This window comes from Malus sylvestris, chromosome 4, assembly GCF_916048215.2.
Source record: "Malus sylvestris chromosome 4, drMalSylv7.2, whole genome shotgun sequence".
Taxonomy (NCBI): domain Eukaryota; kingdom Viridiplantae; phylum Streptophyta; class Magnoliopsida; order Rosales; family Rosaceae; genus Malus; species Malus sylvestris.
The window spans coordinates 1,017,054-1,270,917 of record NC_062263.1 but is presented as its reverse complement, the minus strand read 5'-3'; the positions used below and the strand labels follow the sequence as shown (position 1 = coordinate 1,270,917).

The 253,864-nt window shown below is 38.0% G+C and overlaps 20 protein-coding genes, 2 long non-coding RNA genes and 1 other non-coding gene across 49 annotated transcripts; 10 read left to right on the top strand and 13 right to left on the bottom strand.

Moving 5' to 3' along the window:
• Nucleotides 1-17,213: 17,213 nt before the first annotated feature.
• LOC126618673 (pentatricopeptide repeat-containing protein At1g12775, mitochondrial-like) lies at nucleotides 17,214-19,113 on the top strand. Of its 3 annotated transcripts, none has more exons than XM_050286821.1 (2): nucleotides 17,214-18,501; nucleotides 18,664-19,113. In XM_050286821.1, the coding sequence occupies exons 1-2, from the start codon at nucleotides 17,412-17,414 to the stop codon at nucleotides 18,927-18,929; spliced, it is 1,356 nt and encodes a 451-aa protein (XP_050142778.1). In that variant the 5' UTR covers nucleotides 17,214-17,411; the 3' UTR covers nucleotides 18,930-19,113. The 3 variants fall into 3 exon arrangements, with proteins under 3 accessions (XP_050142778.1, XP_050142779.1, XP_050142776.1); XM_050286822.1 differs by having other exon boundaries at nucleotides 17,215-17,451; nucleotides 17,546-19,113; XM_050286819.1 differs by having other exon boundaries at nucleotides 17,215-19,113.
• Nucleotides 19,114-20,790: 1,677 nt separating this feature from the next.
• LOC126618671 (uncharacterized) lies at nucleotides 20,791-24,133 on the top strand. Of its 2 annotated transcripts, none has more exons than XM_050286817.1 (4): nucleotides 20,791-21,162; nucleotides 21,291-21,423; nucleotides 21,547-21,714; nucleotides 22,865-24,133. In XM_050286817.1, the coding sequence occupies exons 1-4, from the start codon at nucleotides 20,975-20,977 to the stop codon at nucleotides 23,951-23,953; spliced, it is 1,578 nt and encodes a 525-aa protein (XP_050142774.1). In that variant the 5' UTR covers nucleotides 20,791-20,974; the 3' UTR covers nucleotides 23,954-24,133. The 2 variants fall into 2 exon arrangements, with proteins under 2 accessions (XP_050142774.1, XP_050142773.1); XM_050286816.1 differs by having other exon boundaries at nucleotides 21,544-21,714.
• A 93-nt stretch (nucleotides 24,134-24,226) lies between these two features.
• Nucleotides 24,227-29,318, bottom strand: LOC126618675 (uncharacterized). Its single transcript, XM_050286825.1, has 12 exons — nucleotides 29,182-29,318; nucleotides 29,015-29,117; nucleotides 28,869-28,932; nucleotides 28,640-28,741; nucleotides 28,477-28,545; nucleotides 27,927-28,042; nucleotides 27,644-27,723; nucleotides 27,312-27,528; nucleotides 26,669-26,724; nucleotides 25,962-26,057; nucleotides 25,417-25,600; nucleotides 24,227-24,508 (listed from the first exon to the last, which is right to left on the bottom strand). Exons 1-12 carry the CDS (start codon nucleotides 29,232-29,234, stop codon nucleotides 24,386-24,388), a joined length of 1,263 nt encoding a protein of 420 aa, XP_050142782.1. The 5' UTR covers nucleotides 29,235-29,318; the 3' UTR covers nucleotides 24,227-24,385.
• Nucleotides 29,319-29,891: 573 nt separating this feature from the next.
• Nucleotides 29,892-32,925, bottom strand: LOC126618665 (uncharacterized). 3 transcript variants are annotated; one of them, XM_050286787.1, is made up of 8 exons: nucleotides 32,694-32,922; nucleotides 32,546-32,594; nucleotides 32,286-32,378; nucleotides 31,597-31,869; nucleotides 31,423-31,489; nucleotides 31,045-31,136; nucleotides 30,497-30,778; nucleotides 29,892-30,260 (listed from the first exon to the last, which is right to left on the bottom strand). In XM_050286787.1, exons 4-7 carry the CDS (start codon nucleotides 31,828-31,830, stop codon nucleotides 30,533-30,535), a joined length of 639 nt encoding a protein of 212 aa, XP_050142744.1. In that variant the 5' UTR covers nucleotides 31,831-31,869; nucleotides 32,286-32,378; nucleotides 32,546-32,594; nucleotides 32,694-32,922; the 3' UTR covers nucleotides 29,892-30,260; nucleotides 30,497-30,532. The 3 variants fall into 3 exon arrangements, with proteins under 3 accessions (XP_050142744.1, XP_050142746.1, XP_050142747.1); XM_050286789.1 differs by having other exon boundaries at nucleotides 32,716-32,922; XM_050286790.1 differs by lacking the exon at nucleotides 32,286-32,378 and having other exon boundaries at nucleotides 32,546-32,925.
• A 1,207-nt stretch (nucleotides 32,926-34,132) lies between these two features.
• On the bottom strand, nucleotides 34,133-36,928 carry LOC126618663 (pentatricopeptide repeat-containing protein At1g50270). The gene has a single exon (XM_050286784.1). The coding sequence runs from the start codon at nucleotides 36,008-36,010 to the stop codon at nucleotides 34,160-34,162; it is 1,851 nt and encodes a 616-aa protein (XP_050142741.1). The 5' UTR covers nucleotides 36,011-36,928; the 3' UTR covers nucleotides 34,133-34,159.
• Nucleotides 36,929-37,082: 154 nt separating this feature from the next.
• On the bottom strand, nucleotides 37,083-41,407 carry LOC126618664 (uncharacterized). Of its 2 annotated transcripts, none has more exons than XM_050286786.1 (6): nucleotides 41,058-41,407; nucleotides 39,892-40,161; nucleotides 39,708-39,786; nucleotides 38,652-38,779; nucleotides 37,794-38,034; nucleotides 37,083-37,535 (listed from the first exon to the last, which is right to left on the bottom strand). In XM_050286786.1, exons 2-5 carry the CDS (start codon nucleotides 40,129-40,131, stop codon nucleotides 37,801-37,803), a joined length of 681 nt encoding a protein of 226 aa, XP_050142743.1. In that variant the 5' UTR covers nucleotides 40,132-40,161; nucleotides 41,058-41,407; the 3' UTR covers nucleotides 37,083-37,535; nucleotides 37,794-37,800. The 2 variants fall into 2 exon arrangements, with proteins under 2 accessions (XP_050142743.1, XP_050142742.1); XM_050286785.1 differs by having other exon boundaries at nucleotides 39,880-40,161; nucleotides 41,058-41,402.
• A 1,072-nt stretch (nucleotides 41,408-42,479) lies between these two features.
• LOC126618662 (uncharacterized) lies at nucleotides 42,480-52,845 on the bottom strand. Of its 4 annotated transcripts, none has more exons than XM_050286782.1 (20): nucleotides 52,768-52,845; nucleotides 52,530-52,666; nucleotides 52,362-52,427; nucleotides 51,356-51,421; nucleotides 50,402-50,800; nucleotides 50,215-50,316; nucleotides 50,047-50,113; nucleotides 49,790-49,971; nucleotides 49,350-49,604; nucleotides 48,462-48,545; nucleotides 48,317-48,364; nucleotides 48,148-48,212; nucleotides 47,403-47,451; nucleotides 45,917-46,175; nucleotides 45,247-45,368; nucleotides 44,662-44,742; nucleotides 44,462-44,536; nucleotides 43,643-43,827; nucleotides 43,392-43,539; nucleotides 42,480-43,048 (listed from the first exon to the last, which is right to left on the bottom strand). In XM_050286782.1, the coding sequence occupies exons 5-20, from the start codon at nucleotides 50,750-50,752 to the stop codon at nucleotides 42,851-42,853; spliced, it is 2,271 nt and encodes a 756-aa protein (XP_050142739.1). In that variant the 5' UTR covers nucleotides 50,753-50,800; nucleotides 51,356-51,421; nucleotides 52,362-52,427; nucleotides 52,530-52,666; nucleotides 52,768-52,845; the 3' UTR covers nucleotides 42,480-42,850. The 4 variants fall into 4 exon arrangements, with proteins under 4 accessions (XP_050142739.1, XP_050142740.1, XP_050142738.1 ...); XM_050286783.1 differs by having other exon boundaries at nucleotides 43,389-43,539; nucleotides 45,923-46,175; nucleotides 52,768-52,844; XM_050286781.1 differs by having other exon boundaries at nucleotides 43,389-43,539; nucleotides 52,527-52,666; nucleotides 52,768-52,843.
• Nucleotides 52,846-56,734: 3,889 nt separating this feature from the next.
• Nucleotides 56,735-59,598, bottom strand: LOC126618661 (uncharacterized). Its single transcript, XM_050286778.1, has 5 exons — nucleotides 59,217-59,598; nucleotides 58,990-59,091; nucleotides 58,495-58,561; nucleotides 57,561-57,745; nucleotides 56,735-57,039 (listed from the first exon to the last, which is right to left on the bottom strand). Exons 1-5 carry the CDS (start codon nucleotides 59,583-59,585, stop codon nucleotides 56,938-56,940), a joined length of 825 nt encoding a protein of 274 aa, XP_050142735.1. The 5' UTR covers nucleotides 59,586-59,598; the 3' UTR covers nucleotides 56,735-56,937.
• Nucleotides 59,599-69,239: 9,641 nt separating this feature from the next.
• On the top strand, nucleotides 69,240-74,747 carry LOC126618660 (probable sucrose-phosphate synthase 2). The gene is made up of 12 exons (XM_050286777.1): nucleotides 69,240-69,789; nucleotides 70,480-70,712; nucleotides 70,837-70,900; nucleotides 71,017-71,712; nucleotides 71,890-72,021; nucleotides 72,104-72,235; nucleotides 72,324-72,500; nucleotides 72,581-72,634; nucleotides 72,733-72,795; nucleotides 72,998-73,948; nucleotides 74,039-74,166; nucleotides 74,297-74,747. Exons 1-12 carry the CDS (start codon nucleotides 69,511-69,513, stop codon nucleotides 74,583-74,585), a joined length of 3,198 nt encoding a protein of 1,065 aa, XP_050142734.1. The 5' UTR covers nucleotides 69,240-69,510; the 3' UTR covers nucleotides 74,586-74,747.
• Nucleotides 74,748-76,056: 1,309 nt separating this feature from the next.
• On the top strand, nucleotides 76,057-124,764 carry LOC126618637 (probable methionine--tRNA ligase). Of its 4 annotated transcripts, XM_050286753.1 has the most exons (19): nucleotides 76,057-76,222; nucleotides 76,995-77,178; nucleotides 77,285-77,429; nucleotides 77,527-77,680; nucleotides 77,844-77,999; nucleotides 78,262-78,492; nucleotides 78,578-78,721; nucleotides 79,188-79,278; nucleotides 79,356-79,462; nucleotides 79,587-79,701; nucleotides 80,145-80,263; nucleotides 80,379-80,444; nucleotides 80,574-80,702; nucleotides 80,808-80,951; nucleotides 81,693-81,813; nucleotides 83,047-83,264; nucleotides 83,348-83,449; nucleotides 89,754-89,778; nucleotides 124,620-124,764. In XM_050286753.1, the coding sequence occupies exons 2-19, from the start codon at nucleotides 77,043-77,045 to the stop codon at nucleotides 124,742-124,744; spliced, it is 2,328 nt and encodes a 775-aa protein (XP_050142710.1). In that variant the 5' UTR covers nucleotides 76,057-76,222; nucleotides 76,995-77,042; the 3' UTR covers nucleotides 124,745-124,764. The 4 variants fall into 4 exon arrangements, with proteins under 4 accessions (XP_050142710.1, XP_050142709.1, XP_050142708.1 ...); XM_050286752.1 differs by lacking the exon at nucleotides 89,754-89,778 and having other exon boundaries at nucleotides 124,595-124,764; XM_050286751.1 differs by lacking the exon at nucleotides 124,620-124,764 and having other exon boundaries at nucleotides 83,050-83,264; nucleotides 89,754-90,153.
• On the bottom strand, nucleotides 84,716-166,993 carry LOC126618647 (uncharacterized). The gene is made up of 3 exons (XM_050286769.1): nucleotides 166,915-166,993; nucleotides 146,601-148,786; nucleotides 84,716-85,019 (listed from the first exon to the last, which is right to left on the bottom strand). The coding sequence occupies exons 2-3, from the start codon at nucleotides 147,079-147,081 to the stop codon at nucleotides 84,826-84,828; spliced, it is 675 nt and encodes a 224-aa protein (XP_050142726.1). The 5' UTR covers nucleotides 147,082-148,786; nucleotides 166,915-166,993; the 3' UTR covers nucleotides 84,716-84,825.
• LOC126618655 (uncharacterized) lies at nucleotides 85,018-88,947 on the top strand. Its single transcript, XR_007621792.1, has 2 exons — nucleotides 85,018-85,677; nucleotides 85,743-88,947. It is a non-coding gene; the product is annotated as an uncharacterized LOC126618655 (long non-coding RNA).
• LOC126618631 (protein NO VEIN-like) lies at nucleotides 94,087-111,916 on the top strand. Of its 2 annotated transcripts, none has more exons than XM_050286738.1 (13): nucleotides 94,087-94,693; nucleotides 96,163-96,500; nucleotides 97,200-97,416; nucleotides 98,032-98,154; nucleotides 99,270-99,444; nucleotides 101,500-103,271; nucleotides 104,038-104,250; nucleotides 104,567-106,834; nucleotides 108,608-108,717; nucleotides 109,120-109,522; nucleotides 109,610-109,924; nucleotides 110,119-110,376; nucleotides 110,749-111,916. In XM_050286738.1, exons 1-13 carry the CDS (start codon nucleotides 94,325-94,327, stop codon nucleotides 111,502-111,504), a joined length of 7,317 nt encoding a protein of 2,438 aa, XP_050142695.1. In that variant the 5' UTR covers nucleotides 94,087-94,324; the 3' UTR covers nucleotides 111,505-111,916. The 2 variants fall into 2 exon arrangements, with proteins under 2 accessions (XP_050142695.1, XP_050142696.1); XM_050286739.1 differs by lacking the exon at nucleotides 110,749-111,916 and adding an exon at nucleotides 110,534-110,741.
• Nucleotides 125,957-144,859, top strand: LOC126618630 (protein NO VEIN-like). The gene is made up of 13 exons (XM_050286737.1): nucleotides 125,957-126,672; nucleotides 127,413-127,750; nucleotides 128,447-129,110; nucleotides 129,834-129,938; nucleotides 130,538-130,733; nucleotides 133,942-135,716; nucleotides 136,435-136,647; nucleotides 136,962-139,229; nucleotides 140,993-141,102; nucleotides 141,512-141,914; nucleotides 142,002-142,316; nucleotides 142,618-142,869; nucleotides 143,279-144,859. Exons 1-13 carry the CDS (start codon nucleotides 126,196-126,198, stop codon nucleotides 144,401-144,403), a joined length of 8,241 nt encoding a protein of 2,746 aa, XP_050142694.1. The 5' UTR covers nucleotides 125,957-126,195; the 3' UTR covers nucleotides 144,404-144,859.
• LOC126618629 (protein NO VEIN-like) lies at nucleotides 154,132-187,927 on the top strand. Of its 4 annotated transcripts, XM_050286733.1 has the most exons (14): nucleotides 154,132-154,767; nucleotides 155,039-155,370; nucleotides 155,648-156,314; nucleotides 160,834-160,929; nucleotides 161,642-161,822; nucleotides 171,015-171,653; nucleotides 172,860-174,586; nucleotides 175,161-175,373; nucleotides 176,359-178,626; nucleotides 180,796-180,905; nucleotides 183,396-183,789; nucleotides 183,863-184,177; nucleotides 184,524-184,781; nucleotides 186,169-187,927. In XM_050286733.1, the coding sequence occupies exons 1-14, from the start codon at nucleotides 154,168-154,170 to the stop codon at nucleotides 187,255-187,257; spliced, it is 8,889 nt and encodes a 2,962-aa protein (XP_050142690.1). In that variant the 5' UTR covers nucleotides 154,132-154,167; the 3' UTR covers nucleotides 187,258-187,927. The 4 variants fall into 4 exon arrangements, with proteins under 4 accessions (XP_050142690.1, XP_050142692.1, XP_050142691.1 ...); XM_050286735.1 differs by lacking the exons at nucleotides 154,132-154,767; nucleotides 155,648-156,314 and having other exon boundaries at nucleotides 155,233-155,370; nucleotides 161,642-161,676; nucleotides 161,757-161,822; XM_050286736.1 differs by lacking the exons at nucleotides 154,132-154,767; nucleotides 155,039-155,370 and having other exon boundaries at nucleotides 156,264-156,314; nucleotides 161,642-161,676; nucleotides 161,757-161,822.
• An 831-nt stretch (nucleotides 187,928-188,758) lies between these two features.
• LOC126618649 (actin-related protein 2/3 complex subunit 4) lies at nucleotides 188,759-192,197 on the bottom strand. The gene is made up of 8 exons (XM_050286771.1): nucleotides 192,007-192,197; nucleotides 191,701-191,766; nucleotides 191,394-191,446; nucleotides 190,588-190,615; nucleotides 189,857-189,931; nucleotides 189,460-189,564; nucleotides 189,279-189,368; nucleotides 188,759-188,967 (listed from the first exon to the last, which is right to left on the bottom strand). The coding sequence occupies exons 1-8, from the start codon at nucleotides 192,007-192,009 to the stop codon at nucleotides 188,878-188,880; spliced, it is 510 nt and encodes a 169-aa protein (XP_050142728.1). The 5' UTR covers nucleotides 192,010-192,197; the 3' UTR covers nucleotides 188,759-188,877.
• On the bottom strand, nucleotides 192,176-192,263 carry TRNAY-GUA (transfer RNA tyrosine (anticodon GUA)). Its single transcript is given in 2 exon segments — nucleotides 192,176-192,211; nucleotides 192,227-192,263. It is a non-coding gene; the product is annotated as a tRNA-Tyr (tRNA).
• A 696-nt stretch (nucleotides 192,264-192,959) lies between these two features.
• On the bottom strand, nucleotides 192,960-197,410 carry LOC126618646 (tubulin-folding cofactor B). Its single transcript, XM_050286768.1, has 7 exons — nucleotides 197,076-197,410; nucleotides 196,186-196,304; nucleotides 195,998-196,059; nucleotides 195,780-195,821; nucleotides 194,527-194,660; nucleotides 194,266-194,335; nucleotides 192,960-193,459 (listed from the first exon to the last, which is right to left on the bottom strand). The coding sequence occupies exons 1-7, from the start codon at nucleotides 197,330-197,332 to the stop codon at nucleotides 193,412-193,414; spliced, it is 732 nt and encodes a 243-aa protein (XP_050142725.1). The 5' UTR covers nucleotides 197,333-197,410; the 3' UTR covers nucleotides 192,960-193,411.
• Nucleotides 197,411-199,944: 2,534 nt separating this feature from the next.
• LOC126618639 (O-fucosyltransferase 1) lies at nucleotides 199,945-205,057 on the top strand. 2 transcript variants are annotated; one of them, XM_050286754.1, is made up of 10 exons: nucleotides 199,945-200,104; nucleotides 200,205-200,370; nucleotides 201,399-201,477; nucleotides 201,559-201,629; nucleotides 201,733-201,821; nucleotides 202,307-202,430; nucleotides 202,537-202,820; nucleotides 203,542-203,671; nucleotides 203,869-204,551; nucleotides 204,795-205,057. In XM_050286754.1, the coding sequence occupies exons 1-9, from the start codon at nucleotides 200,097-200,099 to the stop codon at nucleotides 204,472-204,474; spliced, it is 1,557 nt and encodes a 518-aa protein (XP_050142711.1). In that variant the 5' UTR covers nucleotides 199,945-200,096; the 3' UTR covers nucleotides 204,475-204,551; nucleotides 204,795-205,057. The 2 variants fall into 2 exon arrangements, with proteins under 2 accessions (XP_050142711.1, XP_050142712.1); XM_050286755.1 differs by having other exon boundaries at nucleotides 203,869-204,590.
• Nucleotides 205,058-206,320: 1,263 nt separating this feature from the next.
• Nucleotides 206,321-210,763, bottom strand: LOC126618640 (uncharacterized). The gene is made up of 9 exons (XM_050286756.1): nucleotides 210,207-210,763; nucleotides 210,025-210,117; nucleotides 209,660-209,764; nucleotides 208,975-209,127; nucleotides 208,473-208,571; nucleotides 208,238-208,366; nucleotides 207,533-207,712; nucleotides 206,859-206,975; nucleotides 206,321-206,621 (listed from the first exon to the last, which is right to left on the bottom strand). The coding sequence occupies exons 1-9, from the start codon at nucleotides 210,558-210,560 to the stop codon at nucleotides 206,457-206,459; spliced, it is 1,395 nt and encodes a 464-aa protein (XP_050142713.1). The 5' UTR covers nucleotides 210,561-210,763; the 3' UTR covers nucleotides 206,321-206,456.
• A 13,258-nt stretch (nucleotides 210,764-224,021) lies between these two features.
• On the bottom strand, nucleotides 224,022-233,542 carry LOC126618654 (uncharacterized). 10 transcript variants are annotated; one of them, XR_007621791.1, is made up of 3 exons: nucleotides 232,728-233,542; nucleotides 231,975-232,033; nucleotides 224,022-224,215 (listed from the first exon to the last, which is right to left on the bottom strand). It is a non-coding gene; the product is annotated as an uncharacterized LOC126618654 (long non-coding RNA). The 10 variants fall into 10 exon arrangements; XR_007621788.1 differs by lacking the exon at nucleotides 231,975-232,033 and adding an exon at nucleotides 225,208-225,266; XR_007621789.1 differs by lacking the exons at nucleotides 231,975-232,033; nucleotides 232,728-233,542 and adding exons at nucleotides 225,208-225,266; nucleotides 225,961-227,323.
• Nucleotides 233,543-239,573: 6,031 nt separating this feature from the next.
• Nucleotides 239,574-247,483, bottom strand: LOC126618643 (uncharacterized). Its single transcript, XM_050286763.1, has 12 exons — nucleotides 247,237-247,483; nucleotides 246,513-246,660; nucleotides 245,717-245,812; nucleotides 244,779-244,855; nucleotides 244,200-244,279; nucleotides 243,522-243,582; nucleotides 242,940-243,007; nucleotides 242,723-242,804; nucleotides 241,561-241,644; nucleotides 241,377-241,454; nucleotides 240,351-240,470; nucleotides 239,574-239,865 (listed from the first exon to the last, which is right to left on the bottom strand). The coding sequence occupies exons 1-12, from the start codon at nucleotides 247,402-247,404 to the stop codon at nucleotides 239,689-239,691; spliced, it is 1,239 nt and encodes a 412-aa protein (XP_050142720.1). The 5' UTR covers nucleotides 247,405-247,483; the 3' UTR covers nucleotides 239,574-239,688.
• Nucleotides 247,484-250,065: 2,582 nt separating this feature from the next.
• LOC126618642 (elongation factor 1-alpha-like) lies at nucleotides 250,066-253,206 on the top strand. The gene is made up of 3 exons (XM_050286762.1): nucleotides 250,066-250,207; nucleotides 250,827-251,308; nucleotides 252,009-253,206. The coding sequence occupies exons 2-3, from the start codon at nucleotides 250,847-250,849 to the stop codon at nucleotides 252,888-252,890; spliced, it is 1,344 nt and encodes a 447-aa protein (XP_050142719.1). The 5' UTR covers nucleotides 250,066-250,207; nucleotides 250,827-250,846; the 3' UTR covers nucleotides 252,891-253,206.
• The last annotated feature ends 658 nt before the right edge of the window (nucleotides 253,207-253,864 follow it).

Below are 253,864 nucleotides of genomic sequence, written 5' to 3'. Positions count from 1 at the left end.
GGATGTCAAAGGAGATAAAAGAAAAGGTCAAAGAAGAAATCGAAATGCTGGTGAGAGCTGGCTTTATCAGACCAGCTAAATACGTGGAATGGTTAGCCAACATTGTACCCGTTTTAAAAGCTATAACAAAAGCAGTACGATGTTGTGTTGACTACAGGAATATTAATAGTGTTATGCCAAAAGATGAGTATCCCATGCCCATGGCTGATTTATCCATAGACGCAGTAGCAAAACATAAAGTTTTATCTTTTATGGATGGAAATGCTGGTTATAATCAGATAAAGATGGCGCCAGAAGATATTCATAAAATAGCTTTTAGGTGTCCTGGTCATGTGGGGGCATATGAATATCTGGTCATGCCATTCGGGCTCAAGAATGCCGGCGCAACGTATCAAAGGGCAATGAATGCCATTTTTCATGATCTAATTGGCCAGAGCATGGAGGTGTATATTGACGACATCGTGGTGAAATCTAAGACAGAAGAACAGCATCTTGTGGACCTCATGCAAGCATTGATAAGGATGCGGATCCACAAATTGAAGATGAATCCAAAGAAATGCGCATTTGGAGTAAGAGCGGGCAACTTCTTGGGATTCTTGGTGCATCAGAGAGGTGTGGAGGTGGACAAAAACAAGTCTCGGGCAATATTAGAGTCACATCCACCCACCAACAAAGTACAGCTTCAAAGGCTACTGGGCAAAATCAACTTCTTGAGGAGATTCATTGCCAATTTGGCGGGCAAAATCCAGCCGCTAACTCCTCTACTAAGATTGAAGGATAAAGAGAATTTCGAGTGGGGGCCGACCCACCAACAGGCATTTGACAGCATCAAGGCCTACCTAACTTCCCCACCAGTGCTGATGCCACCTCAAAGGGGAAAGCCCTTGAAGCTGTATATTTCTGCTTCAGAAAGATCAATTGGGAGTTTGCTAGCCCAAAATAATGAAGGAGGAAAGGAGCAGGCCGTATATTACCTCAGTAGGATTCTGACCGAGGTAGAAACAAGATATTCTCCGGTGGAGAGATTGTGTTTGGCTCTATATTTTACTACCAGCAAGCTAAGGCATTACATGCTACCCTGTCACGTGCACATCATTGCCAAAACAGATGTGATAAAATACATGTTGTCGAAGCCCATGCTAGCGAGGAGGATCGGGAAATGGATTCTAGCACTATCAGAATTCAGTTTTCAATATGTACCCCAAATGGCAGTCAAAGGCCAGGCAATTGCTGACTTCCTGACCGAACATCAGGAACCTCAAAGTGAGGTAATCAATATCCCGGGAAGTTTGGAGGTTACTAGTGTTTGGATCCCACCAAGAAGTGATGTTTCGGGCAAAGAAGATTGGGTCCAACAAGAGATAAGAAGAGTAACAAGTCTCTGGATTACACCTTGGAAGCTGTATTTCAATGGATCCCACACTCAGAAGGCAGTATGAGCTGGGATTGTGATTATAAATCCTCAAGGGGTTTATCATTATTATTCGTTCCTGCTCGATTACCAAGAAAACACCAATAATCGGGCAGAGTACGAGGCATTGATTATTGGTCTGGAAATCCTGATGGACTTGGGGGCAACAGAAATGGAGATCTTTGGTGATTCAAAATTAGTAATAAACCAACTGAATGGCGAGTTCAAGTGCAGACATATCACTATGGCAGGGTACTATATGGCGGCAACGCAATTGCTGAGTTTTTGGGAGTCTGAAATATCAGTCAATCACATTCCTAGTGGGTCTAACTTAGCGGCCAATGAGATGGTGCAACTAGCTTCAGGAGTGCCAATGCAGGAAATGAGGTATGGTGTAGATGTCGAGATCCAAACAAGAAACCTTCCCTCTATCTTAGATAGGGGATTCAGTCTGGATGTAATGGTTTTATAGACCAAGATGGAAAATTGGAGGTCACCTATCATTCATCATTTGAAGGATCCCTCTTCACCCACAAGTAAGAAGAATAGGCAGCAAGCAACCAAGTATGTCTTGTGGGCGAAGAACCTGCTGAGAAAGACCCCAGATGGGTTACTATTAAAATGCTTAGGCCAAGAAGAGTCCATGAAAGTAATGGCCGAAGTACATGAGGGAATATGTGGAGCATATCAGGCAGGGACAAAGATGAGATGGCTACTCAGAAGGTACGGTTATTTCTGGCCCGACATGGAAAATGATTGCAAGTCTTATGCCCGCGGATGTGAAGAATGTCAGAGACATGGACCTCTCCAGCACGTGCCGTCAGTACCTTTGAATCCAGTGGTCAAGCCTTGGCCGTTCTGAGGATGGGCGATGGACTTCATCGGGCAAATCTATCCAGCCTGCAGTAAAGGGCATACTTTCATAATTGTGGCAACGGATTACTTCACCAAATGGGTGGAAGCATCAGCAGTAAAATCCATAACTTCAGCTGTGGTCAAGAATTTTATCGAGGCCAAGATCCTGCACAGGTATGGGGTGCCTGAAACTATAGTAACAGACTGTGGGCCATCTTTTATTTCAAAAGAAGTCGAGGAGTTTGCAAGCAAGTACAAGATAAAGATGATCCAGTCCAGTCCATACTACCCTCAGTCAAATGGTCAGGCAGAGGCTAGCAACATGATATTGGTCAACATTATCAAAAGAATGGTGATGGATAGTCCAGAAAAGTGGCATGAGATGCTGGGGAATACGTTGTGGGCATACAGGACTTCCAAAAGAGCGGGGACAGGCACGACTCCTTATGCCTTGACTTTCGGGCAAGATGCAGTGCTCCCTATGGAGATCAATGTTAGTTCCGTAAGAATTCAAAACCAATTTGGGTTACATAGTGTAGAATATATCGAAGCCATGTGTCAAGGTATTGAAGACCTGGATGCAGCCCGAATTGAAACCTTGAACCAGATTCAAGAAGGAAAGATAGATGTTGCCCGAGCTTATAACAAAAAGGTAAAGATAAAATCTTTCAAAGAAGGAGATTTAGTGTGGAAAACAGTCTTCCCGCTAGGAGCTCAGCTGCGTGGCTTCGGGAAATGGAGCCCGACATGGGAAGGTCCTTTCATTATTAGTCGGGTTTTGAATAAAGGAGGATATTATCTAGCGGACCTCGAGGGCATTGAGCAGAAACACCCCATTAATGTGAAATTCTTAAAAGAATATTGTCCTACATTATGGGATGTTAGGGATTGCTACATTGAAGAGGGGGCAGAGTGAGGCGGACCCCAGAAGTTCGTATGCGGTATTTTGTTCATCAAACATTCAAAAAAAAGCAGAGAGACATAAATTGATAAAAAGTATTTATTTCATGTCGACAAATTGGTGAAATTACAAGATGCAAATCCTATGTATTACATTTGACCCTCTCTGAAAGTGGTGGTATCTTCAGCTGGTTTCCCAATGTCTTCATGGATGGAACCTGATCAGGTGATCGGGTTGTGCGGCCAACATGAGCCTGGTAGAGGATCCTCAGACAAGACCATCAGCGTATATGATGGTCAAGTCTGATTTATCTCCGCAGTTTGCGGAAAGACAAACCATCAAGAAGAGGCCGCCTAACCAAGGGTGTTGGGGATAGAGGGGTGATCGACCAAGGGTGTTGGAGATAGCAGTCATCAGGTGAAGCCTCTTTTTCTCGCGAAAAGGAAGCTTTAGAAATATCCACTCAAAACCTGAGGAACCCATTTCTCAGTTTTTAAAGAAGAGACAAGAACGACCAAGATAGATGGATGAATGAATGGAAGTAAAGGCCAAAGCAAAAAGGGGATTTAATGGTTAGACTGGAAAAGTTCCAAGTTAGATTTATAGACCCCAGAAGTAGTTCAAAGGTCGGGAGAAGAGCAAGGGGCACTGAAGGTACAAATTCCCAAATGCAGATATGCATGCATGCGGGTATTCAATCAATGTCGACGCTTGGGATTCCAACCTTTACATTAATTAAAGGGGGCACTGTTTGGGTTAAAACTGAACTTTTGGCCCAAAGATGGAGTCGGCCCGAAAAAAGGCCCGGAGGAATAGAAGATCCACGGCCCGGAAGAAACTTAGGAGGCAAGAAAGGGCCTTTTCTGGCTTGGCACAATTCACAAAGGCCACTTGCTTACCTACCCAAGGACCAAGTGGTGTAGGCTGATTAGACTGCACAGCCCAATAAAGTACTTTATGGTGGCATTCATGTAAAAAAGCTGATGAGTCATCACCTCTAAACCGCATTCGGGCAAGGCCATTGCTACAAGAACCCGAGCCAAAGTTGTCTATAAAAGGAGGGAGAGAAGGCAGGAACAAGGACACTCAATCAAACATACAAATGCAAGCCAAAACTCTGCTCAAAGCCAGATTTGCCTTCAAACGAAGCTGTAGTCAGCCCAAGCCTTCTTCCCATTCGGGATAAACCTTTATCCCCCGCGGGATAATTTTCTCTTCCAACCTCTGTAATAGCTCTGCTACCTGGTTCAAACTTGTTATAGTATCGATTCCATTTTGTATCCTCTCCCTACCTCTCTCCCTCTAAGCTTTCAGACCTTTGACAAAGTCACAAAGATAAGAACATGCAAGAAGATCAGCCTTAACCTATAAGGTTTAATCTTGCCCGACCGTCTTTGCTCTGTCTTTGTCTTTTCTTTCTTTAAAAGCCTAGTAATATGTTGTATATTTTCAGTTATATACAAGTTGTTTCTAGCAAAATCATGATGAAAAGGGTTCCTCAGTACTTGAATCCGGTTTGAATATATCTTTTGTATTCAAATCAGATCTAAGTCCTAAGCCCGCGGGCATGTAAATCTGATCAGTTTAAAAGTCATTGGCCTCAAGGCATAAAAAAGAACTTTATGTGGACTTAACCCATCCACGACAATCCTTGATAAACGAGAAGTCTGAAGTTACTTGGAACGCAAGTAATCGACCTACCTCTTGGTTTTATTTCTATTATATCCTGATTATCGTAGAAGGCTTAAGTATGGAGTGAATTCTGATAGAAAGCCTCAAGGCCTACACCTAAGGCCCCACAAAGGCATCTATTTGGATTCACTCTATGCTGCGGTCTAGATAGTTCGAGTATAAGGATAAACTCTGATGGGAAGCCTCAAGGCCTACACCTAAGGCCCCACGAAGGCACCCATTTGGGTTCGTCCTACCTCTCGGACTCGGGTAATCAAAAGTATAATAGTGATAAGACTCCGGCAACCATAAAGACTGAATATGATATGTTCAAGCACTGGTTTGGTTTGACAAGAAGCCTCAAGGCCTACACCTAAGGCCCCACAAAGGCACCTATTATATCTAACATAGTTTCTCGGGCATATGCATATTCAACTAAAACGTAACATCCATTCGACATCTGCCATACTGAAGATGGCAGTGGCACGCCTGAGCACCACAAAGTTAATCTTGATTGTGAGCCTCAAGGCCTACACCTAAGGCCCCACAAAGGCACATTTCAAATTAACTATGTCCTTCTCTTTCAGCACTGCCCGACGAGCCTTGCCCGACGAGTCTTGCCCGATCAAGACTTGCCTGACGAGACTTGCCCGACTAAGCCCGAGAAGAAAGCAGAAGCCCGACAGCAGCCCTCAACCGGTGCCAACCTCCCAGGGGAGCTGTGTGCTCGTCCGCCAGGAAATCATTCCCCGACGGAAATTCCTGCGACGAACACCTCTTCTTGCCACTTGTGGGTACTTGTTGTAATGTTATTTGGAGTTAATGTTGATGCTAGTTGGTCGGCTTCTACATAGAATGGCTTTGTGGGGATTGTCATTAGGGGTTCGATGGGTCGCTTCGTGGCAGCGGTATGCGGTTCAGGCTACATCGGTTGCCTTGGCAGAAGCTCTAGCTCTTTTGCGTAGCTGTGAGCTTGCACTTATTTTGGGATACCGTTGGGTAATCATTGAATCTGATTCTAAAAATTCGATTTCATCTTTATCCACTTCATTGGAAAATGGTAGATGGGAAGCCTTTCCTACCTTATCGGTTGTTAAGCGGGTTAGAGAGTCTTTTCAGGATTGTCGTTGTCTTGGGTTCCACGATCAGCCAATATGGCGGCTGATACTTTGGCATTGCGACGCAACTCGGACATGTGCAATTTCACTTGGGTTGACAAACCTCTGTCTTCCTTGGTTCATGTGCTACATAGAGATGGTTTACCTTATCCCCCTTGATGTTTTTTGTTGGGACAGTTGAAGGGGAGACATGGGAACTTGGTTCTTGCGTCTTTCTTCTTGTCCCATTTGCTGCTTTGTTTTGTTTGCATGGTTTGCATGTTAGGCCTGCTTTAGGCTTTCTTTGTAGTTCTCTAGCTTTTGTGCCCTGATAATACATCTCTAGTTTTCAAAAAAATAAAAAATAAAAAAAAATAAAACCAACAAAGAAAACATTTGAAAAAAGAATATTCAAATAACCACATTCTGCATAATGTGATGTAACTTCTAGAAAATTCAATGCAACATTAACGCATTGGGGTTCTGCCTATATACAATGGCTTTTTATATTAACATCCCACAAAATGTTGAATGAACCTCACATTAAAATTTAATATTAAATGACTTATTTACCCCATCATACAATGACAATTTCAACCTCATTAGGTTTTAAAAAAAAATAAAAATTTCTAAATATTCCCCAAATCACTTTTAACGTATTATTTATCTTCTCAACTATCAAAACCCTCCCATCCTTCATTATTGAACAAAACCCTAACCAATGAAACTACAAACATGTTGATCGAGAAAAAATGCTTTTGACGAATGGAACACAAAATCGATATTTCAGAAGCTTCACATGAGGTAAGACTTCATATTTTTCATTGTTTTAGTGATTTCGACGACATCGATAATTATTTAATCTTGCGTTTGTTGCATTATTTAAACTTCTATATTCATATTAATCTTTTAAGGATCACAAGGATTACATGAAGAACAAACATTATAATCATAATTGAAGGATCAATACCAGTCTGCTGTAAGAGTCGCCACCCTTGTGGACTTTGCATATACAGGAGGTTTGTCCCGAGAAACGTAACTAGTGTTGGCGGGGGCTTTCGATTGGTTTGTTTGTTTTGTGGTCAGTATGATAACTCGGGCATGATAGGTTGTGTCACATCCCGGACCCGTTCCACCACCGTAGCACGATATCGTCCGCTTTGGGCTTACCATTCTCTCACTGTTTTGTTTTTGGGAACTCACGAGCAACTTCCCAATGGGTCTTCCTTGGTTCTTGTGCTAAATAAAGATGGATTACTTTGTCCCCCTTGATGTTTTTGTTGGGGCAGTTGAAAGGGAGACGCGGGAACTTGGTTCTTGCGTCTTTCTTCTTATCCCTTTTTCTGCTTTGTTTTGTTTGCGTGGTTTGCGTGTTAGCCTTACTTTAGGCTTTCTTTGTAGTTCTCTGACTTTTGTGCCTTGGTAATATATCTCTAGTTTTCAAAAAAAAAAAAAAACAAAGAAAGCATTTGAAAAAAGAATATCCAAATAACCACAGTCTGAATAATGTGATGGAACTTCTAGAAGAAAAATTCAATGCAACATTAAAGCATTGGGGTTCTGCCTATATACAATGACTTTTTATATTAACATCCCACAAAATGTTGAATGAACCCCACATTAGAATTTAAGAGTGTTGTTATCCCCACCCCGATGTCTTATTTCTCCACCCACTCCAAATTAAATATTTTGTTTACAAATTTATCCTCTTGCAAAATGACTTTGAAGGACCTAAACAAAAAAGGATTTTGACAAAGTAAGACCTAAAAAAATTCAATTTGAATATATATATAAAAATAAAAATAAAAAGTTTAGAAAAAAAAAAGGGAGGAAGAATACTATCAGAACCATGCCCAGATCGTTGTCCCCTACATCCCCTTCCATTCTTTTTCCTCTTCTTCTTCCATATCCATTGGGACAACCATTGCTTTAGTATTGGTGCTCCCCGCCGTCCTCCACTTCTTTCATGCGAAGATAAATCTCACGGCTAAAACACTCACTACGAACCCACAAACTTGTTATTTGCATGCCGACCTTCTGCAGATCCGGGAAGAGGTGACCTGTGCCACTCCTCCATATGAGCAACCCGACTGGAACGTGTCGCCTGTTCCAAGTGCCGTGCACGCGACATCTTCTCTCATCCAGACCCAACCCACGACAACCTTCTCCAGCTAGGATACAAAATGAGATCTCAAGTTTTCCGTTGGTATCACCAAAAAATTTCCATTGATAAGGAGTACTAGGCCCAATTCATGATTTTTTTTCCACAAATCATGAGTAGATTAAACAAACAAAAAATAAATAATTGTTATTTTATCTTTTATTTATTGTTAGGAATTTAAAATATTAAGGTTATTTTAGGAATAAAGGTGGGTGTAGAGATAGTATGTCATTGTTTTTACTTTTAATAGTGGGTGACAAAATAAGTGGGGTGGGAAGATAAAAAAAGGGGGTGGGCTTAATAGCACTCAAATTTAATATTAAATGACTTATTTACCCCACTATACAATGACAATTTCAACCTTATTAGGTTTTAAAAAAATAAAAATTTCTAAATACACCCCAAATCACTTTCAACGTATTATTTATCTTTTCAATTATCAAAACCCTCACACCCTCTATTGTTAAACAAAACTCTAACCAATGAAATTACAAACATGTTGGTCGAGAAAAATTGCTTTTGACGAATGAAACACAAAATCGATGTTTTGAAAGCTTCATATGAGGTAAGACTTCATATTTTTCATTGTTTTAGTGATTTCGACGACATCAATAATTATTTAATCTTGCGTTTGTTGCATTATTTAAACTTCTATATTCATATTCATCTTTTAAGGATCACAAGGATTACATGAAGAACAAACATTATAATCATAATTGAAGGATCAATACCAGTCTGATGTAAGGGTCGCCACCCTTGTGGACTTTGCCTATACAGGAGGTTTGTCCCGAGAAACGTAACTAGTGTTGGCGGGGGCTTTTGATTGGTTTATTTGTTTTGTGGTCAGTATGATAACTCATGTGGGCATGATAGGTTGCATGCTTTTAACGTGCCATGTAGATATTGTGGAGTGGAAGGTCAACATATGTACTTTGAGTGCCCAGTGCGGATTCAAAATGAAACCCCTCCCACGAGACAATATCATCATCCTGAATTGCTGAGGAATAGCTGAGGAATTGGGAAGATTGCATTACATGCAGCTGTTGCATAATTATTAAGCTCCTTCATATGTCATGTTTATATTTCCTTGAGTTTCAGCACTGTGTTCGTATGTCATGTCTATCTTGGAATAAGCTCCTCCGTCGTCATTCATGGATGTTGGATGGATGGATAGATACTTTGTTCAGTTGTTATTTTCTTGAGTTTAATAGAGGTTTGGTTTGCTTGTACTACTTGTCTGGGAATAGCTATTACTATAAGCTATCAGCAGCGCCTGTTTTTGTTGAGATTTCCTAAATGTATATGATCTTGTTCATTGTTTTCAGTATTGTCTTGATTTCGGGTTTTGTCTTGGGTGGAATTGGTATTGACAACTTGCTTCAGTTAAGAACATCATCAAATGGTACTGCTGTAATTAGTCGAAATTTAGTACAAGGACGCCCTGCATACGCTACCTCACAACTCTAGGCCTTGCCACTTTCAGATGATCTGAAATCTTTCGGAAAACTAAACGTTCAAACGATTAGATTCAGTCCTTGAAAATAAAAAATGAGTGTTATAAGATTTGAGAAATGTGGGGTGTATGTACAAAATATAAGGTGTATATTGAGAATGTGGGGTGTGGGGGTATTATGAAAAAGTATGTGGGGTGTGTTAAGATAATTTTTAAGTGAAAAAGCAAATGTGGGGTGTATTAAGTATGTGAGGTTTATTCAACAATTTGTGGGGTGTTAATATAATAAGCCTATACAATTATGCAATGTCACTATTTCGATTCATTTTTTATGACTCAACTGATACACAAACAACATGCTCTCTCAATCGAAAGATATGACAATTAAGTTTTCTCAATATAAAAGCTTTTGGTGATTAAATCTCCTTTTTGGATGTTCAAATTATAAAAAGCCCTTTAGATTTCTTATAGAAATATGAGTAAATTGTAGCAATGGTCCCTCAATTTTAATCAAAGTGAAGCAATGGTCCCTCAACTAAAAATTCATTACCATTGGTCTCTCAACTCATCAAAATGTATAACTATAGCGGCACGTTTTGATGAGTTGAGAGACCAATGGTAATGAATTTTTAGTTGATGGACCATTACTCTAATTGAGTTAAAATTAAGAAACTATTGCTACATTTTACTCAAAACCCTAAGAATAGTTTATACCTACGACGACAAAATATAAAAAACTATGCCGTCAAAATCATACTAATCAACCAATTTATGCATTTCACTAAAAGCATGAATGTTGAAACAAAACAAAAAATAAATTAAAAAAAAAGAAAAAAGAAAAAACATGGTTGATCCTATGAATCATAATTAATACTAGCATATGGGCACACACAAAGTGTGTGAGAAAATTGTTTATTTTTGTTTTTGAAATAGAAGGAGAGAGGAAGAGAGTGATAGAGAATGTGGGAGTGAGAATATTTTTTTTTAATTAGAGATATATTAGAATTACATGTAGGTGAAGTTTTGAAAAAAACATAGCAAAATTTGATTGTGTAAAATTACATTTATGCCTCATATTTCTTATTCATGTTCTGTTTTAATTAAATGGTTAAACTAGTAATTTTATAGAAATTTAGTTGGCAATAAGTGTTTTATTAATTAGTAGAGATTCATCAATCTGAAATTAGTTTAAATAAGAAGTTCAATTGAACATCCACGCTATAAAATTGACACGAAAATCCAAAATAAAATTAAAATAATAAAAGTGTTGTGATAATATGTGGATGGCCCACATGAATAGTTTGTTACTATTTATGCACAGTACTTTCACTATTCATTTGTGGAAAATTTGTAAAGTGAATAGTGCTTTCTTTTGTTTATATATTTGAAGAAGAGAAGAAGAGTTGGGTGACTTACGGAAGAGGAAGAGAGCGAGAGAGGAAAGAAGAGGAAGAAGAGGAAAATGAGGGGTAGATTAAAGAGAGTTATCTTTGTACTCCTATTATTTCAGATTATAATGAAAGCACCACTGCTGCCCCGAGGACGTACTCCAGTCACACTGACTGTAGAGGAACCTCGTAAATTTTGTGTCTTGTTTCATTTATTCCACTACACCCACCGTCGATTTTACAACACGTTATCAGCACGAGAAGCTCTCATGTCGGTGGAAAGCACTACTTACCTCTCACGTCTATCGGCTGGAATCTCACAGATAAGAAAATATTTTCATTTCATTCTCATATCTCTAAATGACTAATTTTTCTTAAAGTAAATATACATGTGTTTATATAAGTATTGTCATTATTATTGGCAGAAAATCCGACAGTCATATGAGCTTTGAAACTTCAACTTCCAGTGCTCATACATAAACCATTCCTTCATAAAAGTTGTCCCTTATCCTCTCTCCCATAACATACCAAAATTCCAGAAACATCCAACGGTTAAATCATTCCAGATCTTAGAAATAATACTACAGACTCAAAATCCGCAGAAAATTTGGCGGCCATGTAAATAGTCTTTGAATTCCAACTTCCTGACATCCAATTGAAATACTTTCTTCTTGAAAGTTGTTTGTCCACCTAGTACCTAGAACATATCCAAATTTCAGAAATTGTCAACGGTACGATCGTCGTAGATGACTGAAACTTCAACTCAGCCTCCATTTCCGCAGAAAACTGGGCAGCCATCTTATGAGTACCAAACCTTCATTTTCAGAAGCTCAGCTCGAAATTGTTTCTTCATGAAAGTTGTTTGGTATCTTCTTATCCATATCATACTAAATTTTGAGTTAAATCTAATGGTTTGATCTTCTTATAAGTGGCGGACAACGAAAAGTGTTATTATTTTGGGTAGTTGGAAAGAAAGAAATATATATATATATATATTGAAAAAAAAAAGGAGCAAATGGATGGTGTGTCGGTTGGACTATTTAAAGAAAACAAAAAGGTTTTGGAAGTGAGTTGCACTATTCTGAAAAGAAAAAAAAAAATTGGAAAGGTGGATTTTTGGTGCATGATGTTGTCACAAAAGGAGAAAAGAACAAATATTATTGGATGGTACACAGCACCATGTGAATGAATAAGAAACGAAAATATATATTTATTTATGTGAATGGTGTTGGCTTAAAACACTTTCACAAGCTCTATTTATTTAAAGCAATTTATTTACAGTGGGTAGAATTATTACCCTTTGCTTTAAAGCTTTGATATTTATGTGCATGGTGTTGGTTTAAAGCCCATGTCACAAGTTCTATTTACTTTAAAGCAATTTATTTATCATGGACGGTTTTACCACCTACTGCTTTAAGTTTTGATTTATGTGAATGGTGCTGAATTAAAGCCCTTGTCACAAGCTTTATTTACTTAAATGCAATTTATTTACTATGGTTGGAATTACCGCCTATTGCTTTAATTTATTTATTGTACTTATCTTTTGTTACTATGAGTATATACAGGACCTGAAGTTCCTTGATCAGATCAGAACCTGCAGTTTCTTGATCCTCATCATATAAAATGATTGGACCCGAAGTTCCATCATACAAAAGGATCTGGCATGAAGTCCCTTGATCCTGAAGATCAGGACATGAAGTTCCTAGATGAGTACCGTAAGTTTGAAGTGCCGCAGTGCCTTAACTTAATTGTAATAAAAGCCATAAGAGTCTTAGTTTACAGACTATTAAATAAGGACCAGAAGTTCCTTATGTCCATACTCAAAATGGTTTAGCAGAAGCCTTTATTAAGCGAATGAAATTGATTTCCCGCGCTCTGCTCATGAAAACGAAATTGCCAATTTTCTACATGAGGACATGTAAACTTTACATGATGCATTATTAATTCGGTTGAGACATGTTACCGACCATCAATACTTCTCAGTACAACTCGGGTTTGGAACCAACCAAACATTATACATTTACGAGTTTTTGGTTGTGTTGTATATGTGCCTGTAAGACTGCCACAACGTACTGAAATGAGGCATCATTGCAGATTAGGCATTGATGTTGAACACCATCTATCATTCAATATTTGGAATTCTTGATTGGGGATATGTTTACCGCATGGTTTGCGGACTGTCATTTTGATAAGACAATTTTCCTGCCAATAGGGGGAGAAAATAATATCGTTCCAGAAGAACGATGAGAAAATATCATTCCAAAAGAATGATGAGAAAAGACCGTTCCAGAAGAACGAAGAGAATTTGTCTTATTTTGATTCACGAAGTAATCAATATGAAAATGAAGTAAGAATAATTGAATGATGCAACAAAAGTGATGAAATCACATATACTTACTGCAAATGTGCCTACAAGAATTGATGTCCCTGTTGGACAAAAATAATGAGACAGTAAATGATTTATCTGTTGCACGCCTGAAACGTGGCAGATTTTTAGACTCAAAAGGTTCAGTTATTCGAAAGAAGAATAATATGGCACTACTGAACTATTGCATTCCCGAAGCATAACTGTTGCATGCCAGAAGCATGACAGTCGCCGTATGGATAAACGTCCCAGATATGATAATCCACAGACATGGGAATATTGATGTCTCATGCATGAAGCATGATTGACGTATAGGTTCTAAATGACTCAACTCTTGGAAGTGGAGATTAAAATCCAAGCTCTATAACGCTCAAGAAGAGGTTATGATCCGCATTCTCTAAACTATGACTATCCTGGAAGAGATAGTGTAATGCCCTTGAAGAGGCAATGGATATCCAAAGAAATGAAAAGCTTTTATGCATGCGCATGCACATGAGAATATGGGATCACGGATTGATGATAACCAATGGTAATTTTGGTTTTTACAAGTAGCTACTAAATTCATCAATGAGCTGTGTTAATATTGAGTCACGTTCTTTTGTTCGTCGACAAAAGAAAAATTATTGGCCAAAAATGGAGAAAGGCAATTCCATTACAATTTTGTAAGAACGTGGGCAAATGAACCTATATATATTTGAATACAATACAAATAGCCAAAAGATGTTGAACCAAGAAGGTTACATATGGGCATTTGTAATACAGTGTAATACACTCACATAATATGACACAAGGTTACTAATTGAAACCTGAAATTATACTCTTGTAAACGAGTTCATATAAATGGAGAATTATATACGAAGGGTTGTGAGTCGCCCACATCATATCTCCATAAGTAAATCCCTCAAGTATACATGGGAGCAAATTGCTCTGTATAAATTCCAAAGGAAAATGTGTCATGAAATGTAGAAAATCCCTGAAGGATTCAAATTGCTTGAAGTAAGCCCCCGAAGGGTAAAACATAAAATATGTACTCAATATCAATGGATGATATAAATGGCCTTAGTGAGTACTATCATTATGATATTGTTGCAACATACTAAAATCTCTTGCAAGAGTCAATGCCATTAAATTAGAACTCTTGAAGAGTTGATGATATTAAATTGGGACTCCTGAAGAGTCTAGAAAAATTATAAAGTGTTGAAAGAATTATTATCTCGAGCTGCAGATCGAACAATCTACCAACACGAATCTTATCCATGATATTTATGATATTAAAAGAACCATATGGATTGAAGATTATGAGTTGAATACTCATATGATGAAGACACTAAGAATAATCATTTATCTTCGTGAGGGTAAAGATAAATTAATATTTGGTCCAGAAGTACCACATCTTAGTGAAGTATATGCTTTATTGTATTTGGCACAATACATTGAATGAAATAAAGCTTATTTATTAATATCTCCAAGAAATTACAGATATATACATACACATGAGTTAAAACAAACAAACAGGATGGAGCCTTCACAAAGGTTCCTCATGTGCAGCCTCAGTACTCGAAAGTACCCCAGAAGGGGGAGGCACTGGAGATTGATCATGTGGCACCCCAGTACTTAGCAAAACACCAGAAGGGGAAGGCATCAGTTGCTTTCGGAATCTAGCAACGAACCTCTGGTGTTCACTTTGAATCCGACTTTCGGATTCTTGCAGTTGGTCGAGCTTTCTTTTCATGCTCGTAGAGTAACTATTTGCAAGCACGTGTAACACCCTATTCTCGTGCTTGAGCCCTCTGATCTCTTGTTTAAGACTTGCCACCTCCGCCATCAATGATTTAATTTGGCGAGTTTGAGCAAGTAGGCGTTGGCCCATATTGGACACAGAGCCAGCACACTGAACACTGAGAGCCAAGGAGTCTTGAACGGCCGACTCTTCAGACCGTTCTGAAAGGATCTTGTTATCCCTTGGAGTGAGAAGATTCCTAGCTACCACAGTAGCAGTTATGTTATTCTTCATCACAGAGTCCCCAACCGTAAGAGGACCATTAGAAGATGAGAAGGACGGGCGCCATATATTATCCTGACCATGCTCATCTGTATCACTCCTAAGACTCAAATCTAAGCAAATGTTAGATGGGCAAGTCATTTTTCAGAAATGATGAAGGAAAAACAGATGTCAAATAAAATTTCAGAAGTGCAAGATAGAGGAAATTTCTACAGGCAGCAACTTTCTGAGCATACTCTTGAACACAATTGATGTCTCTATAAAAGAAGAGGCAGCAGAGCCACTTGTTCAAAGATCGAAGAGGCACCGCTCTCCGAATTTCAAAAGCCAGATTTTCCTGAATAAAGTTCGTTAGCATTTTTCAGACGTAATCCCAACTTTTTCAGATGTCGCGTGCAATTTTGTCAAAGATCTCTGACAAAGTTGAAACCGCGTAAATCTTACTGTTCTATTTACACCACAGTTGCTGACAAGAGTAAAAGCACAGCACCACCACTTGCTATTGGGAAATCTCTATATATGTCGATCTCTGTTCTTCATAACAAGGCAGACCCGCAACTCTGCAAGAATACCTAACTCTTCCTCATCTCCGAGAATGCATCTTCAACATAGCATCTCGAAATACTCAGTTTTCTTCCTCTCCGAGAATACCTCTTCAAACATGTCACACCAGAGCAAGATTATCACATATCTTCAGGGACCAGAGCAAGATTATCTCATATCATGCAATCTCCCTGTCCTTTCCTTTGTCCATGTTCTTGCCTGCAAAGACAAGGATAAAGAAAGCAATATGTCGGAACCTCCACTCAAACTCCCGGTAAGGAACCGACTGCCTGGAACCTTTCCTGATTGCTTACCTAGTATTGCTCTCGAGTAGTCATCTTCAACTGTTGTTGGACCTGGGTCCCCAGTCACCAAGAAGTGATGAACCATTCAAATGCAAGGGTTTGCATTCCACTCCTGCATCAGGGGACAAATCCTACAAGAGAAGATGCCACACATGCATGGGGGAAAACCAGGGAAAATACTACTGAAGCCAGGGGAGCAAGTAAGGAAAGTGAAAATGATACATTGAAGCATGTGGAGACAAGTGCAATGAACACGTGTTGATTCATCCCCAACTAAGCCGAAGAACACTTGTCACGTAAAGCTCCTCATAGTCCAATTTCATTCAAGATCAAGCCTCGAAGGTCCTTGAAGAAATCACAAGTCCGATTCAAGATCAAGTGTCCACCACCCTTGAATCAAATTCCGCTCCAGATAAAAGGAGTAAATTCAGATCTTCGATGCTAGTCTAGCAGAAAGTCCTCTAGCCCAGTTCAAGAAAAAGCCTGTGGAAAGTTAACAACAAGTAAAGCACCTCTTTCGGCAACTCTCCCCGCTAAGAGACTGAAGCAGAATGATCAGTGATCAGCCTAAATGATTTGAAATCAGGGGGAGATACTCATCAGGAGGAGATACTCATCAGGGGGAGCATCCAAAAACAGATCAAGATTTTAACAAATCAATCGAAGACTTATGGCCATCCAAGGGGGAGTGTTGTGATAATATGTGGATGGCCCACATGAATAGTTTGTTACTATTTATGCACAGTATTTTCACTATTCATTTGTGGAAAATTTGTAAAGTGAATAGTGCTTTCTTTTGTTTATATATTTGAAGAAGAGAAGAAGAGTTGGGTGACTTACGGAAGAGGAAGAGAGCGAGAGAGGAAAGAAGAGGAAGAAGAGGAAAATGAGGGGTAGATTAAAGAGAGTTATCTTTGTACTCCTATTATTTCAGATTATAATGAAAGCACCACTGCTGCCCCGAGGACGTACTCCAGTCACACTGACTGTAGAGGAACCTCGTAAATTTTGTGTCTTGTTTCATTTATTCCACTACACCCACCGTCGATTTTACAACAAAAAGTACATAGTTATAGCGTAGGTTTCTCTCCTAGCCTTAGCTATGCAGAATGGTTTTCCGTAAACGAAAATCACAAAGAATTCTAAGAACTGAAAACTAACCGAAGAAAAACAGGAGAGAGCTCTCATATGGAGCCAAATCCTTGCCTTTATACCAAAATCGTCCTCGAACCCCAAGAAAAACAGGAGAGAGCTTTCAAATGAAGATGAAGAGGATAACCACAAGACCTCCATCTCCAGGTAATCTTCCTTCTTTCTTTTTTACCAGTCTGCAGAATACAAGTAGGGGATTTCATTCCAATGCTGTTCATGCTAATCCTACTTGTACGGATAGAATTAAACAAACCCATTTGGTGCCGGAGAGTACGATCCAAACCCGATGCAAATCTGGAAAAATTAGAAAAGATGAAGCATTGGGTTACTTTAATTCTATGATTCAAACCAAACCCTTGCCCTCGATTTGGACTTTCAATTGTTTGTTTGGGGCACTCTCCAAGATGAAGCAATATTCTGCTGTGGTTTCTATGTGTAAACAGTTGATGGATTGCGCTCAATTCCGACCTGAGGTGGGTACAATGAATATTTTTCTGAATTGCTTGTGCCGGCTGAATCGGGTGAACGCTTGTTTCTCTGTTTTAGCAATTACCCTTAAATATGGTCTTAAGCCCGATGCATGTTCTATAAATACTTTGCTTCACGGGCTTTGCAAGTACAGTTCCCTGGCCGAGGCAATGGAGTTCTTCCAGGAAATAGAAACGAAAGGATACAAATGCAATGAAATCACTTGTGCTACCATGATCAATGGACTATGCAAAGCTGGGAAAACTTCTAAGGCGCTCGAGATACTTACGAAGATGTGGGAAGGTGGAAGGTTCAAGCCCGACCAAGAATGCTACAATCCAATCATCGATAGCCTCTGTAAAGAAAGACGAATAGATGAGGCCTTGACCCTATTTCGAGATATGATCAGCAAAAGTGTTGTACCGAATATTTTCAATTATACCACATTGATTCATGGGTTATGCAACACAGGTCGCTGGGAAGATGTGCTCTCTCTTTTTGAAGGAATGGTAGATCAAGGAGTCAAGCCTAATGTTGTCGCCTACAACACTCTAATTCATGGACTGTGCCAATCGGGGAGGTATGAAACAGCCAAGAGCTTCTTGATTTGCATGCTAAACAGTGGAATTTCACCCGACGTATACACCTATAATGTTCTTCTGAACACTCTTTGCAAGGAAGAAAGAATTCAAGAAGCACTTACTCTGTTTGGAACAATGACTGAGAAAGGTATAAAGCCTGATGTTGTCACTTTCAATTCCTTGATTTCTGCTTCATGCAAGTCTGGTAACTGGGACGAAGGTGTGAGGTTATTTAAAAACATGATTGATTATGGAGTCTTGCCTGATATTGTTACATACAATGCTGTTCTGGATGCTTTATGCAAGGAAGGGAGGACAGAAGAGGCACTGAATCTTGTGGAAGAAATGGTCCGCAGAGGTGAAAAGCCTAATTGTGTGACTTACAACTCCTTAATTAATGGATTGTGCCGGACCAGCCAATGGAGAGAAGCCACAAGGTTGTTCGATGAAATGGTTTGCCATGGAATCTTACCTAATTTCATAACTTTGAAGATACTCTCGGGTGCTCTCTGCAATGGAAGGATGACAGATGAGGTTCGCAAAGAATTTGAAGTGAGATTAGATGGAGCTTTGTAGCTTGGTAAGGAAATAGTCCAAAAAGGATTGATGCCTGGTCTAGAAACGGAGGAATTTTAGGAGGGTCTTCGTCCTAAACTACATGCTTCATGTGCAGAATGGTTTGAAATTTATATTGATGAAGAGTGGTAATATGTAATTGAACTTCTAAGGATGAGTGGTTATATGTTTCGCCTTTTTGTTACACGCTACTTGTGTGATGTTACGTCAAGATCCTCCTTTTCATGGTGCTTCCAAATTAAATGTTGGTCCCTCTCCTCTAGAAATTGGTCGTTCAAGGAATATTACAGCGAGAGGATTGATTAGAGATAACATGACTGTTAATCTTGGCCGAGGTGAGATTTTATCTGCAGAATCACAAGTCTTCTGTGTGGTTGCAGTCATAGGATAACTTCATCTTGTGGTGGAAGTTGACTCCCATTCTCATCTTGTGCTATTGATTGCCTCTTGAACAGGCACTGCCTATTTTTATTTGATGTCATATGGATTCATATTTGTTGATTCCGTGAGGTATTTTAAATGGTGGAAGTCTCGGATGTTAGTGAGATTTGGTGCAAATCAGGTTGCTACTTAGTGTGTGATATTTGAGGGTGCGTTTTCCCTAGCTTGTGCAAACAAAACTAAATACTTCTGGAAATAAGGCAGCGGCAGATATATGTTGGCCGCATACCGACTTCAGTTTAGGGTTTGTTTAATAACCATTTCGTTATTAATTTTTAGTTTTTTGTGCTTGGGGTGTGATGAAAGTATACGATGGAAAGGTAGAACAAAGAAGGGGGACGAGAGTGAGGAATAAATAAAAAAAGAATGAAAACAAAACCAAACAGAAAGGAATTTTGGTTTTTTATTATGCTATAAGTCAAAGTTCTATAAAACAAAAGAATGAAAACGGGTGAAAATGCCTTTGGCAAACTATTTTGTGAAAATAAACTCAAAAAACAAAAAACTCGTAAAATAATTTTAGCCAAAGTTCTATAAAACATGAAATTGATGTTTTCGTTGTTTTTCAAGAATAAATTCCAAAATAATAGAAAATAAAAGATACACTATAAAAGAAGTTTGAGTTTTAAAAAAAAAATCATGTATGTCACTATGCTATAACTACCTCCACCTTCTCACTGTTAGGGCCACCACCATTACAACTATTACCACCACCACCTCTCACCACCATCACCGCATTCTTCAACCCATTACCCTCACCATGGCCTCCACCACCTCCACAATCTCTACCACCATCATCCCCACCACCTCTCAACCACCATTTTCACAACCATTGTTTACACAACCATTATTTTTCACCATCGCCGCCACCACCACTATGTCGCCATTGCCCTATACTTTGTTGTTGTCACCACCTAAATCCCACCATTACTAACACCTCTATTGTCCTTTGTCACCACTATTACCAGTACCATCACTCTAACCACCATTGCTTCATCTTGTCTTAACTATTGTCTATCGCTATTACTACCAAAGACGAATATATATATATATATATATATATATATATATATATATATATATATATATATATATATATATATATTGCATTTAATATGTTACTCGTAGTGTGTTTTCAATGTTTTCATTCTAATACATTATCTTCAAATTAAACTACCAAACACATTTGCACATTTTCACATTTTCACATTTTGAAAGTGCAAAATTCTATTTGTCGTTATCCTTTTACCCAATTCTTCAAAAATCATTTGGTAAATGTTACATGTGTCACAAATAGAGCGTAAGGAGTAAAATGAAATTTTATGTAAAGTAGATGTGTCAGTGTATAATATTTGGACTTCTAGTTTTGTTTTCTTTCTTTCAAACAGTAGAATTTCATTCATCGAAGGGCCAAATACAAATTTGGAACAATAATAACCGGGGTTCTGGAAAAAACCGAAATATCTATATCTTCTCCAAAACACATACGGGCAACGAGAAGGGTGAGGAACAAGAGAGATTGATTGCGAGTGTGGGAGTTTGAAATTTGGTCATTTCAAAGAAATTGAATCGGCCGCCGCCTGCTCCTCCTCTGCAGAAGAAGAATGGCGTTGAAATTCTTGAACAAGAAGGGATGGCACACAGGCAGCCTTCGGAACATTGAGAACGTCTGGAAGGCGGAGCAGAAGCGCGACGCCGAAGACAAGAAGTTGGACGAGCTCCGCAAACAGATCGTCGAGGAGCGCGAGCGTTCCGAGTTCCGCCTTCTCCAGGTGCAAGCCGGCCTCGTCCCGTAAGCAATTCCATTCTCTTTCCTCCTTTTAGTTTTCTTTTTAGGGTTAGGGTTTTTGGTTTTTTTTGTTTTTAAATTAATTTCCCGAGTTAATTCTCTAACCAACTCCAATCGATTGTTTATTGCAGAAAGCAAGAGCGATTAGAGTTCTTGTACGATTCCGGATTGTCCGTTGGGCGCCCTGGCGGCTCCGATGCTTTTAACTTACCCAAGCCCGAAGAACCGCCTTCCTCCTCTACCGCCGCCCCTGCCCCCGCCAAGGTACAATGATATTTCAAGTCTTTAACTTCCCAATTGTATGCATCTATCTTCTGTAATGCACCGCAATTACATAGTCGCGTTTTCTAATGATCCTTTGTTCGTCTGTGACTACTGATTCAGCAGCAGCAGCCGACTGCTCCGGGAGCTCTCTTCGAAGAAAAGCCCCAATCTGCCAACGATGCTTGGAGGAAGCTCCACTCGGATCCTTTGCTTATGATCCGGCAGCGCGAGCAGGAAGCCCTTTCTCGTATTAAAAACAATCCTGTCCAGATGGCCATGATTCGCAAATCTGTAAGTTCTAATTTTTATTTTTACCAGTACTTTTCTTTTCTTCTCTAACCAACAATAGATTAGATTAGTTATTATGTTAGACAAAGTAATTATAAATGAATTGATGATTTGAAAGTGTCCAAATTACATAAAATTCTGCCTCTCTCAATACAGACAACAAAACTGTAGATGTAAAATTTAGTCGTCAATGCTATTTTGGTTCGATGCAGAGGTTTCAGGGCCTAAGAGAGAGAATTGAGAATATAAATACAATATATAAGTGTATTGGTTCTACTCTAATAACATCGAGGTCTTTTGTGGTAAAACACAACACCTAGCAATATGTGGTTAAGTTGGCATAGTATAAGGGTAGTTAGGGTGGGCCATTGGCCCGTCTCTCCATATATCTGCATGGTATCAGAGTGGGTTTTGATTGTGGGTCCTATGGGTCAGTGCCATGCCCAAGTTACCAGGTTTAAGGTGCCTTTGTCCGTGTCGTGTCTGAGTTATTGGGTTTAATATAACACCATTCTTCTGCGCTTGATGTTCGATGTGGGATTGGTTGCACATGTGCCTTACTATTACATCTAGGATTATGATTACTTTTTCGAGTGGGATTACGATTACTGTCCTATTGTGCTATGAGGTTAGATTATTATAAATAAATAAGGGCTTTGTGACTCAATATAGACTGGTTTGAATGATTAAGCAAGCAGCCTATTCTCTTCCTGCGATCTTCTCTTTTAATTCTTCTTTTCCTACCTCTCTTTTCTGCCTTCAAATTACAAAACCCAAAATCTGATACTGGTTCTACATCACTATAGCTAGCCTTCTATTCAAAGGAAGTCCTTTTTGTCCTTTGGATTATGCTCTCGGTAGGTCTACTAGTCTTCGTTGTTTCCAATTTTTTTACTTGAGAAGATTATCTGTTCACAGGGCATGCGTTTCGCCCCCAGCAAACACTAGCAATTTATTACTACGCCCATTTTGAGTCTTTTTCTATGTTTATCAGGGTTTTACGGATGCTTATAATTTGTTTAAGAGAAACATTCAAGCTACAATGTTTGAAACCTTGAAATAAGGGGAAAAAATGTCACAGCCTTTTAACACCAGATTTTATTTAGAGCTGGTATTTTTATGCTGACCATGTTTTTATTTTTTGCAATAATAGGTAGATGCAAAGAAGCCCTCAGAGAAAGAAGATGACAAGAAGGAACCTCGGAAGAAGCGCCATCACACATCCAAACACCGCAAGCACTCATCATCCAAACAAGCATCCGATTCAGAAAATGAAACTGTTGAAGTGGAAAGGAGGAAGAGTAGTCATCGCAAGATATCAAAGTATGCTAATAATTCAGATTCCGAAGATGGATCACATAAAATAGTACGTAGAAGTGAGAATCATGCAAAGCATTCAGATTCAGAAGATGAATCACGTGACAGAGGACGTCGGAATGAGAAGAACCCTGTTAGGCATTCAGATTCCGCAGATGAATCACGTTACAGAGCACGGCGAAGTGAGAAGAACCATGTTAAACATTTAGATGCAGAAGACGAATCTCGTTACAGAGCAGGTCGAAGTGAGAAGAACCCAGTTAGGCATTCAGATTTGGAACATGAATCACGTTACAGAGCACATCGAAGTGAGAAGAAGCGTGTTAATCATTCAGATTCTGAAGATGAATCACTATACAAAACACGTCGAAGTGAGAAGAACCATGTTAAGAATTCAGATTCTGAAGATGAATCGGGTAGGAGAGCTCGTCGAAGTGAGAAGAACCATGTTAAGCATTCAGATTTTGAAGATGTGTCACGTGAGAGAGCACATAGGGGTGAGAAGAACCACTCTACAAAAGTTGCCAGAGAGGATGGGCAAGGGGTTGTCAAGGGGAAAAATGACAGTTCAGACGTAGAAAAATATTCCGTGAAAGGTCGGAATGAATCACAATATAAGCGTAGGAATGGTGCTCCTAAACTTTCAGAAGAAGAGCGAGCTGCTAGGCTAAGGGAGATGCAAATGGATGCTGAGTTGCATGAAGAGCAAAGATGGAAACGACTGAAAAAGGCTGCGGAGAATGATGCCCAGGAAGCCACACGGGCTGTCAACTCCGGTGGTAGGAATTTCTTGGATGCTGTTCAAACTAGTGTTTATGGTGCCGAGAAGGGTGGAAGCTCAACAATTGAGGAGAGTGTACGTCGCCGAACACATTATTTGCAAGGCAGGCCTGAAGCAAGTGAGCGCAATGCTTTTCGACGGTAATGCTGTTGTGTTTTGTTGCTCATCCATTTCCGTCAATCCAGGAGTTCTGCACTTTTCCCGATTGGTTTACCGATTGGTTCTGTGTACGTTTCATGTACTAATAGTTAAATCCTTTCCTGTGTAATGTTATTTGCTGAAGCTGCATGAACATTTGTGACCTGAAACAAATTACCTTCTATAGCTATTTATTTTTCTGTTACTTTAAAACATTTGTATGACAAACAATGTCATGAGCGGATTAAATGGTTAATTGTTAGGGAGAAGGGGGATCGATGAGAATCGAACGCGCACCATGGTGCATGCTTTTCGTCTCTGCAGTAAAGCATCATATGTTATTTATCCTAAATAAGTTGAGGGCAATTTTGGACACACAACGACAATACTAAAATGTGGAAGTCCCAGAATTGACTACACGTCTGATTAGAATACAAGTCATTTATGAGAAGTCTCAGCATGGAGTTGTATGCGCATCTGCTCGACAAGTACTTTTGCAATTGCGTCCACAAAACTTGATAGGCTCTGCCGAATTTGCACACCCAAGGAATTCGCCAGTTCCTAAATCATCAAAACCATCAGAATTATTAGGCAATACTAAAAAACTGAACATTTCAGCAAGTAATGTTGGAAAATTGATTATTTTGATCAAATTTTTCTCGTATGCATGATGAATTTGTCCATGTTACTGAAAGAGATGACACTACGAACCAAAAAAGAACACTAGAAAGCACAATGCAAAACTTGAGAAAATGCATAGATACGACGATAGTAGGGACAATAAGAGGAATACACGACCTTTCTTCCGTATGAAAAATATGATAAACTTGTGGGAAATCTGTTAACTTGTTTTTATGTAAATATAGTTTATGCTTTCGAATACTTTTTATATAAGCTTCAATTATTCCAAACAAAACCAAAATTGTCTAAAGTTTAATAGAAGAAAAGACATGAAGTTCTTGGAGCTAACAAAAGACTAGGCACAACACCAGGCTCAGCAGCGTTCTAGGATTCATACAACCAACTCTACTTAGTGGGATAAGGCTTTGTTGTTGTTGTAGTAGTTGTTTAATCTCACTAGGCATGCTTGCAAGTTGCAACTCCCCTCAATTTGATGAAGTTACTCAAATTTACCCAGAGTCGAAATGCAACAGCATTGTAAACGATGACCTGTCAGTTTTTCATCCTAATGAACTCAACATTTCTGTATTCTACCTTATTTCTTGTACATGTCTTCTTATTTTTGTTGTTTACATTTTTTTAACACATACTTCTTGCACATTTTGGGTTTTACCTGCTTAAAAATGAATCCACAATTTCTACTGTTTTGATTACATTGCGGTCCGAGATGCAGATAACACAAATGTGGGCATGCATATTATAACTTAATAAGAAACTCCTGGACGAAACTTACATACACCAGAAGGACACAGAGACCTAATATGAGAGATAAGGAGGCGTACACTGACCTCAACTTTGCACAGAAAACTTAAAGAAATTCCCTTTGAATGTTGATCAGAGCTCTTCAGATATATCAGTTTCAGTGGAGAACTTAGCAATGGCCAACCTTGTGGAACCTTAATGAATGCATCAACTTCTCCAACCACATGAGCCACTATTGTCTCATCTTTATCCAAGTACTGCAATGAGTGTCTGTATGGAATAATGTTTGTGTCAAAACATTTGAAGATTTACTACTCTTTGGGTGATATTGTCTTAATTAAGGAGAGAAAGGAGAGCAAAAAAGAAGAACAGATATAAACGTTTGCAAAACTAAAAACAATTTGGATTTCTTCACTTTTAATTTTTAAAACAGCTTTATTAACTCCCTCATCTCCCTCTCCCATCTCATTCGACTTTGAAAACAAACTAGAGACAAGGACAAAAACATTACAAAATAACTGTTATATAACATTATTACGAAAAGTTAGAGAAAACATTGAATTGAATTATGTCGGACACTATTTAGAGCATAAAACATACATGGACAAAATTGTTAAGGAAGAAGTCTCACCTTGATTTATTTGCATTTTTTACCACTAGTCGCCTCATGGTGCATAGACCAATTCTATCTTGCACTTTTGTTACAAACCACTGCAATGAAGATTTACTGCAAAGTGGATTTCATGATTTGTATCAAATAATATGCTGGTTAATTTTGTTTTACAAAACCTCACCTTCTGGTGGGAAAGTAAATAGATATAAGGTCGTCTTATATTTATACTAAGACAAATATTTAAATAAACCTTACGTTTTCATTTCCATGTACAGCAGATAAACATGAGCCAATGCAACAAGTATATCAAGATAGCAAAGGCAGCAACTACTATCCAGTCATGTGGTAGGAAAAGAGAACACGCTTAAGACAAATATATATGTTATCAAAGGCTAAATCAATTAAAACCTATAGAAAGAGAAATCTGTTCAAGAATATGTCTCAGCAATGTAACGCTGTGTGTGTTGTGAATCATGATCAGCTCCATAGTGTCTGCTGTCTGCCAGGTCCTGAATTGGAGAACCCTGTTCATGATAATATCTGATACTCTATTTTCCCGTCTAACCATCAAGATCTCTTTATATGATTTGTAATTACTACATGCCATTTAATTATTGAAAATAACAATAGCACTAGCAAAAAGAGAAACAACAGACAAATAAACCATGACAACAAGAATGAAACAATGAAATGTTACAAAATCATAAGACAGGTACTAAACAAACCTCAAAGACTTTGCAGCATCAAGAATATCATTTATGTATACGTCATTTGGAAAAATCTGTACAAATTAAGGAGCATTAGCAATATATTTAAAAGATCTATAGTATAATGCCTATATTAAACACAAGAGCATTAGCAATTCACTTAAAAGATCGACCCGGATGTAGCCCTTATATCAAATACAGGTATACCACCCTCAAAAAGTGTAGAAAAGGTGATACACAATGAACCGATGGCTGGTTTTTAGGTACAAACGAGGGCAAAACTCCTAATATACAAAAATTGTTGTATAGTGGAAGGGCACATATTACACAGACAAGATACTGGGAAACTCTTGTAAATCCTATGTCTGCAGAAAAAATTGGTCCGAAAAATTTCACAAAAACAAATAACAAGATGTTGACCACACAAACAACCAGTGAAAGCAAAGTGGTTGACTTTTTAAAAGTTTAAAACTCAAGATATATTTCATGCTTACAAGGTTCGTTATAATGGATCAAGCATGATTAGCTTTCTCAAAGATTTTTTTAACATTATTAAGACCTATAATTGCTTTGATGTTAAAGTAATGCCTCTAATTCTAAACACTATTGAACAACAATAGTCATGAAGAAAATAAGTCGAGATAATCTCATGCTGTGATACCTCAACGTTCCTTAAATCCAGAGTCCCCTCCAGAAGTTCAATAAGTAGTTCATGATTCACATGAGAAGGCTCAGTGGCATCAGCAATTTTTTGTTGGGGCACAAGTTCTTCTAGCTTTGGAATGTATGTCCTAAGTGACAACCGAATACAGTTTTCCCCAAAAGAAATGACCTTAAGACCTGTAAATTCATCCTCAATCTTTTCTGTGTCATCAAGCCTATATCAATTAAACAAATCAACTATGATATGAAAGAATAGTTCATAACTATATCATCATAAAATAAAACCACCACATATAATGCATGGTAAGCAAGGACAGAGTGGCAAGTTACCATTTAAATTCACATTCCAAATCCTGTAAAGACTTCAAAATTTTACTGCTCTTCTCAATCTGGTTTTCAAGTTCAAGTACCTGCAAGTTAAACACATAACACCTTAAAATGGTGAAAGGGTAATGGAAATTTCTCAAATAAACGAACTCCTTACATAAGAATCAAGACACAACCACAAAAAGTCCGTATGTATAATAATCCACAACTACAAAAAGTCCGTATGTATAATAATCCAAGCACCCTAGAAGTAAACAGAATGATGTTATAAGATGGTTAATGAAACCTCGAATTTATCTGGATTCACCTTCATTTGATCCAACTGATCTTTCCTGTTTTTAATGTAATTTACATCTGCATCGTGCTTTTCTTTCTCCAGATCCTGCAAATGAGACACAGATACTCTGGAGAGACTTCATATGTGATTTCCAAATAGATTCAAAATTTTGCAAATTGCGGGAAGAAAGATATTGTATACATAAGCTGGATTAGTAAAGAAAAAGTGAGAAAAAGAAAGGGACTAAGAGAGAATTAACAACATATCACAGAAAGCATAAAGTCCTACAAGTTACAACACAGAAATCTGGGAACTTTGCACAACTGGAACACTGTGGTTAAGATGGACTACACATAGTATTTCAATAAAGAGCTAAATAACGATATCATACCGCATGATAATTGTAATCCAATTCAACATGTATATCCACAGACTCACGAGTAAAAACAAATTATAGATCTCCATTCAAACTCATTTGTATCAACCAAATGGACTGGCACAACTTGTCATACAACCAAAGACTGAATCAAAGCATTAATAATGTTTCATCCACAGAAACCAACCTTTTTTGCAACAAAATCCAATGAACACTTCAACTGCGCAAGATCAATATCAAGTCGACGAAAATCTGCATATACAAAAGAAAAGGTCAAAAAAAGTAAAAAAACAAAGAAAACACCATACAGAGCACATTGGCGTGCAACATCACACCGAATCTTCACCTTCCTCATGCGTTTGAACAAGACCCTCGATTTCATTGGAGACCTTGGTGCTCTCAGCCTGCACAGAGTTGAGCTCCTGCTCGAAACGTCCCAAGTACGCTTCTACCGAAAAATTGGACAAATCACATTGTGCAGTAAGTTACAGTATCGAATGTCACAAACCCACTTACAAAAATCGATTGCCCACTAAAATTCAACACAAACACAGAGAGATTAAAGGGTTAATTACCATAATCTTGATCCTCTAAGAGACCGACATCTGAACATTCCGACACTATCTGTTCAAGTCTGCTCTGCAGAATTATAAGGAGGGTGAGGGAAATGCGAAGAATGGTAGCAAATTGGACGAAAAATTGGGCAAAATTTCGAGAAAACCTGGAGGAGGAGGCCGCAGTCTCTGAGTAAATCTTGAGACTCTGAAGGAGTTAATTCTGAGGCATCATCATGGTCGAGAACCTCTTCCAGCTCTCTCACTTGTCTACAAAATTAAACCACAACAATTCAGAAAATAAACAAAAAAGAAGAGAGAGAGAGAGAGAGACCTCTGAATGTTGATAAGATCGAGGGGTTCTGAAGAAGAAATTGGATCTTCCATCTTCTTCCTCTCTCTCGCTCCCGCCCTCTGAATGCACAGAAATGGAGCAGCCAAATTCAAAATTTGAGAAGAGTAATTGCGAAATTGAAAAGCTGCGGATATTAACCGAAAAAAAAAAAGAAAAAAAAAAAGGGACGCCGCAAATTATGGGCTTAAGGAATTGGGCCGGCTACTATAAAGTTGGGCTTCATTAAATTGATTGGATATGTGCATGAGAAAAACATATTCTTTTTCAACCCACTACGTTCCAGATTCAAATTCTTCCATTCTTCATAATTTAGATAAGCGTATATTTAAGTCACAAAGGATTCAAACTTAAGCACTTTTACGCATGGTAAAAATAGCGTATACTAAACTCATTTAAACTATGTCACAGCAGTTTTAAACTTAAGCACTTCTTGAAGCCTACATTTTTTTTTAAATGCTGTTAAATAGTCAAATTTAGAATGTTATTGCCGATAACCCATGTTAATGACGCACTATGATTTAAAATTTTATTACTTAAATTACATGATTGACTTCAAATACCAACGTTATGGCATCCAAGATATAGGGGAGAGAAACATACTTTACTATTGTCAGTTGAGTAACATGAATATTGTATTCGTTCAAAATCCGATTCATTGACAGGTCTAGTCTCAACATGCTCAAACCAGGTTAAAAAAATTTGTTGTCAAAACTTCCATTTATACCGACGGCCAAATTACATTGTTACAAAAAAATGTTGGAAGACCACAACCACCAGTGGCAGCCTTCCCAGTTCTGCCTGTAACAAAATGTAAGAAGCTAAGGATAACAACATCTAAGCCTATTTTCGAAACTAAATCTTAAACCAAAACCATCCCAGCAGCGGAGCAACTGAATAAATCCATACAACTACCGAAGGAAAGCTGAAAACGGAAACTGTGGGGACTTGAAAAACCAATGTCTTCGACTGGAAACCTAAGATTCGCAACCTTTGGGCAGCTGAACCGCTGTGTGAGTCTGTCAGATCAACTAGCAATGCCTAAGAATACAGACATTTACCTGCGCGAAGATAAGGCGGTGGTTATATGGATTAGACTAAATTAGGAATGCTGTTCACCTTCAGTGGATATCATACGTTTAGATCGAATAAAACAACAAATATGCAAAGAGAAAGCTTCTAGTTTGATGCAGTCAAAATCTAGAGAGAGAGAGAGAGAGAGAGATTACAAAACAAAAGCATTTTGATCAATGAGATTTTGTACCAAAACTGAGAAAAACAAGAACAGTTGCACCACCTATAAAATTCCGCCGCTAGGAGGTACAAAATCCATTTAACTGCTGCTTGGAAGGTAGACCCTGATGGTGTCTCGCTTTCTAAGTTTATGCCTGCAGGTAGGGCATTTGTGTTGAGTAGCTATGGCTGTGTCAATGCACTCCTTGCAGAAGATGTGACCACACTTTGTTGACGTTTCTTCAATCAACTGGCCCATGCATATTGCACAAGTGAAAGTAGGTGCCTCTGGCGGGGGCACACTCTGGGTCTGGGGCGCTACTGGAGTCACTGAAACGCTATGTATCTGCCATCAGAAACTTCCAAGGTTAGTTCCAGAAACTTAAACCAATCTGGTGGTTGGATAATAGAACTCATAAACATGAGCTCTTAAAAACGATAAGTCATACAACATAATCTGGACTAGTCCGATGAATCAGTCATTTGTATTATACTTCTATGATATATGTCCAGCACAAGTGTTCAATATGCTAAACTAAATAAACATAACAAAAGAAATGAATATCAGAAATCACAGAAATAGCATCGAAATAAACGAGGGAGGCTTCTAACAGTATCCTCTGCTTTGTTGATGAAATCGAAATTGAAGGAAAGCTCCCAGTTGAAAGCTCCAAGATCTCCAAGTTGGCACCAATTTGTCAATTCTGTCGATAGTACATTATAAGTAGGTCAGTGCAACCAAGCAAACTTAAATAAGACATAACGATCTTTGGATGTTACATCAAACATCATTCATTGTTGCGGAACTGGGTATGAACCCTAACTAAAAATTTACAAATATCAGAAGCAAGATACCTAACAAGGCATAAATCTTAAATATATGTAAAGAAATAGCGAATTGTAACTGAACTTTTTATGCTTGGATAATGTAAGAATTGCAAGCACAAGGCAAAATACAACATACATAAGAGAACTATTAAGAATTTTCACCTTCAGAAAAACCTTCTATGACTCTACCGTTTCTTCGAGAATGATTTCTTCGAGCATTATTCCTCGCCTACATTATTTCACACATACAAGATAATCGAAATCAACTCTAAACGTTTTTGTATAAGATGTAATGTTAAAGATAAAATTCATACTTCTTCAAATTTAAAATCATACTTCTTCAAACTTCCTTGGTGATATTACAACAACATCATCATCATCAACAAGATCCGCAACAGTTGTTGCTTGTCCTTGAGAATGTCCACTTCCTTGAGCTTGTATTCGCAATGGACCAGTAAGAGCCATGTTCTCGCGAGGAGGCGGATAATTGAGGTCCAAATCTCTCATGCCTCCCCCTTGAGCATCTCTTAGATTCCATTGTTGATATGCACTAGATCCTTGTGTACTCATGCTAACAGGCTGATATATCACTAGTCTTCAATTCACACCCTAACATTCATAAAACACATAATAATATAAGAATATAGCTCGAATTAAAAACAGAAAAGAAAGATGACCAATTCTGAGATTACCATCAAATTTCCCCATGATAGTTCATCTAATTACTAGAAATATATTTCAAAATAAACAGATTTTCGCCTTCTTTCCGGTTCATTATTATGTTCTTCAATTTGTGCTCAATTTCTCGTTTTGAAATTACCATTGAAAAAAAAAAAACAGAAAAAGGGGTCTCAAACATCGGTCTGGAAAATTACAACAAATTCTAATTAAAAGCAATCATAAAATTCCTTAACAAATTTAATCAGAAAGCATTCAAAAGTTAAAGACAGCATGTTCCCTGGTTTCAATTTCTCTTCGTCCTCAATTAAACATTAAACAGACTAATACAACAATAACAACCGAACCTTATCCCAGTGATTGGGGCTGGCTCTATGAATTCTACAACGCTACTGAGCTCGGTTTTGCGTCAATTCTTCCTAAACCCGGAATCAAACAGACTAAATATAGAACAAAAACACATAAATTGTAGTAAACCCAGTAAAAAAAAACACATAAATGGAGAATAAAAAAAAATAGATTAAACAGCGAATAAAATCAAAACCCAGAATCCAAAATCCTCCCCTCAAATACATAGAAGAGAAACATGAAGAAGAGGAAGGCATACCTGTGGTCTGTAGAGAGAGAAAGGCAAGGTAGAGAGAGAAACGGTGAATCTGGAAGAAAGAGGGGTCATTGAATTTATTGAGCAAACTATTTCTTGGAATTCAAAAACCCAAAAACTTATTTAGGAAACAAAATCAATGTTTACATACAGATTTACGCTTAATCACTCACTCACTCTCCTCTTCTCTTCTCTTCCTCTTTCTCTTTCCTTTTTATTTTTTTATTTAATTAATTAATTGCTTCGTTTTCTGTTCGAACAGTTTTTTTGGGATTTTTTTTTGGGTTTCCGTTTCAGCGTCTTATCATTTCTTTCCTGTTTTCTTCTTCCCGCTCTTCAGCGCATTCCTTGTGACGCTCTGCTGCAGTTTTGAATTCGGCTTCTCTAACGACCCATTTGGATCGGGCTCCTTTTTTTTTATCGACACAGAAAGCCCAAACAATTTGGGCCTGGGCTGGGCCTTGTGAGATGGTGCTAAGTCTCCATGTCATTCAGGATGGGTAGTGTTATTCACGTTTTTTTTTTACCTCTCACACACTCTTGTTAATTTTTGTCGATTGATCATCTTCATTTCGTTCGATCCGACGGCTGAAAATTGAGAGGGGCGTGTGAGAGATAAAAATTGGTGTGTGGATAATACCACCTTTAGGAACTGATATAAGAGGAAAGAAAATAAATACTCCAATTTCTGGGTGGTCTGAAATTTATGGAATACGATTATCTCTCCTCCTATTTTCTTCTCCTTCTCTCTTCTCCTCTCACACTTTCATTTTTTTTACTTTTTCTCTCTATAAAAAATTCAAAACAAAATGTTAATGTCGTTTGGTCATAACCATTTAAATAGGAGGGAGGGAAGGGGAGTAAGATTAAGAGGGAGGATAATCCTACTCTGACGTTTATTGGATATGAAAAGAAAGCAACAACGTTTTTCTTCTCGTACAGGGGTGAAATTTGGGTTAGATCAACTCGGCGCTCATGCCAACCCGATTTCAAACCCAACCTGGCTAGTTAGAATAAAGTAAAAATCCATCCAAATCTCAACTGACTTCAACACAATTATGTATTGGTTGGATCGAGTTGATGCTTTGCCCACCAATTTCAACTTAAACTCAACTGATTTCTAGCCCAAATTGCTCAAGGACATATTACTCGTCCCATTTCATATTATATAAGCTAGGTACAAGTTTGTGAGGGCTACACTTGAAGTTGTCGGGTTTTCATTTGAACAATGAATGATAATGTTGTTACATCTCTTTTGGTTAAAACTTTGGTATTGTTTTGTAATTTAATTTCAACTTTGCATGGTTGAAGCTCTAGAAATGTGTGCGACGCTATTTGGTTCATCTTTCGTATGATAATGATGTATAAAATTGAATTTTAAACAGTTTTAACGTTATTTGGTTAAATTGAATATGAAACTACATGTATTCAAGCAATAGAATCATCTTAAATGGTCTTTAAAACCCGCAGCACCGCACATGCATTTTTGCTCCTTAATTACTAATCTTAATTAGTAATAGGGATTTTATCCTTGGTTTTCCTTTTCTTTTATCTTATCAAACTCGCACTGAATTATGACTGCAATAAAAGTTCAAATCTGACCAGTGATCACCCTCGTCAACTTTCATCAATGTCAAACCCAAATAGGTTAGCATCTGGAACATAACCAGCCCGTTTCAGTTGGAAGAACATGTTGTCCAACATCACATATATATCATCCGATTCAGAATGCGATTCGTCGAATGCAGTAAACTCAAAAACTGCACCATTCACTTCGATCCAGCTACACCCCGTTATCTTCTCGACGCGTTTCCCTTTCATGAGCTTCCTTATGCCAGAAGCTGCTTCCCATTTATTCCATGTCGAATACAAGTTTGCCAGAAGTACATATCTTCCACTATGATCAGACTGTAGCTTGATCAGATGATTTCCGACAAGTTCTCCTAGCTCGAAATTCTTATGAATCATACAGGCACCAAGCAGAGCTCCCCATACACCAGCTGAAGGCACCATTGGCATGTCCTCGATAACTTTTCGTGCTTCCTCCAAGTACCCAGCCCTACCAAGTAAATCAACCATGCAACCGTAGTGATCTACATTAGGCTCCAAATGAAAAACCTCCTTCATCGATCCAAAAAGCCTACATCCCTCGTCTACAAAACCTCCATGAGAACAGGCACTAAGAACAGCAATGAATGTAACTTCATTAGGCAGAACCGCACTCTGTAACATACGCGAGAAGAAGTTCAAAGCGTCTAAAGCATTACCACCCATTGCCAAACCACTAATTACTGCAGTCCAAGCAAAGACGTCCTTGGTTGGCAACTTTTGGAAAATGGATAGACCTTCACCAAGGCACCCACATTTTGCGTACATATCTACTAATGCCGTTCCAAGTAATGAGTTCACTTGTATCTTGTGCCTATATATATAGCCATGAACCGACCTTCCTTGATCCAGTGCCCCTAAGTCAGCACAAGAGGTAAGCACACTCGTCAATGTAAATTGGTTAGGTTTAACATGTTCTGAAAGCATGTATTTCAAAACTAGCAATGCATCTTTGCATCTCTTACACTGCACATAACCTGCTATCAAAGCACTCCAAGAAACTACATTTTTACTTGGCAATTCTTTAAAAACTTTACGAGCATCGTCATGGTAGCCGCACTTCATGTACATATCCAGTAGAGCGCTACCAACGTAGACGTCCCATTGTACTCTACCTGTTTCCACATAGAACCCATGAAGCCAGCGTCCGAACCAAATATCGCCTGCCATTCCGGCAGCACAAAGAACACTAACAATCGTCACCTCATCGACTCTAACTCCCATCAATCTCATCTCCATAAAACACTTCATTGCTTCCACAGCCTGATCATTTTTGACATACCCGTCAATCAATGCAGTCCAAGAAATCACATCCTTCTGGGTACTTTCATCAAACACTTGGCAGGCAGACTCTAAGCACCCACAACCAGAAAACACAGATATCAACGAATTCTTCACAAATTGGTCAGAACTCAATCCAAACTTGACTATTTGAGCGTAAAACTGAAATGGGTTTTCGTTTTTCAACTTGGAAAATGATTTGAGAAGCAAAGGGAAGGTGTGCTTGTCCGGAGCAACGCCAGTCGTGCGCATTTTTGCGTAAAAAAGGAGTGACCTCTGAGGCTCTGAACTCGCAGAGAATCCTCTGATGATGGAGTTCCATAGGTGAGCGACGGGTGCTTCGATGCGGTCGACGAGTAGCGAAGCGTAGGCGAGATGGGTAGGCTGAGATGCTGCAATGGTAGTCACAAGTTGGTCGAGGAAGAAAGAGTTGTGTGAGAGGCCAGAGGTGACGAGGACGGAGTGAATTTGCTTCAAATGGTGAAGGGTCTTGTGTTTGTGAAACAGAGAGAGGAGGATGAAGATGCCGTCGCCGCCATGGAAAGGGTTGATCTTGCTGCTAATGCTGGTTCCCGACATTCAAATTTTCTCCCTCCCCAAACACCTTTGTTACTATGTTATTCGATTCATTCGATTCCGCAGCAAAAAATTGAGTACGGTGTGAATATGAATACCTTATAAAAAATTGTCCGAAAATGAGATAATTGTTGTAAAATTAACGGTATATGTGCAGTAGAATATAAAGTAAATAAGACATAATATTTACAATGTTCGATAAGTGTGTCTACGTCTTCGAGGCAACAGTAGCATTCTCTCTTATTATCATATGGATATTACACAAGGCAATGGAAACAAGAGATTGCATATTTTCTTCTCTACTCTCTATTTGTATATTTGTGAGCTGATAAGCTTGTACATAAGAAAACTATATCTTCTCTGTTAAGGTCAAAAGATGTGAACCTAGACAACACAGCTTCAACATTTGTTGGCTAAAAAGAACCTCAACATTTGTTGACTGTTAAAAGGCGGTGGGTGTTGCATATTTCTTCCTGTGAGTCATCCACTTTTATAACAAAAATAAAGAAAATATTTGAGATTGGTAAGTTATAACATTATAATACGGTTTATTTTTTATGTCTCTTATTTTCTCCTTAGAAATTTAAATTTTGTAACTTACCTCTCAAATACAGCGACCAGATTAAGATTTAGAGTGACCAAAAGGAATTTTAACCCAAGAAGGAAACGATGAAATTGAGGTTCCACCATAAAACCAATTGACAATATGACGAGTAACCCAAGACCATATAAGCACATAGCAAACCTTGTCCCTCATCGTGGCGAATTTTCATGCCTACACGTGGACAACAACTGGGTGACGTAGAGCGCGTGTGGCCGTTGGGCTTCACATGTGGACAACTTTGCTCTGATACCATGATGAAATTGAGATTCTACTATAAAACCAATTGGCAATATAAAAAGTAGCCCAAAACCATATAAGCACATAGCAAATCTTGTCCCTCACCGATGTGGGACAACTCTCAATAGGAAAGACCGGGCAGGGAAACCCAAAAAATCTCAAAATCATCGCTTCATAAACATGGAGTGAAAAGCTCGTAAAATATCCAATTTGGAGCGTAAGTGGCTAAAAGAGTGCGAAAATCATAACCTTGAAATTAATAAATCAGGCACAATAACGAAACAAAAAATAATGGAAAAAAAAATAGCAGTGTCCAATTAGAATCCAATACAGAGACAGACTATTGTTCTTTCACAAACACAGCAAGAAGCAGCACTTCGTCGACAAAACATTTCCTTACTATTATGGTTCAGCACAGTGCTGCCTGCCGTCTGCTAACGGAATACCAAAAGAATAGGGTCATGAAGGAACTATTTCGACGAAGCCCGGCACCACAGTTTTGGCAAATGTGAGAGTTTCTGAACTTTACATATGCCTGAGCTAGTTAACCTGTAAATTCTAGAACTAGGCAGCCCCAATACAAGAAGAAGACCCATAGGAAATGACAAACCTAATAAGGTATAGGAAAAGCAATAGATATTGTGCAAGCTTCACCAAAATTGCCCTTTCCCTGTGATACCTATCCACCTGCATGAAACGGGGAGGAATCAATTAGCCATACTCGATGAAAATTAGGAGCGTCGATCAAGCATTTCCAACGAATAGGCAAATACAAACATGAAGGGGGAAGGGCTTTCCTCATTTTCTGCCTATGGTTTAACATAATTGCTCATAAAGAACCCTAAGTTTGAAAAATAAGGTTCGCCAAGTGTTTTACAACAAAATCATCTATTCGAAGTTAGAAGGTCAGAATAATAATCAGCCTCGTTAAAGAAAGAAATGTACCCTGCAATCATTTGGTAGGCAGGTATATCCTGATGGTGTCTTTCTTTCTAAGCCTTTTACGACAAGTTGGGCATTTGTGCTGAACTTTTATTGAGGCTTCAATACACATCTTGCAGAAGATGTGACCGCACTTTGTTGAGGTTTCTTCATTCAACGGGCCCAAGCATATTGGGCAGCTGAAGGAGGGTGTCTCTGGGGGTGGCGTGTTCTCAGCAAGTTCTGGAATAGACACTTCCTTTGTCTGCAGCAAAATTCACGGATTTAGCAATAAAACTTTGACAAACAATTAGCAACTTGATAAAGACTGAGAAGTTTATGAAACTCAGAGTTTGTAACTATAATTATTGAACAACTCGCCAAGCTTTGTGTGGATTAAGTGGTCGCATGAAACCAATTAATCAAAAGTAGAATTTCTACAGAACCTGACTCTTTCTAACACTTTCTAGAGGCTATTTACCAACACTTTTTAACACCTTCCGCTTCAGTAAAATAGTGAATCATGAGGCCTTCTAACACTTTCTAGAGACTAATTATTTTGAAATTTACGTTAAGGATTGTGTTCATCACTGCAGTTTTAAAACTGAAGTACTTCCAAGCTTCTATCCAAAATTGATTTTTCCAAGGATATTTTCAGTACCATGCTCAAATTGATTAACAGAGCTCTAAACTTTATAAAAATATCCGTAAGTTTAGAGATATGTAGAAAACAACCTAAATACTAATACAAACAAAAAAAAAGGACAAAGGAAGATAGTGACACCAATGTAGACAACTTTTTTATGAGAATACCAATGGAAAAAGATTAAAAACATATAATCCCACATGAAAATATATCATGAAAGGAAACTGTCGTATCACCTTGTTTTCTTCATTGTCTTCCAAGCTAAAATGATGCTCCCAATTCAAAACTGCTTGATTTCGTAAAGTTCTTCTACGCTTGTGGCAATGAAGAGGAAGTAGAGGTACAGGTAATTGAGGAGGCACATCTGATGATTAATTATGAAAATGTAAGAGACTTCAAGTAATGGAGAAGTGCCCAAAAAAACTTCATAGAGTAACAGAGCAGAATAAAGCAAGGCTCAAGACCTCCTTTATTACACAAGTGTTTGTGTAAAGGATATGTCTTTTAAAAAATGGCACTAATGAATTAAAACTTCAACAGATAATCACAAGTATCAGATAAGGTTCAGGGTTTTGATGTAAACAATCACAAGAATCACTAAGTGCACTTTGAAATAATTACTTCAGATATTGATGAAAAGTAAATAGAACATGTGTGAACCAGCAGGGGAAAAAACTGCACACCCAAATTTAATTGCTTTCTATGTGGTGTTCATACAAACAATGATACAAGTTTTGGATAAGCATCTACAATGCACTAGAACACCCTTGTTGACGATCCTTTACTCATTTATGTTCCTAAATTTCATCTGTTCTGTACCCCATTCCATTTCAAAACTAGTGATCCATAAAGAAATCAAGATTAAGAGGGAAGGCCATGTTTTTTTATCCTTTCCTAGAGGCAAATGAATGAATGATGTCAAAAGAAACAAACTTGAGAAATTAGAACCTAAAGCATCAGAATGGAAAATAAGGTATACTGAATTGCTTAGATACAGAATAATGGCAGAGTAATGGATCTTAAAAAGCTTGCTCCATACATCAAAAACAACTTCAGTATACAGGAGTTTAGAGGAACTAACAGAAATTACTAATGTTTGAGGAAATCAGGTTGCCACAAAATCACAGGCAAACAAAGACGAGAAATTCATTGTTCAGAGCACAACAATTCTTGTTTATGGACAATACAACACACACATACAAAGGGATCTTCTAAACATTTCAAAAAATAATCAATTCTACTCAAATCAAACCATATAAAAGCATGATTTAAGAATACATTTGAAACCTAACCTGTATGGCCATTTTGCCTTTCAGAGTTTGTAGCAGACCCATCTCTCACCTCAAGGTTTCTCCTGGAGTTATTCTTGGCCTGATAGCAGGAAAAAGAATCAATAAGTATGCTCGTAAAGAAATCATGCAAGATATAAAGAAATGGATAATAGAAGAAATCCAAAACTCATACTTGAGCATATACCCTTGGGGAAATTATGACAACTTCATCATCGACAACCTCACAATCATTTGAAGCTTGTGCTTCTGACCGACCATATATTTCAACCTGAACTTGTTGACTATTGTCCCAAGAACATCTGGCATTTAGAACCATGTCCTCACAAGGAGCTGGATAGTTGAGGTCCACAATTAGTGGCATCTTCCCCCTTTGAGAATTCCTCATTTTCCCTTCTGTAGATTGCCCCAATGAGTGTGAGGCCATGCTTCTGCGGAAAGGGATTCGCGCTATGTGCTACACATACAAAGAACAGATAGGTGTGAGTAAAATGTGAGACGAGTCATGTAAGCAGCCACATCATAAAGTAAGACAACATGCTAAAAAAGTTCTAATAAGTGTAACGTGTTCCTTTATATATGGGAGACCATCAATGTGTAAATGATCATCAACCTACGGTCTCGACTTTTCAAATACATTTTCCACTTTGCAAATTCTAATCCAATCATCCAAATCAAACACAAAACCTGACAGACACCTACACCACCCAATGAAACGGAGCTACCTTAAAACAAAACCTCTTTCCAAAAACAGTGATTTACGATATCAGATTTCTACATAGACAGTTTCAAAGTATCTCTAGGAACCATGTTTACCGGGAAATCCATAACCAACTTAGGGTCACGACGTTAAAGAATCTTACTTTTGGGATAGATTGACTCCTGGCACCGCTAGGAATGCTTTCCGGTTCAATTGTACGCGAGAGAGGGGTTTTTCTCTTTAATTTGATTTATTTTCGATATAATAAACTCTCATTATTACAATACAAGATTCAATAGTATGCCTTTTTACAACAAAATTAGTCCATAAACCTAGTGCCACCAGAAATAAATCAACCCCTTATTGTTTCAGTGATTAAATCAATCGGGATTCCAACGCAAAACGATCCTTCCAATTCGATCAAACAATAGCAATACAATATCCACCTATATACACACACACATACATATATACATACATACATACAAAGTTCTAAACACATGTACAAGTTGTGTATGCAAATTGGAAAACTAAATACCCATGAATCAAAACAACAAAAAAAAACCCAAAACCCAGAAATCATCCATCAAGAATATCAAGATTCAACCCAAGAATATACTTCAAAAAAAATAAAAAATAAATAAAAATCGTACCTTTACCGGCGAGAGGAGCAGAACAACGAAAGGGGCAGAACAGAAATGTTCTTCTCACGCAACCAAATCGATTTATATAGACAGAGAAGCCGAAGCAGAAAAGGACAAGAACGGCGAGGAAAGGGGGACAAAATACAACAACGCCGAGAAAGTTCGATGTATCTCTCTTACTCTCTTTATTTTTTTTATTTTGTCTTTCCTTTTTGTTTCCGAATTTCTGCTTGTGCGATTGAGACAAATCAAGAAGCACTTTTATGTTAAGCGATTTCCTGGAAAATCCAATTCCGAATTGTTGTTGGCTTTTGTAGACAGAAAGACATTCAAGTCTGATGAGTGGTTTTTGCTTTCCTTTTTCTCTTCCGGAGTTTTTTTTTTGGAAAAAGTCAAATGCAGATGGGCCGAGTACGAATCGAGTTCGCGGTCGGTGAGTGTGAACCGGAGGTTGCTGTGATTTTTTTTTTCTTTCTTTTTCTTTTAAGCGAATTACGACTTCAATAATTATATTTATTTATTTTAGTAATTTTTTTTATTGGAAGTTTTATTTTAGGGAGTTTTAACGAGACAATTCTGATACTTTTCATTTTAACGAAAAATGTCATTTTTACTTTTAAAAGTCACTTCTGATACTATACACTTACAGCTCATTTTTGTCATTTTAATTAAAACTCAAAATTTTCAAGTATTTTTCATTAGTTTTCTGTTTATTTTATGATTACATTCCAGCTAATTATTTTTGGATCTTGGACTATGTTTTTCATTCTACTAGGGGGGGGGATGTATATAGTATGCATATAATGAATATGGAATTTGAAAAAAAAATATAAAAGAATGTATATAGTATGCAATATGAATGGGATAAAATTGAAAAAAAAATATAGAAGTAAAAATAGTATTGTTGGAAAATTATTTTTTCTTTTATTTTTAAACAATGATATTCTACTCCATGCGGGATTGAGTTAGGCCGCATTGAGTTAGGTTGCACAATGGGTCAATCACTAATTAGGTATCGAACTTAACACAAATGCAATACGTCGTTGAGCTAGACCACACAATGAGTCAGCCACTAAGTATAAAGCTCAACATAAATACAATACATTATTGCCATAATCGAAAAACAGCTTTTCTCATTCTATGGGTATGACTTAAAATTTTAGCCCGAGATAGATTTTAACCTTTTTTCGATAATCCTTCCCCATTCAATTTAAATAATGAAAAATATTTAAATAAAAGAAAGGTTATTATAGATAATGTTGAGTTTTGTATACCTAGAGATTTGCCAACCTTGATAAAAAGAGGGGTCAACAAACTTGTGTGGGACAAGACTACTTATGTACAAGGAAGGAGTCGATATTGTTGTTTGTACCACATTTACCGATTGTAGGAATGCATTTCTGCCAATTTGTCATATATCAACTTAAGAGGTTTTAACGAAAGATAACATTATATTGAGGCCGGCTTTGAAAGAAAATATATGTAGCAACATTGGAACAATCTAGATATCTCGTTTCATTGCACGAGTCTTGTCTTTGTAATTGTAACCAATTTTTCTCAATAATTTTGTGACTTTCGTACAGACAACACAGATCATTCTCACAAGATCTCGATGGCAGAGTAACCCAAACAAGCATTCAAGTAGCTGAACAAGAGAACCGATCCGCAGCTCGAGCGAACATTCTTACAAGTATCCTCTCAGAATTTCAATTGAACCTGAAGACTCTTCTTACGAGTGGTTGAGTTGCGGGCGCCAATGATGATTTAGAGGCATCATCTCTGAAAACTTCAATCAATTGGAGTCACTTCAAATGTCTCAACTTCTTCGTAGTATTTATAATGCTTTGGCTTATCTCCGGGTGTTCCAGTTTTAGTAATTTCTCAAGTTGAAGAGCGGCTTCAGGGAAGCAAACCTCCTCGATACAAGAAGCCGAGCAAAGACCAAAGATAACTTCATTGACGTCTTCTTCAAGCTGAAGGGAGAAGAGATGGCTAAACACCTGAAGAACAAAATTAAATTGCAAATCAGAAATACGTGAATACCATTCAAGCTCATTATCATGTGGACAACCTAACAGGAATACGATTTACTGAAATTAACACTACATTATTAAACCGAGAGCCTTCAAGCCAATTTGATTTAGCAGAAAAACAACCAGCGCCAATCTTTTTTCACCATCCTAATCCTACAGAGTCGGACTGAATTTTTTTTCTTTTAATTCAAGTGAGTTGAAAAAGGACTTTTAAAGCCTACATGTATCGGTAGGACAAATCTACTGGATACAAGAGATGAGAGAATTTCTATATGAACAATAACGAAAATTAGTTTCCTATTCTTACCACCTTCATCCTCGAAATAACAGTGTCTTTAATGGCTTGTGACCGCGATACCAAATTAATAATAAATAGACCTTTCTCAGAAAGTGCATCCTTTACAGTCTGAAGAAATGATTCGTCCACGAAATCTGCTGCAGGACAGGTCATCCCAGAGCTGTAAATGACAAATGAAACTTATTAGAATTTGATGGCTTTAACATCAGATTGCTTTTTATATGGATACATTTACTTGCAAAATAGGTGCAGCCTGAATTCACCTTGAGTCTGCCGAATCCACATCAATAATAAGTATGTCAACCTTCGAAATCACCTTGCTTTCGAAATCACCATTGGAAGAAGTGTTGCATTGAGCATCCTTCTTGTCTTGAACAAGAGAAGTTTCATCAGAAGCAGCAGAATTTGCAATATTTCTAACAAACTGAATCCCATCAGCAACGTGTGCCTGATACACCAAAATAAATCTAAGAAGTGATACATATTGAGTACAATACAACTTCAAGATATGAAGGATAACAAAGTATAATCTCATTTACAGGTTGTGTATATGTCCAGGAGCTATGTTTGCGTCTAAGTGCTTTCTCAATGTGTATTCCAAAACAAGGAAACAAAGGAACACCAAACTTAAAGAGATATGTTTTTCCAATCGTTTGTCCATCTTAACTGATATGCTTCTCTCCTCAATCGTCGTCAATTCGCTTATGTCAGTGTTTTACTCTTACACACTATCACAAAGATTGTACAGAGAATAATTTGAAACTGACATGCAAGTGAAGCGCTTTACACTAAACTGTAAATTCATTATCGAGTCCAGCAATCAAGCATAAAGAAGCATACAAATTTTTTTTAAAAAGGTGATCTCCACGCCCAAAAGATTTACTTCCCAACCCAGATTTTAATGGAAATTTACCCTTCTTGAAAATCACTAAAACAGACATATTATTAAAAACAAACTTCAAATGAAAAAATAATATAAAGAAATTAGCAGTGATTAGTTGAGCGTTGAGGGCAACAATGGGGTGGTGGGGGCGCGGGTGCCATAGGGTGTGCAAATAGAAGTATGATGTACAGTGAACTACCTGTAAGCAATCATCTTCAACAAAACCAAAGTATTCTTTTGCAAGTTTGAGGACTACAGGGTCCAACTCCACCACCTGTACAAATAATAAGTGATTACCGCATTTGCACTAAATGAGTTTTATCACCAAAGATGATATCGAAACTCTGATTTTTTTTTTTTTTTTGTTTCTTCTGGGAGATGGTTTAAGCGTAAAATTACCTCAGTGTGCACAAAGGGCAGACATCTGTTAAGGAACATAGGAAGTAAACCTGCTCCAAGACCAATTACAACTGCTTTAACCTGAGAATGCATATACCAGTGTGAATGGGTGCATTTAATAGATGAACATAAAAATTTGCCCTCATTAAACTAAAGCCTAACACCATGCATATATAAATGTTTCTACAGTCAAAACATGATTGACAATTTTCAATTTATGTTATAGAAAATAAAAACTTCAGTTAAAAAAAATACTAAAACACAAAGAAATTAAAACATGATCATCGGGCATGAGAAGACTAACTCTTTTCTCGGACTGGATTGAAGTTAAACAAAACTTTACTAATCTGAGATGAAAAATTACCAAGCTGTATGAGCTCCTCATTCAAATTACTCCTAAAGGTGACATTCTGAAAGGGTGCTAAGGAGGAAAGGTGAAATTTTTAGAAGGGTGCTAAGGAGGAAATTAAAATAGCTTTTTTATTTAATCACATTTTGAATATAAAGCAACCAGAAGCCGATCCATTTTTTTTGCCACCAAGCAAGACCTTTTTACTGAAAGATAGTCAGAAATACAATGCTTACTGATTTTTGAGCTGATGCCATGCTTTCCAAATAAGAAGAGATCAACATTAATCCAGAAATAATCCCTGTATGGTAAGAACTAGCCAAATATCCATGATAGACCTTCAGCTGGTGGCTCGTTTCTTCAAATTAAAAATAACGAAATTATTCAAATGAAAAATAACGAAATTAAGTAAAACTGAAAGAGGAAAATGCAAAGGATAAAATGGACACCAGCAGAAACAATGATATCTTCAACTAGGTTGATGGAACACGATAGAGAGTTACAAAACTACAAAGGGTAAAACAATGACAATAGAATAATTTGATAATTACAACTCAGTGTGTCAAGCCCACCAGTACCAGGTGCAAGATACTTTTAAAAGTTTCCAACATGCATGTATATTCACTATGCTATTTAGTTTTTGAGAAGAATTATACTATATTCTTTTGAACTTGAGGTAGGTTTTTCAGAAGGGTTTGTCAGAAGAAGTGAAAAATCATGCAGGTAGGTTTTTCAGAAGGTTTTGTCTAATCAGCATAAGGCTTTTTCACGTTCCACCAATAGACAATTAGGAAGATGCTAATATTGGAGCAGATATAAATTTCATGATTGGAGCAAAACAAACCAGCAGGCGAGAAACTCAATTCAAATTATATTGGCAAAGACACAGATCAATAGATTCAATACCACCACCTCTTTTCTGGATTCCTTTTCTTTTAGATCTGGAAGATGAATTTGTCTTTTTTCTCTCTTTCTCACCAACAACTTTACTGTTAGATCCTTCCTCTGATAGAAGAGCTTCAGACTGAACCAAACCCTCACTTCGTTGGAAAACAAGGCGACGAAACGTCAAATCTCTGGATGGTAGAATGCGACTGATATCACCATCGACAGTTTCATAAATCACGTCCTCAACTATAATTGGGCCAGTTATTGTTGATGTGACCTGCAGATGCATGCAAGGGAAACATGTTTTCATTTACTAAAGGACATGAGAAGATTGGTATCCATCTCATACACAGAGGCTGATAAAGAATAGTGTGACATGAAGAAATTCATAATAAATTTCACAACATCCATTTTTCAGAACATCGACAATGGATCCAAACCTTATTTTGAAATAACTATTATAACCTTATAAGAATCGTATTATTGTATGCTTTAGGGGCAACCAGCAGTCAAAGTACTGGATCAGGAACGGAGCAAGCCTACAAAGTTGGGGTGGGGTGGACCTTGGTACTGGAGACTAGGGGGTGGGCCTCAATTGGGGAGCGAATGGGCTAGGCCAAGGGTAACACCAAACTTGGAACTTTTTCTAAATGATCCCAGTTAGCCAGGCTTAGTGAGGGAAAGCCTTCTCAATGTTTCAATCGCTTCGTGCCTGGATGGGATAGTTTAAACAAGTTTCATCAGATAAGAAACACAAATTTGAGCAATTCAACTATGAAATTTAAGTTTTCCTTGCACCTCTGACTATGCTTTGTTGTTGCTTCCTATGTCCTACTTTCTAGGGAACTTTGACTGGAGCTTATTCTGGGCAAGTTCTAGTTGTAAGAAGCTAAAGAAGTGTGCCACGTTTACATGTTTGAAGACACCACTGTTCCTTTCAAGTCAGACATACTATGGAGTCCCAAAGCTCAAGCACCACCAAACTCAGGGCAATCACGGCCAAGTCAACAAGTCAGACAACCTATGGAGTCCCAAAGCTCAAACACCACTAAACTCAGGATATAGGGGCATCGAAGGCTACTTCAGAGTTTAAAGCTACCACATAAATACGAGTCACTATCTTACTATCTAGGGAACAAGCACTCTCAAGCCTAAAGGTACTTTAGACAGTCACAAACCCTTATGTAGGTGAAGGTGACTATAAGCTCTAGAAATTTAAGAAAACTATGTTAAATTCTGTGGAACTCTGTTAAACTATGATTATATACTAAATTTAGACTATTTAGTAACACTTCAACTAGTATCTACATACTTCAACTGGTATCTACTTATCAATTCATATTCCATTTGCATTATGAATAGAAGAAGAAGTAATGGCATTTGCTTAATAATTTCCACCAACCTTTTCCAATTGTAAACAAGTAAAATCAACGTCCTCCTAGTTAAAAAGAAAAAGAAAAGAAAAGAAAAAAAACCTGGTGAAAAAAAAGAAACGAAAAAAAACCTGGTGAACAATATCTCGTTGCTTGATCCCATCACTTGCCATCATGAATCTGCAAAAGCAACCAGCCAATACAAACGTATAAGAAACGTATAACTGCCTGAGCCATAGAGTACAGAGATATTATCATAAAATTTTGTATTGCAATACCACAAGACCAGAGGGAACTGAAAACATAAAAGCAATTCGTTATTAATGTGTAAGTCATTAGACAAGTCACAAAGTCAACAGTCAACACTACTGATGACATGACAGGACCAAATGTTCTTAGTTTTGTACTAAATTAAACGATTTAAAACTGACAACCTCTGTCTGAGTATAAGTATTGATAATTCTGAAATGGGGGTAACAGTGATCCTATAATAGCAGCTTCAAAACAAAAACCTTAATATTTTTGCAGTTGGGACCCATATATCGGTGCTAATAATACTAGAAATGATCTTCGGCAGGTAATGAGTATTTGCATCATGACAACTTGGAAAACACCAAGGTACCAAAGTTCTATAATGTGCTTCAAAGTATAGTATTAGCATCCTTAGAATAGTGTCCTATGTTGGTTGCTCCAACAACTAATCTGTGGGGTATTTTATTGATAGGCGCACACAAGACAAAATCACAGCAAGAATAATGATGAGAACTATTTATTTTATCAGGTCATTTCATCTCCAAAAACTATATATATTACATAGATATATATTAAGTTGGCATTCTTGAATATAAAGCAAAAAGAAGTGATGCAAGTACATACGGAATCTGGGCTCCATTGTCATCTTTTCCAGGCGCCAATTGTTTAACCAAGGGAGATAAATCCTTCTGAAAGGGAGACCAAAATAAGATAGTAAATAACCATAATTAATAGGGTTATACTGTCAGAATTGAGAATGCCACATCAAAAGATTAAGACAAGCATGCATTACCTGAATGTCATCCATGCTGGCACTAACATGGCTGGCATCTAATAAAATCTTAATTCAACACATAAATCAGGTTTAGAATAGCACCAAAAAGAATAACCTCCAAAATGAGAACTACAAAGATATTATGACTTTGATGAAATTGTACCATTACTAGACGAGCTGCCTTAGAGCTTTCTACTACCATCCATTGTCCTTCTTCAGAGGAGAATAGCCATTCATGAGCCCGAGTCTGAAATATAAATTTACTTATTGATTTAACAGGAACTAATAGACAAATTAAGAATGCAGAGAAAATATTAGATTGGAGATGAATTACAAATATTAGATTGGAGATGAATTAAACACAATATAATCGTAAAATTGTTATGATGTTCCCGTAGATTTGAGCCCCGCAAGCATATAAAATTAAATCTGTTTGTCAATTTCTTCCTCTCTATTCTTTTTTTCAATAAGACAACCATGACAACTAATAAGTGAAAGCGTGTTTCAATATACCTTATAGCTACACATTTTCCCAAAATATGGCAGAACTCGATATGAATAGTCCACTGTACAAACAATCCTTAATGCACATCATACAATATCCTAAAACAATTATCTTATATACTGGAGACCTGAGAGAGCGAAAGAGATGTTTTCATGGAGATATGTCTCTTAATTTCTTAATAAACCAGGCAAGGTGATGGATGAAAGATAGACCCAATGTTGGATACTTGGATGGCACAATGCTACAGCCAACTGAAAGCAAGTTGCATTGCCAGAATAACAAGCATGTAACGGTCAGGACTAGTATCAACTGTGGTTTCATGAGACAAACCCATTTCATAAAGGTCAGGTAACATTATACATGCAGCATATGTAATTTGACAAGTTATGATGCTTCCATTTTGCATTTCCATTAAAGGGTTGCAGAAGGCTTGGGTTAAAATAACTCTATTTGGATCAAAATTTTCATTACATTTATGTGTGTAAGTGCACTATGGTACAATACAGTGCAAATGTGCAATAACCAGAGAAGTTCACAAATACAAACCTTAGGCACAATAAAAACCCCACAATGATACTCAAATGGACCAGATGATTCCTGAGCATCAAGAACTACAGCTCTGTAACTGAAACGGGATCCACCGGCCAAATTAAGCTGAAAACGACTGCCTGGGGAAAGCTTAGTCAAATCCCCTCTAGCTCCAAGATTTAACTCTTCAAGAGAGTACAATACATCCGAACCAAGGGAGTATTCTCTACGAATTTGGTTCTCCTTATCAACAGCTTCAAGAAGTCCAGAAGCCTAATCCACAACAAAAAGCTTCTGTCAATCTTTCGAGAAACTAGATTACCAATTTATGAAATGAAGCTTACACCGTAAAAGAAAGATTGCAAATTGCACTCCCTACTACCAACTAGTTATTCAGTTGTAACCTTTATTGTGCAAGAATTATGGGTAAATAAGGCATGTTAGGTCGGATATTTTACCTGACTTCCCCTACAAGCAAAAGAAGATTTATTGAAAGATGTTGTGACATCCTGCAACACGCTGGAAACCTCTTTCTCAGCAACCACCATATATGCTTGAAGGCTTGGCTTACTAGACGGTTTCTGAGGTATGGCTTGAATACCCATTTTCCACCCAAACCGGTACTTCGAGAAAAGCAAAGCTGGAGTTACAGTACCACAAGATAATTAAGAGTTAAGAATTTTACTTAAATATACCTAAAGCAATTAAGTAATACCTAGAACATGTGACTCTGCCAGTGTAAGGCAAACAAATTTCCCCCCACACTTCAAAACTCTTCTCACCTGGAAAATACCAATACAATTCCACTCAACAAACAATTTCCGACGAATGGAACTAAATTATTGACAACATAAAATTAAATAAAACAATAATTCCAAGGAACCTCTGATAAATACTGATCACCAAGTTTAGGCCCCATCTCTGGCTCCATTAAGGCATCCAATCCACCTTTGTCAACTACAACATCAAATGCCTCCTCCGAAAACTGTAAATTTCGCAACGGTAATCCGATCATTCAAATCATTCGATGCCGATTGAGTTAAAAAGAGTTAAAATTGCGTGAGGATTACCTGCATGGCGGTCATGTCCATGACGCGCCAGCGCATGTCGGGGCGGTGGCGAACATTGCGGCGGAGGCAGTCGGAAATGGCGACCTTGGAGAAGTCAATGTTGGTGATGGAAGTGAAGCCGGCGTCGTAGAGGTGTTCGGAGAGGCGGGAGCTGCCGCAGCCGGGGACGAGAATTTTGGGTTGGGGAGGGAGGTGGGAGAGCAAAGTATCTCTGAGCTCGGACCACTCGGCGTACCACTCGAAGGAGTCGTCGGTGCCGCGGATGGTGAAGAACTTGTCCCAGTTCTCTTTGCTGGTGAAGTCTCCTAGGGTTCCGAGTAGCTCTGCTAACTGCTCCTCCTTCTTCTCCATTTTTGCGGCGTCTCTGTCTGCTCTGTCTGGGTTTATTTGGGGTTTGGTCTGTAGGGTACAAGATTTTAATCCCAGTTCCGCAATGATAAATTTACAAGTCTTACATAATTTTTTAAAATAAAAATTAATAATTAATTTAGAATTTTAATCCTCACACCTCTATTAAACTCCTAACTAGTTTTCAATTCAAAACATTTCTAAAATAAATAAAAAATTAGAATAAGTTTGCAACCATTAGCTTTTTATAAAATGTTTTCAATTTTTTAATCTTTTATGCACCCATTTATGTAATTTGCTTTTCAAGTTTTAATCTTAAATGTACCTATCTTAAATATATCAATTTGTTATATGTAAAATGTACCATTTTTTTTATATAAAATGACACACTCCGACCAAAGTCAAGGCATGGTGGCCGTCATGTGAGCGTGACGTAGCCATGTGCGCAGTGCGGAAGCGATAATTTAAGGAAAGTACGAATAATTCAAAACCAAATACCATAGGTTCGGAGATAAGTTTAAGTGTGAATACACAACCAGAGCACAAGATCTAAGTGCAGTCAAACATAAGATGTACTAATTTAACAACACTCGAAGATAATCCTACATGAGTGATGGTTTGTCAGAACTTCAGCTGGAAACCTCGAGATCCACCAACTACGCTACCTAAAACCTGGAGGGGCACAAAACAAAGTTGAGTGGGTCAGTAAAACAAACTTATTCAAAACCTTTCTTTTTCTTTGAATATACTATCCCCTCGCCGTAAAACAAGTATAATTTCCCTGAAATAAAGTATATACTCATATACGTAATATATCTCAAAATCATGCTAGACAATATGAATGTATGTCATGCCAAAGTATCATAACTGAATGCTCATCATCTCTATGTAAATATGATGGAATAACATATAATCAATTCAGCGCTCGACTATAAACATAGTTCATACTCTTTCATCATAATCAACTCAGCCATCGGCTGCATATATAGCTCATAATCATCTCATCACATCATGTATCTATATATATCATGCACACGATCAATACCACCTCACGTGGTCTGCAATTCATCACTGTATATAACATAATATGCTCTAGTGCTACAATCACGTGAAGACTGTGCGATAAATCGTGGGTCACCTATGAGTCGAATCCACTAAAAGTGGTCTATACGACAGGATTGTGCACCTAACTTGGATCCAAGGCGAGCATGCGGTGCGGGAGGTGAACATCACGTGAAAGACTGTGCCCTTAACTCTGGGCGGGAGCACTAATATACGTGTGCAATTGAATAAGCTCTCAATCATATCTCAATCGTATAATTCATCATATCTCAATCATATCTCAATCATAACCAACATCGTATCTCAATCATATCTCAATCATAATCAACATCGTATCTCATAATCGTTACCAACGTAATATACTCACATGTAGCTTACCTGGGCCTCCTCAGCACCATGCAACAATATGCATAATTATAATAATGCACATACTAAAATATGATGCATATATGACATGATACTTAAATCATATTTCCTTTAAATACGTTTTCTGGGAAAAACGTCAAATGTGTATATATATATATACACTGAAAAATAACTGCCCACTCACTGATAAGTAGCTGGTTCGTAACCCCATGCCTAGTCTGGTTACGTTCGTCCTCTGTATAGGTCTCGCCTATAAGAGAAATAATTATAAAAACGTTATTAAAAAACACATACACAACATTCGCTAATAACTTCTCATATATTGCTTAAATTGGGTATATGAATATACCACCTTGACCTACTCGACGTCACGAACCCGTAAAAAATTTTAAAATAATTTTTGGACCCTACACGCGCCTGGAAAAGGTCGGCTCCACGCGCCGCGCGTGTCGTCTTCAACCTTGGGTCACCGGACTGGTTTCGCGGTTTCTGGGCAGTTTTTCAAATTGCCATAACTTTGTCATTTCTTCACCATTTTCAACGTTCTTTATATCAAAATGAAGATCTTGACGAGATGAACAAATATATACCTGCCTCGACCCTTAACTCGCCGAGAATTCGCCGGAAAAAGCCTCGAAAGCCATCGGACTCGTCGGAAATTGGGTAAGATTCAAATGAGTATAACTTCTTTAATACTCAACTAAATTAGGTGAAACAAAAATTAAAGTTGTAGTTCTCGAAGATAAAAAGAGAATGGTACCTTTCACGACGTCTAACTCTCCTTGGTTTGGCCGGAAAACGCCTCGAAAGTTCCGGCCAAATTTTGAACTTTCCAATCTCTGTACTTTTACGTCCAAAAACTTCTAACGAAGCACTCCGAGCTTCCTAAGAAGCTCCTTAAGCTCCCTATGAGCTTAAAAACTCCTAAAAATCAACCAATAATTATTGCATGAATAGTGACTTAAACGGAGGTAAGTGGTTCGACGTGAAAACAGTGGAAATCTTACATGAAACTAGTATGGATGAACTCGTATCGACGAGATGAAGACGATGGTGATCTTGTTTCTTCGATCTATGAAGATTTGATAAACTTTGGTGATGGTCCGTGTGTAGAGAGAGAGAGAGGGAGATGGAGTGTTCGAAGGGAGAGAGAGAGAGTGAGTGTCTGAGGGAATCATGGGAAAGAAGAAATAAAAGAGGGAATGAATGTGTAGTCCGTGAGTGGGTGGGTTCCAAAAGCCACATTCATCAACACAAACAAACAAAACGTCCACTCTTAAACCACTAGGGTAATTAAACAAACCCTAAAGTTCTAAATCTTTAAAACGTTCAAGACATTTTATTAACTTCACACTCACGAAAATGATAATACGGGACGGGCTGTCACATAAAATCTATTCAATTTTTCTCTAATTCATTTTTAAACTTATATGGGTACATTCTTTTCTTTTGATTTGAGAATGTATCCATATCAAGTTTAATCGAACATATTTACTAATGTTATTAAGCCTGATATCTATTACTTTTTTTTGTGTAGTTTTGAAGAATGTACCCATGTTGGTACAATAATGTTTTTGTTAATTTTGATGAATGTACCCTTGTGTGTGTGTAGAAGTGTTATTGGCACTTCAAAAATCTCATTTTACACTCCACACAAGTGTATTTTTCTTTCCAAATATAGAAAGTTTGGAGCGTAGAATGAGATTTTTAGAGTGTCAATAACAATTCCCTACACACACACACAATAGTATAATTTATATTTTAATATTTTTAATCCCACAAATTATGGGTTCTTATTTAAAATCTCATTAATATAAACAACTATAAATCTCAATTTTTAATTTAAAAAATATAGTAACATACATATAAATAAATTATCACATTAATTTTAGGGACTTTGATCAAAAATTGAAAACCAATAAGGCTTCAATAAAAAAATATTGATAGCTAAGGACTGCGTCAAAAGTCTCCTTACAGTAGAACTCAAATTTGGTTCTACTTATTCCAACTTGCTCTAACTCTTGGGACAAATATAGTGCTGGAAAAAAAGTCCCGAAAATCATGAACCAAACAAAAAAAATCCCGATCCTAAACCAAAAAAGCTCCAACCCAAAATTTCCGAAACTTTCAAGATGAAATACCAAATCGATCCTGAAATTTCGGTACGAGATTTGGTGTTGTCTACTCGATCTTTTGGTAATCCCATACCGAACCGATAATAAATAATATATAACGTATATGTGTGTGTGTGTATATATCTATATGTATAATTATACATTTGAATTGTTGCTAAATACTAGTAGCAATATAATTGGTGTGGTCTACAAGTAGTAACTATAGCCCCTTATTGCCACATCTGTTGGTACGAACCTTCCACAAATGTGTCTAATTCTTCAACACAAAATCAAAAAATTGTATTGTTAGTTTTCAAACATATTAGGTTTGTAACTTATTTTTTTGCTTTTGGGTTTGTTACTTATTTTATTTTGGTTGCATGTTAATTTAACTTGGTATGTATGATTGCTATTTCAATTTGTATGAAATTTGGGAATACCAAACCATCCCGAAATACCGAAAATTGGGAATATCGAAATTTTGGTTTGGGATTGGTCTTCAAATTCTAGTCCCGAAAATTTTCAATTTAGAATTCGGGATCCCATTTTCGGTTTGGGATCCCATACCGAACCATCCCTAGATAAATATGAGTTAAAACTCAAAACTCATTTCTAAGGCAAATTTAGCCCAGGATTCCCTTGGGTTAGTGGGGCTGGCCCACTATATATGTATTTTTTTAAAATTTTATATTTATAAATTCATTAAATCTTAAGATCTAATTTAATCAAATCTAATAATAAAAAAATATCTAATGGTCCAAATTTAAATCCAACAGCTAAAGTAATTAAAAAATTATTTTATGTGTTTCATATTCTTTCATAGTGTTCAACGGGTTTCATGGTGTTGTTTAGTGATTTTTCAATATTTATTGAAATCTAAATATTTTTAGATTAAAATGTTCATAAAATTAACTTTGGATAATCTACATAATTTTTTTTTTTAAAGTTACTTTAAGAAAAAAATTATCCTAAATTCATTTTTTAATAATCTCGGGCTAAAAATTTAACCCAAAAGGGTTGGAGGAGAAAAATTGTTTCTAGGTTAAAACCTAAATTTTTTGGGCTACAAATTTTAGGTTTTAACTCAAGGGTTGGAGATGGTCTAAAGGGAAAGAGGTCATTTGGTCGAAGCGAAATAGATGAGTAGTACGATAAGAAATTACACGCATCATTCGTGCAAGTAATGCTATTCTTACTGTCGATTTATTATTATGGAAACCTACTTGCGTTTGCCATACAAATGATGATATCTAAAATGAAGAATATTTCCCACCAAATGATCAATCCAATAATACCACTCATAGGTAAATAGCGCAATACTTCTCCGTGAATCTCCGTTATTTTTGCCTATTCAGGGACAGTGACTTGGGGAAGTTCTAGTCCAGCCTTTAAGGTATGGATAAATGACAAACACATGATAAGTGTATCACTTTATATGAATGTGTATTTTTTTCACATGTTTTGTGATTGTCATGGGATATCATCATACTGATGAATTCTTAAGTCGTGTGGTCTATGCCGATGACATAAGAATATGCTTTTTTTTTTACGACAATGAACTCGTATCATGCAAGTTTTGACATGGCCAATGGGTTTTATTTTTCCATTTTTTGAGTTGTGTGTTGGTGTACTGGCATACTTATTTTATTTTTTTCTTAATAAAAGGTTTAAGAGAGAAACCGGACGTCAATTATACAAGTTTAGGGAGGAACTTAGTGGCTTATGAATAGTATTGTGCCCCCAAATGGCATTATGCGACATTCATTTAAATTTAATTTTAACTTGGAAAGAGATCTTCTCCACCAAAGTCAGCGGATCAAATGAATGATCCGAGCTATTGAAATTTGATTCAACGGCTAAAGTTATTATAACTTTTAAAATGACCCCCTGTTTTTAGCAGTTTGATCAAATTTCAAGGGCCTAGATCACTTGATCCGCAAACTTTGGTGGAAGAGATCCGGAGATGATCTCTTTCCTTTTAACTTATCTTGATGTGTCAAAGATTGTACGACCAATCCTAGTTTGAATGAAAAGGCAGAACCAAAGATATCAATATTGAAGTACTGGTTTGGTACTGATGTGATTTTATAGAAAGTGGGTATAAAAAAAATTGAGCTAAAAAAGGTGTTTGGTAAACACTTAAAAACAACTTATTTTCACAGTTTTGGATGAAAAAAAGTTGAAAAGTGAAGTAGCAAAAAATGAGCTTATTCTCACATCACAGCAGAAGCAGTTTTTTTTCAAAGCACATCAATACCAAACCAGCCCTAAATTTGACTCGTTTCTTAAACAACTTAAATTAAGCTTGGCTTGTTTCTTTCAAGCGTAGAACTTGAATAAGCCGAACCCAAGGCAAACTCTGTTTCGAGCCAATTTATAGTCAGTGAGTCTCATATCTAAGTACTATGTTTCATAAAGGAAAGAGAACAACAAATTACATAAGAAACAAAACTAGTGCATATATATACTTTTTATTCCTACTTAACAAAGGAATTCTGATGGTACATACACCACATTCTTATTACAAACACACAAAATAAAAGAGAGACCTTATACATTACACATAGAGGAAATATATTCATATCCATGATGGTAAATCCACCTTATTATTCTACTTAATTACGGACCCAGCCACTCCATTGATCTTCAAGCGCGCAGAGCAACGTCAGAACCAGTAGTACCAGAAGTGGAGCATTCTCTACGAATTCGGTTCTCAGTTTCAAAAGCTTCAAGCTGGAAGCTACAGCCCTAAAATCACAAACCAAAGCTTATGAGAAATAATGATTGGTCCAAAATAAAATTTATTTAAAAAATAAAACTATTTTGTGTCATCAATCCACATACTATATACAGTGTGAGTGAATCTCACGTTAAAAAATGAAAGTCATGCTGATAGTTTTAGAGAAATAATTTCCCCACACGTTTTTTTCTTCAAGTGTACTTATTTGTAGACGTTAGATTAAATAAATTAAATAGATTAAAGAAGAATCGATGAACATAAATCATCAGGAGTATGCAGAAGGAAAAAATGATGTGTAAAAATAATGTCTGTATTGAAGATTTCTCAAATTCTACTGGTAGTCACATTTTTAGACAGATAATACGTACTCACTAATGAATACCCTATATAGTCAATTTTTTATTTTGGCTAAATCAAAGATGTCACGTGTTTTTTTTTTAAGTCTAAGAAAAATTAATTAAGACATCAAGACATCTAAATATTATAAATAAAAAATATACCCTTATTAAAATAAATAATTATATTGTACCTGATTTTCATGAGAAGCAGTTTTGAGTGATGATATTGCAATTTGATGCAGAGCAGTAGGGATCTCTTTTTCAGCCACCATCATAAAGGTTTGAAGGTTATGGCCCTGAGGCTTGGTAGACAGGTTCAGAGGAATGGCATGAAAGCCCACTTTCCAACCAAAGCGGAAGGTGGAGAAAAGCGAACCTGGAGATATGTATATAGCAGGTGATAGACAAGCACTATACGTACATGTATATTATCCGTAATCCAAGACACGAGCATCTCCAAAGATATAGACAGATTAAGTAAGCAAAATTTGTACATCTACGTGACATGTTGCCGACCCAATTGACCTTGTATAAAGTTTTGGCACTGATCCAAAGGGAGTAAGTAGTGGAACATGGTATTGTTCGACTCCGACAGTAAGTTCTAAGGTCATCCGCACTGGTTCAGATGAGTTTGATTTATATACATGTGTGAACCACACCTTCAGTTTGATTCTTATAACGTTTGGTAAATTCTATTGATTGTCGGACCCTCCGAATTAAAAAACAATGTTGGACCTATCTAGTTTAATTTTCCTCTTTCAAATTATTGGTCATTTGCTGTATATCAACTCAGAATAAATATTATAGAACTCAAATTTTCTCCTATTGTACATCACGTGATTTATATACATGTGTGAAGAGAAATTTTTCCATATGATCGTTATACAAATGGTACATCACGTGTTATTATATAAGTGGTGATAAATTTTATTTTTATGTTATTACTTTTTAACACAAGATATCTTCACTTGTATAAGAACACGTGGCATACCACTACGTGTTTCGAGCACATTGAAAAATCTCTCTATTGTGAAATGTTAGGTGTTTCCTTAAACAAGGTGTCCTTACTCAATTGCCTACACCATGAAGAATGAATAGGAAGTTATAAAGCTTGACATTACGCACCGAGAACATCAGACCACGCCCAAGTAAAGCAAATAAATTTGCCCCCAAACTTTAGAACCCTGTTAACCTGGAAGAAAAAAAAATCTTTATGAGAAACCAACCACTAATTAGTATTACTTAGTGAAAAAAAAAAAATTAACGGTTCAGGTGATCATTTCATCCAAATAGGAAACTTTGTGTGAGGAGAAATATATATGTTAATTGCCATGCATGCATATGTGAGATGTTCTTCGTAGAACATTTCGGTACACCAAGCATCATAATACAAATAAAGTGATATTCTACAATTATATAATAAGTTATATTATAAACGTCTTATGCTATTCTACAATTATATAATAAGTTCTATTATAAACGTCTTATGCTATGACGTTATATTATAACGTGTTGTGCACCAGCTTGTGTTCGGATTTGCAAGTACATGAAAAATCTCTCTGCAAATACGTACACACGCGACGCCATGCAAATACAGTATTACGAAGTTCTACAGGACACCTCTTGTAAAAATTGATTGCCCATCTGCACGCCAAACTCTGGGTCCATCAAAGCATCTAAGCCGCCTTTATCAACAACAACGTCAAAGCTCTCATCCTCGAACTGCAGTGAAATTAAGCCATGATTAAACAATAATTAGCACTGAATTAATTAGGACAAACTCGCTAGCTCTTTATTTGCTTCCAGTTTCGAGTCGATTAATGGATTGTGATTAATTATAGTAGTACCTGCATGGCAGTGACGTCCATGACTTGCCACTTCATACCAGGGCGTATACGCGCATTGCGGCGCAGCATGTCGGAAATGGCGACCTCAGATAGGTCAATGTTGGTGATGGCCTTAAATCCGGCATCATAGAGGTGCTCAGACAGGTGGGAAGTACCGCAACCGGGCACGAGTAATTGCAGCGGTAGGGTTTGGGACTCGGGCTTTGGGAGATTGGACAGCAGTGGGCCTTGGAGCTCAGGCCAGTCCTCGTACCACTCGAAGGCATAGTTGCCGTCTTGGATGGCGATGAAGAACCTGTCCCAATTCTCTTTGGTTGTGAAACCCTCTAGTGATCCTAGTACCTTTGCTAACTGCTTCGCCTTCCCCATTTTTCTGCTTCAGTTAATTTCTGTGTGCGCGTTTTTGCAGTTGTTTTGGGTTCGTTTTATAAGCACTGAATGCGAGCTAGGTGTTATGCATGCACATAGCTTGTTGCATGTTGGCCGCGCGTTTAGGCAAGCTGAAAGGCCACCGAACATCAATTTGCTACGTGGGGATTGTTATGCATGCACAGAGCTTGTTGCATGTTGCGTTTAGGCCAGCTGAAGGGCCACCGAATTTCAATTTGCTACGTGGGGATTGTTATGCATGCACAGAGCTTGTTGCTTGTTGCATGTTGCGTTCAGGCCAGCTGAAAGGCCACCGAACATCAATTTGCTACGTGGGAGGATTTTAGGCCAACATGAGTAAAATGATGTACCAAGGTTCGTGGAGCTCTTTGGTGTTTTCTATGAACTCATCAAATTAAACAAGCAATGCGTGGCATGCACAATATAAGTGGTTCAAACAAGACTTCCACGTACATCATTTTAATTAAGCATAGTTGTAATTTTGTACTTGAGACTGTTGAAACATGCAAGGCTTTAGTTTAAGGCTGCGAATGGGGAATTAATGGAAGTGTTCCACCAACTTTGAGTAAGCCGAATTCTTGTTACATAAATGTTTTTGGCAAATTATAGCTTTTATTTCTTTTGGTTTCATTAATCTTATGATTAATTTCACTAGTACTAAAAGGCATCGAAATTAATGTGATTGTTATCGATCTCTGCGAGTAATAGATACTCATTTCTTGTGAAACCAAAACTTTGGTCAAGTAATAGATCATTCTACACTCATTACCAACATAAAATTTACACAACAAAGCCCCAAACCAAGTGCACAAAGGAAAAATGGACCTTCCAAACAAAACACCAAGAGTCTAAACAGAAGAGGCTAAAAAACAGTACAAAATGAAAGAAAACCCTAGATTTATGCTACTACCGCTACCGCAACACCTCAGGATCAGCACGGATAACTCACCCCCACGAATTCTGTGGAGCCAAAAATAATCAAGAGGCAACACGTGAATTTTTAGGTGAAGAAGACAAAATTGCCCTCGAGACACACCGGGTTTCCTACATGCGAGCAGTGGAGAATCATCCATCAACCGAGTCAAGAGTGCCCAAAATAGGTAACAAGTTCAAATTTATCTCATCCATCTTTACTCCATATCCTCTACAAGGAAATCATTACATAACCTCCCAAAACATTTCCTTTATTATGATAATTAGCCAATTAATATATTTATACCTAATTAATATATTAATTGCTAATTGAATCACCAAATAACACCTCAAAAAACACTTAAAGGCCGGCCACACTCCCCTATAAAAGCCTCATTCTCTTCTCCAAAAGGGACATCTCATACTCTTGCAAAACTCCCAAAAACTCTCCAAATATTTTTCTCTCTAAATTTTAACTTTGGCATCGGAGGTTCTTCGACTAAAGTCCCCCCCCCAATTCATCGTGGGCGCGTGAGGCTCTTGGCCTTGACCTAAGGTGTTAATTGTTTTGTAGGTGCAATTTTGTCCAAGAAGAAGAATGCGGAAATTTGTATCCACAAATTGGTACTTTCATTGAAAGTTGAGATTCATACCCATAGAAGACTCTCGTGCAAAAAGGTTTTTTTCTCTATTTTCTCTATTTTCTAGTCCACTTGTATTTTTCGTACGTTCTTATTATTAGAATTTTTTATTTGCAAAGATTCTTTGATAAAACGTAAAAGAGAAATACAATGGCTATAAATTTAGAAAATTCCACAAGTGAAAATTCCAATATTCAAGAAATGAGACTGCGGCGATCCACGAGACTAAATGCGATCTTAGGGGGAACGGCACCACCACCACAAGGCTCCACCATGGCAACCACCGTGGTGGCCACCACGACAATCACCCACGGCAAGGTCTATGGCTCCACCACCACTGCCCAAGCCGTGCTATCCAAGGCCCACACCACTAAAGCCACGGCCCGAGCCATGTCACTTCATGCCCAACACGAGCCCAATGCGTTGCCAAGCTGAGCCCAAATCTCGCACCACGTGCCAAGCAGCCCACTCTCGTAGCCCAGCCTGTTCCCGCCGAGCAACCCACTATCGTGGCCCAACCTGCTCATGCAGCCCAGCCTGCTCCCGCCGAACAACCCACTCCCGTGGCCCAGCCTATTCCCGCAGCCCAACCTGCCCCCATGGCCTTCAAAGTAGCCCAAGTCAACCCAAGACTATCTCAACCATCCGGACCTAACATCAAGCCGAGGGCATTTCCACCACGTTTCTCCGTGGATTTGACATTTCCCAATTCAAATCTTGCGCCCGAAGCCTACCACACTTCCACTGCTCAATGAGGCACATTTCTTTCCAGCTCTTCCAATCTAAATGGTGAACAACACTTGTCTGGATAAGTCATAGAGTTGGCAAGCACCCTTGCACAACAGACGACCTTGATGAATCAACTTTTGCAACGCATCGAGATCCAATGTGCCCCGGACGAGGTGTTCTGAAGTAGGATAAAGGCAGACAAACCTTTCTAGTAGTGTCCCGGCAAGCAGCCACGAGCCGAGCATTCATGCAGTGTACATTCCCGATTAGGCCCTCGAGATAGCGTATACTCCCGTCTTAGCGCGCGAAGGAGCATGCACTCTCAACTAGGCCCGAGGATAAGTATACACTCACGGTTAAGGCCACACTCTAATAGTCAACATGTGCAGCTTTCCAGGTAAAGCATTCATTCGCGGTTAGGCTCGCAAAGAGTATACTCCACATAACATCGGAGCAGGCAACACGATGGACAGAGAAAAGCAATCACTCAATCTGGCTCAAGTTCTACCGGCAGTCTGAGAAGAATTCCCTCGTTTGCCAGAAGTGGACCATATGTACCCTACCACAACGTAGATGAGCCGAGTATATGAAAGAGCAGCCTAGACCAGCAGGTCAAAACCAGGGCAGCCTAGAGCTCTACCACCCCCAACAAAGGCAAATTCAGAAAGAAGTAGAAAGGCTCATGACCAATCGATTGCGTAATTTCCCGCGCAACGAAGCTATTGATAAGGCGCTCCGATGAGACATGACCAACATAAGCGAGTTATTTTTCAATGACAAGATCGAGCAGACAGGACTACCCTACATAGATTGTCGGATATAAAGATAACTTCTACTTCGATAAACACAGCAGCTCAGCCTAATAGCGCGCCGGGGGCAGACGAGTACCAGAAGGACACACCAGCCCAACTACCAAGAACCGGGGGCATGCTAAGGATTATTTCGGTTGTCCCAGCAGTCCAGCTTTCCTCAGCTGCACTCACGACAATGATTTCCATGCTCTCCAATGCGAGAGGATAAACTAATTGTTCTCCAGTGCGAGAGGGTAAACTAATTCCTCGACACCCATATGGGTCTGCTCTCCAGTGCGAGAGGATAAACTAATTGCTCTCCAATGCGAGAGGGTAAACCAATTCCCCGACACCCATATAGGTCTGCTCTCCAGTGTGAGAGGATAAACTAATTGCTATTCAGTGTGAGAGGGTAAACTAATTGCTCTCAAGTGCAAGAAGGTAAACTAATTACTCTCCAGTGCGAGAGGGTAAGTAATTCCCCAACACCCATCTGGGTAAGCTCTCCAGTGCGAGAAGGCCACATAGCTTAAAAGATCGAATGCTTGAATATCGACTAGGCAACAAATGGTTAGGGGCATCAGCCACTTTTGCACTTAATAGTTCACTCATCCGATACTTCATCTTCAGCAGCTCTGATCTTGGTAGCTTTATCCTTGATTGCTCCATCTATGGCAGCTGAGAAATCAAACTTAAACAGTTTCCTTATTTTTGGCAAGCAGCCCAGACATGGCAGCCTAAACCGTTGCCCCTGCCACGCCACTTCCTCGGCCTATGCCGAGTTAATCTTTGGCTTCAATCAAGTCGACTCCTGGCCCCTGCCAGCTGACGTGCCGCACCACCCCGATGGTTGCCCCGTGGCAGCACCTCCCAAGAAGAAGACAAGGAGAATTAAGTTTTCCTTACATCGGTGCGACGCGGAGAAGACGAAGAAAGTAACGAAAGACGGTCATTTGCAAGGGCAAATGTAGAAGATTGCTAGGGGAGGGGGACAAATATCCTCTAAGCCTTCCCTCTCTTGTAGGGTTGAATAAATCGCTCTCCAAAGTTGATTTAACAACCCGCTTAAGGTGGGCTTAAATAGGCTTTGAGAGAAATTTATTTTCCTTTCCTAGAATGATCTAATTTCATATTAAAGAGGGAATCTACATCAAAATATGAAGCAGTCCTAAAGCGAGAAGATCTCTACACTTGCTGCCCTTTCCTACGAGCAGCCCAGCAGGTGTGTGGGCATTTGTGGAGCCAAAAATAATCAAGAAGCGACATGTGGATTTTTAGGTGAAGAAGACAAAATTGCCCTCGAGACACACCGGGTTTTCTACACGCGAGCAGTGGAGAATCATCCATCAACCAAGTCAAGAGTGCCCAAAATAAGTAACAAGTTCAAATTTATCTCATCCATCTTTACTCCATATCCTCTACAAAGAAATCATTACATAACCTCTCAAAACATTTTTTTATTATGATAATTAGCCAATTAATATATTTATACCAAATTAATATATTAATTGCTAATTGAATCACCAAATAACACCCCAAAAAACACTTAAAGGCCGGCCACACTCCCCTATAAAAGCTCTACTCTCTTTTCCAAAAGGGACCTCTCATACTCTTGCAAAACTCCCAAAAACTCTCTAAATTCTAACTTTGGCATCGGAGGTTCTTTGGCCAAAGCCCCCCTAATTCATTGTGGGCGCGTGAGGTTCTTGGCCTTGACCTAAGGTGTTAATTGTTTTGTAGGTGCAATTTTGTCCAAGAAGAAGAAGGCGAAAATTTGCATCCACGAATTTGAACGTCAGAAATCCAACCAAACACCTCATCAAAGATGGAAGGAGGGGATTCCATCACCTAGCAAGGAATACCTTTCTGATCGCTACATAAGCTAGTAGGAATCCCACAAGCGACATTGCCAACAAAGGCAGACTGAAAGAAAGTGGTGGTGCAAATACTTGAGCTGGTGTGAACACCATAACTCTACACACCTTCCCAATGGACTGCAACAGATTACAGTTAAAAGTGATTGCAAACCAATTTGGTATGAAATTGGTGCGAGTGAAAAGAGTGATCAGAAATGCAAAGGATAGACAAGGGACGTGAAAATGGAGGGATAACAATGATTAGAGAAAAGAAAAAGAATTTGAGGACATAGTCGAGTAAGATCAATGGCTTGTGGGGTGGTTGGGATGGATAGCAGGGGGACAACAGTAAGAGAAAGTAAGGAAAGGAAAAACAAAAAGAAGAAGGAAGAGACGGCTATCAACCTTGGCTATAGCTAAGGGCATTGCACGGAAAATTGAACTGGAAAACCCTCACATAAGCTATGAGAAAATGACACGCCCCAATCCCGATATCTTAGGGACATCGAGATGGTCACGTCCTGACCGACACCCGAAGGTGACGCAAGCCATTTAATGAATGCATATGCTGAGAACATGTAAATCATGCGTATACATTTCATTTATGAAATGTAGCAAGATAATAGGATGTGACTATTCATTTCTGCATGAAGATAATGATATAAATAATATTCAACTGCCAACAATGAAAACACATTGATAATGCATGACATGTTCAGAGCATACATCTAATTCAGAATATAACAGAAGGTGTTATTACAATGATGTCAAGCATAGATGATGGCACAATATCACTGGTAGGGAAAGGCCTCGTAATGTGGGTCGTAATCCTTTTTCCTATGTCCTGAAGGGGCGCAAAACAAACATTAGTGGACCAAGTTGATATATACATAATATTGAAATAGTTATCAACATATTAACCCCTAAAGTTTCATAAAAACATCAGTAGTATAATATGTAATAGGTTTTCCAAAAACCCTAGCATGCCATAAAAATCTTTCAATAAGCATATCATATATATAAGGTGCTAACTAGTAGTATCAGTATCGCCCAAAGGCATAGAGAACTCTTCATTTATAACACTTCTTTCAGAACACTTCATTTGCCAAACAGGCACCAACCTACGCCCGGTCGAAGCCAGTATAAATATCCTTTGCCAAACATGCACCTACCTACACCCGGTCGTAGCCAATATAAGTATCATTTTCCAAACAGGCACCAACCTACACCCGGCCAAAGCCAAGGCAAAACAGTGACCACTAAATACGCACAAAAATATTGAATATAGTCTTTCCAACATAAATACATATATATATCTCAAAATCATCTTCATAGCATATAGTCATCCATCATATATACTATAAAGAAGTGTTGTAAAAGCATGTTCTAAATAGTATATAATCATCCATCATATATACTACAAAGAACATAAGTTCGATAGAACATGATATTCCAAAATATTTGTAGTAAGCATAATATCTCATAAAACATTTCATAAAACGTAATCATTAAATCATGTTTTTCATGTATACATTTCTATAATTAAAACATGCATTTTAGAAGGGGTCCACTCACATATATTTAGTCGTCGAAAAGCCGTACAAAATAGGAATAACGGAATTGCCGCTAATAATTGCACTTAAGCACATAAAGTGTTCAATTAATAAAACTCTATTCAAACGATTGAATTTGGGAAAACAGACATTAAAAATGAGTCCAGGACGTCGAAATTAGTCTAGGAGGGGTCCCGAATGAAACCTGAAAAAAAGTCAACAAAAGTCGACGTTGATCATTAACCGATCGAAGTCAAAGTCAACAGGTTGGGTCAACCGATCATGGGCCAATCAAAGGGTTTGGGTTGGACCGGTTCAATGGGCTATGGTTTAGGTTCAATGGGTCTGGGCTTGATAGTCTGACCCAAAGGTTTGATTAGGTTGGCTTAGTGGGTCGAAGGCCCTAGGTTGTGGGTCAAAGGGCTTTGGGCTTGAAAGCCAGACCCAATGCCTAGTTTTAGGGGTTTTAAGATAACTGGGTTTGGGTTTAAGGCTTACGGGCCGAAGCCCTTTGGTCTTGGGCTAAAGGTTTAGCATGCCAAATGCCCTAGATTTCTCTGCCCAAAGGCCTTGGCTTAGTGGGTTTTAGGCTTGAGGGCTCATGTGCTCCTGTCGACAGCATCACACCATTTTAACCTACGATTTACCCTTAACATTGAAGATATGAGATAGGGGAAGAGATTGGTACATGTTTCACAACGAGTGGTGGCCGGAAAACGCCTCGAAGGCCACGGGTTTACCGGATAAGTTTGCTAAATTCTCTTTGTTGCACAGAGGCGAGGGGGGAGAGAAAGTTAGCACAATGATGGTGATGGTGATGTCGTCGTTGTTGGGATGTTTTGGGGTGTGTAGATGTGTGTGTCTCGCTGGAGTGAATAGGGTGGGTGAGTTGAGAGAGAGATTCGAAAGTGAGATGAGAGTGTGAGAGAGAAGAGTGAGTTAAGAGACCCCGGGGAGAAAGAGAGAAGATAGGGGAGTGTTTGCCATGTGGCAAATAGTGAGTGGAGAGATTTTGAGAGAAAATCTGTAAAGTAGATCTGGATTGGGTAGAATAGTAAAGGACCAAATTGTAAACTTTTATAAAACTCTAGGGAAAAATTAAGAAATTACATTTATTTGGGGGTGGGGTTTAATAGAAAAGCTCTCAGTCAGAGAGAATGACTTTCACCAACACATGAACGAATTAAGCACCCTCTAAAAAGAGTTTCGTTTTCCTTACTTACGAACAAGTTACGTACATAAACATCTGATAGAGGACCATCTGATACTGATAGGCTCAATTCTTTTAGTAATTTAGTTGGTAAACACAACTTTATTTAAGTGATTAGTTTTAGTGTCTGCGAGTTGGAATTATATGAAACGAATTTAACGTTACCGTGATGTTCCGTTGTAGTAAATCAATTATATGTGTAATTTTTTTTAACACATGTCATTGTTTTAGTGGATCGAAACATCACATGATGATGAATTTGTTGTATGTAATAGTATGGTTGATAAGGAAGGCAAAAATGAAATACATGCTAGTGTGTCTGGAGGTGCATGCATTGCCAACTATATTTGTTTGAATGCTGATCATTCAGTTTGTGGTCGTGCTACAAATAATGTGGGGAGTTTGGGAAGGTAGTATAATTATTTACCTGCAGTTTGAAAAAGGATTGAACAATTTAAGCTAAAGTTTTTGCAGATATAAAGTTGGTTGATAGTGGTTACCACTAGGTGGAAGAGTTTTTCTTTTCTTGCCACATACTTCTACATCAAATGCACAGTATAAGTAATTTCAAAATAGGACCACAAAGTTTCAATTTTCTCTCGTTGCATCTCAAAGTATCTCTTATAATTATATCAGTTTGTGCCATCTCAAAGTATCTCTTACAGTTACATTAGTTTGTGCCTTTGTCTGATTGTTTTTACGCTAATTCATTAAATTCATGGCATGGTGAACTTGAGATCCTTACATAGCTAGCATGTAATTCACACTTGCAACACATTAACAAAAAATAAAATAAAATAAAATAAAACTCGTCAAATAATGCATGCTTATACATTAAAAAAAACAAAATGTGTAAAATGATACAATTTCAAAACCACAAAATGCAATTTGAGAAAATTGGAAATTCATCACCATTTTGACAATCACCTCAAATTTGAAGGTCAAATGTAGTTAGCTCTTTTTTGGGCTCATTTATTTTTTTCATTATCATCCTCATCTAAAGTTATTTTTAACTTTAAAGCTTGAACTGCCACTTAATGCTATATTTCAGTGGTATTATTTCTCACTTGTAAGTGAGGTAGCTTAAATTCAAATATTGTATTGCAAATTCGACATAAATTTATCAATAACTAGCTCATTGTGTTGTTTAACTATAGTTCTCACTCTTTTAGTATAAATATATGACTTTGTATAAATAAATAAAAATATTCTCTACACTCATAGTGCAAACTTTGTTGTTTTCCAATTTCATCAGTACTACATTATAGTGAAATTTATTTACGCATACGCAAGAAATTTCAAGTTCAACAACATCGAGAATGAGTTTGATTTTAATTATTGTGATCATTTATTGGGTTATGTAGCTTAATCAAATTCCTCAGTATAAACCCCACGTATAAACAAAAATAAGTACTATTATATAATTTGGAGTTTTAACGAAACACTCAGATATTGTTCAGTTTTAACAAAAAATCATACTTTTAACAAAAAATATACTTTTAACTTTCTATAGTAGTATTCACTACATTTTTATTTGTTATTTTTTATTATTATTTTTTTAAACTTTTCGTTAATTTTTCTTATATAATTATGTGAAAAAAGTATATTGTAGAAAAGAAATTGGAAATAAATTTTTGAAAAATTAAAAATTAAAAAAATTAAAATCTCCTTCCCTCCCGTGGAGGAAAGCCGATTGGGGCAGCTGGTTCCAAATCTCTCGGGCGAAGAAAAGCAATGCGGTCATTTCGCATTGGGAAGCGGATGACCTTGAAAGGAGTGACTCAACCAACCATCACGGGGACACGTGTGCGAAGCAGACCACTCGTGAGCCTCAGTATCTCTATACACGTGTCACCATTCCGGACCCACCATTCCACGCCATGTGTCTCTCTCTCCGCATCCATCTCTCTCGATTCTCTCTCTCTCTCTCACTCTCGCGGCCTCACCAAACTCAACCGAAACTCCTCACAAATCCCAAACTCCCAAAAGGCTTCTCTGATGCCGAGTTATTTTCACACAGCACAACATTTTCTGTTTGTTTCCCGAGAAAATCACACAGAATAGGAAGTCCGATAAAATATCAAGACGCACAGAAGAACCAAGAGAATATCTGCATGTCATGTGACTCCTCTGCTTTCGTTTTTAGAAACCCAATCATATTCTCTCTTTGAAAGTTGTAAATTAAAACAAATCGAATACATTTTACGAGAAAATGGCCGGAAACGAGTGGATTAATGGGTACTTGGAGGCGATACTGGACAGCGGCGCCTCCGCCATTGAGGAGCAGAAGCCGGTGCCGGAGAATCTGAGAGATAGAGGACATTTCAATCCGACCAAGTACTTCGTGGAGGAGGTGGTGACGGGGGTCGATGAGTCGGACCTTTACCGAACGTGGATCAAGGTGGTTGCGACCCGCAACACGCGGGAACGGGGCTCCAGGCTCGAGAATATGTGCTGGCGCATTTGGCACCTTACCCGTAAGAAGAAGCAGGTTCTTGTTGTTAATCCTCTTCCTCCTCCTTTGATTTGTATAAGAAAGAAATTAATGGTTTAATGCAACGTGTGTGTTTAATTATTAATTATTTTTCTATATTTTGAGGATATTTTGATTAGGTTTGTTTTATTTTATTTATGCACGACGATATTCTATAAAAAGGTGTGTGATCTTAGAATATTTGGGAATAATTATGTTATGAAACACCGTCATGTGATATTATTTTATGGCGATGTTCTTGGTACACTGAAAGTACTCACAATAGCCAACCAGAATAATTAGGTATCCAACTCGCGAGTGAGTGATGCTTTCGACTTGCAAGTGAAAATGACTAGATTCTGGTATTAGTGGCAATTAGGTTGTTTGAGGTGGTTAGTTTGAAGAGGGCGAGCCTTGGAGTAACGGAAATGTTACTCTTACGAGTTCGAGTCGTGGAAACAATTCCTTTACAAAGCGAAGGTAAAACTGCTTATGACAAATGTTTCCTTGACTCTCGCAAAGCGTGAAGTCTTGTTGGTTTGGTGTCGTCTTGAAATGGTTAATTTGTCATGGTGATTATTTTGTTGGTACAATTTTAAAGGGCAATTCCATTTGTAACTCATGATCGATGGTGATCTGCTCACATTGTCAATGCCATCACTTTAGTTTTGGAGAAGTCGATAGCTCATACTTGCATGGCTCTTGTAGTTGGAGGTGGAGGAACATCAGCGGTTGGCAAACCGCAGATGGGAGCGGGAACAAGGACGTAGGGATGCAACTGAAGACATGTCGGAGGACTTGTCCGAAGGAGAGAAAGGGGATGGTTTGGGGGAGATGCAACTAGGTGATACGCCAAGGAAAAGGTTCCAGCGTAATATTTCGAACTTGGAAGTATGGTCAGACGATAAGAAGGAAAAGAAGCTTTACATTGTTCTTATCAGGTATAATTCTTTACGTTACACATCAATTATCATTTAGTTTCTGGTTTATCGTCTATTTACTTTGTGCAGCCATTACAATTTGTAATACAATCTTTCACTAATTGAAACTTTTCTTCATCAACAGTTTGCATGGTTTGGTCCGGGGAGAAAACATGGAGCTCGGTCGAGACTCTGATACAGGTGGACAGGTATTTGGTGGTCATAACATTTTTCTAGTCTGTGGAAATAAGGCTAAATTCGTTTTTTTTTATACCGTTAATTGCGTTTGCATCTATGTTTCATGGCTTTATGAACACATTATCAGGTCAAATATGTGGTAGAGCTTTCCCGAGCACTTGCGAGGATGCCTGGGGTTTATAGGGTAGATCTCTTTACGCGCCAAGTGTCATGTCCTGATGTTGATTGGAGCTATGGTGAGCCAACAGAGATGCTAACTGCAGGTCCTGAAGATGGTGATGGTGATCTGGGAGAAAGCAGTGGAGCGTATATTATCAGAATTCCTTTCGGTCCTCGTGATCAATACCTCAGCAAAGAAGTACTCTGGCCATATATTCAAGAATTTGTAGATGGTGCTCTAGCTCACATTCTTAACATGTCCAAAGTTTTGGGAGAACAGATTGGTAAAGGACAGCCTGTCTGGCCGTATGTAATTCATGGCCACTACGCAGATGCAGGGGATAGTGCTGCTCTTCTTTCTGGTGCTTTGAATGTCCCAATGGTTTTAACTGGGCACTCACTTGGAAGAAACAAGCTTGAACAGCTTCTTAAGCAGGGACGCCAATCAAAGGAGGACATCAATTCTACATATAAAATTATGAGGAGGATTGAAGCAGAAGAACTTTCCCTTGATGCTGCAGAACTAGTTATTACGAGTACAAAACAAGAGAGCGAAGAGCAATGGGGGCTTTACGATGGGTTTGATGTCAAGCTTGAGAAAGTTTTGCGTGCTCGTGCTAGGCGAGGAGTAAATTGCCATGGCCGTTACATGCCAAGGATGGTGGTAAGCTAGTGGCTTTATTCCTAACGAGTTATGATTGTCTTTGTTTTTTTAAATACCTAGCATTGCCTTACCAAGGATCTTTCTGAGTGTTGGTCAATTAGAAAAGGAATAGAGAATTTGCGTAAATGATAGCAATGCACATGTTTCTTTTGCGAACTAAGTGCATTCTTCATGTAGGTTATACCTCCTGGCATGGACTTCAGTAATGTTGTGGTTCAAGAAGATACACCTGAGGTTGATGGCGAACTTAACCAACTTGGTGGTACTGATGGGTCTTCCCCGAAAGCAATTCCAACGATATGGTCAGAAGTGAGTGCCTTTGTGCCATCATATGTTTGTGCACTTAAACGTTAACCAGCTTGCTGTCCTCATATTCAACAAACTTTGGCAGGTGATGCGGTTCCTTGCAAATCCTCACAAGCCAATGATCTTGGCTTTGTCAAGACCAGATCCGAAGAAGAACTTAACCACTCTTTTAAAAGCCTTTGGGGAATGCGGTCCTCTTAGAGAGCTCGCTAATCTTGTAAGTGGGTTTGTACAAAAGTTCAATTTTACCATTACACAGTGCAATTAAATATTTGGATTAAATACTAATAAAATGGTTTAAACAGACACTGATAATGGGGAATAGGGACTGCATAGATGAGATGTCTACCGGAAATGCTAGTGTTCTTACGACAGTTTTGAAACTAATTGATAAGTATGACCTCTATGGGCAAGTGGCATATCCAAAGCATCACAGGCAATCAGATGTTCCAGATATATACCGTCTCACGGCAAAAACAAAGGTTCATTTGATGATCACAGTTTCAAGATAGCAATTTTTTGTTTAACAAAGATTATGTGCTAAGGGGTTCAATTATGACAGGGAGTTTTCATAAATCCAGCATTAGTGGAGCCTTTTGGGCTGACCTTGATTGAGGTTAGTTTTTTTCTAGATTCTTTCTTTAGAAGCGATCTTTACTTTCTCCAGAAAGTGAAACTTTTGATTTATTACATCTTTTTTTTTCTATGATTTAGGCAGCAGCACATGGGCTTCCAATGGTAGCTACAAAAAACGGTGGACCGGTTGATATACATCGGGTATAGATTACATCTTTTACTCAATGATTGTGCTCCATACATCTGTTACTTTTGAGATGTTGTGAAGTGAATTTATTCAGATAGTTGTGGATTTTCATTTTCTACTTCTGTTAACTGGAAATTCAAAAGGTTGCGACTAAGAGAAAGTAGAGAGTGATTTCAATTGTAATGATCGAGTTACTTTTCACGTTGTGCATTTCAGGCGCTGAATAATGGTTTGCTTGTGGACCCTCATGATCAGCAGTCGATTGCTGGTGCACTTCTTAAGTTGTTATCGGAGAAGAATTTATGGAGTGAATGTAGAAAGAATGGCTGGAAGAATATACACCTCTACTCATGGCCTGAACATTGCCGGACTTACTTGACTAGGGTTGCAGGCTGCCGCATGAGACATCCACAATGGCAAACTGACACCCCAGAGGATGATATGGCTGCTGACGAGTCTCTCAATGATTCTCTTAAGGATGTGCAAGATATGTCTCTTAGGCTCTCAGTTGATGGGGATAAAGCTTCATTGAATGGATCTTTTGATGTGACTGCTGCCACTGGTGACCACGATGTGCAAGATCAAGTGAAACGTGTCCTAAGCAAGATCAAGAAACCAGATTCCGGTCCAAAAGATCAAGATGGCGGAAATAAGCCGCTGGATAATGTGTCAAGTAAATATCCCATGTTAAGGAGGAGACGGAAATTGATTGTTATAGCGCTTGATTGCTACGAAAGCTCTGGAGATCCTAAAAAGAAGATGATTCAGGTAGTTCAAGAAATATTTAAGGCTGTCAGATTAGACTCTCAAAGTGTTAGGGTCACAGGGTTTGCTCTATTAACGGCTATGCCAATGTTAGAAACTGTAGAGTTTTTGGCATCAGGGAAGATACAGGCAAACGAATTTGACGCGTTGGTTTGTAGCAGTGGAAGTGAAGTTTACTACCCTGGTACTTATACAGAAGGCGGCGGAAGACTTTCCCCAGATCCAGATTATGCATCACATATTGACTACCGTTGGGGTTGTGAGGGTCTAAAGAAAACAATTTTGAAGCTGTTGAATGCCCCTGAAGGTGAAGGAAATTCTGCTTCTTCCAGCCACATTCAAGAAGACTTAAAATCAAGCAACGCACATTGCATCTCATTCTTCATAAAGGATCCTAGTAAGGTAGATGAACTTTCTAAACTAGAGTGATGGCAATTTAGAGATTATTCGGTTCATTTCGTTTGATTAAATTCAAAATGTCTGCTTCTGCAGGCAAGGAAAGTTGATGATTTGAGACAGAAACTCAGGATGCGGGGACTGCGCTGCCATCCAATGTACTCCAGGAGCTCAACAAGAATGCAAATCGTTCCTCTCCTTGCTTCTCGAGCGCAGGCACTCAGGTATTCTTGATATCTAGAACTTGGCGCACAAGGTCCTCTATAAGCTGACAGTTTTTTAAATTGGATAGTTCTATTGGGTCTATAATACTAGAAATCGAGATTCATGCATTTTTTATACCTGGTTTTTTAGGTACCTTTTTGTTCGTTGGAGATTGAATGTCGCCAACATGTACGTGTTCCTTGGAGAAAGTGGAGACACCGATTATGAAGAAATGATATCTGGAACTCATAAGACAATAATCATGAAAGGGGTGGTGGCAAAGGGTTCGGAAGAGCTGCTAAGAACATCAGGAAGCTATCTCAGAGAAGACATTGTTCCTCACGAGAGCCCTTTGGTCGCCTACGTAAGCGAGGAAGCAAAAGCTGATGAGATTGCTAATGCTCTGAAGCAAGTCTCTAAGTCTGCTGCTGGAATGTGAACGTGAGTTGTGGTGTTTAAGTATTGATTCTATACAGGGATAAGTCTTATGGTATTCCTTGTGTTCGTTTGTGAGTATTTACGGATTATGTACTCTTCTGTTCCTCGTGCATTTTTTCGAGTGAACTACTATTTTCACGGAAGGCTATCGTTGTTCGTATGATTTTTATGATATTATCTAGTATTCATTCGTTGCGATTCCCCCAACTCTCTCAAAGCGAACCAATGCAACTGCACGTTCGATGTTTTAACACGACAGAAAGTTGTGTTAAGGAATTTGTCACTGGTTCTTAACTCTCTTTTGTGAGATCACAACTTCCAAATGCATGAAAAGTAATGACAGAAGGAGAAAGATAAAGCAAAGCAGAAACACACAAGGATATTGTTGAGGGAAACGCAAGCTAGCAGATGAAGCAACTTGTTGCTTAAGTGATGCCGGATTAACATCGAAAACCCTCCAATGTGAAGTGAAGGGAGAGCCCACTAAGCTATAAGCCACTTGCCTTGTATTGATGTGTTGTAACAGGTTTAACCGACCGAACAAAACTGATTAACAAGGGTTTGGTTTGTTTTGGTTTGATTTCAAATGTGGTGTTAGTCAAAACCGAACCAAACTGAACCGTTGATTGTTAGTTGTTTCGGCTTCATAGGCAAAAATATGACCAAAGCCACCAAACCAGCCACCAAAACGACACAGTTCTATACTGGTTTGGCTTTGTAGCCTACAAGAAAAGAAAACACAAGAAGTTTAAAGTTGCATTAAGAAAATGCCATTGACTTCTATGGGAATTTCCAATTCCTAGGAATTATATAGAAACAAGCAACTGAAATGTTGATTAGCTTCTGCGTAAAAACAGGGGAATTTACAAGAGGACTTCTAGTGTGTAAAAGGCTGTTCTAGCTCGATAATTGTTATCAACTAAATCCCTCGATTAAATGAATTTGAAGCAAAGATTGAACCACATTCACCCATGATTTTCCTTTAAAAAAAAAAAGGAACCATATGGTGACTTTGTCATTGCAGTCTCTTTTTTTAGGGTTAAAAAGACTCACAGACACATTTCAATCTTCCTAGCCACGTATGATTCACCAATACCATGAATCGAACCTAAAATGTGTATGTGTAATACAAGTATGAAATTCGTCCATAACTATTAGACGACCCGTGTAAGTACTGGTTTGGTACTGAGATTTTTTTATAAAAAGTGGATATAAAAAAAACTGAGCTAAAAAAGGTGTTTGGTAAACACTTAAAAACTACTTATTTTCATAGTTTTGGATGAAAAAAAAGTTAAAAACATGAAGCAACAAAAATGAACTTAATTCTTACAACGCAACAGAAATAGTTTTTTTTCTTCAAAACATGACAATACCAAACCAGCCCTTAAGTTTCGTGATTTTCCTTTGGACCACATTCTTCCTCTACCAGGTTTTTCTGTGGCAGTCCATGCGAGAGTTGTGTCGTTTCGGTCCACTTTCAATTGAGCACTTATACGGGTAAAATTGGCACAACAAAAGAATTCAATAAGCAAAACCTTTGTGGAAATTTGACGCTTACCTAAACCAAACTTTGTCTCTGCCGCAGCTCCTGTTTCACTCGCTCTCTCGCAGCCGCAACGCAACCGTACGCACAACTGGGTAAGCCGATTTCTCTTCGCTCTTGCTTTCTCTCCCTCTTCATCTCCGTCTATGCCTTCTGAAATTAGATCCTAATAAATTGCTATTCTACTCAGTTTTCGCATCACTCCCTCCCAGCTTTTATCCAGTTTTTTTTTTAATTTTTCATGTGAATTTTACTTTTTATCTGGATATATATATATATATATATATGTATGTATGTATAATTTCGGACTAGGGTTTTCCATGTAGATAAAAATCGGAGTAAATTTATTGGTATTTGGGCTATTTTTATTTGCATGCATTATTTGATTGGGTGTTGAAGTATTGCTTTGTTTTGATTTCCTTTTTTGTTTTTGTTTTTTTTTTTGAATATTTCTGACACTCTGTGTGATTGCAACTGGGAATTGCATGCATCTACGAAGCTCGAAAACCAAAAGTTTTTCCCTTTTGTTTCAAAGTTCTGCTTTTTTTCGTTCTTTTGGGTGCTTGCTTTTTAGGATTCATTTCGAGCAGTGGCGTTTTAGGATTCATATAGCCGGATCCACTTAGTGGGACAAGGGTTTGTTGTTATTGTTATTGTTGGGTGCTTGCTTTTTATAAATTTTTAGTGTCTCTAGATTCTCAGATTTCATAGAAGTGCTTTTAAAGGTGCTTTTCCGTTAGGTCAATCGGTAGAATGTGTAACAAATACAGTATGCAGTATGCCCTGTTTGAAAACTAAAAAATCTGATAAGAAAATAGTACAAAAAAAAAAAAAAAGTCTTAATTTTATTTTTATCTTGGGTTGCAGTTTTTTAAGCTCCTGGTTCTGGCCAGCCATTGAAGTTGAGAGCCGGACATGGGAGACCTCAAAGCTAACTCCAAGGGGGACCAGAAGGTCGCCAAGCTACCCATCCCTGGCAAGCGAAACATCCTTATCACAAGTGCCTTGCCTTATGTCAATAATGTTCCTCATCTCGGCAATATCATCGGCTGTATGTATCATTTCATTAATTCTATTTTCCTTCTAATATCCTTGCGAACCAAACAGACTCATGAAATTTTTTGTTTTGCTTTGTTTTGCTCTGTTTTGTTGGGCAGGTGTATTGAGTGCCGATGTCTACGCACGTTACTGCCGTCTCCGGGGATACAATACCTTATACATATGCGGAACTGATGAGTACGGCACGGCAACGGAGACCAAAGCTTTGGAAGAGAAGTGTAGCCCCCAAGAAATCTGTGACAAGTAAATTTTTTCAGTGAAGTTTATGTAATTTTGTAAATTTAAACTCTATTTTTTGTGTTTGATTTACTCTTATCTTATTTCAAATTGTTGTATGTAGATATCATGCAATTCATAGAGACGTTTATGAGTGGTTTAACATAAGCTTTGATAAATTTGGGCGTACATCGTCACCAGAGCAAACAGAAGTATGCCAAGCTATTTTTAAGAAACTGTTGGAGAATGATTGGCTTACAGAGAACACAATGCAGCAGGTAGCAACGTAGCAGTCACTGGACTGTGTCAATTATTTCACATTTTCTTGGTTTAGTCGGTGAATCTTTGCATACACGTTTATCTTCATGCATTGCAATTGAGTTATGTTTTGAAGAAGTGTTTCTGTATTCTATTTTAACTTGAATTAGTACTGTAATTCAGCTTTACTGTGACACATGCGAACGGTTCTTAGCGGACAGGCTTGTGGAGGGGACATGCCCGACTCAAGGCTGTGGCTATGCTTCTGCACGAGGGGATCAATGTGAGAACTGCGGAAAGCTTTTGAATCCGACAGAACTAAAAGATCCTAAGTGCAAGGTACTTGCCATGTTGTTTGTACTCTTTACATATGCAAACTTTGTTGAAAGAAAAACATGAATTGTTTGCACGTATTAATCAAGCCCTGTTCTTGCTTATAACCTTAGCCCTTGTAATATTTTTCTTGTTTTCTGATTTTATTTTATTTTAATAAATAAGGGTTTGTGAGAGTAACTCTCCCCGTTCACATGCAACAATTATGCATACAAAAATGTGATTATGCTGCACCATTATATTTCTCATTTTTGCCTATTGCAAGCAGGTTTGTAAGTCAACTCCACGAATTCGAGATACAAACCACTTGTTTCTGGAACTACCTCTGCTGAAGGATAAGTTGGAACAATATATCAATGAAATGTCAGTGGCTGGGTCATGGAGCCAGAATGCCATTCAAGCGACCAATGCATGGCTCAAAGAGGGGCTTAGGCAGCGGTGTATTACTAGGGATTTAAAGTGGGGTGTTCCGGTTCCACATGATAACTTCAGGGACAAGGTTAATACATGCAACTAAGTTTCTGCGCATTTTTGTTAATGATTATCAAAATTTATTAAATTTGTCCCAACTGTGCAATTTGTAGGTTTTCTACGTGTGGTTTGATGCTCCAATTGGATATGTCTCCATTACTAAATGTTACACTGATGATTGGGAAAAATGGTGGAAGAATCCTGAAAATGTGGAGTTGTATCAGTTTATGGGCAAGGATAATGTGCCATTCCACACAGTAAGTTTTCTAAATATGCCTCACTTGTAAGTACTGTTTTCTTAAAATGCCTCGCACATACGTACCGTTTTCTAAATATGCCTCACACATAAGTACATCATAGTGATTATCTTTTACCGTATATCCTTAGCTTAGTTGTATGGTTGTATATCTGATTACAAGTATAGTTTGCTGCAATACTTTAGGGATTTCTGTCACCATTGCTCACTACCGTCATTGTGGAAGTCATACTCTGTATAATTGCCCTCTGAAATTATTGAAATGTTAGGATCTCTACAGCTTCATAAGTTTCTCCAAGAAGCAAATATATGCATCTGTGGTTCCACTATGAAATTATAAATCAAAGCTCAGGCGTTTGCCTTCCTTTTCTCGCAGTTGTTTATTCATGTTTGTGATATAATTTCAACTGTATATGTATTTCTTGTTTGGAAAAAAGAATTACAACTTTGTACTTATTTATCTTTAGGTGATGTTTCCTTCCACTCTTCTTGGAACTGGTGAAAATTGGACTTTGATGAAGACTATCAGTGTAACCGAGTACTTAAATTATGAATCAGGTTGGCTGACTATCTAGTAATGATTTTGCCACAATCTGATTATAACTAGGTGATCTAAATTTTTATGGTTTTTGCAGGAAAGTTTTCTAAGAGTAAAGGCATAGGGGTTTTTGGAAACAATGCAAAAGATACAAAAATTCCTGTTGAAGTATGGAGATACTACTTGCTAACTAATAGGCCTGAGGTAACTTTGATGATTACCCATCTTCATTTTTAGTTATTTTCTGTGATGGTTTGTAATGTATATCCTTCTTTCTATGGAGCTTATTTTACTTGTTTAACTTTTATTTTTATTGTTGGTGAAATAGGTATCAGACACATTATTTACATGGGCCGACTTGCAAGCAAAACTGAACAGTGAATTGCTGAATAATTTGGGCAACTTCATAAATCGAGTTTTGAGTTTCGTTGCCAAACCTTCAGGTCAGTCAGCGTTTGGTTTCTGAAAGTATTGACCAGTCAGAGGAATTGTCTTAATACCATGAGGAAGTTTATTCAGTCAAATATTTAAGGAACCATTATATTTCAATCTTGTTCTCGTTTTCAAATTTTACTTTTGTCGGGGTTATAACTCTAGTGATAAAGCCCTTACTGGCACACTCACAGCCAACTTTTGGCCTCCCTTTTCCCAGAATTAAAAAAAAAACAGAAAACTGTTTTTGCTTTTATATTATTAAGTCTTGATACAAAAAGAAAATAATTTTTTTGATAATGCAAGAGTGTTATCAAAGTTGTATTTATGTTCCTACATGGTCCAATTACTTATGAAAAGACTATGCTCTCAGTTGGATGATAATTCTTGCTCTATCTTCATTGGGTGCTTATTTTTCTATGCACGTATTCTGCTTAACAAATTCTGGGTACAGGTCAAGGATATGGTTCCATTATTCCAGATGCTCCGCAAGCAGAAGCAGATCCTTTAACAGAGAAACTGGCTGAAAAAGTTGGTAAATATGCGGAGCAATATATAGAAGCTATGGAGAAGGTGATCGAAATTTAGATGATAGTCTTGTTGCAAATGACTGAATGCTTCTTCTTCTACTTGCCTCTTTCACTTTGCTCTTGCATTGTTTTGACACTCCTATATGTATTTTGTGCAGGTTAAGCTAAAGCAAGGACTCAAAACAGCAATGGCCATTTCTAGTGAAGGGAATGCATATCTGCAAGTAAGCATGTTTTTAATCTCTCTTTGAGTAAATGGATAACTTCTTTTCTTAAGTGGTATTGCTTGGAGATGGCTGCAAAACCAGTTATCGAGCTATTCCTTAGTTGTACCATCTACATTTATTCTGCAGGAAAGTCAGTTCTGGAAGCTGTACAAAGAGGACCAACCTCGTTGCGCTATTGTTATGAGAACTTCAGTCGGACTAGTGCATCTTCTTGCTTGTTTGTTGGAACCCTTTATGCCATCATTTTCTCTCGAAGTAATAATTCTGTTCACAGGCTACATTGAAATATTGTTTGTGGTCACGTGAAGTTACTATGATCATCGAGGCTGATATATTTTTTTTTCTTTAACTTATTTCAAGGTATTCAAGCAGCTTAATTTGCCTCCTGAGACACACTTATCACTTTGTGATGATGAGGGAGATATTGATAGGGCAAGACGGCCTTGGGAGATTGTACCTATTGGTCACAAGATTGGGAAACCAGAGCCATTGTTCAAGGAATTGGTATGTCCAGCTGTGCCCAGTCTTTTACCTGTTTTTTGGTTTTTTTTTTTTTTTGGTTACACGTTATTATTGATATCATGGAATAGATGTATTTAGACTGGTGAGTGACGAGTGAGGAAGAAACAACCTGATCTTATTGGAAATTAGTGATCGAATGATCGTAATGCCAATTCTTCTGCATGAAGGCAATAAAGTCAGCAAAGTGGCCAGAGTTTGTCACAGTTTTTAGGAAAGGGAGTTCTGAATACTTGCCGAGGATTTAGAGAAATAGTGGAGAAACAGCTGATGTTATCAGCAAGAGAAAGAGTATTGAAAGAAAATATAAGATAAGGAAATTGGACGAGGGGGACTTCAAGTAGCTCCTGAATAAACACCATTTCAGTTATTCTGAATTGGATGATGCATTTACTTTACAAGAAAGCTTGTTTCATAAGGCAATGCTGCCTTGTAAAAGCAGCTACCACCCATAACAGGTGCTTCCTGCTAGAACCAAATCTTTATAATTATTATTATTGACTGTCATGCAAGATCCTAAAGCCTTAGAGTAGTCTTATCTAAATTTTATTTTTTTAGCTTCTCTAGATGAGTGGCTAAACAATTAAGCTGGTTTCTGGGATAAGTTTACAGGCTGCACTTACCATTTGGTTTTGATTTTCAATTTTGGATTCTCTATGTTATGATTGTTGCATCACTTGCCTATTCGTAGATTCTAATTTAGTGAAATGTTATATTTGCACACAGAAAGATGAAGAAGTAGAATTCTGGAGGCAGAAGTTTGCTGGAAGTCAAGCTGACAGAAAAGAGAGGGAAGAAGCTGAAGCAATAAAGGTGGCTGCACAACTCAAAAAAACGAAAGTTTCAGGTTAGACTTCCATTATGTTTTAGTTACTTTTAGTTGAGTAGGTAAAAATGTCACATGTGGTACCTATGGTTTCCTTTTACCACCCCAGTTCTTTCTTAAATATAGGGTTTGTGCATTTACTCTTATGCAAACCCCCAACCCACCCCACCATAACACGCCAAAAAAAAAAAAAAATCACATTTTAGAAACGACATATCCTATTTTATGTTATGTCTTTTATAGTGTTAAAAATTGTTGCAATGCTTCTTTGTGAGTGATTAGTAATGTTAAGTACTGTAAAATTATATTTCACGATATTTTGAATGAGATAGGTGAAAGTACCAAGGAGTTTCAAAATGGTGGGATTTGGAAACACATGATTTAGATCCCCAAGATTTCTTATTTGGCTAACCTATTCAGACTAATATGATTTCACTGAATTTCTAATCTATTTGTTCGTAATCTTGGATGCATCGCTTTGTAAATATGTGTCGTTGTGGTGGTGGATTTTAAGTTCCCCAAACTGAGGACTTTAGTAATGTGGTGATATTTCAAATCCATGCCTAGCCTCAAGCCCATATCAAACTTCCTATTCCAAAAGTACCCTGATTATCTAGGTGTTTTTGGTAACTTAGACTATACTCACCACTTTGCGAACTTTAAAACTACAATTTCAAGAAACATTGAATCCTAATCTTTAAACTTTTATCATTTTTGATCTGCACGTAACTTACTTTATATAACAGCCCTGTTCTGTGAAAGGAAGACCCTTTCTTTATTGCATGCTCTGTTGTTATCAGGATAATCTTTTCCTGTTTCTTTTGTACATCTTATGTTGTATGAGGATCTATGGAATGATGCGAGGGATTTTGTTGAGGACTGCCAGTAGTGCATGTTGCCCAAATAGGATTTGCATCCTTGTTATTATTGAACAGTTTTTGTAAACATCTTTCTTATGCTGTGTTGATATTTCTATTCAAGCTTGAGCTATTTTGCTTTTGGAGGTTTCCATCAATTCTTTTGACAGTTGGTCCACAAGTTTTTTATATTAGTAAAGTTAACTTCTAAATAATAATTTCCACACTTCGCCGTTTGGTGTTGTACTTCTCACTAAGTAATATGTCTCTTTGTGTCTGGAAAACAAAAAATACATAGCTTATCCTGAGTGTGGGTACCCGTACTTGAAAAGAATACCACACCCTTTATTAGTTTTTCTTGCATATATGGATTTATTCTAAGAGGCCATTGTTATAGCAGACAGTACTGGAAAGAAAAAGCAACAGCCCACAAAATCTGCAGCTGAAGCAGAAATTTCTATTAGTAGGCTTGATATCCGCGTTGGCCTCATTACTAAAGCTCAGAAGCATCCTGATGCTGATTCACTGTACGTAGAGGATATTGATGTTGGTGAAGGACAAACCAGGACAGTGGTCAGTGGGCTTGTCAAATATATACCTCTTGAAAAAATGCAGGTTTGTATTTCCATCTACCAATTTTTTAATAATAAAGTTAGTATCAATTTTTGTCAACATTCATATTGACCGTTCTGTGGCAGAACCGGAAAGTATGTGTTCTTTGCAATCTGAAGCCAGCAAACATGCGGGGTATTAAGTCAGAAGCAATGGTTCTTGCTGCTTCAAACAGTGACCACACCACAGTAAGCAGCTCCGTAACCTTTAATAGTATTTGCATCTTATGTGCTCTTCTTAAGCCACTCATCACTGTAATGCTAATGATTGATCACTCTGTGTGACCAAACAAAGGGGTCTATGAATATGGATCTTTATGATACCTAATTTTAACTTCTGGCCTTTGACATTTTCTGTTTACAAGGATATGTTTCCACAGCTTTTTGTAAAACTTGCTTCTGTAAGAGTTAATTTCTGGTAGGCACGTAGGATTACATCAAGGCTCATCCTTAAGTCCTTACCTTTTTGCGTTGGTAATGGATGAGTTAACAAGACATATTCAAGATGATATTCCTTGGTGTATGCTTTTCGCAGACGATATAGTGTTGATAGATGAAACTCAGGAAGGGGTAAATGCAAAGCTTAACCTTTGGAGAGAAGTGTTGGAATCTAAAGGTCTTCGCCTAAGCCGATCAAAGACAGAATATATGGAGTGCAAGTTCAGTGCAAATGGAGGCCAAAACGAGTTAGGGGTGAGAATCGGAGATCAAGAAATACCAAAGAGCGACCGTTTTCGTTACCTAGGATCTATCTTGCAAAAGAACGGAGAATTAGATGGAGATCTCAACCATAGAATACAAGCTGGATGGATGAAGTGGAAGAGTGCATCCGGCGTGTTATGTGACCGCCGTATGCCACTGAAGCTTAAGGGAAAATTTTATAGGACGGCAATAAGGCCGGCGATGCTGTATGGCACAGAATGTTGGGCGGTGAAACATCAACACGTACACAAAATGGGTGTAGCGGAGATGAGGATGCTTCGTTGGATGTGTGGGCACACAAGAAAGGATAAGATTAGGAATGAGGATATCCGGGGTAAAGTAGGAGTAGCCGAAATTGAAGGAAAGATGAGAGAAAATCGGTTACGGTGGTTTGGACATGTGCAAAGAAGGCCTACTGACGCTCCGATTAGAAGATGCGACGATGGGACAGAGGTTCAGGGCCGAAGGGGTAGAGGAAGACCTAGGAAAACTTTGGAAGAGACTCTAAGAAAAGACTTAGAGTACTTGGATCTAACGAAGGACATGACACAGGATCGAGCACAATGGCGTTCTAAGATTCATATAGCCGATCCCACTCAGTGACTTGGATTTTCCAAGTCTCCAACCGAGAAGTTTTCCTCACTCGGAAAATTAAGGGAACACTACCCCAACCTACATGCTCCACTCAGAAAGCTTCAACATACAAGCTTTAACAAAAGAAAATTCAAAGAACTTAGCGAAGAAGGCTTTGGTGTATTTAACACAATACGTTGAAATGAAGGAAAGCTTATTTATTGATATCCCCGATAAGCTACAAATATGTACATATACATGAGTCAAAATAAACACACAAGAGGGAGCCTTCACAAAGGTTGCTTAGGAGAAGTCTCAGCAGTCGGTAGAGCCCCAGAAAGAGAAGGCACCGGAGGGGGATCATTTGGAGCCTCAGTACTGGACAGAACCCTAGAAAGAGGAGGCATCAGAGGTTGATCATTTGGAGCTTCATTACGCGGTACAGCCCCAGAAGACGAAGGCAATAAATGCCTTTGGAACAAACCTACAAATCTCTGATGATCAAGTAAAACCTGACCATCAGTTTCCTTCATCTGGTCAAGCTTCCTCTTCATGTTTGTAGCATAGTCATGTGCGAGCCGGTGCAACTGTTTATTCTCATGCTTGAGCCCTCTAATCTCCTGTTTGAGACTCATCACTTCAGCCGCCAATGATTCAACTTGGCGGGTTCGAGCAAATAGGCGTTGGGCCATATTAGACACAGAACCTGCACACTGAACACTGAGAGCCAGCGAATCCTTAACAGCTAACTCATCAGACCGTTTGGAAAGTAGTCTGTTATCTTTGGGAGTGAGAAGGTTCCTGGCCACCACCGCAGCGGTCATATCATTCTTCATCACGGAATCCCCAACGGTAAGAGGACCAGTAGGGGAGACGAAGGATGGGCGCCATATGTTGTCTGGAGAAGGCGGGGCTGCCTCTTCAACAAGGTTCAAGTCAAAACGACGGTCGGAGGGGCCAGACATTTTCAAAGGTGTTGAAGAGAGAAGAGGTCGGACAAATCAAGATCTTAGAAGTGCAAGAATGAAGCTTCTACTGGTGGAGATTCAAGTGTGCTTTGGAACTTAATGTCAGCCCTTATAAAAATCTGCACTCGACGGAGCTTCAGAAATCGAAGAGGCGCCTGCTCAGAAATCGAAGAGGTGTTTGCTTTCTCAAAAGCTGGGCTGCTTAGAGATCACGAGGGTTGATCTCAGAAATCTAAGAGGCGTTTGCTTTCTCAAAAGTTGGGCTGCTCAAAGACCACGAAGGCTGGTCTCAGAAATTGAAGAGGCGCTCGCTTTCTCAAAAGCTGGGCTCCCCAGAGACCACGAGGGCCGATCTCAGAAATCGAAGAGGCACCTACTTTTCCAGCCTTGTCAGCACCTGTCACGCGCACACTCAGCTTTGCGGAAATTATGGGCATTCTGTCGAAGACTTCTGGGGAAGTAGAAAACACATGAATCTTACTGTTCAATCACCCACTTCCCACACGCAACAATAGCTCATGGGTACCACAGAAAACTTTGCCAAAGTTCTCTGCCAAAGTCGAGCACGTGAAGCTTGCAGCTCCCACTACATCGCTCTGACCAAGAAGGGTAAAAGAATAGCAAAGAAACAGCACTAACAAAGTTTAGACCCATAAATTTTGAAGGTCTAGCTACCATATTATTACCCACAAGGGTAAAGGAACAGTACCACTGCTGGATAATTGGACAGTCCCTGTGTGTCAACCTCTGTGCTTCGTGGCAAGGTAGACTAGCAAACATGCCCAACCTTTACTCACATTCGAGAAAACACTCCCAATAAGATTGCTTGCTCCAAAATCGAAGAGGCACCGTCCTCCGAATCTCGAGAGCCAGACTCCCAACATGACTACTTTCTTAAAAATCGAAGAGAGGGTAAAGGAACAGTACCATTGCTGGATAATTGGAAAGTCCCTGTGTGTCAACCTCTGTGCTTCGTGGCAAGGTAGACTAGCAAACATGCCCAACCTTTACTCACATTCGAGAAAACACTCCCAACAAGATTGCTTGCTCCAAAATCGAAGAGGCACCGCCCTCCGAATCTCGAGAGCCAGACTCCCAACATGATTACTTTCTAAAAAATCGAAGAGACACTGCTCCCCGAATCTTCGAGAGCCAGACCCCCAGCGTGACTGCTTTCTCAAAAATCGATGAGGCATCGTTCTTCGAATCAATCGAAGAGGCGCTCGCTTTCTCAAAAGCTGGGCTGCTCAGAGACCACGAGGGCCGATCTCAGAAATCGAAGAGGCACCTACTTTTCTAGCCTTGTCAGCACCTGTCACACGCACACTCAGCTTTGCAGAAATTATGGGCATTCTGTCGAAGACTTCTGGTGAAGTAGAAAGCACATGAATCTTACTGTTCAATCACCCACTTCCCACACGCAACAATAGCTCATGGGTACCACAGATAACTTTGCCAAAGTTCTCTGCCAAAGTTGAGCACGTGAAGCTTGCAGCTCCCACTACATCGCTCTGACCAAGAAAGGTAAAAGAATAGCAAAGAAACAACACTAACAAAGTTTAGACACATAAATTTTGAAGGTCTAGCTACCATATTATTACCCACAAGGGTAAAGGAACAGTACCACTGCTGGATAATTGGAAACTCCCTGTGTGTCAACCTCTGTGCTTCGTGGCAAGGTAGACTAGCAAACATGCCCAACCTTTACTCACATTCGAGAAAACACTCCCAACAAGATTGCTTGCTCCAAAATCGAAGAGGCACCGTCCTCCGAATCTCGAGAGCCAGACTCCCAACATGACTACTTTCTCAAAATCGAAGAGAGGGTAAAGGAACAGTACCATTGCTGGATAATTGGAAAGTCCCTGTGTATCAACCTTTGTGCTTCGTGGCAAGGTAGACTAGCAAACATGCCCAACCTTTACTCACATTCGAGACAACACTCCCAACAAGATTACTTGCTCCAAAATCGAAGAGGCACCGCCCTCCGAATCTCGAGAGCCAGACTCCCAACATGATTACTTCCTCAAAAATCGAAGAGACACTGCTCTCCGAATCTCGAGAGCCAGACCCCCAGCATGATTGCTTTCTCAAAAATCGAAGAGGCATCGTTCTCCGAATCTCGAGAGCCAGATACCACAGACCACTTTTTCAAAGTGCTCTGACAGAGTTAAAACATGTGAAACTGACAGCTCCCACTACCGTGCTATGACCAAGCAGGGTAAAGGAATATCATTACTACTTGTTAGGGAGACTCCTATATATGTCAACCTCCATCCCCAACGGACAGGCAGACCTGCAAAAATGCTCAACCCTTCATCATATCTGAGAGGGCACTCCCAACGAAGCCTTTCGAAATATTCAGCTTTCTTTCCCCCCGATAATACCTCTGCAAACAAGCTATACTAGAGCAAGAATATCTCATATCATCAGGGTTAAAAGCAAGAGTATCCCATATCATGCTTTTTCCCTGTCTTTTCCTTTGGCCTTGTTTTTACCTGCAAGACAAGGAGAAAGAGAGCAATCAGTCAGCACTTGGAATCAAGCTTCCAGCCAAGAACTGACTGCCTGGAACCCCTTACCTGATTACTTACCTGGCATTGCTCTCGAGTACTCATCTTCAACATCTTATGTTTCCAGGGAAGATTCTGCATCTGCTTGAGGAACAGATAGGGCAAGTGCGAAGGATACAAGGAAGCATGTGGAGACAAGCGTAACAGCACACGTGCCGATACATCCATTACTCTGTCAAAAGCAAAAGTATCCCATATCAACAGGGTGGAACGTACTCTAGATTTGATGGACTTGTTTTGACCCTCAAATTCTTCAGTCGGCCTTATACTCTGGAGGAAACCAGAAAACCCTCCAGCTCAGTTCAAGAATAAGCCTGTGGAAAGTTACTTCTTCAAAAGCAAAAGTATCTCATATCATCTCTTCTCATTTTTCTTCTCTTTATCCTTCATGCTGCTGCAAGATGGGGAGAAGGTGAACAATCAGTCGGAGCTCTGATTGCTTACCTTGTCTGTCACCTCTTTCAGCAGACCCCCTAGCTCGGCGACTTGGGGGACTCCTACTACATGGTTTGTATCGCGCTTGACCAAGCCTGAAACTACAAGTAAGCTTCAAGTGAAATTGATACATTACCTTGTGCATCTCCACCAGTTAAAGATACCACCCCTGGATGGAGGAAGAGTACTTCCAGAGAAGATGCCACATCTACCTATGAGACAGATAAGGCAAGTCAAGACGACTCCACACTCCGATACTTAGAAGTTTCGTGATTACGAGATCATTCTCCCACAATATTTCTTAATGTCATTTGTACTAAATCATTCACTTGTACTCACTAAAGGAGAGCTTGAACCTATGTACTTGTGTAAACCCTTCACAATTAATAAGAACTCTTCTATTCCGTGGACGTAGCCAATATGGGTGAACCACGTACATCTTGTGTTTGCTTTCCTATCTCTATCCATTTATATACTTATCCACACTAATGACCGGAGCAATCTAGCGAAGATCACAAAAAGCGACCGTTTTCGCTACCTAGGATCTATCTTGCAAGAGAACGGAGAATTAGATGGAAATCTCAACCATAGAATACGAGCTGGATGGATGAAGTGTTAGAATGCATCCGGCGTGTTGTGTGACCGTCGTAGGCCACTGAAGCTCAAGGGAAAATTTTATAGGACGGCAATAAGGCCAGCGATGTTGTATGGCACAGAATGTTGGGCGGTGAAGCATCAACACGTACACAAAATGGGTGTAGCGGAGATGAGGATGCTTCGTGGGATGTGTGGGCACACGAGAAAGGATAAGATTGGGAATGAGGATATCCGAGGTAAAGTAGGAGTAGCCGAAATTGTAGGAAAGATGAGAGAAAATCGGCTCCGGTGATTTGGACATGTGCAAAGAAGGCCGAATGACGCTCCGGTTCGAAGATGTGACTACGGGACAGAGGTTCAGGGCCGAAGGGGTAGAGGAAGACCTAGGAAAACTTTGGAAGAGACTCTAAGAAAAGACTTAGAGTACTTGGATCTAACGGAGGACATGACACAAAACCGAGCGCAATGGCGTTCTAGGATTCATATAGCCGACCCCACTTAGTGGGAAAAGGCTTTGTTGTTGTTGTTGTTGTAACCTTCTCAAGCATGCATGTAATATCTGGATGCAATGGTTCAATGGACATGGACAGTTTGACACTAATGTAATTACTGATAAAATATCTTCAATGTCGGGTGCACTTTCAGGTTGAACTTGTTGAACCGCCAGAAGGTGCACAAGTTGGCGAGAGAGTTGCATTTCCCGGGTTTGTAGGTGAGCCTGACGAGATTTTGAACCCGAAGAAGAAGGTGTGGGAGACCTTGCAGGTGGATCTGCACACGAACACTGAACTGGTGGCGTGCTACAAAGATGTTCCGCTCACAACATCAGCCGGTGTTTGCACCGTGTCCTCTATTGCCGGTGGGTCAATTAAGTAGAAAGACGGTTACCACTCTTGAGATTGGAAAGGAAAAGAAGTTTTGGACCTGGCTTTCATTGTTTGTCATCATTTCGTTGTCTAGATTTAAACTAATTTTAATGTGTGGTAATTTGGAAAACCGTATGTAATGAAGTTTTGCTCATTAATGGAAACTAGTTTTTTCTTTTCTTTTGGGAGCAAAAAGAAAAAGGTGCGCGCAGATTTTGGATTTGAAAATAATTTTGCTCGTGATAAAATGCTTAATAGTTAATACACCTCTTAAGACCATCTCCAATCCTTGGGTTAAAACTTAAAAGTTTTAGCCTAGAAAATTTAAGTTTTAACTCAGAAATAGTTTTTTCTGCTCCAATTATTTTGGGTAAAAATTTTAGACCCAGATTATTAAAGAATGAATTTAGGTTATTTAAAAAAAAATTATGTAAACTATCTTTAGTTAATTTTATGAACATTTTAATCTAAAAATATTTAAATTTTAATAAATATTGAAAAAAATACTAAATTGACACATGAAATGAAATTAATAAAACATTATGGAAAAATCACTAAATCGGATCATTAATTAACCATAATTAATAGAAACAATAATTAATAAGCCATAAATATGGGAAGAAATGGTTTTGAAAGATGGTAGAAAGAAAAATTGGAAGAATTGTAGGAGAAAAGTGAGTTTTGTGTGGATGTTTCAACAAATACATAGGTATTTATAGAGTTTTTTGGTGAATTTTGAGTTAAATTATTAATTTTAATTATTTTAGCCGTTAGATTTAAATTTGGGCTGTTAGATTTTTTTTTTTTTTTTACCATTAGATTTAATCATATACGATGTCAGTCGTTGAATTCAATAAATTTAGGCTCATTATTGGTTTCGACACGCAGAGGACAAGCCCAAGTGGGTGGGGTTGTGCGTGCCAGCGCGTGCGCGAGTAAGGCCTGGGCGTTTGGGCTTCACCTCCCATTTTCCACTCTCACATGTGGGGCACACCACTAACCCATCCCAAATTTATGGTCGGTATTTGGCCCAATTTTAGCTTCTAACCCATAACCTCAAATTGGCCCAAGGGTTGAAAGGAAATTGGGGTCTTTTTTTTTTTTTGTTGGGGTGTGGGGGAAAAGGGGGGGGGGGTGAGTGATACCAACCCAATGGTTGAGATAAAACTAAAAAATTTAAGCCTGAAAATTTTAAATTATAACTTAAAAACTGTTTTTCTCTTTTAATTGTCAAGGCTTAAATTTTAGCTTGAGATTATTAAATAATGATTTTAACTTTTTTTTTTAAATTAAATTTTATGTGGATTATCCTAATTTATTTGTATGAATATTTGAACTTAAAATATGTAAATACACATAAATAATGAAAAATCACGCAAAAATAGGTATTTATAAAGTTTTTGAGTAAAATTTGATTTGAATAATTTTTTAAAACTTTTTTAGACGTTAGATTTAATTTTAGGCCTCAGATCTTTTTTTTTTTTTTTTTTTTACGGTTAGATTTAATCTCATTTGATCACAGCTGTTGGATTATAAGTAAAAATAAATAAATAAAAGTTTGAAATATAACCGTTGGATCAATCAACGGTCATATTTTTTGGACCATTTGATCACAACTAAAATTGTTACATGTGATACATCGGCTTTGGGGCATTGTAGTGAACGATGCCCGTTCTTTTCTCAATACCTGATAGAGTTTATGAGATTATGAGTGCATAGGGTTGTGACAAGTGTCTTTGTATTACTGGTAGTGTCCTTAGACTCACTAACGTATAAATACCACCGTTGTAATTATTCTACATAAATTGAATAAAAGAGAAAATTCAGATTTAACAAACTTTCCCTCTTTACTCTCTCTCTCTTGAGCTTTTACTTTGTTAACACTTCCCGCATGTTTTGATCAATTACACACCACGTGAGGCTAATAGAATAGTAGACATGTTAACAAATTCGTCTTTGACTATAATCAAATCTAAGACCTTTCACTTATAAGTGAAAATGAATACTACTAGATCGTAATACTTAGTGATCAATTACCCTACAAAACTTTGCAATTGCTTTTTATTATCTAATTTATGAACCTGAATCCTAATATCCTAAGCCTAGAGATCAAATCATCCGGACCGTTAAAATTTGATTTAACGATTACAAATAAGGGGCTCTTCAAAAGTTATAATAATTATAGTCGTTTGATCAAATTTCAACGGTATGAATTAAATGATCCCTGAGCTTAGGATATTGGGATCCGAAGAGGATCCGGGTTCCTAATTTATCTGGCATATCTAAAATATTAAATTGGCCCGCTAGCACGGATGTGACAGCGCACCAAGTTTCCTTTGTATTACTTTTTCTTTTGCTTTTTTTTTTTCTTCTGTTGGTTAACTACTTTTTTTTTCTTTTGCTTAAAGTTAAAGTTCACGCGGATTCCTTTTCCGTACGAACCAATTTTCTTTTGTGGAGAACCACATTCGGTTGAAATCCACGTGTTGTGTCGAGATAGAATGTCTTCTCGGTGAAGAGCTCTCTCTTTGGCTATAATTCTAAAAAAACTAAAGAAAAATGTTTGAAATTTTTGAGTTTTAACGAAAAAAAATAAAATAAAGGATAAAATAAATAGTACCATGTTTAACATTTTAATGTAAAAATGTGATTTTTTATTAAAGTGAACGGTACCGCGAACTTTTTATTAAAATTTCTTATAATTATTGCAAATAGGGAAATGCTAGGGGACTCGCCTCTCAAGCGAGTCTGGATGGACTCTGATTCTAATTGTGGGTCCTACTCTTATTTTTAATTAAAAACAAACAATATTACATGTTATAATATTGTTTTTCTCTGTAGTCTGTACTTTTCACCCTTTATCCTCCCTGAAAAACCCAATAAATCGCACTCCAGATTTAAAAATTATTGTTCTAACCAGAACATGAATTATTCGGGCCAAAAAACAAAAAAATGTTTTTACATCAAATTATCCCGAAAAAAAATATCAAAGAGCTTTAAAAAGTTAGGCGGGGAAATCCATAGCAAAATTAGTAATTTTGGGAGAGAGAGACATTCAATTGTGGCACGCACAAGACCTTTTCTTGTTACAGATTTCGGATATTGGTTTTTTTTTTTTCAGATTCAATTCGTGCGGTCGTCCAGGAAATTCTTCGACTAATTTTTTCAACTTTGCAGCCATGTTTACTAATTCATGGCTATTGGCGCGAACAACTGAAATTGTGGGAAGAAAAATCAGACAAAGGTCCACGCTTGGTGGATATGCTTCTGGGTTTCAGTTGGGACTCGGGAGGAGAGAGAGAGAGAGAGTGAAAGAGAGAAAAGAGTACAGAAGAGAGACAAACTAGTATTTTAAATTGTAATTATTTATTATAATTAAACATAACAGTGGGACCAGCAATTAACATTGAAACCTATATCAGTATTACGTGGAGGGAGAGTCATTCGAGTGCTTTAGATTAAGTTCATAAATATAAAAATTTAGAATTTAAGCGTAAAAAAAAATTCAGAATTTGGAACTCCAATATAAATTTAATGTAAATAAGTGTCATTTCTTAATTTATATGATTGAGAGTTTAAAAATAATAAATTCAGTTGTTCTTTTAATTAACTAAACAAGAAAATTCATAAATTATAGAAAATATAGTCTCGTTATTTTAATTTCTGTTATTTTAAAATTCTTTAGTAATCTTAAATTTTTTCATCCAAATATAATATTAAAAAAATGCTAGAGGGACTTAAGTCATCCTCATTAAACAATCTAGGTCTTTGAAATTTGATTCAACGGCTAAAATTATTATAACTTTTAAAGTAGGTCTCTGTTTATAACTGTTAGATCAAATTTTAAGAGCCTAAATTAATTGATGAGGAGAATTTTGTGAAAAGGATTCGGAAATGATCCCTTTCCTAGAGGTGCTGATTCCTTTCCAGTGTGTGTACGCGAAGGGCGGGGCCCATTGCACCATCCGGGTTTAAATTTTGAGAGAAATTTGACTCAAAATGTTATTGTCAAAAGCTTATTTTAAGCAAAGATTAGAGATGATTTTGGGGGTTTTAAAGCTTAAATTTTAAGTTTGATCATAGTCTAAAAAGGCCACAAAAATAAACGATTTTCTTAATAGGCCACAAAAATAAACGATTTTCTATAAAACCTCCACTCAGAAACAAAATGATTTCGCGCCTGCCGTAAAACGGTCTCACAAACCCAGCAAGTGCAGAGAGAGCGGGTAGCCCTGTAGTAAAGCTGCTGCTGGGTCTCCAGTAGAAGGCTGGGTGCAAACTCCCTCCAATAATAACTAACTCCACACACCCGCCAAATATTTTCCCTTCTCTCTCTGTTTCTTCCTCGCCATGCACGGACGACCTTCTCGCCGCTCCTCCGGCGGCAGACGGGGTCAGCCACCGCAACAACCGCAAAACCCTACTTCCCACCTCCAAAACCCCATCAACCCTACCCAAATCCCTGGCTTCACTCCTCCTCCGCAGCAGGTTTCGAGCTCTGCGGTCTTTCGGCCTCAGAACTCGAGGGATATGCTCGAGAGTATTGACCGCGCCGTGGGGAAGGCTCGCTACGAGCTTTCCGCCGCCGGAGAGAACGTCTCCGCTTGGAAGGTCGCGCAGTCGGCCCTTTTGATGCTCAAAGTTGATAGCTGGGATTCTTTGGGGTTTCAGATGCAGCAAGTGCCGTCTCTGAACCTCCTCATGCTCACCGAAGCGAAGGTAATGGCATCCTCTAAGTTATGCTTCATTTGGTTGCTAAGAAAGTGTAGGAAAAGAGTTGTAATTGATATTAGTAATCCTTCTTTTGTAATTTAAACACTTCCATTGCGTGTTCGGAATTTATTGAAAATACTCTGTATTGGGAAAATCATACATGATTTTTATTGCTTGTAATTAACCTCCGAGAAACCCACATTAAACAAAGAAAATCGTGGATATAAGATGGACCACATTTGAAAGTGGGGTGAAGAATTGGAATATTTTGCCAAAGACTCGAGAGAACGCTGGGCTTCTTAAGGATATTTTTTTACTTTAGCGATTTTCTTTCGCAACAGTTATCTTCAAGGGCGGAGTCAGAAAATATTTTATGGGTGGGCTAGCTAAAAAAATTACCCTAAAATCGAATGGTTTTTTTTTTTTTTTTTTTTTTTTTGCTGCATACCTATTGTATGCAAAATTTAAGTTTAACTTCTGTATTTGTATACTTAAAATTTGTCTGGCAGGACTCAATAAGTTTCGCAATTGCAAACTAACAAAATTACAATGAATCACAAAATTTCACATACATTTAGATTTAAACACAAGAAGAAGATAGAAAACTTGATATCTCAATTACAACCACACAACTAGCACAAAGTAAAACACTGAAAGTAAAAGTAAAGACAATCTTAAAAAAATTGGTTGAAACTAATAGAAACCCCATTATCTCAAAGCAGAATAATCTTGAACAAAATGACATCACAATTTTTGTAGTAATTTTTATATTTTTAGTTGTGATAAATACTCACTGGGCTAGTTTCATTAAAAAAAATAAGGAAAATTAATGAAAAGGGCTTGAAAACTTTGAGTTTTAACGATAAGGACAAAATAAAGGGTAAAGTGAATAGTATCATGATTGATTTTTTAGCGTAAAAATGTGGTTTTTCGTTAAAGTTCCCTTAAAAATAATTTTTCTTACACATTTTTTGTCTATTATATAGACCATACACTAAAGTATATATACATATTGCTACAGCCGACCGTAGTTTTTGGTGCGGCTACGCCATTGGTTATCTTGCTTCGTGGGATTGTTTTCAGTAATTTAAACATAAGGGATGAGATTTAATAAATTTATATTTCTGATTTGGGTTTGGGGTGAGAGCAGCTGAAAGGCTTGACCTTTTTATTATTGAGCAATTCCAAGGAGATTTGCTATCTTTATTCACCGAACATTAGTTGTCAAGGGTGACTCTACTTATTGTCTTTTGTTTCGCTCATTTGAGTATGAAGTTTCATTTGTAAAGTAAAAGTAATACAATCAAGCACAAAGAACATGTGACTTTTCCTTTTCTCTTGTTTTCTCAACAACCAAAGAAGCATATGATACAATATTAAAATTTTGCATCTTTTCTGTATTTTGTCTTATAAGATCAATAAGCCTTTATGTATTAAATCCCATCAATCTTTACTTATTTTCTATTGGAATTTAGATAAATGCATTTATCCATTGTTTCGTTGGCGTTCAAACCATTACTTCATTGTATGATATGGAAGTAGCAATCTGCAAGAAGGAGAAGATTGAGCAGTTTGAAGAGCTGGGATTGGGCCCTTTGTTGCGACACCCACTTGTTTTGCATTATTTCGCGGTGAAGTCTGATACAACTAAAGTGTTTAAGATAACTAGTAGGGAGACAATATCTCTACTTTCAGAGTTCATGGATACTTCTGACAATAAAAGGTTTAGCCCTGAAGAGATTTTAGATTTCATCGTTAAGAAGCGATCAGCTGCAAGCAAGGAAGATCTTGGAATACGAATTCACAGTGTGGGGTATGTCTCATATTTTTTTGCTTCTACTTTTTTATTAACAAAGCTGTTTTGTAGATAGATGAATTATGATTAGAGAATTACATTGGCAAATGAGATCTCTTTTGACTTTAGTTCATATGCATTTATATGATGCTGGATTTACTAGTTCATGAAGCTTTCGTGCGGTAAAGTTCCTTCTAATATTTGCAAGTGCATGCGGCAGTAAACTTTTTTCCTCTGTATTAGGGATGTTGAATAGGATCTCGTATAGTACTTGCCGTTCTTTCGTTGAGTCACAGATTTTTTATGCATGCTTGTGCTGATGTAAAATGCATGCTGTTTGTCAATTTTTTAAATAACTATAAAATCTCTTTGACACGGATAATATTCAGGAAATTCACAGCCCCTTTGATATAAAATTAAACAGCCCAATCTCAAGCATTATGTGTTGACTTTGTTTCTGCTTCTTGCAGACCTTTATGAAGTAGTTGATAGTTTATAATTTAAATGAGCCATCACCTCTGTGTTTGTGTTTGTGTTTGTGTGTGTGTGTGTGTGTATCAATCATAGTTTATTAATTGGTAAATTTGTTAACCATGATTTTAGTTTTCTAAGGGGTCAAGACTGTCTCATGATATTACGTAGTCATCTCATTTATCATTTTTCAATGATGTATGCAAATTTATAATGTCATAGATTTAAGTTACTTTATGATCACAGGAATTATATTTCGGCCATTCGGAAAGCCAAGAAATTAGAAAAAAAATCTGTGAAGGGATTTGAGAAAAAAATAGATGCAATCTCCACGAACAGTGCAATCTCCATGCTGCCTAATGAGGTCAGCAATTTGCTTGAAGATGAACTTTCAGTTGACAATAACTTGAAGATTTTTATTACAACCTGGAGGGAGGCATGTCGGAAGCACACTGTGACTGAGGTATGATCATGCTTTTGTTTTGGTATGTAAACAAATGATTAGATATCAAATACCTGCCAATAGTTTGGTATCTATTTGTGTAATGTATTTAGTTTTCTACGTATTTTCATTTCTTTTCAAAATTATAATGAAACTGATTTTAATGTGTAACTGATTCCAAATTCTCTACGTTTCAAAGATTTGAAGAAACATTGTTCTTGGAAATGTGCTTCATTTTCTGGTTGATATCTTTACAGATTGATATTTTTAGTGAATTGTATTAATGGGGGAAGGTTATGGATATAAAGGAAATATATTTTGGGGAAGAACCGGAGGTATTTGCTGATGTTTCTCATATCCCATGGGTGTTGACAAGGATAAGAAATACATGGTATATAATTCCAATAAATTGTGTTTCCTTGCTAAATTTTCTTGCATAACAAAAGTTGCACCATGTTCTTTCATTTTTTTTCCTTCGCTGTTTTAACTTAGCCTTAGTACTAGTGCTTTAAGTGTCAGAGTTCTAAAAACCACCCTTTGACTATTGTTTGCTGTTTTAATAATTTTGCAGATCTTGTTTTCTATTTATTGTTTCTACAAATATTGGTTTCACGACATATCTTTTGTTTCTTGAAGGTACTTGATATGATGCTGCGGTATAACAATACTAAAGCTTTGAAGAAAAAGGAAATAAAGAAAATCAATAAAATCAAGTCAATGTTTTCCCTTTATCCATTAAGTGTATTACTTAACGTTGCTGTAAGTCATTGTGGTCTGTTTAATTATCAGCTTATTAGTTTCACATGTAGTATTTTATTGTTTTGCAGATGTTTAATTAGTCAATCCCTGCCTATATGTTTTTGTTATGTTTGTGTGTTTTGGTGTTTTAACTCTTGTTACAGATGTATGGTGCTTTGATTGCTGTTTTGGTTCTGATGGACTGCTCGTCCAAGCTTATTGTAGTTTTTTTTTCTTTTTCATAATAAAACTACATATTTTAGTGTATATTCGTGTAGTTCCTTTTGGTTTTGGTTTTTCTATCATGGGTTCAATACATTTAGTTACCTTGAATTCTTTAATGTAAGGTTCTGCTTGTTAGGATTTTGGCTCGTCAAAGTGTCCTAGTTGGCTTAGGATTGTTTTAGGAAATTTAAGAGGTATACTGATTCTTGTCCTAGAGGTTTTAGGAGAGAATTTCAGTTTTCCTTATTCAATTTAGGTTTGGATTTCTAGAAGTCTATTTGGATTTGGATAAGTGTAATTTCCTAATCCACTTAGAAATGGGAATTCAATTAGCTTTGGGACATGTAAGCCGATCCTATGCCTATAAATAGGGTGCGGCAAGGCTTATTTTTCAGAGAGAAAACAGCCAGAGACAGCCGAGAGTTTTGTGATTAGTTCTAGGGTATGCAAAAGTTAATGAGCGGTAATTTCTCTACCTAGAGAAATCACAACTGGACGTAGGCATAAGTTCTGCGGAACCAGTATAAATCTTTTGTGTTTCTAAGTTTTCTATATTTGCTAGTTTAGTCTATTGCCGTTGGTTACATTAAAGAACAAGGTCTAGTGTGCGGTTTTTTCAACACTGCTAAGGCCTTGTATACATTCAGTTAACAATGGTTTTTAAAATAGTTGTTATGCTTATAGATGGCTTGTTATAGGGCCTGTATATCATCATGTTAAGATCATTCTTTATGTCTGAAAATTTTCAAAAAAATTACTCAACAAGGTTCTCAATTTGTCTTATGTGGGTTTCTTTGAGTTTTCCACAGGTTTGCTGTGGAAGTTTTATATTGTATTGTGACTAACCAGTGAAACCCTTTATTGTGATGCAACTGTTTCTGATCACTCACATTGTCATGTCTATGTTGCAGGTCTCGTCTATCAAATGTGGAATGTGGGATAGCATGTATGATACATTCCAAACTGGCAGTCTTACTGATAACTGTCCTGAAAATGTGAGCATAGATGTTGAACAAATTACTAAAGATGAACCAAAAATGAAGGATCCACCGGTCATCACTGAACATATTGTTGAGCATACGCAGAGTAAGTGATGGTTATTTTTATTCTTTTGAAAAAGAAGAAGCATAATGATGCAGGACAAAAGGATTATGGGAAAATATGAGAACAGGATAGAAACTACTATCATCATACCAGTAGGGTTTCAATGAATCACTCCTAGAGGCCTTGGGCATAATAACTAGGGTTAGAATCACACTAACCTAGACAGGAGAAAAGCTCCATCGATCTTATTCAATCATTACTATCTAAAGAGAATTACAATGATGTAACTTATAACAAACCTAAACCTAATAGAACAAGAACTAACTCAATCCTTTAGAAAGCGGAAATAATAACCTGATCCTTATAGATCAAGGAAATTTAAAGACTAATGGGCTTGCTGGAACCATAAACCGACAACTTTTATTTTAAAACCCTAGACACTAAGGGTGCGTTTGTTGCCTCAGACTATCTCGAACTTTACTTGGTTCAGCTGGATTGGCTTAGAATAGACTAAGTTGGACCAACTTAGAATAGACTAAGTTGGATTGGCTTAGAATAGACTAAGCTGGACTGATTTAGTGAAGCGTTTGGTGCAGTTTCAGACTAGGAAGCAGGATAATGAAAAAAAATGAAAAAGAACCAAATATTCATGTTATTTGCTTCAATCCAACACCAAAGTAGCAGAACCCCCATTTAAAAATCGAGGTACAAAGCTAAATATGAGCAATTCTTGGAAAAAAATTGAGAAATCAAAGAAACAATTCCAAAAAAATATAAGAGGTGAATTTGAGGCACTTGTCCTTTACACTCCCAATTCTTGTAATCAGATTTCAACTTGTAACTACAAACTAAAACAAAGATGAGAGCTTTATATTGGAACAACAAAACCAAACGAGTTCTACTCCTCCAAACTTGTTCTTTCTTGTTCTAGTTCTTCTCCAAGGTTTTTCTTTACCTAAAGTCCTTTCTTTTTGAGCCCATTTGAAATGGGTGACAAAAAAGGTGACACAACCAAGAATAATCCACAACAACCTCAGCAGCAGCAACAGATTTCACTTTCTCCCCCAACGACCAACAACCGACGCCAACGGCTGTTAATATGAGTAGAGCAGCAGCTGCAGCAAAAAAAAAGGTCGTACCCAGTGCACAAGGCTCCCGCTTTACGCAGGGTCTGGGAGAGGTGAATGTCGGCTAGCCTTACCCCCATTTATGGAGAGGCTGCTCCCAAGTCTCGAACCCGAGACCTACCGCTCATGGGCGAAGGCACTTGCCATCGGAGAAGAAATGCAAATTTCTTTCCACCAATTGTGGCCTCTAGAAAAACAAGATTAACAATGAGAAGCAGTACATCAAAGAAGTGGCTTTAAAAGAGAGAGGTCGGTCGTACCCAGTGCACAAGGCTCCCGCTTTACGCAGGGTCTGGGAGAGGTAAATGTCGGCTAGCCTTACCCCCATTTATGGAGAGGCTGCTCCCAAGTCTCGAACCCGAGACCTACCGCTCATGGGCGAAGGCACTTGCCATCGCACCAAGTGCGACCTCTCTTTAAAAGAGAGAGGTATCTTCTAAAATTTGTTAACTTTATAATAACATACCTCTGGTGCACCAGGAGCAATTCCAATCAAAACCAACCACTTCTCAGAAGGATCGCAGAGATAATTTATAATCCTCTCCATCTAGGTAACCAACAATATAACTAGTGTCTAAAAAGCTAACCATGTCTTACTTGTTTACCTGTGCCAAGCACTTATGCTTTCCAGAAAGCACTCGCTAAACAATCTCTACAACCCTTTGTATCTAAGGGGACAGTGTAAGAATACATGACCCACACTTTTCCCCGCTGCTTTGCACATAACACAAGAATGAGGAGATTAGCAGGCATAAGGCCACCCCCTTTGGATCACATCATGGGTATTAATCTTCTATTATTTTACAAGAGTGATTCCATCTAACAATTGAAAAATGGATTTCAGTACCCCCGAACACTTTTGAGCAACTTTTTATATAAGATAATGTCTCGTCTTTCTCTGTTCCCTCAGTTTTTATGTTTCTCTTTGAAACTTGTATGCCTTATGGTGTATTGTAATTAAATTTCACAGGTGTTTCTGTTGAGGACATAATCAGAAAAATTACCTTGTATTTTGAGAGTGATCAAGGATGGCATAACAATAGTCAATCACTTCAGGAGAAGATATTTATCTTCTTGAGAAAGCTTTGCGATTGCGAGCTTTGGCTGGTCAAAGAATTTGGCCTCAAGGAATTTACATCCCTCGGTCATGGGGAGTTTTTTATCTTCTTAGAGAAATATGCTTCTCTACTGCCACACGAGCTATGCAAGTTCCCGACTGGTGACGTAACTGCGAAGTGTCCTTTGGAGGTTTGCTTGCTCCAGCACCATTTGGTTGTTTTAGTATCTCAAGCTTTGAATAGTTTATGGGAGGATGAAAACATTACTAAAGAAAAAATATTACTGCTGCTTAGGAAGCAGTTCCCATTGGTTAGTTTCACAACTACTGAAAATGGTTCAGTGGAAGATTTCTTAAGCATAGTGGGAAAGCTTAAAAATGCTGCAATTTCCAATTGCGTTCTATTTTCAATGGCACTATGTGGAACTAGTTATGCTAGACAGTCATCAGCACAGATTGAGAATGTCCTATGGAACAGCACTTTAATCGATACTGACAGTGGCCAGAAAGCAAAGCCTTATGAATCTGTTACATCCAAGGATGCAATTGAAGTCTTACTTAGGGCACCAATGATGTCAGATTTAAACTTATGGTCACATTGGGACCTTTTGTTTGCTCCCTCTCTTGGCCCTCTTTTGCCATGGCTGTTGAAAGAAGTCAACACGGATGAACTGTTGTGTTTGGTGACAAAAGATGGAAAACTGATTCGGTTAGATCATTCAGCAACTGTTGATTCATTCTTGGAAGCTGCACTTCAAGGATCCTCTTTTCAAACAGCAGTGAAAATGCTATCTTTATTTTCACTAGTTGGGGGAGAAAAACATGTTCCTGTCTCCCTTCTGAAAATTCATATACAACATGCATTTGAAGTAATCCTGAAGAATTATTTAGATGGTTTGGAAGTACATGACAATAATAATTCTTTTAATTATGGAGAACCACTGTCTAGACAAGAAATTGTTGGTGAAGTTGCTGCTGGTAAATTGTGTAGTAAATTACACAGTGACTTAGGCAAGATGAATAGTGTAACGTCTGTTATATCAAGATTTGTCCTTGAATGTCTTGGGTATCTACCTGCCGAATTTCGTGATTTTGCTGCAGATATATTTCTTTCTGGGATACAATCTGTTGTCAAACATGCTCCTTCAGCCATTCTGGGTGAATGCATCAAACCAGAACAGCGTCTCATGCTTCACGAAGTTGGGTTGTCTCTTGGTATAGTGGAGTGGATTACTGATTACTATGAATTTTGTTCCAAGGATGCTACTGACTTGTTCATATCTGCGGATTCACTTATGAATTCTGTTAGTTATGAAACAGGGTCAAGCTCAATGATTGTGCAAGATGTGTCAGATGAGTTTTCTGCTTCTGAACAGAGCATGGGTGCATCTGGTAGGTCAGATGAGCAGACAAGTGGATGTACTGGTTGTCTGAAGATTGATAGTGCAGAAGCTTCTGATGCTAGAAATGGATATTGTTCCACACAAGGTTCTGCGGAGCTTAATGAGCATGAAGATGCAGCCCAGGTAATTGAGTCAATCCGGAGAGATGAATTCGGTCTTGATTCAACCCTACAAGGTGTTGAAAGTATCATGCTAAAGAAGCAGCATGCTCGCTTAGGGAGAGCTCTTCATTGTCTTTCACAGGAATTGTATTCTCAGGATTCACACTTTCTTCTTGAGCTGGTAAGGGTGCTCTCTCTCTCTCTCTCTCTCTCTCTCTCTCTCTCTCTATCTTTTTCCCCCTTTCATTGTGCTTAGTGCAGTCATCTGCTCAATTGTGTGAATCTTCCTCCTTTTTATTATCTTTTTGGGTGTCTCCTTTCATTCACTGTCTAAATTCTTGGTCTTGTCATATAATTTTTTCCTCTTTCATTTAAGGTATAAATGCCTGGTCTTGTCATATACTGTTTTTCATGTAATTTCTGGAAGTTCTCCTGGATTCTGATTAATAAATGAACTCTGCTTAGATTTGTACGGCTTTCTGGGTTTACTGACTCGTGGTTACCTGTGTATTTATACATATGGAAATCTTTCTAAACAGCCTGACATGTTAAGTGGTCAACTTTATTATTTGTTTATAGCATGGAACCAGATTGATAGTTTGAAAAAAATAACTAAGCATATTTATCTAGCCAGATTGATAGTTTGAAAAACATAACTAGGCATATTTATCTATTTATATTTTGTGTTGTTGCCTGCTGCCCCTGATATCATATATTGTTGTGCAGGGCTTAGAATTCTCAACGTGGGATTTACCCTCAACACGTTTCATTTGTAAAATTTATCCTACAACAACATATACTATTTCAAATTTAGATTTTGTGTGATCTTTATATGTTCGATACTATAATTGAGTCTGAAGTTGAAAACAAGCCTTTGATAAGCTAGTGATGTTTTAATACAATTTTATACATCTAAATACGTATTTATTCTATTTTTGTTGTCTCAGGTTCAAAATGCTGATGATAATACCTACCCAACAAATGTAGAACCAACTCTAACATTCATTCTTCAAGAATCAGGTATTATTGTTTTAAACAATGAGCAAGGATTCTCTTCCCAGAACATTAGAGCACTTTGTGATGTTGGAAGTTCCACCAAGAAAGGATCTAATGCTGGATATATTGGGCAGAAGGGCATTGGTTTCAAATCAGTATTTCGGGTAGGTTGTGAAAACACAGCAGTTGTCTCTCTCTCTCTCTCTCTCTCTCTCTCTCTCTCTCTCTCTCTCTCTCTTTCTCTCATGTCAAACCACACCTATTCTTTCTTGATTGTTTGCTGCATTAAGTGAAGTACCTTGTACAGTTGTACTATCATTTGAATTTCTAACAAGCATTATTATAGGGACTATGGATCATATGTTTTACTGCTGCTATGAATTATTTATTATTTGGAGGAGACTTGCTCCACTGGATCCATAATGGTCCAGAAAGACATTGATAATATGCTTTCATTAATAGGCTTGCATTTATCTGCAGGTCACAGATGCTCCAGAAATTCATTCCAATGGGTTCCATTTCAAGTTTGATATAAGTGAGGGTCAGATCGGGTTTGTTTTGCCAACAGTTGTACCTCCCTGCAATATTGACTTGTTTAGTAGGCTTACTTCTGGTGGCAATGATCAATCTGATCGTGACTGCTGGAACACTTGCATTGTTCTTCCTTTCAAATCAAAATTATCAGATGCAACTGTCATGAAAAATATTATAAATATGTTTTCAGATCTTCATCCATCTTTATTACTCTTTCTGCACCGCCTCCAGTGTATCAAGTTCAGAAACTTGCTCGATGATTCACTTACTGTCATGAGAAAAGAAATTGTGGGAGATGGTATCGTTAAGGTTTCACTTGGGAAAGAAAAAATGATATGGTTTATAGTATCTCAAAAATTGCAAGCAGAATTTGTTCGTAGTGATGTACAAGAAACAGAGATCTCGATAGCATTGACTTTGAAGGAATCCAATAGTGGCGATTATAGTCCAGATTTACGCCAACACCCGGTTTTTGCATTTCTTCCTCTAAGAACTTATGGCCTGAAATTTATTCTGCAGGGTGATTTTGCCATTACTTCATCTAGAGAGGAAGTGGATGGAGATAGTCCCTGGAACCAGTGGCTATTGTCAGAATTTCCAGGTTTGTTTATCAATGCAGAGAGATCTTTTTGTGCTCTTCCATGTTATAGAGAGAATCCAGGCAGAGCTGTGGCAGCTTATATGTCCTTTGTTCCGCTTGTCGGGGAGGTGCATGGCTTCTTTTCTTCTATTCCTCGATTGATTATTTCTAAATTACGTATGTCAAATTGCTTACTCCTAGAAGGAGGAAACAATGAATGGGTTCCTCCTTGCAAAGTTCTAAGAGGTTGGAATGAACGTGCTCATTCACTTCTTCCTGACAGTTTACTACATGAACATCTTGGCCTTGGGTTCTTGGATAGAAATATTGTGCTGTCAGACCAACTTGCAAGTGCACTAGGTATTGCGGAGTATGGACCCAAAGTTCTTCTTCAAGTTATGGTCTCTTTATGCCATAAACATAGTGATCTCAAATCAATGGGGTTTGGTTGGCTGGCCTTTTGGCTAAGTGAACTTTATGCAATGTTTTTCAGTTCATCTGTGGAAGCTTCATTTGACTCTAGAATTCAAATGGATGTCATAGAAGACCTTCGAAAAATTCCATTCATTCCTCTTTCAGATGGTACTTACGGTGCAATAGATGAAGGCTCAATTTGGTTACATTTTGATGCCTCATGCACTGAGCTTGAAGCTCAGCACGGACTTGAGTCCTTTCCACACTTATATGCAAAACTTCGGACTGTAAATCCTGCCCTCCTTTCTACACTGTCTGCAGATATGTCATCCATGGATGTGACCACAGTTGAAAAACTCACATGTATACTTTTCCGAATTGGTGTCCAGAAGTTGTCTACACACGAAATTGTCAAAGTGCACATCCTGCCAGCTATGTCTGAAGATAGAATTATGGATAGGGATAAGAATTTGATGATTGAATATCTCTGCTTTGTTATGCTCCACCTACAGTCTAGCTGCTCCAATTGTCATGTTGAAAGGGAATGTATAATCTCCGAAATACGGGATAAAGCTTACATATCAACAAATCATGGCTTTAAACGACCTTCTGAGGTATCAATTCATTTCAGTCAAGAATTTGGTAATCCCGTGGACATAAAGAAGTTGATTAATATGGCGGATATGAAGTGGCATGAGGTTGACATCTCCTATTTGAGACATCCTGTCGCAAAGTCACTCCCATGTGAACTGGAGAAGTGGAGGCAATTTTTCCAGCAAATTGGGATAACGGATTTCGTCAAAGTAGTTCAAGTTGAGAAGGGAACAGCTGATATTTCAGATGGACTAGTTAAGAATTTGATATGGGATAAGGACTTAATTTCCCTTAGGCCAAATATCACAGATTGGGAGTCCCCTGAATTGGTCGACTTATTGTCACTGTTGGCCCGAGATGGCAACAAAAGAGGTTGTGAATATCTCTTAGAGGTTCTTGATACTTTGTGGGATGATTGTTATAGTGAAAAAACTACTGGTTATTATGCTTCTAACTCTGAAGTCAACAGAAGGCCCTTCAAATCTTCATTTATAAGTAGCATCTGCGATGTGCAGTGGGTAGCATCAGCGATGGATGATGTGCTTCACTATCCTAAACATTTATATCATGACTGTGATGCAGTGCGTTCGACTCTGGGGGCATCTGCTCCCTTTGCGATTCCAAAGGTTAGTTTGGTACCTGCATATCGAATTCCCCATTTTTTACTTCGAAGGCAAAAGGTTGTGACCTTTTTTATTTGTTTTCTACATGTTTTTTTTTTTTTTTCTGCATACTAAATTACTTTCCGATTTTTCCTAACAGTTTGAATGGTTATCAATAAAGCTTATATAATGATTGTAAATAATTCTGTGAAAATATTTGTGTGAGAGTATTTGTAGGTATCCGCTGGTGAATGATCGTAAATAATTCTGTGAAAATTTTTGTGTGGAGAAATTAATCTATGTCCAACTTTGACTACTTGTGATACTTATATTTTGGATTTGTGAACTTTATTTTCTATCTTCTAATATATTTTTTTTCTCTATCGTATTTTAATTATCTAATATGACATGCTTTTAATAATCGCCAGGATTCGCAGTTGAGCTTCAAGATTTTAATTTTCTATCTTCTAATAATTTGTTGACATCATTATCATTCGAATTGATAAGCCTGCTTGTTCTCTTTTGTGTTTAATGTTCTCCTTGTCCATAAAAGTATAAATAAAAGTTTGTCGCTTCATAAAACAATTTATAATTAGACAAAAGGATATTACGATGTTGCATCTACGAAGAAGAATTTTTTTATGGTAGTTAAGAAATTAATTAACATTATTTATACGGTGTTGCTGTTTGGACACTTGGGAGTTGTAACGAAAAGTCCACCGTACTGTTCACTTAACGGAAAAGCACATTTTTACACTAAAAAGTCAAACTTGATACTATTCACTTTACTATTTATTTTGTCCTTATCGTTAAAACTTAAAGGTTTCAAGCCTTTTTCATTAGTTTTCCTTTAATAATTCCCCCATCGCCTCTCTGTTCACCTACTAATTCATATCCAACTGTTTACATGCGCAAAATGAAGAAAAAGCCACAAAATCAAGAAACGATTTAAAATGGGAGGATTATGTTGGGAGAGGTATTTACTTGATTAAGATGGCCTGGGTGTTGCCATTATTAACCGCAAAACTCGCTAATGCAACACCCATGCCATCTTCGTCAAAGCAAAACCTCTCTCAAATCTAATCCTCCCTTTTTAAATGGTTTGTTGATTTTCTGGCCTTTTTCTTCATACGTGGTGACATCTGAGGGTTAAGTGAAGCACAGTTCGGTATTTTACGACCGAATAATTATGGCATATTTGATGCTAATTTTTCGAACAAACTCAACTCCAAGTCTTATTTGTTCCACAACTCAGGTCTGGTCCCATCCCATGTGAAGCAGTCTCTGGTGGTTATTTGATTCTTACAGTGATGTTCCAGAACCATTTGTTTTTTTGAGAGAATGTGGCTCAGATTTTGGTACCTTATTGGAAAGAACCTTTTGTTTTTTTCAAGAGAACTCGACGGTACGAGGTGAAAATTTATTGAATAAAAAAAAAAATTACATCTAGTTAGAGATACTAGAATTTATTATATGTTTAGAATTTGGAGATGGCTGCATCTTTCGATTACCAAATTTTAAAAAGAAAAAAAAATGATAGCTCTAGATTCCAATCCTCTTTAGCAATCCCTATTGTTTCCATTATGAAATGAGCAATGCACCTCAAGAATATTTTGCATATGTTGTTTCTGGAAGGCGTAGTGGCATACTTTTCGATTGCTCTATGTTCTATAACATGGATGTGAGACGATGCTATTCTGTGGATATAATAACTACAATTTCAGCTGTACAAAATCTTAAATATTGTTTGAAGTTTCTTAATCTGTTGTACTCCATTTTTTTATTCTTTTGAAACAGGTGAGAAGTGAGAATTTCGTACGTGATATTGGCTTTAAGACAATGGTTTCTCTTGACGATGCTCTGGAGGTCCTGAAGTTATGGAGGCGTGAAAACGAATTCCAGGCCAGGTATGATTATGATTTTCCCTCCATCATGATTGACCTCATTTTATATATCATTAGCTTATATTTCTTATGTCTGACGCTAAATGTTTTGGTTTCACCAATTTTGTGAATACTATTACCAAAGAAATTTAAGTGCTTAAACCTAGAGGATTTCCTCTACAGTATCATTTGCTTTTATAGGCATTAGATCCACATGATCGGGAGGTAATTTTAAGCAATGTTCTTATAGGGAGATATATGTCCTTTCAAAATCACAACCTTAAGCAATGCTCGACACAATACATATATGTATATGTACACTTTACTCTTGTTGTATTTGTTTAATTTTGCACGGTCTGCAAAAATTCTTCATCTTTGAAAAAAAAGATTGCACACTTTAAAGTCGACCCTTCTTTTGTCTTCCAGCCTAGGGCAAATGTTGAAATTTTACACATTAATCTGGAATGAAATGGCTGCTTCAACGGAGAAAATTGCAGAGGTTTTCCATTCAGGACCTTCAATATTTATTCCTTATGCATCTAGCTTCAGGCACGAGGATGTGGTATCTGGTACATTGTTGTCCCCTGCAGAAGTATACTGGCATGATTCCACATCCTTTGTAGACCAAATCAGAGAAATTCATCATCAGTGCAGCTCAGCAGGTGTTACTCATGGCTCATTGATTAAGATGCTTTGCAATTTCTACCCAGGCCTTCATGACTTCTTTGTTAACGTCTGTGGAGTCCATGAGATCCCTCCTCTCCGAAGCTACCTTCAGATTTTGCTTCATTTATCAAATGTTGCTTTGCCTTCACAAGCAGCTAGTGCAGTAAGTACTAAGTAACCAAGTTTAGAGAAATATGACAATGAATGCAAGCTGCAGGGTGATCTAAGTGTCTTGTGTTGCTTGTGTCAGGTTTTTCAAGTTTTCCTGAAGTGGACTGATGGACTAAAATCAGGATTGAGTGCTGAGGATGTTCTTTATTTGAAAGATTCGCTTACAAAAATTGAATGTACGGTGCTTCCTACTTTACAAGATACGTGGGTTTCTCTACATCCGTCATTTGGTCTTGTGTGCTGGTGTGATGATAAGAAATTAAGCAAGCACTTTAAGCACTTGGATGGCATTGATTTTATATACTTGGGTGAACTGAGTAAAGATGATGAAGAGATGCTATGTATGAAAGTGTCCATCCTCATGCAGACTTTAGGGATTCCTGCTCTTTCAGAGGTAAGATTAAGATATGTCTCTATGTGAGCGGAGCTGAGATATGTCTCTATTTGGTCACAAACACGCACATGTCACGTGAGCATGTGTATGAAACATAAGCAACATGTTTGAGTTATAAATGGAATTCAATAAGTCATAATAATAAATTAAATCATACACCTGAAACTTCCCCATACCTTCTTGTTTACATGCAGGTTGTAACTCGTGAGGCAATATATTCTGGTATCGAAGACTGTAGCCTTAAAGCTGCATTGCTGGATTGGGCTCTTCCATATGCTCAGCGATACTTGCATGGTGTACACCCAGATAAATATTCTCAACTCAAGCAGTCTGAATTTGAGATGCTGAACTGTCTGCAAGTAGTAGTTGTTGAAAAGCTGTTTTACCGGAATGTTATAAAGGCTACTGGAAGTGAATCCAAGACGCAAGTTGAATGTAGTTGCCTTCTGATGGTATGTTATTTCATCCTTCATTGAATGTGAATGCCTGCTGTTTGTGTTTCATAATGCTCCTATTATACTTCAAACTGATTTAAACTCTACCTGGAACCACAATATACTTACATCCTTCTGAAATACAAGGATTTCATATGTGAAACATCTTATGCAGGTTACTTGACACCATCCTCCTACTTTGTTCTGGGAAAAGAGAAATATAAATTATGCATCCCCTAAAAGTTCATCCTTTTAATCAGCTTCTCTTATTAAATGGTGTTTCTCATAGTTTGATGATTCCGGAAGATATTTCAGCAAGAATTTGGTGTGATGAGTGCTTGCAATTTTTCTCACCTTCATACCCTTGTTCCCTTCATTTTATAAATACAGGGTAGCATTTTGTATACAACCCAAGAGTCGGATTCTCATGCATTATTTCTGGAGCTTTCTCGTTTATTTTTTAATGGAAGTCCTGAACTGCACTTGGCAAATTTCCTTCATATGATCACAACCATGGCAGAATCAGGTTCAAATAAGGAGCAGACTGAGTTTTTCATCTTAAATAGCCAAAAGGTGCCAAAGCTTCCTGATGGTGAATCTGTTTGGTCCTTGTCTGGCTCTGAGGCTAACTTGGCAATGCATATCCAATTTGATCCTAGTAGTTTTGGTCTTGTGTCTGATGCTCCTGACCTTGGTTCATCTAATTTTAGCAATAGAGATCAGCTTAGATTTGGTACACCCAATTCAACACAAGCAATTTTAACTGGGCGGCTAGGTGAGCTTGTAGCTTTTAAATTTTTTGTTGACAAAGCTGGCGAGGCAGTGGTTAAGTGGGTTAATGAACACAACGAAACTGGGCTACCATATGACATCGTTCTGGGAGAGAAGGAAAATAGAGAGTACATTGAAGTTAAAACAACCAAGTCTACAAGAAAAGACTGGTTTGAAATATCGATGAGAGAGTTGCAATTTGCGGTTGAGAAAGGTGAAGCTTTCAGTATTGCACATGTCATTTTATTGGATGATAATGTTGCAAGAGTCTCAGTATACAACAATCTTGCAAAATTGTGCCAGCTTCACAAACTACGGTTGGCTGTCTTGATGCCTGAGCAGCAGAAGGAATTTTCCCTTGTGTCCCAGTCCTAAAAGGTACTTCATGTGGCCTCTACTGCATGCCCAATTGGCCTATCTAAGTTGATGTGGCAGCGGGCGATCTGCTTATTTAACCGGATTTTATCACATCAAATTGGGAGGCGATAGGCCAGTTGATTTGCAACCAAAAGTTTTTGACTTTTGGGTGAAAATTGTGCTGGAATTGAACATGCCGAGAACTTTTCGTTCAAACTTCATCATCTGTTGTGTGTAGTTACTGCTGTCAGCTGGGATTCTTCATATTTATTCGAACAATTCAGTCCCCTTCATTGATTTTAATAGGAGCGAGAGTGACCTCTCCTCTATGGCGTCTGTATGTACAATGGATAGGAATTGTCTCTGGCAACAATGTATATATTTACACTATGTTTGGACGAAGGAAATAAACTTGGAATTTTGATAAAAATCAGAATTTATAAATTGACATGCACCAATTCTCTTGTTTGGATTTATAAACATAGAAATTTAAAATTTCCGAGTGAAAAAAACCTTGGAATTTGGGGCTTCCAATTCCTAAGTTTAAATTCCATGTAAATATGTGTTATTTCCCGATTTCTATGATTGAGAGTTTAAAATTAACAAATTTCATTTTCAATTTCATTGTTTTTTTAGGTTAACCAAACAAGAAAATTCATAAATTCTTGAAAATAAAATCCCGTCATTTCAATTTCTGTCATTTTAAAATTATTTAATAATCTTAAATTTCTTCGCCCAAACTTAGTGTTACAGAATTTACGGGGTTTTGTTAGCTAGGTGACAGTTGCTTATCAAATATATTGTACAGGTTTTTTTTTTTATTTTTTTATTTTTTATTTTTATTTTTTAAGTTGAGGACTTCAAGTTCTGCATTTTAGGCTTATCAATGTTCTTCTTTTCCAGCTTTTTATGTGCTTTCGAGGATTATATACGACTCTCTCTGCAAGAACGCGCTGTTGTTCGACCACCCTGTTATTTTGTTTGCCATTCTTTTCCAGTTCCTTTCATACTAAAACACAAGCTGGGCCTTACTCGAACATAATTTGAGATTTGGAGTTGAGTTCTTAAAAACCTAATTTTTGATCAAAGAAGAAGAAAAGCAATGGAAAAATGGGAGGCAATAAATCTTTGGAGATGTTTTCCTTGGCGCCCAATTCGAAGAAAGCCCTATTACGGACTAGATCATCACAAAATCTGCGATATTTGTTAGCCAATAAAATTATTTGACTAGCCCGCAAGGAAAGTGTTGTTGCCTTGCAAGTTGCAAGCAAAGCCAAGCCCACAAACCCGTAGGCCATTCCCCTAAGTATCGTTTGGTATGACGGGACGGAACGGAATGGGACGGGACATGATGGAACGGAGAGGGAACAAAGATGCCCTCGGATGGAAACAAGGAGGAAGAAGAAGGAGACGGAGATGTTATAATTTTGTGTTCCACGGATGTGGAATGAGTCGTTCTAGTGGGTGAGGCGGAATGAAAATTCACCCAAGATTCGTCCCGTGGAACATCGCGTTCCACTTGTTTTAGGCGCACCAAACATGGGATAGAACGTTTCGTCCCATTCCGTTCCGTTCCGTCCCACGTACCAAACGGTACCATTTGGGCACACCAAACGGGGTGGAACGAGTCGTTCCAGGGAGAAGGTGGAACGAAAAAGTGACCAAAATCCGCTTCATGGGACAACGCGTTCCACGATTTTTTGGCGCACCAAATGTGGAACGAAACGTCTCGTCCCACGTACCAAACGGTACCTTATAAAATGAGGGAGATGGCTGTTGAAATTTGAAAACACACCGACAAGGCAAAACGAACAAAAAAAAAACCAATAAAAATTGGGACTTTTAACGAAAAGCCCGCGGTACTGTTCACTTTAACGAAAAATCACATTTTTACACTAAAAAGTCAAACCTAGTACTATTCACTTTACCCTTTATTTTGTCATTTTCGTTAAAACTCAAAGTTTTCAAGTCTTTTTCATTAGTTTTCCTTAAAAATTAAACAACGAAAAATTCAGTCGCGTACAAACCTCGAAATAATAACGAAGAACTCAAAAACACATATAGAGAATTGGTACGTCGGTTAGGGGCAAGGGTTGGAAGTAAAAATTTGCAAGTTGCTTGTCGACCTTTGCTTGCAGCTCGTGGGGTTTCCTTTTGTCTTTATTTTTGTCATTTTCATTAAATAAAGTATGTTGAATGCTTTCAGTTAAGAAAAAGTACGTAGGAGTAATTTTCATTTAAGTTTCTTTTTAATTTCATCATTTTTTGTAATTCCTTAGTAATTCCAAAAGAGATTGTTGAACAATTCCTTAATATTCCAATTGGTTGTGGTGCTTTGGCTGATAAATGTATCTGGAATGGAACAAGTGATGGTAACTTTTCTATTAAATCTGTTTATATGTTGGCCATTAATTCTAGTGGTTTTCCTAATTGGCGATGAAATCTTATCTGGAAACTTCATATTCCTTCAAAAGTTCAGAGTTTCTTATGGTCCCTCTCTCTTGATAAGCTCCTCACTAATGAACAAAGGTTGAAGAGGGTATGACTGATAAACTTGAGTGTCAAAGATGTACTTGTGACTTCGAATCAGCATCTCATGTTTTTAAAGATTGTCCTAAGACAAGAGAAGTTTGGCAAAAGTTGGGAATGTTTAATCAACAGTTAGACCACAATGTTTTTCATGATTGGCTTCATTTTAATCTCACCAATAAAACTTTTTTTTGGGGGGGGGGTGGGGGAAGGCGTTTGGAGTGGTGGTTAGTTTTTTCCGTTGCTTCCTGGTTTATTTGGTATTGGAGAAATAAATTTATTTTTGAGTAGGATTTTGCAATGATTGATGAGCCTACAATTGCTATTTGTACTTATCTTCGTGAATGGTTGAAGGCTCATACTCATAAGTTTGATAAACTGCATAAGATTGAATCTTTTCTCCATTGAGATGTTCCTCCTTTAGGGTGGTTTAAGCTTAATGTTGATGGTTGTAAGAAAGGAAATAATAATTCTATTGAAGCAGGTGGTGTTTTAAGAGATTCCGATGGTAAATGGATTTCTGGGTTTTGCGCCAATTTGGGCACATGTGAGATTCTCACTGTTGAATTATATAGGGTCTTTACTTACAATTGGCATGGAAATTACAGATTCATAAATTCTTTGTGAAATCAGACTCCGCAGTTACAGTTCATTTGGTGTTACAAGCTGCTGGCAATAATCATCCTTTAGGCCTCCTTGTTTTGGCCTGCCGAGAATTGCTTTCAAGATTGTGGCAATGCGAATTTTGACATGTCTACAGAGAAAAGAACTTTGTGGCAGATAGTTTAGCGACCTACAATCTTGATTTAAATTTAGGTCATTTTTATTTTGATACTCCATTCTTGTTTAGCTAGTTTCATTCGTGATGATCGATTTGGGATGTCCCGGTCTAGATTTATTATTGACTAGGTTTGTTTGGGCTCTTGCTTTTAGCCCCATTTTTCAACCAAAAAAAAAAATCTTCCAAAACATGTTTGGAATTTTGAGTTATGGGATCTCAGACCAACTCCAACTCTTAGAGTAAGTCTCAAATTTTCCCTTCTATTCCCCCCCCCCCCCCAAATTTCATTCCAACCCTTGTGCTAAAATGAGATTAAGCATTAAAACTAAAAAAAAACTCAAATTCCCCCCAAGATGTAGCCCAAAAATAGTGGTGGAGCCCATGTGTGAGAGTAAGAAAGGGAAATTGTAGCTCACTTGCTAGGTAAGGACGCACGCACGAGCGGCACACGCCTCACCTAGTAGATCCCCAACCCCACGCATGTGGCCACATCAGCCACTTGTCTTTTCATGAAGATGGAACCTAACGGTTCTTTTGCATAACCAATGGCACAAATTCAAATGACCAACAGTTCAGATTTGTATTTGTTTTTTTTTTGTTTTATATTTATAATTTCATTTAATCCAAAGGCTAATATATAATATAATAAAATCCAACGGTAAAAAAAAAAGATTTAACAGCCCAAATTTAAATCCAACGGTTAAAATAATTAAAAAAAATATTTAACTCAAAATTCACCCAAATTTAGTGATTTTTCATTATTTATCGGAATCTAAATATTTTTAGGTTAAAATGTTCATAAAATTAAATTAGGATAGTGTACATAATTTTTTTTTTTAAATTACTTAAAAGACAAAATTAGCCTAAATTTATTCTTTAATAACCTCATGCTAGAAAATTTAGGCCAGAAAGGGTTGGAGCAAAAAAACTGTTTCTCAGTTAAAACCTAAATTTTATGGGGTAAAAATTTTAGGTTTTACTCCAAGGGTTGGAGATGGTGTCAGGGGTTTAACAAATCTAAGTTTATTTAGTATAATTGGAAAAATATGATCTATGTTGTATGCCTATTTTAGTGGGGGGATAACGAAAAGGTGCAGCATAGGGAGAAAGAGAGTAAAGTGAATTGGAGAATTTATCTGGTGTAGTTGCCTTTATTTATTTTAAACATAGCATACCTTCTTGCTCTCCAGAGAACACAAAATCTAATAAAAAATTAATTCTAGAACATAATATTAAAATCAATTTATTAAAATTTACACAATCGCACTCCTAAGGAAATTAGAATTGCAACAGATACGCCAATTTTTAAATTCACCGCATACATACTTTTTCCCTAGCATATGTTTATTCAAACAAAAATTATATTCTTACTATTTATTTAGGAGTATGATTCTCTCCTCTCTTTTTTCCCTCCCCTTCTCTTTTCTCTTATTTGAACGGCCACAATTAAGCCACGTCAACATCTTATATTAATTTTTTAATAAAAAAAGAAAGACAAAATGGAAAGTGTGAGAGAAGGGGAGAGAAGGGGAGGAGAATAGGAGGGGAGAGAGTCTTACTATGAACTATCATTTATACCATCTCTAGAGATGGAACCTACATGTATTAATGGGTCCTACCTCTATTAGAAAAATGGTACAAATGATCTTGAAATATCATGTCTAATACCATGTAGATGCAATCGTATGTATTAGAATATAATTTTGCACGTCTTGAAAAATTCAACAAAGACTTGCAAAAAAGAGAAAGCTTAAAAAATATGAGCCTATGATGGCATTGGTGTTGGGTCCTTCAAATTTCATGTCAATAGCCTTATAATTATTAAACTCAAAACAATTGGCCTTGGCTCAGAGCCGGCTTTGAGGGAGTGCGATCGGTTCCATGGCACAGGGTCCCAAAAAATATTTTTATTGAAAATAATAATATATATAAAATAATATTATATAGAAATAATATATAGAAATACTAATTAAATCAAAATATATACATATAAAAATCTGATGGGCCAAAAACCATCAGACTACCACCTAAAAGCCATCATAGTCAGACTACTACCTAAAAGGCTAAAAGCCATCAGACTACTAGTAGTACTACCTACAACCTGTATAAAAATATATAAAATAATAATTAACGAGGGGCAAACTAATCAATTAAAGTGGAAAACCCATTGACTGAGGCAAGCAATTCAGAGATAGACTAATTCTCTCACGCCAAAATCCCATTGCTGCATTCCATTTTTCTTCTTTTCACAGCAGACCACCTTCACTACCGAGGTAAACAATTAAATGCAGAGCACCAGAACGTGTGTCAGTGTGAGTGTCTCAAACTCCTAGTGTAATTCCCTTGTCCTATTGTTATATTTCCCACAAATTATTAAACCCTAATTTATAAATTTATGAAATTAAAGAGAAACTTCCAAATCATGATGACAATTCAACTAATCAGAGTGATGTAGACTTTGATCAAAATAAGATATTTACTAATTTAAGTATATTGACTCGAAATTTGAAGATTTGGGTATTTCTCATCTATAATGATTTTTTTTTCTTTTGTACTTTTCAAGACAAAATCAAGAGAAGAACAGTCACAAAAAATCGCTAGACGCACACATATTACGGACTCTCAGGTTTCATTGTTCATACTTTCTATAATTTTATTGTGATCTTGTTTGAGATATAAAAGATGGCACCTACTAGAAAATATCCATCTGGCTACTTAAAGCGTCAAAGAAAAAGAAAAGTTGAACAATTGATTTAGCCTCAAAAAAGAGCTATTGATAGGTTCTTTCTGAAAGAACAAGAACCACAAAGTTCAGTGAATGATTTAATTACGGAACAACAGGATGACAATGAGAAATTAGTGGATGATTTGGGCAATGATGATAATGATAATCATAAGGATGCTCCTATTATCACTGATCAACCGAGTGAGTCCATTCCCTCAAACATTTATGATCCTCAAATTTGGGATAGTCTTGATCCCAAATGGATTGATTTGTTGGCAGAAAAAGGTCCTGCAAGAGATCTATCAATTGAGAAAAGTCCTAAAGATCAGTTTAATAGGCGTTTTAATGCAGTCTTTTACACTCGATACTTATCCAATGGAGAGAAACATGATAAAGATTGGCTAGTCTATTGAAAGGATGTTGATAAAGTGTTCTGCTTTTGTTGTAAATTGTTCAAGAAAGGGCATCTCAAAGGTCAATTAGCAAATGATGGCTACAAAGATTGGACACATCTCAATGTGAGGCTTAAAGAGCATGAAAACAGTTTTGATCACATCTCGAACATGACCAATTGGATTGATTTGTGTCTTAGATTATAGGAAAAACGAAACAATTGACAAAGTTGTGCAAGACCAGATCAAGAAAGAAAAAGAGCATTGGAGGGAGTTATTACGAATGTTGATTTCCATTGTAAAATATTTAGCTAAACACACACTGGCTTTTCATGGAAATAACGATACGCTTTATGAAGAAAGTAATGGAAATTTTATGGGTCTAGTTCAAATGATGGTTGAGTCTGATTCATTGATAAAGAATCATCTTCAACGCTTCCAAAATATTGAGATTCATTATCATTATCTTAGTCATATCATCCAGAATGAGTTGATATTGTTGATATCTTGTGAAATCAAAGATGCAATCATTCAAAAAATCAAAGAAGCTAAATATTTTACCGTGATACTTGATTGTATTCCTGATTTTAGCCTCTAAGAACAGAGGACCTTGATCATAAGATGTGTGGATATGAACAGTACTCAAGTAAAAGTAGAAGAATATTTTTTGCAATATCTGATTGTGAATAACACATAAGGAGAAAGATTGTTTGAAGAGTTGCAGAATGCATTAAAAGTTCTTGATATTGATGATGTAAGAGGGCAAGGTTATGATAATAGATCAAATATGAGAGGGAGACACCAAGGTGTACAAAAGAGGCTTTTGGATATAAATCCTGAGGCAATGTACACTCCATGTGGTTGTCATAGTCTTAACTTAACGCTTTGTGATATGACAAACTCTTGTGGCAAAGCGAAAGATTTATGTGGAACAGTACAACGTATTTACAGCTTGTTCGCAAATTCTACAAAACGATGGCTGATTTTGAAAGAAAATATAAAAGGACTGACTCTCAAATCATTGTCGGCCACACGATGGGGAAGCCGTGTTGCGAGTGTTAAAGCAATTCAATTCCAACCTCTACAAATAAAAAAAGCTTTACTCCAATTAGCAGAAAGTGACAATGACTTAGTAACAAGAAGTGCAGCTAAATCTTTGGCAACATATGACATTGGGAATTTTGAGTTTTTATTGGGCATGACTATTTGGTATGAAATATTGGTTGATGTTAATGAGGTTAGCAAAGATTTGCAATCTAAAGACATGCTTATTGATGTTACTATAGAACAAGTACAAAGATTGATCGCTTATTTAGAAAAGTACAGAGAAACTGGGTTTGCGGAGGCTATGATTAATACTAAAAACTTGCTATTGAAATGGAAATTGATCATGTGTTTCCAGAAAAACGTCAAGTTCGTAGAAAAAGACATTTTGATGAGAATGAAGGTGAATCATCTCAACCAACTGAACAATCAGTGGAGGAATCTTTTAGGGTTCATTACTTCTTGTATATAATAGATCAAGCTATTAGTTCATTGAAGAGAAGGTTTGAAGAATATCAAGCGTATGATGATATATTTGGGTTTTTGTTCACTTCAAAACGGTTGAATTTGATAGACAATGATAAATTGAAAGATTGTAATGATCGGCTTCAAAACTTTCTCATAAAAGATGAGCTCTTTGATGTTGACGGGGATGCATTATTAGTAGAGTTGAAGCTTTTACGAGAGCGTTTGCCAAAAGAAATAAAGACATCCATTGACATATTGACCTACTTGAAGATGATGCGTTGTTTCATGACTGCAAGCATTGCATATAGAATTTTGTTGAGTATACCTATTACCATTGCATCTGCAGAAAGGAGTTTATCAAAGTTAAAGTTAATAAAATCATACTTGCGGTCAACCATGTTGCAGGAAAGGTTAATTGGACTAGCTTTGATATTGATTGAAAGTGATTTTTTAGACAAAATTGATTATGAAGGTTTAATTGATGATTTTGCAGCAAATAATGCACGAAGAGCCATCTTTAAGTGAAGCTTTAGTGCTAGACTTTTTTAAGTTTTGTTTATTTGGTTTATTTAGATTGAACTTATTGTTAGTTATTAGTACTATGGTTATTTTGTAGTTTTCCCTACATTTAATAATATTTAGAAACAGATGGTTAGTTAGTTTTAAAGTTTATTTCGATATTGCTTTTTAACATCAATACATTGTTCAATTTTTTTTTTTTAAGATGTCTTATAAGAATGGCCCCTTTTATGAATTTCGCATAGGGCCTCTGAAATCTTAGAGACGACCCTAACTTCTGTCGAAAAACTACAGAAGAGCTAGACTGCCACTCAAGCTATGAAGAACTTAGAAAAACAGATGAAGAACTTGGAAAACTCAAGCAGGACAATGCCTCCTACCCAAATCTCTATCTTTGGATTTGGAAGCATAAGTACCATAACTCCAAAATGAGACCCCCATAGTATCTCCAGTCATTCAGACATCAACAAACGTCGTAAGCTCTAGAAGAAATCCACAAAATCTCCCTCAGAACACCTCTGGGGTACTGAAGGCAGAGCCTTGCCATTTGAAGTTTGACAAACCTGAAGCCCCAAAAGACAGATAACAGTAGTACTTCCCGAACGAAGATAACCATGCAAGTCTCATTCAACCTCGCACTCTGAATAAGCCGATGGTCCAGATGAGAACACCCCTTTCATCCATAATCAAAGAGGCACCCCCGCCTGAAATTGTTTCTCAACTAAGGTTCAAATCATTCCGCGGTGATTCTAACCCCGATTACCACATCATGCACTATAGGAACATCATGGCGTTATGCAACAACAACGATGCTTGAATGTGTAAAATATTTTTGTCCACTCTAGAGGGACCCGTCATGAGAGGGTATTCTGAACTACTAGCCAGGTCCATCGATTGCTTAGAAACTCTGGTTGACTTATTTACTAACACCTGTTATGTATACCGTGATGTCCGTAAACGCCATGAAGTTATGTTCAGATTACTTTCTCAAACCAGAGATGAAAGTCTCAAAGCCTATCTGAAGCGCTTCTGGGCAGAGTTAGCTGAGGTAGAAAAACATGACGATAGATTCACAACTTTGGTACTCAAGTAAGGTCTCTATGTCCATTCACCTTTCTCTTAAAAGTTGAACAAGAAGAAGTACCACTATGCTACCATGGCTGAATGCTTCAATATCGCAGATGATCTGACCTACTAGGACGACAAGAGTAGAAGGACAGTCATCGAAACGAACTACCCTAGAAAGAATGATGGACATAAACACTCTTCCACCCTTTTCTCGACAGGTCATGAGAGGAGGGCACCGAGACAACACAAGCCATGTAAAAACCAAAACAATATACTGCCCCGAACACCGCCATTAATTATATTCTCCACAACATAAAAGATAAACCCTTCTTCCAACTCACGACCTCTCTCAGAACATTTGGTTAAGAAGAATCCGAGCGAATATTGTTCTTTCCATAAAAGTACTAGCCACATCACCAGAGGGTGTCGAGCACTGAGGGATCATATTGAGGAACTGCCGGATTAAAGGCACTGCTGAAAGTTCGTTAGAGACAAGGCAAGGAAAGAAAATTCGGCTGAACCCAGTGGCAAAGATTGATCAAACACGCACATTGATGAGGAAGATCGATGGCCAACAAAGAAATCGACCATCAACATAAATTTCATCAGTGAAGGACGTAGTCACGGATGCAGGCAGCAGAAAAAGTCGAGAGAAACCTAGTACCAATCACCCTAAAATGGAGGCCCCGCCATCGTGTCTAGATCGAATAAAATTAAAAGGTAAAACGAGCTACACACTATTTGATTTCCTTCACAGGATATGTAGGCAGTCCTCTCGGGGCCCAATTGCAAAAGTAGTCATCTACGCGAAGATAAGTCACAGATAACTCATCTTCTAACCAGAGGCGGAGCCACAGTGGGGTCAATGGGGTCGCACGACCTCTTGGAAGCCATGGAAATAACCTTAGAGGTCCCTTGGAGCTGTTGGTGCGACCTCTTGGAGCTGCTGCATTTTTCTGGGTTTCTTCTGGTTTTCGTTCGGTTTGACGGAAGAGGAAGATGAAGACGTTCTCTCTCTTCCTTTCACACCATGTGACCACACACTCTTCTTATTTATTTATTTTTCTTAGTTTCTCTCCAATCAAATTTGTACAGCTAGCATCAAATTGCTTGCTTTGTGTAAAAAGCCATAGGCTGTCAGTTGTCAAGTTGAAGATGTCACCATTAAGTCTTGGTGCAGATTGCAAAGTTCTCATGCGTCCACATCCACATATTTGACATAAATTAATGGTAATGATGTGTGTGCCCTTTCCACATCCACATATTTAACAACTTTATTTCTCTTTATATTCAACATAAATTAATATGATCTCTAAAAAATATTATTATGAACCACCATATTGACATCAGAATTTTATGTTTATTATGAACCATCCAACCCAATTTTATGTTTATTTTTGGTTGTCAGGGAAAGTGAAGGCACCTTTCAGTATGGTAACTATTGGCGAGAGGCTGATCACGCTATCCTACTAAGACCCGATGAAATGACGATATGCATGCCGTTTTTGTTAAAAAAAAATTTTACGCTGCGCGCGCTATACTTGTTGACCCCCCAAACATTATTTCCTGGATCCGCCACTGCTTCTAACGGCCCACCATAGGCTTATTGTCAAAAGTGATCCCTGATGTAATTTTTTTTACATCACATAATCTTTTAATTAGAATTGCACCAGTAATTTGATTCTCCATATGAAGATATGTAGGCAATCCTTCTCGAATTCAATCACACCCCCTTGTAAAATCAACTTTACTTAAATCACACCCTCTCGTCAGACTTAACTCCAACTAAAATATCAAGGGTTTGGACAATTTTGAGCTCTCCATTTTGGCTTAAGTAAAGGGACCTTGGGTAAGTAAGGTAAAATGTTTGATATGGGGATTTTGACCTCATTCATGTATCATAGATTGGTAGGGGATTTTCATTCATTGTCCATTTTGCCCAAGATCATGAATAAAGAGCATCTATTCGCTTTAGTTGCGTGTTCTTTCTTTATTTTTTTTTTTCCAGTATGCCGTGAGTACCTATTTGTTCAAAACAAGGCACAAACTTTGAAAACTTTGCAGCAGTGCAAGTCTAAAAAGGTTCAAAGTTACACTGTCAGATAAGCCTCATTTAGCCTCGTCACGCCCTGAACCCAACATATGTTCAGGATCGACACATGACGTCATCATGTACCCGTACATCTACCATGCCTCGCCTTCGGGACATGGACAAAACACCACTCAAGGTCCAATTCTGTCGTAATCTTTCGTATATTTTATGGCTGCATTTAATCTTCTTGTTAAACTACCTACGTACCCTCAGACGGGATCAAGTCATTCGTAGTTCACCATTTGTTAAACTTTGAACTGTTTGTAAAGCACTTCCTAGCAGAAAACATAGAGTACCACACTACACGTCAACCATAAGCCAAACAAGAGTTGTCATCCTGCCATTCACACACACATAAGCTTTCCAACACTATTCCGTAATCACATCAATTAATAACTCATACAATACATCAAAATTCAAGGCTAGAGCGTCACAATTCGGCTGAAGCCTATATCTCTGAAGCTTTCTCAATCCAAACTGAATCCAAGGAATTAACGAAGCCAATGATGTGATTTCAAACCACTCAACGAAACCAAAATACAAAGAGGGATTCCGGACCAGAAGCATACTTGATATCCGCGTTAGCCTCGTTACTAAAGCTCAGAAGCATCCTGATGCTGATTCACTTTACGTAGAGGTATTGATGTTGGTGAAGGACGTGAAGGACAAACCAGAACAGTGGTCAGTGGACTTGTCAAATATATACATCTCGAAAAAATGCAGGTTTGTGTTTCCGTCTACCAATTTTTTAATAATAAAGTTAGTATCAATTTCTTTCAATGTTTATTCATATTAATTGTTCTGTGGCTGAACTGGAAAGTATGCGTTCTTTGCAATCTGAAGCCAGCAAACATGCGAGGTATTAAGTCAGAAGCAATGGTTCTTGCTGCTTCGAACAGTGACCACACCACAGTAAACAGCCACGTATATTTTCAATAGTATTTGCATCTTATGTGCTCTTCTTAAGCCACTCATCACTGTCATGCTCCAAACAAAGGAGTCTACTATATGGATCTGGATGATACCTAATTTTAACTTTTTTGGTCTCTGACATTGTTTATTTACAAATAATGAGGATATGTTTCCACAGCATTATGTAAAACTTGCTACTTTAAAAGAGTGAATTTCTGGTAGGCAAATGATTATAGGTGTTGGCCCTTTTATGCATAAGGTCGTGGCGATAATATTGTGAAATTTTGTCTGCATAAGTTCTGTAGTGGTTTTGATAATAAGAAAGTAATATCTCAATCGAACTTGAGTTGTAGTGACTGCGGTTTGTTTCTGATTAGTCAGTTGGGAAGACTTATGCCTTTGTAACTCACGTTTCTTGGGTAACCGTAACTTTATTGGACACTAATGCAAACACATTAATTTTCATAACATTCTCAAGCATGCATGTAATATCTGTATGCAATGGTTCAATGGACATGGACAGTTTGACACTAATGTAATTACTGATAAAATATCTTCAATGTCGGGTGCACTTTCAGGTTGAACTGGTTGAACCGCCAGAAGGTGCACAAGTTGGCGAGAGAGTTACATTTCCCGGGTTTGTAGGTGAGCCTGATAAGATTTTGAACCCGAAGAAGAAGGTGTGGGAGACCTTGCAGGTGGATCTGCACACGAACACTGAACACTGAACTAGTGGAGTGCTACAAAGATATATCGCTCACAGCATCAGCCGGTGTTTGCACCGTGTTCTCTATTGCCGGTGGGTCAATTAAGTAGAAAGACAACTAGTACTCTAGAGATGAAAAGATAAATATAAATATGATGAACTCTTGATAGAAACGGAAGAATAAAATAATCGGAGTGCTTAGAATTAGGGGAAGCATTGAAACGGAATCAGATCAACCAACCTTTTAATATTATTATGTGAAATAGAATGACATATGGATTAGAAAGTATTATAATGTATTGGAAACATGTGAACCACAATATAAAAAGTTTATCCAAAGGCGAATTGAACTACATTATTGCTAACATATTGCGAGGCTAAGTCCACCCCCTCCCTCTTAGTATCGTTTTTTCTATCTGAGTTGCGACCTAAGTGGGTGTCTAGACGAGTCTAGACGGACGCCTAGACGAGCTAGGTAGACGCCTAAACACGTCTAGACATCTTTTCTTAATTTTCAAATACTTAGGGATTAATCGAGTCGATAGCTAACCGTCTAACGTCTAACCCCTTTGTTAACAAAATGAAGCTGTATTTAAAGTGTATTTTGAAACAGTATTTGGTTAAACAAAAGGAAAGTATTTTTGAAAAGTGTTTGGTTAAACAAAAGGAAAGTAGTCAAAGTACCTTCCAACTTGACTAGAGTCACAAAGTTGTATTCTTATGTCTATTCGGAAGACCACGTTATTCGGTATGTGTACAGACCCTCTTGTGTTGGGTTGGTGAAAGCGGGCTCGTGGCTGGCCCAGTACTTGGATCACTCCATCTCTCATTTTAAGACGCAGAACAGAGTTCGAAACTGCAACATTAACTAAACATAAAATTCTACGCTCATGATACATTGGTAAAAACTTAACATTCTATTTTTTAGTATATTCGACATATGACTATCTCTCAAGTATATGTACAACACACAAATAAATCCAAACCTTATGTCTACGTATAGAGAATAACTTACATGAAACATGTCTGTCATCGTTATGACATTTCAATTTAATAATACATCATCTTGTTAAAAAAAAAAATATGTGACAATGTATTGAATTGAAGCGCTATGTGGTTTTTTTTTTCTTCTTAATTTGACATCCAAAATATATCAAAAAACAAAACAAATAAAATAAAATAATTATATATATAACCGATCCTATAAAAGCCAATAAACGAGGACGCTGAGAAAGAGCGGTGCTCAACCTAAAACCCCAACAAAACCTCCAGTCAGAAACAAAAAGATTTCGCGCCTGCCGTAAAACGCTCTCACAAACCCAGCAAGTGCAGAGAGAGCGTGGCTAGCCAGCCCTGTAGTAAAGCTGCTGCTGGGTCTCCAGTACGAAGCTGGGTGCAAACTCCCTCGATTAATAACTAACTCCACGCACCCACCAAATATTTTCCCTTCTCTGTCTCTGTTTCTTCCTCGCCATGTACGGACGACCTTCTCGCCGCTCCTCCGGCGGCGGACGGGGTCAGCCACCGCAACAACCCCAAAACCCTAATTTCCCCCTCCAAAGCCCCATCAATTCACCATATGTCTATCCCTCCAACCCTGCCTTCATACCCCACAGTGCCTACCAAAACCCTTACCAAACCTTCCCTCCCACTAATTTCCCTATCCAAAACCCTAATTTCTCCCGCCAAAACGCTGGCTTCACTCCTCCTCCCCAGCAGGTTTCGAGCTCGACGGTCTTTCGGCCTCAGAACTCGAGAGATATGCTCGAGAGAATTGACCGCGCAGTGGGGAAGGCTCGCGACGAACTTGCCGCCGCAGGAGAGAACGTCTCCGCGTGGAAGGTCTCGCAGTCGGCCCTTCTGATGCTCAAGGTTGATAGCTGGGATTCTTTGGGGTTTCAGATGCAGCAAGTGCCGTCTCTGAACCGCCTCATGCTCACCGAAGCGAAGGTAATGCTACCCTCTAAGTAATGCTTCATTTGGTTGCTAAGAAAGTATGGGAAAAGAGTTGCAATTGATATTGGTAATACTTCTTTCGTAATTTAAACACTTCGATTGCGTGTTAGGAATTATTGAAATTACTCTGTATTGGGGGAAACATACATGATTTGTATTGCTTGTAATTGACCTCCGAGAAACCACATTAAACAAAGAAAATCATGGATATAAGAGAGACCACATTTGATTGTGGGGTGAAGAATTGGAATTTTGGACCAAAGAGTCGAGAGAACTCTGGGCTTCTTAAGGATATTTTTTACTTTACCCATTTTCTCTGGCAAAAGTTATCTTGCTTCGTTGGGTTTTTTTCAGTAGTTTGATAAACATAATGGATGTGATTTAATAAATTAATATTTCTGATTGGGGTTGAGAGCAACTAAAAGGCTTGACCTTTTTATTAGCAATTGCAAGGAGATTTGCTATCTATATGCACTGGACATTAGTTGTCCAGGGTGAGTATACATATTGTCTTTTGTTTCGCTCATTTGAATATGAAGTTTCATTTGTAAAGTAAAAGTAATACAATCACGCACAATGAACATGCAACTATTTATTTTCTCTTGTTTTCTCAACAAAAGAAGCATATGATACAATATTAAAATTTTGCATATTTTCTGTATTTTGTCTTACAAGATCTATGCCTTTATGTATTAAATTCCATCAATCTTTACTTATTTTCTATTGGAATTTAGATAAATGCATTTATCCATTGTTTCGTTGGCGTTCAAACCATTACTTCATTGTATGATATGGAAGTAGCAATCTGCAAGAATGAGAGGATTGAGCAGTTTGAAGAGCTGGGATTGGGCCCTTTGTTGCGACAGCCACTTGTTTTGCATTATTTCTCGGTGAAGTCTGATACAACTAAAGTGTTTAAGATAACTAGTTGGGAGATAATATCTCTACTTTCAGAGTTCATGGATACTTCTAACAATAAAAGGTTTAGCCCTGAAGAGATTTTAGATTTCATCGTTAAGAGGCGAGCAGCTGCAAGCAAGGATGATCTTGGAATACGAATTCACAGTGTGGGGTATGTCTCACATTTGTTGCTTCTACTTTATGATTAGCAAAGCTATTTTGTGGATAGATAAATTGTGACCAGAGAATTACATTGGCAAAGGAAATCTCTTTTTTCTTTAGTTCATATGCATTTATATGATGCTGGATTTACTAGTTTATGGAGCTTTCATGCACTAAAATTCCTTCTAATATTTGTAAGTGCACGCGGCAGTTAAATTTTTTTCCTTCTGGATTAGGGATGTTGAGTAGGATCTCTTATAGTACTTGCCCATTCTCTCTTTGAGTCACAGGGATATTTGATGCATGCTTCTGCTGAGGTAATGCATGCTGTTTGTCAATTCTTGCCACTAACTATAAAATCTCTTTGTCATGAATACTATTCAGGATTCACAGACATTTTGATATAAAATAAAATGGCCCAATCTCAAGCATTATTTGTTGACCTTGGTTCTGCTTCGTTGCAGACCTTTATGAAGTAGTTGGTCATTTATAATTTATATGAGTCATCACCTCTGTGTTTGTGTGTGTGTGTGTGTGTGTGTATCAATCCTAGTTTATTGATGGTTAAATTTGTTAACCATGATTTTAGTTTTCTAAGGGGTTAAGACAGTCTCATGGTATTATTATATAATCATCTCATTCATTTTTTTTCAATGATGTATGCAAATTTATAATGTCGTAGATTGAAGTTACTTTATGATCACAGGAATTATATTTCGGCCATTCGGAAAGCCAGGAGATTAGAAAAGAAATCTGCGAAGGGATTTGAGCAAAAGTTAGATACAAAATGTAGGAAGCGTCCACTTTTCTCCGCACTGAAAAATCAGCTAGACGAACGTTTCAGCACCATTTCTCAGCGTGTTGAATCGTTTTCTTCCATGCATAAGGATTTTCGTGGCAAGCACATTAGATTTGATTCTTCGAGCTCAGATGATGAAGATAATGAGAATTATTCATCCGAAGATGATTTTGAAAATAATGACCATGCCACAGGTAGTCAGGTTAACCACTCAGCACAATCTGTTAAAAGTTCCGACCAAGTGAGCAGCTGTCCTTACCCGTCTGCAATAGAAGAGAGGACACGTCTTGGGTTGAGCCAGCTTTCTCCAGCTAGCGGCACCCAAAAGCACAATGAGAGTAGTGGGTCTGTTAGAAAGAAAAGGAAATCTGAAAACATAAACAGTGCAATCTCCATTCCGCACAAATTGCGGAAGAGAGATAAGGTTCAAGATGCCCTTCCTGTGCAAAATGGTAGGGAAACCAATGAGGTCAGCAATTTGCATGAAGATGAACTTTCAGTTGACAATAACTATATGAAGATGTTTATTACAACCTGGAAGGAGGCATGTCGGGAGCACACTGTGACGGAGGTATGTTCATGCTTTTGTTTTGGTATGTAAACAAATGATTAGATATCACATATCTGCCAATAGTACGGTATCTGTTTATGTAATGTATTTAGTTTGCTATGTATTTTCATTGCTTTTGAGAATTATAATGAACTTGATTTTTACGTGTAACTGATACCAAATTCACTAGGTTTCAAAGATTTGATGAAAACATTATGCCTGGAAATGTGCTTCATTTTCTGGCTGATATCTTTACAGATTGATATTTTTTAGTGAATTATATTAATGGGGGAAGGTTGGGTATATAAAGGAAATATATTCAGGGAAGAACTGGAGGTGTTTGCCGATGTTTCTCATATCCCACGGGTGTTGACAAGGATAAGAAATACATGTCAAATAATTTCAATAAATTGTGTTTCCTTGTATTACAAAAGTTGCACCATGTTCTTTCATATTTTATTCCTTCGCTGTTTTAACTTAGCCTTATGAGTGCTATAAGTAACAGAGTTCTAAAAGTATTGATGTTTCTCGTATCCCACGGGTGTTGACAAGGATAAGAAATACATGTCAAATAATTCCAATAAATTGTGTTTCCTTGCATTACAAAAGTTACACCACGTTCTTTCATTTTTTCTTCCTTCGCTGTTTTAACTTAGCCTTATTACAAGTGTTATAAGTATCAGAGTTCTTTCATTTTTTATTCTACAAATTTCGGTTTCACAAAATATCTTTTGTTTCTTGTAGGTACTTGATAGAATGCTGCTGTATAATAATACTAAAGCTCAGAAGAGAAAGAAAATCAAGTCAATGTTTTCCCTAGATCCATTAATTGGATTACTAAATGTTGCTGTAAGTCATTGTGGCCTGTTTAATTATCAGCTTATTAGTTTCACATGTAGTATTTTATTGTTTTGCAGATTTTTAATTATTGAATTCCTGAGGATATTAAAGTATGGAGATGCATATATGTTTTTGTTATGTTTGTGTGTTTTGGTGTTTTAACTCTTGTATTACATATTTTAGTGTATTTCATGTAGTTCCTTTTGCTTTTGGTTTCTCTATCATGGGTTCAATACATTTAATTACCTTGAATGCTTTAAGGTAAGATTCAGCTAAGGCCTTGTATTTAAGATAAGAGAAGGTCCTACCTGAGAGTATGGGAAGTATACAAGGAAAGAACACAAAGTAGCCAATAATGGTTTTTAAAATTGTTGTTATGCTTATAGATGGCATATTATAGGCCTGTATATTATGTTAAGATCATTCTTTATATCTGAAAATTTTCAAAAAAATTACTCTAGAAGGTTCTGAATTTGTCTTATGTGTGGTTCTTTCAGTTTTCCACAGGTTTGCTGTGGAAGTTTTGTTTTGTATTGTGATAACCAGTGAAATCCTTTATTGTTATGCAACTGTTTATGATCACTCACATTGTCATTTCTATGTTGCAGGTCTCGTCTATCAAATGTGGAATGTGGGACAGCATGTATGATACATTCCAAACTGTCAGTCAATATGAGTTAACTGGCAGTCTTACTGATAACTGTCCTGAATATGTGAGCATAGATGTTGAACCAGTTACCAAAGATGAACAAAAAATGAAGGATCCACGGGTCATCAGTGAACATATTGTTGAGCATATGCAGAGTAAGTGATGGTTATTTTAATTTTTTTGAAAAAGAAGAAGCATAATGATACAGGACAAAAGGATTATGGGAAAATATGAGTACAGGATAGAAACTACTAGCATCATGGGTTTCTATGAATCACTCCTAGAGGCCTTGGGCATGACAACTAGGGTTAGAATCACACTAACCTAGAGAGGAGAAAAGCTCCATCGATTTTATTCAATCATTATTCATTACTATCTAAGAGGTCGCACTTGGTGCGATGGCAAGTGCCTTCGCCCATGAGCGGTAGGTCTCGGGTTCGAGACTTGGGAGCAGCCTCTCCATAAATGGGGGTAAGACTAGCCGACATTCACCTCTCCCAGACCCTGCGTAAAGCAGGAGCCTTGTGCACTGGGTACGACCGACCTTTATTATTCATTACTATCTAAAGAGAATTACAATGATGCAACTTATAACAAACCTAAACCTAATTGAACAAAAAATAACCCATTCCTTTAGAAAGTGGAAATAATAACCGGATCCTTATAGATCAAAGAAATTTAAAGACTAATGGGCCTGCTGGAACCATAAATTGACAGCTTTTATTTTAAAACCCTAGACACTAAAAGACTAAAGCACCCTTGACCAACATGACTGACGTTCTTCTTCACATAATAATGGCATGTTTCCTTACCTAGAATGCGAGTTTTTTCTATTTTATGACTTCCCCTGGGTTTACCAACACATTTGGAATCATTCTAAATCCAATACCTGAAAATCCAGCAAATACAAAACCATTCTTAATAACCCATATTTCAAACTTTCCCTATTTGAAGTTAGTAAACAAGCCATTAATAGTGAAGAAAACATTAATTACAATTTGTTGATGCACAAAATCAACGAGGACTTTGGTACAACAGAAAGTGTTAAGTTTGTGACCTTCGCTAGATTGCTCCGGTCACTAGTGTGAATAAGTATGTAAATGGATAGAGACAGGGAAGCAAACACAAGATCTACATGGTTCACCCAGATTGGCTACGTCTACGGAGTAGAGGAGTTCTCATTAATTGTGAAGGGTTTACACAAGTACATAGGTTCAAGCTCTCCTTTGGTGAGTACAAGTGAATGATTTAGTACAAATAACATTAGGAAATATTGTGAGAGAATGATCTCTATTTATAGAAGAGAGTTTCTAGTTTCATTCTGACATTGACACTTGTCGTGTTGTGATTGGCTTCTGATGTTAACACGTGTCGCGCTATGATTGGCTTCTGATGTTGACACGTGTCGCGTTGTGATTGGCCTGGAAACTCTTCTGGGTCCTTGACGGTATAACGTTGACCAGTGCTCATTAGTTTCGGGATTGGTCAAGTATGGTACAAACACAATTCGTGGACAAGCAGTCTACATCAATAACATCACTAATAGATACAAGTACAACATAAATTCCAGAAGCACTAAGAAACTGCGGTGAACTCTAGATAGAGTGAAAACAACAAAGAAATCTTCAACCACCTGTAATCCTGGTTAGAAGAAATAGATAATTCTTTGAATTCCCAAGTCACCAAAGCCCAAATGGAGGCCCAAACTTAACCTTTTTCCATTGTCTATCCACTTCCACCCCTTCATACTCTTTAAAGATTCTCCTATTCCGCTCCATCCAGATAACCTACAATATAACTAGTGTCTAAAAAGCTAACCATGTCTTACTTGTTTACCTGTTCCTAGCACTTATGCATTCCAGAAAGCTCTCGCTAAACAATCTCTACAACCCGTTGTATCTAAGGGGACAGTGTAAGGTTACATGACCCACACTTTCCCCCGCTGCTTTGCACATAACACAAGAATGAGGAGATTAGCAGGCATAAGGCCTCCCCCTTTGGATCACATCATGGGTATTAATCTTCTATTATTTTCAATGTTTTAAAGAACTCGCCTCGGGGCGCGCCTAGGGCGCCCTTGAGGCTGGGCGGTGAGGCAAACGCCTCTGTTTTGCTGGAGTAGGCGAAATGCTTCGCCGGAGATGCTGAGGCGGCGGAGGCGCGCCTCAAGGCGTCCAGGCGCATCTGCCCCTGTTTGCTTCCCGACGAACCCACAACCCAGATTTCCCCTTTTTGCTTCACGAAAGAACACCAGATCTCCGCTTGAAGGACTTAGAATCCGTGAATGATCTTCGCTACTCTGCTGCTTCAGCTCCCGTGCCAGGCGTTTCCTTTGAGGCGAAACAAAATAAATACAAAGGGAGAAGAGAGGGGACAGTGGTACAGAGGTGAAATGGGAGAAAAAAAGAAGGGGATGGAGACCCTGGTACAGAGAAAATGAAGGAGAAAAGAGGCAGATGGGAGGGATGCGGTGGGCGGAGAGAAAAATGGAGGTATAGAGAACGAAGATGAGGCGGAGAAAACAAAGGAGGTCACGGGATGATTCTTGAAATAATAAGTAATAATAAAATATTAATTCATATAGATTAAAAAATTAATAAAATATTAATTGATAAGACCCTGCGTAAAGCGGGAGCCTTGTGCACTGGGTACGACCTTTTTTTTTATTAATTGATAAGATTAAGTTATAATAGAATAATAATATATATATGTGTGTGTGTGTGTGTATATATATATAGATTAAGTACATAATATTAGAATCCTCTTTTTATTCGGACACTACACCAAATGCTTCATTAAATCAGTCCAACTTAGTCTATTCTAAGCCAGTCCAGTTTAATCCTTGAAGCTAATCCAGTCCAACATAGTCCGGTACAACAAACGCACCCAAAGTGTAGATAAGGGGATTATAATATTATATACTTAATCTATGTATAATATATAAATTGAGAATGAATGTTAAAATTACATAGTATTATTTTTTTTATACAATTATATGTATAATATATAAAAAATAAATAAAAAATTTAATCCCGTGAGGCTTCGCCTCACGCCTCACGTCTCACGCCTAGACGGGGCTTCGCCTCGGACACCTCGCCCATGACTCACGCTTTTAATACATTGATTATTTTACAATAGTGATTCCATCTAACAATTGAAAAATGAATTTCAGTACCCCAGCACACTTTTGAGCTGTAGGCAGTCAAAATTACTGCCGCAAATAGGTTTAAATTATTGACACCAAAGTATTTTTTCTTAACTTCTTATAATAAGATAATATCTCGTCTTTTTCTGTTCCCTCATTTTTTATGTTTCTCTTTGAAACTTGTATGCCTTATGGTGTTCTGTAATTAAATTTCACAGGTGTTTCTGTTGAGGACATAATCAGAAAAATTACCTTGTATTTTGAGAGTGATCAAGGAAGGCATAACGATAGTCAATCACTTCAGGAGAAGATATTTATCTTCTTGAGAAAGCTTTGTGATTGCGAGCTTTGGCTGGTCAAAGAATTTGGTGTCGAGGAATTTAAATCCCTCGGTCATGGGGAGTTTTTTATGTTCTTAGAGAAATATGCTTGTCTACTGCCACACGAGCTGTGCAAGTTCCTGACCGGTGACGTAACTGGGAAGTGTCCTTTGGAGGTTTGCTTGCTCCAACACCATTTGGTTGTTTTAGTATCTCAAGCTTTGAATAGTTTATGGGAGGATGAAAACATTACTAAAGAAAAAATATTACTGCTGCATAGGAAGCAGTTCCCATTGGTTAGTTTCACAACTATCGAAAATGGTTCAGTGGAAGATTTCTTAAGCATAGTGGGAAAGCATAAAAATGCTGCGATTTCCAAATGTGTTCTATTTTCAATGGCACTATGTGGAACTAGTAATGCTAGACAGTCATCAGCACAGATTGAGAATGTCCTATGGAACAGCACTTTAATCAATACTGACAGTGGCCAGAAAGCAAAGCCTTATGAATCTGTTACATCCAAGGATGCAATTGAAGTTTTACTTAGGGCACCAATGATGTCAGATTTAAACTTATGGTCACATTGGGACCTTTTGTTTGCTCCCTCTCTTGGTCCTCTTTTACCATGGCTGTTGAAGGAAGTCAACACGGATGAACTGTTGTGTTTGGTGACAAGAGATGGAAAACTGATTCGGTTAGATCATTCAGCAACTGTTGATTCATTCTTGGAAGCTGCACTTCAAGGATCCTCTTTTCAAACAGCAGTGAAAATGCTCTCTCTATTTTCACTAGTTGGGGGAGAAAAACATGTTCCTGTCTCCCTTCTGAAAATTCATATACAACATGCATTTGAAGTAATCCTGAAGAATTATTTAGATGGTTTGGAAGTACATGACAATAATAATTCTTTTAATTATGGAGAACCACTGTCTAGACAAGAAATTGTTGGTGAAGTTGCTGCTGGTAAATTGTGTAGTAAATTACACAGTGACTTAAGCAAGATGAATAGTGCAACGCCTGTTATATCAAGATTTGTCCTTGAATGTCTTGGGTATCTACCTACCGAGTTTCGTGATTTTGCTGCTGATATATTGCTTTCTGGGATACAATCTGTTGTCAAACATGCTCCTTCAGCCATTCTGGGTGAATGTATCAAATCAGAACAGCGTCTCATGCTTCATGAAGTTGGGTTGTCTCTTGGTATAGTTGAGTGGATTACTGATTACTATGAATTTTGTTCCAAGGATGCTACTGACTTGTCCATATCTGCGGATTCACGTATGAATTCTGTTAGTTATGAAACAGGGTCAAGCTCAATGATTGTGCAAGATGTGTCAGGTAAGTTTTCTGCTTCTGAACAGAGCATGGGTGCATCTGGTAGGTCAGATGAGCAGACCCGTGGATGTACTGGTATCTGTATGAAGATTGATAGTGCAGAAGCTTCTGATGCTAGAAGTGGATATTGTTCCACACAGAGTTCTGCGGAGCTTAATAAACATGAAGATGCAGCCCAGGTAATTGAGTCAATCCGGAGAGATGAATTCGGTCTTGATTCAAGCCTACAAAGTGTTGAAAGTATCATGCTAAAGAAGCAGCATGCTCGCTTAGGGAGAGCTCTTCATTGTCTTTCACAGGAATTGTATTCTCAGGATTCACACTTTCTTCTTGAGCTGGTAAGGGTGCCCTTTCTCTCTCTCTCTGTCCTTTTCCCCCTTTCATTGTGCTTAGTGCAGTCATCTGCTCAATTATGTGATGTTTTCCTCCTTTTTTATTATCTTTTTGGTGTCCCCTCTTTCATTTACATTTACCGTCTAAATTCTTGGTCTTGTCATATAATATTTTCCTCTTTCATTTATGGTATAAATGCCCGGTCTTGTTATATACTTTTTTTCATGTAATTTCTGGACATTCTCTTGGATTCTGATTAATAAATGAACTTTGCTAAGATTTGTACGGCTTTCTGGGTTTACTGACTAGTGGTTACATGTGTATTTATACATATAGAAATCTTTCTAAACAGCCTGACATGTTAAGTAGTCAACTTTATTATTTGTTTATAGCGTGGTGCCAGGTTGATAGTTTGAAAAACATAACTATGCATATTTATATATGTATTTATATTTTGTTTTGTTGCCTGATGCCCCTGATAGCATATATTGTTATGCAGGGCTTGGAATTCTCAACGTAGGACGTACTCTCAACACCTTTCATTTATAAAATTTCTCCTACAACAACATATTGTCAAATACTATTTCAAATTTAGAGTGTGTATGATCTTTATATTGTTGATACTATAATTGAGTCTAAAGTTGAAAACAAGCCTTTGATAAGCTAGTGATGTTTTAATACATCTAATTGTTGTACGTATTTATTCTTTCATTGTTGTCTCAGGTTCAAAATGCTGATGATAATACCTACCCAACAAATGTAGAACCAACTCTAACATTCATTCTTCAAGAATCAAGTATTATTGTTTTAAACAATGAGCAAGGATTCTCTTCCCAGAATATTAGAGCACTTTGTGACGTTGGCAGTTCCACCAAGAAAGGATCTAATGCTGGATATATAGGCCAGAAGGGCATTGGTTTCAAATCAGTATTTCGGGTAGGTTGTGAAAACACTGCAGTTGTCATTCTCTCTCTCTCTGTCATGTCAAACCACACCTTTTCTTTTTCGATTGTTTGCTGCATTAAGTGAAGTATCTTGTACAGTTGTACTATCATTTGAATTTCTAACAAGCCTTATTATAGGAACTATGGATTATATGTTTTACTGCTGCTATGAATTATTTATTATTTTTGTTAATCAAACTCTCAGCTTCATTCCCTGTTTGGAGGAGACTTGCTCCACTGGATCCATAATGGTCCAGAAAGACATTGATAATATGCTTTCATTAATATGCTTGCATTTATCTGCAGGTCACAGATGCTCCAGAAATTCATTCCAATGGGTTCCATATCAAATTTGATATAAGTGAGGGTCAGATCGGGTTTGTTTTGCCAACAGTTGTACCTCCGTGCAGTATTGACTTGTTTAGTAGGCTTACTTCTGGTGGCAGTGATCAATCGGACCGTGACTGCTGGAACACTTGCATTGTTCTTCCTTTCAAATCAAAGTTATCAGATGCAACTGTCATGAAGAACATTATAAATATGTTTTCAGATCTTCATCCATCTTTATTACTCTTTCTGCACCGCCTCCAGTGTATCAAGTTCAGAAACTTGCTCGATGATTCACTTACTGTCATGAGAAAAGAAATTGTGGGAGATGGTATCGTTAAGGTTTCACATGGGAAAGAAAAAATGACATGGTTTGTAGTATCTCAAAAATTGCAAGCTGAATTTGTTCGTAGTGATGTACAAAAAACAGAGATCTCGATAGCATTGACTTTGAAGGAATCCGATAGTGGCGATTATAGTCCAGATTTACGCCAACACCCGGTTTTTGCATTTCTTCCTCTAAGAACTTATGGCCTGAAATTTATTCTGCAGGGTGATTTTGCCATTACTTCATCTAGAGAGGAAGTGGATGGAGATAGTCCCTGGAACCAGTGGCTATTGTCAGAATTTCCAGGTTTGTTCATCAATGTTGAGAGATCTTTTTGTGCTCTTCCATGTTTTAGAGAGAATCCAGGCAGAGCTGTGGCAGCTTATATGTCCTTTGTTCCGCTTGTTGGGGAGGTGCATGGCTTCTTTTCTTCTCTTCCTCGATTGATTATTTCTAAATTACGTATGTCAAATTGCTTACTCCTAGAAGGTCGAAACAATGAATGGGTTCCTCCTTGCAAAGTCCTAAGAGGTTGGAATGAACGTGCTCATTCACTTCTTCCTGACAGTTTACTATGTGAACATCTTGGCCTTGGGTTCTTGGATAAAAATATTGTGCTGTCAGACCAACTTGCAAGTGCACTAGGTATTGCGGAGTATGGGCCCAAAGTTCTTCTTCAAGTTATGGTCTCTTTATGCCATAAACATAATGATATTAAATCAATGGGGTTTGGTTGGCTGGCCTTTTGGCTAAGTGAACTTTATGCAATGTTTTTCAGTTCATCTGTGGAAGCTTCATTTGACTCTAGAATTCAAATGGATGTCATAGAAAACCTTCGAAAAATTCCATTCATTCCTCTTTCAGATGGTACTTACGGTGCAATAGATGAAGGCCCAATTTGGTTACATTTTGATGCCTCATGCACTGAGCTTGAAGCTCAGCACGGACTTGAGTCCTTTCCACATTTATATGCAAAACTTCGGACCGTAAATCCTGCCCTCCTTTCTACACTGTCTGCAGACATGTCATCCATGGATGTGACGACAGTTGAAAAACTCACGTGTATGCTTTTCCGAATTGGTGTCCAGAAGTTGTCTACACACGAAATTGTCAAAGTGCACATCCTGCCAGCTATGTCTGAAGATAGAATTATGGATAGGGATAAGAATTTGATGATTGAATATCTCTGCTTTGTTATGCTCCACCTACAGTCTAGCTGCTCCGATTGTCATGTTGAAAGGGAATATATAATCTCTGAAATACTGGATAAGGCTTACATATCAACAAATCATGGCTTTAAACGACCTTCTGAGGTATCAATTCATTTCAGTCAAGAATTTGGTAATCCCGTGGACATAAAGATGTTGATTAATATGGTGGATATGAAGTGGCATGAGGTTGACATCTCCTATTTGAGACATCCTGTTTCAAAGTCACTCCCATGTGAACTGGAGAAGTGGAGGCAATTTTTCCAGCAAATTGGGATAATGGATTTCGTCAAAGTAGTTCAAGTTGAGAAGGGAATAGCTGATATTTCAGATGGAGTAGTTAAGAATTTGATATGGGATAAGGACTTAATTTCCCTTAGGCCAAATATCACAGATTGGGAGTCCCCTGAATTGGTCGACTTATTGTCAGTATTGGCCAGAGATGGCAACAAAAGAGGTTGTGAATATCTTTTAGAGGTTCTTGATACTTTGTGGGATGATTGTTATAGTGAAAAAACTACTGGTTATTGTGCTTCTAACTCTGAAGCCGACAGAAGGCCCTTCAAATCTTCATTTATAAGTAGCATCTGTGATGTGCAGTGGGTAGCATCAGCGATGGATGATGTGCTTCACTATCCTAAACATTTATATCATGACTGTGATGCAGTGCGTTCGACTCTAGGGGCATCTGCTCCTTTTGCGATTCCAAAGGTTAGTTTGGTACTTGCATACGAATTTCCCCATTTTTTACTTCAAAGGGAAAAGGTTGTGACCTTTTTTATTTCTTTTCTACATGTTTTGTCTTTTCTGCATACTAAATTACTTCGCGATTTTTCCTAACAGTTTGAATGGTGTCAATAAAGCTTATATAACTTCACATCACATTGGCGTGAGAATATTTGTAGGTATCTGCTGATGAATGATTGTAAATAATTCTGTGAAAATCTTTGTGTGGGGAAATTAATCTATGTCGAACCTTGACTTCTTGTGATATTTATATTTTGGATTTCTTCTACACAATTATTTATATGTCAACGTTAGTTTCTATCTTCTAATATGTTTTTTTTCTCTAATCGTATTTTAATTATCTAATATGACATGCTTTTCATAATCACTAGGATTCACAGTTTAGCTTCAAGTTTTTAATTATGTGAATTAGTTGAATATTGGTGTTAATGGTTGGTGACATCATTATATTATTATCATTCGATTTGATAAGCCTGTCTGTTCTCTTTTATGTTTGATGTTGTCCTTGTTTATAGAAGTATAAATAAAATTTTGTCGCTTCATAAAACAATTTATAATAAGACAAAAGGATATTATGATGTTGCATCTACGAAGAAGAAATTTTTTTTGGTAGTTAAGAAATTAATTAACATTATTTATACGGTGTTGCTGTTTGGACGCTGTACTTCCTTAATAATTCCCCCACCGCCTCTCTGTTGACCTACTAATTCATATCCAACTGTTTACATGTGCAAAATGAAGAATAAGCCACAAAATCAAGAAACGATTTAAAATGGGAGGATTATGTTGGGAGAGGTTTTTACTTGACTAAGATGGCCTGGGTGTCGCTATTATTAACCTCAAAACTCGCTAATGCAACACCCATGCCATCTTCATCAAAGCAAAACCTCTCTCAAATCTAATCCTCCCTTTTTAAATGGTTTGTTGATTTTCTGGCCATTTTCTTCATACGTGGTGACATATGAGGGTTAAGATTTATGATTCTGTCAAAGTCATGGGGATTTTGGGTTCTGGAATGTGGTTATTCATTTTTTATTGAGCCAACCAGGGTCAAGTGAAGCACAGTTGTTCAGTATTTTACCACCGAATAATTATGGCATATCTGATGCTAAATTTTCGAACAAACTCAACTCCAAGTCTTATTTGTTCCACAACTCAGGTCTGGTCCCTTCCTATGTGAAGCAGTCTGCGGTGGTTGTTTGATTCTTACAGTGATGTTCCAGAACCTTTTGTTTTTTTTTTAGAGAATGTGGCTCAGATTTTGGTACCTATATTGGAATGAAACTTTTGTTTTTTTCAAGAGAAAACTCGACTGTATGAGGTGAAAATTTATTAAATAAAAAAAATGAAATTACACCTAGTTAGAGATATTAGAATTTATTATATGTTTAGAATTTGGAGATGGCTGCATCTTTTGATTACAGGTCTATATTATTACCAAATTTGAAAAAGAAAAAAAAATCAATAGCTCTAGATTCCAATCCTCTTTAGCAATCCCTATTGTTTCCACTATGAAATGAGCAATACACCTCAAGAATATTTTGCATATGTTGTTTCTGGAAGGCGTAGCGGCATACTTTTCGATTGCTATATGTTCTATAACATGGATGTGAGACAATGCTATACTGTGGATATAATAACTACAATTTCAGCTGTACAAAATCTTAAATGTTGTTTGAAGTTTCTTGATCCATGTGCTCCATTGTTTTTTTATTCTTTTGAAACAGGTGAGAAGTGAGAATTTCGTACGTGATATTGGCTTTAAGACAATAGTTTCTCTTGACGATGCTCTGGAGGTCTTGAAGTTATGGAGGCGTGAAAATGAATTCCAGGCCAGGTATGATTATGATTTTCCCTCCATCATGATTGACCTCATTTTATTCAGGAGTGATATCATTAGCTTTTATTTCTTATATCTTAGGCTAAATGTTTTGGTTTCACCAATTTTGTGAATACTATTACCAAAGAAATTGAAGTGCTTAAACCTAGAGCATTACCTCTACAGTATCATTTGCTTTTATAGGCATTAGATCCACATAATCGGGAGGTAATTTTAAGCAATGTTCTTATAGGGAGATATATGTCCCTTCAAAATCACAACCTTAAGCAATGCTCGACACAAAACATATATTTATATGTACGCTTTACTCTTATTGTATTTGTTTAATTTTGCACGGTCTGCAAAAAATTTGCATCTTAAAAAAAAGATTGCACACTTTAAAGTCGGCTTTTCTTTTGTCTTCCAGCCTAGGGCAAATGTTGAAATTTTACACATTAATCTGGAATGAAATGGCTGCTTCAACGGAGAAAATTGCAGAGGTTTTCCATTCAGGTCCTTCAATATTTATTCCTTATGCATCTAGCTTCAGGCACGAGGATGTGGTATGTGGTACATTGTTGTCCCCTGCAGAAGTATACTGGCATGATTCCACATCGTTTGTAGACCAAATCAGAGAAATTCATCGTCAGTGCAGCTCAGCAGGTGTTGCTCATGGCCCATTGATTAAGACGCTTTGCAATTTCTACCCAGGCCTTCATGACTTCTTTGTTAACGTCTGTGGAGTACATGAAACCCCTCCTCTCCGAAGCTACATTCAGATTTTGCTTCATTTATCAAATGTTGCTTTGCCTTCACAAGCAGCTAGTGCAGTAAGTACTAAGTAACCAAGTTTAGAGAAATATGACAATGAATGCAAGCCGCAGGGTGATCTAAGTGTTTTGTGTTGCTTGTGTCAGGTTTTTCAAGTTTTCCTGAAGTGGACTGATGGATTAAAATCAGGATTGAGTGCTGAGGATGTTCTTTATTTGAAAGATTTGCTTACAAAGATTGAATGTACGGTGCTTCCTACTTTACAAGATAAGTGGGTTTCTCTACATCCGTCATTTGGTCTTGTGTGCTGGTGTGATGATAAGAAATTAAGCAAGCAGTTTAAGCACTTGGATGGCATTGATTTTCTGTACTTGGGTGAACTGAGTAAAGATGATGAAGAGATGCTATGTACGAAAGTGTCCATCCTCATGCAGACTTTAGGGATTCCTGCTCTTTCAGAGGTAAGATTAAGATATGTCTTTATGTGCGCGGAGCTGAGACATGTCTCTATTTGTTCACAAACATGCACATGTCACGTGAGCATGTGTATGAAACTTGAGCAACATGTTTGAGTATTAAATGGAATTCAATACGTCATAATAATCTCTAAAGTTGCTATGCATTATTATGCCACATTAAATTGAACAATGCATTGTATTACAAAATTCAGGGTTATCAGTTTGAAAAAGAAAATGGAAAACTAAATTATGGAAATTAACTCATGCACCTGAAACTTCCCCATACCTTTGTGTTTACATGCAGGTTGTAACTCGCGAGGCAATATATTCTGGTATCGAAGACTCTAGCTTTAAAGCTGCATTGCTGGATTGGGCTCTTCCATATGCTCAGCGGTACTTAAATGGTGTACACCCAGATAAATATTCTCAACTCAAGCAGTCTGAATTTCTGAACTGTTTGCAAGTAGTAGTTGTTGAAAAGCTGTTTTACCGGAATGTTATAAAGGGTACTGGAAGTGAATCCAAGAAGCAAGTTGAATGTAGTTGCCTTCTGACGGTATGTTATTTCATCCTTCATTGAATGTGAATGCCTGCTGTTTGTGTTTCATAATGCTCCTTTTATACTTAAAACTGATTTAGACTTTACCTGGAACCACAATATACTTGCATCCTTCTGAAATACAAGGATTTAGTATGTGAAACATCTTATGCAGGTTACTTGACACCATCCTCCTACTTTGTTCTGGTAAAATAGTGACACCATCCTCCTACTTTGTTCTGGTAAAATAGAAAATATAAATTATGCATCCCCTAAAAGTTCCTCCTTTTAATCAACTTCTCTTATTAAATGGTGTTTCTCATAGTTTTATGATTCCGGAAGATAATTCTACCAAGAATTTGGTGTGATGAGTACTTGCAATTTTTCTCACTTTCATACACTTAATCCTTTCATTTCACAAATACAGGGTAGCATTTTGTATACAACCCAAGAGTCAGATTCTCACGCATTATTTCTGGAGCTTTCTCGTTTATTTTTTAATGGAAGTCCTGAACTGCACTTTGCAAATTTCCTTCATATGATCACAACCATGGCAGAGTCAGGTTCAAATGAGGAGCAGACAGAGTTTTTCATCTTAAATAGCCAAAAGGTGCCAAAGCTTCCTGATGGTGAATCTGTTTGGTCCTTGTCTTCTGTGCATTCCTTAACGAGGAGTGATAAACCACTGCAGACAAGTTCTATTTCAACCGAAGTAAATGAACAAAGCAGTTCGAAATCCAAAAGCAAAGCAGCAACCTGGCCTCCTGTTGATTGGAAAACTGCACCAGGCTTTGGTTATGCTCGTGCAAATGGTTTTAAGACGCAGGCACCAGGTTCACAGCCTAACACGGTTGTACAAAGTAAATTGGGTGATGATTCTGAAGGTATCAGCAGACAAACAGATAATTTGACACCTGTTTCGGTTGACACTAATTGGACAATTGAACATTGTTCAGCAACATCTGCAGCTTTAGTTTTGCCAGACTCCAATCGTCTGCAAGAACATTGTAGTGAGGCTGACAATGAGGCTGACTTGTCAATGCATATCCAGTTTGATCCTAGTAGTTTTGGTCCTGTGTCTGATGCTCCTGACTTTGGTTCATCTAATTTTAGCAAGAGAGATCAGCTTAGATTTGGTACACCCAATTCGACACAAGCAATTTTAACTGGGCGGCTAGGTGAGCTTGTTGCTTTTAAATATTTTGTTGACAAAGCTGGCAAGTCAGTTGTTAAGTGGGTTAATGAACATAACGAAACTGGGCTACCATATGACATAGTTCTGGGAGGGAAGGAAAATAGTAGAGAGTACATTGAAGTTAAAGCAACCAAGTCTACAAGAAAAGACTGGTTTGAAATATCAATGAGAGAGTTGCAATTTGCGGTTGAGAAAGGTGAAGCTTTCAGTATTGCACATGTCGTTTTATTGGATAATAATGTTGCAAGGGTCTCAGTATTCAACAATCTTGCAAAATTGTGCCAGCTTCACAAACTACGTTTGGCTGTCTTGATGCCTGAGCAGCAGAAGGAATTTTCCATTGTTTCCCAGTCCTAAAAGGTACTTCATGTGGTCTCTACTGCATGCCCAATTGGCCTATCTCAGTTGATGTGGCAGCGGACGATCTGCTTATTTAATCGGATTTTTTCACATCAAATTGGAAAGCCATAGGCCAGTTGATTTCCAACCAAAAGTTGACTTTTGGGTGAAAATTGTGCTGGAGTTGAACATGCCGGGAACTGTTCGTTCAAATTTTTTATCTGTGTGGTTACCGCTGTCAGCCGGGATTCTTCATATTTATTCAAACAATTCAGTCCCCTTCATTGATTTTAATAGGAGTGGGATCTCTCCTCTGTGGTGTCTGTATGTACAATGGATAGGAAATGTCTCTGGCAACAATGTATATATTTACAGAATTTACTCCGTTTTGTTATCTAGATGACAGTTGCTTATCAAAGATTTTGTACAGTTTTTTTACCACAGTAAAGAAAGTTGAGGACTTCAAGTTCTGCATTTTAGGTTATCAATGTTCTTTCAGTTTTTTATGTGCTTTCGAGGATTATATATATGACGTTTTCTCTCCGCAAGAACGCGCTGTTGTTCGACCATCTTGTTATTTTGGTTGGCATTCTTTTCCAGTTTGACAACCAATTCGGGTTCATGCCAGGGCGCTCAACCATGGAGGCAATCTATCTCTTACGAAGATTGATGGAAAGATATAGAGATGGGAAAAAGAATTTACACATGGTCTTTATAGATTTGGAAAAAGCGTATGATAGGGTCCCAAGAGACATTCTTTGGAGGATTTTAGAGAAGAAAGGAGTACGAGTAGCATATATCCAAGCTATAAAGGATATGTATGAAGGAGCAAAGACTGCCGTAAGAACTCATGAAGGACAAACCGAAAGCTTTCCCATAACTGTAGGATTACATCAAGGCTCATCCTTAAGTCCTTACCTTTTTGCGTTGGTAATGGATGAGTTAACAGGACATATTCAAGATGATATTCCTTGGTGTATGCTTTTCGCAGACGATATAGTGTTGATAGATGAAACTCAGGAAGGGGTAAATGCAAAGCTTAACCTTTGGAGAGAAGTGTTGGAATCTAAAGGTCTTCGCTTAAGCCAATCAAAGACAGAATATATGGAGTGCAAGTTCAGTGCAAATGGAGGCCAAAACGAGTTAGGGGTGAGGATCGGAGATCAAGAAATACCAAAGAGCGACCGTTTTCGTTACCTAGGATCTATCTTGCAAAAGAACGGAGAATTAGATGGAGATCTCAACCATAGAATACAAGCTGGATGGATGAAGTGGAAGAGTGCATCCGGCGTGTTGTGTGACCGCCGTATGCCACTGAAGCTCAAGGGAAAATTTTATAGGACGGCAATAAGGCCGGCGATGCTGTATGGCACAGAATGTTGGGCGGTGAAACATCAACACGTACACAAAATGGGTGTAGCGGAGATGAGGATGCTTCGTTGGATGTGTGGGCACACGAGAAAGGATAAGATTAGGAATGAGGATATCCGGGGTAAAGTAGGAGTAGCCGAAATTGAAGGAAAGATGAGAGAAAATCGGTTACGGTGGTTTGGACATGTGCAAAGAAGGCCTACTGACGCTCCGATTAGAAGATGCGACTATGGGACAGAGGTTCAGGGCCGAAGGGGTAGAGGAAGACCTAGGAAAACTTTGGAAGAGACTCTAAGAAAAGACTTAGAGTACTTGGATCTAACGAAGGACATGACACAGGATCGAGCACAATGGCGTTCTAAGATTCATATAGCCGATCCCACTCAGTGACTTGGATTTTCCAAGTCTCCAACCGAGAAGTTTTCCTCACTCGGGAAATTAAGGGAACACTACCCCAACCTACATGCTCCACTCAGAAAGCTTCAACATACAAGTTTCAACAAAAGAAAATTCAAAGAACTTAGCGAAGAAGGCTTTGGTGTATTTAACACAATACGTTGAAATGAAGGAAAGCTTATTTATTGATATCCCCGATAAGCTACAAATATGTACATATACATGAGTCAAAATAAACACACAAGAGGGAGCCTTCACAAAGGTTGCTTAGGAGAAGTCTCAGCAGTCGGTAGAGCCCCAGAAAGAGAAGGCACCGGAGGGGGATCATTTGGAGCCTCAGTACTGGACAGAACCCTAGAAGGAGGAGGCATCAGAGGTTGATCATTCGGAGCTTCATTACGCGGTACAGCTCCAGAAGACGAAGGCAATAAATGCCTTTGGAACAAACCCACAAATCTCTGATGATCAAGTAAAACCTGACCATCAGTTTCCTTCATCTGGTCAAGCTTCCTCTTCATGTTTGTAGCATAGTCATGTGCGAGCCGGTGCAACTGTTTATTCTCATGCTTGAGCCCTCTAATCTCCTGTTTGAGACTCATCACTTCAGCCGCCAATGATTCAACTTGGCGGGTTCGAGCAAATAGGCGTTGGGCCATATTAGACACAGAACCTGCACACTGAACACTGAGAGCCAGGGAATCCTTAACAGCTAACTCATCAGACCGTTTGGAAAGTAGTCTGTTATCTTTGGGAGTGAGAAGGTTCCTGGCCACCACCGCAGCGGTCATATCATTCTTCATCACGGAATCCCCAACGGTAAGAGGACCAGTAGGGGAGACGAATGATGGGCGCCATATGTTGTCTGGAGAAGGCGGGGTTGTCTCTTCAACAAGGTTCAAGTCAAAACGACGGTCGGAGGGGCCAGACATTTTCAAAGGTGTTGAAGAGAGAAGAGGTCGGACAAATCAAGATCTTAGAAGTGCAAGAATGAAGCTTCTACTGGTGGAGATTCAAGTGTGCTTTGGAACTTAATGCCAGCCCCTATAAAAATCTGCACTCGACGGAGCTTCAGAAATCGAAGAGGCGCCTGCTCAGAAATCGAAGAGGCGTTTGCTTTCTCAAAAGCTGGGCTGCTTAGAGATCACGAGGGTTGATCTCAGAAATCGAAGAGGCGTTTGCTTTCTCAAAAGTTGGGCTGCTCAAAGACCACGAAGGCCGATCTCGGAAATCGAAGAGGCGCTCGCTTTCTCAAAAGCTGGGCTCCCCAGAGACCACGAGGGCCGATCTCAGAAATCGAAGAGGCACCTACTTTTCCAGCCTTGTCAGCACCTGTCACACGCACACTCAGCTTTGCGGAAATTATGGGCATTCTGTAGAAGACTTCTGGGGAAGTAGAAAACACATGAATCTTACTGTTCAATCACCCACTTCCCACACGCAACAATAGCTCATGGGTACCACAGATAACTTTGCCAAAGTTCTCTGCCAAAGTTGAGCACGTGAAGCTTGCAGCTCCCACTACATCGCTCTGACCAAGAAGGGTAAAAGAATAGCAAAGAAACAGCACTAACAAAGTTTAGACCCATAAATTTTGAAGGTCTAGCTACCATATTATTACCCACAAGGGTAAAGGAACAGTACCACTGCTGGATAATTGGAAAGTCCCTGTGTGTCAACCTCTGTGCTTCGTGGCAAGGTAGACTAGCAAACATGCCCAACCTTTACTCACATTCGAGAAAACACTCCCAATAAGATTGCTTGCTCCAAAATCGAAAAGGCACCGTCCTCCGAATCTCGAGAGCCAGACTCCCAACATGACTACTTTCTTAAAAATCGAAGAGAGGGTAAAGGAACAGTACCATTGCTGGATAATTGGAAAGTCCCTGTGTGTCAACCTCTGTGCTTCGTGGCAAGGTAGACTAGCAAACATGCCCAACCTTTACTCACATTCGAGAAAACACTCCCAACAAGATTGCTTGCTCCAAAATCGAAGAGGCACCGCCCTCCGAATCTCGAGAGCCAGACTCCCAACATGATTACTTTCTCAAAAATTGAAGAGACACTGCTCCCCAAATCTTCGAGAGCCAGACCCCCAGCATGATTGCTTTCTCAAAAATCGATGAGGCATCGTTCTCCGAATCAATCGAAGAGGCGCTCGCTTTCTCAAAAGCTGGGCTGCTCAGAGACCACGAGGGCCGATCTCAGAAATCGAAGAGGCACCTACTTTTCTAGCCTTGTCAGCACCTGTCACACACACACTCAGCTTTGCAGAAATTATGGGCATTCTGTCGAAGACTTCTGGTGAAGTAGAAAGCACATGAATCTTACTGTTCAATCACCCACTTCCCACACGCAACAATAGCTCATGGGTACCACAGATAACTTTGCCAAAGTTCTCTGCCAAAGTTGAGCACGTGAAGCTTGCAGCTCCCACTACATCGCTCTGACCAAGAAAGGTAAAAGAATAGCAAAGAAACAGCACTAGCAAAGTTTAGACACATAAATTTTGAAGGTCTAGCTACCATATTATTACCCACAAGGGTAAAGGAACAGTACCACTGCTGGATAATTGGAAAGTCCCTGTGTGTCAACCTCTGTGCTTCGTGGCAAGGTAGACTAGCAAACATGCCCAACCTTTACTCACATTCGAGACAACACTCCCAACAGGATTGCTTGCTCCAAAATCGAAGAGGCACCGCCCTCCGAATCTCGAGAGCCAGACTCCCAACATGATTACTTCCTCAAAAATCGAAGAGACACTGCTCTCCGAATCTCGAGAGCCAGACCCCCAGCATGATTGCTTTCTCAAAAATCGATGAGGCATCGTTCTCCGAATCTCGAGAGCCAGATACCACAGACCACTTTTTCAAAGTGCTCTGACAGAGTTAAAACATGTGAAACTGGCAGCTCCCACTACCGTGCTATGACCAAGCAGGGTAAAGGAATAGCATTACTACTTGTTGTTAGGGAGACTCCTATATATGTCGACCTCCATCCCCAACGGACAGGCAGACCTGCAAAAATGCTCAACCCTTCATCATATCTGAGAGGGCACTCCCAACGAAGCCTTTCGAAATATTCAGCTTTCTTTCCCCCCGATAATACCTCTGCAAACAAGCTATACTAGAGCAAGAATATCTCATATCATCAGGGTTAAAAGCAAGAGTATCCCATATCATGCTTTTTCCCTGTCTTTTCCTTTGGTCTTGTTTTTACCTGCAAGACAAGGAGAAAGAGAGCAATCAGTCAGCACTTGGAATCAAGCTTCCAGCCAGGAACTGACTGCCTGGAACCCCTTACCTGATTACTTACCTGGCATTGCTCTCGAGTACTCATCTTCAACATCTTATGTTTCCAGGGAAGATTCCGCATCTGCTTGAGGAACAGATAGGGCAAGTGCGAAGGATACAAGGAAGCATGTGGAGACAAGCGTAACAGCACACGTGCCGATACATCCATTACTCTATCAAAAGCAAAAGTATCCCATATCAGCAGGGTGGAACGTACTCTAGATTTGATGGACTTGTTTTGACCCTCAAATTCTTCAGTCGGCCTTATACTTTGGAGGAAACCAGAAAACCCTCCAGCTCAGTTCAAGAATAAGCCTGTGGAAAGTTACTTCTTCAAAAGCAAAAGTATCTCATATCATCTCTTCTCATTTTTCTTCTCTTTATCCTTCATGCTGCTGCAAGATGGGGAGAAGGTGAACAATCAGTCGGAGCTCTGATTGCTTACCTTGTCTGTCACCTCTTTCAGCAGACCCCCTAGCTCGGCGACTTAGGGGACTCCTACTACATGGTTTGTATCGCGCTTGACCAAGCCTGAAACTACAAGTAAGCTTCAAGTGAAATTGATACATTACCTTGTGCATCTCTACCAGTTAAAGATACCACCCCTGGATGGAGGAAGAGTACTTCCAGAGAAGATGCCACATCTACCTATGAGACAGATAAGGCAAGTCAAGACGACACCACACTCCGATATTTAGAAGTTTCGTGATTACGAGATCATTCTCCCACAATATTTCCGAATGTCATTTGTACTAAATCATTCACTTGTACTCACTAAAGGAGAGCTTGAACCTATGTACTTGTGTAAACCCTTCACAATTAATGAGAACTCTTCTATTCCGTGGACGTAGCCAATCTGGGTGAACCACGTACATCTTGTGTTTGCTTTCATATCTCTATCCATTTATATACTTATCCACACTAATGACCGGAGCAATCTAGCGAATATCACAAAAAGCGACCGTTTTCGCTACCTAGGATCTATCTTGCAAGAGAACGGAGAATTAGATAGAGATCTCAACCATAGAATACGAGCTGGATGGATGAAGTGTAAGAGTGCATCCGGCGTGTTGTGTGACCGTCGTAGGCCACTGAAGCTCAAGGAAAAATTTTATAGGACGGCAATAAGGCCAGCGATGTTGTATGGCACAGAATGTTGGGCGGTGAAGCATCAACACGTACACAAAATAGGTGTAGCGGAGATGAGGATGCTTCGTGGGATGTGTGGGCACACGAGAAAGGATAAGATTGGGAATGAGGATATCCGAGGTAAAGTAGGAGTAGCCGAAATTGTAGGAAAGATGAGAGAAAATCAGCTCCGGTGATTTGGACATGTGCAAAGAAGGCCGACTGACGCTCCGGTTCGAAGATGTGACTACGGGACAGAGGTTCAGGGCCGAAGGGGTAGAGGAAGACCTAGGAAAACTTTGGAAGAGACTCTAAGAAAAGACTTAGAGTACTTGGATCTAACGGAGGACATGACACAAAACCGAGCGCAATGGCGTTCTAGGATTCATATAGCCGACCCCACTTAGTGGGAAAAGGCTTTGTTGTTGTTGTTGTTGTTGTTGTATTCTTTTCCAGTTCCTTTCATACTATAACACAAGCTGCGCCATACTCGAACACAATTTGAGTTTTGGAGATGAGTGTAGTTGATTTTTAAGAAACGTAATTTTTTTAATCAGAGAAGAAGAAAAACAACTAAAGCATGTAGTTGTGTGCTACACACACCCATCTCGGGATAAATATTTCAATGTGCAGGGAACACGGCTCTGTATACTTGGTGTACCAGGCTATGTTCCTTAAAAGGTTATTGGTAAATCCAGGAAAGCAACATTGGGATGCAGTCAAGTGGATTTTGCGTTACTTAAAAAGATTCTTGGCGACAAGCAATCATGTTTGAGAAGCAAAAAGAAAATGCAGGGATATGTGGATGCCGATTATGCAGGGGAGTTGAACAAGAGAATGTCAACTTTTGGTTAGGTCTTTACATGTGCAGGAGAACCAATTAGTTGGAGGGCACTACTGCAACCAATTACAACTTTGTTGACCACAGAGGCAAAGTACATTGCTTTGGCCGAAGCTGGAAAGTAAGCAATTTGGCTTAGTGGCTTGGTAAGCCAAATAGAATCACTCAAGATTATGTGAAGCTGAAATGTGACAGCTAAAGTGTTCGCTTGGCAAAGAATCAGGTTTTTCATGAAAGATAAAAGCACATTGAAGCAAGGTATCACAAAATCAGAGATTTGGTGGAGTCTGAGGAGATTTGGTTGAAAAGGTTCACACAGACGACAATGTCGTAGATTTCCTTAAGAAGATAGTGTCAGCCAATAAGTTTAAGCATTGCTTGAACTTATCAATCTCATTGATTGATTAAGGGTTGGTTTGATATTGTTGTGCTTTGAAAAAAAATTGTTTTTGTTGTGCTGTGAGAATAAGCTCATTTTTGCTGCTTCACATTTTCAGCTTTTTCACCTATAACTATGAAAATAAGCTGTTTTTAAGTGTTTACCAAACACCTTTTTGAGCTCAGCTTTTTTTTTATACCCAATTTTTATAAAAGCACCTCAGTATCAAACTAATACTAAGTAGAACACCTCCTCACTTGAGGTGGAATGAGGCAAGAAAAAGATTGTTAAGGTGAAGGTTCTTGAAGATTTGCAGAGCTGCTTTAAGAAGGTTTGAAGATACTTTGGGATGCAACAGTCAAGACTTGGTGTGACTCACCAAGGTGCAAATTGTTAGGATTTTGGCTCATCAAAGCTAGTGTCCTATCTTGTTTAGGATTGTGTAGGGAAAATAAAAGGTACACCAATTCTTCTCCAAAAAGAACTAGGAAAGAATCTTAGTTTCCTTATTCAATTAGATTAAGAATTCTAGAAGATAATTTGAAAAAGGAAAAAAAGTGTACTGTCCTAGTCTATTTAGAATAGGAAACATAATATGGAAAAAGGGCATGTAAGCCGCACCTTATACTTAAATTAGGGTGCGACAAGGCTAGAATAATGTGTGAAAAAGCTAGAGACAGTCAATATAGTGTATAGGCGATTAGTTCTAAGGGTTTTTGCAAAAGTATTATAACTCTATTATTAATCAAGGAAGCCGTGATTTCTCGACCCAGAGAAATCACAACTAGACGTACGCAAAAATTCTGATGAACCAGTATAAATCTTGTGTTTCCGATTTTCTCTATTTTGCTAAGTTTTTGTCTATGGCCAGATACATCAAAATAGCAAGATCCAGAGGGGGTCAGAATCATAAGACAAAGTTGATAGTGCAATGAGTTAATGGGTCCTTCATCTAACATTGCCTAGCTTATGGTCAATAAATCTTTTTTGTTTTAGGAGACGCGTGATGCTAGAAAGACCATTTCTGTAAACCATATTTTGTAAACCATATCATGCAATTAATAATTAAAGAATTTTATCTACATATATGGTCCAATCATTTCTTAGTACTTTTAACTGTCACATCACGTGATTTGATCACACACTTCCTTATGAAGATAATGCCAGACAATAAGTTCAAGCATTGCTTGAACTTATCAATCTCATTGATTGATTAAGGTATAGCACCTCCTCACTTGAGGTGGAATAAGGCAAGAAGAAGATTGTCAAGGTGAAGGTTCTTGAAGATTTGCATAGCTACTTCAAGAAGGTTCGAAGATACTCTAGGATGCAACAGTCAAGACTTGGTTTGACTCACCAAGGTGGAGATTGTTAGGATTTTGGCTCGTCAAGTTAGTGTCTTATTTTGTTTAGGATTGTGTAGGTAATGTAAGGGGTGCACCGTTTCTTCTCTTAAAAGAACTAGGAAAGAATCTTAGTTTCCTTGTTCAATTAGATTAGGAATCCTATAAGATAATTTGGAAATGGAAAGAAAGTGTACTTTGTCCATTTAGAATACGAAACATAATGTGGAAAAATGACATCTGAGCCGCACCTTATACTTATAAATAGGGTGTGGCAAGGTTGGAATAATGAGTGAAAAACCCAAAGACAGTCAAAGAACAAGATCCAAAGGGGGTTAGAATTATAACACAAAGTTGATAGTGCAATGAGTTAACGGGTCCTTCATCTAACGTTGAATAGCTCCTGACCAATAAATTTTCCTTGTTTTAGGAAATGCGTTATGCTAAAAAAACCATTTCTTTAAACCATATTTTGTAAATCATATCATGTGATTCATAATTAAAGAATTTAACATACATATATGGTCCAATTATTTCCTTATATTTTAAAAATATTATCAAAAATATTCATCTAATAATTATCACGTCATGTGATTTGATAACAAATATTGTCTTCACCCAGCATTTCCAAGTCTAAAAGTTTGGAGCATCAACAAAATAAATCGGAAAAGGATCCGATCATTTTCCTAGGGATTATATGGATCTCGTTATCATGATCATTCATTATACATCGTGCAGTAAAAAATCATTTTAAAATTAAATATAAATAGTATTTAACAAAAATTTACTACATGATATACGATGAATGATCACAATCACGAAATTTTTAGATCCCCAGACGAGGATCCTTTACCAAAATTAATGACACCTGGACGACCTCGTTGGTGCAGCGACAGGAGAGACAAGAGGGAGCCACGCGTGGAACACATGGAGACTTTTTTTTTTTTTTTAATTTTTTTAATTTTTTAATTTTTTATTTTTTAAAATAAAAGGGATGTCCACCGCTGTCCAGTTTCACTCTGTTTCTTTCCGCCATGTTCAGGCACCCTTCTATTTTCCGACCGCCCTCCGCCGGAGAACGGGATTGGCGACAACCGCCGCCGCCTCAGCAACCATACCCACAACCTCTAAACCCCAATTTCTCTCTCCAAAACCAAAACCAAAACCCCACCAATTCATCCTATATTTATCCTCAAAACCCCGCCTTTGCCCCCAACCTTGCCCACAACCCCAATTTCCCTAATTTTATATTCCAAAACCCTAATTTCCCAATCCAAACCCCTAGCTTCCCGCTCCAAAACCCTATTTTTAATCCCCTACAGCTTCCAAATCCAACGTTTCAGCCCCAGACCTCATCTGAGAACCCGAAACCCAATGTCGATCCTCAACAGCTCCCAAATTCTGCGTTTCGGCCTCAGACTTCATGTGAGAACCTGAAAGAGATGCTGGAGAGGATCGATCGGGCAGTCGAAAAGGCTCGCGGTGATTTTGTGGCGGCAGGAAGGAGCGTCTCGGCGTGGAAGGTGTTACAGTCTGCGCTTGTGACGCTCAAGGTTGATGACTGGAGCTTTCTTCTCGGGCTTCAAATGCATCAAGTCCCTTCTCTTCACCGCCTCATGCTCACCGAAGGCAGGGTAATAGTCACTCACTCACTCACTCTCTCTCTCTCTCTCTCTCTCTCTCTCTCTCTATATATATATATATATATATTGTGTAAACACTTGGTTTGGTTGCTTAGAAAGTGTGGGAAAAGGAATGTAATTGATGGAAAAGATAAATGTCCTTTCATTTGCAATTGGAAATGATTTGTTCTGCGTTGGGAACATATCATAAATTATGTATACAAATTTGTATCCTTATGTATTAAATCTTTCTAATTTTTACTCATTTTCTTTTGTTATGTAGATAAGTTCATTTATCCATTGCTTTGTTCTGGCTCGAAGAATTACATCTTTGTATGATTTGGAACTTGCAATCTGCAAGAATGAGGATATTGAGGAGTTTGAAGTACTGGGATTGGGCCCTTTGTTCCGTCACCCCCTTGTTTTGCATTATTTCCCAGTGAGTTCTGATACAACTGAAGTGTTTAAGATAACTAGCGAGGAGATACTATGTTTACTCACCTTGTATCAAGAACATAAACGTAAAGTCTCTGTTGAAGAATTTTTGGATTATATTGTTAAGAGGCGATCAGTTGCAAGCAAGGAAAATATCGGAATTCGAATTTGTAGCTTGGGGTACGTCTCACATCTTTTTCCTTCTATTTTATGATAGATAGGCATTGTGTCTAATAATTGTAGTGATTTTATATGGTAAAAGATTTACAACCCCTCCCTTCTGCTCAGATTTAGAAAATGTTGCGACTATTGGATTGATACACTTTGATGCTTTGAGTGGTTAAATTACATTTGGCGTGCATAGGCGTTTTGAATAACTTAAGTTTTTAGTCCTTTGAAAGTACTAGAAAATTATATGTTATAATGCTCTTGTTTGAAGTAAACTACATGATCATAGGGTGCACGTTTCTTCTATTCGGAAAGGCAGGAAGTTAGAACGTGCCGCTCTAATTAAATCTCAAGAGCAAGTTAGAATGCGCCGCTATAAGAAGAAGGCACCAAATCTTACCTCATTGAATGAGCAGCTAGACAAGCATTTCTGTGACATTTCTCAGCATGCTGAATTGTTTTCTGTTGTACAAAAGGAATTTTGTGGCAAGAAGGATAGGTTTGTTTCTTCAAGTTCCAAGGATGGAAGTGGTCAGGATTTTTTACATGAAGATGACAAAGATAAAGGTCATGCATGCACCGAGGTTAACTTTTCGTTACAATCTGCTAAAATTTCGGACCAAGTGAGTAACTCTACTTACGTGTCTGCAATAGAAGAGAGACCTTTGCTCGGATCAAACCACCCTTCTCCAGCTTGTGGAACCCAAAAGCATAATGAGGGTAATGGGTCCGTAAAAAAGAAAAGAAAATACGAAAATCTAAGCAGCCCCATCTCTGTCCCCCAAAAATTACGAAAGAGAGACAAGGTAGAACAAGATGTTCTTTTTACTAAGAATGACCATGAAACCGAGGAGGACAGTAGTATGATTAAAACTGATCTTTCAGTTTCCAATGATTTTTTGAGGAAGTTTATTACAACTTGGAAGGATGCATGTAAGGAGCAGACTGTGACTGAGGTATGTTGTTGCTGTTGTTGTGTCATATGAACAACTTATTATCAAGATACATTTTGCTGTCTAGATCAAACACTTGTCAATGTCCTGTATATTGGTCAGATGCATGTTAGTTCCTTACATATATTCATTGTTTTCTTAGACCTTTAAATGAAGTTCTAGTTGATAGAACATTTCATTGATTTACTAATTTTTTTCTGAATTCAAAATAATTGTAAGGAACGACATGCTAGAGGGTTTTCCATGTTAATGTAACTATAAATCCTTATATCCTCTATGTATGGCATTTTAAGAAAAAAGAAAAACATTTGAAATAAGTTCACTTACATTTTTATCCTTAGTTTCCAAATTGTGTCATAAAGTGTTGGGCTACGCTGGCTTATCAACTATCCCTTGTGGGATAAACTTTCAAGTTACTTCTAGTATTCTCTATGTTGTGTTCTATCATCGGGTGTAAGTATGGTGCATTCCAATGGATGGGGGTTGTTGAGGGTTCCTATGATCAAATTTAGAACTATCTTTTTTTATTGTCTTAATTTGGTGTTGGAATGTAAAATTTTGTTTTTGGGAAGGTTTTTGATATGGTGACGCATTTTATTGGTCTAGTGCGATAATCTTTGCCTAGCATCAGCTCAGGATATTTCTTAGAACTTGAGGCTTAGAAGGAACTAAGTCCAAATGATAGGGAATTCATCAGATTTTTTATATGAGAGAGAATAATCCCTGAACTCATTCAAAACCGATGCCCAGTATCTTACTCTACGCCGTAGTTCTTCTACCCTCACTCCCTTATAATCCTCAAAAACTCTTCTATTACGCTCCAACCAAATGTTTCCAAAAACTGCCAACACCAAACAGCCCCACAAAGCTTTAGCTTTCCTCCCCATTCCTAAAGCCTCGAAGTTGGTGCTTGGAAGCTCTAAACAACCCTTTGGAATAACCCAACTAGCTCTAACTTCCTTGAACAATTTCCAACACAACTGTATTGAGTAAGAACAATGGAGAAAAACATGATTAACACTCTCCTCCTACTGCACCAATGAAGACAAATGCAAATAAAAGGCCTTCACCTTTGAACTTGATCACAGGTGTTGACCTTCCCAATAGCCACTAACCACACAAGAACTTTGACTTTCGGAGGAGCTTTTGATTTCCAAATCTGAGAAAAGGTTGGAAAATGTTGCACAGTTCTGTTGTTGCACAAGAAGGAGCTATAGGATTTGCAAGTGAACAATCCTGATCTGTCTAGTTTCCACCACCTAGTATCCGCTCTTGATTGAATCAAACGAACATTTTCCACCTTCTGTAATGACCTAGCCACCTCTGCTATCTCCAGCTCATTCAAATTTCTTCTGAAATCAGAATTCCAGCTCAATGACTGAAGACAAAAAGCAACAAAACTTGAAATGCTCTGGTCGTGCTATCTTGATAACAAGAATAATCTAGGATACTGCTCTTTCAACGGTCCACCCTCTAACCAACCATCCTCCCAAAACCTCACCCTCTACCCGTTGCTCACCTCAAACTTGCAGCACTCCAGGAACGAAGAAAGACCAGTGACATCCGGTGATTGGCTGATTTGAGGTCCATTATCCCGCCAATTAAGTCAATTAGCCATTTGACTTTGGGAGACATGAGGAGGTGTGCCATTAAGAGTCCTATTTTATTTTTGGAGGTCCCTTACCTCGAAGATCATGCCTATGACTGGGCCATGATTATGGGGACTGTTATCCATCACAAATCATGTGGGATCATACTTATGGGCCTATGACTGACCATACTTCAGCCTCACAGCTGTCGATGTGCAGCCACTATGGTTGTCGATGTGTAGTTGGTAAGTTATTTGCACTTTACCGAACTGGAAAAGGACAGCATATATATAAATGTGTGTGTATATATATATATATATATATCTATCTTTATCCCCAAGTTGGTGAGTCTTGTTGCAAAGGAGCTGGTAGCATGTGCATAGAAGCTGATTTTATTTCTTTGCATTGCTCTTTCCTTCCACCAATTTGGAGTAGGTTTCTCTATGTTTGTAGTGTGGTTTGTTTGGACAAGAAACTGTTATTTTCTGGCTGTTGGCCATTATGGCACTAGTCCTTGGCATTGTGAATTTTTTGCCGCATTTGGATTTGTTGGGAATAATTCAAATTGAGCGAAAAGAGTGGTTAGTGACTCACAGTATGGTAAATACTTGTGGCGTGGTCAGAGAAGGAGACCAAAGTTTTGCCTGTCCCCCCATTGGGGTACATTGTATAAGAAGAATATGGAATCAGTTGATGGTATCTTCCTCATTACCTGTGATATTGTGGTTTCTCAGGAAGATGAAAAAAGTGGGATCATCCCTAGGGATTGCTTTTCCTTACTCCGTAAGAGCCACAACTGGCGTGGAAGGTTAAGAAGGCCAAATTAATATGGGGTTGTATAGCTTTGGCTGTGTTCTGGGTGGTTTTTTTGAGAAGAAACAAACATTTTATAAAAGAAACCAGAAAAACACTAAAGTGGATAAGAAATCCACCATTTACAAGAAACAAGAAAAACTCTCAAAAGGATTTGGCTACAGCAACAATAGCTAGACCTAACTCACTTTACTGCTGCTAACAAATCCCACAGTAATTGAGAAAGAGAGTAATTATTAAAATCATTTGAGACTGAAGCCCATAGGGCAGCCCAATATTTTACTCTTCCCCAAAGTACTTCTACCCCCACACCCGAATAATCCTCAAAAATTCTTTTGTTACGCTCCAGCCAAATGTTCCAAAAAACTGCTGAGACCAGACAACCCCACAAAGCTTTAGCTTTCCTTCCATTTCCTAGGGCCTGAAACTTGGTGCTTAAAAGCTCGAAGCAACCCTTTGGAATGACCCAACTAGCTCTAACCTCTTGAAACAATTTCCACCACAGTTGAATCGAGTAAGAACAATGGAGAAAAATGTGATTTACACTCTCCTCCTGAGCTTTGCACAAACTGCACCAATGTGGAGATAAGCAGATAAAAAGGCTTCTCCTTTGAATTTGGTCACAAGTGTTGAGCTTCCCTTTGGCCACCAGCCAGACAAGGATTTTGACCTTCAGAGGAACTTTTGATTTCCAAATCTGTGAATAAGGTGGAAAATATTGCATAATCCCATTGTTACTCAAGAATAACCGATAGGATTTGCATGTGAATAATCCTGATGCTTCCAGTTTCCACCTTCTGTTATCCGTTCTTGATTGTGACAATCGAACCTCTTCCACTTTCTGTGTTAATCTAGCCGCCTCTTCTATCTCCACCTCATTCAAATTTCTCCTGAAATCCAAATTCCAACTCAAAGAATTGGTAGAGAATTCCACAAAATTTGAAATGTTCTGATTGTGCATCCTTGATAACAAGAATAATCTAGGAAATTGCTCTTTCAGTGGTCCTCCTTCTAACCACCCATCCTCCCAAAACCTCACCCTCTCCCCGTTGCCCACCTCAAACTTACAGCAGTGAAGAAACAATTGGGAACCACTCGAAATATCTTTCCATGGGCTACGGCTTGAACCCCTCATTGGAGGAAAAGTGTTCCATCCGTTATTCTGTAGCCCATACTTGCTTCTTATCACCTTGTGCCAGAGAGAATGAGGTTCCTTTGGGAATCTCCACAACCACTTAGCAAGTAATGGTTCGTTCCGATTCCTCAAATTCCCCACACCTAAACCTCCTTCCTCTTTACTTTTAATAACTAACTCCCATTTTACCAGGTGGTTTTTCTTTCCTTCCTCCACACCTTCCCACAAAAAACCTTTCATTAGTTTTTCTAGGCGTCCAATCACCCCACAAGGAATTTTGAACAAAGACATGTAGTAGATCGGCATGCTTCCCAAAACAGATTGAATCAGAGTTAATCTACCTCCTCTGGATAAGAAGGCTTTCTTCCAGCTTTGAAGTCTTTTTTCCATCTTTTCTACCACTGGATCCCAGAATTGAAGTGCTCTTGGCCTACCCCCAAGAGGGAGTCCCAAATACTTTATAGGCCAACTGCCCACCTCACAACCCCAAGAATCTGCCAACCTATTTAATTTCTCACAATCTGAGTTTATTCCAGCCAAATAACACTTAGATTTGTTGATTTTGATGGAGAGAAAAAATGGTTTTTGAAGATTGTGTGGGTGTAGGGGTTGAAAAGTTATGGAAAAGAGTTTGTTTTTAGTTTGCACTATGGGCTTCAATTATCTGTTTTAAATTGGCAAACTGGTATTTGTTAGTTCTGCTTTTTGGTAAGCCTTTTTGTTTCAGCTGATTTTGTTTCTCTTTTCTTTTTAGCCTATCAGGAGTTCTTTTCTTGACCACTTTGTCTGTACTATGTAATTTTATTCCCCTTTATGCAAAGTGAGGATACTTTTTATTTGGGGCATGATTAGATGTCTAACCTCTCTTTGAGCATCTTTATCTTAAGAAATATTGGGATTTCGATCTAGTTTTGTTTTTGAGTAATGCTTCTGATTTAAGTTCTACAGATATGTGTTCTCAGCAAATGGCTTCTGTTGCTTGTAGGTACTTTGGAGCATGCTTCAGTGTTATGATAAGAGGGCGAAAAAAATCAGCAGAATGTTTGCTTCAGACCCATTGATTGGATTATTGAATGTTGCTGTAAGTCATTCGGTTGATTCAGTCTCCAACATATTGTGCATATAAATTTATGTATTTTTTTGGCAATATTCAGTGGTTGATGTTAGAAGTCTAGCTGATATACCTGTTTCTTTGTTTATGCATAAGTCTCATAAGTACTACTGGTGCTCTGTAAATTAAATTCAATATTAAATTGATACTTTGCATTTTAATTTAATATTCAGTGATAAGTGATTCTTTATTGAGGGCTGAAGGAATTAATATAATACCTTGAGTATTTGGAAATAGAACATTGCCCATGTCTCGCATTTTAATTTACATATAGGCGTGGTGCTAGTGCCGGCAACAGTTGTTAGCTCGGGCGCTGCATCAGTCATTGGCTTTTCCTTAACTTTGGATCTTGCCATTAAGTTTTTCTACATATTTAGAAGGCTACCTTGAAAAGTTCATTACGTTACAGAACTGCCGTTGAAGTTCATCTTATGTATACAAGAGAAAGAATAAATGTAGTAAAAGAAAGTTTTTTAAAAATGCATTTTTGTGGTTCTAGAGGACATTTATGCTTTTATTTATCATTCTTAACAGTTTCCAATTTTCTATGTTATCTCTATCAATCGTTTCAGCTTTGTAGTACTTGTTTGTGTGAGTTTGCTTCTTTGGTATTAATTACTGCTGTTTGTTTGAGTTCCTCTTGTTATTTCTTATTGATGTTGCGTATGCACTTATTTTTCAGGTCTCATCTATCAAATGTGGAATGTGGGATAGCATGTATGATACATCCCAATCCATTGGCCAACACAAATTAAGTAGAACTTCTACTGATAAATATTCTGAATATTTGAACACAGATGTTGAACCAATTATTAAGGATGCACTGCCAGTCATTACTGAACATGTTACCCAACATACTCAGAGTGAGTAATGTGCTTTATGTAGTCTGATATTTTACTAATGGTTATTATATTGTTTTGTATCTTTCTTGAAATTTTGGTTCCGTGCTTATTTTTTTCTTTTATCAACTCCGCCTATGTCTTACATGGCCGGTCCCAAGCCCGGATAAAGGAGGAGGGGGAGGGCGTCAGGTAGTCGACAGCCGGCACTCCATGATCACGTCGAATCCTTATGAAAATGAATCCAGAACAAAATCACGCTAAAGCTAGGGCGTCACCCGTAAGTGGCGCGCTGTGTGGCCCGAGCACAGTGATAAGTGAGCAAGGGTCGCTGTATCTCCATCGGCACCCGGATGCAGTGTTAAATGAGCAAGGGGGCCATAGAAACTTCTTTTCGAACGACTCCACTCAAAGTTGTTTGGGAGCATATGCTCCTATCAACTTTACCCGGGACACACAAAAGAAGTACTTTGATCCTATTAGACGGGGGAGGGTGAAGAAGCTAGGACAGAAGGGTAAAGTTCAAGAGAGCAAAATGCGTTTAGGAACGTGGAATATAGGAACCTTAACGGGAAAATCTATGGAAGTAGTGGAAGTTATGGTGAGGAGAAGGATAAATATTATGTGCCTACAAGAAACTAAGTGGGTTGGTAGTAAGGCAAAGGATCTAGAAAACTCAGGGTTTAAACTTTGGTATTCGGGCACAAATAGAACGAGAAACGGTGTTGGCATCATCGTGGACAAGACCTTGGTACAAGATGTTGTAGATGTCAAGAGGGTAGGAGATAGAATCATGGCAATCAAGATTGTAATAGGACAAGAACTTATCAATGTGATTAGTGCGTACGCACCTCAAGTAGGGTTGGATACGAGTTCGAAGGAGAAATTTTGGGAAGATCTTGGAGACTTGGTGCAAGGAATTGCTCAGACGGAGAAGTTATTTATAGGAGGAGATTTAAATGGACACGTGGGCAGGGAGACAGGCAACTATGGAGGTTTTCATGGTGGCCATGGTTTTGGGGAGAGAAACGAGGATGGGGAAGCTATCTTGGATTTTGCAATGGCATATGATCTCTTCTTAGCCAACACCTTCTTTAAGAAGAGAGAAGAACATGTGATCACCTACAAGAGTGGGTCGTCAAAAACACAAATAGATTTTCTTCTAATGAGGAAAGGGGATCGTATAACTTGTAAGGATTGCAAAGTTATACCAGGAGAGAGCGTGGCTAATCAACATCGCTTGTTGGTGATGGATGTACATATCAAAAGAGTAAGACAAAAGAACAAGACTTGGAAGTGCCCAAGGACTAGATGGTGGAATCTAAAAGAAGAAAAACAAGTCATTTTCAAAGAGAAGGTAATCACCCAATGTGTGTGGGATAGAGAGGGGGAAGCTAGCCAAATGTGGGATTCCATGGCTAGTTGTATCCGAAAAGTAGCAAAAGAGGTATTAGGAGAGTCCAAGGGCTTTGCCCCACACCAAAAGGAATCTTGGTGGTGGAATGAGGAGGTACAAACAAAGGTGAAGGCTAAGAAGGAATGTTGTAAAGCCTTATACAAGGAGAGGACCGATGAAAATGGTGAAAGGTATAGAAAAGCGAAGCAAGAGGCGAAGAAAGCTGTCAGAGAAGCTAAGTTAGCGGCTTACGACGATATGTATAAACGACTAGATACCAAAGAAGGAGAGTTGGATATCTATAAACTATCTAGAGCAAGGGAAAAGAAGACAAGGGACCTAAACCAAGTGAGGTGCATCAAGGATGAGGATGGAAAGGTTCTTGCTACAGAGAACGCGGTTAAAGACAGATGGAGAGGTTATTTTCATAATCTTTTCAATGAAGGACATGAAATGAGTGCTTCTTTAGGGGAGTTGAGTAACTCAGAAGAGTGTAGAAACTACTCTTTTTATCGTCGAATCCGGAAGGAAGAAGTGGTTGTAGCTTTGAAGAAGATGAAGCATAAAAAAGCAATAGGCCCAGACGATATACCAATCGAAGTGTGGAAACTTTTGGGAGAGACAGGTATAACATGGCTCACTGACCTTTTCAATAGGATTTTGAAAACGAAGAAGATGCCAAATGAGTGGCGAACGAGCACTTTGGTGCCTATCTACAAGAATAAGGGCGACGTACAAAATTGCATGAACTATAGGGGTATTAAGCTAATGAGTCATACAATGAAGCTCTGGGAGAGAGTCATTGAGCATAGATTGAGGCAAGAGACACGGGTTTCGGACAACCAATTCGGGTTCATGCCAGGGCGCTCAACCATGGAGGCAATCTATCTCTTACGAAGATTGATGGAAAGATATAGAGATGGGAAAAAGGATTTACACATGGTCTTTATAGATTTGGAAAAAGCGTATGATAGGGCCCCAAGAGACATTCTTTGGAGGATTTTAGAGAAGAAAGGAGTACGAGTAGCATATATCCAAGCTATAAAGGATATGTATGAAGGAGCAAAGACTGCCGTAAGAACTCATGAAGGACAAACCGAAAGCTTTTCCATAACTGTAGGATTACATCAAGGCTCATCCTTAAGTCCTTACCTTTTTGCGTTGGTAATGGATGAGTTAACAAGACATATTCAAGATGATATTCCTTGGTGTATGCTTTTCGCAGACGATATAGTGTTGATAGATGAAACTCAGGAAGGGGTAAATGCAAAGCTTAACCTTTGGAGAGAAGTGTTGGAATCTAAAGGTCTTCGCCTAAGCCGATCAAAGACAGAATATATGGAGTGCAAGTTCAGTGCAAATGGAGGCCAAAACGAGTTAGGGGTGAGGATCGGAGATCAAGAAATACCAAAGAGCGACCGTTTTCGTTACCTAGGATCTATCTTGCAAAAGAACGGAGAATTAGATGGAGATCTCAACCATAGAATACAAGCTGGATGGATGAAGTGGAAGAGTGCATCTGGCGTGTTATGTGACCGCCGTATGCCACTGAAGCTTAAGGGAAAATTTTATAGGACGGCAATAAGGCCGGCGATGCTGTATGGCACAGAATGTTGGGCGGTGAAACATCAACACGTACACAAAATGGGTGTAGCAGAGATGAGGATGCTTCGTTGGATGTGTGGGCACACAAGAAAGGATAAGATTAGGAATGAGGATATCCGGGGTAAAGTAGGAGTAGCCGAAATTGAAGGAAAGATGAGAGAAAATCGGTTACGGTGGTTTGGACATGTGCAAAGAAGGCCTACTGACGCTCCGATTAGAAGATGCGACGATGGGACAGAGGTTCAGGGCCGAAGGGGTAGAGGAAGACCTAGGAAAACTTTGGAAGAGACTCTAAGAAAAGACTTAGAGTACTTGGATCTAACGAAGGACATGACACAGGATCGAGCACAATGGCGTTCTAAGATTCATATAGCCGATCCCACTCAGTGACTTGGATTTTCCAAGTCTCCAACCGAGAAGTTTTCCTCACTCGGAAAATTAAGGGAACACTACCCCAACCTACATGCTCCACTCAGAAAGCTTCAACATACAAGCTTCAACAAAAGAAAATTCAAAGAACTTAGCGAAGAAGGCTTTGGTGTATTTAACACAATACGTTGAAATGAAGGAAAGCTTATTTATTGATATCCCCGATAAGCTACAAATATGTACATATACATGAGTCAAAATAAACACACAAGAGGGAGCCTTCACAAAGGTTGCTTAGGAGAAGTCTCAGCAGTCGGTAGAGCCCCAGAAAGAGAAGGCACCGGAGGGGGATCATTTGGAGCCTCAGTACTGGACAGAACCCTAGAAGGAGGAGGCATCAGAGGTTGATCATTTGGAGCTTCATTACGCGGTACAGCCCCAGAAGACGAAGGCAATAAATGCCTTTGGAACAAACCTACAAATCTCTGATGATCAAGTAAAACCTGACCATCAGTTTCCTTCATCTGGTCAAGCTTCCTCTTCATGTTTGTAGCATAGTCATGTGCGAGCCGGTGCAACTGTTTATTCTCATGCTTGAGCCCTCTAATCTCCTGTTTGAGACTCATCACTTCAGCCGCCAATGATTCAACTTGGCGGGTTCGAGCAAATAGGCGTTGGGCCATATTAGACACAGAACCTGCACACTGAACACTGAGAGCCAGCGAATCCTTAACAGCTAACTCATCAGACCGTTTGGAAAGTAGTCTGTTATCTTTGGGAGTGAGAAGGTTCCTGGCCACCACCGCAGCGGTCATATCATTCTTCATCACGGAATCCCCAACGGTAAGAGGACCAGTAGGGGAGACGAAGGATGGGCGCCATATGTTGTCTGGAGAAGGCGGGGCTGCCTCTTCAACAAGGTTCAAGTCAAAACGACGGTCGGAGGGGCCAGACATTTTCAAAGGTGTTGAAGAGAGAAGAGGTCGGACAAATCAAGATCTTAGAAGTGCAAGAATGAAGCTTCTACTGGTGGAGATTCAAGTGTGCTTTGGAACTTAATGCCAGCCCTTATAAAAATCTGCACTCGACGGAGCTTCAGAAATCGAAGAGGCGCCTGCTCAGAAATCGAAGAGGCGTTTGCTTTCTCAAAAGCTGGGCTGCTTAGAGATCACGAGGGTTGATCTCAGAAATCTAAGAGGCGTTTGCTTTCTCAAAAGTTGGGCTGCTCAAAGACCACGAAGGCTGGTCTCAGAAATTGAAGAGGCGCTCGCTTTCTCAAAAGCTGGGCTCCCCAGAGACCACGAGGGCCGATCTCAGAAATCGAAGAGGCACCTACTTTTCCAGCCTTGTCAGCACCTGTCACGCGCACACTCAGCTTTGCGGAAATTATGGGCATTCTGTCGAAGACTTCTGGGGAAGTAGAAAACACATGAATCTTACTGTTCAATCACCCACTTCCCACACGCAACAATAGCTCATGGGTACCACAGAAAACTTTGCCAAAGTTCTCTGCCAAAGTTGAGCACGTGAAGCTTGCAGCTCCCACTACATCGCTCTGACCAAGAAGGGTAAAAGAATAGCAAAGAAACAGCACTAACAAAGTTTAGACCCATAAATTTTGAAGGTCTAGCTACCATATTATTACCCACAAGGGTAAAGGAACAGTACCACTGCTGGATAATTGGACAGTCCCTGTGTGTCAACCTCTGTGCTTCGTGGCAAGGTAGACTAGCAAACATGCCCAACCTTTACTCACATTCGAGAAAACACTCCCAATAAGATTGCTTGCTCCAAAATCGAAGAGGCACCGTCCTCCGAATCTCGAGAGCCAGACTCCCAACATGACTACTTTCTTAAAAATCGAAGAGAGGGTAAAGGAACAGTACCATTGCTGGATAATTGGAAAGTCCCTGTGTGTCAACCTCTGTGCTTCGTGGCAAGGTAGACTAGCAAACATGCCCAACCTTTACTCACATTCGAGAAAACACTCCCAACAAGATTGCTTGCTCCAAAATCGAAGAGGCACCGCCCTCCGAATCTCGAGAGCCAGACTCCCAACATGATTACTTTCTAAAAAATCGAAGAGACACTGCTCCCCGAATCTTCGAGAGCCAGACCCCCAGCGTGACTGCTTTCTCAAAAATCGATGAGGCATCGTTCTTCGAATCAATCGAAGAGGCGCTCGCTTTCTCAAAAGCTGGGCTGCTCAGAGACCACGAGGGCCGATCTCAGAAATCGAAGAGGCACCTACTTTTCTAGCCTTGTCAGCACCTGTCACACGCACACTCAGCTTTGCAGAAATTATGGGCATTCTGTCGAAGACTTCTGGTGAAGTAGAAAGCACATGAATCTTACTGTTCAATCACCCACTTCCCACACGCAACAATAGCTCATGGGTACCACAGATAACTTTGCCAAAGTTCTCTGCCAAAGTTGAGCACGTGAAGCTTGCAGCTCCCACTACATCGCTCTGACCAAGAAAGGTAAAAGAATAGCAAAGAAACAACACTAACAAAGTTTAGACACATAAATTTTGAAGGTCTAGCTACCATATTATTACCCACAAGGGTAAAGGAACAGTACCACTGCTGGATAATTGGAAACTCCCTGTGTGTCAACCTCTGTGCTTCGTGGCAAGGTAGACTAGCAAACATGCCCAACCTTTACTCACATTCGAGAAAACACTCCCAACAAGATTGCTTGCTCCAAAATCGAAGAGGCACCGTCCTCCGAATCTCGAGAGCCAGACTCCCAACATGACTACTTTCTCAAAATCGAAGAGAGGGTAAAGGAACAGTACCATTGCTGGATAATTGGAAAGTCCCTGTGTATCAACCTTTGTGCTTCGTGGCAAGGTAGACTAGCAAACATGCCCAACCTTTACTCACATTCGAGACAACACTCCCAACAAGATTGCTTGCTCCAAAATCGAAGAGGCACCGTCCTCCGAATCTCGAGAGCCAGACTCCCAACATGACTACTTTCTCAAAATCGAAGAGAGGGTAAAGGAACAGTACCATTGCTGGATAATTGGAAAGTCCCTGTGTATCAACCTTTGTGCTTCGTGGCAAGGTAGACTAGCAAACATGCCCAACCTTTACTCACATTCGAGACAACACTCCCAACAAGATTGCTTGCTCCAAAATCGAAGAGGCACCGCCCTCCGAATCTCGAGAGCCAGACTCCCAACATGATTACTTCCTCAAAAATCGAAGAGACACTGCTCTCCGAATCTCGAGAGCCAGACCCCCAGCATGATTGCTTTCTCAAAAATCGAAGAGGCATCGTTCTCCGAATCTCGAGAGCCAGATACCACAGACCACTTTTTCAAAGTGCTCTGACAGAGTTAAAACATGTGAAACTGACAGCTCCCACTACCGTGCTATGACCAAGCAGGGTAAAGGAATAGCATTACTACTTGTTAGGGAGACTCCTATATATGTCAACCTCCATCCCCAACGGACAGGCAGACCTGCAAAAATGCTCAACCCTTCATCATATCTGAGAGGGCACTCCCAACGAAGCCTTTCGAAATATTCAGCTTTCTTTCCCCCCGATAATACCTCTGCAAACAAGCTATACTAGAGCAAGAATATCTCATATCATCAGGGTTAAAAGCAAGAGTATCCCATATCATGCTTTTTCCCTGTCTTTTCCTTTGGCCTTGTTTTTACCTGCAAGACAAGGAGAAAGAGAGCAATCAGTCAGCACTTGGAATCAAGCTTCCAGCCAAGAACTGACTGCCTGGAACCCCTTACCTGATTACTTACCTGGCATTGCTCTCGAGTACTCATCTTCAACATCTTATGTTTCCAGGGAAGATTCTGCATCTGCTTGAGGAACAGATAGGGCAAGTGCGAAGGATACAAGGAAGCATGTGGAGACAAGCGTAACAGCACACGTGCCGATACATCCATTACTCTGTCAAAAGCAAAAGTATCCCATATCAGCAGGGTGGAACGTACTCTAGATTTGATGGACTTGTTTTGACCCTCAAATTCTTCAGTCGGCCTTATACTCTGGAGGAAACCAGAAAACCCTCCAGCTCAGTTCAAGAATAAGCCTGTGGAAAGTTACTTCTTCAAAAGCAAAAGTATCTCATATCATCTCTTCTCATTTTTCTTCTCTTTATCCTTCATGCTGCTGCAAGATGGGGAGAAGGTGAACAATCAGTCGGAGCTCTGATTGCTTACCTTGTCTGTCACCTCTTTCAGCAGACCCCCTAGCTCGGCGACTTGGGGGACTCCTACTACATGGTTTGTATCGCGCTTGACCAAGCCTGAAACTACAAGTAAGCTTCAAGTGAAATTGATACATTACCTTGTGCATCTCCACCAGTTAAAGATACCACCCCTGGATGGAGGAAGAGTACTTCCAGAGAAGATGCCACATCTACCTATGAGACAGATAAGGCAAGTCAAGACGACTCCACACTCCGATACTTAGAAGTTTCGTGATTACGAGATCATTCTCCCACAATATTTCTTAATGTCATTTGTACTAAATCATTCACTTGTACTCACTAAAGGAGAGCTTGAACCTATGTACTTGTGTAAACCCTTCACAATTAATGAGAACTCTTCTATTCCGTGGACGTAGCCAATATGGGTGAACCACGTACATCTTGTGTTTGCTTTCCTATCTCTATCCATTTATATACTTATCCACACTAATGACCGGAGCAATCTAGCGAAGATCACAAAAAGCGACCGTTTTCGCTACCTAGGATCTATCTTGCAAGAGAACGGAGAATTAGATGGAGATCTCAACCATAGAATACGAGCTGGATGGATGAAGTGTTAGAATGCATCCGGCGTGTTGTGTGACCGTCGTAGGCCACTGAAGCTCAAGGGAAAATTTTATAGGACGGCAATAAGGCCAGCGATGTTGTATGGCACAGAATGTTGGGCGGTGAAGCATCAACACGTACACAAAATGGGTGTAGCGGAGATGAGGATGCTTCGTGGGATGTGTGGGCACACGAGAAAGGATAAGATTGGGAATGAGGATATCCAAGGTAAAGTAGGAGTGGCCGAAATTGTAGGAAAGATGAGAGAAAATCGGCTCCGGTGATTTGGACATGTGCAAAGAAGGCCGAATGACGCTCCGGTTCGAAGATGTGACTACGGGACAGAGGTTCAGGGCCGAAGGGGTAGAGGAAGACCTAGGAAAACTTTGGAAGAGACTCTAAGAAAAGACTTAGAGTACTTGGATCTAACGGAGGACATGACACAAAACCGAGCGCAATGGCGTTCTAGGATTCATATAGCCGACCCCACTTAGTGGGAAAAGGCTTTGTTGTTGTTGTTGTTGTTGTTGTTGTTGCTTATTTTTTTCTTTTATCAGATTTGAATAAAATAAATTAGAAACAGTATAGGTCAAGGACATTTAGAGAATGAAGTATTGAATGAGGGAGTAGCAAAGCGAGTAAAAATGATGGCTGTTATGAAAGGGCAATTTGATTTTGTTCTTATACATGGTATGATGTGTTCATTGTTACATCATCCATTTATTTTTTAATAACGAAATCTTTTTCTGTTTCAAATGTTTTCAATCTTCATTGATTTTATGTTAGGACTACTAGCATGGCTGCATGAGTAAGTCAAAATAACTGCTGTGCAGCAGAAAAAGGTATTCTGCTATGTATCCTTCGGTGAATAACAAAAAAAAATAAAAAAAGGGATAGGAAGCATTAATATCGAAGCAGGAACAAATCATTTATTTCTAGGCCAAGTGACTAAAGACAACTCTGCATTCTGATTAGACATTCTTTAGAAAGAATTTAAAAGCTTATTACAACATTACACAGTACTCATAAGCCATTGATTATGACAATGTTGTGGCAGCCTCACAGCGCCTAGAGCAGGATCATCAACGTCGTCAGAGAATTCATGGACGTCATCAGAGAGTGCTAACCATGGATTATGACAATGTTGTGGCAGCCTCACACTGCCTGGAGCAGGATCATCAACATCGTCAGAGGATTCGTGGACGTCGTCAGAGAGTGCTCACCATGGATTATGACAATGTTGTGGCAGGCTCACGCTGCCTAGTGCAGGATCATCAACGTCGTCTGAGAATTCGTGGACGTCGTCAGAGAGTTCTTGGGAAGCCAGTCCGGTGTATGCAGAAGATAATCCAAAAGAGTGAGAAAAAGAACAAGGGCAAAGGCTCATCCAGAGGATCTCCTCTTGAAAAAAAAGTCTGCTATCTGTGCGGTCAAGTTGGACACGTTCACAAGAACTGCTTCCAACAGACTGGATCATCTTTAGCCCCAGAGGATCCCTTGGAATTGGTTCAGCACCCAGCTCAGTCAAACAGATATGTTGGGAAATTTCCAGTTCATCCCCAGCCACAACAGAGTACGAACAGAGCACCAATGCCACAGAACAGTGGATGCGAATTTGTAGCATGTGGATATGCAGGTGGTCAAGTAGCTGTTGCTGGAGAAGTGATGGAAGAGAAAGTCAATGCTGTGGTAGATGGTAAGGTTATTTTGTTTAATCCGGAAGCTAGGGTAATAGATACTGGTGCATCACAAACTTTTATTTTTGCCATATTTTCAAGACTATTGTGATTAAGACCATAAACTCTGGAGCTACCATTGCGTAATCTGCATTTGAGTGCTCATTTGTGAGATAGCGGCGAATTGTCGCCAGTGTACTAGTCTAGTTGACTAGATGTTGTGGGACAACGACAGTCAATCCCATTCCTCTAGACATGAGACTCGTTGATCTCATTTTGGAAATGAATTAGTTATCTAAGTATGATGTTTGCCCTTCTTAGCCTTTGATTATGGGACCTTGCATGTGCTTATAAGGATTGGGATAGTCTGCATATTGCCAACTGGTTTTATAATGGAACCCTTAACATCCTTTATGGTATCAAGGCAGATTACCCATGTGTTGAGCTCAACGGTCCACGACCACCCACGTTACTCAATATGTGTTGTCCATGTGTGTCTAAATGACGCCACACGAGAAGGGGCTAGGGAAATTAAGGGACCTTGCATGTGCTTATAAGGATTGGGCTACTCTCCATCTTGCCAATAAGATTTATGGTGAAACCTCATCCTCCTTTAGGTTTGAAGGTTGAGGAGTGACATTATCTGTGATAGTTTGATTAAAAGAAAATAATTATATGCTGTTTTCTCCACATTTCCTATACAATCGGTCAACTACCAAGCAAAGTTGATAATGAGCCAGCGTACATAAAGTAAAAAATAAAAAACCATTACACTGAATGAAAATAGTTTGTGTGACTACACTGACTAGCCAAGTCCTGACTTCATAGCCAAATTTGCCGTGTGTAATGGTCTAATATATGTAGTAGTATAAAAATTATACTATTTCATATTATTTTAAGGGCATCAGTTACCTTAGAATTTGGAGATTTGGCTTCTTAATTGGAAAGCTACTGTTAGTTAATTTTGTGGAGTTTTCTATTAGATTCTAAGTTTCAGGCTGATCTTGTTTATTATCCTGTTTCTGTTTTTGTTTTTGTGGACATTGGATCAGCCCTTGTACTGGCATAGTTTTGTGCAATAAAATTTTGTCTCTGGTTTCAAGTAAAAAATTTTCTTTTCACCATACCTTTCCCTTCCTTCAGTTTTGCACCCTTTCGACCTTCCACATGTGCATTCTTTCACAGAACTGGTGTGCCTTATTGTATTTTGTGATTATACTCCACAGGTGTATCAGTTGAAGACATAATCAGGAAAGTTGCTACATATTTTGAATTTGATCATGGAATGTGCATCAGCAGCGAGCCACTTCAGGAGAAGATATTTATCTTCTTGAGAAAGCTTTGCAATTGTGAAATTTGGTTGGTTGAAGAATTTCGTGTTAAGGAATTTAGGTCCCTTGGTTTTGGGGAATTTCTAATGTTTTTAGAAAAATATGCCTGTCTACTTCCACATGAGCTGTGCAAGTTCTTGATTGGTGACGGAAGTGAGAAGTGTCCTTTGGAGGTTTGCATGCTCCAGCATTATTTGATTGTGTTAGTTTCTCAAGCTATAAATAGTTTATGGGAAGATGAAGAAATTAGCAAACTAAATATTCCATTACTGCTTAGGAAGCAGTTCCCATTGATTAGTTTCCAAACCATTGAAAATAGTTCTGTAGAAGATTTTCTGAGTATAGTGGAGAAGCATAAAAGCACTGCAATTTCCAAACGTATTCTATTTTCAATGACATTATATGGAACTAGTTACCCGATAGACTCATCAAAGCACTGTAAGAAAACGAAAACCCATGAATCTGTAACCTCCAAGGATGCAATTCAAGTCCTACTCAGAGCTCCAATGATGTTGGATTTAAACTTATGGTCACATTGGGACCTCTTGTTTGCTCCCTCTCTTGGTCCACTTGTACTATGGTTATTAAATGAAGTCAACACTGATGAACTGCTGTGTCTGGTGACAAAGGATGGAAAAGTGATTCGGTTAGACCATTCATCTACTGTAGGTTCATTCTTGGAAGCTGCTCTTCAAGGATCGTCTTTCCAAACAGCAGTGAAAATGTTATCTCTGTTCTCACTATCTGGGGGAGAAAAACATGTCCCAGTGTCCCTTTTGAAATTTCATCTGCAGCATGCATTTGAAGTCATTTTGAAGAATCATCTTCTGGAAGTAAATGGCAGTAAGAATTTTCTTAATCAAGAAAAAGAATTTTCTGGAAAGCAAATGGTTGGTGAAGGTTCGACAAGTAAATTATGTAATGAGTTACACAGGGACGTAACTCGGATGAATATCGGTGAATCAGTTTTATCAAGATTTGTCATTGATTGTCTTGGCTATCTACCTGCAGAGTTTCGTAGTTTTGCTGCCGATGTATTGCTTTCAGGGATGCAATCTGTTTTCAAACATGCTGCTTCAGCCATTTTGGGTGAGTGCAAGCAAACAGAGCAGCGGCTCATGCTTCATGAAGTTGGCTTATCTCTTGGAATAATAGAATGGATTGATGATTTCCATAAATTTTGTTCCTATGATGCTGCTGATTCATTCATTTCTGGGTCGTCATGCTTCACTGTTAGGCATAAAACGGGGTCAGACTCAAAGTATATGAAGGATGTGTCAGATAAGCTTGCCGCTTATGAAGGGACTATGAGTGCATCTGTTATAGAAGACAAGCAAAAAGATGAATGTACTGAAGCCTGTCTAAAGATTAGTTGTGCAGAAGCTTCCGAAGCTACAATTGTCAGTGGCTCACTGTCTAAAGATGAATATACTGAACTTAATGAACTGGAAGATCGAGTGCTGGTAATTGAGTCAATCAGGAGAGATGAATTTGGTCTAGATTCAAGCCTGTCCAATGTTGAAAGTATCATCCTAAAGAAGCAGCATGCTCGGTTAGGCCGAGCTCTGCATTGCCTTTCTCAGGAATTGTATTCTCAGGATTCCCATTTTCTTCTTGAGCTGGTGAGGCTGCCTTTTTTGGTTTCTTTCAGTGTGCTTAGTGTACTTCATAGTTCTCCCCATGCAACAACTAATAGGTTCATACCAGCGTTACTAGGTATGTTTAAATTCTAAAAATTCTGACCAGTAAGGTTTGTTCAAACCGTGGTTGAGGAATTTTTTACCAATAAACTGGACCTGCCTAATTTTTATAATCATTAAGAAATTTTTTCAGTTAATTGGTAGATTTCCCATCCCTACTGGCGGTGGTCTGTCCCTGCAGGTGGCATAGATCTTCAACGTATGGATTTCTTGCTGTAGAATATTAGAAATGAGCGTGCTTGACATACCTGATTTTCCTTTTTACTAATGTGGTGTTTCCTTTTTACTGAGTTTCTATAGTCTATCTGTTTATTCTTTGATCTTTTTGTATGTAGCATAATTCATCAGTAATATTTTGTTTATACTATAAAATTACAATTTGAATCTTCTACCATCTTTATATGTTTGATGTTATAGTAAGAGTCTGGAGTTGAAAACAATCCTCTGATATGCTTATTGTGTTTTAGTTGCACCTAATTATTCTTTATCGCTGCAGGTTCAAAACGCTGATGATAATACCTACCCATCAAATGTAGAACCAACTCTAACATTCATTCTTCAAGATTCAGGTATTCTTGTTTTGAATAATGAACGGGGCTTTTCTGCCCAGAACATTAGGGCACTATGTGATGTTGGAAATTCAACCAAGAAAGGATCTAATGCTGGATACATAGGGCAGAAGGGCATTGGTTTCAAATCAGTATTTCGGGTAGGTTGTGAACATTACATTAGTCTTTCTCTCTCTCTCTCTCTCTCTCTCTCTCTCTCTCTCTCTCTCTCTCTAAAACATTATACATAAAAACTTTGGATGCTTTCAATCAATTGTTTCTGTTTGTTTTGTTCTCATGTACCCGCTCTGTCGTAATCACGTTGATTGTGTAGTTGTTGAGATGCTCAGGCTTGTATTTTTTTCACTGAAAGTTTGCAAGTAATTAAGTTGAATAAAGTTTAGAGCCAGATCATGGATCGTTGCTCTAGGCATCAACAGCCTTTATAATTGTTAATAGGTCAGAATAGCCTTCACTAGAAAAGAACAATTCAAGACAGGAAGCAAGTTGTCCACTGGTCTAGCTCGACTACTCAACTATGATTGTAAAGCATTGCTAAGCATTAAAATGTAGGACAATTTGTCCCGCCCATCCTCATGCAACTTATACTTACTTCTAATAACCGCAACCCAGTAGACCCTCACTCTCTTGTTCGAACCTCCAAAATCCTAATCTGAGTGAGCTTCATTTGTCCTTGGCAAGTTCCCAATACCAAGCCTCGTTTGGCCTTTACCTTTGACCCAAACCCATTTCACCAAGTGATACTTTTCTTCCTTACTAAAATACTTACCGGAAAATAATTCCTCATCGAACTTTGTTTTGGCCATATGACACGAGTACTGCATCCAAGAAACAAGGATTTGAATCCAGTTTGCTCGGGAAGTCAACTCCTGCTCCATATTACATAGTTTCTTCTATTATTTTTATACCACCAAAAAAAGAGGCCAAAAAAGCACTTCAACACGGTTACAGCCATCAGCATACCTACTATGCTTTTCAGCATATCTTTAATTTTATTTTGTTTTCTGTGAAAAGAAACAGAACTTTTATTAGAAAAGAAGAAATATTTACAATGACTGGATAAGGAATTTACAATCTGAATACCTTGTATTGAGGTTTCATTATTATGCTGTTGTCTTTGTGCAGGTTACAGATGCTCCAGAAATACATTCCAATGGTTTTCATATAAAGTTTGATATAAGTGAGGGTCAGATTGGTTTAATTTTGCCCACAGTTGTACCTCCTCGCAATATTGACTTGTTTAGCAGCCTGACATCTATTGACAATGATAAACGGGATTGTAACAGCTGCAACACTTGCATTGTTCTTCCTTTCAGATCAAAAGTATCAGATGGAACTGTCATGAAAAACATAATTAATATGTTTTCAGATCTTCATCCATCTCTACTGCTCTTTCTCCACCGCCTCCAGTGTATAAAGTTTAGAAACTTGCTCGATAATACCCTTACAGTCATGAGAAAATATATTGTGGGAGATGGTATCGTTAAGATTTCACATGGAAAAGAGAACATGACATGGTTTGTAGTTTCTCAGAAATTGCAAGCAGATTTCATTCGTACTGATGTACAGACAACAGAAATCTCAATAGCATTTACTTTGAAGGAAACAGATAATGGTGATTACAGTTCCGATCTAATCCAACAGCCTGTTTTTTCATATCTACCTCTCAGAACATATGGACTGAAATTTATTCTTCAGGGTGATTTTGTTCTTCCTTCATCTAGAGAGGAAGTAGATGGAGATAGTCCCTGGAACCAGTGGCTGTTGTCTGAATTTCCTGATTTTTTTGTCAATGCAGAGAAATCATTTTGTTCTCTTCCATGTTTTAAAGAGAATCCCGGGAGAGCTGTGACAGTCTATATGTCCTTTGTTCCGCTTGTGGGTGAAGTGCATGGTTTCTTTTCTCCTCTTCCGCGATTGATTACTGCAAAATTACGCGCATCGAATTGCTTACTCATGGAAGGGGGAAATAATGAATGGGTTCCTCCTTGCAGAGTCCTAAGAGGTTGGAATAAACAGGCTCGTTTGCTTCTCCCCGATGCCTTACTGCGTGAGCATCTTGGCCTTGGGTTCTTGGATAAAAGTATACTTCTGCCGGATCCGCTCGCAAGAGTTCTAGGTATTAGTGAGTATGGACCCAAAGTTCTGCTTCAACTTATGGACTCTTTATGTCATACACAAAATGGCCTCAAATCAATGGGACTGAGTTGGCTGGCCACTTGGCTAAGTGCACTTTATGCAATGTCATTCAGTTCTTCTGTCGAAGCTTCATTTGAATCGGGAATAGAAATGGAATTCATACATACCCTTCGAAAAAATCCTTTCATTCCTCTTTCAGATGGTACATACGGTGCAGTGGATGAAGGCCCAATTTGGTTACATTTTGATGCCTTAAGGACTGAGTTTGAGGGTCAGCATGGACTTGAGTCTTTTCCTGATTTGTATGCTAAACTTCGGATTGTAAATCCTGGCTTTCTCATTGCATCATGTGCTGATGTGCCATCCGTGGATGTGATGACATCTGACAAAGTTATAAGTATGCTTCGTAGGATTGGTGTCCAACAGTTATCCGCACATGAAATTATCAAGGAGCACATCTTGCCGGATATATCTGATGACAGGTATACAGACAGTGATAAGAATTTGATGACTGATTATATTTGCTTTGTAATGGTTCACCTACACTCGGACTGCTATGATTGTCGTTCTGAAAGGGAATACATAATCTCAGAACTAGGGAACAAAGCATATATATTAACAAATGGTGGCTTTAAACGACCAGCTGAAGCATCAATTCATTTCAGTAAAGCATTTGGAAACCCATTTGACATAAATAAATTGATTGATGGGGTGGATCTGGTTTGGCATGAGGTTGACATCTCCTATCTGAAGCATCCTGCCACCAGATCACTCCCAAGTGGACTGATGAAATGGAGGGAATTTTTCCAGAAAATTGGTGTTACAGATTTTGTGAAAGTAGTTCAAGTTGAGAAAGGAATCAGTAGTTTATCCGATGCTTTATTGAATGAGTTGATGTTCAATAAGGACATCATTTCCCTTGGATTGAATGCCACTGATTGGGAGTCACCTGAATTAGCCCAGTTATTGACCCTATTATCCAGAGATGACGACAAAAAAGGTTGTGAGTATCTCTTAGAGGTTCTCGATACATTATGGGATGATTGCTACAGTGATAAAACAACAGGTTACTGCATTTCTAAATCTGTAGCTGATAGATGGCCCTTCAGATCTTCATTTATAAGCAGTATCTGTGATGTGCAATGGGTAGTATCAACAATGGATGATGAACTTCACTATCCAAAAACTTTGTATCATGACTGTCATGCAGTGCGCTCGATTCTGGGTGCATCTGCTCCATATTCTGTTCCAAAGGTTAGTTAAACATGGTACACTCAAACTTGCCTTGCCTTTATTTTTCCTGGAAAAGAAACAATTTATTAAAACAAAAATTTACTATCAGTGAACCAGAAGTCCAGAAGCCAGAAACAAAAACAGGAATTAATAGAGATCTTAAAGTAACAGCAGCCACACTGAAAATTATGATAGTAACATCATCCTATAGCTGATGATATAATCGGAGGATTTGGTCTTCCAATCTACTATCTAAACCCTAAAAATATTTGTATGATTAATCCCCTGATGATTCCAGCTCCCACCACCTTTTATCCCCTCTCATTTCCACCAAACAAACTCCTTCTAGAAGTGTTAAAAGAGCTGCTAATTTTTCTCTCTTCGTCATTGTGAAAATGTCTAAATATAAGTCCTCATTGCATCCTTTTCTCCCCTATATGAAATCTATACAAAACCTCTCTAACCGACTCCCATGTTAAGGAAACACACCTCCACATGGTAATAATTGTCAATGAGCACAAAAATTTGCAATATCACAAATAAAAGTTTAAGACGAACTGAATATTTCTCCAAAGTTGTTTGAGACAATGCTTTAGTTTTTAGATTTGATGCCACGTTTTTGAGTTTGCGCGTATGTAATACTTCGTCAACATGGACACTTTCTTGTTGAAGCAAAAATGTCTAACTTTTTGAGCATGTTTATAGCTTCTTGGCATGAAACTTTTGGTATTTCCATACTATCATCATCAAGAATCTTATTTAGGAAATACAACATTCATGAAGGATAAATAAGTCACTAAATAATATTTTTTTAGCTATACCTCTACTAAGTAATAACCTCTTTAAAGATATAAAATTAGTTTGGTCCCAACTTTATGACTTTAAAGGGATTTCACCGTATTATTTTTCTCCTATGGTTTTTCTTGTTAAGTTGACCCATGTAATCGATTACTAGCTTGAGAAATTTAGGAAAAAAGATGTTCCAGTTCTAAGATGTTAAATTTGGAGCATCCAACCGAGGATCAATTGTTGGAAAAGCCGATGATTTTATACACTGACATGCAAGACTTGGAATATTTGAAGGGAGTTTAACATTTAGGCCCCTGCCAAAATTTTTAACTTTCCTAATAACTTGTAGTAAATTTGTTTGTACAACCAAGGACAAAACCTGTAAAAAAAATCCCAATTGTTGGTACGTGAGTTGCAAACTTATCTACATCGACTATGTTCTTAATTGTTAGAGAAAGTTTAAACTATGTCCTTAATTGTTAAAAAAATTTGACAAATGTTTATGGGTAATCCAAAAGTTTCTTAAGCCCTTGTTAGTTATATTCTCTTATGTGATTGGGCATTCCTCCCTTGTGGTCAGATTGGGAAAAACATATACATTAATTATATTGGGTGACACAAAACACCTCTGGTAAAGATGAGTCTCAGACGTAGATAAATTGTTTGCTACGATGCAAGGTCAGCAATAATTTTGATTGTTAACTTTACAACTGTTCTGAGAAGTGTATGATGTCAGGACGTGAGCGAACATCTGTTTTGATATTCTAACACTTCCCCACACGTGTGGGTTTTTCCTCATTGCTAGTGAGCTCTAGACATGAAAGCAGCATACATTGGGATGTTTGTAGTCATAGAAATATGATCTCATCTTTTCAAAAAAAATAGAAATATGATCTCAAGAGACTATGTTACAGTTGTGATGTTTACTAGTTGGTAATTTGTGGAGAACCCAGGGTTTCATAAGTTGCATTGCAACGCTTAGAAATTGGAATTTCCTGATGTGGGAATTATATTCTCAACATTAGGTCATGTACTCTTCCTCATTAGTGTGAAAAGATACAAAAAACAAAAAAATTCGAAAGTTTCTTTTCTTTGAGAAAGAGAGAGAGAGAGAGAGAGAGAGAAAACATATATGTAATTAACTTATTAATACAAAAATATTTTTTGTTTGTTTGTAAGTTGTGTGACATCTACTGCAGTATTTGCTATTATAATGCAAGATGTATCATACAACAAGCTTCCAACCAAATAATCAGTAACAAGCTTTAAACTATACAGAGTTTTTGTTGTCCATTATTCATCTCACTGTTATCAATCACAGTTTCAGCTATGTTGAAATCTGTGAAGTCGTTTAAAAATTCCTGTATTGTTGAGTGTGCTACCTTTTTCTCTTTGAAACAGGTGAGAAGTGGAAAGTTTGCAAGTGATATTGGGTTTAAGAAAAGAATCTCTCTTGGCGATGTTCTTGAGATTTTGAAACTCTGGAGGTGTGAGAAACCATTCAGGGCCAGGTATGCTTTGATTACTTTTTTTTCTCCCTTGTTTATCTGGAAGTGCAGTCGTTGGTATTTTATATCTTAATCTACCTTTTCGGGGTTAACCATTATCATCAGTGAAACTGGATCAAAATAAAATACGTAAGCATACACTATGTTTTGTTAAACTTAAACTTTAGCAAAGATCACCGATGTCAGCCACAGGTTACTGGGTCTAGGTTAATGTCGTATTAGAATTCCTCTAAAGACCATGCTGGTGGGGCTAATTTCTCGTCTTGGCAAAGTCTCTACTCATTTTTAAAGAGATTTATTTATGAGTTCTTAAGTATCGCTTTAGCTATGTTTTATTTCGTCATAAAAAGCAATTTTATCCAGTGGAGTTAAATGGTAGTTTAAACCATTATTCCTCATTATGGATACAACACCAATAACCAAGCATTATCCCACTAAGTGGGGTCGGCTATATGAATCCTAGAACACCATTGTGCTCGGTTTTGCACCAAGTCTTATGTTAGATCTAAGTATTCCATATCTTTTCTTATAGCCTCTTTATATGTCGTCTTAGGTTTTCCTCTACCCCTTTTCTGTGAGCCTCATTATGGATGAAAAGTGAAAAACATGGGAATACAAAGAAAGTGCGACCCTGAGCCAAAAAGGCTCCCCACTTTGCGAGGGTTAGGGGGAATGTCTATTCTACACAGCCTTACTTTTTCTTTGCAAAGAGGCTATTTCCACAACTCAAACCGGTGACCTTTCGGTCACAAAGGTATTGAGAAAATTGGAAAAATGCCCCTTTAGGGAAGCTTAAAAAGTCTTTTGCTCCTGTTTTTAAATTCTATAGATTTCTGCCCTTTTCTGCATGCACAAAAACTTTAGTGCCCTTATTATTGGTGTAAAAAGTTGGCTCGATACAAGCCAAGATGGATGTGAAGGGAATTCCACATCGGAGAAGTACAACATTAATCTAAGGTTTAAATATAGGTGTTCCACTTCTAATTGCCCCGGTGCCTTTTGAGATAAAACCCCACACCAAAGGTCCATTGGGCTTGATACCACCCAGGATATTGGGCTTAGGTGGTTAAGTGGGACAATATTGGTGCATGGCAGCCTTAGTAGTGGACACTTATGGAGCCCATGACACAACACTTATACCTAGGCGTCACACCTATTTCCCTTTTTACCTGGAATGAGGCAAACAAAACGCCTCTGCTTCTCATTGTTCTTATCTATCTTCTGTTTCTACGACTGGCCTGCATAAAAGTTTCGAGTTTCCATCACAAAGTTCATATTATTGTTGTGCCTTTTTGGCAGTTTGACTTTGTCCTGGAGTTTTACCATCACACTATAATATATGCTTATAAAAAAATTGGAGTTTGCTGCGCTTTTGATTTTCATCCGTCAATGAAAGTGAAATTAACGCAAGAAGATCCATACCAAAGCAACAAAGGATATATATATTGAACAATTGGACAACATAATAGATAGGGATAAGTTTCAGATCTATTGGTTTGAGATTAAGAAGAAAATTAGAATCAAATTTTGAGGTACAAGGTAGTGAAGGAGTGACTGGCGGCATGGAGGAGGTAGGAAGCGACACTTGAATCAAAGCCCCCACTAAGCAAGACGGCAGCCCTGTATTTTTTTTCTTGAGACAGCTCGAGCTTTTCTTGACATTCTCCTCTAGAGACCCTCGAGCTTTTCTCAACATCTCCTTGAAAAACCCTCAAGTTTCTCAACATCACCTCGAGAGATCTCGCAAACATTTCTCAAGAAGGAGGAAGGTGGTGGGTGGTGGGTTCTCGTCAAGGTGACTACTTGTTGGTGAACCTGGAAAGAGGCGCAACGCCGTAAGTTTGCCTTTTCTTTGGTTTTACGTGAGAGATAAAAGCACAATCGTTCTCGGGTAGTTGATCAGTGAGAGAAATTCATGAGGAAGTGGGACAGTTTACAGACTTTGTCTTGTTCAGAACACTTAGGTTTCAAAGCAATTTAAGGGAGACTGAAAACAATTAAACCTAGGTACAAGGGCACTTAAGACTTTTCGCACCTAAAAAAATCTATAAATTTTAAAAAGGGGGCAAAAGTCTTTTTGGGCCTCCCAAAAGGGGTATTTTTTCCAAATCTCAATTGGGGGTGTTACATTTTTACCTTATGTTTATCTCTACCAAGTCATCGTATTCTCTCGATGTATTTTTCTAAAGCTTTTTCAGAAGGGATAAGATATCTTTTTCTTATTAAATAAAATCAGAACTAGTGCATTCTGTTCCAAGCTTAGTCTTGACCTCTATTGATTGTAGACATGTGAGACTTGTGCTATTCTGTACAGTTTCCAAAGTGTGCTTAGAAAATTCCACATAAAACGTTTCTCAATTTTTATTTTTATTTTTATTTTTTTTGATGCTTGACATGTGAGATTCATGTATGTTCGCATTCCTTTCTTCTTTTATTTGTTAATTTCCTTGCTTGTGCCCATATTGAACCACACTTCCTTGTCTTCTGTCTCAGCCTAGCACAAATGTTCAAATTTTACTCATTAGTTTGGAATGAAATGGCTCCTTCAAAGCAGATAATTATGGACGAGTTCCATTCTGGACCTTCCATATTTGTTCCATATCAATCTGGCTTCAGTCACGAAGATGTGGTGTCTGGTGTATTTTTGTCCCCTGAAGAAGTATATTGGGATGATTCCTCTAACTTTATCAAGGCGGTCCGTCCTGAGTGCAGCTCAACAGCTGTAAATCACATCCCCTTAAATAAGATGCTTCGTAATATCTACCCAGGCCTTCATGACTTCTTTGTTGGTCACTTTGGAGTACATGAGACCCCACCTTTTCGGAGCTACCTTCAGATTTTGTTAGATTTATCAAATGTTGCTTTGCCTTCACAAGCAGCTAATGCTGTAAGTAATCGAGTTTGTAGAAATATTATAACTAGTGCAAGCTGCACGGTGATGTAAGAGTTCCTTGTTGCAGGTTTTTCGAGTTCTCCTCAAATGGACTGATGGGTTGAAGTCAGGATCAAGTGCTGAAGATATTCTTTATCTGAAAGGGTCTCTTACGAAGATTGAATGCACGGTGCTTCCTACTGTGCAAGATAAGTGGGTTTCTCTACATCCTTCCTTTGGATTTGTCTGCTGGTGTGATGATTTGATGTTAAGACAGCAGTTTATGCATTTGGATGGCGTTCATTTTTTATACTTCGGTGAACTAAGTCACGATGATGTAGAGATGCTATTTAAGAAAGTTTCCATTCTCTTGAAAGCTTTAGGGATTCCTGCACTTTCAGAGGTGAGATATCTTTGGTTTTATGTGCGTCTCTGAATCATTAGCAAAATGCTTTGAAGTTCGAAGTAAAAGAATTTTAAACGTTGTACTTTTTACATCTGCCCATGCATTGTTACTATGTTATATTGTTATATGAGAAGACATGCTCCATTTCATTTGATTGAATAGTTGACCCAGCTCCCTGTTGTTTGAAGAAACCCTCCGCTTATCTGCATTGTAAAAAGATATGTTGTTACAAGATTTAGGATTTCATATATTGCAAAATTAATGCGGAAAATAAATAGATGAAACAGTGTACACTTGATAGAAATGTAATTGTCATCTTTCCACTTTGTGCATTTGCATGCAGGCTGTAACTCGTCACACAATATTTTCTGGTCTGGGAGATTGTAGCTTTAAAGCTGCATTGCTGGATTGGGCTCTTCCATATGCACAACGCTACTTACAAAGTGTACACCCTGATAAATATACACAACTCAAGCACTTTGGATTTGATATAGTAAATCGTCTACAAGTAGTAGTTGTTGAAAAGCTGTTTTATCAGAACGTTATAAAGAGTTTTGGAATTAAATCCAAGAAGAGGCTAAGATGTAGCTGTCTGCTGCAGGTATTCTCTTTTGTCTTTCATCAAGTGTGTGTGTGTGTGTTCCTAATGCATATATGCTTATACCAAAATACAAACTGACTCAGAAGTTGGCTGGGATCACTATATTTACCAATGGTTTGAAAGGCCAGCAGTAAGCGTAAGTGCTGAGGTGTAATCCTTTAGACCTAAGCTAATTAATTTAAAAAGTTTACTAACTAAAACTTAAAACAAACGATGGAATGAATAGCTAATACCAAGTCTGGGAGCTTAAGAAACATTAGCAATCATTTAGCATTGAGGTAAAATTTCTAGGTTATCGCCTCCATGTTGTGGAGAATGGAAAAGAGACCTTGAGTTGGAGGAGAAGCTATTGAAGACGGCGTCAAGAGAGAGTTGGGAGTTGGATCAGACCGAGAAGAGGGTACAGAATTTGTTCTGGTATTCTATTTGGGAAGGAGAGAAAAGGGGGTACAGAATTCGGTTTCATTCTTTTTTTTTTGTTTTTTTGTTTTTTTTTTGAGAAGAAACAATTTTATTAAAGAATAGAGTAATACACAGAAGTGGATAAGAAGTCCACCAACTATATTAGAAAGGAAAATCCCAATAGGATTTGGCTACAGCAGCCAGTTCTAGACCTAGCTCACTTAACTGCTGCTAACAAATCCAACAGTATTTGAGATAGAGAGCAATTATTAAACTCTTTAGTGACCGAAGCCCAAAAAGCTGCCCAATATTTTATTCTCCCCCAAAGTACTTCTGCCCCCACTCCGGTATAGTCTTCAAAAATCCTTTTGTTGCGTTCCAGCCATATATTCCAAAAAATTTGCCGATACCAGGCAACCCCACAAAGCTTTGGATTTTTTCCCTTTTCCAAGTGCCTTAAAATTTGTACCTAGTAGCTCGAAACACCCTTTAGGAATGACCCAACTTACTTTAACCTCCTGAAACAGTTTCCACCACAGTTGGATCGAGTAGGAGCAATGAAGAAAGATGTGATTTACACTCTCCTCCTTAGCTTGACAAAGTGGCTATACACGCCCTTTTTTAGGACAAAAAATTAGACTGTTAGGTGAAAGGCAAAACAATTAACAAAACTTGGCCACAGTCAGGCGTTTGCATTCCTAGGAAACTTCTAAATGGAGGCATGGGTCAGGAGATTCTCGACTGCCTTCCTCATGATGCGCCTATGCCTTGCCTTTCAAAATACTGATATTTACAATGTTAACAAATTAGCCTTTGCAATCATATCATGTTGGTAACATAATATGTAAATCTTTTTCTAATACAATGTTGATGGTTGTGCTTTTTGAATTCGGAAGATTTTGTACCAAGCACTTGTGATACTTGCATAATGGGCACATGGAAACTCTCTTTCAAAGCCATAATTCTTTTCATCTTATAAATACAGGGTAGCACGTTGTATATGACCCAAGAGCCAGATTCACACGCATTATTTGTGGAGCTATCACGTTTGTTTTTTGACGGAATTCCAGAATTACACTTGGCAAATTTCCTTCATATGATCACAACCATGGCTGAATCAGGTTCAACTGAGGAGCAGACAGAGTTTTTTATCTTGAACAGCCAAAAGGTGCCGAAACTTTCTGGCGGAGAATCTGTTTGGTCCCTGCCATCAATGGGTTCATTGACAGACAATTACAAGTCACTCCAAAGTAGTGTAACTTCGACAGAAATAAATGAGGAAAGCTGTTCAAAATCCAAAAGGAAAGCAATAAAGTGGCCACCTGTTGATTGGAAAACTGCACCGGTTGCACAGTTTAGCAGTGCCTTGGAAAAAGAAATGCGTGATGATTCTGGTGGCATTATCGGACAGTTGGATAATTTGACTCCAGATTCAGTTGACATTAATTGGACCATTGAAGATGATTCAGCAATGACATCTGCGGCTTTAGTTATGCCAGACTCCAATTATCTGCAAGAACATTGTGGTGCAGCTTGCAATGAGACTGACAATAGAATGCGTATTGAATTTGATCCTATTAACTTAGGTTTTGTTTCTGACCCTCCTGAGATGCGTTCGTCTAGTTTTAGCCAAAGAGACCAACCTAGACATGCTGGTACATCCAGTGGAAGAGATGGAAGAGATGCGATGCTGACCGGGAGACTAGGTGAGCTTGTTGCTTTTAAATACTTGATAGCAAAAGCTGGAAAGTCTGTTGTGAAGTGGGTCAATGAATGTAACGAAACCGGGCTTCCCTATGACATAGTTACAGGGGAGAAGGAAGATAGTACAGAGTTCATTGAAGTTAAAGCAACCCAGTTCCGGACAAAAGAATGGTTTCGCATATCAATGAGGGAGTGGCAATTCGCAGTTGAGAAAGGTGAAGCTTTCAGCATTTTGCATGTCATTTTGTTGGGTAATAATGCTGCAAGGGTCTCGGTATACAAGAATCCGGCGAAATTGTGTCAGTCGGGCAAGCTGCATTTGAATCTTTCGATGCCTAAGCATCACAAGGAATTATTCCTGCTGTCGTGAACGGTGCTTCATAGGCCGGCCATTATGTGACTGATGGGCTTTGGGCTGCATCCAAAGTTCAGTTCAGCAGGTACAGGTTTTACTAGCATGTGTATAACAAGAACAGAATGGTACATAGTGATCTCTACTCTCTGCTTTGGTACAATTGCAGCAGCTATGCTTTTATACGGAAAGGGATCCTCTCCGGATCCCTTCCATCAAGTCCTCCTCATCAACTAATTCGGGCACTTGAAATTTGATCTGGTCTACAAACAGGGGCCCACTTTAAAAGTTACAATAACTTTAGCCGTTTGATCAAGTTTCAAGGGCCCGAATTGTTTGATGGGGAGGACTTTATACAACTACATCTTGAGTTGCTGCTCTCATTTGACCAGATTTTATCGTATCTGTGTCATATCCTACCGATGTGCTAGTCCGGTTGGTTTGCTGGAATTTGCGTTGCAGCAACTACGATCAGGCGTGCCACGATATACTAACTCTAGCAGGACTTGTTATGGTTCAGTGAAGAATCGAGTCGCTGTTGTATGTATAATGATAGATTCTGGGAGATGTGTGTATATATGTACTCGAAGAAAGAACTAACTTATGTAGTTGCTTTTCATAGGTATCAGCTCAGTCAAGACATATTTGTACATTATACCTGAGATTTTATAAAATACTAGCTTCTTGTCACACGATTACGTGGTAATTGGCCCTTTTTATTGTTTTACTTATTAGAATTGTTATTACTATTCTAAAAAACTCATTATATTATAACAATTGAAAGATTTGTAATAACGGAAGGCAAAAGGTAGACAATGCAACTGAACATTTTTTATTTGGGAATTGTTATTAGCATTTCAAAAATTTCATTCTACATTCCTCATAAGTGTATTTTTCTTTCTAATTATAGAAAGTTTGGAGTGTCGAATGAAATTTTTGAATGACTAATAATAATTTCCTTTTAATTTTGTTTTTATTAAAAGGTGAGGAGGAGAGAGAGAGTACATGGGAGTGGGGAGAGGTTTATTTTTATTTTTTTCCTCTAATTTTTTTAAATTAGAGAAAATTTGAGACGTTAAAATCACCAGTAGGTGAAACTTAAATAAAAAATATTAAAATTTTGTTTTGTGAGATTACACGGCTGCCTTTTTAACTTTTTTGTTATGTTAGAACTTAGAAGACTAACAATTATACATACATGAAACATATATTTTAATAAAATATTCAAAAACAAAGAAAGTCGAGAATCTTAATACTCAACAGTCAATTCGCCCCACGCGTGGCACGTGAGCACACAAACAAACTGTGACGGAATCAAAACCGAAGTCCGTGATTGAAAACACTAACACGCTTTCACGAAATCTAAACAGAAAAGAAGACGACATCAATGAACATCTCGGTCTTTGACTTGAGTGAATAAATGCATTTCGCGTAATTACAGAGACCATTTGTGATTAAAACACGAACCTATTTATAACATAGATAATACTGGTCATATGGGCTATGTAAAGCAACTCACTTCCAAAGCTTCTTTCATACCATTGGCAAACCGTTAAGAGACGGTAACAGAAAAAACTGTCTGATGGTTCAACAGCGTATGTGAAAGCAGAATTCATATACAACTTGGTGACAGAAATATTACATAAATTGTTTCAGAAACTCTGTGGCAACCAGCCTCCCCCGGGTGTTCACTGACATCTTTAATTCACTTATCTCCTTATCAATATCCTGCAGCCCAAAGAAGCAATTGAGAGTTAACAATTCGAACACAACATTATACGGCTCAAAACTCGTGCGAATCTAAACACTATTAATCGTGTACACGTCGATAATATCATAAGAGTTTCGAGCCGTGTAACGATAAGAAACTTGCTCCAGAGATTAAATTTGCATGCTCCAAAAACAGCCTACGCCATCCCAACTAGAGGCAATTGGTATTCTCAAATGTACAAATTGACCAGTTTTTTTGTGACTCAAAACTCGTACGAATATAAACACTATTAAGCATGGAATTTTATAGGGTTTCGGAAAATGCTTGCCTCCATGAACTGTACAATGAAATCGATGAGCTTGTGCTTCTGCATCTCCTCGCAATGATAATTTGTTACAAGAAAACTAATATCATAACCCTGCATAGTAAAATAAAAAAAAAAAGGCTGAGTAATTATTGCGACTTCATCTACATAATATATTGTCCTATACACAAAAGAATTAATGTACCTGCACTGGCTTCCTCCTCAACACCTGAAATGCTTCTGCTCTCATCGACAAAAATCTAAGAAATTTTTTAGTGAGTATATTTTCAAGCTCATCTGCCTGCTTTACCTATACAAGAGAGAGCACCCGAAAAAAACAGAGAGATAAGAGGAAAATAAAAAGGGATATAGATATCAATTCTATATACAACTACAAATCTTGTAGGCAAGAATTGTAATCTATCCTAAAAATTGGACAGTATATAGATTACAAACTCGGAGCACCAATTCACAGTACATAGTTTCTGGCTTTTTTTTATAAGATACAGAGTCAATGTTAAAACAGTAAACAAAATACAACAACATTGTCCAAGCGAACATCTGCTATTAAGCATACCAACTATATACTAAAGTATATTCACCTTGAGGCTTATCCGAAGGGAATTTATAGATGTCTCTATTAAGCATTTTTCAGCCTCATTTCGACATATCAAAACCTGTGACAGCAATAATACAAAAAGCTGAGCGTCAAATATTTACGGAAACAAAAAATAACGAAATCTTGGTAACATGAGCTTAAGATATCCATCATATTCTTTTTAGGAGTATCTGGCTCATAAGAGTTCATGTGTTCAATGACAACTATTACATCATGTAACCATAAGCTATGAAGTCTAGAAGTTCCACCTTTAACAGGCACAACGTATAGAGGAAAGATCTTGTAGAGCTATCGAGAATAGCATATAAGGTAGAAGGTGGGGAAATTTACTAAGAAATCTATGCTCACGACGATTTCCAGGTCATTAGCTACTGCAAGTTTCCTATATTTAATTTGCTTAAGTCCAATATTTTTTTGACACTGAATTCGTCATAAAAATGGTAAAAAGGTCACTAATAAAGTTTGGGCATGAAAGGGAAGCATCCTTGCCAAAATGTCTAACTCATACAATAATTCCACAACTTCTGTGGTGTTTAAAGTAGGCATAGAAAGAAAAAATGTGAAGAAAAGAAAAGCTGTAAATCCTGACATAGTGCAAGGCATTAGAATCTACATGTAGGCAAACAACCAACTTTGTTAAGCTTTAAGATTAGGACAGGATAAAAAGAGGGTGGCGGCGACTGATCTTTATCATGCCAAAAAGATGGTTCTTACAGGATTTAGCAGAAGTTCTGAGCTGGTCCTGCAAAACATGAAGAGAAGATTAACATTTTCTCGGCTAAACACATTAGTCAATAGTTATAAGTTTCCTTCATCCTTTGAATTTAACCACCCATTTTATAGTGAGCAACACAATTGTTCTCATACGACCTTACTAAATGTGTCCAAATACATGCAAAAACATGAAAAGTGAAAATTTGAAGGACAAAAGAATCACTAAAGGACATGGTGAGGCATAGGAAACGCGATAGTCTTCCTAGGGAGGACATCTTGTACTATATATTTGGATTAGTTTTAATAAAACTTCCGCCAAAAAGAACATAAATTCTGAATTATGGGTAAACTCAATACACAATATGCATGTGTTTATCATGCCTGTAAAAAAAAAAAGGGTAGCACAATGAGGAAAGCCTTCCGCGATAGGAGTGCTCATGTTTTAATTTCTATTGACAATGTAGGGAATGGAATTTCTCAACTAATAATGGCACTATATCCAAATGAACTCACTCGGATATCCAAATAGTCTCACTCGGATTTTCTTACATCATTTACCAGTAAACTTTGCGTTAACTTGTCATACAAAACGACTAATCTAGATATTTCTTAAAACACAAAAAAGCAGTAAACAGTAATGGATTAAGCCTTACTGTGACAAAACTTAGTTTAATAGCATATAATTACAGACATCCATTTCTCTACTGGCCACCTTACTAGATTTAAGCAGCTCGTTTTCTCTTACTAATTACAAAACATTAAAATTAAGAATTTAAAGAATTTAATGCGGCAGCAAGTGAACATACTTCAGCTCAACTTCCGGCTTGTTATGCCTTTCAACTTCTTGACAAGGAAAATTCTGCAAGCAGCGCATCGTAGGCACACGATACAGAATCAATCAGGCATTATAAGCATGTGGAAATTCACCAATTCCCATCTGAATACTAACACAAGTGCAATTTGCCCAATTCTTTTAATTTTACTCATAAACATAACAGATATTCAACATGAAAAACAGGCAGGTAGAGAAGAAATCAGAGCTCTATCGAAATTAACAGCGCTAAAAGGGCTCGGCTTTCGCATAAAACTGGACCCGAAAATGGGAAGACCTACCTGTAGACACATTGCGGCATCGAGAGTGTTCCTTATACACGCCAAGTACAATCGCAATGAGTTCGACTGGAAAAAAAGAAAAAAAAAAGCTTGTCAGAATTATCAGGAACTGCAAAAAAAACAATTTCAATGGAAATTAAGCGAATTATATGCCCAAGAGATCATGCAAATTTGGTTTAATGATCTCAAATTTTTCCTTAAGGGTCTGTTTGGCCGCCGAGAAAGCGACTCCGTTACACACTTTTCTCAGCAACCAAACAGAGAGTGAGAAAGTCAAAAATGACCTCACAGATCCGATGGGTTTACCATGTTAGGAGCAGAGCAGAGGGACTGGTTCAGGCGAGAGAGAAAGGGTAAAAAAGATGTATGGCGAGAGAGAGAGAGAGAGAGAGAGAGAGAGAGAGAGAGAGGGAGCAATCAGCGATCGGGGGTTCGAAGCGTTGATAAGGAAATTGAAAAAGGGTAAAAAAAAATGTCCGACCTGCCGGATTCGAACCAGCGACCTAAGGATGTCTGTTTTATACAACTACAGTCCTCCGCTCTACCAACTGAGCTAAGGTCGGATTGTTGTTAACCTTCCCACGTAAATCATATTTGCCTACTAACCTTTGAATAGTACTTGTCACCTTTTATTTTACATTTACACTTTGCATCCCGCTAACTTGACGGATAGACTGACAGAAGGGTTAATAATATGGAGAGAGGATTCTCGGGTCCTCTTTGTGAGGATCTTGGGGATCCTCTAATCACATTCGTTACATCGTGCTGTTAGTTTTCATCAGGTACTGTTTATATTTAATTTTAAACAAAAAAAAATTATAATAATTTATGACCGCACAATATATGATGAACAAATGTGATTTGAAAATCCGAGAATCCTCTCACAAAGAAGATCCGGCGAGGATCCTCACTTAATAATATGACTTCATAACTTCAACCTCGCGTATGGGCAAGGACCTTGTAAGAACCAGATGATTTTGGCATAATGATTTTCGCACCTATGTTTTTTCTGCTGCATTCCTCTACTTGTGCACCAACGGAAAGGGTCATATTACTAGGATGTCAGCGGGCCGAATTGCGGCAGAATTAAGTTTTTGGGTTATACAGTATGGCCATATATATACCTAATTAATTGTTACTAACCTCTCCGCACACACTTAAACACGCACAATATGCATTTTTTAATCATGCACGCTACGCGAAACTTACAAATTTTCTATTTTGTTTTAGATATTTTTTATAGATATTCACAAACTCAGTAATCCCAAACACATTAGATGATAATGTGTACTTGCCACTTCACATTCATAGCAGCCTATAATCCCAACACAAATTATGAATTCCAACTCCAGTTGGCAATCTCTTAACACACTTGTAAGAAAACCCAATCCGAAGAACCTCGACAACACCATCGTTTCTTTACCCTCTTTTATCCCCAGATTTCCTCCCAACAAGCTGCAAAGCAACTAGCAAGCATTCCGGTAACCTACTACGGGTGGCAGACTCAAAACGAATGTTCCGCTCCGACCCTTGAGGAACCTTAACAACTTTTCCCTTGCCATGAACACTTCAAAGGATTTTTCACACGCATAACTCCTTCCCGATAATATTACAACCAAAAACAAATGTAATTAAGGAAACTTAAACATGATTGCTTCAAAAGGGTCACGCCGAAACATGGAAGTACAGAAGTACTCTCGTTAAGACCTGCTTAAATTTCATCCTCCTCAAATAGATCGCGTTCAGAGTAGTCGCCAACCTGAAAGTGTACTCGTCACATTAGTCAAATCCATAAAGAAGTCGTACAGTGAATACACAAAAAGGCCATGTTGTAAAGAAATCCTTTCAATTCATAAGCAGGGTCTTTCTCTAGGTCATTTAAAATAATTGCATTTAACATTTCAGATTGGAACGGTTTTAGCACCAGAACGGTGTTAACAACTTGTGAAGAATCAGATACAGAAGAGTATGCAGGCATATAAAATGTGGAAACATCGTGGCCAAAACTTTTTGGTTGAATATTTACAAAGTGGCTTTCAGTAACTTTTTATCACGCATGTGACTGTTATGGAGGCTTCCGCCTCATTCCTCATTCAACTCAAAGTGTTTTCTTTTGAGAACAAAAGGTGAGTTGGTGGAGGGAGAACTGGAGAAAGGTAGAGTAGACTTCTATGACTTGAGAGAGGGTGTACAAGGGGTATCCATATTGGATGCAAAGGCTCGGGTTTAAGAGTAGTTCTTGAGCATTATTTTGTACCAGTTTATTTTGGAAAGGTGAAAGCTAGTCGGGGGCGTAGGCTGGTTTTTGCTGAAATATGTATCTTGGTATTCCCTTGTGTTTGTCATCTTGGCTTATTTATTTCTTTTGTCATGACAAGGGGATTTATTCCAAGCACACAGATGGGTGGCAACATGAGCTAACAGGTCGTATTAAAGTTTAAAACAAACACATTCCTACTTCTTGCCAAATAACCAAATGGAAGCAAAGATTAAGATACTTCACATCTTCACAAGGAGATCAGGAGGAAAACATTTTAAAGCGTGTCCAAAGTAAGGCATACAAACCTTTACTTTTTCTGGCCGAACCATTCCACCATGAAGTGGGGGGCAACTGAAATAACGCGTTCCCTTCACCCTATCACATGAAGAAGGGGAATAACGTCAACCAAATAATATACAGAAGACGGGAATGCAAGATTAATTCCCAAAGCATTTTAAATTTTATAACTGAGAAATATGTTGGGAACACAAAAAGGAAAATTGACAATATTTACTATTGGCATATGAGAATCAAAAAGACGTCTCATGATTTAGGAGCTCACTTACATGCCATCATGCTTTCCCAAGGGTTCATCGTATTGAACTCCAATCCAGAAACCAGGACCTAGAGGTTCCGCCCGACCAACAAATTTAACAACACCTCTTTTAGCCCCTGGTTCAACTTCACATCTATCTCCTACCTTCAACATATAAATGAAGACATCTAACGCAATCATGATTATTGCTCCGCAAGAAATAAGACAAGATAAATTAAAACTTAACACATGTAATTTGAAGAAGATTATGGAAAGCAAGAATTATCTCAACTCCTAGACAAAATACAAGAAAGCAAGAAAGAAAATGGTATTAAAAAGTTCATTTATTCATATTAAACTACAGTTCAAGTTCCATATAGAATGCTGAAGAAAATGCCAACCGCATCTAAAAAATGATTCGCCTAGATGCTAATGCTTCAAACCGACAAGGTTTGAAGGACAATCTGTTAGAATATGAGTATGATTGTCATTGCTAGAAACTGGCTATAGTGTTACAAATTGGTATAGAAAGATCTTGTTGAAGAGTTTAAAGTTGTCCTAATCAGTTTGGGATTGAAACTTTAATTAAATTTTGATACTCAGCACTCATGGTTGGATGGGAATTGTGTGTCAGTTTCCTACCCTGATTTTAATAGGGGAATCACAAGGATTGTTTCAATATAAATAGTGGCCACTGCCCTCACAATATATGGTGCTCATTATTGGACTTAGGCCTATTGTAAGTCGAGCATATTGTTTCTGCAAAAGAGAAGAAGCTTACTATTGAAGTCAACTATGACTTCATATTCTTCGGTTGTCTAAGGGTCAGATTATTCTTACACACTCACCATTTAATGGCACAATACTCTGAATAAGTCCACTTAAATTCTACAAACTTTAACTCGCGCTATCTTAAATTTCATAGATTATATGGCCACCAGAAAAGTATACATTCATATAACTCAAGTATTTAAAGAAAGAAAGAGATTTTACTGAGTGGTCTATGAATCAAGTGTAGATGCAGCTCATTAAAGTACAGTGTGATTCCACAAGATCAAGTAGCGATACGAATATTATAAATAGTGACTAATGTCTTATAGAAATTTACTTGATCTGCAATCAGAATCTATTGGTTTCTTAAGCTTCTTCTTTTCCATCTTCTATTCAGCATATCTAAGTTCATTATTAACCGACGCCAGTTCATACTTATAAAATATTATAGATTAATTTTAAAGGACTGAAAATGCTTGTATCACCAATAACTAAAAAGGGAAAAGTACGGACCTTAATATTCACACAGAGATCTTCCATGTAGTTCTCTGGTATCTACAAAGAGAAACTTCTGTCAACAAACTTATCAACACATCCATTCACTTCCACATGCAATGCTGACTAACAACTAAGGCAACTCAATTTGATTCATGATTAGCAAACACCGGTAGAAGCAACGGGGTGTAATTTGATTACAGAAGGAACAAATAACATATATAGGAACGGCTTACTTTGTTCTCAACTGCTGATGGGTTCTGCAATACCAATTTGTCCTTAAATTTTCTGAAAGTACCTGATCACAAAACCCCGGAAACACGAACCCTCAGACAAAACAATAAGAATATGCATTGAACTAAATAAAAACACATTTCACAGACATTATTCACATAAAATTACAAATATATTGGGAAACTCTCACCATCCCTCTTCTCATAAGCTTCTTGTGAAATGGTGTACTTCTCCACCAACGATGTGTCCTCCAGCCATCCCCCGGAGGTCACGGACGAAGGATCCAAGTCTACAACATGTAGCCGGAATCTTTTGATTTCGAAAACACAAAAAACAAACAAAAAATCACAATTAACAAACATTGGTCTCAATAACAAAACACTGCAACTGTGAACCAGTAGTTTCTAACAAACATTGGTATCACTTTGTCAGATTGAGTAGCTGGCCAACCTAGAGAGATCGCCAACCAAAAGAATCACTAAATCATATTCTACATTCTTGGAGTTCGAATGAAAATTAAAAGTGCTATTGTCCCACATTGATGAGAGCAACTCATCAACATCTCTTTCATACGTCTATTTCAATATGATAGTAATTTAGAGTAAAGCAATCACCATGGACGGATCCATCGTCCATGTGGGTTAGAAACGGGATGATTAATTAATCAAAAGATAAGGCGCGCTCTCATTATATTTTCGGAGAAGAATACATGTGCTAGGAACTTGAATTCGATAGAGTAATTCTGGTGGACATGGACAAAGTAGAGGCAAAATTCTGTCTATAAGGGCATTGTAACACGCTCTACAAGCCCCTATCAATTCATACAGTCAGTTTTCAATTCTTTCTCCTTTTTGTATACCCTCGATTCAGTTTCGGTTTCATATACACCAAATTGATCTTTGTATTACAATTTTGCACCAACTTGTCTGTTCATATTCTTATACTTCTCTAACATACATTCATTGCGGCATTTTATCAAACACGATGTAGGCAACAATCTTACTAATCCAGAATGCAACCAGATAAATAATCACAATTAACAAATAACATGCGAGAGAGCCGGGGCGAGGGAGAGCTGACCCGTCGTGAGGGGAATAGAAGCCGAGGGGTTTGGAGTTGTCGGTGAGAGTGGAGACTAGGGTGTTGGCGTCGTCGTAGAGGTGGAGGGACATGGAATCGACGGAGGTGCCGCATTTGCGCCAGAGCTTGTCCTTGACGGACTCGACGGAGCTCTGGAGGGAGAAGCGGATGTCGGCGGAGAAGGTCTTCAGATTGGAATGTGTTACGCGGAGCAGTACGGATTCGTCTCCTTCGATCTTCTGCAACTGAGACGCCATTTTTGTGTACTGTGAAAAGCTCTAGACTTTACTATGGAAGCACAAAAGCTCTAGACCTTACAAGGGAAGCACTTTGCTTTTAAATGAAAAATTTATGAAATTGTTTAGAAATATTTTTAAAATGATTAAAAGTAATTTTGGTGAAAATATTTATGTAATTAGTTTAATAAAAATGTAAGTGAATTCGGAAAAAACATTTAAAGTGTTTGAAAGAACACCACCAGCAGTCTACTCAGGATTCTAAACTCAACGATGACAACTAAACACAAAAGTTGTGCTCATTACGAGACTTTACTCACATCTTACGGCACAAGCTGACGTCAGCCATGCACCACATGTGCCCGTGTTCTCGAAGGCACATGGATTAAGTTGCAATTCAAAAGGTTAACCTATTCAGGAATCTCTGGATCTACGCTCATTTCAACTTTCCGACATTCAAATCATGAATGTTTGGAGTCCATATTATTCAATGAGCTATTGCTTTTGCTAATTCGAATTGAATGGGGATATATCAATTAATATTACACATAATAAATCAATTATGGATACTAATATAACTAGTGTTGAGAGTAAATCTTATTGTAGACATCGAAATTTTGGTAAATAAATGTTGACCGATAAATCAAAGTTTCAACGCTCATGTATTACATAAATTTTACACGTAACGTGTGACTTGATGAAAAATTGAAATGAGTTGGAAAAGTCATCAAACAGGACACGTGTCAACACCTGGCAGAAACGACTTATTTCATCTGAAATATTATATTCAAAATTAGACCTTGGAAAATTCTATAAATAGAAGCCAATTTCATTCATTTCATTTCACCAATTCATATTACCCCAAAACATTGAAGCTCTGAAACTTTGAAACTCCAAAGCTCTTAAGCATCCAGGTTCCCGAAGAATCAAGAAAGCCTTCTTCGTTCTTCGTTCATTGTTCTTCCAAGATCAAGCCCCGACAGCCCTTGGATCAACAATCATCCACCTTCAAGATCAAGCCCCGACGACCCTTTGAAGAACTTCCACCAATTCAAGATCAAGCCCCAAAGGCCCTTGAAGAACTTCCACCAATTCAAGATCAAGTCCCGACGGCCCTTGAAGAAAGTGTTCATCGTTCATCATCCGTTCATCCTAAGATCAAGCCCCAATGGCCCTTTGGATCAACAACGTCGACAAATCCATACATCCAACCGTTCTTCAAGATTAAGCCCAAAAGCCCTTGAAAATCCATTCATCACTGTTCTTCAAGATTAAGCCCAAAAGCCCTTGAAGATCCGTTCATCACCGTTATTTAAGATCAAGCCTCAACGACCCTTGAAGAAACACTCATCCTCAAGATCAAGCCCAACGGCTCCTTGAAGATCCGCTCAAATCCACCTTCAAAGATCACCCTTGAAGAAACTTTCAACCGTTCATCCAAGATCAAGCCTCGACGGCCATTGGATCAATCGCACATCCACAAATACACACCTTACGGATATCGAATTAGATGATCAAATTTGAGAGAGATTGTAACCCCTAAATCATCAAATACAAATATTATTTTGTACACATGTTCTTATCTCGTTTGTTTCAGGAAAATTTCGTGTTTACACTTACATTGATGAGATGAGAAATATTTACAAGACTAAAAGATTAATGAATGAGTGATTAAAGGACTAAAAGTTTCACAATAATCAAGCCCTTTTTGTGATTGGAGTTCTTCAACTCGTAGTACTCCAAGGTTGATGCGGACTCGGAGTGTATGCAAGTTGTATTCAAACTTGTGTTTATTATAGCTGGTTTGAGATTGTAATGCTTTTAAAAAAAACAACTTAGTAAAAAATCAGTAATATCAATTGTGTTTGGTAAAACAAAAACAAAAACATATTTATTATAAATAAATAAATAAAATTGTTGTCAATGATGATAGAAAAACACAAAAAACTAGAAGTATGTTCTAGCATACTTCTAAAAGAAGTGTTTTTTTTTTTAAAAAAAAACCATAGTAATGAGTGCCTATTTAATGAAATTTTCAAATGGCAAATATAACTCTACATATTTTATAAAATTACAATTATTGCACCCACATTATTCGTTTTGAAATTATTATATCACATAAAATATCATATTATTTTTAGTCATTGAACATATTCATAGCAATTTATATAAATTTTTATCAAACACTCAGACATTTTTTTTTGTTAAAAGAACTTTTAGATAAAAAAAAGATTTACCAAATACTCAACAATTTTATTTTACAATTGTTTATTCTCACGACAACAAAAGTAATTTTTTTTTAAAAGCACAGTAATTACGAAGAATAAATGAGTATTGAGCTGAGGTGGTGGTAGTGGGATAGGGATTGTCTACCCTCCCACTTTCGGTGCCCTCCCGTACATTTCTGTTTTGTGTGGTCACAGTTAAGCCACGTCAATATTTTATATTGTTTTTTATAAAGATAATAAGATAAAAATAAATAATTATATAAAATATTAACGTGCCTTAAACGTAACCACACAAATAAAAAGATACGAGAGCGCACCTAAAGTAGGAGGGCAGACGATCTTTGTCTGTGATAGTGGGTGTGGCCGACCCGACCAACACAGTTTATTTCTTTTTTATTAATTTTTACGGAACAATTTATTTCATTTTTATTTATTTTATTGTATTTATATAATTTCAACACTGAATATATTTTCCTTGCGACTTGAGATCACAAAGTGGCAGCAGTTGAAGTGTAAGAAAGGAAGAAAGAAGCTTAATTTTCTCATCACAAATTACAATGCGAAGGTGAATCCCAACTACTTCCTTCCATTCCCTCACTCCGATTCTCTACTTTCCCGCTAACCAGACACAAAGTAATCCCATTTTTTCCGTTGATTTGATGCAGACCGGGGCGGCAGCACGCGAAGCAAGCTGCCGGAGGAGGAGGGGTGATAAAGGGCACGATTGGGAGGCTATTGATCGGCGTCGTGGTTCTCCTGATCTGCACCGTTTCGTTTCTGGTTATGACCATGACCAGTGGCGGTGGTGGTGGATCTGGATTTGGCTCCGAGGTTAGTTGAAAGCTGAGCTTTCGGATTTACTCCGTTCAATTTTAGCTTTGGAAGAAGTCTAGTCTGTTTGGTTGATGAGAAATTTTTTATAGTTGTTCTTCCGAATTCGATGGTTTTATTATATTACTGTGAGTAGAGTTTGGTATGCAAGTTTAGGCATTTCGCTTTCGGTTTGATTTCTGGAGTATGAAGAAGTGCTTTTTTTTCGAATGACAGCTCGAGCTTTAACTTGAAAAGGACGATGGTTTACTTAAATTATGATAATTTGTATGCAAATGTAACTGATGCTTGGAAATTATGCGAATTACGAGCTCTATGTGAGTAAATCAGTGTATTTGGGAGTGGTTTCTAGGTATGTTATCATGTTGAGCAGTGATTTGATTGTTAATTTAGATGTTTAGGTGCATTCAAATGACCGCCGGAAGCTAAATTCTGCTGCTTTGTTTTGCCACCTATGTGCCGAGCATTATCTTTGTTATGAATGAGATTGTTGGAAATTAATGATCTATAATATTTTTGCGGTTCTTTCTAATCAATGACAAAGATAATTAGGATGATGATCCAGTATCTTCTAACTTGTCGATCAAGATGTTTGGTTTATGAAATTATGTAAAAAACGAAGCAATCAAGCGTAAAGTACTCGGGTCATTTCCAATTTTACGTTATCCAAAAATATGAAAAAATTTGGCCTTACAAAGTACCCTTCTGAGATGCTTTTGATTATATTAATTCGACATCTCAATGTTACTAGGAGTTTTTATTGCGTATTTTGTGGTGGCCCCTAAGTTGAAGTTTTAATGTTTGCAAGCTTATGCATTGTTCATGTATGTGTGCGATAGGGATAACAAAGGTGGGTTATCATTTAGTTTGTCACCTTAAATCACACGTCTCCCTTCGTCTTCAAAACACTTTTAAGAAGTTAAGAGGTTCTGTTCGTTCAAGGAAGATAAGAATTACTGTTACTTTTGGAACTGATTGTTTTATATGCTGAAAATTTGAATCATAGTTATCTTGCCATGTTTGCGCAGATTAACTTGGATAAACTTTGGAGAAGTGCTGATTCTGGTGGTTGGAGACCATCATCAGCTCCACGATCTGATTGGCCCCGTATGTCTTTCCTTTTTTTTTCCCAATTAATGGTTTCAATAAGTTTGTTTTAAAATTGTTCTGATGCTTCTACTGTGGCAGCTCCACCAAGTGAGACTAATGGCTACCTACGCGTGCGCTGTAATGGCGGTCTCAATCAACAACGTACAGCGGTTCGTATCTTTTTCTGTTTTCTATGGTCTGTAATTACATATTTTCACTCATGTATCTGACGAGGGAAATATTTGCCTGCTATTACACCCTTGGATGTTTTAGATATGCAATGCAGTTCTTGCAGCAAGAATCATGAATGCTACACTAGTGCTGCCAGAACTGGATGCAAACTCTTTTTGGCATGATGACAGGTATCATTTCAATGGTTCTTTGATCCTTAATTCACATAGGCAGATTTGACTTCTTGGTGTATTCAAAATTCACATTTTATAGACTTATAACCTTTATTTTCTGACTGAGGCTATTAAGTATTAACCAAGAGAGATGAGGTAGATAAAATTGTGACAGAAACACAGATACATAGGAGACGTGTCGCATATTTTCTGTGAATAAAAAGACATTTCAATGACTGGTCTATTGCTTTGTTGTATGGAAAGAGGAAGCTTCAAGATATCTGCATGAATGGATTTTCTTGCAAAACCATTAGCATCGTTTTGCATAGTTTCATATGAATATCTCCCTTCCTACTTTATGGTAATGACATAAATATTATATTTTCTTGGAAAAGCAAAGGAATTCGTTCTGAGGAACTGTGAGTAATGTGTCTTATGCACTTTCATTGTCAATTGTATGCTGGTTTCTGTTAAGTCTATAAATTGTTATGTAACATGTGCAGTGGTTTTGGCGGTATCTATGATGTTGAGCATTTTATCCAGTCATTGAGGTATGATGTAAAAATTGTACAAAAAATACCAGAAATTCGCAAAAATGGGAAAACCAAGAAGATAAAAGCTGTACAGGTAAATCATCTGTATTTTTTTTCATCAATTTCAAAATCAGAAATCAATTTGAGTTCTTCAATAGGTTTGAAATGTTAACTCCCTCTTCCTCTAAACCTTGTCTCAGCTTCGTCCCCCTCGAGACGCTCCAATCAGTTGGTATACTACAGAGGCACTTGCGAAAATGAAGGAGAATGGTGCTATTTATCTTACTCCCTTTTCACATCGCTTGGCAGAAGAAATTGACAACACTGAGTATCAACGTTTGAGGTGCAGAGTTAACTATCATGCTCTGAGGTTCAAGACAAATATAATGAAGATAAGTCAATCAATAGTAGATAAGCTTCGCTCACGAGGTCACTTCATGTCCATACATCTTCGTTTTGAGATGGATATGCTGGCATTTGCTGGGTACATTCTTATCTGATTATCTTGTTATGCTCAAGTTTGCATCTACATGGGGGTGGAAGGTTGGATCTTACATAAATTGTTGACTTCGTTGCATATGGTATAAGACAAGAATGTAATAGGAGCGGAAAAAAAAACCCAACGCAAACCACACACATAATAACGTGTAGAAATATGTTTGTGTACGCACACGTTGAGTTAAACTTTTCAAAGGTTTGATGGTACTTTTGTAAAATATTTAGGGTAAGTGGGAGTGGGGGTTCCCTTTAACCAACCCCTGTCATAGTTTCCACTTCCCAGCATAACTTATGCTTCAAGGGACATAGGATACAGATTGGTTTGATACTCGTTGATTCAGAACAAGGAGAAGAAAGAGGTAAAAGAAAGGTTGAAAATTAATTTAACACGACTACTTTAACTGAACTTTAACCTTTTATTTTATTGTCAATTGGGCAAAACTAAGATTCCGAGCACAACAGTGCTGTCTATAGTCTCACTAAAATGAGGTAAGTTACTAGCGAAATCTTTACATAAAATGAGGAATGACTAGACTGTTGGCCTCTATATCTTGTATTGAAATTTCATATTTCATAGCCGCTAGACTAGCTAGGCAAGGGGTAATTTTTTTGGTTTGTTTTGGACGAAGACCGAAATAGTTCATGAGTTTAGATTTTGAAAAAGAATGTTATCTGAGGCCTTAACATCTGGTATGATTATTCTCCAGCTGCTTTGATATTTTCAACCCCAAAGAGCAAGAGATATTGAAGAAGTATCGAAAAGAAAATTTCGCGCCAAAGAAGCTCATCTACGAGGAAAGAAGAGCCATTGGAAAGTGCCCATTAACTCCTGAAGAGGTAATATTATCTTTCTTGTTAATGCTATATATTCTGCAGTATATGGAGCCTATCAATATTAAGATTATAACATTAACCTGGATGGCTGTTACCTTGCATCGGTATCTTATGTTTTTCTTATCACTTTGAGATAACAGGATACAGATGACATTTTCTAAATAAAATACTAACAAAATTGTCGCCCCATTTGTATGCAGGTTGGCCTTATTTTACGCGCAATGAGGTTTAACAATTCTACCAGGATATACCTAGCTGCCGGTGAACTATTTGGCGGGGAGAGATTCATGAAACCGTTTCGGGCTTTGTTCCCTCACCTTGAGACTCACAGTTCTGTGGATCCCACAGACGAGCTATCAGAAAACACCCAGGGATTGTTAGGGTCTGCAGTGGACTACATGGTTTGTCTCCTCTCTGATATTTTTATGCCTACATATGATGGCCCTAGCAACTTTGCCAACAATCTCCTTGGACACCGCCTCTATTATGGCTTCCGGACCACACTTAGACCAGACAGGAAAGCTCTTGCTCCAATCTTCATTGATCGAGAGAAGGGACGGACAGCTGGTTTTGAAGAAGCCGTAAGGAAAGCCATGCTCAAGACTAACCTTGGCGGGCCCCACAAGCGGATCCCCCCTGAGTCTTTCTATACAAATTCTTGGCCGGAATGTTTCTGCCAAACATCTCCCAAGAATCCAGAAGATAAATGTCCACCGGATAATGTTTTGGAAATTCTGGAGGGCCAGTTGAGTGAAGCAGCGGATGGCCGGGAATCAAATTCAACAATATCTGTAGCCGAAAGATGAGAAAGTAGTTGCAGGACCTTTAGCGGATACTTGTGCCACCGCCATATCGTTGAATACCTTTCTGCCTAATTGACAAGGTATATGGGGTCTCTCTAATCATACTCTCTGCCTTTCAGGTGATCATTATATCCCCATAATTTCATTCTGTTTAAATATTTTCTTCAAAGAAATTGCCTTTCTTGTCCTCTTTCACAAACATCTCCACGTTTTGCTCGTCATTTGGATATTTTTGAATATTTCGTGCTCCTGTTAATTATATAAGCTGATGGTTTTTCGGCGGTCTGATTTGAGACCGGTTCCATGTTGGTGATCGGTGGCAGGTTCATGTTCTATGAGTCTCCGACCATTGTGATTTAGTATTTCGACAAAGAAGACGGCAAGTTGGCACTGATACTACGGCTGTATGACACACGAGACACGTTGATAGTTACAAATTTGTTATGCTGTGATCTGAACATATACTTGTGATCTACTGTATGATATTGAATCGACTTCCTTTGTATGATTCTGCCTTGTATGGCCATAGTGACAGTCTGACGATTTTTCGAGTCTTGCCTTAACAAAATAAACGATTACCATAAAATTACTTGGTATGCTCCTTGCTCATTCTGGAGATGGCTCCCACGGTGGGATGAGTTGTGAGCATCAACGAATGCTTGGACGGAACAAAGGCTCTACGTGGAGGCATCTCTAGAACCTTAGTTGTTATTGAGAGCCTCACCCTGCCATCCTTGTGGGTTTCGGTGTTTTATGGGCGCTCGTGAAGGGTCGATTCACCTTTACTAGGCTATATCCATGTACAGAGTTGATTCACCTTTACATGTCAAATATTTGTGCGTACTTATATTTTATTATGCGCATGTCAAACTGTGATTTGCAACTTTGGTATACAAGTTCGCGGTGTTAGGGTTAATCATGTAGGGTAGATGATAACAGTTGGGAGGCAAGGAGCGCTTCCGAGCGTGTTGCTGCTTACTGTCGTTTTTCAATATTTCTTAGTGCCTTGGATGGCTGAACTTTCAATTGGTTTGGAGTCAATTGGGTTGGTGGGGTTTTTTTTTTTTGGTGGGGGGAGGAAATTTTAGAAGAAAAAAACTCATTTTTCAAAAGGAAAACTAATGAAAAAAACTTGAAAACGTTGAGTTTTAACGATAAAGACAAAATAAAGGGTAAAACGAATAGTACCAGAATTGACCTTTTAGTGTAAAAATGTGATTTTTTTGTTAAAATAAACAGTACCGGAAGTTTTTCGTTAAAGTTTATTTTTTCAAACCCAAGAAGGCTTTTACCCATATTTTCAATACGCATAGAATTTTGCCCTCTTTACGTGTGAAAATGACTTAATTGAATTACATTCAGACCTTTAGCCTCATTTCCATGCTCAAGGCCCCCATTGAGAACAACTCGAGCATCCCTCGAGAACTGCTCGATCCCATCTCGAGTGCTTGTCGAGCTATCTCGTCGTAAGTGTTGTATTCACTTGCTGTCATATTACTCGGGGTGTCATAGTAGGCTTCAATTGTTCGCAACGAGGGATCGAGTCGTTCTCGAAAGGGTCTCGAGCAATGAGAAATAGACAGAGTTTCAATGCAATCAAAATTATAGGTCAGTCAAAGTCTTCATACATAAAAGATCCCCTCTAACCTATGGGGCGCATGGCCAATGTGTTTTTACCCATTGATCATTACTAGCATGCTTTTTCTGTCCAAATATTGATACAAGAACAAACAGATAAAATAATCGCAAACCATTCGACAATCCACCAAATCGACTCGTATGACTAGTGTCACAGGTAGACAATTTTACCCTTCTAGAATTGGTGGAAAAAACGAAACGAGTCTATCCAGACTATTCAACCAAATTAATTGAAGGCAACCATTTGATACTCTAAGAGCATATACATCCCGTCATTTACAAAACATGGACATTTGAAACACAAAATGATGGAAGAGAACAAGAAAAAGGAGCGAGTGTAAGGTAAATTAGCCTGAGGATTGTACCCGCAACTTGTTGGCAACGTAGAGCAGATGGCTAATGTTTGTCGGAGGATAGCTCTGCAGTAGTTTGAGATTTGAGGTAAAATCACCTGCTAGTAACCGCCTCCGAATGAGAATCAACATTGCACAGCATACTCGAAGAAGGGTTTCCTACAATTTGTCAGTTAGCTTCGTTGTTAGCATACAAACAAACAAAAGGCAAAAAAAAAACAGAATCGAAAGCAAACTCCTAAGGGTGGAGCACCACTTATAGTTTGCATATTGGGACCTCAACCCTAGTCAAGTTTGATAGCTCAACTGATTTGCATATTATTGACTATCTAAGGGTGGTGAATAACACCCTGAAAACAAAAGAAGAAAGGGAAGAGAAAGTAATAAAAATACTACCTGAGGACCTTCGGGGTCACTTAAAAGTGTATCCCAAATGTGAAGGCTGTCTGCGAAATTGAATTCCTGGGTTAGAAGGAGGGTGATCCATCTAAATGCATAAAATTGGGGATTGACCTGTCATTTTAAATTAAAACCCAGTCAGTACTAAGCAAGTATTTTAGTGAACTAAATATGACATTCTTGAGTAACCATGAAGACCTTGACGTGATGAATAATAAGGCTGTCAACAGGAGACAAAAATAATAATTCTCTCAGCCATCTACGAAAAATCATTGATTCTGATCACATCTCTAAGGCAGGCACTGGATAACCTTGAACCAGGAACTAAAAGGAATCTAGTAACATATCATTTCAAGGTAACATTTATTTGGAGGCATCAGAGAGCTCCCAAAAAAGAATACAACAGTAAAAAATTGTGGTCCAAAAGACAGGAAGAACTCAAATATTTTTTAGTGAAAGTACACATTGTGAACCAATATCAAAGCATGCAGACATTTTTCAAATGTGTTCCAGCTGTTTGCAGGTTCGATGCACAAAAATCAGTAAACTAGAAGGTACCCCACGTGTGCCACACTCAACCATTAGCCACCCATTGTTATTTAAAGAGAAATATATTTAAAGATAGAGAACTCAGATTGGAAAATAACAAATAGATGCATAAAATATCTTACTTTGGTTGTGATCTCGAGATGACGCCATAGCTCTTCATCATGTTCCTTTAAAAGCTGTGACAATCTTGTTATCGTGGAACGAATTCCAACAACACTATTATCGAGTTGCTGACAGAAATGGTCGCGGAAGCCACTCAATAATTCAACAAAACAAAAAAAGGTGTCTGCTTCAGCAAAGGCCTACAAAACTTGACATTTGGAAACAATGAGAAAAAGTGACCAAGAATGATAAATAGAATGACAGTGAAAAAGTGTTATTGCATGAAAGCATAATGACAATAAACTGATGTACATCATTGTATCCATCCCTTGTCCACGCATTAGCACAATTTATTGTTCATAGCCACACTCAAATCAGTCACTCATCATTTTCTTTTGTTAATGAGAAATCATAGGCAATGCTGAATAGTTTTCATGACAAATTGCTCTAAATTGCCCCTCCTTTTTGTGCATGTTATGATTAAAACCTCTTTTGTCATAATTAAGCCTACAAGTCCGGAAAAGTATAACCATTTAGAGATATTGAACAGAAGAACATGCACTTCAAAGTAAATGAAGGACAATCAGAAGTTCAACATCAGCTCTCAACAGTGATTACCTAAATTTTAAACTCACATTCATATGAACACTTATAAGAACTGCTATGGGCTGAATTCTAACATACAAAAGTACACTAACATAGAAAAAAATACATGGCACTCTTACCGCATCTTCCTCATTGGGATCATTTTTTAAGACATAGAACAGTGGTGCCAAGATTTCGTTCATCCCTTGAACATATCTTATACCCGGATTTAGCTTGGCAAATATAACCAGGATGTCCTTCAAAGCATCCTGAAATTGTTATATAGAACTAAGTTAGCCAAATGGTTTGTAACTTGCATTTGATGAATCTTATAACCGTCTGTACTGTAGTCTGAACTGTACATCAAGCACAAACCTGATTAGATTTAGCATCTTGAGAGTCCCCTGAGAAAAAATGCATGTCTGGATGAGTACGCTTTACATCTCGGTCGATTTGTTCTATGATCTCTGTGTCCTACATGATCCAAAATTGGAGTTGCATATCTCAAAAGGAGGTCTTGCACCACAAACTGTTACCACCATTCTATAACGGTAAAACATGACAATGAACCAAGATTTACACAGAAGGTTGAATTATTAACTACATCATAAATATGGTCGGAACAAGCTACATTCTTCACTTTTAACTGAATCACATCACAATTTACTTGAAAACATTGGGTTTCTTCATCAGTTCTCCCCAAATACTATCGGTTTGTTTGTACCATGACTTTCTAAGTCTGTGAAACACGTTTGTTGGTTTCTGAAACTATTTTAGAGTTGCCTTATAAAAAAATTATTTTTCATTGTGCAGATGATGGAATGGAAGAAAGTTGGCTCATTAATCAATTGAGCAAGTAAGTTCACTAGCTACTTACCTGAAAGAACTGATTCCAGACGCTGGACTTCCCAAGACTCAATGGATGCTCCCCATGAGGTATTTCTGATCTTGATAGCAACCCCTTGCTTTGACATTTTAATTCATCCTTGTCACAAGTAGCGCCATTATCCATCTTCCTCGTGATTTCTGACTGACTAGCCAAAGGAAACATTCAGAAAGCCAGATTTTCACAGAATTTTAAAAAGGAAAAATGTATGAATCACATAGCATACTTTGACCTTTTATTTTTTGTTCTATCATACCTAATCATTAAAATCCCAAAAAGCTGGCTAAGCCTAAGCTATGAACCAAGAAACATGTAATATACAACACTACAAGGAGAAATAATGATAACTGCATTGGCCAATTGGAATGTTTGCAGTAAAACCTGTGGGTTACCCTCCTCTCAAATTCAGAAATAAATTAATGACATATGCTTTCCTAGACAAAATTGTCCAGGAACAACTCTTTGCACTATTAGCATTACCAGTTGATGCTTCAATAGTATCATTTTTTTTTTAAATATTTGTCAGCATCTCAATGGATTTGAACAGCTGATGCTCCAAATCAAAGCAAACTCTATTCTTCTTAACCCTATGTCATTAATCTAGTTTTTCAGTTTGATCTTCAAAACCCAAACATGAACATAAAAATGCAGAGAGAAAACAATAAACATGACTTACAGGATTCATCAAAAGCTCATCTTTAAAATGCTTGTACTGTGACCTCTTTTTAGCTAACTCAGTCGACCAAAGCCCCCGATCTGGTGGTAGATATCCAAGTAAAAGCTGCAAGCAACAATTATGAACCATTAAAACTAATCCAGTTCCTTGGCTGCATCATGGGAAATCAGAATTGCACACTTGTTTCACTATGTCATGCTCTATCGGCTAGACGGGTAACTCTCAAGTCCTCAAGCATCATTCTATCCACAATAAAGCTAAATCTTCACCAGAAATTGCCAGCATTTTCTCTAGAAACAAACACCTCCTAACACTAAATGGAATAAAAAATAATAATAAAAAAAAAAAAAAGGAATCATTATCACCTTCCAGACAGTGGACCGTATCCCAGCACCATCTGGTATGCCCTGCGATGAAATTCTCTGCAATTCGCGCAAATTAATCACCTTCCTCGACAGCTGCAAACACAAAATTAAGAAAACCCAATCATTTATCAGCTATACATGCACAGAGAGAGTGAGGGGGAGAGAGAGAGAGAGAGGCTAACCTCGGCCAAGAGCTGAGATTGTCTGGAGATATCTTCGGGGGACGGAGCGGTGTTATTGCTCCTGTTTTCGTGATCCGGAAATGAATCTGTGAATTGGGGCTCGGGAGGAGGCTTGTCTTCCCTGGTGGATTTGGGAGGAGCAACAGGGATTGGCGGGTGAACCATGGAAGCTGGCTCAGAGTCTGAGGCAGAAGAACTTGAAATTTCGGTGGTGGGGCCGGCGGCGGTGGGATTGGAGGTGTAGCGCTGGGCGCGATCGTCGTCGATGGAAGAAGAAGGCGTGGAGGAGGACCAGAGCGAGCTGTTGAGCCATTCGGGGACTCGCTTCTTCACCATTTGAGGTGAGTGAAACATGCAATTAGGGGGAATTGGATCGATTGGATTGAATATCTAGGGTTTCTTTCTTGTGTGTTCTGTGAGCTGACGACGGTGCTTCTTTCTTCCGCTTGTTTTGTCGCCACGAGTCTCTTCTCCGAAGAAGGAAGACAAGGCTGCCAGATAACAGAGAGTGAGTGATTGAGGTGAGTTGGGTTATACGACCTTCTTGACAGACGAATCGAAACACGCCACCGAGATATTTTTCAGCTGCCGGTAACAAGATTCTGTACAATAATACAAATAGTCATATAATTAAGATAAAAAATTTAACCAGTTGTATTATAACACATTGAATTAGGCTATGTTTCTAGCACATTGAATTCATTTATTTAAATTATAAAAAGTAAATTTCGAACTTAAATAAGTGAAACAGATTGCTGTAATCAACTTCATTAATATCATATCTAACACAAGAGTGTCAGAGTTGAGAATTACCCTTAATCGCAACCTATATCAAATAATAGAAGCATGTGACAACGCATGTATAGGATGAGTGCAACATATTTCTTAATTTTTGAACCAATACGTGCTACGCTCGACTTACACATTTTAAATGTATTTATATGCGTTAATTGCTTCAATAATTTATTTTAATGACACAAAAAAAGTCAAGTATTTGAAGTGAATGAATAATATTCAAACATGCTAGAAGAAACCTCTCCTAAACCAATCAAAGCAGTTGAATCCACATATTAAAATCGGTATTTCAATTTTCATCTAAATTCTATCGAATTTACATTAAGAATAGAAAAAATAATATTTAATAAACAACTGATTGAATTACATTATTGCTAACACATTGTGAGATTAAGTCCACCCCCTCACCCCTAGTGTAGAAAACATCGTTTGTTCAAACAAAAACAATAAATGATCATTTGACAACTAATTGAATCACATTATTATGCGCGTGCAAAATTCATTTTTTATAATTGGCATTACGTGCCTCTTAAGTGTTTAAAAAAAGAGAAAATAATACAATTGATTGAATCGCATTATTGTGCGCGTGTGAAAGACTTTTTTTTATCATCGGCAGTACGCTTAAAATGTTCTGAACGTGTTTAAAAAAAAGAGAAAATAATATTTAATAAACAATTAATTGAATCACATTATTGCTAATCCAATGTGAGGCTAAGCCCACCCCATCCTCCTAGTGTAGATAATATCGTTTGTTCGAAAAGAAAAAAAAATCATTTGACAACTAATCGAATCATATTATTATGAGCGTGCGAAAGACCTTTTTTATAAACAGCACTACGTGCCTCTTAAGATGTTTTGAATGTATTGAAAAAATAGAGAAAATAATATTTAATAAACAACTGCTTGAATCATATTATTACTAGCTCATTGTGAGGCTAAGCCTACCCCCTCCCCTTTAGTGTAGATAATATCGTTTGTTAGAAAAGAAAAAAAAATCATTTGATAACTAATTGAATCACATTATTATGTGTGAGTGAAAGACTTTTTTTATAAATGGCACTACGTGCCTTTTACGATGTTTTGAACTTGTGTAAAAATAGAGAAAATAATATTTAATAAACAACTGATTGAATCAAAATATTACTAGCCTATTGTGAGGCTAAGCCCATCCCCTCCCCCTTAATGTAGATAATATCGTTTGTTTGAAATAAAAAAAAACAATCATTTGACAACTAATTGAATCACATTATTATGCGCATGCGAAAGACCTTTTTTATAACCGGCACTACGCGCCTCTTAAGATGTTTTGAACGTGTTTAAAAATAGAGAAAATAATATTTAATAAACATAATCACATTATTACTAGCCTATTGTGAGGTACTAATTATAAATTTAAAAAAAAAAAAACTGTACAAAATGAATTGACAAAATACCCCTACATTATTTGATGCATTATTTTGGATTGTTTTTGAACTTTTTTGTTTGGGGGGCATTTTTGTCCACTTTTTTTTTGTGAAGCTTGTGATCCCAAAAAACAAAATGAGCTAAAATATAAGGTGTGTGAGGTGTAATTTGATCAGTTTTGGATGCCAAGTAGAAGAAGGCAACTATATCTTGTAAATCTGTGATTTCTTGGTGCTTTGAGGTCTACTTAATTGTGGCTAGAAAGATTTTCAGACATTTTTTAGGTGATGGACTTGTATTGTACGGATATCTTAAAAATGATAGGATTATATGTCATAATACAATATATGTATTAGGATTTTTTTTTATATGTTTAGTTTTTCTTTACATGTCATTTTATTAGTAACACAGAACACCACCGTAACAGTGTACCTTATCAAACAGGTTCTCCTTCTCTTGTAGATGTCCATGAAAATATTGAGAGGTTGTGCCTATTCTCTTTTCGGGCCTATGAGGAGCTTGTAAACACTAGTTATACAAGCTTGGTATAACCTTGTATTTGCATGAAACAGTTTGGTATTCAGTTCAAATCTTCTATATAACTGGTGTGATTATGAATGCAACTGACTGTATTTTTCTTAGCCGATGACCAACCCTTATATACTTTGTTGTTTGTGTCTTGAATTCCAATTTCATGAGGGTTGTTGCATAAAAGATAATCATAGATATCTTTAATGGGAGATGTAGAATGTCTTAAAACAGGCATTTTATATTTTTTCTTGGTCGAACAACTTTCAAATGGTAGAATGTAAATTATATATCTTCACGGAAGATGAAAAGAAAAATATGTATTTACATTTTTTTTTTACAACTTTAAAAGGTGAGTTATGTCAGTCAAAGAGATAAAATAAATGAGATCTCAAATTTACATATTGCCTATTAGAGGAGAACTTATATTTACATCTTCTGATGATATGTAAATGTAGTTTTTACATCTCAAATTTCTATCTCTCAATTGAAAATACTCTTACGAAAAATGACAGAAATTAACAGTGTTTGAAAGGTAAAAAAATGTGTGTAGATAGCATCACCGTCAACAATATTATTCATTTTGGTTATTTATTTTCATTTCCTCTCTTCATTTTCCAAAAGTTTTTTGTACCGTCTACATATTAATAGGAAAATATATTGTCCCGATTTCCAGACTGTTCCAGAATCAGTAGGGTTTATCGATCCCGAAAACTCCAACAAATTGTTATTTGTGGGGCAATATTACAGTATTATATTGATCGTGGGTTACAAGGTACGGATTGTAGTATTTTTTCAAATTTTTTGAGGTCCGTGTGTTCATATATCATTGCACTTTCCAGAACAGAAGGGGGCCAACTTATATATGGATATGTACGGTGTCACTCAAAGAATCTTTTCCAGAACAGAAGGGGACCAACTTATAATGTATGGTGTCACTCTAAGAATGTTTGGCAATAGTCATCGACATTAGTTGTGCATAACTTAATAAGTAAAAATCATCAGTATTTAGCTACTTGTCGGATGTGATCCTCCGAGGACCCGTCCCCAAAGAAATCAGTCTCTGTCGAGCCAAATTTTAGTAGTGCAATGATATAGTCAATTGAAATAATCAATGCAGTTTAGGAGGACACATTGAAAGGACATGCATGAATTCAAATTCTGGATACTGGATCAATGCATAGGGCTGAATTCTTGTTCTGGAGCTGACAAATTAGTAACAATTTCACAGCAAACTCGATCTGGATACATTATTGTGCGTTAACTTCATCTCAGTATCAAACCAGTACTTATTATTCAAATCATTACCCACATCACAATTGTTCGAAGCGTGAATTTTGTAGCCCTCAATCAACAAGACAAGACCTTTCAGATCAATAGGTGACTTGAAGATTAAGTACTAAATATTGGGCAGCATGTTCACAATCGCCATTGCCGTAGCTGTATCCATATCAGCATAAGAAACTTCTAAGCGAACAAGATTCCTGCACTGAGTGCTGATCGCAATAACATTCAGCAGCAAGTCCACGATAAGGTCCTCCCTTTTTTATTGATATTTGCCATCTACAAGCAATGACATGTCAAGATACAGCTTTAAGTTAATATGTCAATTTATCAATATATACAGAACCAAATGAAAAAAGATAAAAGCATCCAAAAAATTTCTCATAAGTAGGGCACAGGCATGGGTGGGGAAACAAACTAATGAACCCGAAATGGAAGGGAAGTCGCCACAGTACAGTAAAGAAAACTAGAGAAAGGCACTGGTAAGTAAAAGGAAGACAAGTACAAGCAGGATGACGAAAGACTGGGTCAGTCGGAAATGAATAACGTTAATGTAATACCCATGTTTAATTATTTTGTAGTCATTATAAATATACTAACTTGGTTATACTCGAGTACAGTGAGGAAACCATCTTCATAGATTCAACAACCAATTCCACTTAACTGATCCTTAACATTTTATCGTGGCAGTCGGCATCATACTGACCCAAGCAAATAGTAAACTTTGTCGATCTCTTTGCTCACTTATTGTCAGCTCTTGATTAATCGTCTGCCAGGAAACTGAAGGTCAAATCCATTACCCTTTTGATAAAATCGTAATACGAAAACACATGAAGAAAATTTTCCATATTACACTTACAAAAATCGTACAATAACAATTCAAACTGCAAAACAAAATCCTACCAATCCTTTGCCCATTTTAGATCTTTTGGGACAGAAGATAAGATAAGACAAAACATTATTGTTTTCTGTCTGTTGAGAAGTCAATGATATCATCCCTGATATCTTGGCTTAGTTTTAGGAAACTATTTTGTAAATTGTTTATAATTGATTTGAGAATATCTGTAAAGCCTAGAATGTAGGATAAGTTACCTATTTGGTTAGATCTCTCTTTGTATAAAGACTCTAAGAAGCAATAGAAGAAATTAATCTTCTGCAAAATATTTGTGGTACGATTTTACATGGTATCGAGAGCTAGGCCGAAACCCTAGTTCCTTCCGCTGCCCTTTGTTCTTTGCTATTTTCACATAGCCTTTTTCGTCGACCTCCATGGCTACCGACGCAAGTTCTGGAAGCAAATTCAATGCTAAGGCTGATGCTTCCAATCCTCTTTTCATTCATCATTCTGATCATCCAGCCATGATGCTGGTTTCGAAACCCTTGAATGGGGATAACTATTCAACCTGGTCTCGTGCTATGAAGATCTCGCTGAGTGCCAAAAATAAACTTGGCTTTGTTGATGGCACTGTCCTGCAACCTTCTGTCAAGACCATGCCGGACGATCACGCTTCGTGGCAGAGATGCAACGACATGATCGTTGCGTGGATTATTAATTCTATTGACTCGGATATTGCTGATAGTATCCTATATATGACTGATGCTCATGCGATCTGGGAGGAATTGCGTGAGCGATATTGTCAAAGTAATGCTCCCCGAATTTTCCAAATACAACGGGACATTGCTTCACTTACACAAGATCAACTTTCCATTGCCGCGTATTACACGAAGATGAAAAGTTTGTGGGATGAATTGTCGTCATACAGTGAATCTGTTTCTTGCACCTGTGGAGCACAGAATGAGAGGAACAAGTTGATGCAATTTCTTATGGGACTCAATGACTCCTATAGTGCTGTTCGAGGACAGCTCCTGTTGATGAATCCTTTACCTACGGTTCGTCAAGCCTATGCATCTATTTCCCAGGAGGAGAAGCAACGAAGCCTTGCTTCTTCTCGAGTTACTACAGACGTAGCAGCTATGGCAGTACGTCAACCTAGTTCGAAGTCTTCTAATCGCAAACCTTTGCATTGCACTCATTGCGATCAAGACTACCATACCATTGATACCTGTTATCAGCTTCATGGATATCCACCAGGACACCGTTTGCATAAAGTTAAACCATAGAAAGGAAACCAGCGACCAAAAAAAGATCGGGGATCTTCCTCGGCGAATCATGTCTCGGAAAATGCAGCCACCAAAGAGGAGTTGCAGTCCGTCATGTCTGGACTTTCTGATGCCCAGTTTCAACAGATTCTACAAATCATGAATGGTCAGAGCCGTGAGGAACAGCCACATGCTAATGTCGCTAAGACAGGTTTGTCGAACTCTCCCTTGCATCTCCATCGATGGATAATCGATAGTGGTGCAACGGATCACATCACTTCTTCACCAGAATTGCTTACTGGTGGTGTTAAAAATAAGAATATGTCTCATGTTTTGTTACCCAGTGGAGAGCAAGCCCGCATACTTTCCATTGGCCATGTCCCTCTGAGTTCTACTTTTAAATTGCAAGATGTGTTGTGTGTGCCTACTTTTAAAGTAGATTTGATGTCAGTAAGTCGTATTACGAGTGGCTTACATTGTTCAGTAACTTTTTTTCCTTCCTGGTGTATTGTGCAGGACCTAACGACGAGGACGTGATTGGTTTGGGTAAGCAAAGAGGCGGGCTATACTACTTGGTGGCCTTGGCTCCTGATCAGTCTAAGTTTCCTCGACGGTTCTGCAACCTTGTGCTTTCACCAACGGAGCTCTGGCATCGGCGTTTGGGTCACTTGTCATCCTCTCGTCTAGATTTCATGTCCAAACAGTTGTTACATTTCCCTTTTGCATCTAATAATGCTTGTGATGTTTGCCCTTTAGCCAAGCAACATCGATTACCTTTTACTGTTAGTTCAATTTCATCTAATCAACCCTTTGTTTTGATTCATTGTGACATCTGGGGACCTTTTAAAGTTGCATCTACTTCTCGAGCCAAATATTTTTTAACCATTGTCGACGATTATTCTCGCTTTACATGGATTTTTCTTATGCAACACAAACATGACACACAATCTCTTCTCAAGGATTTTTTTTCTTTTGTTAAAACCCAATTTAATACTTCTATTCGTAATATCCGTGTTGACAATGGTGGGGAATTTTTTTCCCTTCGTGATTTCTTTAAAGATCATGGAGTGATTTACCAACACTCTTGCGTTTATACGCCTCAACAAAATGGGGTCGTCGAACGCAAGCATCGTCATATACTTGAAACTGCTCGTGCCTTGCGTTTTCAAGCTAATCTTCCCCTCCATTTTTGGGGTGAATGTGTGCTCACAGCCGTTCATCTCATTAACCGTCTTCCTACACCCATTCTTTCCAAGCAAACACCGTTTGAACGTTTGTATTCTAAACCTCCTACCTTTTCACACCTTAGGGTCTTTGGTTGCCTCGCTTATGCCACTGATGTCAATGTCACTCACAAATTTTCTCCTCGTGCCCACAAATGTATTTTTTTGGGATATCCCAGTGGTCAGAAAGCCTACAAATTATATAACCTCACCACTCGCCAAATTTTTACCAGTCGTGATGTTGTCTTCCATGAAAATATTTTTCCTTTTCACACATCCCCTTCTTCATCTTCCCCTCAACCTATGTCTTTCTCCAACCCACTTCCTGAACCTCCTTCACCTGATCCCGTGTTACCCTCGGTCATCCACCCCTCTGACCCTATGCTCTTTGTTGAGCCGACCTCTTTCGCTGATGCCGAGTCTCCCGCGCCTCCTTCTCCTGCACCGCTACCTGCATCTGCTGTTCCTGACCTCACGTTGTCCGTGTCTGAGCCTGCACCTGCTCCGGCCCCGGTGCTCCGTCGTTCCAGCCGCCATTCTTCTCCGCCACCCAAGTTACGAGATTATGATTGTCCTACTCTCAAGCTTACCCAACCCCATCCTCTATTGTCTTCGTCGTCTGGTCGCACTCCAGGTACACGGTATCCACTCGCTAATTACCTTACTTACCATCGTTTCTCACCCACACAACAATCTTTCCTTGCACATATTACTCGACAGGTTGAACCTCGGAGTTATGAGGAAGCAGCTCGTTTTCCTCATTGGCAAGCTGCCATGGCTTCCGAATTAGCGGCATTGGAAGCCAACTGCACTTGGTCTCTTACTCCCCTTCCCCGTGGCAAAACTCCCATTGGTTGTCGTTGGGTTTACAAGATTAAACATCGTTCTGATGGCTCCATTGAGCGTTATAAGGCACGTTTAGTTGCCAAGGGCTATACCCAGCTTGAGGGTGTTGATTTCCATGACACGTTTTCTCCCACTGCCAAAATGGTCACTGTTCGCTGTTTGTTGGCTCTTGCTTCTTCTCGGCAGTGGTCTCTTCATCAGTTAGACGTTCACAACGCTTTTCTTCATGGTGACCTTCATGAAGAAATTTATATGACTCTTCCTCCCGGTCTTCGGCGACAGGGGGAGAACTTGGTTTGTCGCCTTAGTAAGTCTTTATATGGTTTGAAACAAGCCTCTCGTCAATGGTTTGCGAAGTTTTCTGAGGCTATTCAATCCGCTGGTTATGTACAATCCAAGTCCGACTACTCTTTATTTACTCGGAAACAAGGCAAGTCCTTTACAGCTCTCTTGATTTATGTTGATGACATTTTGATTACGGGAAATGATTCGAGTACTATTGATGCCCTTAAACAATTCCTTAATGGTCGTTTTAAAATCAAGGATCTTGGTGATTTGAAGTACTTTCTTGGGATTGAAGTATCACGTTCTAAGAAAGGGATCTTTATTTCCCAACGGAAATATGCTTTAGAAATATTGAAAGATGGAGGTCTTTTGGGAGCTCGTCCCGTCGACTTTCCCATGGAACAGAATCTTAAATTATCAGACAATGGTGCAATCCTCAAAGACCCGGCAAAATATAGAAGATTAGTGGGGCGTCTGATATACCTAACAATCACTAGGCCGGATATAACCTATTCCGTGCATGTGTTGAGTAGGTTTATGCATGAGCCTCGCACACCACACATGGAAGCAGCTCTTCGGATTTTGAAATATATCAAAAATACACCTGGACAAGGTTTGTTCTTCTCTGCGGAAAATATTTAGTCTTAAATGCATATTGTGACTCGGACTGGGCAGGTTGTCCAACAACACGAAGATCAACTACGGGGTATTGTATTTTTTTGGGCGCTTCATTGGTTTCTTGGAAGTCAAAGAGACAAAAGACTGTGTCTTTGTCATCAGCAGAGGCCGAGTATCGAGCCATGGCTGGAGCTTGTTGTGAATTATCATGGCTACGATGTTTACTAAAGGACCTAGGTATACTACATCAAAGACCGGCTCTGCTCCATTGCGACAATAAAGCAGCTCTTCACATTGCTGCTAACCCAGTTTTTCATGAGCGAACCAGGCATATAGAAATGGACTGTCACTTCATCCGGGACAAGATACAAGATGGTTCAGTTGTCACGAGATTTGTTCCTTCCTCCAATCAACTTGCAGATGTACTCACGAAGCCATTAGGAAAGGATACTTTCTCAAAGATCATTCACAAGTTGGGAGTTCTCAATATCCACTCTCCAACTTGAGGGGGAGTGTTGAGAAGTCAATGATATCATCCCTGATATCTTGGCTTAGTTTTAGGAAACTATTTTGTAAATTGTTTATAATTGATTTGAGAATATCTGTAAAGCCTAGAATGTAGGATAAGTTACCTATTTGGTTAGATCTCTCTTTGTATAAAGACTCTAAGAAGCAATAGAAGAAATTAATCTTCTGCAAAATATTTGTGGTACGATTTTACACTGTCACTACAGTAAAACACCATCTGCTACAAAATATGTACGTTAACAAAACAGAGAAGAACATTTCCCCAATTGGTCAGATCAACTAGTAAGATTACTTGCCAAAAGATTTATAAGAAAAAATGGAAAAGAATATAAACCAAAATGGTAAGAAATATACACACAAGCAAGTACTTGTCCAGCTGATAGAGGGGGATGACCTGGACTAGATAAAAATTACATGAACCTACCCTTAACTCACAAAGGAAACTAGAGAAACACATATGCCGCACTAGTTGTTGGAATTTAGATTGGAATTTAGGTTGTTATCTTGCGGGCCAAGGATTTGTTACTTGCCCGTTAAGTTTTTTGTTTTGTCTAGGATTTGTTTATGGTTTCCTTGTGGGACAAGGATATTAGAGTTTTCTATATCCTTTAAGGATTAGGATTTTGCTTTAGTTTTCACTATATATAGTAGTGCTTGTATTAGTTAATAAATCAAGTCAGTCACAATGTAGTCTCTAGGGTTTTTGTAGCCGTCTCGGCATTCTCAATTTGTTCAATAAAATTCCTATTACTTTGTAGTCTTGTTTGTTCCGCGTTCGTTCATTGTGGTATGCGCACTCTGATATTCAACTTGGTATCAGAGCAGGTTCAATCCTTTGGGATTTAATCTGCTTTGGTTGTTATTAGTTTCGTATGTTTGTTTAGTTTGATATTTAAAAAAACAAAATTTTTTGCTGAAGCTTTGTCGTGCATCGCTACTCCGCTGCTTGAATCGATTCCGCGGCTATCCATTGAACTCGTTGTCCGCACCACCACCAGTTGAATCCGCTGCTTCCCTTGTCGTACCCGTCGCCCCCACACTGTATCTGACCCACACGTCCCCTGCCTCGTTTGCATGATCCACGTGCGTCCAGATTCGACTGAGACCTTGACCAATCACCATCTCGTGCTAGTCTTGAACCTCTGTTGCTGCTTGCTGCAGCGTCCTGATGAACATCCCGCCCAGATCGTCATCGCATAGTGCCTGTTTGAAGCCTGTACTCAACACTCGATGCTCCCTTCCACCGCATCTTTTCCGTTCAGCCCATAACTTGCATCGACGAACCCCGCGCCAAGATCATGCATCGACGAACCAAGACCCGCTTGCTCACTGTTATCGTACTGTTGTTGAAAGAAAAAAAGCGAAAAGAAAATTCAAAAAAAAAAAAAAGAGGAGACAAATCGGTTGTTTGTTTGGGCCCAGGATGAAGGAAGGAATGGTTGAATGATGGAATTGCTCGTCCGCTCGTCCGCTTGCTTGTTTGTTCGTTCGTTTGTTTGCTCGTTTGTTCGCTCGTTTGTTTGCTAGCTTGTTCGCCTTGTCTTGTCCGCCTAACGGAGCTTGCATCCGCATCTACTGGTTGGCAAACTCATGTTTGTGTACCGCCATGAGTTTGATGGGGGGTGTTGGAATTTAGATTGGAATTTAGGTTGTTATCTTGCGGGCCAAGGATTTGTTACTTGCCCGTTAAGTTTTTTGTTTTGTCTAGGATTTGTTTATGGTTTCCTTGTGGGACAAGGATATTAGAGTTTTCTATATCCTTTAAGGATTAGGATTTTGCTTTAGTTTTCACTATATATAGTAGTGCTTGTATTAGTTAATAAATCAAGTCAGTCACAATGTAGTCTCTAGGGTTTTTGTAGCCGTCTCGGTATTCTCAATTTGTTCAATAAAATTCCTATTATTTTGTAGTCTTGTTTGTTCCGCGTTCGTTCATTGTGGTATGCGCACTCTGATATTCAACTCTAGTGAAGATGACCTGGACTAGATGAGGTTATCAGAAACCTAAACCTAACCCTACATTCAGTCTTATAAATAGACCCAAAACTGAGGTGATAAGTACACAAACAAAAACTACATCTTCAGAGATGTGCAGGGTAGCTTCAGAAAACTAATTATAAAGGTGCAGACGATGTTGTTGAAGAACAGGATGGTTTTCTATCGAATCTTTGATTTACCAGAGGTATATCTGTCTTTAACTGGCCCTTTAAGCATTTCACAATCTCATTCTTCAATTTGTAGTGATACATATATATATATATATATATATATATATATATATAATTATGGAAATGATAGTATCACTGACATGTTTCGCTCCTGACCATGAATTAGGTGAATGGCAGACTGATTGCCTTGGTTTCTGCTTCTGAATACCAGGTCATTGGTTTCTCGCCAGCATGCCAGTGGCTATAAGAACTTTGTTGGCGGTCCTCAATCCCCGGTCGTTAATAGATCAATATTTTACTTGATGAACAAGTACCATCAAGTAAAATATTTATATGAAATCGCACGGCAGTTGAAGTTAGTGCACTTGCATAAATAGGACCACAGGATTGCCCCTTTGTTCTTAATCAAACAACCTAGAAATTTTGAGTAGGACTGTGCGTGTGCGTAGTGAGAAATAGGAAGCTGAAGAGGACTTCCACGCCGCTAAAGACCAATGTAGATCTTGTTTTGGTATATGTTTATGGAAAAAATAGATGTTGCATTTGTAAGAGTCATTTCTCTATTGTATCGCTGTGTGTTCTCAAGTTCGTTGTCATCTAGAAAACATGCTACGTTGTTAAGAGATAGTACCGAAATATGTTACAGCTATGTACAATTTACTCCTTTTTCTATGCTCGTATTTTACCTATATTACATTCCTTACATGTACAAATGTCATGTGGGAGTTCCTCCTTGAGGTCATGAACCCTAAACCTTCAAATATTTATACCTATCGTCAATTCAAAATCTATTTGCAGAACTGCAGAGAAATATAAATTTTTCTACATATCGTCAATTCAAAATCCATTTGGTGACTCAAACTTAAAAAAATTTCCTGTTTGCAGCAAGACTAATTAAACTATAGCAACGCCTTCATATTGCATAAAGGAAAACTGCAGATGAGAACGAGTACTTTGATATCAATATTCGGATCTCACTGGTCTTCCCTGCCACAAAAGTGAGGATGTAAATCCCAGTTACGTAACAAATTGCAATCAACGGTGACTCAGAAACAAGAATTGGGATTTAACGCCATCGGCCACAGCCGAATTGCAGTCAACAACGAGGTCAGAAACCCCTAGAGCTGCAGAAACAAAAAGGAGGGAAATTGAGAAAAAAAAGCAGGGATTAGGGTATTAAGGAAAAAAGACCTTGTTTTTTCTTTTTCTTTTTTCTTTTTTTTTATTGGCTTGAAGTTGGAGCTGAAGTTTGACGTTACCATCAGTGGTATGCCACTGAAGGTGGTGAAAGGGAAGTCAACTTGAGAGAGAAGCTTGTAAAGAAAGCTTAGGGTGGAGATATATTGAAACTGACCGGGTATGAGCATGCTAGAGTCTACTTGGGTCTATGTTGGAAGGTTGCTCAAGGCACATCACAACTCATCAAAGTTCAAGTTGCAACTGCAACTCTAGCCCTCATTCTCGGGTAGAGTTGCAGCTGCTACTAAACCGTCATTTTTTGTTACCAACTATCCCTTAATTATAGGGTTTATGTCTTCTAGTATTTCAGCTCTAGATTTTTTGTAACTTGCAACTAGGGCTAGCCTTTTTATCTTTTGGTCTCTTCCTTGTAGCTGTTTTGTAATTGTTCAATGGGTTCTTTACCTGACTCGGTCTCTCTATAAGAGCCCTCTCTTGTAATACCAATATATGATGAAAATATACAAACAGTTTTGTTAAATTGAATTTCAATAAGATAGGATTCTCTTTAGCCTTTGTTAAGCACAAAATTCACTTCAAATCCTACAAAATCTCTTACTTAATGAAATCCTTCAAAATCTTAACATTTTGAATACCTACAGATTTGTATGTAATCATTTAAAATCTTAGGGGGGTGTAGTCAAACTAAGATTTTAAAGGATTTGAAAGGATTTTAGATTTTATAGGATTTTAGAGGATTAAAGACTCCTACAAAATTCATATGGATTTTAAAGAATTTGAATGGATTGTGGTGGATTGTGGTGAAAGTATTTGAAATCCTAGGCGGTGAGGTTGGATTCTTTTTTGACACACCCCGTCCCGAAGGAGGGCATGCTGGCCGTCACGTGAGAGTGACGTAACCATTTGCACAGTACGGAAGCTTTAAGATACAATTTAAATTGATACACCCGAAGGTGAGTCCTAATTTTGTCCAATCTGTCAGAACACCGTCGAATTCCTCGTAGTCACCACACCTTTGTGATTCCTGAACCTGGAGGGGCGCAAAACCAAAATTGAGTGGGTCAGTAAAACAATTCTTTTCCAAATCCAAACATTTCTCAAAACGTTGTAACCCCTCTCCGTAAAACCTGTATACTTTCCCAGAAATGTAAAATATAAATATACATATATATTCTCAAAACTTCATTTTTACTATCTCAACATTATCTCTTTATCAATCATGCCATGCCATGTCATCTCAACATTTCTCATATTAATTATGCCATGCCACATCATCTCAACAGTAATAAGGTATGAATGCATCAACATAATCATATCAGGTGCAAGAAAGTAATCAACCGTAGGCCCTCTAATAGCCCTATACGGTTGAACCTAGAGCTCAAAATCTATCATTATCACTCTACCGGAGTCACCTCTGTGACCCGTCCGGCCTTCTGCACGCAAGTTACGCTCTAGTGCTTCTCATAAATCATCTGTGCACATAATCTAAGGTCACCCACCAGTCGGAATCTCACTAACACTCTCGCGACTGGTCTGTCGTACCCACTCCGCGTGGACTGTACGACTAGCATCTACTTGGATCCAAGGCGAGCGTGCGATGCGGTGAATACTATAAGCACTAAACCATGGTGCAGGATTTGAGCTCAATATATATCATCATCATCATAACAGTAATTAAATACTCATCTGTGCGTCCACCGCACCATTTCATACATATGCATCATAAATCAATTCTTACCTGTGCGTCCACCGCACCAATTCATACATATGCATCATAAATCAATTCTTACATGTGCGTCCACCGCACCAATTCATACATATGCATCATATATTAATTCATGCATGGCATTTCAACTCACATTTCTATATACTTTTCATATCAATTCTATGCATGGTATTTCACTTCCCGTTTTTTTTTTCCACATAACTCATATGCATTTCATTTTAAACATATTTTCATTTCAATTCAATTTCTGGGAAACGTCAAGTATATATATACGGAAAACAAAACTGCCCACTCACCTGGAGTTCGTCCAACAACTCCCTAGCACCACACATCAAGGCGTCATGACGATCGCCGCCTAGAATAGTAATCAAATCCAGGCTCAGAATTCATATCGATAGAATACATAACTTATATAAAATACGTCACTACGTTGATCGATCCGGAAGATCTGCCACTCAGATTTTAAATCCATAACTTCCAGAGGTCCACATTATACCTCTAGGACAACATCCTAAAATTTCATTACCATCCAACGGTCGGATCTCCGTCAATTTCCAAAACTAAGTGACGGTTAACATTTTATATTATGGACTTACAATTCCAATTCCGGAAGATCCGTAACTCGGATTCCCAATCCGTAAGTTCCAATAATCCTCAAATATTACGTATTACAACGTATCAAAGTTTGGTGATGATCCAACGGTCGGATCATCAATTCACATTTTCACCTAAATGTGAAAACTATAAAACGTTATTTGAACACCTAACCAACAATCCTCAATAACTTTCTCATACGGTGTTCAATTTAGGTATATGAATATACCACAGTGATCTACTCGACGTCACGGACGTCGACATATTTTTAAAATAATTTTATTTTTATTTTTTTTACTGTAGCACCTTCTTCTTCCTTGGGTCGCCGGACTGGTTTTTCCGGCGGCCGTATTCTGGGCAGTTTTTCAAATTGCCATAACTTTGTCATTTCTCAACGAAATCAAGTGATTCAAAAACGAAAGTTGTAGCCCTTGAAGATACAAAGAGAATGGTACCTTGCACAACACCTAGTTCGCCGTTGTTTGGCCGGAAACTGCCTCGAAAGCCTCGGAGGTCGCCGGAAACTGGGTATTTTTCAAATGAGTATAACTTCTTCAATACTCAACGAAATTGAGTGAAACAAAAAGGAAAGTTGTAGTACTTGACGAGACGAAGAGATTGATACCTACCTTGACTCCTAACTCTCCAGGGATTCGCCGGAAAACGCCTCGAAAGCTCCGGCCAAACTTTGAACTTGTCGATCTCCGTGTTCTTACGTCCAAAAACTTCCAACGAAGCACTCCGAGCTTCCTTGGGACCTCACCAAGCTTGCTATGAGCTTGGATTGTCCTAAAACAAAGTCAATTCGAAGATCATGAACAGTGCACTTTCACGGGGAGTTTAGAATCTAGGTTTTCCGAAGTAAAACTTACCTGAAATTGGTGTCTACGTGATCGTGGAGTCCTCAGGAATGCCATGGTAGCTTTAAATCCGACGTTGGTATAAGTTTTAGGTGGTTTTGGGTGGTTGCCTGTGTGTTCGAGAGGGTGAGAGAGAGAGAACTGAGAGTAATCGTGAGGGAGGAGAGAGAGAGAGTGTGAAGGACAGTATACGGGAAATGGGGAGGGTTTTGAGGTGTGGGGATCCCACATGTCCAATCCAATCCCAATTTCATAAAATTCCATCATAAAATTTAAGTCTAAGTCTCCACTCTAATTACCAAATTTTTTTGGAGCTTAGATATAACGAACGTGAAAATTATACCTTAGTCACGTATTAGGGACATTTTCGTAATTTCATGTCCTCGGAATTAAAAATTCCGGGACGGGCTGTGACAATCTCCCCTCCTTATAGAATTTCGTCCCCGAAATTCCAGCAACCAACTAAATCATCTATACTCATACAATAGCCTCGGATAAATCTCTCTCATCCGATTCTCTTTCTCCCACATAATTTTCTACTGAATGATTTCCTTCACAAAGCTTTTACTACTTACTCTGTCTTAATTCTCAGGACCTTCTTTTTCCAATCCAAAGTCGTCCTTGGTTCCTTATCAAGTCGAATCCAATTTAATTCTCAATAGTTGCACCAGAATTCCATGAGACGACTCTGCCACCTAGTGACAACGCATCGAACACAAATACATTAAGTACCGTTGCCCTGTCTGAAAAAAAAATTATTACTCAACACTGGAGTAATTGTACTAACTTGGTACATTGACCAATTATCACTTCAAATTCGATCATAACCATCCTATGTACAAGGAAACTTGTACACATAATCCAAAGTAATATCTTTCCATTTCCACTGCGAAACAGAAAATAGTTATCTCAATCCAAAGGTTTATCTCTTTCTGCCTCAATCTGCTGACCAAATAAAACTGTCAAATGGTATGATAAATCTTATTAGTTTTGGAATATTGCAGAAGTTGAACAGTGAACTTCGTCCAATATTTGCTTCCTTCAAATCCTCAGCATTAGGCACATACTTTTTGTTTTCTTGTATCCACATACCATTTGATTCACGAATCATGTACTCATTCTTTTTCCCTTCTTTCTCTGCCTTGGTTAATTCTTAAATTTCCTCATCAAACATTTAAGTTTCGAGTACGAACTTACTAAAAATGCCTAACTTGAAATTTAACAAGTATAACTTCTTCTCGATCTTGCATTTTTAATTTTTCTTCCATTGGTTTTCAATCCACAAGATGATACTCTTGGCAAACGTGCCAGACATTAATCTTACTGTAGTCTTCTCACCAAGTGCTTCAGCTAGAACAAACTTTACGATCACCCTGATCGTACAATCATGTTCATTAAGCAATACAATTCACTTTCGCTGCCTCATATCAAAATCCTTCCAAGTAATGGATATTGAAGACTCTTTTGATTTGTAAAATCTTGCATTCTTATCAAATATAATGCCTTCATAACTTCACAGCAAGAATGGTAATCATGACTTCCAAGTCACCCGTAGGGTAATTCATCTCATGAGGTTCCTTTTATCGTGAAACGTATGCAATCACCCTAACATTTGCATCAACATGCCTCCAATACCATTCAAGAAACATCACTAAAAATTTATGATTACCACTATTCTCTGGGAATACCAAAATACGTGCATGAGTGAGGAAATACTTCAGTTGTTGAATCCTTTGCTTACAATTCCTTCCCACTCATACCTAACCTCTTTTCTCAACAGTCTCGTCAATGACAAAGCAATGACTGAAAAATCTTTCACAACCATCCAAGATAGCCTGGTAAGCTAAGAAATTCCAAATCTCAATTACGACTCGTGGTTGTTCCAAATTTTAATTTCTGTTACCTTTTAAGGATTCACTTGAATACCTTAAGAATATATAACATATCCCAGAAATGCTGCTTGATTCATCCAACATTCGCATTTGCTAAACTTAGCATACAATCGACATTCTTCCAATCTTTGTTCTACCGACTTAATACGTTTACATGCTCTGCTCTGGCTCAGAATATGCCAGAATATCTTCAATGAAAATGATATCAATTATCAAGGCATTATTGGAATACTTCATCCATCAACTCATAAAACCGCATGAGTATCCACATAGCATCACCAAACTTTATAAGGACCATAACAAGTCCAGAAACCATCTTATGATCAACGTCACTTATAATATTCAATTGGTAGTAACCAGATCTCAATTCAATCTTTGAATCTTCGCAATTACTTCTGAGCTGGTTAAATAAACATCAGTACATCACCATGGATAACGGTTCTTAATCGTTACCCGACTTCATTGTCTATAATCAATGAACAATCTCTAAGTCCATTTTCTTTCTCACCAACAAACTAGGGCTCCTCAAAAGTGTTGTACTAGGTTGAATGAAACTTTTATCAACCAATTCTTTCAACTGAATTTCCAATTCCCTTAACTCATCCTGAACCAATCTCCAATATAAATTTATACCTGGCAACAAATCAATAATGAACCTCATATCTCTGCCTGAAGGCAATCCAGGTATACTTTCAAGGAAGACATCAAGAAAAGTCTAACTCTTTCGACATTATTCACACTACTCCAAACAACATCATTTAGCACCACATGAGCTAAGTATTTTTGACAGCCTTTCGAAAACAATCTCTTTGCTCTCACAGCATAAATAACGGCCTGACTCAATCCACTTTGCATACTTACAAAAGTAATCTCTGGTCATCCAGATCGATGGAAAGTACTGGTTTCCCGTAACATTCCGTCTTGTCACAATTATAACCAACCAATCTAATGGAACAGAATTAACTGATACCATATATATTCTATTATTATTAAGCATTCTAAATAAGTACAACACTAACATAAAATAACCTACCGGTTTGCTTGCTTAACGAATCCACGAATGAGTTATTAATATTACGGTCTGCAGCCCGCAATACTGATAAATCATCGTTGTCTCGATAAGTAGGCAACCACTCTCAAAGATATAACATTACTATTTTGTTACTCAAGGCAAAATACATACACTCGTCTCAACTACATTTATTTACTACTCTCTAGGTAATAACATACATAATAAGAAATATATCAGCCGAAGTCAACTAGAATGACCAATACGGCTGATTTAACTCTTATCTCAATAATACGTCAGCCGGATCCACTCCGCGTGGTCGGTACGGCCGAGCCTATAACTCACCAATTTCTCATGTGTCAATCGAATCCACTTCTCATGGTCTGTACGACTGAACATATAACTCATCAAATCTCTCTGTACCCACGGTCAATCCGACCAAACTACTAAATCCATAACTCTGCTGAATCGACACTATGATATCATGGAAAATTGTTGAGTACAACTGATTCTAGGGACGATTCACAATTCTGTGTCCCCTCTGTTCACATAAACACATTCATTAATTTCACACTTCCCAAAGTGTTAATTTTGTACCTGCTGCACAAGGTACATTTCCTTTACTCGAGACACCTTGTCTCAAATATCTGGGATTACCAGTATATCCATCACTTTTATTCTGACCAGCGACATTAAAACCTCAGCTAGAAGAATTAACTCTAGCTTCACTTCTTTCGAAGCTCTAAATCTTTCTATATCCTTGATATGACGAATCATTAACTTTATCGTCTTCTTTTAATTCCCATTCATTTCTTATTCTTCTTTATTCTCGTTGCTCATGTTCTCAGAGTCCTCAAGATTCAACAACATCTAGCATACTCCTGATAAGAACTACAATGGATAGTGGTCACCCAAAATACCACTTCCCTTTTGTCACCCAGCTTAAAACAACATAACACCTCCACCAAATTAACAACAATATCTGGATGGAACGAGGCTAGTCTGAAAACTTTCTATAATATCCCTCGATCATCACCTTCCTTGTCTCATATTTGTAAACTCTTGTTTACTACCATCGATAAATGCCGGAGGGATAAACTTTTCCTTTAAACAAGTCCTTAAACAATTCTCAATCGACTGATTCCTCTGGTGACAACAATTCATACTCCTGTTTCCACCAGGATACAAATTCATAACCAAAACCAAGTAGTCGTCTCGACCCCTTGTCAGAAGGAAGATTCCTTTGACTTGCATATTCCGAAACATCTTTTCCAATTGGTTAATCCGTCACTTTGTTCCCTCAGGTTCATCATTTCTCTTAAGTGATTCAAATTCAACTCATAACCCGTCTTAAAATGTCCATTTTTCTAATATACTGAATCACCATAAGAATAGTTTCCCCTAACCCGCTAAATCAAGGAGACTAAGTTCCTCTAACTACGTGGTTTGCTACGAGGCGGTGTAGTTCTGACAGAATTCACTAGAAACTTCTCAAGATGTCCAAGATTGCAACCATGCTCTGATACCAACTGACACACCCCGTCCCGAAGGAGGGCATGCTGGCCGTCACGTGAGAGTGACGTAACCATTTGCACAGTACGGAAGCTTTAAGATACAATTTAAATTGATACACCCGAAGGTGAGTCCTAATTTTGTCCAATCTGTCAGAACACCGTCGAATTCCTCGTAGTCACCACACCTTTGTGATTCCTGAACCTGGAGGGGCGCAAAACCAAAATTGAGTGGGTCAGTAAAACAATTCTTTTCCAAATCCAAACATTTCTCAAAACGTTGTAACCCCTCTCCGTAAAACCTGTATACTTTCCCAGAAATGTAAAATATAAATATACATATATATTCTCAAAACTTCATTTTTACTATCTCAACATTATCTCTTTATCAATCATGCCATGCCATGTCATCTCAACATTTCTCATATTAATTATGCCATGCCACATCATCTCAACAGTAATAAGGTATGAATGCATCAACATAATCATATCAGGTGCAAGAAAGTAATCAACCGTAGGCCCTCTAATAGCCCTATACGGTTGAACCTAGAGCTCAAAATCTATCATTATCACTCTACCGGAGTCACCTCTGTGACCCGTCCGGCCTTCTGCACGCAAGTTACGCTCTAGTGCTTCTCATAAATCATCTGTGCACATAATCTAAGGTCACCCACCAGTCGGAATCTCACTAACACTCTCGCGACTGGTCTGTCGTACCCACTCCGCGTGGACTGTACGACTAGCATCTACTTGGATCCAAGGCGAGCGTGCGATGCGGTGAATACTATAAGCACTAAACCATGGTGCAGGATTTGAGCTCAATATATATCATCATCATCATAACAGTAATTAAATACTCATCTGTGCGTCCACCGCACCATTTCATACATATGCATCATAAATCAATTCTTACCTGTGCGTCCACCGCACCAATTCATACATATGCATCATAAATCAATTCTTACATGTGCGTCCACCGCACCAATTCATACATATGCATCATATATTAATTCATGCATGGCATTTCAACTCACATTTCTATATACTTTTCATATCAATTCTATGCATGGTATTTCACTTCCCGTTTTTTTTTTCCACATAACTCATATGCATTTCATTTTAAACATATTTTCATTTCAATTCAATTTCTGGGAAACGTCAAGTATATATATACGGAAAACAAAACTGCCCACTCACCTGGAGTTCGTCCAACAACTCCCTAGCACCACACATCAAGGCGTCATGACGATCGCCGCCTAGAATAGTAATCAAATCCAGGCTCAGAATTCATATCGATAGAATACATAACTTATATAAAATACGTCACTACGTTGATCGATCCGGAAGATCTGCCACTCAGATTTTAAATCCATAACTTCCAGAGGTCCACATTATACCTCTAGGACAACATCCTAAAATTTCATTACCATCCAACGGTCGGATCTCCGTCAATTTCCAAAACTAAGTGACGGTTAACATTTTATATTATGGACTTACAATTCCAATTCCGGAAGATCCGTAACTCGGATTCCCAATCCGTAAGTTCCAATAATCCTCAAATATTACGTATTACAACGTATCAAAGTTTGGTGATGATCCAACGGTCGGATCATCAATTCACATTTTCACCTAAATGTGAAAACTATAAAACGTTATTTGAACACCTAACCAACAATCCTCAATAACTTTCTCATACGGTGTTCAATTTAGGTATATGAATATACCACAGTGATCTACTCGACGTCACGGACGTCGACATATTTTTAAAATAATTTTATTTTTATTTTTTTTACTGTAGCACCTTCTTCTTCCTTGGGTCGCCGGACTGGTTTTTCCGGCGGCCGTATTCTGGGCAGTTTTTCAAATTGCCATAACTTTGTCATTTCTCAACGAAATCAAGTGATTCAAAAACGAAAGTTGTAGCCCTTGAAGATACAAAGAGAATGGTACCTTGCACAACACCTAGTTCGCCGTTGTTTGGCCGGAAACTGCCTCGAAAGCCTCGGAGGTCGCCGGAAACTGGGTATTTTTCAAATGAGTATAACTTCTTCAATACTCAACGAAATTGAGTGAAACAAAAAGGAAAGTTGTAGTACTTGACGAGACGAAGAGATTGATACCTACCTTGACTCCTAACTCGCCAGGGATTCGCCGGAAAATTCCTCGAAAGCTCCGGCCAAACTTTGAACTTGTCGATCTCCGTGTTCTTACGTCCAAAAACTTCCAACGAAGCACTCCGAGCTTCCTTGGGACCTCACCAAGCTTGCTATGAGCTTGGATTGTCCTAAAACAAAGTCAATTCGAAGATCATGAACAGTGCACTTTCACGGGGAGTTTAGAATCTAGGTTTTCCGAAGTAAAACTTACCTGAAATTGGTGTCTACGTGATCGTGGAGTCCTCAGGAATGCCATGGTAGCTTTAAATCCGACGTTGGTATAAGTTTTAGGTGGTTTTGGGTGGTTGCCTGTGTGTTCGAGAGGGTGAGAGAGAGAGAACTGAGAGTAATCGTGAGGGAGGAGAGAGAGAGAGTGTGAAGGACAGTATACGGGAAATGGGGAGGGTTTTGAGGTGTGGGGATCCCACATGTCCAATCCAATCCCAATTTCATAAAATTCCATCATAAAATTTAAGTCTAAGTCTCCACTCTAATTACCAAATTTTTTTGGAGCTTAGATATAACGAACGTGAAAATTATACCTTAGTCACGTATTAGGGACATTTTCGTAATTTCATGTCCTCGGAATTAAAAATTCCGGGACGGGCTGTGACATTTTTAGTCTTGGTTATATATACTTTTTGCTCTCAAATCCCACAAAATCCACAACTTATTGAAATCCTCCAAAATCTTAATTTTTTAATACACTTTTTGGATGGATTTTAAAATCCTTTAAAATCTTTTAATTGACTACGCCTAGATTTGAATGGATTCTAAAATTCTTTAAAATATTTTAATTGACTACACTAAGATTTTAAAGTCTTTTAAAATCCTCTCAAATCTGAGTTTGACTACAAGATTTTAAAGGATTTTAAAAGTGATAGATTTGATAGGATTTAAGAGGATTAAAGACTCCTACAAAATTCATATGGATTGTGGTGGAAGGATTTGAAATCCTTAGGGGTGAGGTTTCTTTTTAGTCTTGGTTATATATACTTTTTGCTCTCAAATCCCACAAAATCCACAAATTATTGAAATCCTCCAAAATCTTAATTTTTTTAATACACTTAGATTTGGATGGATTTTAAAATCCTTTAAAATCTTTTAATTAAGTACACCTAGATTTGAATGGATTCTAAAATCCTTTAAAATCATTTAATTGACTACGCCTAGATTTGAATGGATTATAAAATCCTTTAAAATCTTTTAATTGACTACACTAGGATTTTAAAGTCTTTTAAAATCCTCTCAAATCCGAGTTTGACTACACCCCCTTAATTACTACACTTGGATTTGGATGTATTCTTTAAATCCTATTAAATCATACTTTGACTACAATATGATTTCAAAGTATTTTAAAATTTTAATTGACTACATCCTGATTCTAAAATCATTTAAAATCCTTCCAAATCTTAATTTGACTACACCCCTAAACATCTTTGCATGAGAGTTTACATGACATTGGGACTCTGTATCCATTGACAATCAATTTGGAGATGGATGTATATTGTAACATGGTATAAGAGTGGACTATCCATGAATTTAGCCAAAATTAGGACATACATATGATCCGCTTGATGCTCAATTATATAGTTTCAACTTCTATCTTTACTTTAAATTACTTTACAAGTTTAAAAACAAGAAAAAATGGAAATGTCCTATTAATTTTGATGTTTGTTTATTTTCCATATTCATCCCTATTTCCATTGTACATTGTCATTGACATCAAGTACATCGTATCGGTCCACCAAATAGCAAATATTAACACAACGAACTTGCCATAAACAAAAAAACAAAAAATGAAAACAAGAATAAATGGAAACATATGCAAATTTACTTGCATATGTTTTTAGAACACACTTAATTTGTTACCATATACATATATATTCCTCCCATATGTTTTACCATATATATTAATAAATAAATAAACATTTCAAAACTCCATATCCACTAAATCCCCTTGGTTAAAATCACTTTTAATTATGACATCTCCAAACTTCAATTTTTTAGGAAATTTGTCATATTGTAATATACTCTATGCATGAAATAATAGATAACTTGTGCGGCGCGTAAGTAAACCTAAAAACATTTAACTGAGTACATACGTATTACCATGCACGTAGTCACACCCTTCCAATATTCTTTTGCGCATTCATAAAATGATGTATATATTCTCGTGAACGTGGTATGTGAAAATGCTCTTAACTTGAGTTGTTTGGCAGTTATGTTCTTATTTTTTTTGTTTCTTTTGAGTTACTATTTGATTTTTTTTCTTTTTTCTTTTTCTTTTTCTTTCAGCATTTTTTTTATGGCATTTTCCAATTCGTAAGTTTATTGAAAATTTAAATTGCGATTATATCATTAATTAATTTTTTTTTGCGTGGAGAAAGAAGGTTGGTGAGCCTGTAAAAAAGAAAAAGGGATAAGGTTGGTGAATACCGGGTGGGAATATCTCCTGCAGACTTGCCAAACAGTACCCTTTTTTTTTTTTCTAGAACCCTCTATCCTCCCTATAAATTGATCCAGTAATTAGTCATTTGTACACATTGAAAAACTCTTACATTGTGTTTTGGGTTCTGGTTGGGGATTTTATCTTCTAACATAGGATGGTAATTAGGATGTGTGGGGTAGCTCCAAAAACCCTAGATGACGAAGATGATGAGGATGCTGGTGATCTTGATTACGATTCTCAACCAGTAATCGCATCCATGATTTACCAGAATTTAGGTATATTTTTAACCCTCAATATATACCCTTTTCGGTTTGACATCTTTATTGGGAATTTCATGTCTCTCTAGTTTGACATTTTGTTTGGATCTGGCAGGTTTGAGTCTATAAATTAATCTAAGTTGATTGATCATCCTGCTATATCTAATGGTTTTTATTGACTATAAACTCCACAAAATTCTACAAATTTATTTGAGAAAACAAAGAATTTCTACGAAGGTTTGATGAATTCTGTATTCGCCAACTTTAAATCTTCAAATATTTTTAGGAAAGTTCATTTGCATCTTTTCATTAAAATTTATTTTTTTAAAAGATAGATAACTTGTACGGCGCGCAAGTTTTCAAGGATTGGATAGGGATTTCACCAGAAGTATTTTCCTTTCTTCATCCAGTGCTTTTAGCCTTTTAGGTCTTGATTAATGTCATTTGTGTTTTTTTCTAAACTGTGCGGTCACTGGATCTGATAATTGATGTTTTTTCTTCTTCTGTATAATAAGCTAGCAAGGTTTTGTTCATGGCCAAACCTAGTTAGATTTGATCTGGTCATATATAATTTTAGCCTCTTGCCAATTAGCACAATTTTAGTTTAATCTTATTTTTTGGATATTTTAGTTTTATTTGAATACAAACTTTTAATTTACAGTCTACGATTTTTTAAAAATTAAAATAAAAATGGTTAGTAACTCTCTTGACATGGGGTAGTTTTCTTTTGATTTTTAGTAATTTTTCCCTTATTTAATAAAAGTATTCTTTTTAGAAATAAAAAAACTGAAGAGCATTTTTTATATTATGAATGTTTTCACTAAATTCACAAGTTAGGTGCGGTGATTGTGTTTTTTTAATTTATTTATCTAATTATGTTGCTTAATTAACGAATCATTTTCACTCAAGGATCAAGGAGATTGCAAGCAATCTCAGAGAGGAGGAAATCTACGCAATGCTCATGGACGTAGCATGCTTTTCAAGAAATGTTCAAGGTTTGGTTCTGTTTCTTATGGTTTTGATTTGATTTTGATAATTTCGTAGACTGGAAAAGTGGTTGGATTTTTTAATTTAGGGGTTGTTTATATACATTGAATTAATTTAGGGGTTTTTTTTTTATTTATTCGTAAATTAGTTTGAATTTTCTGCAACTTTGTATTGATATATTTTTTAATTTACTAAAATGTAGAGGAGAATGGCTGGGCTCCAACTTGAGGGCAAGGCCACGCCATGTAGCTACTGCCAGTGTTTCCTGTGTAACACTGTAGTCCAAGGCCGAACCCCTCCAGTTTAGCTACTGCCAGTGTTTCCTGTGCGAAGTCATGGCTACTCAAATGACAGCACAAAACCCTTATCCTCCTCGAACAAACCTCACCCAACTACCCTCTGCATCTGCCAGCAAATCGAGCCCAGACCCTGCGTCGTGCTTCACCCATAGCCAAACACCGCCATTTTTGTATAATCCCAACCTGCAGGCTGCTGGCCCTTCTTCTCCTAATAGCTATCAAAATCCATGGCTCCGAGCTGCTAATTAACAAACCTGGTGCCAAAGATGTTCTACTGATATGGGTAGCGACTTTGAAGACGGTACGAAGTAGGGATGGTGAGGACTCCGATTTCAGTTTCGGCCAACAATAAAGACGAGATGAAGGACATCACCTACGGTTATGGCGATGCGGGTTAGGCGATTCTGCCATGGCAGCTGCCCCTTTTGTAATTTTGGAATAAAATGACACCTAGTTATACGGTCTAGTGATATTTATTTTCATTTGTAAGTGAGAGGTCTTAGATTCGAATTTCGGGGATGACAAGTTGAAACAAATTTATTCTTCCATCTCTACTTGATGTAATATATCATTGTTATAAATACATAAAAGTTGAAACTTTCTCATGTTGCAAATTAATTGTTTTTTGTTACCGATGATTAATATTAGTGAATTTACTTCGACAACTCAAAATATGGACAATATACATTGTGGTTTATACAAGGGTTGTTTATTCACGCTTTAAATATTGTTGAATACTTTGCATCTAGTTTTTAATTAAAATTTGTAGAAAACTAATGACATTTTTCTGGAATCAAGGGAATAAATTATAAGCATGTATAACTACTCAAGTTTGTGGAGATGAGTAGTGGCTATGAGATAAATTTCCTAAATTTGTTGACATGTAGCAAAAGCCAACACCACTTGAAAATCCACAGAAAATGATAAAGGATGATTGCTAAATTTTTTAATTTAAAAACACAAACTTTAAATGCTTGGTTTCAAGAAATGTAGTTTTAACACTTCGGTGCACCTAAAGTTTTGAGTTTAATTTCTAACAATACTAGCGTAAAATAAATAAATGTATGTCACCATGTACGTAGAGCCTTGTTTCCCAAGCTTATACTTCAAAGTATTTATAGGTTTGGAGACAAGAATAAATGTAAATGTTCTATGCTTTTTTTACATTTTGTACATCATATATATCGTCATCAAGTAAATCGTACTGGTCAACATATACAAAGATTACTAAAATTAACTTGCCATACATACAACAAACAGAAAGATTACCAAAATTAACTTGCCATACAGTAACAAACGAAAAAAGATAAACATGAAGAAAAGGAAAGGAACAGGAAAGATTGCAGAATCAACATATAGAGAAAAATGAGAGACATGCGTGGTATAGATAAGAATTTTAAAACCTAACCCCTAACCCTAACCCTTATCTTTGAACAACCCTCCACAATATCGCCCAATTAATATATTTATTATCATAGTTGAGGGTTGGAAATTCTAAATTTGCTCAAAGCATTTCATAGTTGGTTTATTGGCATATTGACAATGGACAAAAACGTGAGAAGTATGTTTTGGATGTAAATTACACATTAGGGCAAACATTAGAAATAGAAAAGGATTGGGTTAATCGTTGTCTTTTGTTTAATCGATTCTGAATGAGAATCCAAGAGAAAATATTAATTTTAGTAGGTAATTGTTGTTTCTAAATTTTGAATAATAATGTATCGCTACCATTTTAATTTCTTTTGTTGACTTATATAATTTTGTAGCCGTTTTAATGGGAAAAAAAATACCATTTTTAAAGAGAGATCATACCCTCCTCTCATTTGTCATAGGAATATTAATGGTTAAAAAAAATTCAGATTGTCATTAGGTATAAGTTTAACTACTCAAATGTGTGAAGATGAGTTGTGACTAGGTTAATTTAGGAGATAATAACTTCTTTTTTTTTTTAATATGAGCAGCAATTGTAGATTTTTATGCACTTATCAAAGGTGGGTGTATCCTACTAATCCGAGTATACTGCAAGTTTATGATACTAGTCTATCTCTTAAGCTTTAGTAAACTTAAAAAGAAGACATAATCTCGATCTGACTAGAAAAATGTGAAAATGAATTCCCTGTCAATTATGTAAAAAAACATGTACAACAACATACACGTAGAGTTTTGTTTCTCAAGCCTACAACCATTTAATTTACTGAGTGTTTCAACTTCTATCTCTATTTAAATCATATTTTATAAACTATGACCGTTAACTTACTTAAAAATAGTTCATGGGATTAATTTCAACTGTGACAATAGTTCTAGTGGTAAAACGATAGTTTATCGAAAAAAGGCAAATTTAGATATTCAAGGCTCCATACACATGGGACAAAAACACACTTCAAAATTTATTCACTTTATCACTTAATACTATAACCCGGACTCCAGATGTCTAATTTTCAAAACATTTGATAGTTATATATAAAGGTTTTAACCAACTAGAACTGATTTAAAATCACTCCTACAGATTGAATAGTTTTCATTTAATCCAAAATAAATATAATAATAAAAACCGGTGAGGTAAACTTTAATCAATGGAAGCATGGAATTCGAGTTTGGGACACCTTCCAATTTCAAGAAGAGAAATATACACTGGACCAAAAGTTAGTTGGTAACCGTCTTAGGTTTATTATGATAAGCAAATTTTTAGCAGTAAACCATATTTTAATCATGGACAAATTGGTGCTGTAATAAACAAATCCAAACATCAATCTTTTTAACTTAAAGAACACCGAAAAATGGATTCTTGATTGCAGAGTCGAGCTCAGACCCAGCTGAGTTCAGCACTGCCATGTCAACCTTGTCCCTGGGAAGAAACAAGAACTCGCTCCCTTCCATCCTCTCAAACTCGCACAACTCAAGAAACTCGACGCCGCCTTTTAGCGAGCCAACCCTTTCCTGTGTAGGCAATGAGTGATTTGACAACAAAAGAAGACATGAGTTATTGACCAAAACAAGAAATATGGACATTGAAAGAGTAAACTAGACCAGTAAACGTATCTGATTTTGATCGGATCAGCCTAACGGGATACCGGATTCAGATCATAATCAGACTATTGGATTTAGTTCATATTATTATCGCATCGGATCAACTCAACTCCACATCTGATTTGTTAAGCTCACTGGATACCGGATTCGGATCATAATCAGATTATCATATTGACAATGTCAATCCATATCCTATGAATTCCATCGGATTCCGATGGATCAGATCCGGATCAAAACCCGATCCATTGACAGGTCTAAATATAACTTAACGGTTAATAGTGTGGTGACTACGGTATACGCAAACTTTAACAGGGAAGGTGAAAGAGAACAAAAATCTATAAGGAAAGATTGGACTCAAAAGCAAGCTGTTTCTGTGCAAGATAAAGTTGTTCTACCTGGAAAGATGGGTTAGTGAGTCGTATCTTTCTAAATTTCTCCTCATTAGGATTTTTGGCAACATTCCCTACAAAGGTTAAAAGAGTCTGGAATGCTCTCTTCACTTTTGCATCGTCCTCCTTCACACAGAAAGCAGAAATAGGTAAGGCCATTGTCCACAATCCATACAACATAACTTTGAAAAGATAAATAATGAGAGCAGTTCTTTTCAAGCAATATTATTCTGCATTTTTGTTTGCTTCTTTTTTATCATTTCAAAAAGCAACTTCGGTTAAACTCAAGGGTCAATGTGTGAGTGACATTAAAAAATACCCCAAGGCCTCATTTCGTATATGGAGGATTGGAAAGGAAAGAATAAGCCGCTATTTAGGTATGTTGATGGAGGATATTAAAAAAATTGTGACCAATTGGAGGTAGGAGATGGATTACTTAAAAAGAAAACTTATCCATTCCAATCCTCCCCAAAATGGTCAGATTAGAACGGAGATGTTTTTTTCATGTCTAATCCTATCAAAATAAAAAATCATTCTCCTCTACCTTCAATATATTTTGAAGTTATCCATTCCAATTCAATCCTAGACACCAAACGAGTCCTAAATGAGCAATTGACACTTAACTTTTGGGCCTTGTTTGTTAGAGAGGATTAGCTTGGATAGGACTATTCACTATACTGGAGGCATTTTGAAGGGATAAATAGATGACAATTTCCCTTTTTTTGTCCAAGTTGAAGGTCACTTATTAAGAACAGTTGTCCCTTTTAATCCTACCATTTTTGTGGGGATTATTAGAGATATCGTTTCTTCATGAATAACCTTCAACTTGAACAAAATATGGAAGTTTTCATCCTTTTCTTCCTTCAAAATGCCTTCAATATAGTGAATGGTCCTATCCAAGTTGGTCCTCTATCAAACCTCGTCTTGTTCCAGAACTGTATGTGGTTCTCTAGAAAGTTGCTCAATATGAAGAAATTATAATATTGTTTCTTTCCTAATGAATTATTTGACCTTACAGGCAACTGTTTTTACCTTGTGATTCTGCTTGAGAGATCGCAAACATTCTCTCATTTGCTCTGTTTTTGTGGCAGGCCTTATAGGCAATGAGCTCTGCACGTTAGATACAAAAATACAGCAGAAATCACATTACTACAGATTTCAAACAATTTCTGAATGGCATTCACTAGGCAAATAGTATATACAAACAAGCTCATGCCTTTTTCTCTTCCACAACAGGTGCAGCAGGTTTTGCAGTTGAAGGATCCTCTACTGGCAACCCAAGTTTCCTCCTCCTCTCTGCCTGTGAAGAGTGATGAAGAAAGATGAAAAAAAAAAAAAAAAAAAAAACCAAGATAGATTGACAAGGGGAAGCAATTCCTAACTTGATTCTTTCATTACTTGTCACATGAGATATAGCAAGGCTTTGTTGTAAAGCCATGATCACAAGGCTTAATTGTAAACCCATCATAGTTTGTGAGTGTTTTCAATAAACTTTAAAAGGAGGGGTGGGCTAGAGGTGGGTATCTTCTTTATACGAATCCGAATGCATTCACGATGCATGTTAGTTAACCCTCCTGCTATATATTAAGTTCAAAATATGAAAGGAAACACAATATTCAGATTAGCTGTTTATATGAACAACAATGGGAATTCATTGGGTGCACGTTATAACTCGACTTATATGCAATCGGTCCCACTTTCACATACTTTCCAGTGCACAAAAGTAGGGTAACTTGTATGCTAACTAAAAATGTCTAATTCAATCGCATGTGCACCATTAAATACAATCCTTTCACTAGTTCTCTCTCCTTTTTATCAGAAGAGGTCTTTGTGCCTCTGCAAGAGACAAATAAACCAATAAAATGAGAGACCAAAGACGAAAAGTCTTGCAAAAGTTTCTAAAATCTGAATGAAGATATTCAGAGTCTCCACTGTAAGCCAGACTCAGTAAGCCCTACAAGATAGGTTAGGATTTCAATGTCAAACATGCCTGGTACGGATCTACTTATATATGCCTTCAGACTAACTCCTACTATTCTCAGAATCTCCGTCTGTTCCTTGGATTAAGTGTTCAAACAATGCTTTTCTCTACCTATTATTTCTTCGTCTGTTTAGCTTAATTTAAGGTTTCTTCTGCAAATATAATTCAGACTTGACTTGGGAAAACAAAACAAAAGACATACTTCTGGTATGGCTCACGGGTCTCCTAGAGGAATATTTTAGACACATGATTAAAGAATGCAAATTTACCAAATTGCACTTAAAGCCTGTTAAAAACAACACTGCACAAGGACACGTCGGACAATACAATACTCACCCAAAAACCTAGTACTGAAAACTTTTGTACAATATTAAACAGTGGTTAAACATATCTTTACCTTATCTTCCTCCAACTTTTGACGAATCTTTTCCCTAGCTCTTTTCTCTTCGTCTTTCTCTGCTTTTCGCAAAGCAATAATCCTATCACAAAGAAACATTTCCATGCCAATGGAAGACGAATTCAGGTAATGAAAGGGAGCATTTGATGTCATTAAATGGTAGATTGGAAAACAAGCACAAGATGTAACACAAAAGATTCAGTAAATGAAGATAAACCTTTTTCTTTCATTGTCTTCTTCTATTCTCTTCGCTTCTAGGAGTTCCTTGCCCACTCGAATCCTCTCCTGAAGAACCACATACAGAGAAAAAGGAATCTATCATTTACATTTGATCAAAACACTAGTAGAATTGAAAATTGAGAGGCTGTATTATATATTGTACACATAGTCCTAGCTTCTGAAGGTTCCTCATAAATTTTTAAAGTAAATGAATACACCAGAAATACTTGAGCAATGAGCATAAATATCTAGAAAACTAAAATTTAAACATATGTTCTCCTTGAATTGCACAAGCAAAAAAAGGACCTCATCGAAAAAGCCAATTCTTTTATTGACATCATATTAACAAAATAAGGGGGAATATTAATATTATAAATTGTCAAAATTAAAATTAAAATTCTTCATAGGGGAACATGAAGAAACAATACTTAATGGTGAAGAAGGAAAAGCATGTCCAACAAATTTGCCTTTTGTGGTAAAAAAGGAACAATACTTAATGGTGACACACACACATACATACAGTTGGAAAAGGTTACTCCTGCAATGCAATTATGGACAAGAGGGCAGACATTAAAAGTACCTTTTCTTTCTCTCTTTCCATTCTCTTCTCTTCTTCTTCTTTCTTCTTGCGAGCTTTCTCCCTTGAGGTTGGTTGGAAAGAATTATAAGACAAAAGTTAAGTAGTGAGAAGCACTGAGCAAGTCTAAAGCAATTTTCAAACATGAGTATTTTCCCAAAACAGCATTGTCAAAGAAAAAAAAATTAAGCAAAACTATAGGATTTATATTTCAAATGTTGCAAACATAGCATTACAGATTTTGGAAAGATACCAACAAGATAAGTTCAAGTACAAGGAAATTTGAAATCAAAATCCCTAGCACGAGCATTACCCCCAAATCAATGGAATGGTGAACAACCAGTTGTTAATGTAAAGGGTTCAAATAGCAGAGTACAATTTCCAACTAGGGGGACTGAATTTTCAAGCGATTAGTTAGCTCTCAGTTATAAGATGAAGGCAGTAAATGGGAACTTCAATCTAAACCAAAACCTTGCACATCCTAGAATTATCAGCTTCAACATGCAAAACTGGAACTACAGCATCCATAAAAAAGAATGAGATAAATATTCTGACAAACAGCAAACTAGAATGAGCAAAAACTTTGGTATCAAGATGATCTAATCTAATCTATTCCTTTTTTTATCTAATCGAAATGAAGCCATCAGTGACACTAACAATGCATGCATAAAGAAACACTACCTAAGCTCTTGTTGCTTGGCTTTCAATTGTTCTGGCGTGAGAGAAGGTTTTGGAGCCTCAACTTTGCTGTTGATTGGTACCTGAGCCCAAACAATCATAAGTCTTAATGAACATAAATTATCCCTACTGCCAATCTCTCCTCATAACCTTTCTTTCACCTCCTGATGTAGGAGAGACGTTCAAAATTCAAAAAAATATATTTGTTTTAGAATTAAATTAAAATTTGCATTAGTAATAGCATTTACAACACCATTTATTACAGGACTCCTCAAAGACTCAAGAAGTTCATATTCATAGCCTTCTAACGTTGTTCAAAGAGCACCACAACAACAAACCAAAGAAACAATTCCTGGACTTTGCTTGAAGCAAAATAATGCATGAGAAAATTTCAACCCGAAATTTGTGAGCTTCCAAAAAATATATTTATAGAAGTTTATTTGTATAAATGCTACCACTATGATATAATGTCAAACATGACTAATGTCATCAAGTACCTAACTACTCTATCCAATCTTTTGTATGGAGAGAGAGAGAGATGCAAATAGTTCATATCTTATCAAGCAAAATAAATGATCATACCAAAGGCATTTCATCTATGTTCGGATCAGTCTCATGTTCAACTACCCAATTGACAGCAGCCTCCAAGCTCGCGTTACCTAAAAAACCCCAAAATTATAGGTTGAGAGAATTGAAATTGTAAGATCACAAACTTATATCATGTGTAACTGTTTCAAAAGGAAAATTCACAAGCCCACAACCCTATAGACGATCAAACAACTATTGCTAGGCAGTTTTACCAAAGTAACCAAACTAACCAGAGACAGCAGAATGCAAAGAATTGCATAAACTATGGGATCCAAATCCAATCAACTAAACATTCACAATAGGGTTTTCCATCCAATCATTTAAAATCAAGAAAGAGAAAGGAAAAGAATAAGAGAAGAAAACTAAAACGATGCACAGGAGCAACTTTCATAAATTATAATTCTGGTGCTTTCCTCTTTGCAGCCTATGTTTATGGGTTCATATAGGCGTCTTCATTCCATTTACTCTATGTAAATAGAATATGTTTTATTTCATATAATCCACCGTCAGTTGTGTAATGGCAGCTGGAGAGAGAACAGCCCAGAAATTATAAACAAATGAAGCTGGATCCTAAACATCAGAGGAACATCAAAAGGAGTCTCCAGCTAACTTGTGACACTATCAAACTCTAATATTTGAATTAAAAAAAATAAAAAATAAATAAATAAATAAAAACTTTACTACTCATGAAGACATCTCCTCAGATCTAGCAACAAAAGAAGTTAACATCAAATTTTTTAACACTTAACCCCTATAAGTGGCAATATTCCAAATAATAGATATGACAAGCCTCCAAATTATTATAAGAACCTGTCATCTTGTCAGAGGAACAAAAGAGTGGGAAAAGAAAAATAAAGCCACTAATAGCAAGCTCAGAGACAGAAGCTTCAATTTCAGTTTCAAAGAGATTTTAATTTTTTTCATCCGCTCACCAGAATAGTGAAGTGCACGGGTTGCCCGCGCTGTTGAAAAGCCCATTCCTTCAAGTTCCTCAAGCAGCTTTTTGTCAACCTCTGGAACGACCATTTCTAGATGAAAAATATTGAATAAATCAGGTATTAATCAAATTAATAAACCAGACTAGCAAAAATAACTAACCATCAAGAAAAAAAAATAACAATCGCAGTATGTTTCCATTCATATAGACAGGTTATAAAGCCTGATTCAGGAATTGAGTAGACAAACTAAATTCATTTTCCATGTTGATCTACAACCATTAGTTTTAAGCCCTGGCTGCTGACAGACTTCCTGATGAATAATTTTGAAGAAAGACCACTAATATTTTCTATAGGAAGAAAGACCAACAACAAAACAACAATTAGAACTACATGTTGTCGTATATTTAGACTCTTAATTTGACTATAACTTAGATACACAGTCTATCTTAAGAAAATATAAAACCAATGTGAAAGGCATGCTATTGTAAGAAAACTCCATCTACCACTGAAGGTACAAAATCAATCCAAAAGGAACCAAAGCCATTCAAACATAACCGGTTTGCCAACAGCAAGAAGCCATGCACAAAAAGGCACAAGGAAATTAACAGTCCCGCTGCATCCAAACAACAAACCTCTAGTTATCGTTACACAAGTTCAACAAACTCATACAGTAATGTAGCATCTACCCAAAACTGTACAAATAACAACCTATTCCTAAAAATTAAATGCCTTTCAAAATACAAAACTACAAATTCCATCCTTTGACTTCACACTGAACTGGAAGAAGTACCTTCTGCCGCATGGCTACTTGCACCAACAGCCTCATTGGACCCTGAAGGACTCACCTTTGGAACCTCCAAACTTATCGGTTTAGCTGCATCCGCAGTCTTATCAACAAACTCGGTGTGCCCAGTTCTTTTGGTGTGCAAATCACTTTCCTGCACAATCAAAGCACCAAAACAATTTGCTTTATTGCCAAGAAAACATTAGTCTAATCTTCAATCCACCGAACATAAACCTATGCCATAATCATTCATTGAACTCCGTATCCTACTACATTGCTCATTCTCTAACCCCAAATAACCAAAAGATCTTTAAAAAAAACTCTCGAATCCAAATGAAACTGAATTTTATTCCACCAGCAATAAAATAAACAGTTTCAAAATTCAATGATAAATCCATTAAATATCTTAATCCAACAATAAAGATACTGAAATCCAACTAATGCATGTGAAAATTAAGCTCAAATTATACTGACCCAGATAAACAAATCACTAACAAGGCGAAATTAGAAAGAAAAAACAAAGGAAATTCAGATAGAGAATAAAATCCGATAAAATTTTCCAAAATTCACAAGCAAATTCATCAAATATCTTAATCCAACTAATGCATATGAAAACTAAGCTGAAATTCTACTGACCCAGATAAGCAAATCCAGAAAAAATGTGAAATTAAGGGAAGAAAAAAAAGTTCAAATTTCGATTGAGAAAGAAAGAGTGAGGAAGTATATATACGGTTTTGGATCGGCATGGTTTGCCGCAAGAGGAGCAGACGAGGTTGAGAACAGCTTCGGTTGACTCAGAGAAGTTGGAGTGGGAGGTGAGCTCGGCGTGCTCTTGGGCTTCCTCCACCGACCTCAGCAGACTCCCGCAATCGCCGCACTTGAGCGATACGCCCGCCATTGATGATTGTCTCGGTGGTCAGTGGAAATCAGGAGTCTCTTGTGCAGTTGGCTGGCTCCTCAAGTTTTCTCCTCCATTTTCTCTCTTTTTTTTCTTTTAAAACAAGGAAATGCGAAGTGGGCTGCTCGACCCAAAAGCTCAATCTGCCGCCAACAAAGCCCCAAAGCCCAATTTTTATCTCAGCCCAGCCTTTATTTAGCCCAATCCAATTCTCAAAGGCCGAAGTACCAGTTTGGTACTGCTTACCTTTTAAAAAAATGAAAACTAACGAAAAGTCCAAAAAAAACTTTCCTTTTAATGAAAATTCATTTTTAAAGGTATAGTGAATAGTATTAGGGAAATGTATAAATGTGGTTTTTCGTTAAAAGTGAACAGTACCATGAGTGTTTTGTTAAAACTCTCTTTAAAAAAAGCAGGTATGAAAAAAAGCACCCAATTTTTTTGTGTTTGGTAAACTTTCAAAATCAGTTTTTTTCGTAGTTTTGGATGAAAAAAAAAACTAAAAAGGCAAAGCAGCAAAACCCAGTTTCTTATCACAATACATGGCTGAATAGTGCCATTAAATGAATTTTTCAAAGTGGCAACCTTACCCTCTCTTTCTCCTTCGTACCAGTTCTGGACTCCACCCCCTCTCTATTCGCTCTCTAGCGCCGTACTACCTAGATTCACCACCCCATCCCCTCCATCTCTTCTTACTCCCCAAATTCGCCACCCCATCTCTCTCTCAATCCCCACCAAATACACCCATCGCCACCTTGCAGACCATGATCCCAACCCACTCCCTGCTAGATGATAACCCAGATCCCACCCACTCATCCACCACCGCACATTCCAAAACATGTAATATCCTGGAAATCGGAATGCAGGAAATAGAATTAGGAGTGAGGACGAAGGTTCTAAATCGCCATAATTGAAAGAGAAATGCAAAGGGGCGAAGGTGGGTGAGGATTTTGAAATTCAAGAGGGATCATTGATGAAAAATGGAAGAAAAGCCATAAACATTTTGGTAGAACGAAATATAAAGAAAGAAGAATGAAAAAGCTAGAAAGAAAGGGAAACAAAGAAGAAAGGAAAAATGAAACAATCATGAACTGTTTGGCAGAAAAAAAGGAAGAAAAGGCCATAAGTTTTTTTTTTTTTTTTGTCATTTTACACAATCACAGCTGTTTTACATAAATATTTACCAAACAATATAATACTGCTTTTTCCTTTTATTAAAAGCAATTTTACAATTATCATTACCAAACACTTTACTGTTTTATTTCACTGCTGCTTATTCTTACAAACACAGTAGAAGCAATTTATTTTCAAAGCACAATAATACCAAACTAACCCGAAATCAAGTCAATTCATGTGAGCTCACAAAACATGTCTTAGGTACGTACACTTGTGAAGTTAAAACTCATTACATTGTGTTATTTTTTTAGAATGTTATATAGCACACATATGTCATTCTCTTAGGTGGACCCGCATGATAGAGTAATTTTAGGTTCACCTGTGTTATAGTAACATCACATGGTATCACTATTGTTCATTTCACTCAAATTATAAGACACATATTTTCCCTTTATTTCACTGAAATTATAAAACTTATATTTATCATTTCTTTATATTATTTATAAGGATTATAATCGTATAGTATTTCTCTTTTTCTTTTTTGATGTCAAATGTAATATTTCTCTTTTACGTATTTATTTTGTATAGTATTACTTTTGAGAAAAAAAAAAGGAATTGTCAGAATTATTAATATTACTTAGAAGTTGAGCATGGTAACATGACATAACAAGTTGTTTACGATTCCAAATAATCTGCATAAAATAAATGTTTTAAGTGATCCAATCCCTTGAAGATCATGACTTTACAACTCAGCCCTCGATGCTCAATGAAGAATCCAATATAGCAGCTCGCACTCGTTTGCGTTGCAATTCCAATGTATTTTCTGTTGCCCAAATTGTCCAACAACACTCTCAACTAAATGAATTTATTCTAAAGAAAATTTTGTTCTAAGTATTTGAATGTATAAGTTTTCTTATGTCCAACAGGACCCTCTCCCGATCCTTTTGGTAAGGATCTTGGAGATCCGTGAATCATATCCGTTCGTTGTGCATCGTACGGTCAATTTTTGTCAAATACTGTTTGTGTTTAATTTTAGATAGAAATATTTAAAATGATTTATGACCGCATGATGTACGATGAACATACACGATTCACAGATCTTATGAATCCTCACAAAGAGGATCGACGATGATCTGAATTCTTCTTATATAAAGAAGATTCCCAAATTTGGAAATTTGGAAAGGATCTTCGGATCCCTTCCACCAAGTTCACTCATGCGGACCATTGAAATTTGATTCAATTGTTACAAATAGAGATCCTTTTAAAATTTATAAAAACTTTAACTGTTGGATTAAATTTTAATAACTCGGATAAGTGGAATTGATAGAATATTTGGAAGGCATGATGATTCCTTTCCGGAAATTTATGGGCATTGTACTATAGTACAATTTATAAGGGTAAATAAAACCGGCCAAACATTGTGCGATAAAAAAATGAAAAGCCCTATATTTACGTTGACTTCTTACTTGAAGAGCAAACCAGGAGGTCAAACTCGTCATTTCGGACACCACCCAGGGGCAAACAAGTAAACCGGCAAAGCGGCCTCCAACGCAAACCCTAAATATTTTCCCAAACCCCCCTCAGCCTATAAATACGTCACGTTGCGCCTCACAACCCTACGCTTTCATTTCTCACTGCCTCTGCCGCTCTCGCTTGAACAAAGAGTTCGAGCTTCCAGATCTGAGAGGTATTTTCTCTCCTCATTGTCTATTCGCTCTCCGTTTTCTGTAGATTTGAGACTGCAATCGTTGTTCATCGCTGCCTTTTGATGTTGTTCACGTTAATCTGGATTTGTTTATGGCTCTGTCGATGCCTGTTTCTTTCGTTTGCACTTGATTATAATTCAAGAACTCGATGATGGTGTTTCTTTGGTTTATTATGTTGTAGATCGATTGATTAGATTTTAAAACCAAATTTAAAGCTTTTATTGGGTTTTTTTTATTAATTTTTTTTCTGGATTAGTAGGCGATAATATGTTTTCTTAACCCAGATGGCTGTTTTTATTTGATATACATCCGATTGATTTTTTATTTTATTGAATTTAGTTGATGCTTATGTAAAAGATTTACCTTTACAATAAATCATAGATGTTATATGAATAAACTACTTTACCATATGGTTTAATTTGTTGTTAATTAAACTGTGAGAATTTATTATAGTTTAAATTTTTTATTAATTAAACTATGAGAATTATTTATTACTAATTAAAATTTAATTACTTTATTTGAATAAATTTGATTAATTCTTGTTTTCATATACTGATATCGAACTGTTGATTTAATTCGTGTTGCATGTTCTGGGTACAGGTAAATTCTAGTTACTTAACATGGGTAAAGAGAAGTTTCACATCAACATCGTGGTCATTGGCCATGTCGACTCCGGCAAGTCGACCACCACTGGTCATCTTATCTACAAGCTTGGCGGTATTGACAAGCGTGTGATTGAGAGGTTCGAGAAGGAAGCTGCTGAGATGAACAAAAGGTCGTTCAAGTATGCCTGGGTGCTTGACAAGCTTAAGGCTGAGCGTGAGCGTGGTATCACCATTGATATCGCCTTGTGGAAATTTGAGACCACAAAGTACTACTGCACGGTCATTGATGCTCCAGGGCATCGTGATTTCATTAAGAACATGATTACTGGAACTTCACAGGCTGACTGTGCTGTCCTCATCATTGACTCCACCACTGGTGGTTTTGAAGCTGGTATTTCCAAGGATGGACAGACCCGTGAGCACGCACTTCTTGCTTTCACCCTCGGTGTGAAGCAGATGATTTGCTGCTGTAACAAGGTATAAATTCCATTCTAATTTCTTGGTCTTTGAATATTATGATTATGCTATTGTGTGGTATTTCTAACTTCTGTGTGCAGTTGGTTCTGTCTGATAAAGGGATCCTCCCATAGTTCAAATGCCCCTTGTGGTTCTATTGATTGGCATTTGTGGGCATCAATGATGCCCCAAACTATGGGTAGTGTCCACTTTATGAGGAGATGTTTGGATTTATGAATTGGAGGGACTGCCTGGTGGCGTAGTTCTTAGTTAACTATTGAGGGTTCGATTCCCTCTCTCTCCTACATGCTTTATCAGTGGTTTATCTCAACCCTCAGTGCGTTGTATTGATGTGTCTTACAATTATTTCTATTGAATATTCCTACTGTTTTTAGTCTCTGCTTAGTTGATTTTTTTTATTGCGTATTGGTTCCATTTTAAATTGAGTCTGGGCTTGTTTTTTTCATTGTAACAATGTACAGGTGTAGGCAAGTCATGTGTCATTTCTTGCCTAACTTAATTCATCTCTGTCATTAACTTAAAAGAACATATAATGATCTATAAATTTGTAGTGTTTATACACTAGATGATGCCAAATAACTGTTTTATGTTATTTGTTTGCGCCTCCTGACTGGTTGTTATTCACTTGTAAGACTGCTTTTGTTGTACTGGTTTACTGACTTTGATTGTGTACTTATTCCCTTGTTTGCATTGCTTGTAGATGGATGCCACCACTCCTAAGTACTCCAAGGCAAGGTACGAAGAAATCGTGAAGGAAGTTTCATCCTACCTGAAGAAGGTTGGGTACAACCCCGACAAAATCGCCTTTGTTCCCATCTCTGGGTTTGAGGGTGACAACATGATTGAGAGGTCCACCAACCTTGACTGGTACAAGGGACCAACCCTTCTTGAGGCTCTTGACCTGATCAACGAGCCCAAGAGGCCCTCAGACAAGCCCCTCCGTCTTCCACTTCAGGATGTGTACAAGATCGGTGGTATTGGAACTGTGCCAGTGGGACGTGTAGAGACTGGTATCGTCAAGCCTGGTATGGTTGTGACTTTTGGGCCAACTGGTCTGACCACTGAAGTTAAGTCTGTTGAGATGCACCATGAGGCTCTTCAGGAGGCACTCCCCGGTGACAATGTCGGGTTCAATGTTAAGAATGTAGCTGTGAAGGATCTCAAGCGTGGTTTCGTTGCATCCAACTCCAAGGATGACCCTGCCAAGGAGGCTGCCAACTTCACATCCCAGGTTATCATCATGAACCACCCTGGTCAGATCGGTAACGGATATGCCCCAGTTCTGGATTGCCACACTTCACACATTGCTGTGAAGTTCGGTGAGATCCTTACCAAGATTGACAGGAGGTCTGGAAAGGAGATTGAGAAGGAGCCAAAGTTCTTGAAGAACGGAGATGCAGGTATGGTGAAGATGCTTCCCACCAAGCCCATGGTTGTGGAGACCTTCTCTGAGTACCCACCATTGGGTCGCTTTGCTGTTCGTGACATGCGCCAGACTGTTGCTGTTGGTGTTATCAAGAGCGTTGAGAAGAAGGATCCCAGCGGTGCCAAGGTCACCAAGTCTGCTGCCAAGAAGAAGTGAACAATGGCCAGTACTCAAATTTTCACTGACGCAAACTTATGCTTTTATGATGCAAACTCTTATCTTAGTTGTTTGGTTTTAAGTGGTTTAGTCGGTTTAGTTTGTAGTTGTTTTAATTCCGGTCTGATGTCTTCATTCTCGAGTGTTGGCGCCCAGAATTGGGTTCTGGACAGGCGGTGGTGACCCATCAAGTTTATGTTGTGTCGATTCCGCCTTCTGAAGGAGGATGTTTTTGAGTTGAGACTATTTACTTATCAAGTTTTGTTGCGTCTGTTGAATGGATAATTTTGAGCTTATATATTTTGGTGTTCCAGTATCTCATTATCTTCTTTTCGTTTATTTGGATTTGCTGATTCACTTTTAGTTTGTTTACATGGAGGCAATCTATCTCTTACGAAGATTGATGGAAAGATATAGAGATGGGAAAAAGGATTTACACATGGTCTTTATAGATTTGGAAAAAGCGTATGATAGGGTCCCAAGAGACATTCTTTGGAGGATTTTAGAGAAGAAAGGAGTACGAGTAGCATATATCCAAGCTATAAAGGATATGTATGAAGGAGCAAAGACTGCCGTAAGAACTCATGAAGGACAAACCGAAAGCTTTCCCATAACTGTAGGATTACATCAAGGCTCATCCTTAAGTCCTTACCTTTTTGCGTTGGTAATGGATGAGTTAACAGGACATATTCAAGATGATATTCCTTGGTGTATGCTTTTCGCAGACGATATAGTGTTGATAGATGAAACTCAGGAAGGGGTAAATGCAAAGCTTAACCTTTGGAGAGAAGTGTTGGAATCTAAAGGTCTTCGCCTAAGCCGAGCAAAGACAGAATATATGGAGTGCAAGTTCAGTGCAAATGGAGGCCAAAACGAGTTAGGGGTGAGGATCGGAGATCAAGAAATACCAAAGAGCGACCGTTTTCGTTACCTAGGCTCTATCTTGCAAAAGAACGGAGAATTAGATGGAGATC

Coding starts and splice junctions, on each gene's coding strand:
- LOC126618673 (XM_050286819.1), top strand. CDS start 17,412: ATGAAGATGAAGAGGATAACCACAAGACCTCCATCTCCAGGTAATCTT.
- LOC126618671 (XM_050286816.1), top strand. CDS start 20,975: ATGGCGTTGAAATTCTTGAACAAGAAGGGATGGCACACAGGCAGCCTT. Junction 21,163..21,290: donor GTGCAAGCCGGCCTCGTCCC/GTAAGCAATTCC, acceptor TGTTTATTGCAG/AAAGCAAGAGCGATTAGAGT. Junction 21,715..22,864: donor TGGCCATGATTCGCAAATCT/GTAAGTTCTAAT, acceptor TTGCAATAATAG/GTAGATGCAAAGAAGCCCTC.
- LOC126618675 (XM_050286825.1), bottom strand. CDS start 29,234: ATGGAAGATCCAATTTCTTCTTCAGAACCCCTCGATCTTATCAACATT. Junction 28,546..28,639: donor TGTTCAAACGCATGAGGAAG/GTGAAGATTCGG, acceptor TTGTATATGCAG/ATTTTCGTCGACTTGATATT. Junction 27,529..27,643: donor TTGGAATGTGAATTTAAATG/GTAACTTGCCAC, acceptor TAATTGATATAG/GCTTGATGACACAGAAAAGA.
- LOC126618665 (XM_050286790.1), bottom strand. CDS start 31,830: ATGAGTACACAAGGATCTAGTGCATATCAACAATGGAATCTAAGAGAT. Junction 31,137..31,422: donor CATAGAAGGTTTTTCTGAAG/GTGAAAATTCTT, acceptor TACTATCGACAG/AATTGACAAATTGGTGCCAA. Junction 30,779..31,044: donor TCAACAAAGCAGAGGATACT/GTTAGAAGCCTC, acceptor TTCTGATGGCAG/ATACATAGCGTTTCAGTGAC.
- LOC126618663 (XM_050286784.1), bottom strand. CDS start 36,010: ATGTCGGGAACCAGCATTAGCAGCAAGATCAACCCTTTCCATGGCGGC.
- LOC126618664 (XM_050286785.1), bottom strand. CDS start 40,131: ATGGCCTCACACTCATTGGGGCAATCTACAGAAGGGAAAATGAGGAAT. Junction 38,780..39,707: donor AAGGCAAAATGGCCATACAG/GTTAGGTTTCAA, acceptor ATTAATCATCAG/ATGTGCCTCCTCAATTACCT. Junction 38,035..38,651: donor AAGACAATGAAGAAAACAAG/GTGATACGACAG, acceptor ATTTTGCTGCAG/ACAAAGGAAGTGTCTATTCC.
- LOC126618662 (XM_050286781.1), bottom strand. CDS start 50,752: ATGGAGAAGAAGGAGGAGCAGTTAGCAGAGCTACTCGGAACCCTAGGA. Junction 48,546..49,349: donor GGGTTTTTATTGTGCCTAAG/GTTTGTATTTGT, acceptor TTTATATTTCAG/ACTCGGGCTCATGAATGGCT. Junction 44,537..44,661: donor TGCCCTTTGTGCACACTGAG/GTAATTTTACGC, acceptor TTATTTGTACAG/GTGGTGGAGTTGGACCCTGT.
- LOC126618661 (XM_050286778.1), bottom strand. CDS start 59,585: ATGGGGAAGGCGAAGCAGTTAGCAAAGGTACTAGGATCACTAGAGGGT. Junction 58,562..58,989: donor GCAATCAATTTTTACAAGAG/GTGTCCTGTAGA, acceptor TTTTTCTTCCAG/GTTAACAGGGTTCTAAAGTT. Junction 57,746..58,494: donor GGCGTGGTCTGATGTTCTCG/GTGCGTAATGTC, acceptor ACATATCTCCAG/GTTCGCTTTTCTCCACCTTC.
- LOC126618660 (XM_050286777.1), top strand. CDS start 69,511: ATGGCCGGAAACGAGTGGATTAATGGGTACTTGGAGGCGATACTGGAC. Junction 70,901..71,016: donor ACTCTGATACAGGTGGACAG/GTATTTGGTGGT, acceptor ACACATTATCAG/GTCAAATATGTGGTAGAGCT. Junction 72,635..72,732: donor TTGGGCTGACCTTGATTGAG/GTTAGTTTTTTT, acceptor TCTATGATTTAG/GCAGCAGCACATGGGCTTCC.
- LOC126618637 (XM_050286749.1), top strand. CDS start 77,043: ATGGGAGACCTCAAAGCTAACTCCAAGGGGGACCAGAAGGTCGCCAAG. Junction 77,179..77,284: donor TCTCGGCAATATCATCGGCT/GTATGTATCATT, acceptor TTTGTTGGGCAG/GTGTATTGAGTGCCGATGTC. Junction 77,681..77,843: donor CAGAGAACACAATGCAGCAG/GTAGCAACGTAG, acceptor ACTGTAATTCAG/CTTTACTGTGACACATGCGA.
- LOC126618631 (XM_050286738.1), top strand. CDS start 94,325: ATGCACGGACGACCTTCTCGCCGCTCCTCCGGCGGCAGACGGGGTCAG. Junction 94,694..96,162: donor TCATGCTCACCGAAGCGAAG/GTAATGGCATCC, acceptor ATTGGAATTTAG/ATAAATGCATTTATCCATTG. Junction 106,835..108,607: donor CTCCCTTTGCGATTCCAAAG/GTTAGTTTGGTA, acceptor CTTTTGAAACAG/GTGAGAAGTGAGAATTTCGT.
- LOC126618630 (XM_050286737.1), top strand. CDS start 126,196: ATGTACGGACGACCTTCTCGCCGCTCCTCCGGCGGCGGACGGGGTCAG. Junction 141,103..141,511: donor GAAAATGAATTCCAGGCCAG/GTATGATTATGA, acceptor TTTGTCTTCCAG/CCTAGGGCAAATGTTGAAAT. Junction 141,915..142,001: donor CTTCACAAGCAGCTAGTGCA/GTAAGTACTAAG, acceptor TGCTTGTGTCAG/GTTTTTCAAGTTTTCCTGAA.
- LOC126618647 (XM_050286769.1), bottom strand. CDS start 147,081: ATGTCTGGCCCCTCCGACCGTCGTTTTGACTTGAACCTTGTTGAAGAG. Junction 85,020..146,600: donor TGATCATCAGAGATTTGTGG/GTTTGTTCCAAA, acceptor AGAGATTTGTAG/GTTTGTTCCAAAGGCATTTA.
- LOC126618629 (XM_050286733.1), top strand. CDS start 154,168: ATGTTCAGGCACCCTTCTATTTTCCGACCGCCCTCCGCCGGAGAACGG. Junction 154,768..155,038: donor TCATGCTCACCGAAGGCAGG/GTAATAGTCACT, acceptor TTTGTTATGTAG/ATAAGTTCATTTATCCATTG. Junction 178,627..180,795: donor CTCCATATTCTGTTCCAAAG/GTTAGTTAAACA, acceptor TCTTTGAAACAG/GTGAGAAGTGGAAAGTTTGC.
- LOC126618649 (XM_050286771.1), bottom strand. Junction 189,369..189,459: donor TGAGGAGGAAGCCAGTGCAG/GTACATTAATTC, acceptor TTTACTATGCAG/GGTTATGATATTAGTTTTCT. Junction 188,968..189,278: donor TCATTGTACAGTTCATGGAG/GCAAGCATTTTC, acceptor TTTGGGCTGCAG/GATATTGATAAGGAGATAAG.
- LOC126618646 (XM_050286768.1), bottom strand. CDS start 197,332: ATGGCGTCTCAGTTGCAGAAGATCGAAGGAGACGAATCCGTACTGCTC. Junction 196,305..197,075: donor TTCTATTCCCCTCACGACGG/GTCAGCTCTCCC, acceptor CGAAATCAAAAG/ATTCCGGCTACATGTTGTAG. Junction 195,822..195,997: donor CATCAGCAGTTGAGAACAAA/GTAAGCCGTTCC, acceptor TTCTCTTTGTAG/ATACCAGAGAACTACATGGA.
- LOC126618639 (XM_050286754.1), top strand. Junction 201,478..201,558: donor TCCACGATCTGATTGGCCCC/GTATGTCTTTCC, acceptor CTACTGTGGCAG/CTCCACCAAGTGAGACTAAT. Junction 201,822..202,306: donor TCTTTTTGGCATGATGACAG/GTATCATTTCAA, acceptor TAACATGTGCAG/TGGTTTTGGCGGTATCTATG.
- LOC126618640 (XM_050286756.1), bottom strand. CDS start 210,560: ATGTTTCACTCACCTCAAATGGTGAAGAAGCGAGTCCCCGAATGGCTC. Junction 208,572..208,974: donor TCTGGAATCAGTTCTTTCAG/GTAAGTAGCTAG, acceptor TGGATCATGTAG/GACACAGAGATCATAGAACA. Junction 206,976..207,532: donor ATCTCGAGATCACAACCAAA/GTAAGATATTTT, acceptor TTAAAATGACAG/GTCAATCCCCAATTTTATGC.
- LOC126618643 (XM_050286763.1), bottom strand. CDS start 247,404: ATGGCGGGCGTATCGCTCAAGTGCGGCGATTGCGGGAGTCTGCTGAGG. Junction 241,455..241,560: donor CTGTTGTGGAAGAGAAAAAG/GCATGAGCTTGT, acceptor TCTAACGTGCAG/AGCTCATTGCCTATAAGGCC. Junction 239,866..240,350: donor TCACTAACCCATCTTTCCAG/GTAGAACAACTT, acceptor TTGCCTACACAG/GAAAGGGTTGGCTCGCTAAA.
- LOC126618642 (XM_050286762.1), top strand. CDS start 250,847: ATGGGTAAAGAGAAGTTTCACATCAACATCGTGGTCATTGGCCATGTC. Junction 251,309..252,008: donor TGATTTGCTGCTGTAACAAG/GTATAAATTCCA, acceptor CATTGCTTGTAG/ATGGATGCCACCACTCCTAA.